Genomic DNA, 222,308 nt, shown 5'->3' on the forward strand with positions numbered 1-222,308 from the left:
CCCCAGTTCTTTCTGTTGTCTCCAAGGCCAGCTCTGCAGTACAAACATGGAAACCTTCCACAGAGTTAACAACAGCAGCTTGCAGGCACACTGGAGCAACAGGTGCAGGAGCTCTGCGCCCAGCACTCACTCTCACAGGAACTCCCAAGGTCCCTGAAGGAACCCCCACATAGATTCCCTCTCTCTCTCTCTCTCTCTCTCTCTCTCTCTCTCTCTCTCTCTCTCTCTCTCTCTCTCTCTCCACAAGCCACGTGTGAAGGCATCAGGCTTCTCGTGCCCAGCCTATTGCTCACCATCTCCCGGTGCTGTCATGGTTTCATATATGCCTGTGACAGAGACCTGCTCTCATCTAGACAGTTTGAATGTAGTATGCACGTCCCATGGAAGCTGTCTCTCTCTTTTATGTTCACAGTCAGTGGAGCACCCTGGGTCTGCTGTGTCATGAAGAGATTGAAAAGAGGATGAGACTGTGCTGTCGTCTCTGGTGTTTATTACCTGCACCACTTCTAGGAAGACAATGTGCCCTAACTGACGTCTATACCCACCATGGGTGGCTAGTCTCTCAAGTAGAGCCTTTCTCCATCACCACAGTGGGCAAAGGCTGAGGAAGGGTAAAGGGAACATGGACAGGAAGCAGAGCACATACCACTTGAGACTGTGATGACAGAAGAAAAGAACATAACATAGAGCATGTCACATAGAGTCATAATACCAACAAACAAGTCTAGAGAAAATAGCTGGAGTCCATAAAAGAAGGTTCCAGACCATCAGTGCAGCAGTTACCAGCAGCACAGCATGGGTCCCATGCCAGAGAGCCCTGTTGTGGAAGTTTTTAGTTGTTTTTTTTTTTTTTCTTTTCTTTTCTTTTTTCTTTTTCTTTTTTATAGCTATAATTTATTCAGATTACATCCTGATTGTTTTCCCCTCACTTGTATCTTCCTGTTCCCACCCTCCCTCTCTCTTTTACCCTAGTCCCCTCCCCTATACCTCTGACAGAAGGGGACCTCCTCCCTCACCATATGACCGCAGCCTATAAGTTTTGGTTTCTTTAAACATGTTTTTTGTTTTAATCCCAGGTGTGGGATATAGGTGCTGCTCCCATTTGTCCACAGCTGATAGCTTCCTCACAAAAGGGCATGTGATCTTTGGTGATCTTTGTCAGCTGGGAACTGCCTCGTGCGGTGTGGTCTCTGCCAGTTGGAATAAATACAAAAGCAGAGAGCAAGAGAGAGAGAGAGACAGACAGACAGACAGACAGAGAGAGAGAGAAGGGGGGAGGGCTGAGAGAAGAACGTTTGGAAGAGACAGTCGGAGGAGGAAGAGAAGTCTGCTGCTGTGCTTGCTGTTGCTGGCTGAATATCCTGATGCTGGAGATTGGTGTTGCCTCCAAAGAACCCAATGACTGTAAACAACAAGAAGGAGCCAAAGAGACCTGCTCCCCTTCTCCCCACTAACCTTTCTCCTACCTGGTGTTGGGGTGCTGGAAGGGATTGGGGTTGAAGGGGAGATAGAAGCATTAAGGAACTCCAAATAAAGTAGGTTTTTTAAAAAAAAAATCAGAGCCTACCAGAGCCTCTAGAGTTTCCACCTGCATTGGTTTCAGAGTAGGATCACACACAGAACTAAGTTGTCTGTTTCAAGCTTTTTAAAACTCTGTTTGCTCAATATCACAAAATTAATTAACTTAAAATTAAAACATAGATTACCAAGGCCTGAAGCTAAGTTCAAGAATCCTGGGCTTAATATGAATAAATTAATAAAAAATATTTTTTTAAAAAAAGAATCCTGGGCTTGCCTGTGTTTCTTCAGGGCTGACAACAATGCCTTGCACGTAGCAGCTGCTCAGCACACACCTAAGCAATGGCTATAGATGGAGATGGGTGAGCAGGTGGGCGGATGGAGGAATGAGTGAGTACATCAATAGACGGATAGATAGCTGGGATAGTAGGTAGATAAGCGGAGGAGTGAGTGGATGGATGGATTTATCAATTGACTGAAGGATGGATGGACAGAGTGAATACTTCACCCAGCACTTGTGTTTTGAACAGAAAGAGAGAGAGACAGAGGCACACAGAGAGAACTAGAGAGAGCAAAGAATGAGAGAAAGAGAGACAGAGACAGAGAGGGAGGGAGGAGTCAGCCTCCAGGAAGAGTACATGCAGCCTCCACCCAGAAACTCCACCCTTTGGGCCTAAGGGCAAACCAGAGTCCAGAATTCTGAACAGGGACCAGGAAGGACACAGCTGTCTTGGAGTCCAGGCACTGCCAAGGGCCATCCATCAACTCCACATCAAACAGGTCAGGTCTCTTCCTCAGTAAAGCCCCAGCCCTTCTTTGTACCACCAGAGCCAGTGCAACTTCTTCAGCCACAGCCTCCTGCCTGATGTCACAACCTGTCCAACCCCCAACAACCAACAACATAGACCACAGGCCCTGGCATCGTGGAGCCTCACCCCCTGTACCCCTGAATGAAACGACCTCAGCTTTTGGCTGCATATACGTAAGTATACCTGTATTACCAGTAGCTTAGCTTTCTCACTGGCTGTCACCGCCACCCGGAAGCTGGATTGCCTTCAGGGAGCAGCATCCTTAGCCACTGAGGGAACAACAGGTGCTCACTATCTCCTGAATGAACCCGGAAGTGGCTCCGTAGATGCTAACTGGATCAATGTGCTTTCTGCCCCCCAGACTCTCATGCCAGTCACACCCAGAAGCATGTTGGAAGAACGCCTGGTGTGCGTGCAGAAAGGGAGACAGGGCTGCCAACAGGCACTGCAGGATCTTCACAAGTCACGCTGGGGCCAACCTGTCCTTGCCTCAGATAGGTAGGCCTATGGAGGGTACAGCTGCCAGGGCCCTCCAGAGAGAAGCAGAGTGGTTGTGTTCTCTGAGCCCACCTGCTCCCATACAAAGACACCTGCCAAAGACAAGCAGGAAGTCTAAGGGCCTGGGACAAGTGCCAAAGGCCCAGCAGGTTTTCCAAGGCAAAGACACGCTATTCAGAGCTGGAGCATGATGGTCTGATGTTCAAGGGGCCTCCTGAGGCACTAGCTCAGGCCAGGTGCTGGTGGAGAGTGGCAGGATGTGCCTCAGGAATGGTACAGGGGAGCTCCACTTTTGCACCTCCAAAACACAGATGTGTTGTTGTAAACCAATAAGCTCAGTACTTGGGATGCCGAAGCAGGGGATTGCTGCAAACGTCAAGCCTTTCTGGGCTACATAGTAAGACCCTATCTCAAAAAAACCAAAACAAAACAAAACCAAGCTAAATAAATAATTTTCCAGCTTTAATGTGATTGTACACTCTGCCCTAAAAATCATAAAAGTTGGTCATAACATCAAATCCAGTACCTACATGGCTTTGTCAGATTTCTACAAGTATCTCAACTTGGTAGTTCATTTTCTTATTACTGGAATTTGTTTTTTCTGGTGTAATTATTTTCCTCTGTGGTAGATAAGACCACAGTTGATGTTTCCATGCTACTTTTTGAGTGACTATGTGTCGCAAGCTTCCAATACCAGCAAGGAAGAGCCCTTTGTTCAAAGAGAAAGCTGGAAAAGTGGTCCGTGGCCCCTCCTCTGGAATTTAGATCTCTCTGAAGGCAGTGGCTGCCAGACTGTGATTAGGAGCCTCTCCTCATCCCGACTTGGTGCTGCTTCAGTGAGCCTGCCTCTCTTCCACCAAAGAAAAGACATTAAAGGGAAGATGGAGGCCAGGAGACTGCACCTCGTCCTCCTTGCCCGGCTCCTCAAAGCCATTCATTCCTGTCACTGAACTTCAGACCAACATGGCATTTGATATGAGAGGGGGAAAAAAAATCAAGCTACAGATTAGAAGGAAGTTTTTGCAGAAACCGCCAAGCGCCTCTGTTACTGTTCCAGGCTTCCTTAGAAAGTGCCTCCTTGCACTGGCAGTTTATGTTCAAGGCCCTCAACCAGAACTTTCTGCAAGGAAAATTCAAATGGGATTCCCCTTGCCAGAATGTGACCTGGCGAGCCCCCTGGGACCTGAACAAGGACACCGCTGCCTGTGAACAAACTCAAGGAGCAGCGTACTGTTTCAATTCTGCCTCTGATTAAGGTCCTGAGAACACAGGGACACGCATCTGCAGTCATGAGTGCACATGCACACAAACACATGCTCACACACACACACTCGCAGGAAAGGACAGTTTAATGACTCACCTGTTCACTTTGAGGAAGTTGCACAGACCATCATCCGATGGGGTCCCTGCTGGCTCCCCTCTTTCCCTCCTCCTACTCCCTGGCTGTGCTGGATGACTGGGCAGGGCAGGGCAGGGCAGGAGAAGCTGTGTACCAACAGACAGCCAGTGGTAGAGCAAAGGAAGCTGGAAGGGCACCAGGTGCTGCCAAGGCCCCAGCCTGCAGATCAGGCCTCCTCTCTTCCTGTAAACTCCAGGGCAAAGTCCCCACGTGATCACGTGTTCACCTGAGAGAGAGAGTAGGCTATAAGTCACAGTCTCCTGTCACCTAGCTGCAGCCCAGAGTTTCAGCCATTTCCAGGTGTCACCTGTCACAGTTCCCTACATCGGAGAGCAGAGCGTCACAGACTTGGAAAGCAGCCCTTTGGTTACAGGAGCTCATTTCTTAACTCTTTATAGGGACTCTTTATAAGGACTTAACTCTTTATAGGGAGGCATCTCAGGTGGGCCGGGCCAGGGGCCAGAGCCTGGGATGGGTGTGCCATCCCTAGGGCAGGTAATTGCCTAAGTAAGGCTGGGGGATCCCTAGGCTGAAGGAAGAATGGAAATCAGTTCTGCTGTGGTCAGCCACAAATCCCAGGCAAATGCTAGCTCTCTCCATCCTCAGAACTCTCCTGAATTACTAGCTTGGGTTCCCAAAGCATGGGGCAATGGAGAACCCAGCACCGTGAATGGGGGGGGGGGGGGTACAACCTGAAGACTGACTTGGGGTTCAGCTGGGTCTCTTTTTTCCTTCTCCCCAGTGTGGCCACATTAAATCTCCTTTTTTCTGTTGCCCACTTTTAGCTTGGCTCTTTTCGTTGGCTTTTCCTGCCTTACAACACATGTTGGGTTCCCCCCCCCCCCGCCAAGTCTGATAACAATATGGTGACAGACAGTAGTGGTAGGGGGGGGTGGGGGGCTCTGATGAAGCATCGGGCCCAGAAGACAGTCCCTTCTTACAGGCCCTGAGGTTGTGGAAGGTTTCTCACAGCAGCTAAGTTCCCAAGGCCCCTGCAGGATACAGGAAGGCTGGTGGGGAAGCAGTTGTGTGACCTCCATAGCCACAGCTGGCCCTTTGCCATGCCCCTTCTGGAAGTCCAGAGCTAGAGATTTGTAGGAAGCTCTCTGAGCAGGGGACCTGTCATACTTGTGAGAAGGGAGGAGCCAGGACAGGATTCATGGCCTGACCTGATCTAGATTCTAATGGTGTCCACTTATAACAGCAACTCTGCTTTGTAGGAAGGAAAAAGTAGATACCATACTCAGTGGAGGCAAGAAGACAGAAAGTATGAGCAAAGCTCCCGGAAAGAGGCTATGCCTACAAGGACTGACTGTGGTGTGGAGAGGTTGGAATGTTGCAAGTCCAGAGGCTGGGAACCTTACCTCAGGCTAGCTCTATCCTTAGGAGTAACTTTTCCTTGCCCACCTCTGTGTTGGAACAAGCATCTTATCACTAACAGATAAACACTGTTTAGAATCTATCTGCTTGGCAGACCACCAGCTTCCCCTACCCGAAAGCTGAGGATGTCATCAGGTAGTATCTGAGGCCTATGGTGAGGATTTCCCCATCTTGACATACATAGCCTGCTTCTCTGATGTTTCCACCAATATAGTCTGAAAATGCCTTGCACTGCAACTCTCTTTGTTCTGTTACTCCCTTAGTCACCATTCCCTTGCTGTGAAGAAGCCCATGACCGAGCACGTAACAGGGGGCTGGCTCACAGGTTTTCAGAGTTAGTCCACGGGCATCACAGGGGAGCAGGCAGCATGGTGCTGGAGCAGAAGCTGAGAGCACTGCATCCTGATCCGCAAGGCAGTAGGCAGAGAGAGACACAGGCCTGGTGGTGTGGACTGTGGAAACCACAAAGCCCACCCCGAGTGACACACTCCCTCCAACAAGGCCACGCCTCCTGATCCTTCTCAAACAGTTCTACTCCCTGGTGACTAAGCATTCAGAAATATGAGCCTATGGGAACCACTCTGATTCAAACCGCCACACTGTAAAAACTCCATGAAACTGCTTCAGGGTGAGAACGTGGAAGGAACCTGGGATCACCTAGCTTCGTGTTTCCCAGGCTTCAGAATAAAATATCTTTTATTCCCCTTGAGGTGACAGTGGCGTTTTTCCCATCACAAGAGTGTGAGGCTCATTTACGCTATGTAGCAATTCTAAGACAACCTGGGATCAAAGGAAGACCCTGTCTCAATAAATGAATGAAGAATTAAACAAGCAAACAAAACCAAAGTTTATTCCATGCCAATCATGACCTACTGTGCCCCAGGAAGACACATACAAGTCACCCTGAATGGCGCTTCCACCATAAAAGAGGCAACGTGAGCCTTTACAGCTGTGAAAGAGAAGAAAACCATACATACATCAGCACATTTGCCAGTGACATTGGTGGAGCATCAGATAGGCGAGCTGCAACAGAACAGAGAAAGCCCCTCAAGGCGGGGTGGGGGGTGGGGGGCTGAGTGGGAGGTGGGGGTGGTGGGGATTCAGATGTCACATGTAGGCACTCTTGGCTTTAGGATTGGGGGAGAGTAAAGGTCCCCTAAGCTTAGCAATGCATCTCAGCAAGGTTATCTGCCAGCCAATCAAGAAGACACCAGGTACAAGGCTGGGAGGATGGCCAAGAAGGGAAAGGACTTGTTCTGTGTCTTAGTGACAGTCCTCTGGAGGCACAGAATGCCAGCACAAAAACGCAGTTCTCACCTCAAAAGGAATAAGTGATAGTTTATTCAGGAGCCAAACGATGAGTGACCATTGGCCCCGGGGACCACAGGTTTGGGCTACCAAGTCCATGTTTAACAACGTGGAAGCATTTTCATGATTTGTTATAATAACAGAACAAAGAAAGTTGTCAGTGAAGGCAGATCTAAAATACACTGGCCAAAGATCAACTGCAACCATTCCAACCTCCCCATGTCTTTGCAACTTCAATCACTCCATCAGCCTTTGTGGATGGCTTCCTTCCAGAAATTCTCACTCACAAGAACCAACGGGAAGAGCATCTCTGTGGATTTCTCGAGTCAACTTACATCAACATACTATCAAGAGCTGAATCACACTGAGACCCCAGTAGTCATTTGGTCCATGAGGCTGACTGCCTCACAGTGGGATGTGCCCTCTCACTGTGACTGTCTCTTTCTGGAGAGGCCAGCCACCCAGGATCTGCTCAATTCATGGGGCTGGGTTCCCCAGCAGGCCCAGTGTAGTGTTGCAAATCTGGAAGGTTTCTGGAGGCCTGCTGCTTGCTAGTCCACAGTGGGAGGCTGGCAATGCTGGTTCTGATATCACTGGAGGAATCAGCAGTGATGGAGGTCAATCAACTCAGAGGCCAGAGGAAGGGCAATCGAACAAAAGGCAGATAATCTTCCTCCTGCTGTGCCCTGTGTATATGGACTGCTACCAGACCATGCCGCCCACAATTGGGTGAGTCACCTGATGTTGACAGACCCTTCAGTTCCCTGAGATGGAAGGACTGGGGCCCCCATTCCTATTGGCTGCTCACAGTTCTTGGGGTGGCAGATCTCTCCATAGGCCTCTCTCACAGGGCACAGAACAGACCCTCTCTGACCACCAGACCCTCTCTTAGAGCGCTCCTCTGGTTGGGACAGGCCCACCAAAGAAAGCTCTCCTTTTGCTCAACTCAGATGTCAGCTAACAAGGGCTCCGATGACTTTAGCAACACACCTTCACCTTTTGTCCTGGAACAGGACTGACCTGAAGAGTCTTGCCCTTGGGCTCACAATCCTGGGCAGGAAGAGACGTGTGCACCAGCTTTCCCTCCTAAAACTCTGCTGCCTCAAGTCTGGGGTCATCCGTTAACACTGGGCTTGTATCTAGCAGTATACAATACATTGCTATTCCAGGGTGGACTAGGATAAGCCAGAATCCAGACGTTTGAGAGCAACTGAGCATGCAGTCTTTCTCTGTGTTTGGGGTTACCCTTCCTGTACCAAAGGTCATTTGGGTAGTCTTCCCCTGCAAGTTTCTCTCTTGGACCAGTCAGCTCCTACCACACAGCTGTCTGCTCACTTTTGAAGGCAGAGGTCAGGTCAGGCAGCCCCAGGCCACTTGTCTGACCTGTGTGATTAAGTCATTTCAACCAGGTACTGAGAGCTGCCTGCTGTGAGAGAGAAACTTACAGAGCTCTGGGAGCCAAGGGATGAGTGGTTGGGGCTCAGACATGCTAAACACCACTTCAGGGTTGATGAGGACCCAGAACTTAAAAATTCAGATCTAAGCGGTACCACCACTGCTGGCAGTACAAACAAGACAAAACTGTTCATAAGTGATTTGTGCGTGTGGACATAATTACTATTTTTTTCATAGTGCTCCATTACTTTTCAAATTTCCAGACAGGTTATCAACCTTGGACACTGACAAGAATTATCACTAAGCCAGTTTAGTAGGTCACATCGACACACACATAACTTTCAGGACATATATTCACCTTTCAAAAGAAGTCACAATTATGCCAGGCTTGGTGACACATGCCTGCAATCCCAGCACTCAGGAAGTGAGACAGGGGAGCAAGATAGCCTTGGCTTCATAGTGAGATGCTATGTCAGAAAGAAAGAAAGAAAGAAAGAAAGAAAGAAAGAAAGAAAGAAAGAAAGAAAGAAAGAAAGAAAGAAAGAAAGAAAGAAAGAAAGCAGAATAATAGAACTGAGTACAATTGTAAGGGCAAGCCCTTCTCAACTTCTGTTCAAACACTCCATGACGGCGTTTTCTGCTTCCATAGGCAGCCATTCCATGTGCGGCTCCTTATTGCCCTATGACCTTGAGAACTTTGACCTCTAGAACTTTGACCTCCAGAACTCCCTACCCTGTGCCCCACAGAAGCAGCCAAACCCACTGCTTCTTAGTGTGTGAGAGTTTTGTAAACACTTTTTACTGTAGCTTAAATATATGAATGCATGTGTGAGTCTGTGTGCATGTGTGTGCAGTGCTGTGGGGGCCAGCGAGAGGGCTTCAGCTACCCCAGAGCTTTAGTTATAAAGCCAACATGGGTACTGGGAGCTGAATTCAGGCCTTTTGGAAGAAGAATAAGAACTCTTAACCCCTACGTCATCTCTCTGGCCCCTTTTTATTACATTTTTATCCATTCATTTTATGATGCATGTGCACGTTACATGCCACAGCGGTGCACTTACTTTCGGGAATCTTTCCAATATATGGGTCCCTGGGATCGAACCCACTGGGTTTGGCATTAAGTGTCTTTACCCACTGAGCCATCTCACTGGCCCCCTGCTTGTGACTTCCATGCAGTTCTCTGGCCTTGCCGCAGACCAGCTAAGTGCTTGCACAGACCTGTGCCCTATCCTCTGTGCACAGACCACAATTGTGAACCCCATTGCTAATGTATCCACCTTTCCAACAGAAGCAAGCAGAGGACCAGGCTCTGGCCAGCCAAGCTTGCTGGTGCTCCCCTGGGGATGTGGAGGGAGCTGAGTCACTCCTTCCTTGGGCTCCTTGCAGAGCTGTGGCTAAGGACAGACTGATAATCATCTGAGGTCCCTCCTCTGTAGCATTCTAATCTCCTCTCTGTGAGATAAACAGGAGCTGGGGAGAGCCTCTCCCTGAAATATTTACCCTGCTTATCTCAATGTAAAATTCCAGCAGCTGGTTCTGAATTGCCAAGCTAGATTCCTCAGCTCAGCCATCAATGCTGCATAGGGCTAACAGCCAGCAAAGCAGAAGGAAGCCAAGAAGAGGAGGCCAGGTCCTGCCCCAGGTATCCCAGCAGGGGGAGACAGAGCCCTTCAAACAGAGTGACAGGTCACTGTCCAGGGTTCAGAGGCCCCAGGAAGGAGAGGGATGCTCCAGGCCAGAAGAGATAGGGAGAGGGCAGAGTAGGCCTCTCCCAGGAGGAATGCTTCCGTGGACACAGCCGAGAAGACATGGGTGCCTCATCCCAGCAACAGAATGAGCAGTGTAAAGCCAACTGCGTGCTAGGCAGGGGATCCCGTCAGCAGGCAGAACACGGAGAGAGCAACAAGAGTGACAGGAAGAAGTTGGGCAGTAGTGGTGGCTCAACCTTTAATCCCAGCACTCAGGAGGCAGAGGCAGGCAGATTTCTATGTGTGTGAGGCTAGAGCGAGTTCCAGGACAGCCAAGGCTATGCAGAGGGAAAAACTCAAAAAAACAAAAAGAAAGAAAGAAGGGAGACAGGAAGGGGGAAGGAGATAGGGAGAGGGGAGGGAGAAGGAGGGCAGGAAGGAGGAAGAGAGAGAAGGGGAGAGAGAGAAAGGCAGGTGGCAAAGCTGGTCCCCATGCTATGAGCCACTGGATGCAGAACACTTGAGAGCAAAGAACACTACTTCTAGATCATGCTCCCACACCCTGGTACCACCCAAGTAGCCCACTTCTGGGGACTTCCTGAGTGTCTGTCCTTGGTCCACCCTTCCAGAAGCATCACCTTGGCCTCCTGGCCAGTCAGAGCAATGAACAGCTGCTGAGTGGGAGTGTGTCTAGAGCTTGGATATGCAGCTAAGCACCCACATGTTTATCCTGGCATGGGATGGACCTGGTAGGAAAGGAAGGTATCAGTAAGGCCAGGCTAGCCCGTCCTGGCCAGTAATCCAAGGTTCTAAATACTAACCTGGGCTTCTTGGTGGTGGTGGGGCAGATAGTATGGTAGTGGGATTCTCTAGAGAAACAGAACCAATGGGAGATATATAAGGTGTGTGTGTGTGTGTGTGTGTGTGTGTGTGTGTGTGTGTGTGTGTGCGCGCGCGCGCGCGCACGCACATGCGTGTGCGTGTGTGTGTGCGTCTATTATGTTAAAATAGCAACATCAGCTGAATTGCACCTGAGAGACTGAGAACCCAGTTGATCCCCAGCCCCTGAGGCTGGCTGCCTCACCAGTGGGACTCACAGGGCAGTGACTGTCTCTGAGTGAAGAGACTGACAACTCCACAGTTGCTCAGTCCACAAGACTGGGTATTTCGGCGGTCTCAAGCTGGTGTGGAAAACCTGGAGGTTTCCTGGATAGCCGCTGGCCTGGAAGCACCAGTTCTGCTATCAGAGAGATCAATGAAGGGTCAGCAGCAACACAGTGACTCAACAAGAGGGCGACCTGAGCAGACAAGAGGGAAGGTCAGTCAAGCTAAAGGTGAGTCTTCCTTCGGCCATGCTTTTTTTTAATCTGGGCTGCCGCTAGCCGACGCCGTCAGCAGTCGGCATCGATTGAGGCGGTCAAGATGGCTATCTGTGGCAAGTTGGTATCAAAACCAAGTGTTTCCAAGGGAGAGTTGGGGTGTGCTCTTTCAGCTTTTTTGTGTTAACCCTTTACCTTCTGGTGTCTGGGCCACCATTCGCACTCAGGCCCTATCAGCACTGGGGGATAGGAGTCATCTCTTCTGTCTCACTTCACAGAAACCCAGACTGACCGAAGAAAAGAAAACTAGTGCAGGAGCCCTGTGGCCAGAGGAGGAAATAAAGCTGCCACTGATCCTGTGCGTGGTCTGGCCTGTGGGAAAAGACTTGGACGATCTCAAAAAGGCTGCTCTTTTTTTTTTTTTTTAAGGATTTGTTTGTTTGTTTATTATGTATACAGCTCTCTGCCTACATGTGTACCTGCATACCAGAAGAGGGCAACAGATCTCATTATAGATGATTGTGAGCCACCATGTGGTTGCTGGGAATTGAACTCAGGACTTCTGAAAGAGCAGTCAGTGCGCTTAACCTCTGAGCCATCTCTCCAGCCCTTCATTTTTATTTATTTATTTATTTTAGATTTTATTTTATTTATTTACTTATTATAATGTATTTACATTACATCCCGAGTATTATCCCCTCACACTTATCTTCCTGTTCCCACCCTCCCTCCCCCCTTCTGCTCCATTCCCCTCCCCCAGACCTAAGAAGGCTGCTCTTTTCCCACAGAGCATGGACACTCCTCCACTGTGGCCAGGCTACAGGATCAGCCCGAGAAATCCCTCTGTACAGCCCGACTGTAATCCCTCTCCTGCATAACCACTGTCCTTCCTAGGGCAACCACATGTACCTCAGTTCCCTCCCAACACCTCCAGAGTCACCTCTGCCCTCAGCCCACTGTGCCTATCTTCCCAGTCACTCTGGAACCTACTCTACCTTCATTGGAAAGGGTTCTGATAAGACAGCCTCTCCCTGGGTCACTGGATAGATCTTAGGCCAAGCTAAGGTGAATTAACATCTGTTAAAACCAGTATTAGTGATAATGTTGCCCAGCTCCCCAAGGCTCAGCCCCAGCCAGGATTGTGTCAGTTTGGACAGGACTTTCTGCTCTCACACACTTTGGTGAACTCTAGGTGACCTTGACATTCTTCTACCTTAGCCAGAGTGGGGAGCGTTTCCCCTGGTGGCCACTCACAGGGACACCGTGGCTGGTATAAAAGAAATAAAGCTGTGTTTGATGCAATCACAAGCCCTCCTTTGCATGAGAAGCTGTTTGTGATTGATTCAAACATCCCTTTCCAGCTACACAAGCAACGATGCTTGATTGACAAGTGATCTGCCTGAAGGATGCTCTCCTGGGCCGCAGTCTCCCCTAAAACTATAACATTAAGGCCAGCACAAGGCCTCTCTGAAGCGGTCTTTTCTTGGCTATGTTTAGTATCATCATCGTATCTTGGAACTTCTATTGCTACGATGAAACACCATGACCAAAGCAACCTGGAGAGGAAAGGGTTTATTTGATTTACTCTTTCATATCACCCACTCACTGTTCATCATTGAAGGAACTCAATCAGGACAGGAATCTGGAGGCAGGAGCTGATGCTGAGGCCATGGAGGGGTGCTGCTTACTGGCTTGCTCCCGGTGCCTTTCTCAGCCTGCTGTGGCCCCACCCACAGTGGGCTGGGCCTTCCCCTATCAATCATTAATTGAGAAATGCTCTACATCTACAGGCTTGCCTAGTACCTGATCTTTTGTTTTGTTTTGTTTTTTGAGACAGGGTTTCTCTGTGTAGCCTTGGTTGTCCTGGACTCACTTTGTAGACCAGGCTGGCCTCGAACTTAGAGTGATCGGCCTGCCTCTGCACCCCTGAGTGCTGGGATTACAGGCGTGCACCACCACATGTGGCTCTAGAGCTTGAGTTTATGGGGGCATTTTCTCAATGGAGAATCTCTTCTCTCCAGTGACTCTATTTTGGTCAAGTTGACATAAAACTAGCCAGCACACATGGATAGCTCTAGTAGCAAGAGGGGGGAGGAGAGAGAGAGAGAGAGAGAGAGAGAGAGAGAGAGAGAGAGAGAGAGAGAGAGAGAGAGAGAGAGAGAGAGAGAGAGAGAGAGAGAGAGAGAGAGTTTGTTGACCAGAACACCTACAGCTTCAATGCAGAAAGCTAACCTAAGGGAAAACGAACAAGAGGGACTGCAGAAGGCAGAGAAGAGAGATGCAGCTGAGGGGCAGAGGCTGTAAGGACCCCGGGAATAGAACTCAAAGAGTTCTGAGGAGTTGTCAAGTCTTTAGCACTGAGGGTCTCAAAGAGCCCAGGCCTGATAACTCTTAACACAGGCCCTTGTATAGCCTTAGGCCTGTACAGAGGCTAAATGTCCTGACATCCCAGGTCTGCACAAAACCACTCCAACGATAGGAAGAGCCACCTGCTGCTGCTCCCGAGGGCCTGATGCCACTGTTTCCTGTTTCCAGGTGTATCCAGGGGATACAAGAGCTCTCAAGGCCAACACTGAGCCCTGTCTCCTTGCAGAAAAACCCAAGTCATCTAACCTGTAACACCATCAAGTCACCACAGCCTCCAGGCGTCAGAGCTCAGCAACAATGCAGTCTCAATCGCTCTGTTCTTTTTCCTTCCGTTCCTTCTCCTTTGGGTGCAACTAAATCCCCTTCTTGTCAATTCCATCTCCTTGCTGGATTCTTAGGAGACCCGTATTGCAGATTTTCAGTCCTGTTATTTCTCTATGGCTCTCTTCCCAGGTTGCTAAATCTCTCCTGAAATCAGCTTATTTGCCTGTGTGCATACACATCTCTTACAGATGTTTGTTGTTGCATTGAATGTAGTATTTCAGATCCCTTAACTATTAATTCTAGCTTTACAGGTTTTTTTAAATTGTGGTTTATGGGTCTGTTTCTATCGCTTTGTTTCTGGTTTGGTTTTGGTTTTGCAGTGCTGAAGGTGGAACCTGGAGCCTGGGGCCTTGTAGCTGCTAGGCAAGCACCCTACCACACCATATGTTGTTTTTCTTGGCCACGATCTCATTTTCCTGCCCACTCACTGCCACACTAATACCCCTGTCCAAAGTCGTTGTCAAGAAGATACAAACAAGCTTCCCAAGCAACTCTGTTTTCCTCTTCCCTTTACCTGCAAGGACAGCATCTGTGCCTCGAAGTCTTGTTTGCAGAATACCTAAAGAGCAGGTGGAACCCACAGTGCTACTTGCTCAATTACAGTCGTCAAAGAACAGGAAAGTTATCATGTATTAGGAGCACTAAGTCTTGAGATATATAAAAGAATATATTAAAGAATATATTAAAAAGAATCCTCAAACATCCCAAGAAACTCTATATGTTATTTCTCTGTATGAATAGAAAAATAGAGGCTGAGAGAGGGAGACAGGCAGAGAGAGAGAGAGAAAGAGAGAGAGAGAGAGAGAGAGACAGAGAGAGAGAGAGTTTGTTAATCACTGCATCTACAGCTTCAATGCAGAAAGCAAACCTAAGGGAAAATGAACTCCTGCCAATCAAAACCATCTTCATACGAAATCCTGGAGGAATAACTTCTGTAGAGAAGTTGCTTTGAATCCTTAATTTATAAATCTGAAAAAGAAAAAAAAAAAAAAAAGACAAAGTCACAAACAATTCACTGAAAACAGCTCAGAGATGGACAGTAAGCACACAGGCACCCCCACTTGGCCAGTGTGCACAGCTCTGGTCCAGCCCCCACGGAAAACAGATGAGCAGACCTGTCACATGCAAGGTTGGCAAGGGAGTGGGCAGATGGCACTTCCACAGGCTGTTGCTCACACACCAGGGCAGCTGTTTGCTGAGAGACACACAGGAATGTCCATCAATGGGCTCGGCAACAATGCAGCCTTTGACTCAGCTGTCACCTGGGGAGAACCAGCACTTGGCGATGTGAGCACGCTCTCGGAGCGCATCCGGAGCCCAGCGGGCACAGTGGAGCAAGTGACTACTCTAGCTCTTTTGTTGCTCTTAGCTTCGCTAATGCTGACGGCAGCATTGCTCGCCCTCACGCCAGCCTGCCAACGCATGCATTATGAAAGCCTTTTTGGAAACTCAGTGCAGAGAGCCACAGCGGGCTACAGAGTGGGAGCTCAGATCCAGCTGAGTTTCAGTCATCACCTGGGCCCTGAGATGGAGGAACAGATGACTGTCTGAGCCTTGGGTTATTGGGTGTCCTTTTGGTGCCTCCCCTCATTTCAGACCCACCTGACAGATTCTGGAGGAGGCCTCTTCAAACACCTGTGACGCCTCCCGAACCTGGAGGGCCAGTGGAAAGAGCCACACTCACTCCTGAGTAGCCAGGGCTGCTGTGGCCATATCCATGTGGAGGACAATTGTTGAGGCAAAGGCTCCTCCGAGAAGGAGGCTCACAGCCAAGGTCATAGAGAGTCAGGCAAACCTGGGGGAAGAAGGTCCAGAACAGAGGAAGTCCCTTCTCCTGCAGAGAAACTGTGCTTTCCTTTCAAACCCTGTGCATGCACCTGCTAAAACAGCTGCAGAAGTCCCAGAAACTGAGTTGTGTAAACAGCAAAACAATACCCCCAGAAGCCCCAAGATTCATCTGGAAGCTCTTAGGAGTAGCCACCCTTCTCCCTGGAGACAGTTGGCAGCCCTTCCTGCCCTTGGCAGCTCCGCAGCCTCTGTCTTCATCTTCCCGCAGCTGCTCTCTGTACTGGCGTCTCTGTCCCCAAACGTCCCCTCTCATAACACCACCAGTCCTGCTCAATTGGGGCCACCCTAGTGACTGCATCTTAACTAGATTAGCTCTGAGAAGTTCCTATTTCAGGTCTGGTCACATTCAAAGAGACACAAGTTAGGAATTCAAATAAGATCATCCTGGGGAGACACAATTCCATTGATAATAAATATTCATGAGGTATCTTCAATATTCATGAGAAGTTGAGCCTGTGTGCACATTTCCCCGAGGGCCTGTTCTCTGAGGGTTTGTGAGCTGGAGAGGAAGGTTTTACATTCTCAGAACCTATCCTGAGTTGAAGAGTAACCCCCCACCCACCCACCCTGCCAAATCCAGGCCAAACTGGACCCTTGCGGGAAAAATCCAACTACAGTAGTTACCCCCTGAATTTCCAGGGCTCAGAAAGCTGAAGAAGGATCATTGCTATGAGTTTGAGGCCAGCCTGGGCTACATAGTGAATTCTGGGCAAACCTGGGCTACAATGTGAGACCTTATCTCAAATGAGCAGAGCTAAGCTAGGCGTGGTGGCATATGCCTTTAATCCCAGCACTCAAGAGGCAGAGGCAGTCAGATCTCTGTCAGGTCTCTGTGAGTTGAGGCCAGCCTGGTCTACAGATCAAGTTTCAGGTCAGCCAGGCTTCAGGCTTCATAGAGAAACTCTGTCTCGAAAAACCGAACCAACCAAACTAACAAAAACCCAAACCAAAACACCCCCCACCCCCATAGAGCTAAAACTGATTGCTTACAGCTGTAATCCCAGCACTTGAAAGACCTAGGAAGGAAGGTGTTCATGAGTTTGATGGCAGACTGGGAAGAGAGATGGTTCTCACATAGGCTGGAAGCGGCATCCCTTCAACCTTGGAACTTGGCTGAGGGAGGATGAAGCCTTCGTCTTGTTCCCAGGGCCTTCTGAAACCAGTTGTTGAGTTTGGAAGTGAGTGAACAGGTAGGTTCATGAAAAACAAATCCGAAATCCCACTAAAGAATGCATGGAGAGGCACAGCCCTGAGCAGCTCTGGGGGGCGGGGAGTGTGTGGATAAATGAATGACCCTCCTTGCATCGTAAAGGTTTTCCCACAGCCTGTTCTTCAGTCACCAAGAGATGACAGAGCATCCTATTGACCACAAGGAGGAAGTAGACTTAATGTACCTACTTGTATTGTCTCATACACACTCACACACACTGCATACACATCAGTGTGCTCTCTTTCTTTCTTTCTTTCTTTTCTTCTTCTTCTTTTTTTTTTTTTTTTTTTTAAGATTTATTTATTATAGTGTTCTACCTGCACGTAACTCCTGCAGGCCAGAAGAGGGCACCAGATCTCATTATAGATAGTTGCTGGGAATGAAGCTCAGGAGCAGCCAGAGCTCTTAACTCTGAACCATCTCTCCAGCCCCGCCTTCTCTTTCTTATCTGAGAACTGATATGTCTTCATCCTCTTACCTGGCTTGTTTGAAGGGTCATTCTCTTCCCTGGGGTCAGGTCTGGTCCTAATCCTCCGTCCTAGCTCCTCTCCAAGGCGCTCTTCCTGAAAGGACATCTCCTTCTGCCCTCCATGGGAGCAGCTGCAGTGCAGGGCAGCAGCTGAGGTGTCAGACTGAGCAAGGATCCTGGCCTGCTTTCGTGAAAATACCAACTCATGGAGCTGGGCATGGTGGTACGCGCCTTTAATTCCATGACTCAGGGAGGCAGAGGTAAGAGGATTGTTGTGAGTTTGATGTCAGCCTGATCTACAAATCCAGTCCAGGACTACATGAAGAAACCCTGTCTTGGGGGCTGGGGGTGGGGGTGGGGAGAAAAGACCAATTCCTGATCCTGGACAAAAGGGTTTAGGAATGTCACTACAAGGAAGAGAAGCCAAGTGTAGAAAACCAGGTAAACCTAAAGCTGCCTCAGAGTCTCTCCAACCCTCTCCCAAGCAAGGGCTCATTTCCTCTTATGCCCAGATCACAAGGACCCCAAAAACCACCAGGAGTCTGAAGTCCTAGGCAAAATCAAAGAGCCTTTATTCTGCAGAGATCCAGTGCGCTGGGGTCCTCGCTTATGCAAAAACAAGATGGCAAAAGCCCCCGAGTTGAGCATGCAAGCTTTTTATAGGTAATCAAGAGAAGTTCCAAGGTGGGTTACATAATCTTTATTTCTATTGACACAGATCAGGAGCAAGGGTACAAGTACATCTGGGGTTGGTTGGAGCTCTGGTCCGAGGCTAGGGGCTCTCTGAACTGGTTCAACACCTGCCCAAACTGGTAGGTGTTCTTGAGGCTACTTGACTCTGGTCAGGAGTCAAGGGCTCTTCAAACTGGGAGCCAAGCAACCTTATCTTCCCCAGACCAGGTGTCCTAGCTGCTCCTGATTGGCTGCCCGAGGGCTATGGGCTTTTCCAGGAATTCGTTTGTAAAACTCTGAAAGACAGAAACTCCGGCCCAGTCACCAGATGGAGTTACATTTGTGCAATTACCTGAGTCCTTCATTCCATCTCTCCCCATATGTGCCCTCTCACCCCAGACTTGCACACAACAGTCACTTGCTGTGGGTTTACAGTGTGCTAGGCTCTGGTTCCTGGCAGAGCTGACAGGAGTGGTTCCATCAGATCCTGTGTCAATACAGCATTAACATATGAAAAAAGTCTTCCTTCATCTTGGAGTACTTTCAACCAAGAACAAGTCCAAGTATGCCGTCTCCACTTCCTCCCTGGGCCTTCCATCTGTCTGTCATCTGCGGTTTGTGATCTGTGCGTTCTTGGTCTGTTGTGTGTGTTTGATTTCTGTCCGTCCTCTGTCCTCAACAAAGAGTTCTGCTCTGTATTTATTGAACAGCATAGAAAGTATGGCACAGGGATGCTTAATTCTCTTTCATGGAAATCCTGTTCAATTATATAAGGGAGGGAGTCATTTTACTGACCCCAACTGATGCAGTATAGCACTTAAAACTGAGCAAATGTCACCAACCTATTTCTACATGTTGCCATCAGCCTTTATGATAAAGACTTGCTAAGGTTGCTTTCAACTTATTAGCTGCTTTCAGCAAATGATTACCACAACACACACACACACACACACACACACACACACACACACACACACTGAGCCAGGGGCATGCAAGAATACATAGTTCAAGCTTAAAGCTACACGTTTAGCTTAGATTGTAAAGGCTGATTACGTAGGAAGTCCAGGGGTACAGACTTGGTTGGTTACATTGTTTTCTTAAATACAAGTTAAACAGGCTGAGTACATAGCAGGGAAACAGAATGCATACTTTTAAATGATTTTCAGGCATATTATGAGCTGGGTTGCAAGATCTGGCAAACATCCAACTTCTGAAGGCACAAGATGGTTTCAGATAACGCTACTCCCACAGGATCTGCTCAACTACCCTACTGTGCGTTTGATCATACTCCACTGTGAGAAAAGCGTTCTGTAGCAAAGAACTCCCACAATCTCCCCTCTGAGTCGGTGTAAATTTGATAAATCATAGCGGATTTTTATTAACTGTTCTTTCTCTAGAGATATTACCACCAAAAAATTCAATTTGGACATATCACACAAATGAATAACTGACAAGCTACTTTCCTTTTATTGAAAATATTTATTTATTTTTATTCTTTGTGGATGACTCTTTTGCCTGCATGTATGTAAGTGTGTCTGCATGTGTTCAGTGCCCAAGAAAGCCAGAAGAGGACATCAGATGCCCTGAAACTGGAGAGATAGACAGTTGTGGCCCCACCGTGTGGGTATGGAACAGGAATTCAGGTCCTTTGCAAGAACAAGCAGTGGCCTTAACTGCTGAGCCATCTCTACAGTCCCAGGAGCTGTTGGGCTTTTTGTTATATTCTTAAAATAGGTTGGATAGTGGTATGGAATGCTTCACCTTGAACCTTCCCCGGAGCTAGGCTGAGTGAAGCCAGGCAGGGTGAGGTGCTCAGAATAGTTGCAATGTCAGCACTATGTTAATGTAGAGAAATTTCTTGTGATTTCCCACTCTCTCTCTCTCTCTCTCTCTCTCTCTCTCTCTCTCTCTCTCTCTCTCACACACACACACACACACACACACACGTCTCTAGGGCATTATTCAGTGAACAAAAAACTTGATGAAATGTTTGTGCTATTTTAAAATTGCCAAATCAAGGACATGACGTGCTTTAAAAGTCACTGCCAAAAATATAAGAAGCATCTTCCAGACCCAGAAAAGAGAGCTGAAACATCTGTGCCCGGTTTCCATTGTGGAGGATGGGGCTGCCTGACTGATAAGGATGGTGCTTTGCACATAAATACTGGCATGTTCTGACAGGTACCCGGAAACCTCAGAGGGATGGTGGATTTGCATCCAGATGTGCAGGTGTGTGTGGATGCACTAAGGATGCGCAGGAGCCAGCCCACAACAGGGATCCCTGTGTGTGTGGTACCATCTGGGAGCCATGTTAGAAACCATCAGCATTGTCTTCATCACTATGTTTATGGTCACTGAAAAGAGCCGTGTATCCTACATTGCATTTGTCCGTTCACCTGCCAAATGGACAGTTGGTTGTTCTCCACTTCTGGATGCTGTGTGTGTCTTTAGGGCATATTTTCATGTCTTGGGGACATCCTTAGAAGTAGAATGGCTTCATCATATGGCAGTTTATGTGTGACAGTCCTGTCAGCTTGAGAGGGCCTAGAAGACAAACCACTGTGCATGTCTGAGGGAGGGGGCGGGTTTAGATTGGGTTGATTGACATGGGAAGATACACCCTAAACACGGGTGGCTCTATTCCAAGCACTCCAAGTCTCTGAATGACAAGCTGAAAGAAAGTTGGGCACCGGCATTCACCTCTCTGCTTGCTGACTACAGATGCCTTGAACCTTGATGCTATGCCTTGCCCAACTCCAATAGATAGACTGTATCCCTAGAACTGTGAGCCAGAATAAGCCCTACCATCCTTAAGTTGCTCTTGTCAGGTATATTGTCACAAGAATGAGAAAAGTAAATAATGTGTTATGTTCCTAAGTAACCACCAGGAAGCATCTTAAAGTGGCTACCTGGTTTATGCCCATCCTAGCTCAGCATCCTCACCACTGGCCTTATCGAATATCCTAACAGGAGCCTAGTGCTATCCTCTATTGTTCTCCTTTCTAATAATACTGCTACCAAGCTCCTGTTTGGTTACTTCTTGCCATCTGTATCCCCTTCCATGTGAAAGTCTGGCTTCAGAAGTCTTTATTCTGGAAACAGGTATGTTGTCACCACAGTGTAATATGGACATGGCCTCTGGATCTGCGGCTCATCTCTTCATTTTCATAATGAAAATATTTTAAAGATTTATTTATTTATTATGTATAGTGTTTTGCCTGCATATAACACTTGCAGGCCAGAAGAGGGCGCCAGATCTCATTATAGATGGCTGTGAGCCACCATGTGGTTGCTGGGAATTGAACTCAGGACCTTTGGAAGAGCAGTCAGTGCTCTTAACCTCTCTGAGCCATCTCTCCAGCCCCACAATGAAATTCTTAAATTAGCAGAATTTTAATGTATTTTTAGAATTTTTAAAATCAGCTTTCATTTTATGGTTTGTGCTCTCCATGTACTATGAAATTTTGCGCTTTTGTATTGTCTGAAAGTTGTTCTCTAACATTTTCTTCTAGAAACTTTTTAAGTATGAGTCTAAAAATCTACCATGACATAATTGTATACGGTGTGCAGGAAAGTAAAATTCAGGCTGCCCATCCCCCACCCATAGTGATTCCCAGTGGTTCCCACTTCACTGAATTCCCAGGGTGCCTCTGTTGAAAATGCATTGGCCACCATAGGAACCTCAATCCCCTGAACCCACTCGTGTTAATTTGTTTTTCCGTGTCATTCTGTTTAAGTAACTTTATTTGTCATTCCGCAAGTTTGCCAATCTTTTCTTAGATATAATCCAGCCTCATACTGCTGCAATTCTACATATTTTTGTTGAAATATGCTTTTCTGGGGCTGGGGAGGTGACCCAGGGGTTAAGACTGCTAGCTATTCTTCCAGAGGATCCACATCAGGTGGCTCACAATTGTCTGTAACTCCAGGGGACCCAGCACCTTCTTCTGGCCTTCATGGGTGCCTATACTTACTTGGTATGCACGCACACAAGCACAGATTCAAGCCAGTCTCCCACTTCAGTTCATGAGGAACGGGAACTTCTACATGTGCCTGCATGTCTTGACACGTTTAGAATTCCCAAGTCTCTTCTGCATTTTCTGTCTTCATCCTTTACACCCATGTTTCTCATAGTTGTTGCTTTACTATTTTTATACTGTTTCTCTGCTAATTTCCATATCTGTGTCACCTCTGATTTTTTTCCAATTGACTCTACGACTGTTGGCTGTGAGTCTCTTTCTTGTCTAGCAATTCCTTAGAATAGTGTGTAGTGAGGGCATTGTGTCTGCAGACTCTGGATTCTGTTGTCTTCTTTTGAAGAGCTTTGAATCCTGGCAGTAAGCTAACTTTCCATAGGCCTGACTGTCATGTTGGTCCTATTGAGACTTGGTTCTAGGTTTTGTCACAGAGTATCTATTTGGGTTTTCCTATCATATTTTCTTGCCAAAGATGCGCCCTCACCCTTAAGAAGTGGTTGGGACTTTAGTGAGAGCTCAAGGTATCTGCCAGGTGCAATAGTCAATAGTCTGTCACTGTGACAAAAATACCCGAGAGAAGCAACTTATAAGGAAGAAAGATTTCTTTGGGTTCATGGTTTTAGAAGCTGCAAATCATGGTCATTTGGTTCTGTTGGTTTAGAGCCTCTGGCAAGGCAATACATCGTGTCAAGAAAGGACTGCTCCCCTCATGGTGGTTAGAAGCAAAGAAAGAGGCAGGAAGGGTCCAGAGTCCCACTATGCTCTTCAAGAACATGGACCAATGACCTAACTTCCTCCCATTAGACCCCACGTCTAAAGGTTTCATAACCTCTGTTACAGCTTGTTCCTCTGTGATAAAATGCTGACCAAAACAACTTAGGTGAGGAAAGGGTGTATCTCATGGTACAGCTCCCAGGGTCACAGTCCATCAGTGAGGAAGGGCAGAGCAGGAACTTGAAAGCAGAAACTGATGCCAAGACTATGGGGAAATGTTTCTTACTGGATTGCTTTCCATATCTTGCTCATCTGCTTCCTTATACCTCCCAGGACCACCTGTCCAGGGATGGCGCTGCCCACAGTAGGCTCAGCCCTTCCACATCACCCAGGACCACCTGTCCAGGGATGGCGCTGCCCACAGTAGGCTCAGCCCTTCCACATCACCCAGGACCACCTGTCCAGGGATGGTGCTGCCCACAGTAGGCTCAGCCCTTCCACATCACCCAGGACCACCTGTCCAGGGATGGCGCTGCCCACAGTAGGCTCAGCCCTTCCACATCAATCAATAATAACAAAAATGCCTGGCAGTCATGCCCACAGTCCAATCTGATAGAGGCAAAACCTATTCAACTTGATAAAAACTACATAACCTTCTCAATGGTGGTAAAGACTGTTGGGCGACACTTCCAAACTACAGCCCCAGGTCCCGGTAGCTCAGCTGGACCCAAGTATCTCCCTAGCACTAGACAGTTGCTAACAACCTTTGCTTGGCTCTTTCAGAATCCCAGCTACTGTATTCTTCTGGGTTCCTTGGAGAGTCTTCTACATATGTGCAGTTCAGAACTCAGCAGGGACTAGAGATTTAGCATCTTGCAACTTACTTCTTCCTGCTTCCCCATTTCTTTTATTTTGCCACTGGTTATGTAGCCCCCTCCCCCCCCCCCGACTCTGACATGTAACTCTTTAATCCACCACCTTGAGATCTGTTCCTGGTGTATCTCAATGATGGCAAAGGGCTCAATAGGAAGATGCCATGCCGTTGGCTTCCCTTGCTGCAAAGGCCATGTCCACTTGGCTTCCTGTCTGCCTCTGCCTCCCCGCTGCTCACAAATGGCCCTTTCTGCACAGACAGGTTTAGCATGAGTATTGTCAGAAGAATGGGCCTTTCATGTAGCTGCACCACCATGGCTAGGATCTGAAAGTCCCCATCCCCCCCACCCCCGTCTCTGTGTCTGTCTGTCTGTCTGTCTGTCTCTGTCTCTGTCTGTCTGTCTGTCTGTCTGTCTCTCTCTCTCTCTCTCTCTGTGTGTGTGTGTGTGTGTGTGTGTGTGTGTGTGTTTAAAGCCAACTGATTTAATAGCTAATAAGTTCCACAGTGGAGAAAGTTGATTCCATCACTAGTAGATAAGCATCTGTAGCATTTCTTTTTCACAGCTTGTTTTTATATTCTACTTTACACAGCAACATATAAAAGTTTATTTATGCAATCAAGTGTGTATGTATTTTTTAAGATATATTTTGTTTTATGTATATGAGTGTTTTGCCTACATATCTGTGTGTGTGTGTGTGTGTGTGTGTGTGTGTGTGTGTGTGTGTGTGTGTACATACACCATACACCATGTTCATTCCTGGTGCCCATGGGGGTTAGAAGAGGGGACCAGATCCCCTGGAACTGGAGCTACAAATGGTTCTGATCCTCCATGTGGGTGCTGGGAGCTGAACCCAGGTCTTCAAGAGCATTCAGTGCTCCTAACCACCACGCCGTCTTTCCAGCCCCTCAAGTACATTTTCTAAACACTCGTGGATCCACAAGCCTGAACAAGGCTCTTGGAGGAATAAAAAGGCAAGCCCTCAGGAAGCTGCCGTAGGAACTACACAAGAATGCTTGCTCTAAGGGTGGCAGCAGCATGCTTAGCAGGTACAAGGTGCTGGCTTTGACCAAAGCCCAGAAGGAGGAGGAAAAAAAGATGTTCTGGGAAGCTAGCTCTGTGCCAGAGACCTGCCACAGTCAGTTCTCCTCCTTCTGGCATTGTCGGAATCACTCTTCCCTCTTTGTTCACAGAAAATTCCTAAACAAGGTAGCACTTAGGAGTGTGAGACTCCATAGGAATAACACTTGAGATAGGCTTGAGGACTTCAGGATCCTAACTAGCCACAAGTTAGTAGCGACAAGACCACACCTGGTACTGGGCCCTCTCCAGAGCTGCTGGGACAGTCCCAACAATACCATTCTTCAGACCTGAGTGCCTAGCCCAATGGAAGAGAGCAAATGGTGACTGTCTCAATGATACTTGGACGGTCATTGTCAGGTCCCATAATATAACCCCGCCCCCAAGTTCTACTTGGTCTCCTTGCCTATGTACCCCCTATCTGACCTGTAAGAGGAACCCAGCAGCTTGCACCCCATCCTTGTAGTCTCCTATTAAGAGGAGTTCTAGTATTTTATTACAGAACCCCCTGTGGTTCTTACATGCAGTCCACTCAGGAAATCACGCACCCCAGCAATATAGAAAGGAGGAGTCTAAGTGAGTGAGTCGGAAAGCGACTATGGTGGAATGCAGACAGGGTAGGGAAACTGATCAGAGGTGAAGGAAAAACAAGTTTGGGCATTTAGTTGGGTCTGGGGGGAGAGGGGAAGAGCCCAAGACAACCCCCGAGTGTTTTCTCTATAAAACCTGAAATTTGCTGGAAGTGCTTGTGTGGTTGTTTAAACAGGAATGCTTGGTCAAAGGGAACAGCACTATTAGGGGGTGTGGCCTTGTTGGAGTGGGTGTGGCCTTGTTGGAGGAAGTGAATCACTAGGGGGCAGGCTTTGAGTCTCAGATGGTTGAGCCAACTCTCTTCCTGCTGCCTGCAGATGCCGATGTAGAACTCTCAGTTTCTTCTCCAGCACCACATCTGCCTGCGTACCGCCATGCTTCTGGCCATGATGATAATGGACTGAACCTCTGAACCGTGAGGCAGCCCCAATGAAATATTTTCCTTTTTAAGAGTTGTGTGAGTCGGGAGTGGTGGTGCATGCCTTTAATCTCAGCACTCGGGAGGCAGAGGCAGGCGGATTGCCGTGAGTTCAAGGCCAGCCTGGACTACAAAGTGAGTCCAGGAGAGCCAAGGCTACACAGAGAAACCCTGTCTCAAAAAACAAAAAACAAACAAACAAACAAAAAAAAGAGTTGTGTGGTCATGGTGCTGTCTATTCACAGCAATAGAAACCCTAACTGAGACAGGGTTGTCTACATGTATTTAAGATGGCAGCATGGCAGCATCAGGGTGAATAGACCACATTACTCTTGGAAATAAGTGTATGAGCCATTGAAAGAAGCAACTGAGGATGTCTGGGTGGTCATGGGAGACAGGCCACCAACTCCCCTGGCAGGACACAGAACCTGTTCTCAATCCCACTGGCGCCCATGAATTTGGCCCCATGTTCCACCACAAGAGGCTTTGCTCCATTGTGTCAGCCATCCCTGGGAGGGGCTGCAGCTCCCTTCCACTCTCTCCACTATAGCCCAAGAGAGGTCCTTCCACCCGTGGCTGGTGGAGGACAGTAGAGGAGGCCTGGGGTAGGACCACGTGATGATTCAGTGTAGCAGCTTGACCCTTTGACAGCTCCCGTGGACCCCTCCCCCACCTCTGAGTCCTTACACCAACTGGACTGGACCCCAGTGAACAGAGTCCAGGGACGGAAACTCTATAGGGTTCAACCACACAGTGTCCTTTACCCAGGCTGCCTTTGTTGCCACTCGTTCTCTGGATCCTTCCTAAAGGTGACATTTGTGTTTAAGGAGGACCTCAGAGATGGTCTTGGAGATGAACATAGTGGACCTGGACCTTAGATGTGGAGTGTCTTCTCTCACTGCTCTGAAACAGTCTACTGATGTTATTGTGGGGGACAGGAGAGAGCTACTGGGGGGAGGTTGTGCCAGCCAGGCTAGTGGAACACTCTTAGGACAAATGGATCAGGCTCCTGGGATGCCAGGTAGGCAGGGCCAAGGATCTGAGGTAGAGAGAGAAAGGCCTTAGGCATCCGGCAGGCTTCTCTCAGCAGGAAGATGCTGGAACTCAGAATTGGCTTTGGAGAAGCTGCGTCCAGCAATTCCTTAACCTTGCTCGCTGGGGCAGCAACATGCCTGCCTTCTTTTCCATCGTTCCGAAGGGCCTTGCCAATCAGCTGACAGGTAGCAGGTGTGGAGCAGGTGTGAGTGAAGGAGCAGGTTGGCGGGACACAGCGTTGGCAGACATGGGAGTCACCTCAATGCACCTTGATTAAGGAGATGATGAGCAGGCCCACCCCCACCCCCAGCTGGCCTGGGTAAAGAAAGATACTGCCTATGGCTTTCCTAGGCAGGGTGACATCATGAAGGAGCATGGGGCCCCGCATGAACATGGCACAGGAGGCATTTCCTTTGTGCCTACAGTGTGCCAAGCAGGCTGTAACCTGAGCAGTGTGTCAGAACCTCTCACCGCCCGCACCCCTCCCTCCCACCCCCGTCACTCAATTCACTATCTTCTCGCTGGCCTGCGCTTCTAACAGCTTCGCTGACACAGAGGGGCCTGCTTCTTGCCCCCTTCAGTTTCCACATGATGTTTCTAAGGGCTCGCACCGGCTTGGTCAGACAGTTTGGTTGGAAATACATTAGACTGTTAACCATCTCAGTCCCAGGTGGGGCAGAGCTTCCACCCGTGACTTCAGAAGGCTTAGCCCTTTGCTCTGAGCCATCCTCCCTCCTGTCCTTCCCCCCAGGTCCAGCCACCTTGAATTTCACCCAAACTTCAGATACCCCAGTGCTTTTCCCAGCCTGACCTTCCACAGGTGCCCCGTCTAATAAAAACAGTCCACTAAGCCCCAGGAGACAAGAGGGGCATAAGAACTTTGTTCACCTTGCCCAGGCCCAGGGCAGCCTTCTGTCCTTCCCAGTGGTGCCCATAGAGAGCCTCAGAGATTAAGTTCACACTGACAACGAGGAATATGCTCCCAGAAGCCTGAGTCAAGTGGTCAGTCAGGAGGCCCGCGGCTGGAGATGTGGGCAGTAAAACAAGTGTACAGAACTGTGTACTCTCATAGGACGGTTGGAGAGCACAGAGTGCTTGGAGCCACTGGTACCTGCCATCTGAAGGCGCCTGGACCTGATTCCAGAGCAAGGCTCTCACTCTCTGGGGATGGGCTTTTATCTCAACTGGCTAAGATGGAGATGCCAGCTTAAACCATAACCTGGGCCCGTCCCTCAGTGCAAACTCTTCTGGGCCATCCCACCCTCTGAAAACCTTTGTAGGACCCCAGCAGAGGTTTCCACACAGCTGCCCACTGTCCCAACCACGACTGGTGACGTGCCAGTTCCTAACAGTTTGCCCTCTACATACAATTCATACCCCTGAGCACCACCAAAAGCCCCTGGTATCACAGTCTCCCCTCGTGCCCAGTGTCCCCGCTGTTCTAGTATTCTAGCAGAGTCTCCACAGTCTGCTACCTCTGAGTCTCTGACCCACTGGCCTGACCCTATGAGGGAGCCTCTTTTGTGGGTCTCTTCCACTTTCAGCACCCTGTCTCAGCCTTGGCCAGCCTTGGCCCCTAGTAACACCCAGGATGCCCGCGTCCCTGTCTCCAGCTTCCTCGCCACCACCGCTTCAGCATCTCCATCACCGCCTTGCGTCCTTGTATCCCACTTCGCCGTTTCCAGGATACAGGAGGATCTCCCCGGCCCTGGCCCCGGCCTCCCGCGTTCCCCGCGTCCCCAGCCCCGCGCCGCTGACGCCATGACGCCGCGGCGGAGCGAGGGGCGGAGCGGGCGGCCGGCCGAGAGCTACTCCAAGACCGGTCCCGCAGCAGCTGTGCGCCGCGGCCGATGGACATGGGCACGCAGGGATCGGGGCGCAAGCGGCTCCCCAACCGGGAGCGGCTGACGGCGGAGGACGACGCGCTGAACCAGATCGCGCGCGAGGTGAGCGAGGCACGGCCACAGCTGTCAGCGTCCCCCGCGGTCCCCAGCCGCTCCCAGCGGTCCCCAGCGACCGCGCTCTGGGCCGGGCCCCAAGAGCGCTGGGCCCCGGCTTTCATCCATGGCCTGCGGACCAGTTGGCGTCCACCACACGCCGGTAGCGCTGCTGCCCTCAGCCCTAGACCATGGCCGCTAGTCCAGGGGACTGACAGAACCGGGCCACCACGGGCTCAAGGTGGCTGGGTCCCAGTGGAGTGGGGGTTCAGTGCCCCTCATTGTAGCGGAAAAAGAGGTTAGGCCGACCCTGCTGATCAGTGAAGGTCCCAGAAATCACATGGCCTTGCTGAAATGGCCCTTGTTGGTGACCATTGCCACATAGGGATCAGCTTGGGGGTAACTTAGGGGTCCTGTGCCTGGACCAGCCTGAAAGCAAACCAAAGAGCTTGCTTTAGGAGCCTTAATAAAAGTTTCCTGGACAGTTCGTTACCATGGCAAATGCGTTCGCTAATGAACTTCTCGTGGGGCAAAGAGGGCGCATGGGTGTGCGTGCCTGCGCAAACGCCCCATATTCTCTCACAAAGATGCAACCTTTAAGGCTGCAGCAGCATGCGTGACACGTGGAAAGACTAGAGCAAACTGGTAGCAGCCGCTCTGGGGGAGGGGACCAACTGGTTAAAACATAGGGTGGACAAAGGAATCAGAGAAATTTTGTATTGCCTTGCTGTTCCCTTTGAGTTGGGTGTCCTGTGCACATACTAAGGCGGGGACGAGGGGGGGGAGAGTCCCTGTAGGTGAAAACCAGTCTCCTCCCGTCTCTTCCGGGCAGGTTGTGATGGAGAGTTAGCCTACTTATTATTTCCACGTGGAAAAACTTACCAGCAGTTTAGGCTGCACTTACATTGGAGAGGTAGTGGCTGGGGTCTGCCCAGGACTGGCTCTTCCGGTTTGTAACTGTGAATTCCTGACTTTGGTTTCACTGATATTTTGGGTCCCTGTTTGCAGAACACCAAGCAGAGAAACGGTTTTCTCTGTACAAGACAGGAGAGGGCTTTTCAGCAAACTCCTACCCATCCCCTGAAGCCCACTGTACAAATTCTGTCCTCTGCGAGGCCCTTTGACACTTAGTTCTCCCATGTCACCCTAGGCATAATTCCCCGCCTGTACCTGGAGCAGTTGGCAAAATATACAGAGGTTAGTTGGTTGCCTGTAGAAGATGTCACCCAGGCAGAGGCCATATTTTACACCAAGAGCTCATTAGAGACAGGTGCACAGTGGATGATTAATGCTGTTGCCTGCAGGACCTTTGGCTAAATACAGGCATTTATTAAACATAGCGGTTTGAATAGAATGTCCTGGTTACAACAGTCTCTCAAGTGAGTTTGTACCCAGACAGCCAGAGAGCCCCACAAACTGGTGGTTACAGGACAAAGGAATGAGAAGGTTGGGAGTCCCATAAGCCAGTCTCTTATCGGCTGGTTGTTATAAAAATAGATTGGAAGCAGAGGCCAGGGAATGGTTTTGCCTTGTGTCCAGGGAGCCACCGTCAGCAGTTATAAAGACAGGCAGGAGTCAGACCTAAGATTCCAGACAGGACAGACCACTCTGTACTAGCTGGGCCGGTCTAGAAAAGCCAGCTCCCCAGCCTACCCTTAGCCCTGTTCTCATCTCTGGAAGAGGGACAGACACCCTGAGGCTATGAGGAGATGCGAAGGTACGGCAGGCAGTGTGCAAACAACTCCGGAAATGAGTGCACCCCCCCCCCCAATGCCCCAAACCCCTAGTGAACGTCAGCCGCAGATGTGGCCCTTGCCCAGACCTAGTGGCAGTCACTGAGAAGATTGGAAGGAGCAGGTGATGCTCTCCGCTCTGCTCCAGATTGAATTCTGTTGCCCAGCTGTGAAATGAAATCAGGATTCAGATGGCAGACATCTATTCCCTGAATTAGTGTGTGTTCTTATGAACATTAGCAAAAATTGTCTCAAGCTTGGTACTTTCCTGTGTACTCCTTAATTCGTGTTCATGGTATCCGATGCGGACCCTCCCCACCCCCACCGCCGTCCTAATCAGACAAGAGTTATCAGGGAAACTGGCAAGGGTTTAGATTAAAAAAAAAGGGGGGGGGTCTGGTAAGATGAGTAGAATTCTCTTGTAATCCTAGCCCTGGGGAGGTGGAGCTGGGAGGATAGAGAATTGGGGGCTAGCCTGGGCTACAAAGTGAGCCTCTAGCTCACAAAAAGAAGAAGAGTGGGCTGGGACCTGTAGATCATCAACTGTGCCTGTAGAAGACACAATGGGATTGGAAAGGTCACGGAAGGGCCTGAGGGTTTGGAACGAGAGAGAGTTCCAGCTAGCAGCTGGCATCAGAGGCCGCTTCCCGGAGGAAATGGCACCTTGGGTTCTTGAAGGATGGCTCTACCAGTCAGATGGTTTGTCTACCAGGACCAAAAAACCCTGACCACTTGACCTAGACAAGGGACACATTCCAGCAGGGTATGAAAATCCCGGAGAGGGCAGGATTCCTCTCCTGCTAGCCCCTGTGTCTCAACACTTCAGGCTCCTATATGCTGACCCCAACCACAGGTAGCAGAGGTACTGTGTTCACTGACCTCATCTTCAACAAAGGGGTCATCCCAAGCTGGACCCCTGAATGATACAGTCTTCTCTATCTGCCTTTCTCCAGAGAGCTGGAAGATATTCCCCCCAGGAACCTCTTCAGGTCTCTATGCTTGAGTTCTCCTGCTTGAGATTCTGAGACCACCAGTTGCCATCTTCCATAAAGTCCTTGTGACAAAAGGTGATAAGACTACCCATGCCTGGCCTGGAGCTGGGCAGGGCCAACTGGCTCTGAATTCTTTAGGAAGTTGTACAGGCGTGAGTGGAGGTGGAATGGTTATAAAAGTAGCCAGAGGGATGGTTGCCTTCAGGAAGACAAATGGAGATTCTGGGCCAAGGTCATCAGGAGGTCAAAATCATAGGGGCAGAGGACCCACCCAGTGCAGTGAAATAGGAGCTCAGTTCTCCTGGGGGTATGAAAGAATATTACCTTTTAGTGCCCCCCTCCATGGCCTGTCTTTTCATTCCATTTCCACAGGTGCTATCTGGCTCCAACCCAGCAAGTAGACAGGTTGTTGTTTAATATGCCTGCAGCGCGTCAATACCGAGGGGAGCATCTTTGGGAGGTGGAATTCTAGTATGATGCTGGGAAAAGGCTCTGCCCGCACTCTTTAGACCTTAAGACGTGGCCTTCTTGGAGGTCGGGGGGGTGCCAGGTCTCACATCTGGGCAGAGGTGTCTCTGAAGTTTCAGAAGATAGCTCTCAAGGCTGAGTCTTCCCTCCTCCCACGTGGGACCTCCTGCCAGGGACTCTGGGAGTGCCTGGATTTCCCCTTCAGCACTCTGCCCAAGGCTATTCGGTGTCCTCTCCAGGCCGTTCCTGCCACAGTCACAGCAGCTGACCTCATATGGGTTTATCTATCATGAACTAGTAGAGGCATCTCCTTGGGCGGTGAGTTGGTCCCTCCCTCTCTGGCCTACAAGAGATGCCTTTCCTCATTCATCAGGGCAAGGCAGGGCAGGAAGGAGGTGGGGGGGGGCGACACGTATCTCTGGTCCACAACTGTCCCTGAAGCCCAAGAAACCCACTGTAAGTGAGTTCTCCCAGCATGTGGTTCAAGAATAACATTGAATATTGAAAGCTCCGAGCCTACCCCCAATGTCACCTTTACTGGACCAAAGTTTCTGGTATGTGGAAGGAGAGGTTCCCACCATCTCAGCAGGGCTCCTGGGAGAGGCAGCCTGCAGCCATTAGCTCTCCCACTCTGGTGACTTCCTGTTCCAGGCTCACAAGGTCAGGCTGATGGTACCCGTGCATATGTGCACCCTGCTGAACCCATGTTCTGTCCTGCTTGCCTCTAGGGATCTTGCAGGAAACCACTAGCAGCCACATGCTTGCTGCAGGCTCTGCTCCCAGGGGTGGGGTGGGGGGGGGTGGAGTGCTGAGAGCACCACTTCTGTGTTGGGCAATGCTACTGAGATAGTTCTTGCACATGCTTTCTGCCTTAGCATCCTTCCAAGTAGGCCTCAGAGCTCAGCCTGTGTGAGGGGAACCTGTCTATGCATCTTCTCAATCTTCAAGGCCGTGGGGATTTCGATAGGTTGGGGTGTGCTCACGGGTCTAGCTCAGTTTAGACTCTCTCACTCCACTAACTTTAGCACCAAGCTGGCATGGGGATCTGGGAGGAATTCCACTACCATGACACACTCCTGGCCTCTGCCATGGTCCCATGTCCCATCCCCCATTGTGACAGCACACTGGGGCCAGCCGCTGCCTGAATTCAATGAAGAAAGGTGGTCTTCTTTGCTCACCTTCCATAGGGTAGGGAATCATATGGCTGTTCATTGTCCAGTGTGAAGAAGTGCCCCACCTCAAATACTAATGCAGCAGTCCTGGGTGGCCCTCCAAAGAGAGACTCTGATCTGGGGGATGGGCGTCATCTGTGAGGTATTATGAATGGCCAAAATGGGAGTCCCTGAGCCTGTTGGTGGGATTTCCAAAAGATGGAAGAAGTTAGAGAGGATTCCAGGCCTCGGCTGGACAGCCCTGCTGTCTCTGGTGGCCTCTGGGCCCCACCCACAGCTATTTCTATCAAAGGCAGCTGTCTCTTCCTCCATCTGTGGAGAGTCTAAGTGATCCCTGGCTCCACACTCAGTGTTGGGATTCCTCTACGAAAGGCTGAAGAGACCAAGCTGCGTGGTGAAGAGCACGGGCCAGGACTGTAGCCAAGACTGTCACCTGTAGGTCTCATCCAAGTATGGGGCACAAAAGAAAGAATGGAGCCACAACAAGGCAACCATTCTCAGAAGCTCCATCCCAGAGGTGTGCTAAGTCCCATCAGAAAGACAGAGCATGTGTTGGATGCCCCAGCTAAGGCTTCTTCACAAGTGACATCTGACAGTCAGGCTGACTTCACCCGTTCCCAGGACAGCTGTCCCCAACTGACCTGTGAGCCCTCAGTGTAGCCTTTCATGAGTCACACGTAGGTGTTTTCTGCCTTCCTATGTCTGGGATCTCCTTTTTGCATTCCTCCATTTGTAAAACTTTAATTTTTTTAGTTCAGTAAACTAATACACAGTTTTACCTTTGCCCACGTTCTCAGGACATTACCCACACAGCTAGATTGTTCTCTTAACCATTGTTAAAATTTAAGGTTTTTAAGTGGGTTTTTGGGCACCATGTATATGTAAGAGGCCAGAAAGCTTTGGAGTCCATGGAACTGGACTTGGAGATGGTTGTTAGGCACCATATAGGGTGCTGGGAACTGAGAACCCAGGTCCTCTGCAGAAGCAATACAAGCTCTTTTTGTTGTTGTTGTTTTGTTTTGTTGTTGTTCTTTTGTTTTTTGAGATAGGGTTTCTCTTGTAGTCCTGGTTGCCCTGGACTCACTTTGTAGACCAGGCTGGCCTTTAATCCCAGCGCTCAGGGGGCAGAGGCAGGCAGTACAAGCTCTTAATAGCTGAGCTGTCTCTCTGTTTCCTGGACTGCCTTTTTAATACTTGTTAGATAGACCCTTACTCTTCTCTGGTGAGAATTCTCCCATGGCTTCTTACATCACTGTGTGGATTGGTTTGAAAGCATTTATAGTAAGTGCAGAGTCACCAATGCCTCAGTGTCACAGTAAGGACAGAAATCAAAGCATTTTCCCTTGGTGTCGTTCAACCAAAGGCCAGTCCAGATTTTCATTCTCTACTTTGCTCTGTGTCTTCTGTTACCCCTGCCTTTCTGTTGTGTGAGTCTGAATCTGGGCCTATCTGGGTGCTGTCATGTGAATCTGTCCCCGTGTCTGTGTGTGTCTCACTAAGGGCTTTGCTCTGTCTTCTGTTGAACGGCACAGAAAGCATCCCATGGGAGAAGGAATGAGGGACACGTTATAGAAATCTCTAGCAGAGTTTTACAAAGAGTTAAGTGACTGCCTCCAACTGAGCACAACTAACAGTATTAGGAGCATCATTGTTTGTCAAGCAACATCCGGATGATGTGTAACATTAATGGTGGGTATTCAGGCTATAAGATTGTATTCAACCTATATTTGCTGTTTGCAGCAAATGATAATCATAACACACATTGTTCTGTGAGCCAGGGGCATGGAAGAATACAAACTTTAAGCCTACAGCTATGTGTTAGTTTAGATTGTAAAAGATAATTCAATGGGAAATCCAAGGCAATTAAAGTCGATTGTTACATTGTTCTCTTAAACAGATGAATAAATAGGCTCAGTACACAGCAGGATATCAGTCGTGAGTCTTACATGACCTCAAGGTATATTATTCATTGACTGTGAGGTCTAGCAAAAGTTCTAGTTCCTACAGTGTGAGATAATTTCATAAATACTGCATTGCCACAACCCTGTAAAAGCCAGTTTTTTGGGGGGGTCCATTAAGTTCTCTGAATGGCCTGGTGAGTATTATCATTTTCACAAATATCATGCTTATAAGAAGATATTCTATTAATAAAATGCTACTTATAAAGATACTCTGTATGGGTTTGTCGGGTTTAGATGCTGCCTGTTAGCTTCCTGGGTTGAAGAATGAGAGTGGGGTATCCATAGATGTAAGCTAGGCCTCTCCCCATCCTCCCCACACCCTCATACTGCATTTGTACTGTTGTGGATTCAATAATATACTCACTGGTATAATAACACGGTATGGGTGCTAGCGTAAGTTTTCATGGGTTCAAGTCTTTTATTCCATGGTCAAAAGCAAATTGCCTGAGCACTTTGGGCCTCCCCAGAAGTACAGTAGGAAAATGTCAATAGTCCACGTCCCATGAGGTAGGAGATTATGAGGTCAAAAAGAGATGTCATGTAAAGATCTCAAAGTGCACACAGTCGGTGTCCAGGAGATACCAGTGCAGGTGACCATGGTGTGTGCTACAAATCACTTTGTGGAGCCAACTCACACAGCTTTCTGTTTCTTCCTGGAGTTGTTTCTTTGCATTTACATTGCTTACCTGTTTGCATGTCTGTGCTCTGTAATTTTCTTTAAAGTCTCAACAGAACCCTTTATGGTCCCTAATTATATTGGTCCAATCAGATGACCATTCTGTTCCATTTATTCCCTACAAGACACCCAGTAGGGTCTGGGTGTCCTCAGGCTTTGCCCACCTCAGCTCTCACTTGCTTTTTACAGCCTTTTACAGTCTTTTTCCCTATTAGGTGGAAGGGGTTGAGTCCCTGTTTCCTGGATTGTACATTGTCTTTCCTGGATAAAACTGGATTTGCTGGAACACATCCCGCTGAACAAGGGTGCCTTTTCCAAATATTTGCACATCTAAAAACGCCTCTTCTCCTACCCGCACACTTGATTGATAGTTTGGTTGTATATAGAGGTCTAGGTTAAAAATAAGTTTCCGAAGAATGTCAAAGATTTCTCTGTGCCCTTTGGAGTGCTTTGCAATTGGCATTGTGAGTTGAAAAGAGCCCTGTGAAGGTGGCACTCTGTCCTCTGTGGGGGAAAGGCTGCAATTTGCTGGCATTCACTTGAAGAAACAGGGACAGAGCCACCCAAGAGGAGCGTGGGAAGTAGTGGCAGCAGGCTTGTCAAGGCCATGCCGTGTTACCTAAGCCGGTAATCAATGGAGAAAACCAAAACTAAACCAGAATCTCTGCCATCATCTGAAGGCTTCTTCCTATTTTATTCCAGCAATCGGGATTGTTCTGAGAATTTTAGTCCTGTCTGAGGTTTCAGCATTGTTTATCTGCTTTTATTCTCTGGATCCTGTGGCAGTCACTTTATTCTTAGTATCTTGGGCTTTTCCCATATGTACTGAGCAGGACTGGCTTCATTCAATCTGGAAACGACTTTCTGGAAGTTCAGAGAGGTTTCTGGGTGTCCCCCACCCCACCAGCCTGCTCCTGTCTTCTAGGTCTGTTGTCTGCACAGATCTTCCTTTTGTTCTTTCTACATTTCTGTCTTTTGTTAGATTGTCTGGGAGAGAATTCCAATCAATCTACTCCTATGAAATATACCCAAATTATATTTAAATTTTTAATTTCTTGAGGTTTCTCTCCTGCCCTTCATCCTTTTTTCCCTTTGTGAGTCTTCCATTTGAATTTTATTTTATTGTGTATTCATTTTTGTTTATTAATTTATTTTTGAGACAAGGTCTCATTATGTAGCCCTGGCTGTCCTGGAACTCTCTATGTAGAGCAGATCTGTCTTGAACTTACAGAAATCTGCCTGCCTCTCCCTGCCAAGTGCTGGGATTAAAAGTATGTGACTGCATTAATTTAATTTATTTGTGTTGTATGCGTATGCATGCATGTGCATCCCATAGTGCAAAGGCGGAGGTAAAAGGATAACTTGTGAGAGTTGGTTCTCTCCTTCCATGGTTTGAATTCCAGGGATTAAATTCAGGGTCAGTCTTGGAGCAAGTGGCTTTAGCCACTGAGCCATCTGACCAGGCCTCTTTTTCTTTTTAATCTTTTAAAAATCTCTTCTCTCTCTCTCTCTCTCTCTCTCTCTCTCTCTCTCTCTCTCTCTCTCTCTCTCTCTATCTTCTCTCTCTGTGTGTGTGTGTGTGTGTGTGTCTGTCTGTCTGTCTCTCCCTCCCTTCCATCTTCTCTCTCTCCACACACTCAGAGTCTCACTATATAGTCTAGGCTGGTCTTGAACTCACTATCTTCCTGCAAAGCAAATACATCACTCATTAGTTTGTCTTTACAAAAAAAAAAAAAAAGTCAAATTGGATGAGAGATGAGAGATCAGGATTTAAAAAAAAAAAAAAAAAAAACACTAAGATTTTGAGCTGGATGTTGGGACATACACCTGTGATATTAGCCCTTGGAAAGCAGAAGCTGGAGGATTGATACAAGTTCAAGGCCAGCTTGGTTTCTATAGCAAGTGCCAGGATGGCCAGGGTGATTAGCAAGACCATGTCTCAAAAACTATAATAATAAAGAAAAAGAAAGAAAAGAAAAAATCCAACAAACAGCAACAACAGTAACTTTTTTCTGACTTCAGGCCTCAAGAATCATTAATTCATTCATTGGTTTGTCAAGTTCTCCAGGACCTGAGATACACCTTACATTAAAAAAAAAAAAAAAAACCACCTGAAAGTTGGGTAGGCAGAATGTGATCTGGTCTTGGCAGTGGGTAAACTCTCAGGTCAGCAGTGTGTTAGAGCCAGGGACAGTCAGCACTGCACTGGGGCTCTCGTCAGGATTTCCGCTCCCTTCTTGGTGTGATTCACAAAGCAGCTCTGACCGTATTTGTACAGAGCAACACCAAGGGCTCACACACTGTCCTATCTGCTTTTTGCCCCTACCCAGGCGCCACTGCTAGCAGTATGCCTGACTTCTTTCATTCTTCCTTTCCATGCTCTTCTATGACATCCCTCATCTGGGAAGATGTGGGGATATCCAGGCTGACAGTCCTGCAAGTGGGATCCCCATGTAGACAGAGTAGGGAACATGGCTGTTCCAAATATCCCAATATCCCAGGATGTTCTTCAATGCCTTTGGCACATTCTCTCTTCCCTCCCTCCCTCCCTCCCTCTCTCTCTCTCTCTCTCTCTCTCTGTCACTCTGTCTCTGTCTTTCTCTGTCTCTGTCTGTCTGTCTCTGTCTTTCTCTGTCTCCTTTCTCCTTTCTCTTTCTCTGCGTCTCTGTCGCTGTCTGTCTCTGTCTGATTGTCTGTCTCTCTGTCTCTGTCTCTCTGTCTCTCTCTCCTCTCTCTCTCTCTCTCTCTCTCTCTCTCTCTCTCTCTCTCTCTCACACACACACACACACACACACACACACACACACACACACACACACACACACACACACACACATCCAGGGCAGCTTGGCCTGGGGGACATCCTGTAGTCATGAGAATTGTCTGTGTCTCTGAAGGGTATCAAAAGAGCCACCATCCTTGAGCCACAGTTGAGCAGCTGTGGTGTGACAGTGTAACTGAGGACCTTCATCCTCAATTGCTTTGAAACTAATTGAAATAGCCACATTGCCAGCAGCCGCTGTGTTGGCATAGACCCCATAGCTCTGGAGCAATGATTTATCCCTTATGAAGCTATATTATAGTAGGCACATCCCATAATTTGACATCCCAGATGAGTTTTCTCAAGCCATATATCACTCATGATCTGGCATGGAAGTGGAGGGAAATGGTGATGCAGGTAGGAGAGGCTAGGGTGGGGCTTTCTTTGAAGCATGCTTGTGGCACAGTATTCACCCCTTCCCTTTGTCTGAAGAAGAGGGATGGTACTGCCAGGGTGGTTATGGGAATGTGGTGGAGTGTGTCATGTGGCACTTAGCAGGTACTACTGAAAGGATGGTGGACATTTACTGCCTGTGCTTTGAGTCCAGTTGGGATGTGTCCAGGGATCCAGAGCCAGGTCTGAAACTCTTCCTCCTAAGTGAAGGGGTAGGGCATATTGAGGAGTACAGAGGGGAGAGAGAAGGAGGATGGGAGAGAGCTTACAAGGAAGATGGCCTTTGACCAGGAGGAGAAGTACATAAGGGACTGGTTAAATGAACTCCCAGTGAAAACGCTAATGGATGTGGCTTTGTTTGCTTGTGACAGAGTATCACCATGCCATCCAGGTTGACCTTGACCTCAAGATTGTCCTGCTTCAGAATGCTGGGATTGCAGGCATGCACCACAGCTTCTGTGGCTTAACTACAGAATGGTTAGACTCTGAGGCTTCCCTGCCTCAGAGTATGGGAGCTGGGGACCCAAAAAAGAACTGATATATTGAAGGGTTGGTTCTGACCTACTGGTGTTATTTAGGGAGATCCTGGAAGCTCTAGGAGGTGGGTGGAACCTAGCTGAAGGAAGTAGACCAATAGGCTGTGTCTTTGGAGGCTGTATTTTGTCTGAGGGCCTCCCTCCATCTTTCCCTCTCTGTTAGCTGCCTGCCATGAACTTGGAAGCCTTAGCCGCAAGCTCCCAACACAATGGGGTTCTCCCTCACCGTGGCCCAGAATCAATAGAGCCAAGCCCATGGACCTTGTCCCCTGAAGTAGTCCTCACTCTCTTTAAGTCCACTGATGCTGCTCTTTGCACAAAGGACCCCCTGTATTCAGTATCACTTTTGTTTCTCGGTCCTCAGGTCAAGCCTGCAGGAAGGGTGTATTCAAGTTACCCGTAGAACTCCATCCTTAGGTAGCCTAGGTGGGTGCCTGTCTTGTGTGACTTCCTGAAGACCATTGCACCTACAGGTCGGCCTTGTTCATAGCTGTTTCTCTTTGGGCTTACCTGACCTCTTAGAAGCTACTAAATTACCTCCCTATTTTTAACCAGTGCCTCCAGCCAGCCAGAGTGTTTGCCACATGGGTTGAGATGAGGTGATGGCCTTCCAATTCTTCATTTCAGTTTCTGATGTCTTCGCTCATACTTTGGTTTTAGGTGGGGGTGTCTCAGCCTCAATGCCATTGCCTTTGGGGACCAGATGATACCCTCCTGTGGGGGCTTTTGTCTATACCACAGAAGGCTCAGTAATGTCCGTAGTTTCTTAACTCCTACCTCTTTGGTGGTGACAAGGGAACATGTCTCCAGACATTGTCAGATGTCTCCTGGGAGAGAAGGACACTGATTTTGGCATGCCTCCCCTAGTGCTGGGTCTGCACTTTAGCTCAGGACCACTGGCCTCTGCTGTGGAAGCTGGCATGCTCTACTCTGTCAGGGAGAGTAGCTGTTCTCTGGGACAGGCAGAAAGCCTAGCCTGTTGGGTTTGTTGTTGTTGTTGTTGTTTTGTATTTCCTCCATCAGATCTTCTGGAAGGTTGTAGAGAGGGGACCATCACCTCAGAGGCAATGGTGGTAGAAGCAGCAGCGGGAAGTGGGGGGTTGGGGGAAAAGGGGTTGTAGGAGGGGTGTTGGTCAATTCTAGAAGTCAGGCTGCAGATTCTGGAAGTGGTGGCCTCTGGTACAGATTTGATGGCATTTGGCTGTGTTCCAGGAGTGTGTTGGCATCACCTGTCGGGGGCTGCTATAACAATACGCCACACACCGAGCAGTAGCACGGACGCTGGCTACTCACGTCCTGGATGTTGCAAGTTCAAGGTCAAAGCACATTCAGGTACAACCTTGGTCTGCTACATCAGCTGCCCAGTTGAAACCCAGGTATAGTGTCTGAGGGAAAATGGGACACATCCCAACTCAGGGTGACATGTGAGGATGGAGCTGGATACCCATTAGTGCTCCACTCAGATTATCAGGGCACAGCCATGGTATAACAGTAAATGATCAGTGACATCTACCTTTCCACAGGATTAAAATTGTCCCTGTGCCTCCAACAAAGCCACATAGCTGAGCTTCCTAAAAATAGATGCTGGGTCACTGTCTCACCCGAAATCCCCTCCCCATCACCCTTTAAGTCCCTGCAGCTCCCATCTTGGCACCTTCCTCACAGCTCCATTGTTCCCAGAACATACTGTGCAGCCTCCACCCCCTCTTTCTGTTAGCCAAGAAAGGACTGTGCACACAGCACTGTCTGGCTGACGACTCACTCTTCCTCTACCCAGGGCCTTCCATTCCCTTAGCCAACGGGACGGACGTGACTCACCCTGGGCTGCTGAATGAGACAGGAAGGCCTCATTAATGCTCTAGCCCAGTGGTCCTCAGCCTTCCTGATGCTGCGGCCCTTTAATACGGTTCCTCATGGTGTGATGATGGGCGCAATCCCCCATAAAAAACATTTTTGTTGCTACTTCATAACTGTAATTTTGCAACTGTTATGAATTGTAATGTACATATCTGTGTTTTCTGATAGTCTTGGGCGACCCCCACAGAAGGGGTCACAAGCCCCAGGCCGAGAACTGTTGCTCCAGCACATTTACCTCCATCACTTGTACCTCTCCTTCCTGCTTTTCTGTGTGAATTGTGAGGGAAGTGCACACTGGCTATCCCTCTCCGTAACTGAAAACCCAGCTCTGGTATGAAGCTGTTTCTGTCTTTTTACTTGGATTTTATTTCTGCTTTAGTTTCCTTTTCTTGGCTAAATATCTTTTCCAGGCTTCCTTTCCTAGAGCAGGAGGACTAATCAATGCTTCTGAATACTCTGGGGAGACAGATGAGGCCCACAGTCCAGCGGGAAGCCCTTTGGTAGCAGTTTGCTCTTGGTGGTAGTGGGTTTTTTGTTAGCTTTTCTTTTTCTTTCTTTCATTCTTTCTTTCCTTTTTTTTTGTTTTTGTTTTTGTTTTTGTTTTTGTTTTTTGTTTTGTTGAGATGGGTTTCTCCGTGTAACCTTGGCTGTCCTGGACTCACTTTTGTAGAGGCTGGCCTCGAACTCACAAGGATCCACCTGCCTCTGCCTCCTGAGTGCTGGGGTTAAAGGTGTGCGCCACCACTGCCGGGCTGGAGTGGCTTTTACAGACAGCCCGTTCTTAATTCTCACAGCTCCTCAGCTCTCAGCATGCTCAGAAAGTACAGCCTCTCTGCTGTACTTTCTTGGAGTTCACCAGCAAAGGGCCAACAACCCCAGAGACCACAGCTACCCCTTTGGGCTCTTCTTGCTGTGAGAACTCTTCCTCCTGGCTCCCCAGACCGACAGCATCCTCCAGGAGGGCCCCTGAGTCATTCTGAGTCTTTCTTGGAGAATGCAGCATTGACCATCAACATTGGGCTCTACAGTCCCTGTGCACCAGCTCTGCTATCTCTGATGAAGCCACGGGGTCCCTGAGCCCCAGTGCTCCGCCTAAGGATAGAGACTGTGATAAAACCATGGCCCTTGTGAACAGAGTGCATACCATGCCCGTGGTGAACCTCCCATCAGTGCACATGTGCTCGGAGGGGGAGACCTCCTGACACACCCTCAGAAACCGCACAGGACCTCATGCCAGCCACAAACATGTATGTGCAATGGTCACCTCACTGTCATCTCTTCTCAAGACGAAAGACCCCAGGCTCCTCGCTCCCCTTGAGACTTCAGGTTCCAAGCACCAGGTTCTGCTCTGGAATCTAGACTCCTTGTTCCCTTCAAGGCTCCAGGCTCCAGGCTCCAAGCTGTCTGTCTTGGTTAGGGAAAGGCATCTTTGAGGTAGGATACTAGCCACTTGCTTGCCTCCCAGAATCCACATGGATCCAAAAGGGAACACACTGACTAACACACATCAGGCCCTAAAGGGCCCCAGATGTTTCAGGCTCATCTGTTGCTGGACATGGGACAGCATGCTTGTTGGCTCTGGAGGCGGCATTGTTTTTTTGTGTATTTTTGTTTTGTTTTGTTTTTTGAAACAGGGCCTCTCTATAAATCCCTGACTGTCCTGAAACTCATTATGTAGACCAGGCTGACCTTGAACTTACAGAGATTCACCTGCCTCTGCCTCCCCAGTGCTGGGACTATAGGCATGCACCACCACACCCAGCTTGCATTGCTCTTTCTAGGCCTCTTTGGCAATCCTGTTGCTTTCTTCTATGGCTGAAGAGCCAGTACAGGCTTCAAATGTTCTTCAGGAAGGTAAGAGCTGACTGGAAGTGTGGTAGGAAGCACCAAAGCCATGCACAGATTGACCATGTCTGGCCTTCTCAAGCCTTGGAGACCCCGGTCCATTTAGGTCCACCTAGAGATGGGGAAGAAATAGGATGGAGTGTTATCATGACTCTGATGAGCATGGAGTTATCACCATTCTGATGAGCACAGGTGCCCAGGAGTATACCAGGTTGTCAGGGAGGGCTCTCAGTTAGGCTGCAAGGGCTGTCCCCAGCCCACTCAGGTTTCCGTGGAATCTCTCCAAACTTCAGTGTTGCCTGGTAGGACCCAGTCTCCTGTGTGGCTGTCTAGCTTATAACACATGAGGAGGATACATGAAAGCCTGAGAGCCATAGGGTCCTACCCTCACCAACCAGAGCCTAGCACACATGTACGCATGCACGCGCGCTCTCTCTCTCTCTCTCCCTCCCGCCCTCCCCCTCTCCCCTTTCCTCCCACCCACTCTCCCTCCTTACTCTCTTGTCTTATACAAATGTGAACTGTATATCAAAACCACATGTTCCTCATTGGATAGAGTTGCAAGCTTGTCTCCTAGGTGGCTCCGTGCCTCAGATGCTGGATGTCACAGGAGCATCTCTGAAACAGTGTCAGTAGAGTTGTTTATCCCAATTCTGAGAAAGCAGAAATACATTTCAATGGAGCCTGGAGACTTAGCTTGCACTTCCGACCCAGTGGTTCTCAAAATGTGCCCTCCACGCACAGGGTCTCCCTCGCCTGCAAGCAGCTAGAAATGCTGGATCCAGAGCCCTGGGTCGGATGGTGGCTGTGTTGATCCACCTGCCGGGGAACCCTGGCCATCAGGACTGCTTGAGGGGGATGGAGGGCCTGCAGCATCCTGGATCTCCACTGAACAGTGGAGCCTCAGCAGTGCTTGCAGGTGTGATTGTTGCTGTGAGCATAGACCCAAGGCAGCCAAAAGCTGCCTGCTGGGGAACTGCCCCATCACAGCACCTTTCTGAGACAGAGCCTGGTGGTGGCCCTCACCATGGGCGTGCGTGCCTCTTAGCACACAGCGGATACTGAGTTCCTGAGAGGCGGGCAGTGAAGGAATGAATGCTTGAATAGATATGTGGACCTAGCCTTAGTTCAAAGTAACTATTTGAAGCATCTACTTCTTTAGAACCAGCTGTGTATCATGTATAGTGTATGTATGTATGTATGTATCATATATGTAGCTAAAGACTTACCAAATGCTAAGGGTAGCAGGAATCAATCTGGCATGCTATTGGTTCTGCCAGCCTAAGCTTTGGTTCAGTGCACTTTGACAGGTGGTTTGTGACCTCATCCCTTCCATATGATCAGACAGAGAGCGGGCAGTTACAGCAAGGCACTCAACCCTTTTCCTGTTTACTCCTACAATTCTTCTCTCCTGGTGCCCCATTTCCACGACTTCCTCCTTGGCATTGCCCCACCGGCTTTCTTGTAATGTTGCACATGGAAAAAAAAATTCTTTCCAACAATCCAGGGGAGGAGCCTGTGACCTCACTAGGGGCTGTGTGGGTGATCAGGTTGCCTTACATACTGCCAGTGTGCTGAGATCCCAGACCCTAAAAAGGCATTCATTGTGTCCAGGAAGGCTCTGCCTCAGATGGTGGCGCTCGCCCAGGGGCTGAAGTCATTTGGATCCTGTATAGAACATTCTCCTGTGTGGCTGCCCTGCTGGGGCGAAGCACTTGAATTGCAGGAATTTTGATGTATTAATAGGCCCTGCCAGGTGCAATAAATAGCTGCCTTTGCCTGACCTTCACCTCACACAGTGCTGTGCTTCTGGGATTATATATGAGGGCGGTGGTTCTCCCAACTAGGGGCAGGTGGCAATGGGATGGGGCCCTCAGATGAAAATGAAAAATGAGTAGGATGCTGAAGATGTGTCTCAGGAAAGCAGAAAGTCAGCTAGGCTGGTCTCTTTCTTTCCCCCTCAGTGCCGGGGATGGAATCCTGGGCCACTGGGCATAGGAGGCAAAGGTTGTCCTCAATTCTCAGCCTCAACCCCAGCCCCAGAATGATCTGTAAGGCAAACATAACTATTTTAGTCAAGATGTGGTTTTTTTTTTTTTCCTTTTTTTTTTTTTTAAGCTTAGACTCATTCTAATTCACTTTTTATCAACGATAAAACACCGAGTGAGCCAAGGAAAGGTTTGTGTTGGCTTACAGTCTCAAAGGTTCCAGTCTATGGTCAGCTGGCTCCGTGGAGTCTCAGCCGGTGACAAGGCAGACCAGCATAACCAGGAGGCACGCTAGAGGAGGGGGAAGGGGCCAGCGATGAGATGTACCCTTTCGGGCCACCCATTCCTGTGACCTACTTCTTCCAAGCAGTCTCTACCTCCTAGTGCCCATCACCTCCTAGTAATGGCATCAAGTTATGAATTCAGGGCTGGAGAGATGGTTCAGTCAGTAAAGTGCCAAGCAAGTGCCCGGCTCCCCCACTGTAAAGTTAGCATCCCTCTCTCAACTCTGTTCACTTCTGTCTACTGGAAGCAGGCTCATGACGCAGTGCCCGTGCTGGAAAGAGGGTGTAAGGCTCACATCTTAGTGGTGCATTTAGTAAGTTTAGGAAGTAATCCTGGAAGCTGTGCCAGTGGCCTGTGCACACCACCCTAAAGCACCTGCCAGTGAATCTGTAATTGTTTTTGTTTGGTTGGTTTTAGGTTTTTTGGGGGGCAGGGGGCAGGGTGTTGAACAGGGTTTCTCTGTGTAGCCCTGGCTGTCCTCGACTCACTTTGTAGACCAGGCTGTCTTCGAACTCACAGAGATCCGCCTGCCTCTGCCTCCCTGAGTGCTGGGATTAAAGTGCCAAGCACGCAGGGCTCCTGTAATTGTTTTTAATTCAGGTTTTTCGGTGATGGGAATTGAACTTAAGAACTTATACACGAATGGCAAGCACTCCGACACTGAGCTATAGTCCCAGCCCTCCCTACTTATTTATTTTCGAGACAAGCTGGTGTTGCTGTGCAGCCCAGATAGTCCTCCATCTTGCAGTCATCTTCCTGCCTCTGAGATTCCCAGCATGCACCACTACGCTCAGCTGCATGTAGTCCTGAGTTTGTCCTTTTTTTATTTTCCTTTAGTGTCAGTGGCAAAAGTGGGTTATCTGGTGACACCAAAGAGCTTGAGAGAGAGTTGTGGGAAGCCCTGGAAGGCCACTTTAGGAGCTGGCTCTCAGCCCTGACTGCCCATTTATTGTCTTTCCTCCCTGCTGGGCTGTGAATGGACCTCTGGGTCTCGCCAACTCCTTGGAGGCCCCTGCTCACCACTGTGGTTCCCCACCTCCTACCCCCGTGCCAGGACTCCTTCCTGCCCACACTGTTCCCCACCCGGACCCCCAAGCCAGCCAGCATCAGGAAAGAGATTGCTCCCAGCTCCTCCGTGCTCTGGCTTCTGCTACTGCTGTGGCAACTCGGCCTCCCCACACGCGGGAAGCAGGAATGCTGCCTTGGCAGGTCATTCTGCTGACTTCATCTTCTTCAAGGGGTGGGAGTGGGTCACCGTTTGAATGAAGGTCATATGTAATGAGTGGAAACAATGACGAATGGCTTGACCTTCCCTCATTGTCACTTCGTAATCTGCTCATTTACTCACTCAGCCTGAGATGGAACGGCAGGTCTCAAAAACACAAGTGTGCCGTTGAAGTGGCTCTGCTTTCCCGTTGGCAGTGCTGGGGATGGAAGTCAGGGCTTCATAGGCCAAGCAAGTGCTAGCCTCAGAGTCTCACCCAGTATCTGGCCACTTCTTGGTAGCTAGTGTGGAAAAAGAGCCCCAAAGGCAGAGAGAGAGTGTGAATACCTTTGTAAGCCACAGCTCTAAGAAATGCCATTCAGTGGACGCTTTTTTTTTTTTTTTTTTGTAAATAATTTTGTTTCTTGCTTCATGATGACAACATGAGTAAAGACAGCGTGCTATGGTTGCAATCTCAGCAGGAGGATTTCTGCTGAATTTGGGGCCAGCCTGGGCTTTCTAGTGAGTTTGCTGTGTGGGTGAGTTACAGAGTGAGACCCCCGTCTCCAAAACAAAACAAACAAAGCCAGAGACAATGAAATGACTCAGTGGGCAAAGAAAGGTACCCGTCCCACTCAACCTGATCATCTGAATTTTATCCCCAGGATAAAATAGACTCCTTCAAGTTGCCCTCTAACTACACATATGCCCTCTTACAAGCAAACAGACAAATAAAAAAAATTTTTTAATGTAATTTTAAATGCCCAGTGCAAAGCTGGGCATGGTGGCACATGCCTGTTATCCCAGCATTAGGGAGACAGAGGTAGGTGGATCTCTGTGAGTTCGAGGCCAGCCTGGTCTACAAAGTGTGTTCCAGGACAGCCAGGGCTACACAGAGAAAGCCTGTCTCAAAAACAAACAAACAAACAAACAAACAAACAAAAAAGAGTGCAGGCTGGCAGGATGGCTCAGTAGGTGAAGACACTTGCTGTCAAACCTGACTGTTTGGGTTCAGTTCCCAGAACCCACATGGTAGAAGCAAAGAACCAACTCCAAGTTGTCCCCTGACTTCCACAGGCATGCCACAGTGTGTACATGCATTCATGTGCTCTCACAGCATGTGCATATGCATGCACACACACAATAAATGTTGAAAAAGTTAAAATCAAAAACAGTGAGCTGGGCAGTGGTAGCGCACACTTTTAATCCCAGCATTAGGGAGGCAGAGGAAGGTGGATCTCTGTGAGTTCTAGGACAGCTAGGGCTACACAGAGAAACCCTGTCTCAAAAACAACAAACAAACAAACAAACAAAACAGTGAAATAAAGACCTTAAGGGGAAGTCTTGTGGAGAGGAGGAACATGGAATTTTCCTAAATAATGGTGAACAGTGGATGAGAGGGAGAGCCAAGCAGATGCAGAGCACCTTCAGACAGGGCACACTTGGATGGCAGACACTGCATGTCTCTCCCTGTAAAGTGCACCTAGGGGCCTACCAGATTCCAGGAGTGCTCAAAATAGAGCCCCTAGTCCCAGCTCTGGCCCTTGCTTACTGGACACCCTTCCCTTTATCTCAGCTCAGTTTTCCCCTGCAGAGATTTCCAGAAGATAGGATAACAGAGAAGGCAAAGCAGTTGTATCTACTGAGTAGAGGATATGCACTTCTCCACAGAGTAGGGAATATGCACTTATCTACTGAGTGGAGGATATGCACCTATCTACTGAGTGGGGGATATGCACTTATCTACTGAGTGGGGGATATGCACTTATCTACTGAGTGGGGGATATGCACTTATCTACTGAGTGGGGGATATGCACCTAACTACTGAGTGGGGGATATGCACCTATCTACTGAGTGGGAGATATGCACCTATCTACTGAGTGGAGGATATGCACCTATCTACTGAGTGGAGGATATGCACCTATCTACTGAGTGGAGGATATGCACCTATCTACTGAGTGGAGGATATGCACTTATCTACTGAGTGGAGGATATGCACCTATCTACTGAGTGGGGGATATGCACTTATCTACTGAGTGGGGGATATGCACCTATCTACTGAGTGGGGGATATGCACCTATCTACTGAGTGGGGGATATGCACCTATCTACTGAGTGGAGGATATGCACCTATCTACTGAGTGGAGGATATGCACTTATCTACTGAGTGGGGGATATGCACCTAACTACTGAGTGGGGGATATGCACCTATCTACTGAGTGGGAGATATGCACCTATCTACTGAGTGGAGGATATGCACCTATCTACTGAGTGGGGGATATGCACCTATCTACTGAGTGGAGGATATGCACTTATCTACTGAGTGGAGGATATGCACCTATCTACTGAGTGGAGGATATGCACTTATCTACTGAGTGGAGGATATGCACCTATCTACTGAGTGGGGGATATGCACTTATCTACTGAGTGGGAGATATGCACTTATCTACTGAGTGGAGGATATGCACCTATCTACTGAGTGGAGGATATGCACTTATCTACTGAGTGGGGGATATGCACCTATCTACTGAGTGGGGGATATGCACTTATCTACTGAGTGGAGGATATGCACTTATCTACTGAGTGGAGGATATGCACCTATCTACTGAGTGGAGGATATGCACTTATCTACTGAGTGGGGGATATGCACCTATCTACTGAGTGGGGGATATGCACCTATCTACTGAGTGGGGGATATGCACTTATCTACTGAGTGGAGGATATGCACTTATCTACTGAGTGGGGGATATGCACTTATCTACTGAGTGGAGGATATGCACTTATCTACTGAGTGGAGGATATGCACTTATCTACTGAGTGGAGGATATGCACTTATCTACTGAGTGGGGGATATGCACCTAACTACTGAGTGGGGGATATGCACCTATCTACTGAGTGGAGGATATGCACTTATCTACTGAGTGGGGGATATGCACCTAACTACTGAGTGGGGGATATGCACCTATCTACTGAGTGGGGGATATGCACCTATCTACTGAGTGGGGGATATGCACCTATCTACTGAGTGGAGGATATGCACCTATCTACTGAGTGGGAGATATGCACCTAACTACTGAGTGGGGGATATGCACCTATCTACTGAGTGGAGGATATGCACCTATCTACTGAGTGGGGGATATGCACCTATCTACTGAGTGGAGGATATGCACTTATCTACTGAGTGGGGGATATGCACCTAACTACTGAGTGGGGGAATATGCACTTCTCTGAGTGGGAGACATGCACTTCTGTGGGAAATTTTGTGCCCCCTCTCCAAAAATTCCTGTTGCATTCCTAACTGTCCTCTGGCTTCATTTGGAAGTGGGGCCTAACGAGATAACTGAGTGTCAAGAGTGGCTGCAGGTGCCAGGACACAGGCATCTTCTAGCTTTTCTTATAGTTTTCTAAAATAAAAGCCAATTTCTTCTAGCTGTTGACAGTGGCAGACTGCAAAGGATGCTCACAGGTTTTGTTTTATTCTTAAACCTTTGGGTTGCTGGGCGTGGTGACACATGCCTTTAATCCCAGCACTCAAGGTGGCAGAGACAGGCGGATTGTTGTAAGTCGAGGCCAACCTGCTCTACAGAGCGAGTCTGGCCAAGGCTACACAGAGAAAATTCATCTCAACAAACAAACAAACAAACAAAAAATATCCTTTGGGTCCTCTCTCCCTGCTATAGTGCAGACCATCCCAAGAGGCTGACATTACACTGGCCTCAGCAGCCAAAGCTGTCCCCTCAGGATGAGCAGGCCTTTTCTTTACTTGCCTGTGCGGTCTTTTATCCATTTTTTCTCTCAAGCACCAGAGAAATTGTTAACTAGATGCACTCACAACAACATAACAGAGCCATAGAAAGACAATGTGAGTCCTAGACAGTGCCTGTGCCAAACCCTTACAATCTCAGCACTTGGGGGGCTGAGGTAAAGTGGGCCCAAGGCCAGCCAGGCTACAGAAACACGGTTGAGTCCAGCATGGACTACAAAGGAAGACCTGCTTCAACAAACAGAGCCAAAAAAAAAAAGTTCTTAATTTTCCAATGACCTTCTGGCTACACTGAAGATAGCATTTGCCCAGGCAAGGTATAGGAATAGGAGGTGTGTGTGGTCAGTGCGGAGGCTTGTGCAGTGGCCTGGGAAGAGGCCCTGGGTCGGGGTGAGCAATAGGGTTAGCAAGTTGCAAGATTCCACCGGCACAGCCCACGTGTATTGCTGGGGCCTGAGTGTTGGATGGAGGGATAAGAAGTGTCAAGTGAACCAGGGTTTGGCCCTTGAATGAGGTGCGAGTGTTGATGTCTCACCTGAAGGAGGCCTGGCTCCTGTAGTTCAGCTCATCTGAGCATTTGCTTGAAGCAAGTTTGGGACAGAAAGACATTTTCCTCAACAGCTTGAAAACAGAGTTACCTTACTTACACTCTCTCGAGCTCACCTCTGCAAAGGCTGCTTCAAGGAGATATTTATTCAGCAGTGTTCACTTAAGGAGTGACCTGAGGAGAAAATCAAGACAAAGATCCCGTTTACAATTGTTACCCAAAGCCATAGACTACCTAGGAACAAGTTTAAAGTAAAGAAAAATTTATATATTAAAAACTATAAAACATTGAGGAAAGAATTTCAGATTTTTAAAACTATTTATTATATTTTTTAAGATGTGTGTGTGTGTGTGTGTGTGTGTGTGTGTGTGTGTTTTGCCTGCATACATGTGAATGCAGTGTCTCTGAAGGCCAGAAGAAGACATTGAGTCTCCTGAAACTGGAGTTATAGATGGTTGAGAGCCACACTATGGATGCTGGGAACTGAACTTGAATCCTTTACCTCTGCAGCAAATGCTCTTAAACGCTGAGCCATTTCTCCAGCCCCAATGTGGATTATTTTAATCTATGAGCACTGAAAACTACTCCAGCAAAACAATCCTCTAGTTTTTTTTTTTAAATAATCAATATAATTAAAAAATCAACTACCCGAAGCAATCCACAAAGTCAATGCAATATCCATCGAAACTCCAGTGGCGTTTTTTCCCCCCAGCAATTGAAAAATAATCCTAAAATGCACACTAAGTCACAGGAAAGCCAACATCTTGGGCAAAGAGACAAAGCTGGAGGTTTTCACCATCTGATTCCAAAACCTATAGAAAAGCTGCAGTAACCACAGTAGCAGGATACTAGCACAGAACCAGACCCATGGGTCAGAAGGACAGGACAGAACTGAGCATGTAGAAGGAAGCTCCTGCAGTCACAGTCCACTGACACTTGATGCAGATGCCAAGACACACTATGGGGGGTGGGGGCGAGGGAGATGGTCTCCTTAATAAATGGTGTTGGCAAATCTGGGTGTCCATGTGCAGGAAGATGAACTCAGACTCTGTCTTGTACCGTATGAAACTAGGCTAGGCAGTGATGGTACACGCCTTTAATTATCCCAGCACTAGCAAAGCAGAGGCAAGCAGGTCTCTGTGAGTTTAAGTCCAGACTGGTCTATAGATTGAGTTCCAGGACAGCCAGGGCTACACAGTAAAACCCTGTCTTGAAAAAACAAAGAAGGAAAAGAAGAAGAGGAGGAGGAGGAAGAGGAGGAGGACGTAGAATCAGAGAATTAGAGCATTGTACCATGTCTGGGAGGCAGGGTGTTTGTTTGGAATGATGTTGGTCTCAGAATTTTGTTTAGGGAAGATCAGAGGGGCGAGACTGTCAAGAAGCGAGCCGGTCAGCAGACAGGCGTGGTGTCTTTCTTACTAGCCGTAGTGCAGCTGCGGAAAGAAGGCTGTTCCTTCCCCTCAAATTTTGAAGCTGCAGAAACAACCCACGTAACTTTTCAGCTGAAATGACTCCTGAGAGTGGGCTGGCCATAGACATCGCTCAGAGCAGCCCCGAAAACTGTGGTCTTTGGGGAGATGAAGTTGTCCGGAATTAGGCCGTCTAGAGGCGGCACTGCTATGAATTTACTAAAAGTCCTTGAATTGCACGCTCAATGCGGAGGGGTTGCTAATGGTTGGTGTGTTATACCTCTGTGTGCAGTGGACAGGACCAGGCAGCATGCCCACTCCCCGGCTGGGGCCTCTGCAGAGGACGTGGCTTTCTAGAAATAGCTCTGAGTCGTCGGCCTTAGACTTTAGAGCCATTTGTCACTTCAGCTCCATCCTTTTGGATTTTGTCACCCAGCCTGGCTCGTCACCAGGGTGTGTTGGGTGGTGCACCACCTTGGATTTACTGGAAGTTCTTGGATTACACCCTTGAAGATGGGTACAGTTGGCAGGTTATGCCTCTGAAAGCCACTCACCCTCACGTATTCTAATTCCTTTTAGTCTGCGTCTGCACCCTCCCCCAAGGGGAGGACTGCTTGGTTTACCATGAAATGGGGTGCTGCACTTGTGGTTATTGCAGGGGGGCGGGGGTGTCTTTCTCCATACCAGACTAATGCAGTTTTACAACATGGAGGCCTTTTTAGTGTAGACCAGGTGACCACAACCGTGCCGGCTCCCTAAGTGACTCTTCTGCACTCATGGCTTCCCAGTAGGGGTCCTTGACAGTATTCCAGCAGGCGACCTTGCACCCAGCCCTGCCACTTGTGTTCACTGTTGGATCAACAGCCATAGAGGAGACCTGGAGGGAAGCCTGACTCCCTGGCCCGGCCTGTCCCTCAGGGCTGGCCTGGGCTTTCATTTCCTAGGCCAAATCTCAAGGAGCAGGAACATGCAGTGTATTGACTGCCCCCTCCTCCCCTCCCACCCCAACTGGGTCCTCTGCAGAGGAGCGATCTCAAGAACGGCCTAGGAGTCTAAAGTCATTTGTAACGTCAGACTCCTTCCTTCGGATTTTTGTCACTCAGCCTGGGTTGCCGCCACTGGGGTGTGTTGGATGGTGGCAGTTAATAGGGGCTGCTTTCCAAGGGTGTGGCTGAGGCTGTCCTGGAAGAAGGGGGCAGAGGAATATGCTGGGTGCTGGAAGAGGGCAGCTGTTGCCTGCTGCGTGACTTCATCAAAGGTAGCCTATTAAAAAGCACTCTATAGAGGCTGGTGTATTTTGATGCTAATTACTGCTTCCTGTCTCTGCCCACCTGTACCTTGCCTAAGAGCCTAACCTATTTGACCAATAAAAGGCCATCATACCTGGGCAGGACAAATGGGATAGGCATGGCTAAGGTTCCCAGGCTGGGGGAGACCTGGAGGAGAAGAGGGCAGAGAAGGAAGGCCACCATGGGTTAGGTGGAGGAGAAGCACGTGGGCAGCGTGGATGGAGGATTTGGCCCAGATGAAGAACATTAGCAAGCATATGGGATTATGGATATGGATGGGAGGTAACTTGATATAAATTATTAGAAGCAGATGGCATGGGATTGGGGGTTTAGGGGATTAATATTTACCCTGCCCCAGGTTAACTAAGGCTATTTTAAAATATAACAGGTGTCTATGGCTTGATTGATTGCTAACAGGTTAAAAAATACTGCCCTAGTAATAATTATAGGCCTAATAATAAACACTATTAGGCCATACTGGTAAATTAATTGCAACAGGCTGGAAAGATAGTTCAGTGGTTAAGAGTACCGACTGTTCTTCCAAAGGACCCAGATTCAAATGCCGGCACCCACATGGCAGCTCACAACTGTCTGTAACGCCATAATTTGACATCCTTACACAGACATACATGTAGGCAAAACACCAATGCATATAAAATTTTTAAATAAACAAATCACTTAAAAAAAAAAAAGCATTCCTTGGAGATTGGAGAGACGGTTCATCAGTTAAGAGCACATACTGTCTTTGCAAAGGACCCAAGTTCAGTTCCTGGCATCTGTGTGAAGCCTCACAACTGCCTGGTGCAGGGGAATCTGATGCCTCTGGGTTTTGAGGGCACACACACACACACACACACACACACACACACACACACACACACCCACTTAAAAAGAGAGAAAGAAATTAAAAGCATTCCAGGCAAGGGATGTGGCTCAGTTGGTAGAAAGCTTGCCCCTCATGCATGAGGTTTGAGCCCTAGCACAGGAGAGGAATAAATGATCACAGGCCACTTGCTCATCTCAGAATGGGGCTTGTGCTAAATGTGCCAGATTTAAGGGAAGCGCTCACTGTGAGGCGGAACTGGAGGGAATCTTAAAGCGTAATTATCTCCATCCTATTTCCTGTTTGAAAACTGGGATTCAGGAGGTTTTCATCCTGCCTGAAAGTTTCCAGAGACTTCTGCCCACCCTGTGACCCACAGATCTACGGGCAGAACTGAATGTGCGTCACATCAGGTCTTCCAGGCTCTGCCTTGGAGCCTCGTTCTGGTCTGCTGGTGCTGGTGTTCTTTAACTCCAAGGCCAGTCTTGTTCACAGAGGAAATGACTCATAGGCCCATGACAACACAACTCAGTCATCCAGGAACTTAGTGGAGGAACAGCTGGCACAGTAGAAGTCAAATCTTAGCCCTGGTAATGGCTTAAGACAACACATTAGGCCACAAATAGTGGAACAGTGTGTTGGCCACAATTTCTATGTTTTTTAGATATGTAATTGGATGGTTTTCAGTGTTTATGGGTAACTTTTCTTAAATGTGAAGGGTGTTTGCCATTTTAAAGTGTTGGCCATTATTTTATAGTATGCGTCACTATTTGGGGACATGACCCTTGATGCCTTTGAGACCCGCCCTCCCCAGAGTCGCTCAGCTAGGAGCTCAGGGTCTCACTGTGTCCTCTTTTAGCCTCCTGAATTTGGGCAAGGTGTGATCAGCTTGGTGACCCTTGGGCTTGGACCTATTCAAGGATGACCACTCCAGGCCACCACAGCCAGAAGCAGTCTTTCATTGTATGTGATTGCTTGATTGAGCCCCACTAGGGCCTGAACCCCACACATTACACATTTAGACAGAATTCTACCGCTGAAGTGCGTGTCAGCTGTATCAGTTACTTTCTGCTGGTGCGATAAAATAACAGGGCTAAAAGCGATTTCTAGAAGAATGAGCTTATGTTGTCTTATGGTCACAGAGAGAGAAGAGTTCGTCATGGCAGGAAGGCGAGGCAGCAAGCAGCAGGCATGGTGCCCACAACAGGAAGTGAGAGCTCAAACTTTCAAATTATAAAAACAAAGCAGAGAAGGGGAAAAGAGCGAGACAGTAAACACTCAAATTCTGCCCCCAGTGATGTACTTCATACAGTGACTGTACCTTCTACCTCCCAAAACAGCACTACCAACTGGGGACCAAGAGTTCATATAGCTGAGCCTATAGGGGACATATAGGCTTGTGCCCATATCATAATACAAAATACATTTAGTTCAACTTCAAAAAGTCCCCATATAGCTGGGTGTGGTGGCACACACCTGAAATCCCAGCACTCAGGAGACAGAGGCAGGTGAATCTCTGAGGTTGAGGCTAGCCTGGTCTACAGAGCGAGTTCCAGGACAGCTAGGGCTACACAGAGAAGCCCTACGCTGAAAACCAGAACCAACCAAAAAGTCCCCACAGTCTTCACAGACTCAACACTGTTCAAAAATCCATGATCTCTTCTAAAACTCAAAGCAATCCCTCAACTGTAACCGCCTGGGAATCAAAAGGCAGGCGACTTCCAACATACAGTGGCACAGGATATACATTACCATCCCAAGGGGAGGAATGGGGGCTCGGTGAGGAAACACTGGGCCTAAGCAAGTGCAGCAGGAAAAACTCCAAATAAGCATTAAGGTGGCTCCTTTGTCTGAAACACTTGACTGTTTCTCTGCCTCTCCCCTCCCTCCACGCCCCCTCCTCCTCCTTCTTTTTCTTCTTCTTTTTCTTCCTCCTCCTCTTTCTTCTTCTCCTTTCCTCTCTCTCTCTCTCTCTCTCTCTCTCTCTCTCTCTCTCTCTCTCTCTCTCTCTCTCTCTCCCCCCCCTCCTCCTCCTCCTCCCCCTCTCCCTCTCTCTTTCTTCCCCCTGTGTGATGCAGCTCTCGCTGGCAGACATCTTGAGACCCTGACATTTCCATGCCTTAGGATCTCCACTGCAATCCCAACTTCACTTTCACAGCTTCTCTCAGTGGCCTTTCAGGGTCTCCTGCCCTCTCAGAGCCTTCACACGGTGGAGACTCCCCTGCCGTCCACTTCCTGACCCCAGTGGTGCTGTGAAGCTGGGGGAAGAATCCATTACCCTCCCCTGTTGTATCCTCCATGCCTCTAAAGCCAGCACCATGTGGGTGACGCTACCAGATTGGGAGCCTGGCCCTTTTGAATCTCGTCTGCAGCACGTTTTTTAGTCAGCCTCTTTCTAGGAGCAGAAAACTGGCTGCCTTTGGAGCTAGCTGGGCAGGGCCTGCCCCGAGGGCAGCATTCCCTTTGTCGCTGTGCAGAGAGGACCTCTCCTTATTGCAGGGCTCTCTCACAAGCACGGATCCTCTTCGATCACAAACCTTGCCTGTAACATTAAACTTCCTAGTGCTTTTTCCTCTTCCGTGCTGTACATTTTCTAGGTCTTCCTGCCCTACTTGTTCTTTTTCATTCTAATCTAACAAGAATGCCACTGTGCCATTGTCAGATTTCTTCTGTTAAAGGAATTAGCACATTAAAATTTGGTCTCAGACAAGTTCTCAGGACATGGACAAAAGACAGCCAGATTCTTTGCCAAAATATCATAGGAGTAGCCTCTAACTCAGTTGCCGTTAAAATCCTTGCTTCTTCTGAACCCTATCGAGCTGGCCTCTGCCGTCCACAGTCTCAGCATGCTCCTGTTAAAACAGCCTTTTGCACTAGGCTTACAGCATTCAATTGTGTTTCTATCCTAAACCTCAACTTCTTTCAGATTCCTTCAAAACACACTGTGGTCAGGTTCTTCACAGCAATAGCCCACTTCCTAGGACCAACTGCTGTTCTAGTGGTTTCTCTGGGCTTTGGTAAAACCCCAAGACCAAATGCAATGTACACAAGGAAAGGTTTATTTTGGCTTATGGTTCTATTCCAGGGGCTGAGTTTGCTGTGGTCAGGAAGCGTGGTCACATGGCGGCAGGAGCAGGAGACTGACAGCTCACATCTTCAAACTGGATATTTGTTTATTTTTCCTTGTTGACATGACAAAAATGACATGACAGAACTGACTTAAGTAAGAAAGGTGTTGTTTTTGCCTCACAGTTTGAGAGTATAGCCCAACATGGCGGATAGGCTTGGCATCCGGGGCCTGCAGTACTTGTTCATTGTTTCTGTAGCCAGCAAGTGAGATAAATGAAGAGTGGTGCTCAGACGGCTTCTTTTCTCCTTTATATTCATGCAGGGCCTCAGCCCATTGGATGGTGCCGTGGCATCCAGGGAGGTCCCTCCTCAGTTGAGCCTCTCTGGATAGGCATCCCCAGAGATGTGTCTCCCAGGTGGTTCCAGATCCAGTTAATTTAACAGCAAAGATCAACTATCACACAGGGCCTTGCTGTGTGGCCCAGGAAGACCTTAAACATAACAGTTTTCATGTTTCAGGCTCCCAAGTAGGTGAAATCATAAGCCTACACCCCAGTCCTGGGTAGATCACAGTCAAATACCAGGAAGTACAATCATTTGTGCTTGCTTTTCTTTAAGGAAACCCTAGAAGCTTTCCAACAGAGAGTGTTTATATGTGTGGATAAATTGTCACCTGCAGGTTGTCTCAAACACAAATGACTCTAAAACCCCTCACCACTGAGTCCTAAGCGGCATCTGGTTAATTCCTCCCCGCCCCCCCCACACACACATATACACGCACAACCTTAAGGTGTTCTGTTTTTTTCAGTGTAGAGCAACACGGTAAGCTGGTATTGATTAAAACCCAATTATACAGGAGGAATTATACAAAAGGAAAAATAATACCTAAAGAGGTTAAGAGACTGGATGCTTGCTCTTCCAAAGGTCTTGAGTTCAATCCCAGTAACCACAGGGTGGCTCACAACCATCTATAATGAGATCTGGTGCCCTCTTCTGGCACGCAAGTATACATACAGGCAGAACACTGTATACATAATAAATAAATAGAAAGAAAAAAGTATTGCGTTATGCAAGTAGAAACCACTAGGTTTCAAATGAGCAAGGCCAGCAGCCCCACAAGAGTCCTCACACCCCCAGTATCTCCTTCCGCTCTCATTGTCTCAGCCGGGAACACTTGGCTTCCGGTGTGAAATTTATTCACTCAATAAGACGTTTGTTTTTTTTATTGTGGATGTTCTGCTTTATTTTGAGCCTCAACTCCCTGAACCTGTTCTTTGTAACCAAGAATACACAAAGAGTGAGAAGTGGGGTGGTAAGGGGTGGGGTGCTCTTTCACCTCATGTCACACATATCTGGCCTAAATGCATTTTTTTTTTTAAAGGATTGGGTTTTGGTACCAATGTTTATTGTGTACTTTAAATGTCCTACGTGGCTCAAAAGAAATCAAACTGTGTTAGCAAATCAATGTTGCGGATATAACTCCTCTGGGGTATAGCGAGAACGTTTTCTTTTAAAGTCAAGAGTGATTTTACCAGGAGGAATGAAATACAGACTTTAAGTCATTTGAACATTTTTGTTTGGTTTGGTTTGGTTTGGTTTTCGAGACAGAGTTTCTCTGTGTAGCCTTGGCTATCCTGGATTCACTTTGTAGACCCGGCTGGCCTCGAACTCACATTGATCTACCTGCCTCTGCCTCCCATGTGCTGGGATTAAAGGCGTGCGCCACCACACTGGCCTGTCATTTGAACATTTTGGCTTTGCTGATATTATATGGTTGCTTTTGTTTCTGGCACATTGATAAGGAATAAGAATTATTATGTTTATTAAAATATGAGGGCTAGAGAGATGTCTCAGTACTTAAGAGCACTGGCTGCTCTTCCAGAGGGCCTGGGTTTGATTCCCAACAACCACATAGCAACACACAGTAGCCTGTAGTCTCGGGTCCAACTACTAGATGAATTTTTTTTTCCTTTTGGGATTTGAAGATATATGGCATAATGTCACAGACTGACCTGAAATGTTTTGTTCCACAGAAAAATCCATTAATACGACCTGTAACTGGGACAGGCTGCCACTTTGTTCTCGACCTGGCTATATTTATAGTGAAACCTATTTTCTCTGAGTTACAATGCCTTGGTTAACATTAAGAACTAGAACCTGTTTAACTAAAATGATTAGCACTTTGGGGCTTTAGCACATGGTAACTAAAGAGTGTGGCTGGTCTGCGGGATAGAGAGGGGAGAGGGAGAGGAAGGGTCACTTGGTTTGAATGTCTGTGTCCTTCAGAGTCCACACTGAAGCCCTGACCCGAGAGGGGACTGTGTGCAGAGGTGGAATCTTCCCATTGGATATGAGGATGGGATCTTCATGAGGGGATTAGAGGCTCAGGGGAGAGATTGTTCAGCCACACCCACGACGTGAGGACACCGTGGGGAGGCCCGTCTATAAACCACAAACAGGCCTGTCTTAGTTAGGGTTTCTATTGCTGCGAAGAGACACCGTGACCACAGTAACTCCTATAAAGGAAAACATTTCGCTAGGGCTGGCTTACAGTTCAGAGGGTCAGTGCATTGGCATCATGGCGGGAAGCATGGCGGCATGCAGGCGGACATGGTGCTGGAGGAGGAGCTGAGAGTTCTACATCTGCATCAGCAGACAACAGGAAGAATGAGTGAGCCACTGGGTCTAGCTTGAGCGTCTGAAACCGCAAAGCCCACTTGCAGTGACACACTTCCCCCAACAAGCCCACACCTCCAATAATGCCACCACTCCCATGAATCCTTGGGGGCCACTTTTATTCAGACCACCACAGGGTCCTTCCTAAACACTGAGCATGTGTGTACTTTGGCATTGGACTTCTGGCCTACAAACAGTTGCTGTTATTAATAAGCCACCCAGACAATGTGTGGATGTGTGTGTGTGTGTGTGTGTGTGTGTGTGTGTGTGTGTAGATCTGAGAACAGCTACAGATGTCAACCCTCAAGAAAGGTCCAGCTTGTTTGGTTTTGTTTGGCAATGGTCTCTCATTGGCCCGGAACTTGACAATTCAACTGGGCTGACTGGCCTGTCAGGGATCTGTGTTTTCAGTGTCATGGTTACAAGTACATTGCACTACTTCAGGCTGCTATTTTATCTTCATTGTCGTCATCCGTCATTGTCATGCCATCGTCGTTGTCGTCATCGTCATCATCATCATCATCATCATCATCCACATGGGTTCTGGGAATTGAACTGAGGTCCTTGTACTGACACAGCAAGCACTTTACAGACAGATACTTCTGTCCTCGGTCTGTGCTATTTTATTCTAGTGGCCTGACAGGTACACAGCATGGCTTCCAGGCTTCCAGGGAAGAATGGTTTGCTGGCATACTTGGTTCATAGACCAAAGACCTTCAGGGCCGGTGGGGTGCCTGTGAGGAGCTAAGATCTGCTCTGGAGGTGATGTGTGTGAGACAGCTGAGGGTTACCTAAGTGGAAAGGTCTAGTGAACAGAACCGTTGTGGTGGTTTGGGTGAAAATGGCCTCCTAGGCTCATAGGCAGCAGCACCATTAGGAAGTGTGGCCTTGTTGGAGAAAGTGTGTCACTGAGGGGAGGGCTTTGAGGTTGCAGGTGTGCAAGGCCCGCTGTCATTATCTGTCCCGGCTGCCTGCTGGGTCAGGTGCTCTTTCTCCAGCGCTATGTCCGCCTGTGTGCTGCCAGACTTCCCATTATGGGCTGACGGACTAAACCTCCGACCTGTAAGCCAGTCCCAATTAAATGTTTTCTTTATGAGAGTTGCCGGGGCCATGGTGTCTCTTCATAGCCATAAGAACTACGCCTGTAGATCTGAATAGGAGAGAGAAGGAAGTCACCCACCACAGGGGACAATCCATCCACATGGGGCCGTGAGCGAGCACTCTTAAAATGCTTAGGAAATTAGGACACTGAAGATGGGCAGATGGGTGGGTAGAGAGGAATGGCTTCCTGGGGAGGAAGGATGGGTGTGGACGGACCAAGGGAATCCCCAGAGGGCACAGAAAAGAACATCACTTGTGTCTTACCAGGCAGAAGTCCCCAGGGTCCTCACCTAGAGAAGTCCCAGTGCTGGGCATGGACATAGGAAACCACTGAGTCACAGTCGGGGCATCAGTGGGGCTGTGCACAGAGAGAAGAGGCCTCATCCTTGCAGCTGGGATCTTGGCACCGGATGGTTGCATTCTCAGTATGTCTGTCTACAGCTGTGCCTGTGGTGGTCACCCAGGGCTTCTGCTAGCTGCTGCTATTCCGTTCTCCCGACTCACTGAGGACTCACTGAGGCCCATCAACAGACAACAGAGATCTGGGCATGGGCCAGGATGTTCAAAGCTGGAGCAGCACCACCTCTGGAAGAAGGCACGGGTGTTATGTGTATTCCAGGGAGAACCTTCTAGAAAGGAACACTGCTCAATGGCATGCTTAGGCTAACTTTTGGTGGGGGCGGGGGTCGGGGGAAGGTGGCCTGGTCTTCAGAAGCCTGCTTTGCAACTTCCTTAGGACTTTCCTGTTTGAATCTTTACATTTTGAGCAAATCTTTCTTTCGACCGAATGGCTTTGTGGTGCTCTGTGTGTCTCACAGGTTTTTTAAATCGAAGCGGGGGTGGGGTGGGGTGGGATAGGGGTGGGGGCTGGGGGGGTGGGGGTAGGGGGTGGGGGGCGGGGCTTTCTCTTCTAAATATCACTGGAATGGGCATCAACATGTGGTCCTTTTTTGTGCTGGAAGTAAGCTCAGGGATTCGAAGGTGGGACTGACCTGAGTTAGGCAACTGGAGCCTGCTGGTTGTGATTTTAAAGAGAGCTCTACGGCTTGTTTCATATAGGAAAAGATAAACCAAGTGGTCCTGTCCAAGTGACTCCAGGGGAGGTAGTCAGCGTGGCAAGGGGCCATCCTTTGATCTGGGTCCTCGGCTCCTTCAGGAGATGGCATGCGCTGGCCATCTGCCTCCCCAAAAACAGATATGAGAGAGGCCAGTCAATAAGGAGCTGAGTTCTGTGTTAAAAGAGAATCAGTATTTGGAAGATTAAAAATAACAACGAGGGCCAGAGAGACAGCTCAGAGGTTAAGAGCGCCACCTGCTCTTCCAAAGGTCCTGAGTTCAATTCCCAGCAACTACATGGTGGCTCACAACCATCTATGATGTGATCTGATGCTTTCTTCCAGCTTGCAGGTGCACATGGAGGCAGAAGACTGTCTACATACTAAATAAATAAATATTTTTTAAAAATGACAACGAATGAAATATTAAATACTTAGCCTTCCCCTACTTTTAGTCAAAGTGGGTAGCAGGGACCCTGCTGCAACTGGAAACTATGTCTCATCCCTGAACTATGGCATCTTCCTTAGGGTCTCTATTGCTGTGAAGAGACACCGTGGCCATGGCAACTCTTATAAAAGAAAGCATCTCATTAGGGCTGGCTTCCGGTTCAGTGGTTTAGTCCGTTATCATCATGGCGGGAAGCATGGCAGCGCACAGACAGACATGGAGCTGGAGAAGGAGCTGAGAGCTCTAGATCTAGATCAGCAGGCAGCAGGAAGAGAGAGTGGCACTGGGCCTGGCTTGAGCACCTGAAACCTCAGAGCCCATCCCTCGTGACATACTTTCTCCAACTAGGCCACACCTACTCCAACAAGGCCCCACTTCCTCTGAGGGCCACTCACTGTGGGGGCTATTTTCATTCAATCCACCAATTATGGTGTGTTTTGTTTTTCTTTTTTAAGATTTGCTTTATTTTTAATTATGTATATGTATGTATATGGGCAATGTATATATGGGGGGGGGTTATGCTCATCTTGAATGCAGGTACCTGACCAGTCCAGAAGGGGACATCAGATCCCCTGGAGTGGGAGTTATAGGCAGTTTTAAGTTCCCTGGCATACGTACAGGGAACAGAACTCAGGTCCTCTGCAAGAGCAGTATATGGTCTTAACCACTGGGCCACCCCTCCAGTCCCTTGTTTTTGAGACAAGGTCTCACTATGTAGCCCTGACTGGCCTCAAACTCACAGCAACCTTCCTGCCTCTGCTTCCTCAATGCTGAGATTGTAGGTATGTGCTACCATGTCTAGCCTTGAAATTAAACTTAAATTCTGTTTCCTTCTGATGACTGTGAGACAATGTGTATTTTATCACGTATTAAAACATCTTACAGATACCTAAACGCGGAAGCCACCTGTTTTTAGATGTCCCTTTAAATTAGACTCCAATCATAATCTCTCAGTCATCTACTTTGTGCCTTAAAGTTTCGCCCCCAAGAGTCAGGCATGGTGGTGCATGCCTTTGATCCCAGCACTCGGGAGGTAGAGGCAGGTGGATCGCTGTGAGTTCAAGTCCAGCCTAGTCTACAAAGCTAGTCCAAGATAACCAAGGCTATACAGTGAAACTCTGTCTCGAAAAAAAAAAAAAAAACCAAAAAAAAAAAAAAAAGTTTTGCCACCAAGATGTTGAGGCTCAGTGTCTTTAATAAAGAGCTTCAGGTTTTCAGTTCCCCATAAAACATGATGAAATCCTTCCACAATAAAAAGGAAGTGCTCCAGAGATGGAGCAGCATGCAGAGGGCTGTTGCACAGGGCTGCAGCAGCTGGGGTCCTAAAGCTAAAAGGAGAGGTGGACACATGCCCCCAGTCCTAACCCCAAAGCAATCTCTAATTGATACTCACTTGCAAATGAAAATTTAGATTTCTCCAAGGAGTCTTTGGAGAAACAGACTACCTTTAAGGGCAGGCTGCATGCCCAGCAGCTAGACGGCCTGCAGAAAATGAACTCAGGGGCATCTTTGGAGGCTCCTCGTCTCGTAATTCATGTCAGGGCTCTTTCTTTTTAACTTTTATCTTATTATTTTTATTTTGTTTTATTTAATATATATATTTCTTCTCTCTTCTTATCCTACAGGTCTTTTGCATATAAATTATGGCTTCATGTTTGTTTGTTTGTTTGTTTGTGTGTTTGTTTTATGGGATTCCTGAGTGAGCAAATGAGTAGGGTAGGTCTCTGTATCTTGTGCTTTCTCTTCGGCTTTTTTTCTTCTGTTTGGTTTTTTTTTTTTTTTTTCCAGTTCCAACACATTAGTTTCTGTTTTCTCATAGTATATTATTTTATTATATTATATTATATTACATTATAATCCCACAGAAGTCTGTTTGTCTTCTCCTTCTCCTTCTCCTTCTCCTTCTCCTTCTCCTTCTTCTTCTTCTTCTTCTTCTTCTTCTTCTTCTTCTTCTTCTTCTTTCTTCTCTTTTAGTGGCAGGGTTTCTCTGTGTAGCCTTGGTTGTCCTGGACTCACTTTGTAGACCAGACTGGCCTCAAACTCACAGAGATCCACCTGCCTCTGCTTCTCAGAGAGCTGGAATTACAGGCATGCACCACCATGCCTGGCTGCTTGTTTGTTTTCTAATGAGAGACAGAAAGGAGGTGGATCTGGATGGGAGGGGAGGTGGCTAGGAGCTGGAAGGAATAAAGGGAGGCAAAATTGTAATAAGGATATAATATGTGGGAAAAATTTATTTTCAATAAAAGGAAAAAAGGGAAGTCTTCAAACTTTTAGATGAGAGGCAGACTGATGGACACACTGTGGTTACACTCACTGTGTGAAACAGTGAGGGCGGGACAGCATCTCTGCAGTAAATGACTCTGACATGAATGCCTTAGTCTGTCACCAAGTTCCCCAGCTATGGGTAGATCTTTTGTCATACAGATATGATTGACTTTTTCTAAGTTATTGTGGAAAAGGAAAAACCTACAGCTTTGCTCTCCGTGAAGTCACCACTAGCAGCCATTGTAGACTTCTCTGCCAGGGTCTGAGAGCCCCTGGGACAGTGATGGGCAGCCCCAGCAGAACTCAGCCCAGCAAGGCAAACTCCACAGTGACGCAGGGGGAAGTTGGACTGAGCCCAGTTCTCCATGTCATGCCCTCCAAGGTCTCCAGACGGAGCCCTCACCGGCCACCCACTCCCCAACACTTCTTAGGTGGGTATCTTGGCAATTAGTTACTCCGTGACAGTGTCTCCTTAGCTCTTTTTTTTTTTTTTTTCCGAGACAGGGTTTCGGGTTTCTCTGGGTAGCTTTGGCTATTCTAGACTCACTTTTGTAGACCAGGCTGACCTCAAACGCACAGAGTGCTGGGATTAGAGGCACGTGTCACCATGCCTGGCTAGCTCTTGTCTTTTCAAAGGAAGGCATTTGGCTGAGAGACACAAAGATGAAACACAAGTCTGTTTAGCAAAGTGATAGTCCACTCCAGAGAGAGATCGGAGGAGTCTGACCCAAAGCCTGAGGAACAGGATTTTGTGTTGTGGACTGAAAAGAAGTTATTTATTTATTTATTTGTTTATTTATTTATTTATTGTGTGTACATGCCTGTGCACGTGTGTGCATGCCATAGTGTGCCTAGGGAAGTCAAAGAACACCCTTTAAGAGTCGGTTTTCTTCCTCCAATGTGCTGCGTTCCGGATGGAACTCAGGTGATCAGGCTTGGAGGCAGGCACCAAAATTAGTTTTATGAATATTTATGAAGCAAGTAGAATATTCATAGAGTAAGATAACCCTTTCCCCTCCTAAATAATGATAGATTAGATTTTCCATTTAGGGTATTTCTTCCCATAATCCTCTTCAAAAGTTCACAGGGAAGATCAAAACCACAAAGCAAATTATATGAGCCATCTTTTCATGGACACAGACCCTTCCTTGGAGCACGGTGCCTGTCAAATGAGAAAGCATCTGGTGACTTTGTTTCAGAACAGCCAAAGTGCAGTGTCAAGGATAGTTAGTCATAGGGGGTTGTCTTGACGACAAGGAAATTGCGCTTCCTTGGCTTCCTCACACTTCACTTCCTACCTAACCAGCAGGCGCAGATACCAGACATTCAGCAGCTTTTCTTGGTTTCCTTGCTTACATGGTCTCAATGTCACGGTCCTATCCATCCTTGACATGCAGTGTGATATGTGGCAGTATTTATGGCAGCATTGTCCATATTTATTCATTGAATAATTGAACCGTTCCACTGCAGTATGGGAGTACATTAGTCATTCTGAGCAGATGCGCTGATACCTGAGGTAAGACATTGGCTATGGGCTATTGGTGGTGTGATGTTCATGGGGGAGCTGCTCTGGGAGAGGGTCCAGAGGTTGTCCCGAGAGTGTCCATATCTGCTGCATGTCCCATGTCCTGTGGCCTCTGAGTTGTACCAGCCACAGGTGTCATCTCCACACTCCTGACAAAGCCAAGCCTTTACAGTTGCCACTGCACAGCCTGTCCCCCAGGGTGAGCAGCAGCATAGAGTAGCTACCCAAAGCCTTCTGAGTTGGTGCTGGGTGGTGGTACTGCCCCACCCCCAAGAGAAGAAGTGGAGGAGGAAGACTGTGGGAGTCAGAGGCGGGGGGCGGGGAGCTTGCTTGGGACCTGTGTGGTCTTGGGTCTTCCAGGCCAGGCCGAGATATCCAGCTGGCAGTTGCTGAAGCTCGGAGAATTTAGAATAAGGAAAGCAGAATATCAGATACCCTGCATCCCATTCTGATTTCCAACAGTTGCAAAATCACAGTTACAAAGTAGTAACAAGGTTAATTTTATGGTTCAGGATCACCACAACATGAGGAAGTGTATTTAAAAAAGGGTTGTAGCATTAGGAAGGTTGAGATCCCCTGATCCAGGCCATATTCAAAGCACTACAGCTGTGGGAGTCCAGGGAGCAAGAGGGGTATAGGAAAATCCTCTGCAGAGCCCAAGGCCTCTGAAGTGCTCCCAGCAGAGCAGGCTGGGATGCAAGTGCACCTCTTGTTGCCTTCTACAAAAGTGGGGAGAAACAGGCATGCTGCAAAGAATGTAGAAAGGCCTTTCTAAGCAGCTCGCAAGGGAGTAATCAGTATGTCAACTAGGAGCGGAGCCGAAGGCACTATTTTGCAATAATCACTCATGATTATTATTATTTTGATTTTTGAGACATGATCTCACATTTTGTGTCCCAGGTTGACGTAGAATGAATGCACTGTGTAGTCCAGGCTGGCCATCAACTTGTTGCCTGGCAATCCTCCTACCTCAGCCTTTAGTGCTGGGGTTACAAGTGTCAGTCAGCAGCAACAGGTGGCTGCTAAATTAAATGCTCTTAAAAGCAAAATTTAAAAGACTAAGAGTGCATTTGATGTCTTGAAAGATTTCACCTCGGGTCTGAGATGCCACCCAGGACTTTCGGATAGATTTTCAGAGAGCTCTGATACTGAATGGATTGGGTTTCTAGTCAATGACAAAGCCAGGCCATTAGAAGTGTATATGATCTTGTCACTTCAGGTTTTGTGACATCATTTGTTGGTGGCTATGTTACCAGGGAGATTGCTGGTACGTATCAAGAGTCAGTATATTTGTTGAAGTCAGCTCTGGCCACTTAGTCCTGTCCAAACCCTCCCTCCTCTGAGCCCTGGGCAGCTTCCTTGCAGGCTCAGCCTCACCTGGAGGACTCTGCTAACCTGACGCTAAAGGGCAGAAAAGAATTTCCCGGCACACCCTTCCTGACTGCTTCCTGTTTCTCACGGCATTGCTCTAGCAATGGGCAGCGGCTGGGAGCCTTTCATGCTCCCACTCACAGCTTCACCAAGACGTTGGAGTTCTTACTCAGAGCCTGGGTCCACTCCAAGCTCCTGAGGCCCAGTCACCCAGGCGTTGTCTTCAGCCATAGCTGTTTACAAAACACTGCCTCTGTGTTCCTTGGGGCCCTTTGCCTTGGGCAGCCCAGCTCCCTGCACCTGCTCACTTTGTTAAAAATACCCCCAGGGCTTTCTTGTGCTGACTAGACAGTGGCTGTTATACTGTGTCAGGATTTAAAAAAGATACACTTAGCAAGTGTCACACTTCACAAGTATGTTTGCCAAAAGTCTGATGTGGGTGTAGCACTGTTTTGTTTTGTAAGAACATCATTCTGAAAAGGGTTCATGCCTCCCTAGCAAGCCGGAAGGATCCCTAACACACACAGAACTAGGCAAGCACTAAAAACAGTTGCAGTCTAATTAATTAATTGCAGTTTCCTAGGCTAGGTTTGTTTTTCTCTTTTTCTCCCAGAGAACCTTTGAGGGCCCCTAGAAACAGAAGAGGAGTTTCCTTCCATTTTAAAATGGATTTTCTTTTCTTTATATTTTTGTTTTGTTTTTGTTTTTGTTTTTTCGAGACAGGGTTTCTCTGTGTAGCCTTGGCGGCCAGCTATGAACAAGACTGAGGAAAATGGACCTTGTAGTATGTCCTCTTTTAAAATAAAATAAAATAAGCCGGGCGTGGTGGCGCACGCCTTTAATCCCAGCACTCGGGAGGCAGAGGCAGGCGAATCGCTGTGAGTTCGAGGCCAGCCTGGTCTACAAAGTGAGTCCAGGATGGCCAAGGCTACACAGAGAAACCCTGTCTCGAAAAACCAAAAAAAAAAAAAAAATAAAAAAAATAAAATAAAATAAAATAACAAAACAAAAACAAAAACAAAACCAGTGCACAGTCATGGAAAAACATCAGAAAGAAAGGGTAATAAAATGACTTCTCCAATATTCATTAAACCCCTCCCCTCAGGGACATCTGGGGGACAAGAGCCAGAGGGCATGGAGGACACCAAGGAACTGTCTTCCAGATGCAACAGGATTGACACACATATGAATTCACAGAGACCGTGGCAGCATGCACAGAGTCGGCCTGAGGTCAAGCTAGGCAGGGTCCCAGTGCTGCAAGGCACCCACCCTCAACCAAGAAGCTCTCTCCAATTGACATCTGCCTGTAATGAAGCCTCGCTGGACACAAATGACACTTAAGGGAGGTCCAAGTGCCAAAAGCAGGTGGCCAACGCAAAACGAACACCATGGGATTTCTGCAGATGTCTTTTCTCATAGTGCTTTCTTTTGGGCTCTTTTTTTCTCCCTTTATCATCTTTTGCTTGTATATTATGATGTCCAATTTTGTGGTTTTATGGGCTTTGGGTTTTGGGGGATAGGTGTGGTTTTTTTTTCTCTTTTTTTCTGATCTGTTGTTTTGTTTGTTTGTTTATTTGTTGCTTGTTTATTTTCTAAAGAGAGAGAGAAAGATGACATGGAGGTGGATAGGTGGGGAGGTGGGGAGAAGCTGAGCGGAGATAGAGAGGAAGTCACAATCACAATATATTATAAGGAAAATATTAATCCTCCCCCCAAAGAAAGAGGGGGTGGAGAGAGGGAGAGGGAGAGAGAGGGAGGGAGAAAGGAAAGAGAGAGAGAGAGAGAGAGAATCCCTGTATCATTATAGCACAAAGATGCCATAGCTCATTTTCCCCTATTTTTTATGTCCTTGTGTAAATACAACGGTGTTCATACACTCAACACTTTCTTAAGCACTTTGCATCCTATCAGAGTCTTATCACAAACACCATTGCTCTGTGTGTGTGTGTGTGTGTGTGTGTGTGTGTGTGTGTGTGTGTGTGTGTACATTGCTCTATCGATGTCATATTCCTTTGAGACAGGGTCTCTCATTGAATTACAGGCCCCCACACAGCCTTACCAGGGTTTTTATGTTGGTTCTGGGATTTGAACTTAAGTCCTCATGTTTACACAGCACTCCTGCCCACAGAGCCTTCTCCCCAGCCCACTGCTGATAAGGAAAGAAGGCGGTGTTGACAGTATTATCTTCCCCTGTCTGGAGATACAGCTCACTGTCTGGCACAAACTAGGTAAGGGAGGGGGTCTTCTATGCTCAGCCCTGCTGTTCAAGTTAAGTCGGCAGTTGTGAATATATCACACCAGCAGGCCGGGCCCAGGTGGCTGTTATTTCCCTGGTGGTAGCCTAATTATGCACACGGAGTCGTTAATGATATTCTACTTTGGGGGATAAAATGTCCAGAGCTGAGGGTAGGGGTGATTTTTAAAATGAGAGGTTGGCTGCCTGCGCTCTCCGAGAACTCCCTACACAGATTTCCTAGGGTTTTTGTTGTTGTTGTTTTAATTTTTGCGTGGCTGTTTCATCTGGAGTCAATTGGAACTTCCACCAGCCTCTTCTATGTCCTAGGGGAAACCTTGCCTGGCATGCCTCTTCCTCTCTTTGTGAGGTTACATTAACAAGAGAGGACACTTTGCATCCTGTCAGAGTCTTACCACAAACATCATTGTTCTGTGTGTGTGTGTGTGTGTGTGTGTGTGTGTGTGTGTGTGTGTGTGTGTGTTGCTCTATCTATGTCATATTCCTTTGAGACAGGGTCTCTCATTGAATTACTAATTACTAATAAAAAACTATTATGAACCGGGCGTGGTGGCACAAGCCTTTAATCCCAGCACTCCAGAGGCAGAGGCAGGCAGATCTCTGTGAGTTCAAGGCCAGCCTGGTCTACAAAGTGAGTCCAGGACAGCCAGGACTACAAGAGAAACCTTGTCTCAAAAAAAAAAAAAAAAATTATTACTTAAATTGTGGTAAGATATGCCCAACAAAAAATTACCATCATAACTGTGTATTTTCTTCTTGTGCAACTTAAACATCGGCTTCCTGTTTTCTCTTCTCCCAGCTTCTGCTGGCACAGTGCGGTTCTGCCCTGTGACTGACCACCAATGGGACCCAGGCTGTTAGAGTTCCCTTCTGTTCTAAGGCTGAATGTATTCCACCATATGGATCAGCTTTTCTTCATCTATCTGTGGATCACTCTGATCTACAGCTTTTGCGTCTAATGTGATTTCTTTGACATTTAATGTGGGTTCCCTGCCATTACACAGTACCTGATGTCGTTAAGCCTGAAGCACACGTCTCTCAGCTGCCTCCTCCTCCCTTCCTTCTGTTTTCTCTCTGCCCATGCCTTTTTTTTTTTTTTTTTAACTCATCCTGGATATGCTAAAGTTAGAAGGTAACAACAACAACAAAACCCAGAACGCTATTAAAGAGTTGGGCATTGAGACAAAGCACTTGCCGTGCAAACCCGATAACCTGGGTTCAATTCCCAAAACCCACAGTGAAAGGCGGAAGCTCATTCTACAGCCGTCCTTTGGCATGAGCATCCTGATGTGCACATGAACACGTTAAAGTTATTTCCATAAAGTTGTGTTTGTTTCTCCGTTTCTCTCTTAACCCGGCTATCACACAAATAATTGAGACTCTGTCATATTATTTTAACAGGATTCCCAGTACATTCACTGAGCAGTTATTACTCTGTTCTTAACCCTCTAAGCTAATCTGGCTTCCTCCAGAGTAAATCTCAGAGATACTTGCACGTTATTGCTTTCCTGCTGCAGCTCCAGCTCCTCTCTCGTGACATCCCCTGGACCTCTCCCCATGGCTGAGTCCCCTGCTTCTTCTTCTAACTCCTCCTCCCCAGGCTGGCAGAAAGTCCAGCCCTATTTTTCTCCCCCCTGCTCAGTGACTGGCTATAATCTGCTTTATTGGCATAGTACGGGACAGTTGGAGAGCAGTGTTTACACAACATTGAGACAGAAGATTCTTAGAACAAGGACTGCAACCACATATGGGGGGGCGGGTTGTGTACAGAAATCATCGTTTGAATTACACAATAACCTTATGCCTACATGAATACACCTAATGATAGTAACAATTGTGTTTTAAGTTAGCCATGGATCTAAGATACTCAACTCAAAACATGTGATGTGTGTTTAAATAATTATAGGCCATTAGAGTTGAAGAATTGAGTGTTTTCATTCTGAAGTGATTGCATCTTTCAGTAACCACCCCCTCCCTTTTGAAAACCTCTGCCAGGCTAGGGAGATGGGTCAGTGGATAAAACAGTTGCCCAGCAAGCATACAGACCAGGGTGTAGCTCTCTGGTACTCCTGTAAGAGCCAGGTGGGTGTGGTGGCCCACCTGTGATCCAGGTGCTCTGCAGCCCTGTAGAACCAGGGCATCCCCAGGAAACGCTTCCTGGCTCCACTAGCTGAGTCTTCCATCTTGGGGTTCACTGAGAGACCCTGCCTCACTCGGCGAGTGAGGTGGAGAGTGATGGAGGAAAATACCAGATGTGAACTTTGGCCCCGCTACATACACACATGCACTGACACGCACACACATGTGCACAACCATCTCGGCTGTGGGAGGGTCTCTTCACCCAAAAGGGGAAGTCATGAGCTCCTGTTACCCAACTGCATTCTTTAGAAACTTAGTCTTGACTCTGTATCTGGCTGGTGAAGTCCATGAGTGGCCTTCGCAACAAGGAAATAGGGTGCCTTACTTACTGAGGTAACCAGCACAAAGGTCAGGCCTCGCACTAGAAAAGCACTGCGGTTAGTCCGCTGGAGCCTGGAGTCTCGTCTCCAGCTAATGCTGAAGATATGTGTATTTCACCAGCTCACAGGACTACGGGTACCAGGGCTCCCCCAGTCTGGGGGTCTGAGCTGTGGGCCAGACAGGAGCCTCGCTGGGTGTGGCAGGAATGCGGTTCAGGTTTGTCTGGGACACAGGTTACTACCATGTCCTTTGTAAGTTGTGGCTGACACAATGAATGCAGATTGACCCAGACAGCTGGCCTTGCTGTGCTTATAACAAGAACTCATGTAGTTCTTGTAAACCCTGTGTGCTAAATACCATTATTCTAACCATTTTACAGACAAGGGAACTGGGGCACACAGTGAGGTCACATAACCTGCCCAGAGCTGAAGGACTTCCACCAGGTCATGGTAACCCCAGGATCTATGCACGTTGTGATGGTCCACTTTGCCCCTCCACAGAGCACAGTGGTGTCCTAATTTCAACTCTTGTTTGTTTGTTTTTTGTTTTTTGTTTTCGAGACAGGGTTTCTCTGTGTAGCCTTGGCTGTCCTGGACTCGCTTTGTAGACCAGGCTGGCCTTGAACTCACAGCGATCCGCCTGCCTCTGCCTCCCGAGTGCTGGGATTAAAGGTGTGCGCCACCACGCCCGGCTTCCTAATTTCAACTCTTAAGAGTGACTCCCTGGCTTGGCGTGGTGGCTCATGCCTTTAATCCCAGCACTTGGGAGGCAGAGGTAGGTGGATCGCTGTGAGTTTGAGGGCAGCCTGGTCTCCAAAGCAAGTGCAGGACAGCCAAGGCTAATACAGAGAAACCCTGTCTCGAAAAAAACAAAATGGGGGGGGTGGTGGAATGACTCCCTGAATTAAGGATGGCTGTTTCCAAATTGCCTCATCTGTTTATCTTTTACTGTTCAAAATTAGGTCTTCTGCCTTTCAGCAAGAGGGCGTTGAGAGATGTGTAATTTGTTCCTTTTGGGAGCCTAGCAGTGCTACTCTCTATCTGCCAGGCCAGCAATTTTAGGTGCTGCTTAAGTTCTAACAGCCCTGAGTCTTGTCCTGCCTTATTACAGTGCAGGCACTAGCTCTCAAAGCCACTGTGTCCTTCTTGTTCCTAACTGTAGAGTGTCACTTAAGGAAAAAAGGTTGGGATCCCAGCAGCTTTGAAGCCATGGCACTAGACCTCTGAATAGTCCTCCTCAGTAAGAAAACCCCATGTTAATACTATTAATCCATCCCTGAACACTTTATAAATATAACAAACTGGAAAATAAAGCCCCAGCTCAGCGAGAGGGTTGCTCTAAAGCTTAACAAACAGACTTTCAACTTAATCTAGAAGAATTACTCAGCCAAGACGTACATGTCTACAAAAGAGCACACAGGGCAGTTTTCAACTGTGGTGTGGCAATTACACTCTGTCCAAACAAAATCTTTCCTGCCTTTATTCAGACATTTTCAGTGGTCCCTTTATGGCTTCCCGGATAAAGTACCATTTCCTGGGCATGAGGAACTGTAAAAAGAGCCTCCTACCAATGTCTGAGGGAGTCACAGCTCATGTTTCTGCATGTACTGGGGCAGCCTGTTGTTTATTCCGTATTTCCTTTTGGTTGGTCGTTGTTTGCAGACATTGTCAGTCATAACGCACTTGTCCAGGACCCGAGACACCAGAGGCTTGGCTCTGGCAAGTAGCCCAAGGCAGCGCCAGCATTCTGGGCTTGAAGAATGGCAGCTGCCCTAAAACGAGCTAGAGCTCCCCCAAGAGCCCCCAAATGCCCACAGACGCTTTCAATCACGGGTCAGGCTGATTGAGGTCACACTGGTCTTGTCGCCGGACCTCGCTAACCTGAGTGCGATCTGTGACTCTGGAGGGACTATCTGGCAGGAAAAATTGTGTGTGTGCCAAACATCCGAACTAGGAGTTGAGCAGTGCCTGTGTGCACCGGCCCCTGCTCTGTGTGGCGCTCCTAGTAGTCCCACGTGGTTAGCAGCGTCTCTCAGAACAGGACCTCCAAGTCTGACTGCCAAACTCAGGCAGGAAGTTTGCAGGCACCCCAGATTCTCTGTTAGGGTGTAGGACTGACTGCTCAGCCGCAGTTCTCCAGTCAGACCTTGCCTCAGGTGCCAGGAAGCTAAGCCTAATTTTTTGACTCCTCACTTTAATGTTCTCTCTAGCAGCCCACTTGTGGGATCGCACCCTTCGCTTCCGCATGGCCGCACCGACTTCAGAAATCTCAGTTCTCAGCTCCCTACCCAAGCCACCTCTTTCTGGGTTCTCAGTGCTGGCTTTCTGTCTCTTCCTGACAGCAGCTTGGCTTTTGAGTTCATTCTCCAGGTAGGATAGAAAAGCAGGTGTTAACTATGTGTTCTTGCCTTTTTCCACCCTCTCCAATATGATCGGTGGGATCCTGCTACCTCTGTGGCCAATGTCCTCCAAGGCTATGGGTGTTTGGAAGTAAATATGGTTCTCCTCAATAGCAGGGGTTCTGAACTGTAGTCAACTGGCAATATCTTGAGACAGTCTGGGTTGATGCACTGAACTGGACTGCTGGCCTTTGCTAAGAGCAAGGATACTGCACTAGCTAGCCTACAAAACAACAACAACAACAAATCATTTGACCCCCCAAATGTCAGTAAGGTTGACCTTGAGAAAGCCAGTGCTGTACTTGGGCTGACCTCCCGCAGAACCCAACAGCCATGCAACGCGTATGTGCTGCTGCTGCAGAGGGGGCGGGGGTGCCTCATACTCTAAATAGCTGCAGTTAGACAAGATGGTCAGAGGAGATCCTCCATTTGGAAACCCTTCTGTGGGCTCAGGGCCACGCCCTTCCATTATGCAAAGGCAGCTGCCCCGGTGAGCATGAAGGTGACGTGGTCAGGGTGGCTATTTGATCTCCAGTTTTTCCAGAATTTCCACTCCCGTGCCAAGCATGCCTCTCCAGATGCTGTTCCCTGTCCAAGAGCTCTGGAGTCTCACCTAAAGCCATCAGCTTCCAATGGTGAGGTGTTTCCCCTCCGCGCTAAGTCTTCTCGACAGACATCCAGTCCGCAAGAGCAAAAGGTACAAGTCAATCGAGATCTGGCAGTTTTCTGTAGTCTGGTAGTCTTGACTCATGTGAACTATCATTTCAGGGCTGGAGTGCAAGAGGTACCCTGATGGATCTGAGTGTGGGTCTATAGTCTTAGGGGTCTGCTGAAGTGGCTTTAGTCTGTTTTCCTTTCGGGGGAGTTCACTTGGGTAGATTTTGGGGTACTAGTTTAGGTGTGAGGGCCTTCAGCTGAAGGCTACTCACTTATTTTCTTTCTCTTTTTCGTTTTTCTTTGTTTGTTTTTTCTTTTTATTCTTTTGGGGTTTTTTTGTTTTTGTTTGTTTGTTTGTTTTTCAAGACAGGGTTTCTCTGTGTAGCCTTGGCTGTCCTGGAACTCCCTTTGTAGACCAGGCTTGCCGCAAACTCAGGTTGATCCACCTGCCTCTGCCCCCTGAGTGCTGAGATTAAAGGCGTGCTCCACCACGCCCGGCTCGTTTTTTTTCTTTGTAAGCCTTTGACTCCATCTTCAGGACCCTTCGCTCTCCTTGGTTGCTATGGGTAACCCTATAAAGTCAGATTATGCATGAAATCCTATATCCCTCTGCTTCTCTCTGAGAGTGACAATCAGTCACACGCGGAGCCTTATTGGCTTCTTGATATCTCAGGTGGTAAAGGGTGACTCCCTGGCCTGATTTTTAAAGATACGTTACGTATTTTCCAGAATGTTAAACTCGTGGGCAGGGCCGCTGAGACAAAGTAAATAGTATGTGGAAAAACTCCTATTACTTTTTTTGTTTGATATTTTGAAATTGATGTTTGCTATTCCAGCTACGAGTCTTTAATTTACTTCTTGTCCTTGGGCAGTCTGTCATCCGATGAACTGACCTTGGGCAGGAAAGCTTTGTCTTCCCATGCCACTGTTTATTGTGGTCAAAATACCTTGAATGGACTATTTGAGCAAAGATAACTATTTTTTTCCTTTGCTGTCAGCTTGATCTAATGGGATTGGGATGTTTTTTAGAGGTCATGCCTATACAGTAGAGAAATACAAAGCGTTTAGTGGAGTTGTTTTCCACATTTTTAGAAAATCGTTGGTTGGTATTCGCGGTACATTACACGCTTGAAAAACAGAAATGATTTTCTTTGGAGGTGTTTATTGGATGTTTGGGTCTTACAGTGAAAGAGAGGCATTTCTGTGATGACTGTGGCCTGGCTTCAGGGGGCACCAGTTCTCACACACACTTTGGGGGGGGTGAGCTCAGAGTGGAATGGTTTGGAAATTATCTCCCATGGGTCAGGGGCTGAAGAGATGGCTCAGCAGTTAAAAGCACTGGCTTCTCTTTCAGATGATGTGGATTTGTTTCCCCAGTACAATACATGGTGGATCACAGCCATCCATAACTCCAGTATCAGGAAATCTGACACCCTCTTCTGGCTTCCGCAAGCAACAGGGACACATGGAGTGCTCAGACATCCATGTAGCCAAAGCACTCATTACATAAAATAATTTTAAAAATCCTATGAGCCAATAAATAAATCTCTCATACTCCAGCCCCCCCCCCCCCTAGTCCTGCCTTTCTCCCAGGCTTCAATCCCAGGCTCAAACAACCGAATGCAGTAATCATTGTTTTCTAGTTGCAGATTAAAGGCTTTCTCGACTTTGTTCTCTTTGCTTCCAGGAGACACCCCTGTTTTCTGTTTAACTACCCCTTCTCTGTCTTGGCTTGCTCCTTGGCCATTACACGTGGGAGTTCCAAATTACTTCCCGCAGCCTTGTTCTCACTTCAGCACTCGGTCAGTCACTGATGTCACCTTTCGACTAGCCGGTGCTCCATGCTAACTTTTGAAAGTTTTTGTTCCCACTTGCTACAAAAACCACAAAATATTTAAAGATGGATGAACTGGGTGGACATGGGAACTCATATCCATAATCCCAGCACTGGGGTGCCCAACGCAGGATGTTTTCCACAAGTCTGAAGCTACTGTAGGCCACATAGTTCCAGGCCAGTCCCCAAGGCTACAGAGTGGTATCATATCTGAAAAAAAAAAAAAGGAGGGGGGAATTTAAGAGCTCATGACAACCTATGAAAAGCCCCCCTTTTATTAGGAGAATATCCACCTGTCCATCTGTCTAACCACCTATCATGTATGAAGTGACATGATGCTCTGTTAGGCCTCAAACCCAGGTTTTGGCATCAGATAAATGAAAAAAGAAATAAAAAGGAGGAAGGCATGACTACTCTCAAAATATGGAGATTTTTAATATAGATATGAAGGAGAGCAAAGCCAGAGGCAGAGACATCCCTGAGCCAGGCCATGTGAGGTGAGGGGTGAGAGAAGAGGGGAGAGACAGGAGACCAGGAAGGTAAAGAGGAAACAAAAAGAATTTGGTAACCAAAATGGCTGGATCATATAGGGAAGGGTAGCTGGGGGAGGGCTGGAGAAGTTGAGGTAGGGTGCAGGGTATGCCCCATTGTAACAGATAGGGACCTACCGAGGGATGCTGGGAGAACCTGGCAGCCTGGTCCACATTGATATGTTAAGTAGGCATCTTAGCCATTTATCCCAGGTTTGAGACCTAACATTCCAAGCAATGAAAACATGAAGCCATTACTGAGGAACCCATTGAACCTAGTGGGGGAGGGGCTAAATTAACACAGACATGGGGCAGCATGGGATTGAGGATGCTCTTGCAGGAAGCCCAGGAGCCGGCTGGCATGCTAGCAACCAACTTGCTGTTGCCTTCCAGCTCTCTGATTCCAGGATCATCTGTCCAATGGAGGTAGCTAGGAGTGTGGCTCATGGTCCAAGTGCTCTTTAGCCTGAGCTGGATGCTGGTTTGGGTACCATTCTTTCCAGACGTCAGGTAGGATAAGACCACTCTTCCATTCAGTGGTACTATTAATTAATGCCCCTGATATTCATGGGAAATTTAGCTTCCACTCTTGACCTTGGTATGCTCACTGCCATGCCAATAGCCTTAGATGGTTAGCAAGGTTATGTGGGGGACCCCTGTAAGCCTCCCAGCTAGTGGGGTGACAATCTGTGAGAGGTGAAGAATAAAACGTGGCACAGTACCATCTTTAACCCATGCTAGGTCATAGCCTTCCAGAGAGTGACCTTGTGGTTTACTCTTCCTACACCTTTGAACACAGTAGAACTTGTGACTTTTACAAGAAGAATGAATCCTATTGGCCAATGAACAGAGCTCAGGGCTAGAGCCTAGAGGAAGGATCTGTGACAGGCATAGGGGCAGATTTAATTGGTGGAGGATGCAAAATGCGTGGGGCCTCTTTCATAGGGATGTGTGCCATTCACTGCAGAATTAGGGCCTAAACAATGCTCAGGATTGTCAGGGTAGGGGGATTCAGGTGGAGGCTGACAACCACCAAGTTGATTGCAGGTGAAGAGGCATCATTCATTTCCTTCAGATGAAGAATTTAGGCAGTCCTTCTTACTCCATTGCTTTTTCTAAGATGTGCTTCCTATAGAGTTGGACCAGGTTAAGCCCCGGGAGACAGCCAAGGGCTCACTGAGTCTGATGAGGGCGTGCTCCCAAGAGAGGACCTATGAGCTCCTGGCAGGGGGCACCTCGGTTTCATACAGCATGCCGGACATGTGCCCTGATAAGATGTTCAGGGACTTACAGTGGGGATCTAGATCTGAAAGCTGGTTCCCTTCTCCCAACATGTCTGTGGAGCAGACACCTTGTGAGGCTCAGTGTGTGTATGTGTTTGTATGAGGTGTTTTGCAAACAGTTATCATAACATTTAATCACAGCTGTGGCTTTTAGACAGCTGTCTGATGATATAAACAAAAGTAAGAAAATTCATGTGTGTATTTTTTGCCCACTGTGTGTGCAAGCCGTCAGAGGTGCTTGCTTTATTGTCCATCGTCAATGGAGCCGGTGATTCATGTCTGTGAAAAACCCATGTTAGGGTTGTGATGGAGAGAGATGACATCATGTTGGTTACCTGATTAATGATTGGGGCTGAGAGCCACTTTGCCTTCCCTCTGCCTCTGCTTTCTGTGGTCACCCTGCAGCCCAAACCACAGAGCAAGGCAAAGTGAGGGAGCCTAGCAACAGATGCCAGGGAGACAAAGTAAACTGGGCTTGGGTGGGGCCCTCGTCTGGCTCACTCTGTGGCTGAGCTGGTTAGCTGTGATCCTTATGGTCCTCCAACAATGCAGGCCATTGTATTTTTACCATTTGTTCCTTTCTCGGCATGATCTTGTGCACCTGAGAACTGATTTTGAGACTCTAAACATTTATTTTCCTCCAAGAGACCACAGATGACATACCAACACACACACACACACAACCTAAAAACAACATACACCCCACACACACATACACTGCACACAAAACACACCACGCACATATACATCACATGCATATTACACACTTCATACACACTACACATACACCATAAATATGGTAGGGATAGATCTTTCCCAAAGCCTACCCTATCATACGCTCACAGAAAGAGATCTAGGGCTTAAATAAAACTGACTGCATCATGGACCTCACAGCTCTTTATATAAAAAGACCTGGGTCCTACAAGGCATGGAGGCACATGCCTCCTGTAATCCCAGGGCTCTGGAGATAGACACAGGAGAACCCAGAGGTTGAAGACAGCATCTCCTACATGAAACCATCTAAAAAGAGAAAAGAACTAGACCTTTGACACTACCAAGATGTCAGTCCAGTGGATGAGGCTCCCCTCAGACTTTCAAAGGTGCCCTGGGGCTTCTTTGATGTGTGTGTGTGTGTGTGTGTGTGTGTGTGTGTGTGTGTGTGTGTGTGTAGGTGGCTTGAGTTTCTTCAAGGCAAAAGGCTTTTCTATTGCTCTGCCAAGACACCTTTAGAGTTCTGTTCGGGTGAAAAATTTGTGTAGATGTATATACCCCATTCTATTGGGTGTCCTTCTCTGCCCTCCACGCCACCCCCCACCCCACCCTAATTCCAGAAGTTTGTAGGTTCCCTTTTCATTGTCACCCTCACTGTGCCTTACAAAACATTAAAAAGGGTAGAGAGGCTTGGAGAGGGGACGTCAAGGCGGGCATCACTGGGCTTGACATCAAAATTAATGGAAGGTAATTCTGGGCCTCTATCATTTATTAGAACATAGGTTGATTTTTTTTTTTTTCTTTTTGTTTTGTTTTGAGACAGGGTCAAACTCTGCAGCCCCAACTGTCTGGGGACTGGCTATATAGACCAGGTTAGCCTAGAACTCAGAGATCTGCTTGTCTCTACCTCCCTAGCACTGGGTGGGATTTTTTTTCCTTCCTTTTTTCCTTTCTTTCTTTTTTTTTTTTTTTTTTTTTTTTTTTTTTTTTGGGCAACTTTTCTTTTTCTCAGGTCTGCCTCACCTCTTTGGCTCAGTCTAGTTCTCTCAGCCACTTTAACGTAAGGCCCAGCTTCCTTCCTGCTGTGGAAGACAAGGCAGCAATGAGTGGGCGAGGTTCCTGTGGGAGGATTCAAGGAGCAGAAGGAGAGTGTGCTGTGATTTTTGCTGAACCCCTGGGCATCAGGCACGGACAGAGTCCTTGCTTATGAGCTTGATAGAAGCCAAGGGATACCTTGGGTCTGGGGAAATGATCCCTGTGTCAACAATAAATGTCTTCAAGTATTGTCTGGGGACAGGCAGAGCAAACCAAGCCTGCCCCTGGGCTGCAATGGTGTGGGAGTCCCAGCCTTCCACATGGCCAGAGGCTTAGACTACAGCACCTGACTCTAACAGGCTGTCTTATTAACTGGCCTCCACTCTCACCTGTAATGTTAGTCCTACTAGAATTACCCCACAGACCTTGCCATTACAATGTTATCCAAAGCTATTTCTCTAATTAACTGTATTTTGTAGACTAAAGAACTTTAAACTGGCATTTGTAAAATGTTAAGGTGAGACCAGCTAGCTGCTGGAAGCCAGTCCTCTCCTTTCCAGGGAGTTTTCCTCACGTGAGACACTTCTCCAAAGATGGTTGCCCATTCTCTTTAAAAGGCCGTAGTACTCCCCAAACTACGCCTCCCTCATCTCCTTGAGCCAGGTCCCCCTGCCCCTCAGAACCCATCTTTCTCTATGTTCACCCTCTCGCTAACCCAGTCCTTCGAAGCAATGCCCAGAGACGTTCTAGGATGCTGATCCATATGCACACAGACCAGCGCCCATGTGTTCGTTGTTAACAAGAAGCAAGCCAGCCGGGCTCAGATGTGATCCTGGCTTCTTCAGATTCTTTCTGGAGAATAGAGAAACAGGCCAGGGACCATGCTGTTTTTCCTTTTGAGCCTGAAAAGGGCCCTTCTAGGGCGAAGAAAACAGGTCACCCCGGTTTGCTGTGCGGGCCATGGGGAGATTATACAGCCCGGATTGGCTAAGGGCGCAGCCTCCTTGGGTTGTTTCTGTCCATAGCGCACAATATCGGAACCTTCTGGTTGCGTGCCCGCATGGCTAGGCTTTAAAGTTAAATCAGGGACGGTCCCGCTGAGTGGACGTGGAAGGCCTGTGCTAGGAGTCGGGTCATTGTCCCGCGTAGAAACCAGCTCCTCGCCGCGCCCTGCCGGACCACGGCTGTAACTCGGATTTGCGGCTCCCTACTGTCCTGCATGGCTAGGGGCGGTAGCTCTGTGGTCCCCAAGGCCACGCTGGTTCAGAAGCCCACAGCGGGCGTGTGCAGCTGCGCTCGGGTAGAAGCTCATTCGCTGTGGTTCCGTGTGGTTCCAGCTCAAGCCACGCGTGTCCTAACCGAAGGCGTGCTTCCCGAGGCCTAGGCTAGTCTCCCGCGCTGACTCAGCCGATGACCGCTAGGGAGTGTCTGCGGGTGGGGTCCCCAGGGTCATTCCCCCTCCGCCTTTCCGGTGTCTGCCGCAGGGACTGGGTGGTGATTGATGGCATCGCAGCCGGCTCGCCTGGAACAGTCAGGGGAGGGAGGCGGTGCAAGGGGAGGAGCGTGGGCGGGACCACAAAGGAACGTGGGGTCCCTGGCGGGCAGACTATGGTGGGCCTCACGGAAGGAGCGCTTGCTTGGGCTTGGAGTGCAGTCGTAGGTGAAGCAGGCGACTGAAGGGACAAGGATGTGGCCGCGTGGGAGGAGCGTTGGAGGCAGAGGTGGGTGGAGCCGGAGAGGAACGGGTACACCCCCTGGAAAGAGCGCGGGAAAGGGGCTGGGAAGGAAGGCGTGGCAGGCATAGGGATGGGTGGGGAGTGGGGGCGGGGTTAGGCGGGGCAGGGGCGGAGTGTGCCTCGGGCTGCTCTCTTGCCACCCCCGCCCCCGGCCCAGGGCCACCTGTGCCCCGCCCTGCCAGCCGCACCCCAGCTCGGGAACCACGGAGCCGGGTGTCCGAGTTGGGTGCGCCAAAAAGGATCGCCTGGATCTGGGAATGTGGCCTCGCTGAGAGCCCTCCGCCGGTGGACAAGGGAGCGGGTCTGTGGCGCGAACTTGTGGGTAGGAAGTTGGTCTACACTTCGGCAACATGACCAGCACAGCAAGCTCGCAAAACAAGGAAATCGATTGTCTGAGTCCAGAAGCTCAAAGACTGGTAAGAGGAAGACGCGGTTCAGACCTGCGCCTGCCAGCAGCCGCTACCGCCGAGTTTAGGTCCCCGCTTGGCTCTAAGGTCAAGGGCAGCGGCCTCTTCAGCTGCTGTGGTCTTGCTGGAGCAGAGGCGGGTGGGCTCGGGGAAAGAGCCACTCGCAAATCCTGAAATAGGGCAGGTTCTGCCTGCCATCAGGTGGTTGCCTGAGTGCAAGTTGTCCGCAGGTGGCGCTCTGAAAAGTACATTTTACATCCCAATGCCCCTCTCAAGGACGAAAAGGAGCGTGGTCTCTCCCTCCGCCCGTGGTGATGGTCTCTAGGCAGGCTCTGCTCAGCTGGCCCGCTCTGGCCAGGATCCAGCCGAGGTCTGAGATCCGAGAGTGGTGTAGAGTTTCACGGCAATTGCTGGCTTCGTATTTTAGAGTACAGCACCTAGGAACTGGGCCCTCATCCGGTAAGGGCATACCACCTTGCTTTGGGTAGCTTGGAGGGCTTACAAGCTCTTGACCTTAGGAACACCTCCCTCAAGGATCCGGGGCCCCCAAATCTACTTTGGCGAGTGTCAGGAGCCTCTCGTGTTTTGCAGGGTCCTACAAACTTACCTAACTTGTGGAAGGACAATGGATGAGGACTATCACCTTAAAATTGGGCACCCGGGTGTTGGAGACCTTTGGTTGTTAAATCCTCCGTAGCTTATGGTTGTGGTTTGGGGTCTGGGAGCAGAGACAGGATCAGTAACCCACACCAGCCTTGAACTCAGGATCCTCATGTGTCAACCTCTGCAGTGTTGGCTTCACAGGTCTGCCCCTCCCCACCTAGTGCGTTACTGTGGCTGTTTATGAATGGGAATATTTAAAAGTAAAAGGAACTCTTGGAAACTGTATTCTATGGAGTTAGTACTAGAGCAAGAGGGAGACCCAAGGTTCCTTCTTAATCGGGTTTTTGTGAGCCCTTGGTAAAAGTGTGAGACTTAGTCATTTATTGACCAGGTAAGAGTTGGTCCTATGGATGGCTTTTGTGGAATAGGCAAGATGAGAGTTGCTTTGACTGGGGGAGCTTCCTCGAAGTGCTGGGAAGGTGTTAAGTAAACTTTGATTGCAGTGACTGGCTTGAAAAGTGCTTGCCGGGGACTGTTTTTTTTTTTTTTTGGTTTTCTTTTGTTTGTTTGTTTTTTTCTGTCTGCTGTTTTACTGTGCTTATTCCATGACCTCACTTAGGTTTTTGGCAGTAAATCAGGCTTTTGGAGCTAGTCGATAACCTGTAGACCTAGGAAAGAAACCTGCAGGGCCACTTTGGAGCCCTCTTCAAGGGAGCCTTGAGATCAGGGAGGAGGAAGAAAGGCCTCTGAGCCGGTGGTGTTCAGAACAGAGGCCCAGGCACACCATAGAAGGCAAGCATGGAGAGGAAGTCAGCCCTGGGCTTGCTCTAGCATACAGGAACCAAGAGCTGAGTCCTGCGCAAAGGGAAGAGTAAACAGTAGGCCCTGAGAACAGAATGTAAGGAAGGCAGGGACAGACCCAAGAGGTGGGAATCCACCTCCAGCTCCAAGACACGAGCCCCAGTCCCCTATACAACTCTTGGAGCCTGTCTGGGACCCAGGCAAGATAGTTAGTGCCCAGCAGTAAGAGGCTAGAACCAGGTCCTTCTTTTCCTAATGCTCGGCAGGCTGATCAAGGCTCACCATCCCTTTCGTCCCTTTTCCAGAATCCAGGAAGCGCAGAACGCTAAGGAGTGTGTGAATGTTTACATGTGAGATTGTGGCCGAATTCATCTAGCAGTGAGCCCTGCCCTGTCCCAGATGAGGTTATTTTTAGACTTTCTCTTAATGCCATGAAACCTGCGCACACCGCTGGCTCTGCAGCTCTCTCTATAGCATTTTGATGAAGGACTGTGATGTGACAAAATGTGGTCTAAGGCCCCTCTTACCCTTCTAAAATCTAGCAATGCTGACTTCTGGCACATATTTGGTCCCAGAAAATTCTAGAAGGAAGGTATGAATCTTTAAGAGGTTTACGAAACAATAGCAAAAAAAACTTTGTTAACAAAGAATACGGAAAAAGAAACAAAACGTGTGCCCTGTTTATGAGGCTAGCGGCCTGTTGGGCAGGAAGTGTGCAGGGGTACGACATAGACAGTGTGTTAGAAGCGGGGCCACCCAGCTGCCTTGGACCCTGGGTCGAGCATGTAGCTGGAGATGGCAGTGGCAGTTATAGAATGGCATTTGTGTTCCGCAGGAAATGTCCCTGATTAGCAGGAGCAGGGTCTCCAGTGGACAAGGGCTGGCTTGACTAGTTAGGAGAGGACCAGGTAGGCAGGAAGAAGCAGGCAGATGGCGTGGCCTCCTCAGTCCTGAAGCTAAGACAGAGGGTAAGATTGGAGCAGAGTGTGGTAAGACAGGCCTAGACATCTAGGAACCCAGTTGTAGGCCAGCCTAGGCTACACAGCAAGACCCTGTTTCAACTCTCTAGAGGCCGAGGATATATATAACTAACACTCTGTGGTGGAACGCTTGCTCAATGCTGTGTTCAAGGCCTCAGCACCACAAAGGAAAAAGGAAGGGAGAGAGCAGAGCATTAAGCACTCCTGATGGTGAAGAGTCTGAGGCTCCACAGCCACTGCAGAAATGCGTTCTTCTTTCTTTCTGCCTTCCTTTCTTCCTTTGGTTTTTTTCTTTCTTTTATCTTATGTGTATGGGTGTTTTGGCTGTATGGATGTCAGTGCTCCGCTTGCCTGCCTGATTCCAGTGAAGACTAGAAGACTAGGGCTTCAGATCCCTTGAACTGGAGTTAATAGACAGCTATGCGCCACCATGTAGGTGCTGGAAATCGAACCCGGGGCCTTGGGAAGAGCAGCCTGTGCTCTTAACCACTAAGCCATCTCTCCAGCCCCAAAGTGGCATCATTCAACTTCCGTAACTTCTTGGCGTTGCTCAGGCTGGCTGTGTCATCTCTGGTCTCTATCAACACACTGATGAACGCTTACCCTGAATGGGACTGGTCCATGCCAGGGCCAGGATTCACATAGATGAGTACGGGTAGAAGTTAGCTCTACCAGAGATGTGTGAATCACAGCCCACAGGCTGAACAAGGGCAGGATGTCTACCACGACAGCCCTGTACTACAGTGTGCAAATGTTTATTTTGTAACTCAGTCAGTCCCAAGGCTCTCGAACTTTGTAGGCAATATCGTCTCACAATAGAGCCCCTCTCACAGGAATCTATACCCCACCCAGTCCTCAGGTCTTGGAACCGGGAGCCTGGACTGGCATTCTAAATGTGTTGTTTCCCCCACATAATTAAGGTAAAAAATAGTAAGTTCTTTTCTTTTGAGTTGTAGCTCTAAGGCCATTTTCTTTATTTTTTAGCCTAACTTAGTGTGTGTGTGTGTGTGTGTCCCAAGCATGTTTGTCCTCCCTCCTGCCCTCTCTCTCCTTCTTCCTTTCTCCCTCCTTCTCCCTTCCTCCTTCCCTCCTTCCCTCCCTCCCATCCCCCTTCTCTCTGTGTCTGTTTCTCTGTCTCTGCTCTGTCCATCTCTCTGTCTCTCACTTTGTTTCTGCCTGTGCCTCTCTGTCTCTTTCTCTCCTATGCCACACACACACACACACACACACACGTATATGTATATGTATACATATATGTGTATATATATATGCGTGTGTGTCTGTCTCTTTCTCTCTCTCTCTCTCTCTCTCTCTCTCTCTCTCTCTCTCTCTCTCTCTCTCTCCCCTATGCCAAGCAAGCACTCTAACCAAACAGCCCAGCCCCAAGTCCTCAGCACTGTTGATTTCTGTTGCCACGTTGGCCTGAGTGATTTAAGAGCTTACTTTGGTGAGGGTGTTTCTGATTTTCCCTCCATAGGACTTTTTATTTCCCATCACTGTGGCTTCCCATTTTGTTGTTTTGAGTTCCAGGCTCCTCTCAGCCAGCACTGCAGGCAGATGGAGGTTGACTTTGAGATACCTGTACTTGAGGCTGAATTCATGCGCTTCCTGGCTTGGGAAGGATAGAGACCTTGAAAGACCTGCATAGGGTGCCGGTCTCCTGCTCCCATAGAACTGGCCGTAGCTTAGGTCACTGCTCATCCCAGTCCAGAGGCCACAGCTACCAGGCCATTCTAATTATCAGCTCCCGAGCCCAAACCTCCCAGTACAGGAGACCATGAACTAAGACGGAAGTGAGTCTCTTGTAGTATCCGTCTTGGGTGACAGTGGACACTGAATTTCCCCTTTTCTCTAGGTTGGTTTCTGTTCAACCTAACAGCTGTGACATAGCGGAAGCCTCCTTTGCAAACTGCGTAAAACTTGAGGCTGAGCCACCACCTCCCCTGAATGAGAGCAGGAACTCAGTTATTTCTGGTGGCCATTTCTCAGCCCAGCCGATTGGCGCTGAACCTGCTTAGGGTGAGACGCTTGCTCACTCTACACAGGACAGATCCAGGCAGGCATCATCAGCACCACACATTACTCCTCAAAAGGCAATGCTCAAAAGGAACCGCTTATCCCAGAAAAATCAGGCTGTGTGACTCAGCACTGGAGCTGGTTGTGACCGGTCACTCTGATGCCAGAGTTCCCAAAATTCCACTCAATTTACAGGCTTAACCTTAGGGCCCAGAGCCCTTTCCTCGCAGCTTCGGGAAAGGGAGGGCTTTAATTACCTGATGGCATTTACTGGAGGCCAGCTGTTCCCCTTTGGGTTTTAAAGACATTAGCTTACTTATATAGGATGGACTTTCTGGACTTACTGTGATTGTAGCTGTAGTTGAGTGAATTAGCTCCTTCCTCCCAAACTAAACCAAACATTAGTGTGAATACAGCCAAGAAGTAATTCAAAATGGCCAAGTGATTGCTGACCACTGCACCGGTCACCCGCCCCAGGGGCAAATTCCAGAACAACCGATAAAGGCAGAGACAACAGTTAAGCCACTCCCAGCCCTCCCAGTATGCATTCCAGGGGGAGGCAGGTTGGTTTCCCTTGAATCTAAAGTATGGCCACTTTATAATAAAGAAGTAATTCAGCTGGGGTGGTGCATGCCTTTAATCCCAGCACCCCAGAGGCTGGAGGATCTCTGTGAGTTCAAGGCCAGTCTGGTCAAAAGAGTGAGTTACAGGACAGGCAGGACTATGTAAAGTAGCAGTTTCTTTCTTTCTTTCTTTCTTTCTTTCTTTCTTTCTTTTTTCTATTTTGTTGTTGTTATTTATTTATTATGTAGACAGTGTACATCAGATCATATTATAGATGGTTGTGAGCCACTATGTGGTTGCTAGGAATTGAACTCAGGACCTCTGGAAGAGCAGTCAGTGCTCTTAACCGCTGAGCCATCTCTCCAGCCCCCTTTCTTTCTTTTTTAAAGATTATACTTTTTGGTTGTGTCTATGTATGTGTATATTGTGCACTTGAGTGCAGGAGGCCAGAAGAGGACATCAGCTCTCCTGGAGCTGTAGTTACAGGTGGTTATGAGGGTCTCCTCCCAGCCTAATGTGGGAGCTGGAATCCAAACTCTAGTCCTCAAGATGTATTAACAAGTGCCATTAACTGCTGAGCCATCTCTCTCTCCAGTCTTTTAACATATGCGTGTGTTTGTGTGTGTGTTATTTTATTGGAGGGGAATGGGTGTGTGTGCCACAGCATATATAGAAGCCAGAAGGTTCTAGGAACTCAGATCAACAGGCTTTCATGCCAGGTGCCTTTACCCACTGAGCCATCTTGCTGACGTGCCATTTTTATTTTATTTTACTTTTGGGGGCACAGGTTCTTACTCTGTGGCCAGACTTTTTTCATAGTTGTGATAGTCCTGTCTTTGAGTGCTAGGATCGCATGCAGATAAAGGCCACCATATTTCACCCATAACATTGGTTATATATGTGCATGGCAATGCCGTGTGTGTGTGTGTGTGTGTGTGTGTGTGTGTGTGTGTGTGTGAGAGAGAGAGAGAGAGAGAGAGAGAGAGAGAGAGAGAGAGAGAGAGAGAGAGTTTCCTAGAGGAAGAGAGTAAGCCCCTCCCCCAGTTGCACTTCTGAACTTGGTGTGAACTGCGTTGCTGCCTCTCCCTCCATCAGTAGCTGTCATAGAAGACACTTCACGAGTTGTAAAAACAGCTAAATTTACCAGGACCCCTGCTGAATCAGCATGGTGAGGTTTATGTAGACAATGTCAGCCATTCCTTCACGGGAGTAGACAGTGACAGATAAGGAGCTGGTGGGGGCTCTGAAAATCGGGAGGCTTGCCGAGTCCCCTCAGCTGGGCAGTGGAGAATTAAACCCCGGGGTCAGCTGGCTTGAAATTAGTGCTGACTGGCACCACTGTCTACAGTGCTTCAGGCCGTTCCGGCAGAGAGCAAATCTGCAACCATTTGCTTCCACTGCCTCGCTCTCCCCACTGCCTCGCTCTCCCCACTGCCTCAGCTTCGCAGCACTCTGAAACAACCCCCCCCCCCCCCCCCCCCCGTCCTCCCCCAACTCCTTTTTGACACCGGAGTGTTATATTGCCGACACTGGTCTGGATTTCCTGACCCTCCCACTTGTGGCTCAGAAGTGCTGGCCTCCACGCATGTGATCCCACACCCAGCATATTACCCTTTTCTGTGTCTGGTAATTTCCACATGAGAGGATGTTGAATGGGGCTTTCTTTTTCTAAATAAGACAAAGGAAGTGGAGATGGAAGACTGGTAGGAGACTCTGTTTTTGCTGTTTTCTAAGCTATATTAGATGTTACTTGTGAGTCTTGTTTTATGAGATTGAACTCGGGGCCTCGGCACATGCCCGCAAGCATGGCTAATGCTTGCTATGTTACACTCCAAGCCTATGTCACTCTCCAGTCACTGGGATTCAAACCTTTATCTTGCAGATTGTGTGGCACCTTTCTACCTCCAGCCCTGGTTGAAATGATCATTGAATTAAAACATGGCTGCTGCTTCTTCTTTTTTCCTTTTTTGTTTGTTTGTTTGTTTTTGTTTTTGTTTTCAAGACAGGGTTTCTCTATGTAGCTTTGGCTGTCCTGAACTCACTCTGTAGTCCAGGCTGGCCTTGAACTCACAGAGATCCGCCTGCCTCTGCCACTCCGAGTGCTGGAACTACAGGCGCGCGCCTCCAGAACATGGCTAAGCATAGTTGTTTCCAGGATTGTGGACTGAGTAAAAGAAGGGTTGTATTGTGAGAATCCCCTGCCTAAGGAGATGGAAACAGTGTCTTTCCTCCTCTCTGAAGGTCCCATCGACAAACCAAAGTAACATTTCCCTGAAGCTCAACCTTGGGACTCCAAGGTTTCTTCTAGAGATCATGGGCGAAAGGATGTGGTTGATTCCAAAGGTGCTGCCCTGGAAAGTCCTTGCTCAGCCACACGGACACACATACTTTATGTTCACCGTCTCCAGCCTACATATTCTAGCGCCTCCCGAGACCCCACAGCCATGTGCACTTAGGACGGGGTTGCATAGGCACGGCTGGGAGGCATGGTAGGACTCTCCGGTGGCTTTCCCACCCCTTCCTTATTAAGGAATGTCAACACTCAGCTAGATCTTGCAGGCAGGCACAGCTTACGTGATGAAGACAGCAGCTGTTTTGCTTGCTGGACAGTATTCTGCGGCAAGTTGTTACAAGCTGGCCTGTGTCTGGGGTCTGCAGTTTTCTGGCTTATTCTTAGAAAGAGCGGTGTCAACAGTCCACGAAACCTTAGGAGTGGGTTTCAGGGAACAATCTAGAATGGAACAGACAGAGGTGAGGGAGTAGAGCCTAGATAAGGTTCCTGGAGGGAACCCCTAAATTAAGAAGGGTCAGCCCTCTTTGGTCAGCCCTCCAAGTCCTTAGTCATGGCTTTGGTGTGGCCCATGTCATAAGTATTGTCTTCCTTCATGTCAGATATGACCTAGGATGTCACGTATGTTAGGCAAGCCAGTTTCTCTTAGAGATTATGCAGCTTGGACCTTACCTCTGTCATGGGATTACCAAGCTGTGTCCCAGAACTGTGGTAGATCTCACACTTAAGGCCAGGTCTGCAGATGCCCTCTCTACCTCCACCTGGGGGACTCTGCTCCCCTGAGAACACTCAACTCAGCCTTGGGCACCGCCGGGACTACCCACGGGGTCCCTCAAATTCAGAGCAGTGCAGTACCTCCTTGGAGTCTGTGGGCCAAGCCAGGAGCAGTACAGGAACTGGTTTTTCATTTTTTGACTAATTAATTAACTAGTTAATTTTGATTGTGTTTTTAAAGAAATTATGCAGAGGAGGTTAAACTTCAGCCTATGACTCTATGCTCTACATCCCCTCCTATGCACTGAGGAACCTGGGCCCAATTGATCTTGTGGCCTGAGCCCTGAGTCCCAGTAGGGCAGGTGTGCCAGTGTGGCTGAGTGCCATCAGAAGGACCATGCTGAGGGACACGGCAAAGTGCTTATACCTCAAGCAGGAAGACCTGAGTTTGGAGACTCAGGACCCAAGTAAAAGTTTATCATGGACATCCTGGTAATCCTAGTGCCGGCGAGGCAGAAGGCTCCCTGGGGTTTGTTGGCCAGCTGGTCTGCTCAAACAGGCAAGCCCCAGGCTCAGTGAGAGACCCTGTATCAAAAAAGGGAGTGATTGAGGAAGACACTGATGTTTACCTCTCCTTTACACACACACACACACACACACACACACACACACACACACACAGAATAAGTAAACGTAGTTTGTACCACTGCGTGTTTGATAGGGAACTGCCCATCTCAGGAGCACCAGGTGGATGTTCATGTGGATCCGTGCCTGACCTCACCTCTGTAGATGCAGACTGACCCGAGTGTGTCACACTAAGACCCTCCTTCCCCCACCCCACCCCCCTACACACACCTTGAGAAAATCTTGAACAGAGCCTGGTACACTCTTCCCAAACTTTCATTCTGCTGTGGTTTGGTGAGCCAGGCCTCATGTAGCCCAGACTGGCCTTGAACTCCTGACTCAGCCTCCCAGGTGCTGGCGGTACAGCTGTGTTGCGTCATCATCATACCTGCCTCATTCCCCTCGTTTTCCTGTGCTGCCGTCATTCACAGTGATGCACTGTGAACTCTATAACGTGTGAGTTCGGTCTGTATAAATTCCACCTTGCTCTTTGAGCCTGCCTCAGTAGCCAGTGCTAAGCTCTCTCCAGTGCAGTCCTTGTCATCTTTGTCATCCTAACCTCCTCCTGAAGGCATGTTTCCCCAGCACTTCAATACCCTCTAAGAGTGGGCATTCCTGCCCTGACCGTGGTAGCCCCATTGTGGCCTCATTCACAGTTACAGCCGTAAAGAGCAGACTTCCTTGATCCTGGGAGCCTCGTGGGAGGAGATAGAAGGTTCTGGAAAGATGAACACTTCTTTTAAGAATGTGATGAGACACATGTGGTAGCCAAGGGACGTTGGCAGTCAGTCCATGGAACAAAGGCTGGTCTCAGCCACTGTTGCAAAGGTGCCAGCTAGTGCCCGCCTGTTTCTGTTCCACCATGCGTCCACTTGGCTGCAACCAATAGCAGACTGCTTTAAGAGTCTGCCGAATATAAGCTGTGGGGGTTTCCGTAGAAACAAAAGTCGGTAGCTGTTGCTACTTCCTGTAACCAAGGCAACTCAGGAAAGGGATTCTGTCCCTCTTCGACCTCCACCCCAGTCTGGAAACCACCATGTGTTTGTCAGCCATGCTAGCATGGGTGTGGGTGGTGCACACCAGGATTTCCGAGCTCCCACGTAGGATTTATGTTCCGCCTGCTTGCCCTGATGCCAGCCCTCCGGCTTACTGCAGAGCCCCTTGGCTAAGTATCCAGTTCACTGACCAACTGCAGAAATTAACTTTCACTGAAATCCTTCCGTGGGCTCTAGAGCCTGTGACAGCCCCAGGGACTGGCTGGCAAAGGCTTCAGAGAGCTATTTGAGAAGTCAGTGGAGTGTCTTGACTGTCAGTAAAGTATGCACTGGGGGTGTCACTAAGCAATCTCCCTGGCCCACACAAGTATTCTTGAGGCTCCTGCCTGGAGCCCCTCTGGCCATGAAAGACTAGGCACATGGTTTGTAGCGTGTGCTCAGGTAAGGTAAGTCTACAGGAGGTCCACCCTTCACCTTCAGTGGTCCGTTTAGCATCCAGGCTCCACTTGTATGAGTGCTGGGTCTTGAGGCTATCCTGAGACTCGTGCCTAGCAAGAAAAGTATACATGCCAGGCTCGATCCTGTCCCTCTCCCGCTGTGGCCATGGTACTGATACCAAGGGTCTTAGAATCTACAGAGAAGCTGGAAGAATTTACACCTATGGGTCACAGCTCTAAGGAAGTTCTTGAGAAAGAGGATTGAAACAGTTTTGGCTTCTCTGAGGCTCTCCTTGCCATGCTTGTTACTCAGGGTGAATGTGTCCTTAGACGTGTGTGTGTGTGTGTCTTACCCATGGTGATGGGTGTGTCTATGGATCGTGTGTGTCACCAGGGTGGATGTGTTCTTGGATTGTATGTCTCACCCAGGGAGATGTGCCCTTAGATTTGAGTGTTGCTTATGGGGTGTAAAGGGGCGTCTGGAGTCAGAGGATCAGCTTTGTGGAATTGTCATAGGCAGCCTTGGTGGTCTATGGGACCTCTCCAGCTGTCCCCACCCCAGGAAGTACCTCAGTTTAAAAGCCCAGCCTATAAAGCTGTTTATAGGATCCCAGGTCTTGGGCCACAGCAGCTAGGGGAGTGCCAGCCCTGGCCCATAGAAGGCAAGGGGGAATTTACATTTGAACCAGTAGCTTTGGGGAGTTCCCAAGAAGCTAGCAAGCCTGTGGCTTGTCACAGGAGCCTGGCCCTGTCATCTCCTGTCTCTGCCCTGCCCACGAACCACGATGAAGAGCCAAGATGGGCCTATACCTGGGCAGTTTCTAGAGCGACCAACAGAACCATGTTCGCTTTCCTGTGAGCATGAGTTTGGAGAGTTTAGTTCCCTTCTCTCTCTCTCTCCTTTTCTTTTCACCTTTTTACCTCTTTTCTGAAAAGGGTCTAATATCCCAAGGCATACATGAACTCCCACACAGCAAGGTCCCTGCCCTTGGGGAAGCGCCAGCATGCAGGGGTGGGGGTGGGGGGGTGGCGGCGGCGAGGGAACACTTGTGAAGTCCCAGTGGGCTCTGGGCCTCTGGAGGAGAGGCAGCAGGTTCCTGTTGGTGCTCCTCAGGAAACTGCCCGCGGTCCCCCACAGGCTAAGGGCAGCAGTTGGAAGGATGTGCGTGCTTGGAGAGTTTTTAATCCATCTGCGGCCTCGTGCTGTGGTTTTATATTTTGTCAAAGCATCTGTCCAGGAAAGCTTTGCTCCTGGAACCTCTGCCCCGAGGCAGCCGGCCCCGAAAGTCACCTGGGCGGTTGCCACGCTGAGACAGGCCCAGGCTTTGCACTGGGCACAGGGAATGGACCTTGAGCCTGGGTGCCACATGGTGGACCTTGGCTGCTTTGTGCTTCACATCCGGCCTCCCCTGGTGACTCAGTGGGGACCATGTTCGTGACCGTCATTCCCGTCATCCTCCAGCTCCTGTCTACGTGTTGCTGTTCTTGGCAGCTTGTCTGAATAGGATGAAGCGCACCGCTGAAGCACTGGCTAATTCTTTCGGGCATCAAAGCTAGTGTGAGCCCCGCTGCCTGTACGCCTTGTCTCATGAAGACACGCACAGTCCTCCGTAGGGTTTGGATCAGTGTCAGTGTCTGGCTCCTCTGTCTGCTGGTGTTCGGTTGGACAGGTTTCAGGAAACAAGATGATTGCCATCACTTCCTGGACTGTGAGGCTCCGTCTCCCCCACGAGTCACGTGAGCGCTGTAGGAGCTGTGGGTGCCTCTGATGGTGGAATTTACAAGGACCCGAAGCCATATTGAATCGCAGCCTAATCTTCTAAATCCTGATATCAGAAGTAAAGCTGGCACCTGGCAGGCATCATTCGTGTGGCTCCTTTGCCAGCCCATGCCTAGCCTGACTCCTCAAAGCAGGTCTGACAGCTTTACAGTTTTCAGCACTGTTGAGCCAAAGTGGACTACAATGGGAACTGTGTCCCAAGAGGAGGTTCTTGAAGCATGTGGACCCCAGATGGGTGAGGGGCTGGCTGGCCAGGCATCCTAGCATGGGGTGTGTATGAGGTATCCAACATGCCCAGCTCAGAGGAGGCCAACAAGGGCAAATGTCATCTCAGAAGCAAAGGTCACATGCCGGTGTGTAATAAATCCCAGAGACTTCGCAGCTTTGAGCAGTGTGCATCTGTGACTTCATAGCTCTGGGGTCAGGTGTGTGGGCCTTGCCTTGCGGGACCTATGTTCCAGGTCTAAAGGGGGTATCATCAACAGTTAGCCAAGCTGGGCCCTTCTAGACCTTAGGGCCCTTTCCAAGCTCATTTGTGGTTCCAGAGCTTTCACTTTCTTGGAGGTTATAAGATGATGGCCCCTGTGCCTGTTGGTTGTCACCTGAAGGCTACTCACAGCTCTTTCTCAAGCGCAGCAAAAGGCTTGCTCTAACCCTCTTAGAGGCCTCCTCTAAGCCCACCAACTATGTTCTTTTTCCTCAGCTCAGGCCAGCTGATGAAAGCCCTTAATTTTTATAGTTCTCTCTGCCATATAATGGTGTAGTGACAGGCGTGACATCATCATGTTCACAGCCCCCCCCCCCCCACACACACATATATTCAAGGGAAGGAGACTATACAGGGGCCTACGTATAGGTATCTATTCCAGTGTAGTCAGCGGAGTTCTGAGGACCCTCCAGGAACTTGTAGGTCTTTCTTTTTTTTTTTTTTTAATAATTTTTTTTATTAATTTGTTCAGATTACATCTCAATTGTTTTCCCCTTGCTTGTCTCCTCCCATTCCTCCCTCCCTCCCTCCCTCCCTCCCTCCCTCCCTCCCTCCCTTCCTCTTCCACCCTATTCCCTTCCCTTGTAGGTCTTTCTAAAACTCTAACAACTACACCCTTTCTGTCTCTGCCCCCCTCTGGTGGTCTTATCCTTCTTCTGTCTCCCCGTGCCCCCCAAACCCTTTCCTGTTCCTCCTCCTTGTCCAAGTCGATGGACTGCTGTCTAAACCCTTCTCTAGTCTCTGCCTTCTTAGAAAGGAACCAAGAGGTGCAGGGCCCCGCGCCTTCCCACACAAGGGTAGGTCTTGGATGTAAGGCGCTTTCTTCATCCTTCCTTTCCAGCCCTGGGTGGTTCTTACAGACCTCAAGTGCCCACTTAGGACATGTAACTGGTGTGGAACCTTTAAAATGACACCAAGTACCAGAGCTCTGACACGGCCATGACAAGACAGCACTCCACCACTGGGCCCAGCTTGTGGTGTTGGATGCCCTTTGATTGGAAAGACAGGGGCTTGGACTGGTAAGGGGCCACACAAACAAAGCCTGTTATGGAGTCAATTCCTTGGAAGTTGGAAAGAAATCTCTTGTGATTCAACTTAGTATTCAACTTAGCTTAGAATGGAAAGAGATCAGGGCTGGGCATGGGCATGAGCTCCTGAAATCCCAGCACGGCTGAAGGTGGGAGGCTGAGGCGGGAGGATGGTGAACTTGAGGCAGTCCTGGCCTATGTAGTTAGCAAAAATCAATTACAAAAAAATAAGACAGACAGAAGAAAGGAAGAAAGAAGGATCAATTTGGTGTGTGTGTGTGTGTGTGTGTGTGTGTGTAATGTGTGTGTGTATATATGTGCATATATGTATATATATATGTGCATATATGTATATATGGTTAGGGAAATAGCCACCAGGACCTATCTCTTAGTGGGAGTGTGCCACTGAGAAAGCCAAACATGGTTAGGCTCCCGCTACTGGCTGGTCCCACTAGCCAGCTGCAGACTGCCTGGAAACTGTTGTATTAACATGACGTCGGGAACAGTAGGACATTGCAAAACTCCAGAGCAGTGGGTAGAAGAATTATTCACTGTGTGTCAAGGGAACTTACCTGCCAAGGAGGCGGGACTTGACCCCAGAGAACCTGAATTCCGGGACATTCAGCCTTTTCCTTGCCTCACTGCTGGGTTGCATGAGTTAGGAACATTCTCGCGACCTACAGACATGCAACAGGGTCAAAATGCCACCTGGGACCCCTTGGCTGGCATAGTCAGATATGTTCTGATGTCAGATCTGCTGGGGACCCTCCACTGTGCCCTTGGTTGCCCTGACGGAATCTGAGCTCCCTGCACTGCAGAGGGGCAGGGAGTCATAGGGCATCTGGGTAGGCCAAGAGTCTCACAGAGTAGATCCCGTCCATCTGTGAGGCTGCCAGTCTGGGGCCTTGCAGGAGCACCTGGCTCTGACACTAGGCTGGGGCGAGAAGTGTGTCACACATAAATGAAGCTCTCAGAGCAGTGCCCACTTGGCATTTAGTTAGGGCTCGGTAGTCACCCTCCTGCCCTCAGGGGACAGCAGAGGGTACCAAGCTCTGTTGCACTGTGTCTCTCCTCCTCTACATATGTACCTATGACATAACTTTATTTCTAAACCTGGCTTGATAAGACTTCACCAACAGTGCTGCAGCCCATGGCAATCTTAGCACATGATTTTCCTTTCCTTTATGAGTCAGGAACTTTCACCTCTGTACGAAAAGGAAGCACTTCTAGGCTCTTCTTTGGCATATGGAAAGTCTAAGAGTCGCCACTCTCTGTGCTTTGGGGCCATCACAAAGTAAACTGAGGACAACCACAGTTACAGGTGCTGCCTGTGGATGTGATGGTGACTGAGAAGCAGGTAGTACATACGATGGGAAAAGTCTGGACAAAGGGAGTCGAAGTTTGAGCAAGAAAGAAAAAGATGGTGCTGGATTTGATCATGCCGCTCAGTATCGCACAGTTTTCAAAACATAGGAGTTATTTGTTTCTGAATTTTCCCATATAAAATTTTTGGACTTTGGTGGACCCCAGCTAACTGAAACTAGATAAGGGAGGAGCTTCCGGCCACTCTTCATCCCACTCCCAACAACCCTGCCACTGGAGTGCATCTGTGAATCACCACAGTATCCTCGTTAAGCTCTAAACAAGATTTTCTCTCCACTGTGTCATTAACTATGTACCCGGAAGTTGCCTGGTCTGTTCTCTAATAAGGTTTCTGGGTCTGTTTCAGGCGGAGGCCAGGCTTGCAGCGAAGCGTGCAGCCCGTGCCGAGGCTCGAGAGATCCGGATGAAGGAGCTGGAACGGCAGCAGAAGGAGGTAATGGGGACCGGGGGGGGGGGGGGGGGGGGCTGATGTAGCAGCCCGTGAGCTTGCCCTTTAGCTGAGTTTCTAGGGCAGGTTTCTGACTGAGAAGAGCTGGAGAGACCTGACTTTAGGCTTCTCTCTGACAGTGAGTGGGGGTTACGGTCTAGATCCTCTCAGTTAGAACCAGAAAAGAGAAAAGTGATTTTTTAAAATTTAATTCATTAAAAAAAAAAGTTTTCTCTGAGACTTATATAGTATCTATCAGCAATTAGAGTGAACATTGGAATAAGTGGTCACAGGAACAAATGTGCTCTGGGGGACCAAGGTGGTTTACAGGTGCCCACGCCCCTTCGTTCTGTCTGATGTTGGTTTTTAAAACCTGAGTCTGAATTCCTTCCCAACAGCCAGTGTGGGCTCTTTAGGTAGGCAAATGAACCCTCTGGGGAGCATTCACCTCAGCCCTAACACCCCCACCTCCACGCTGCAGGGCTTGTCTGTGATGAAGGTTTGAAATGGCCACTGCAGTAGTGACCGGCTGCTGCAGAGGTCCTTCGTATGCAGGTTCTGGCTCTGATTATGTCGCCCAGCTGGCGATCACCGTTTGTGGAAATTTGAGATTCCTCTTTCCCTCAGACCATTGCAAATTCCGCCACCTTCTTCCCAGTGAGGCCCAAGCCTGTCGTGTGCGCTGTAGGGACAGCTGGGCCACCAGCTTGTGATGTTCATGGTCTCTCCCTGCCTGGGGACTTTGCCACCCCAGGAGGAAATATGCCAACAGAAGACAGGATGTGGCCGGACTTGATTTGGGGAAGGAAACTTCTAGGTGGTATGTGGGTAGCCAGAGTGCTAGGAGTGTCAGCCTTCAGCAAAGGAATACCAGAGCCCCAGTGTGGGGGAAGGGGGTGGGGTCAAGGCAGTCACCCCAGTGAGAGGACCTCACCCGTGTCCTGTGGTGATCAGGAAGTGACCTGTAGATGGATTTGGCAAGCTTCTCGTGTGTTAAGCTATGAGCAGAAAATTAAACCAGTATTGGAAGGTGGCTCACTCTGTCTTTCCTTCTGGTTACAAATGCAAATAAAAATTTAAAAGGGTAATATGTTCTAGTCTTTGTTATTTTACATTTAGAAGTTGCTGCTTTTGTGTGTGTGTGTTGTTTTGTTTTTGTTTGTTTTTGTTTTCAAGATGAGGTCTCTGTGTTCTCTGGCTGACTTGAGGCTCCCTCTGTAGACCAGGATGGCCTCAAACTCATAGAGATCTGCCTGCCTCTGCCTCCCCTCTGTGTGTGCTACCACAGTCCTGCTTTGTGCGTGTTTTTATAATTTTTTTGTCTTAGTTTTCTGGGAGAAGCACGGGGCAGCGTTTCCCCAGCATCTGTCTCTCTTCAAAGCAGGTTTATCTTTTTTTTTTTTTTTGGTTTTTCAAGTCAGGTAGCCTTGGCCCACCTAGACTCGCTTTGTAGACCAGGCTGGCCTCGAACTCACAATGATCCACCTGCCGCCCGGCTTAGGTTTATCTTTTTAAAATCAGAAAATAGGCAGTCCTGGTTTTGTGTATGTGTTAATTATTTGGGCTTTTTCCAGATGAACTGTGATTAACAGGCCTTCGTGTTAACTAAAGTGCCTCCCCTAAACCTAGTCTCTTGGCCAAGGGTCAGGTGAGCCAAAGGGGACTCAGAACCGGTGAACACCTGTCAGGATGTTCCCACCAGGAAATGTCTTCAGGAAACCCACGAGAGACAAATATCTGGGCATACCAATGGAAACTAGGAAAAGACCCTACTGCTTTTTAGGCCACTGTCACGCACCTCTGAGCTGGTGCCACTAAGGTCTAGGGAACCATGCCAACCTGTGCTCCTCGGCCCGCTCGACCTTGCCATACATACTGGATAGTTTATTTGGAACTGAATACTTAAATTTTTCTTTTAAAGACCAAATCCCAATTGTTTCTCAGACCACCTGCTATCATTTTTCTCTGTGAAATATTTTTGCTCTTTCAGTAGCCATTTGTGGGCCTGCTGTGCATGGGACCCCGCTAGCTCTTCCCACTGAATGTGGGAGCCACAGGGTAGTGTGATGAGGGGGTAGATAGTTTGGAGGCTGGAGGTTGTTGTTTCTTAGGGTTACAAAGAGTAGCTCCTGTCATCTGCAGGGCCAGGAGCCCTGTGGGAGCTGCTCTTGCATGGTGCTACACCTGTCCTAGGCTCTTCTATTGTCACCTTACCCTGGTTCTCCCACAGTCCTTCCTTTCTTTTTCTCTTTCTTTCTTTCCTTCTTCTTCTTCCTTCCTTTATTTATTTATTTTTTTGCTGTCCCGGACTCGCTTTGTAGACCAGACTGGCCTTGAACTCACAGTGATCCACCTTCCACCTGCCTCTGCCTCCCAAGTGCTGGAATTAAAGGTGTGTGCCACAGTGCCTGCCTCCTCCCCCCTCCCCCTTTTTCTAATATATTTTTTCGAGACACGGTTTCTCTGTGTGGCCTCAGCTGCCCTGGACTCACTTTATAGACCAGGCTAGCCTCAAACTCACAGAGATCCACCTGCCTCTGCCTCTGAGTGCTGGGATTAAAGGCGTGTGCCATCATGCCTGGCCTTTCCTTTCTTTTTTACATTTGGAAGCAGTGAGAATTGAACCTGGCACCTCATGCATGCTAGGCACTCTGTACTGAGCCTCAGCTCCGGGCCCAGGCCCAGCAGTCTACTGAAATTCCCAGGGCTCTTTGCTGCTCTGCTGGTTCTGAGGGTAGTTGCACTTAGGTCTCACTGTCCTTCCAGTGCAGGATGCACCTCACAGCTCTTTCAGCTCTTGTGAGAGATAAACCAAGGACTTGGGGCAATGGGTTGTGGCGGTGAGGCTGTGAGCTGGCTCCATGTTGTGCTTTTGCCTGATAGTGAGTGGGGTTGGTGTCAGGAGTGACTTTCCCCAAGATGTGAAATTCCTACAGAGGTCAAGGTGAGTTAAATAGTACGTGTACATGCATCTACTAAGTACCTCTTTAAACTATATTCATTCTTACTGATGGGTAGCATTGATTGGCATATGTGCACAATTACATTAAAAAAAAAAAAGCTTCTACAAATTCTTGGCTGAGAATCCCTGGGCAGTTCGCTGTGAGTGTGTCACCATCCACAAGTAAGAGGCAATTAGTGTGTCCTTATAATTTTTGTTTGAACAGAAGGGATTTGGCCTTGAACACCAGATATCTTCCCATGCTGTATTTGAGGAAGGATTTTCCAGGCATGGAGCCCACACCTGTCATCAGGAACTGCATAGGAAGAGAAGCAATAACTGACTATCTAGCTCTCTTTGACCTGGCCCAGTCCAGGAGGTGCACACGTATGCGTGCGTGTGTTCATGTGTGTGTGCGTGTGTGTGTGGGCAAGCCTACAGAGAAGAATGAGAACAACTCACAGCCCAGGCTTGCAGCCTGACACCGCAGCCCCTCGCAGTCTGCTCTGCCCGTCTTCTCAGCCCTGGCTATTATTAGCATCATCCTAGCCCAACTTGAGCTCATACCATCTGATCGCCCAGGGCACTGGCATTTTAAGTTGTTGATTAAGGAGAAATGAATATGCTTTGGATGACCAGTGTTCGGCCAGTAGCGTTGGTATTTTGTTATAAAACTGCGAAACACGATCTTTGCTTTCCTCTGCCCACACTGCTGGGCAGGGGGTGGCTTTCCTGGAGGAAGGGGCCTGGACAAGCTGAGAACCGCCTCAAGCTTGTGCTGAAGCTGGGGGCCCCCCAGGAGAGCTTGCAGGAATGTGCAGAGAGCAAAGGTGGGAAGAACAGCAGTGTTGGGGTGCAAGTCTGCCACCAAGGCTCTGGACAGTGAGCTGTATCCAGACCCAGGGTGCACTATTTATCCCCAGTAATGACTCCCGTCAGCCACGCAGATGGCAGGAGCCGACTGCAGCATCCTCGAGCTGTGCTTTGGGGCCAGTTGAGTGGATCTGAGCTCGTTTTTAACAGGCTATGAGAATAACATGTCGGTGTTCTTTGGGAGGTCATAAGGGTCCTTGAGCTTCACTGGGAAGCTTGGCGTGATAGAAAAAAAAGTGTCTCTCTTAGTGCCACTGACCGGACAATCACTTTGGAGATGCTATGTTTATTATAGTTGGATGCTGAGTGCATTCACCTGGGCTTTCCCCGTACAACCGGAAGGGCCAGGTTTCCAGTCCTGTGCCCTCAACAAAGCCCGGCACAACTTACAGTTTGTCAATTGAATGCAAGTGTCTCTGTCTTAGCCGAGACTGAAATTAAGAGACGGTTCTGAAGCAAACCAGTCTGTTGGGGTGAGGGAGCCCCCTCTTGTATTTCACCACAGTCTCATGGCTGCAGTGTGTTGCCAGAATGTTCTTGCCCTTCTTTCCCCTAAGTCTGCATGGACCAGGACACGAAAGCCTCTTTTCTTAATCCTTTCTGAGTCTGACCACTCAATTTCCCATTTAAAGTTTTACGCTTTATGATTAAGCCTTTATTCGTGTGAAAAGCAGTTTTCTTGATGGTTTCTTGTTTATTCTTTGCCGATTTCATACCTGCATGTGTGATTTTGATGTATTTTGGTCAGGAACCCTCCCCCACCGCCCTTCCCCCACTGCCATTTCCCTCTCATTCCCCCTACTTCTTCTGGAGTCCTCTTCCCTCCTCGTCCCCATCTCCTTTAAAGTCTGAAAAAATACCCTTAATTCCTATTTCCCTGCTGTGGCACTAGGCCAAGCCTACTCTGCATTAGGTAACAGTGGGTTCTGCAGGCGCTGGTGTGGCGTGGCCATCAGCTGTCGCAGAACGGCACAGAACGAGTGGAGAAGTGGGACCTGATACGTTTTCTCTTCATAGTCAATCAGTAATCTCTGTTTTTCCGCAGTACAGTGTTCGTTCATATTTCTGGTTGTTACAGAGCCTTTCTGATGTTCCTGCCATTTTAACTGCATTTTCTATTTTTTCCCCTCTGTTTCTTTCGCCCTTTCCTGTAGATCTATCAAGTCCAAAAGGTAGGCTCTGCCATTCATTTCTAATGTGCATGTGCCGCTCTCCCTTGTTGAGGCCCTGTCACCTTCAGAACAGTGTTGCACACTGACCACCCTGCTTACCATGCTTACCTCTGCTCCTGTGCACCTGTGCCGTTAGCCAGTCTATTCCCACATGAGGCAGCAGCCATGCATTGAATACACCTCTCCATCCATTTTCCTCGAGGAATTGGAAAATTGTCCCCGACAGAGAAAAATACTCTTAACACAAAGCACATTTTAGAATTAGAGGAAGCTTTTAGATTTATATATTGAAAGAGAAAGATTTTTCCAGGTGACTTTATTAGAAAGCTTCAAAAATGCCAGTGTAAATTGCCACATAAATAGGTATTATTGAGTTTAGTGTAGTGGCACACTTCTGTAATCCTCACGCTCAGGAGACAGAGGCAGGAGGATCACCAACAGTTTGAGGCTATGCTGGGATTATGTGGTTGTTTAGAGGCTTGCCTGGTCTACAGACATAGTGACACCCTGTCTCAAAAAATGAAGAAGAGATATAAATAGATAAGAGATAGATGGATGGATGGATAAATTGATTATTAGGCCAGCTATGGTAACCCTAGCACTTGAGAGGCTGAGAGAGAAAGACCACAGGTTTCAGGACAGAAAAGAATAAAAATTCTAGAAGTAAGAGGAGAATAAAAGATTATAGATTATTGGAGGTAGGTTTTAAAGTATTAATAATTTTTTTTAAAAGCCATAAAGATTATAGGCACAAATCCAGCTGTTCTCCCCACTCAACACTAGCCCATCATAGGCTGACGATCTATAATGTCCTCTCCATCCCATGACAGCTGCTGAGGCTTAGAAGCCAGGGCAGTGAGCAGACCATGCTGGGAGTTGGCTCTCCAGGGACTTGAGGCTCGGCCATGACAGAGAGGAATGCCACTGGCGCCTGAGTGTGGTGATGGGGCTTGGTGAGCCTTTCCTGTGTGTGAGCCTTTCCTATGGGGAAGCTTGTGTTCTTTCCCGAATTTGTTCAGTGTCTACCTAGAATAGCTGCATCTTCCCTTTGAAGCAGAAAGACAAAGTAAACACAGACTGTCAAAGTCCAAAGCACACAGGCCTCTTAGAATGCCACCAGGGGGCTGGGCGGTGGTGGCGCAGGCCTTTAATCCTAGCACTTGGGAGGCAGAGGCAGGTGAATCTCTGTGAGTTTGAGGCCAGCCTGGATTACAGAGGAGTTCCAGGACAGCCAGAGCTGTTAAACAGAGAAACCTTGTCTAAAAAAAAAAAAAAAAAAAAAAAAAAAAAAAAAAAAAAGAATGCCACCAGTAAGCCTCAGAAGCTGCTGCAGACAATCCTGAGCTCAGTTTGATGACCTTCAGTCCAGCCCAGCCTGCCTCCACTGGTCGATCTCCTCTCCTATGGAGACAGAAGGGTCCAGAGGGAAACCAGCAGAATCTGTAGGCACCCTGCTTGTGTGGTCCTAGCATCCGAAATAGGAATGGATACTGAAGACTTGAGTCCCCTGTCTTCTAGAATTCCAGGAGGACTCTCACAGGTTCCCGTAAGGCTGGGAAGCCCCAATGGACAGTGAGGCTACAGAACATCGCTGCTCCAAACCCAGGAGAGGGGCTGGAGCTGGTCACTTCCCCTCTCATCTATCCCTGGCTGTTCAGCTCATGGTTGGATTTTTTTTTTTTTTTGGCTGACAGGCCTGGGATGTGCTGTGAGAACTGTCAGATGTGAGTTCACATGCAGGGCGAGACGGAAAGATCTCCGGAAACCCACCAGAGTTTGTGTAAATGTGTCCAAGGCACACTCACATCAATGCTGACAGACAGGAGTCAGGCAGCTCTCCTGGTCCCGTGTGCCTCAGTCTGGCTCCCTCTTGACCTCGTAACTGAAAGGTTAAGGTCAAGACAGAAGCAAAGGCACCACAAGTTACACACGAATGGGGACCTGGATGTCTAGGTAAGGACGGGGTTAGCATTAGTGAAGTGCAGAAGAGGCTTTAGCACAAGGCAGCCCCTGGAATTGCAAGTAAAATGTGACTTGGACACGTTGACACTTCGGGTGTTTGCTTTCATCTCCTTTACAAACATGCGTTCTAAAGAAATCCGTGTCAAGACAAAAAAGGGAGCTCTCGCTCCAAGGTGAATAAGAGTTTATTCTGAGCCAGAAACAAATGACCCCCCCATGGCCAGGGAACACAGATTCAGGTTGCCCCAGATAGCTCAACTTCTGAAACTTAGAGCAAAAGTAAGTCATAAATCAAAGCGGTTCCCATACGCATTGATGGGGAAGCTGCAGGCAGGTTAGAGCAGAGAAGGGAGATCTCGCTGTAGGTTTTAGGTCCTAGTTGCCTAACATTCTTACGTTTTGGTTTGGTGGAAGTAAGATGTACTCTAAGTTAATATATTTCAAAGACCCAGACTGTCAGAGGGCGCAGGACCAGTGCAAACAATAGACAGCCAAGATAACTTCGGCTTTCAATCTCCACAATCACAGCACTCTAACACTACACTACACTACCACACTAGTGGCTCTCAACCTCCCCAAGGCTGCGCCCCTTTAATACAGTTCCTCATGTCGTGATGTATAGCTGTAATGTTGCTACTGTTAATGAACCGTAAAGGGGAATCTCTGACAGGCACGATATCTGGTGGGGGTCGCAGCCTACAGGTTGAGACACACTGTTTTTCACAGATGTGGCTTCTCCAACCTAACTTAGCGGGAAAGACTGCTTGTGTGGCACTGGCTTGACACGCTTGGCTTTTCAAGGCTGTATGAAATCCGCCCTCCTCATTGCTGCTCTTTTGGTTTTCTACTTAACAGCATCTCTCCGAGGGAGGACCAGGGCCTTATATCCAAAATCTGGCCCTCCTCCCTCAAGGTGAAACTAAACTAAACATCGCCACAGCACGTTCGATTAACTAGAAAACCATTTTAGAATGTTTTTTGTGCTTCTGTCACCCAGTTTTATATTTCTGTTAGATGTGACATCCTACAGGTTTGGTTGTCTGTTCCTTGATTTTTCTCGCTGGAAACTGAGGGGAAAATAGGGACCAGAGCCAAGTCGGTTAAGCCCTGGTTCTCATTCAAGGGATAGAATGCTCAGTCTAACTTGGACCACCATGGGCTGTTAGCTGCAGTCTCTTCCCACTCAAAGGCCTACTCTGTAGGTCCTAGGCACCTGCCAGCAGTTATGGGTTCTCCGGCCTGCACTGGGGGACCCAGGTGTCAGACAGGAGGGACACGCAGCTAGAAGCCGGCTCTGCCTAGCACTTCTCCCTCCCTCCTCATGCTGCTTTTCAGCTATTCAGCGGAGCCCAGTTCTGCAGCCACCCTTCCTGGCATGCTGCCTCCATGAGTGAATTCGGTGGGAGGGCAGGGTGGAACAGTTTCTTATGCCTTTACTGTTTACTTCTTGCCTAATTGTCTTTCCCTTCTGTCTATAGAAATATTATGGGCTGGATACAAAATGGGGCGACATCGAGCAGTGGATGGTAGGCCTCGAATATAATTTTAAGACTTAAATGGTTTATAATTTAATTCTGACTGCAGGTTAATTATGCCCGTAGATTCCCACAGCACTGTAATTTGATACTCAGAGGTCTTCTTCTGGGCATTACTGCATCCAGTGTAGTAGTGTTAGAACCAACCGCGTGTGACCTGTCGCTCTGCAGAAGGGGACTACTGATGTCTGCAGGCTGCTGTTATCTGAGGTTCCATCGCCACTGCTACCCCAGTTCTCTGCATCAGAGGATTTCCCCAGGGACTCAGGCTGGGCATGTGCTTGTGTGCAGGAACTTTCCAGAAACTTCCTGTTACCATCAGAACATCTCACCATTCTAGTTAGAACCTGTTTGCTTCCTTCGTGGACAGCCAGCGACCTTATCACCCCCAACACTCATGTGCGCTCACTGTTGGCTCCTCTTGTCTCTTGTGTGCCCATGAAAACCCCTACTCTTGGAGGAAAAAAAATCCTTCCCTCTTTCCAACCATTTTCTTTAAGAATCTGTCTGCCTTCCCAGGGCAGGCAAGGGCTAGCTCCACCCCAGGGAGCCTAGCTGTCCTCAGGCCTCTCAGGAAAGGTGCCCCATGTGGCAAGGCTCTGGGCAGGGCACCCTGTGGTGCTTTCCAGTGATGCCAGAGCAAGGCTTTGCTCTCATTAAGCCACCCACCTCTTTCTATCCTGGCTGCTATCCTAGACTTTGACGCACACACACTTTTGGCACTGGAGACCTGGAAACGTCCTCATCAAGGCTCCTCTGTCTTAAACAGCCCAGCCCGAGGGAAGTTCAAGGCTATCTCTGCCATCTTAGATGCTGCATCATACAGGTGTGATGTAAACAGCTATTGAAAAACTCCCCAAGATCAGCCTGTGTCGACTATCACAGTAGCGTACATCCCTGGGGTGTCTTTCTTATTAAGGCTTAAGGACAATTAAGAGATGGCCACTCCCAAAGGAGGAAAAGCTGCTGGTTAGCTGTGAACAGCTCTGTGCCTCCGACTTCCATTCCAGAGATGAACACGCACAAACCTGTTTGTCCTGGAGTCCGTAAAGCGTGCGGATGGCGTCCACACTGCGATTCTCTAGGGAAATTGTTTCCGAGGAGGAGAGTCAGTCTGGAGAGGAAAGAGAGCTGATTTGAAACCAGATTACGGGGTTGGGGTGGGGAGAGAAAAAGGCTTCCTTTCTGCCCCAGCAATTGCTCGCTGTTTTTAAGGCCACCAACTACGCCAGTTATTCATGTTCTTAAGGACCACCCACCCCCCCACCTGCCCCAGGAGCTGTTTCCCACAGTCCTTCAGTTAGAGCCTTTAAACAAAAGAAAGGAAAATACTGATTTGTCACTTAGATCAGAAACACTGGGTTCTGTGGCCATGGGGCCGTCTGGGGTTCTGGGGTTCTGCCTTGCTGTCTTTAACCTCTCTGCTATTCCCTTTGCACCGGTAGGAAGACAGCGAGCGCTACTCTCGTAGATTCCGGAGAAACCCATCGGTCAGTACCATGCTCCTTCACCACAAGGGAAAGTTCACGGAGGAGCCTTATTTGTCCCTCAGTGCCTGAGATAGACACAGTGCCCGAGAGAGTCTTGCCATTGTTGATATACAACTGTTGTCATTACCTGAATAAAGACTCAGCCTTCAGCATTTTGAGCTAAATTGGGTGAAGAAATTGTGTTTGGGATTAAAAAAAAAAAAAATGGATATTGAGCCCAAGGCATTATGCAAGTTTAGTCATGCTAACTACTAACTTTATCTCCTGTCCTGATTAAGTATTATTATTAATATATTATTCATGAGAATGTACATGTTTTTCTTGTTAAATACCCATAGATAATTTTATAATCATTAAGGCTTATTAATAACCCTCCTTAAAAGCTACCTGTGATGTGCTTGCTGTGTTTCTGTAAACAGTCCTAGGCAAACTGAGGCATGCCGAGGACCTGTGCTCGCATCCTCTGAGATCTCGGAGGGTGGCTGGTCCACCCACTCACTGCCATGGAGTCGGGTCAGTAGGTTCCTTTACGATCCATCCAGTTCATGGCTGTGTTTTCATCCTGTCTTTCACTAGGCTTCTGATGAAGACGAGCGCTTGTCTGTGGGTAGTCGCGGCAGCCTGAGGGTCAGTAACAAGTGTGATGGCTTTTGCATGGCACACCCTGTGTGGGCGAGGTCCCTGTCCCTGCTTTCAGTCCTTAGATCATTGCTCCTGTGCTCAGCGGGTCCCCACCTAACTGAGGAAATGCCTGTATATAAGTTAACCAAGGGCAGGGTGGGCTGGTCTGGGGAGTGGGGGGTGGATGGTACTCTGTTGTCACTTCCCGAAGGGTGACAGGCATCATTTGTTTTAAATAGTTTTCCCACGACATGAAACTATAAAACTACCTCAGAGTTGTTGCTATGATGGACAGAAACATGAAGGAAGGCACCCCACATGCCCTCTTACCCACACACTCTCCAGGAACATGAACCTGGCTTAAACCATCAGTAATTTGGATTGGGGAAACAGTTCAGTTGGTCAACGAAGATCTGAGTTCCACCCCCTAGAACTCATCCGAAGAAAAGCCATGTGTGGTGGTGTGTGTTTGTAATTCTGTTTCGGGGGACAGTTAGTGAAGCTGGCTGGCTTTCTAGCTTAGCCTTCTTAGTAAGTTCCCTTTCTCAAAAAAAAAAAAAAAAAAAAAAAAAAAAAAAAAAAAAAAAAGATAGAAGGCATTCCTGGAATGGCACCTAAGGTTGTCCACAGCCTCCATATACACATACATGGGTGTAAAAACACACAGAGAAATAGCCATGTTATTTATGGTTGTTTCTGCAACTGCTGGGAGTTCCCCTGGAGCCTTCTGGGTACAGTCATCATCAGGAGCCTTTCAATTGGCTGTAGCGCCGGCTCTTCTTGGCAGTGCTGGGATTGTACCGAGAGCCTCAAATGTGCTAAGCAAGTGATCTACTTATCACAGAGCTCTAGCCCAACCCTGAAAGCTCATCTTTGGCAACTTCATGGCTAATAAACACAGCCTTTGAAGCTGCACTAAGAAGAAAGTGTGTGCTCTGGGAAGCAGAGCGCAACGATTGTGTTTTAGCTTAGTAAGCGAGTCCATTTGATTGGCTACAGGGTTGACATGGCATCTCGCTACAGTCATTGCTAGGTCTCCAAGCAGCCGCTCTGCTCTGCTAAGGGACTTTCTCTCAAGCTGAGGGTTGGTTCATCATCACCATGACAGTTAGGTCACACAGTATCACCCCTTGAATAAGCATGCACCAGGTGTGTGCTTAACTTGGCATATAGCAGTAAAGCCTCGTGGGCTTAGCCACCCTCCTAACACGAAGAGCAACGACTGTGTGGCTTTGCCGGACAGTTACACGTGAAGTGAGTGAGGTGCCACCTTTGCTGCCGGGAAGTCTGCCAAGCATCTTTCATGATGCAGATGTGACTTCCTCACTGGCCTTCCCTCAGACACGATCTGCTTTAACAGAAGCAAGGTTTATGTAAGCAAAATATAAGTACAAGGTCAGCTTGCAACATCTGTGGCCAGGGGCCCAGGCATTGCAGTGGCAGGAAGAAGAACAGATGAGGACCCCTGGGAGGTGGGGGGGCCGGGGGGTGCTGGGAAAGACAGAACAGAGAGCTGACCCTTGGTTGTAGCCTCTCAGTGGTGACTTTCTTTGCGAGAGATCTTTTTCCAGAAATGGCAAGCAGGAAGCCTGAGGAGCAGATATCTAAGATAGAACAAGCCAACAAGCCGGAAATAGGAGCAGAGCCCAAATCTCTGGGACAGTGTGTCATCTTTAGACCTCTGGGGCTCCCTGAGGAAGAATGTCACCATCTTAAGATCCCTGGGGCTGGGAATGGGTGGGGAGGTAATCCCGCCTTCAAAGACTTTGTTGCAGTTGCGGCATTAGCAAGTGTTGTGGCGTTCATTTCCTTTTCACTGTTTAATCTCTAGTGAACCGAGTGGAGTCGCCATGCTGTGCGTTTTTATCGGACATGAGTGTATTTCTTCTAAGGTCTGACATTTCACGCAGGAAGTCTACAGTTAGTGAGCTGAGGAGGAGAAGTGGGAGAAAGTCACTGGATTTCACTGTCAGCTTCCATTTGCTACAGGGCTCTACCATAGTGTACTTAAGAAACTCGGTGGGAGGGGCCGCGGTGGCACACTCCTTTAATCCCAGCACTGAAGCAGAGGCAGGAGGATCTCTTTGAGTTCAAGGCCAGCCTGGTCTACAAAGGGAGTCTGGAACAGCCAAGGCTCCCCAGAGAATCCCTGTCTAAGAAAACAAACAAACAAACAAACAACAACAAGAAAAACCTTAGTGGATAAAAGGCCTGTGCCATCAAGCCTGACAGTTTGAGTGCCTGAGTTTAGTCCCTGGGGCCCACAGGGTGGAAAGTGAGAGCAGACTTCTGAAAGTTAAGTTTCACTTACACTGTGGCATATGTCACCACCCCCAAAATTAGTTAGCTAGGGACCTGCTCAAGGTCACAGTTCTTAATGACACTGCCAGTTCCTGATTCCCCCAGAGCCTTTCACTCCTGCCAGGTGCCTAAAACCCTGTCCCCTGCCAGCTGGTACAGCTGAGAAAGGCAGATAGCAACCTCGCTTTGTGCACACATCTCACCCCCTCTGTGTCTATGGAGAGCATATTGTCAGCTTAATTAATAGTTTAATATTCTGAAGCCTTTGCAAATTCTTAAGATGGCTTTTTTGACCAGGTTAGCCTCGAACTCACAGCAATCTGCCTGCCTCTGCCTCCCAAGTGCTGGGATTAAAGGCATACGCCACCACACCCGGCTAAGATGGCTTCTTTTTCAGTTCCCTAAACATGCCTTCTCTATTGTGCTGACAATGATGACAGGCCCTAAAGTCCAGGATGGGTAATTAGCATCCTGGGGTCAGCATGCGTGGTCCCCTGGGGAAATCAAGATTGGGGGGATATCATCTATGTGTTTAATTATCTTTATATAAAATCTGACAATACATCTCTAGACCTCTCCCTAGTTTAGTTAGAACACACCTATGTCAAGAAGGAATCAAGACTCAAATGATTCCGTGTTTTCTGAACTAAACAACTGTTGCATAGAAGCAATTTAATGCTCTAAGATTTTATGATGACTGTCATTCCGATATGTGTATTTCTTAAGTAAGGCATTAGAAGTCATGGGAAATGTGTTTCTGTTAAGATTTTAAAGGGTGCCAGAATTTTGCCTCTGTGTTCTTCTTTTTGACTTGCCTCTGGCACTCTCTGTTTTTCTCTTCCACCCTTATGTCAACCGGCACAGCCTGAGCTGGAGTATGGGGCTCCCTACGCCTGGGTGAGGTGTCAGATAATTTTGCCATGTGACTCTAACTGTGTGCAGTGACAGTACTAACTTCCTGGGTGCTTTTCCAAAAAGCCAAGTCCGCCTGCCAGTCCTCACCCAGGACACTGAGGTCGGGCAGGGGGTGGGGGGCGTACAGCTCCCTCTAGAACAAGCCATCATCCTCCCAGAGTCTCCTGGGATGGGACCCTAAAGCCCGGACTGCTGCTCCTGGTCCCCGTTCACTAGTGGGTGCTGAGTGGCAACTGCTAGCCACCCACCATGGGTTCCTTAAAGAACCCAGCAGATCAAGAACTCCCAGGGCCTCTCTAGTCCTTTTAAAAGACTAAGTGCGAAGAAATAATTTTACTTAATAAACCCCATTCGTTCCTAATCTGAAAGTGTTCAAATTAAGAGTACCAGCTAGTTCTTTTGCTGGGAAAATAACCTTTGAGAAAGACTCTAGTTTCAGCAACAAAATAAAGCCCTTTGGTGTAAACCTCCAAATATAAGTCTTTTATCTGAGAGTCCCAATGCCTTCAGACCGCTCAAGATGTGTACCGTTTACACTCAAAAGGAGCCTCCAGTGAGGCTTTGCAAGCCTGTAGCCTCTTCTCTGGGACTACCCAGGGATGATTTTTATCTCAGAGCCCCTGGGCTTCATTTATTCTCTATCTCAAAATTATTTGGAAAATGTACTTTTATGCTTATGGCAACCGTTAATAAATAGTCCATGTGTCTGCCGAGCATGCCTGCGCCTCCAAGGTCCCCCACGGAGCTGGCTACAAGAACCGAGCATGGGAGTTCCTACCCTATCCTCACACACTGAGCCACTACAACAGTCCCAGCCTGGTGAGGCAGGCCAGCTAGGAGGAAGCATAGAATAGATCCTAAGATTCAGGATGCAGCCCGACAGCGTCTACTCCCTATTGGCAGAGCACTGCCACCATGAAGCTGTGACACTACAGACTCTTAAGGAATCAAGTGCATTTGAACTTGTTTCAAGACATCAGCCTTTGTGTTTTAAACTCCAAGCCGGTTTTGAGGGCTGGTTCTTGTGCTGCGTGTTTAGTTTAGCATTGGCCAGGGGGACATTCTGGATTTCATGCCATTAATTTGAATGCATCAAGGGTGCCACTCACAAGTTTCAACTAACCTTTCTTGTTTTGCTTCTCGTTTTAATGACCTCTGAATGTCCCCCCGTGACTTATACAGAGAAACAGACAGCAAACATTATTCATTAGAAAGGCTGCCGTCTGGCATGGCACGGCACAGTCATGTTGGGAGTACCTGTGTTTTGGAGCTGCACAGGAGTGCTACATTCTGCCCGTCTCCAAAGGGCTTGAACATTAAGACATTTCAGAAATGTTTTATGGCTTCTTGTGGTGTTCAGATTCCATATATACTCCTGTTTCGCGTAGAAACTTCAAATTGGTTTTTGAGTTGTAGCAGAAGCAGGCATATGGTTTATAATGAGGGTTCCATGACTCTGCAGTTAGAATTCGCCTGCCAGTTACTTACCTGGCATCAGTGTCTTACAGCTGCTACACTGGAGAGAGGACCACCTAGTGCCTTTCACAAGCCACGCCCTCTGGCTTGCTGGTGTGCCATCAGATAGTCACATGTGCCTCCAGAGGCTACCACGGGCACCCAGGAGACTCACTGGCACTGTGTACCCCTCACCATAGCCCTGTAATTTATTCATTTTGTACATATTGTTATAGCCGTGAGAGTGCAGGCAGTGTGACTAACTTGCCTAAGGGCACAGGGCAGACCTTGCACTGGCAGCTTGGCACTTAGATCTGCAACAGATAAATCCCCTTCCATCTTTACTAGGTGCGAGGCCACTCTTCCTTTTTCTATCTTTGAAGCTGCTTTGGTCACTGGTGGCCCTTACCTTGAATTAACAACCATTTCCTCGAAGATGTTTTTTTTTTTTTTTTTCCGGGTTGTGAATATTTTATTGAGTATTTTTGCATCAATGTTCATAAGGGAAATTGGTCTGAAATTCTCTTTTTTTGTTGGGTTCAAAGACGGTTTCTAATGCAATAAAACAGGCCACCCTCAGATGGCCGTGCCTTGCCTTAGGGGAAGCAAGAGAAGGGAGCCTGGCAAAGCTTTGGTATATCCAGTGCTGTGCATGATTTGGTTTGGTTTGGTTTGGTTTCTTCCTAGAGGACAAATGATAGCATCATTAAGTATATCTTCCCATCTCATCTGGAAAAACAAAGTAGGAAGAGTGGCTGACTGACAGGTGACTCCCAGAGGCTGGCTAGTCCTCCCTCCCTCAGGAGACTTCCGCACTTAGGTCACACTGGACACTGTTCTGAGTCTCAGGAACACAGCTTCATTCCGGCTGCATTTCCTAGACTTTACCTTGACTCTGACTGACCCCGGTAGGTAACTACCCTCTGGACTCGCATTCAGCCTCCTTGAAATCTGGAGTTTCAACAGAGCTAACCTAAGACTGGACAGATGAAAACTGCCCAGAAAAAGCAACCACATGAGGCTGTGGGCCTCACCCCCACAGGAAAGAATGACCTAGACGCCGTGCTTGCTGGGCGTCTTCAGAGTTTCAGTGGGGTAGGAGTCATGCTGCCAGTTTGGGGGTGTCTAGGCTTTCTGCTGCCCTGGGCTGCCCTCTTCGTTCCCTCTGCAGAGAAGGCTCAATGTATTCCTGGCTAAGTGCTGCTCTTCTTATGCTGACGTGACCTCTTCTCTCTTTGTTGAAACAGACTAACGGTTACGATGGAGACTATTGCGGATCCCAGTCCCTAAGTAGAAGATCTGGCAGGGTTAGTACAGCAAGCCTGCATGGCACGTGCACTTAAAGGGTTGCTGCTTCAACGTGTCTAAAATATATTGCTAAATTTAGTTCCTTTGCTCTTTCTTGTGTGTTACCCTGGCTTTTTTTCTCCCTGCTAGCACATTCTAACATTCTCAGATTGTTACACTTTAAGCATTCTTAGCATGACTTGCATTCTAGATGGTCCGTTAAGAAGCTGATAAGCATTCCTAAAAATACCCAGGATGCAGCAGAATTAGCTTGTCCACTGTTCATCACCCCTATGTGTGTGTGTCTGTTGGCGATTTAGTTCTCACATGGATGGAGGCCCACCGTTTTCATTTCCCTGCATTTCAAGCATGTGGTTTTAATGTTTATCTTAGAGACGCACATGTGAGGGCCTGTACTTTTCTGACAAGGAGAAAGAAGGGAAGAGGACAGAATGCTGATGTCTTGAGGCTCACGTTTGAGGGTGGGAAGCAGTTTAGGGAGGGGAGGAGGGAGCGCCAGAGTGCTGGGGGAGGTCTGGAATCTGTCAGGGGTTGTTGGACATTTCAGAAGGTTAAATTGGGTGCATTTTAATTAAGCCTCGTGATCCAAACAGATTAATCTGAGTTAAATGACATAATACCTTCCTGTTCTTAATATCATTTTCCCCCTTCTGGTAATGCCTTTCTTGTGTAAAATTTAATTTATTGTAATTATATTAAGATAGCATTTACTCAGTTCAATTCCATTTCTAGGCTTCAGATTGCACGCATGCGTGTACACACACACACACACACACACACACACACACACAAAGCCAACAGACTCAGTTTAGCCAACAGACTCGGCTTTCCCAAACTGGCCGAGCAGGTTGCTTGAGCCTTCTCAAACCTGTTTAGGATTGCCTGTGCGTTTTATATGTCCCCTCTAAGCTTCTCTAGTTCCAGACTTCAGAGACCTTCCTACTTCAAGCCTTCTGTCACCCTTCACACTGACACCTGCTGAGACTTTAAGGCAACTCCGCCACCTCAGGGACAGAAGCCTGTGGCCACAGCCCTGTGCATGTCCTTCAGCGGTGCAGCTGTGTTCAACAAGCCCGCAGAGCCAAGAGCTGCAGTGTCTCAGCCACTCCCCCTCCCCTCCCCTCCCACCTCTCTCTCCTCCCCACGTTGACTAGCTGTGACTTTAACCCCTGCGGCACCATTTTACCCTAACTGAAGTCATTTGGTAGTTCTTAGATCCAGCTTCCTTCCAGTCTGCCAACCCATCTGCAGCTCAGGGCGACACATCTCGATGGGTGTCAAGACACAGTGTTCAAATGCGTCTCATGAATTAGTTGAGGGTTTAGGCAAGGCCTCCGAGAGTCGAATGCAAAAAGGCCTGATTATAAAACAGCTCATAGCAGCCGGGCGTGGTGGCGCACGCCTCTAATCCCAGCACTCGGGAGGAAGAGGCAGGTGGATCGCTGTGAGTTCGAGGCCAGCCTGGTCTACAAAGTGAGTCCAGGATGGCCAAGGCTACACACAGAAACCCTGTCTCGAAAAACCAAAAAATAAAATAAAATAAAATAAAACAGCTCATAGAGTGAAACTGGATCAAAATTGTTTTAACAAGGAGAGAGAGAGAGAGAGAGAGAGAGAGATTGGAAATGTCTGTCCCCTCCTCATTGAGCTAGTGCCTTTGTGTGTGACATCATGGTGCTCCTCCCCCACATTCTCCCATGCTATAAGGTGGCTACCCAAGGCTAACAGCGCTAACAGCCTCCTCAGCCTCCCCCTACCTCGCTGCATCCAGGCGCTGGACTAGCCTGAAGAAAGGCTGAAATGTGTGCAATAGAAAGAATTACAATTACTTATGGAGATATGAAAAAAAAAAAAGAGAGAGAGAGTTGAGTCTCAGAGGTCCTTGGTGGGGTCAGTGAGCCACAGGCTAGTAACAGAGCACTGGACTTCACTGCGGTCAGAGAGAGGTGAAAGGCTGCCTAGCCTCGCTTGCTAAGAATTTGTGCTGCAAATTCTTCAGGTGAATCAGGGCTCCTGGGTCCTAACACTGGTGTGTCTGAGCTTGCCTTGTGGACGGGCAGGGTGAGGGACGCACTCACCCACTCACAACTTCTCCTTTGGTGCTCAGAATTCCAGCTTCAGCAGCGGTGGCGATGGCCGAGTCTCCACTTTGTCATCCTCCAGGGAGGAGAAGTTGGTTGGTTTTCTTTTAAGTCTTTCACACACTTTCTTCAGAGACTGCAGGTTTTGTAGCATGCATCCTTGTGTGTGGATCCCCCGCTCGCCCAACCTATTTTACAAGTTTCCACTTGGAATGGATGGGCTACTTAACCAAACTGAGGAGTAACTAACGTGTGCTAGTGTGTTACTTCCTTCAGACTTACCCCCACTGTCCTGTAATTAACAGACATTGTCCCATTCAGCCAGCTACCCGAGTGAACCAATGGTATGTTTGCGTGAATTGTTTTCCAGTTAGAACAGACCCAAAAGGAAGAAATTAATACCTCCTTTCTAAAAAACGATGCTCTCTAGGCACTGTGCACTTTGTGGCTTTTTGTCAGGTATGGTTTGGCCTGCGCATGAAAAATTCAGTCCAGTCTAGCCGTCTGCATACACTGCATACACTGGTAGGACTGCCAAGTCCTATCAGCTGGGGCTGGCATGTCCTAGTTAAGGCTCATCCGCTCACCTAACGCGGGTACCAGCTTAGGAGGAGAACTGAGTGGGCCCAGATAAGCCAGCAGGATGGGAATTCCTGAATCTCATTCCTAGATTACAGGCCATCACCAGCCAGGTCCCATATCACAGGAAATGGTATAGAAATAAGACTGATGTCCCCAGCGCTCTCATCAGCAGACCTTAGAGAATAAAGAGGAGGGGGCAGGAGAGCTGGTTCAGTAGTTAAGGCCACTGGCTGCTCTCGCGGAGGACTAGGGTTCGATTCCCAGGACCCACAAGGCAATTCCCAACCATCTGCAAGTCCTGTTCCAGAGAATCCAGCACCGTCTTCTGGCCTTCATATGCACCAGGCATGTACACAGTACACTTTCACATGGGCAGGCAAAACACACAAAGAGAAGATAAAAATAAATTAATCTTTTTTAAAGTTAAGAAATTGAAAAGGAAACAAAAAAATCCCTAAAGAATTAAAGGTGATTCCCAGGTGAAACGGCGCCCTTGTCCAACTCAGCCTATTTAGCAGAAAGTATCTGTGCCCTGAGAATTATGTCAGCGTTAGAGCTGGCCCATTCAGACACAGAACACACCTTTCTCCAGAGTGGGTCTCAGGATCCTGATACTTAGCTTGCCAGTATGCATGCCTGATTCACTCTCATTCAGTAATGCCCAACCAAGGGGGTGGGGGGTGGGGCGGGGGAGTGAGACAGGAGGCTGTCCCTGGTGAAATAGCTATTGCTTAAGCAGAAGCTGAGGTCCCTTTAAATTTCTGGTAAGGGGTCTTTCCACCAAATGTTAAAAATCTGAATTCAAATTACAAAGTCTTAAAACCATTATGATCTTGTTATCGGTTAAAATTAACCCCTGTCCTGTGTGTGTGTGTGTGTGTGTGTGTGTGTGTGTGTGTGTGTGTGTATGTGTGTGTGTGTGACTGTGTGTATTTGTATGTGTCCGTATGTGTGTGTATTTGTGTGTGTCATGCACGTATGCACTGACTTGAAGTCCTAAGTCAATCTGATGGAATCCTCTGGTTCTGTCAGTCAATGGGTTCTTATCCCTCTAACTCCCTTCCCTCCCCCTGCCCAGCAAGTGCATGTCTGTGCTGTGATATGGTCAAAGGCAGTTTGGCCTGGGTGCCCTCCCTAATCCACCGGTGAGAATGCATGATTTCACTTCTGCCTGCGCCCCCCCCCCCACCTGACTCAGCTGTTTTCTCTGATTCCAGGGACTCTCTTGCTCCGACCTCGGCCTTCCCAGTAGTGGCCTTGCTTCCAAACCCCTGTCTACCCAGAATGGAACCCGGGTCTGTTCCCCTGCCCTCTTCTTCTGCCAAGCGCTTTGCGGCTGATGTATTTAGAACGCTCCAGCCTCCTTAGTGTGCAGTCACGGGGCCAGGCTCAGGGGGGATTGATTGGCTTGGCTTGGCTGCCTTGCTAAGAGTTTTCTTAATCTCCAAAACGTAACTTAGGACCTAATATGGAAAAGCAGGAGGATTCTGTGAAATATACACTCCACAAAACAAAACAAAAACAACCTTCAAGTCTGGAGAATTGGTCTCTTGGGTTTCTCCAGTTCCAGCAATTGTTCCCCATTTGGGGTTCCAATTTGCTTTAAAAACAAAACAAAAAACCTTCTTTTTTTCTTTTGTAAATGTGTCCAGGAAACAATCCTCAAGGTTGCCCTGCACTCTGGCCCCTGCATCTTGGAGAAGTGGACAGAACTGGGCATGTTTGACTCTCTGTCTCTTTCCTGTTTTCACAAGGCCAGGGTTCAGGTCCAGCCAAAATGGGCCTTTGCTGCTTTGTGCTTTTGAGCTCTCTTGCAGCCTAAGGGCTCCATTAGAAATCCCCATGCACACGCTCTTTGGGAGGTGGAACTGTCCTCTCTTTTTCAAGCAGACTCAGCTGCTGGGAGCTCTGCTAGTTGGCCTTGCACTTTTCCCTGCTTTCACCTGTGCCCTGTGCTGCGGGCCTATACAGGAGTCCTGACTTATCTCTGTAGCTGGGTCCTGTACCTCTGTACTCCAACATGACCGACTCCTCACAGCTCTATATTCTAGGTTTGCTGAATAGCTAGCAGCCTTACAAGGCTCCCTTTTGTGTCCTGCTGCTGCTGTGACCCTCGGAGAAACAGTCATACCTTTTCCTTTTTGGCTTTGTTCTTCCCCCACCCCCCGCCCCAAACTGGGTTTCTCTGTGTAGCCCTGGCTGTCTTAGAATTCTCTCTGTAGACCAGGCTGGCCTCGAACTCAGAGATCCGCCGGCCTCTGCCTCCTGAGTGCTGGGACTAAGAGCTAGTGCCACCACCAGCCCAGCAGTCATCATATATACCCTTTCTCATACATTCTTTCTAGTTTTTTCCTGTACCTGAAGGGACGGTTCAAGGTCCTCCTGTCTCCTCAGAATCCAATGGTACTCAAGCCCCTAAGATGAAGTGGTGTGGCGCCTACGTACTGTAGGCACGTCTGCGGGAGAACTTTATATCTCTGGCTCACTCCTGAGGCCTAATGTGTAACTGTTATGGAATTATTGGTACACTGTGTTGAGAGAACAGTGCAGGCAGAGTCTGACCCTGCTCAGTGCAGACTGAGTTTGTTTGTTTCTTTGTTTTGTCTTTTATTTTGTTTGTTTTGTTTTCAGATATTTTTGATCCTAGGTTGGTTGAACCTAGGGATGCTGAGCCCTAGCTATGGGGTTGAGCATGAGATTACCTAGATGACGGTTAACCTGGCTTGGGGACTGTGCACACCTGTTGGCTTTGCTTCAGGTTTTCTTCTAGCGTCATCTGAAAAGAAATGAGTGGAAAAAACAGCCCCATTCCAGAGATGCTGGGGAAGTTTGTGCTTTTTAAAGTTAGAAATTGTATCATTTATCTTTTCTGTAAATTTGGATTTTTATCTGTCTGATCCCCTGAAAACATAATACCTTTATTTTGGCTTTTTCTTCTAACCACCTGCACTATAGTCACTTAGTTACCAGAACTGGACCGCATGGCATGTGGCCCTGGTGCTGTAGTCTGTTGCTGTCTTCCCCAGGTTGCTTTCCTCCCGCAGCCCTCCTTCCTGTACAATGATGCCCGGTCAGCAGGGAGTTACTGGGTGCGTGTGCTCTCCACCCCCACCTGTCGCACATGCTCGGCCACCCAGCACCCTGTTTCCTTGCCACTTACCCACCCTTTGTGGTCTTCATCGATCCCCTTTAGTTAGATCTGGGCTTTCTCTCTCCCGACTGCTGACAATAGCTGTCACCCTGTTCCATCTCTCAGAAGACTTGTTTAAGGTTATTAGGAAGGCAGCTGTGACAACATTTACCTATTGGCAGAAAGACAGATGGCTCTTGAGTGTGTTGACAGCCATAACAGATTCTCATCCATGTTGCCATAGTGCTTTGGAAATTTCCGTATGAGGATATAATTTTGGAAATTTCCAGTCTTAACTGTAGGTTCTTACATTCTGCAGAAACCTAGATTTTCAAAGTTACTGTCTTAATAACTCCATTTCCACCACACTATACACTTAGGGGTTAGGTATATATATACATGGCTAACCTAGGCAGCATTCCCTGAGGAGGAATAAAGAAAATTTAAATGGGACAGACTTTGGACATTGTTGCCTCAGATCTTGTAAACTTCTTTCTCAGTGATTACTTGCTTGCAGTTCTCAAGGTAATCAAATACTGTTTTCTGCATAGCAATTCTGAAGAGACATAAAATATCCAGCATCAAAACGATAATTATTGTAATGTTTTATTCCAAAGCCACTTCCCACAAGAATAATTGTGTAAGCAAAGCGTATGAGGATGCTTTGATGGACTTCAGAATGTTTGAGTTACCTGCCAATTTTTTATCTTGATTGGCCAATTGTGGAGTGTGGGATGTTTCTCAGAATAAGCTTTCCAATGCTTTCTTGGAGATTAAATTGCATACTGACTGACAGCAACTTCAGCTCTTTTGATTTCTGCGCCTTTTTCTTCCCTATGGCTCTCTGCCGAGCTGAAGGAGGGTGGTGAGGGAGCCTGCAGGGTGTTACCCAGAACCACTCCCTGACACATGTCACACTTGCTAACCTTACCTTCTGCTGTTTTATGTGTGGTCCTTCAGAAAAGTAGGAGCTCCCTGTTCTGACATTCTGTTCCTCGTCACAGGCATCCATGTTGGATGAGAGCAGCCTCTACGGGGCTCGGAGGGGAAGCACCTGTGGGTCCCGAGCTGTAAGGCTCTTTGGATGTTTCCCAACGTGCCTCACTGTGTGCTGCATGACCCAGGGGTGTTTGCTGGATGGTGACCGGTGTCGCAGGAGGAAACACTGTCTTGTTTTCCTTTGTGATAAAGGTCATGGGTAATGGAATGAGGAAATTTTTGCTTGTTAACTTCATGTCCTCCTCACTTGACAGTTTGTACTGAGGTCAGAGGGAGGCTTGCCATAGTTGTGTTTTGTCTGCCTCAGTCTCTGAAACTCCTGAGTAACAGAACAAGTAATGATTTTCTGAACCTGTGAAAAGGAGAAAGGGGGCTTGGAGAGCCCCCCAGGGCTGCCGCAGCGGTGCTGATCCCACCTTGCAGGATGTGACACTGTCCCCTCAAGACCTTGAAGCAGCTAGTAGCTGTGTGTGGTAACCTCGTCTTGAGGTGTTTCCACCCATCTGAGCAGGGATCCAGGAGGACTGCTTCTGACAGAGCGGGAGGCAGCGACAGGCCCCACATATGGTCTCTTCTTCACAGTGGGCATGTTTGCGTGGGCCTGTCCTAACTTGTTTCACAGACAGTCTTCACATGACCAGTGAGGTGGAGGTGTGATTCAAACTCAGGGCTTTCTGGCTTACATTAGCTCCTCACTGGCCACTTGACTCCTAGACATAGGTGACACCTGAGGCCTGGCAACATAAATGCTTCTCCTTCAAAGTGTCAAGGTAGTCCATCTGTTCAGGGAAGTGTTCAGACTAAGGATCCTTGAGCAGGAAGGAAGGAACATGACATAGTCCCTATGTCCCTGAGGGCAAACTTGTCTTTATCCAGTGAAGAAATATAGTTAGAATGCCTCTGTGGGCTCAATCAGGCTGGCCACAGATGTTTGTTTAACCCGCAGTGACTGCTGGGCAGGAGGTGGTGTGCGGGGCCTGTCAACATAGACTAGATGCTGATTTGTAGGAGAGCCAGGTCAGGCCAGCTCGACTGAGAAGGGTTCTGACCCAGGAGCCTTGGGCAGGCAGAAACCAACACGAGGCACAGTCCCCTCCTACCATAGCTAGTGAAGAGCCGGAGTCAATTGTTCATTCAGTCAGTGTGCCTTAAGTGTGCTAAGCTTTGTGTGCTTGAAGGGTAGCCACTGGAAACTGCATCGATGTGTACTCTTCTCCCTGAGCCTGGCTCTCTGGTAGGAAGACAGACTGAGAGATTGACCTTTTAAAAATCCAGAGTCCTGGGCTGGGGAGATGGCTCAGAGGTTAAGAGCACCGGCTGTCCATCCAAAGGTCCTGAGTTCAATTCCCAGCAACCACATGGTGGCTCACAACCATCTACAATGAGATCTGGTGCCATCTTCTGGTGTGCAGGTACACATCTGGGCAGAATACTGTTTAAATTATAAATAAATAAATCTTTTGGTTTTTTTTTTTTTTAAGATTTATTTATTTATTATCATGTATACAGTGCTCTGCTTACATGTATATGGCCAGAAGAGGGCGCCATATCACATTACAGATGGTTATGAGCCACCATGTGGTTGCTGGGAATTGCACTTAGGACCTTTGGAAGAGCAGGCGGCGCTCTTAACCACTGAGCCATCTCTCCAGCCCCTAAATAAATACATCTTTAAAAAAAAGAAAAAATCCAGAGTCCTTAGATTTATGTTGCCAGGCCTTGGGTGTCACTTATGTCTAGGAGTCAAGGGGCCGTGAGGAGCTAAAGTAAGCCAGAATTTGCAACAAAAATGATGCACGCTGGCCTATCAGTCCAGAGGTCAGTCCAGCGTCTGTCCCAGGGCAGGCGGCTGAATGCCAACTAAAGTGTAGAGGCCCCAGTGGCTGTCATCTTTCTGACTTAGAAAACATGAATGGACAGAAGATAGGAACTCCCAGAAGACAGGTCCTCTGGTTTCTACCTGAAAAGGTAACGGAGAAGCAAAGGCAGCTCCCAGCCTCGCTGGTTTCTGAGCTGGGATGCAGCTGAAGGCAGCTCAGGATCTCACAAATTGCCACCATATATCCAGGAGGCAGTTTGGGTGAGCGAGCACAGGAGATGTGCTGCACACCCAAGCTGAGTGGTGCCTAATGTGTTCCTGCATCTGTCCCTTGTGAATTATACAGTTGTTGTTTTTTTGTTTTTTGTTTTTGTTTTTGTTTTAATTCTCAGTCGACTTTACCTGAGCATGTGGCAGACACAGGCTCCTTTTTTGAGCCTGGTTTGCTCCCTAACCCTAACCTCCCTTGCGTCTCTGCTGCGTGTGTGGCTAACCTCCCGCACTGACTGAAGCACATTCCTGGTAGCGTTCGTTCTCCCTGCCTCTTTGCTGACCCTGTTCCTTTGTTTCTGTCTGTGCATCCTGTGGTGGATCCGTGGCAGCCCTCAGAGTACAGCGGCCACCTCAACTCCAGCTCCAGAGCCTCCTCTAGGGCCAGCTCTGCGCGGGCCAGCCCTGTGGTAAGTCTGCTTCCTGGCCCTGTTGCACCTCAGCTTCCTTCCTTCCTTCCTTCCTTCCTTCCTTCCGCCTTGTCCCCCCACCACCACCTCTTACCCTTCACCTTTCTGTCCCTTTGAAATGACCCCTGTCTTTGAAAACCAGCAAAGGATGAAGCTACAAGCCTCTCATTTCACTTCAGGTCTTAGTAAAAGTGGGGTTGGGATATGGTTTTGAGTTTAGAAGACTCTATTGGGTGGTATTGGGTGCACTGCTCAGTTTCTTGAGGACAGTATCAGAAAGGAAGTTATTAACAATGCTCAGAAATGAGGCTGAGGAGGGAACGTCTATTCTGGGGATATAGACGGTAGCTGCAGGTGTAGATGTGCTGTGTTTTACAATTTAAAATTTCAGAGGCTTGACTCTTAACACTGCCTTTAAAATAATGAAGTTTTCAGACCCCAACAGTCTTAAAATAAAGTATGGCCTGCAAATGCCTTGCTATTCTCAGTATTGCTTAGGTCACCTGTTGTCACATTTGCTCAAAAACTGCACAGAAGGTGTCAGCAGGAGCCTGATTCCCTGTTTGTGGCCACATGCCAGACATGGCTGAAAGAGCCAAGGCCCCAAGAGCAGATCCTACACAGTTTGACAGTTTCACCAGACCAGTGGCATTTTTTTTTTAAAGGCTACTTTATCATTATCTAAACGAGGAATTGTTTTATTTTGTTTTGTGTGTGTTTGTGGGGTGTGGGGAGGATATCTGCCATCCTCCCCTGTTGCTGCCTGCATAAATACTTTTGAGACAGAGCCTCTCACTGAACTTGGGTCTCGCTGACTTGACTGAGCTGGCACCCAGAATCCCCTGCCTCAGTGCTAGGATTACAGGTGCATACCACAAAGCCTGGCTTTTCTTTCTTTTCTTTTTTTTTTAAATGTAGGTTCTAGGGATCGAACTCAGATCTTCATCAGTCCTGCAGAGCAAGTACTTTCACAACTGAACTGTCTCCCCAGTCCCTTGTCTTTGTCCCCCTAGCCTCAGATGACCTTGAACCCACTATCTACTTTGAACTCCTAACCTTCCCACCTCCGCCTCACAAGTGCTGGTGTAACAGGCATACAGCACAACACCTGACTGGATGGTTTTGGCTGCGGTGGGGAGACACACCCGCCCACAGTTGGAAAGCTATGGGTGGAAAGTGCAGACAGTCAATCTCTTTTGCTCAGCTCACATTAAAACACCCAGACGTAAATACACGTGGTTTGGAACTCAGTCCCCAACATTGTATTGCCCAAGATTGGTCACTGCACCATGGAATTCAGGGAAGCCAAGACAAACCACATGTACTGATGAACTCACTGGATTTTTTTTTTTTTTTTAAATCAGTGCAGACTTTTATAGCTGTAGGGTTTCCTGGAGAAAGAACCAATGGGATCCCTTGCAGCTATGAAGGAGCCAATGGGATCCCTTGCAGCTATGAGCCTTTCCATTGCCCAGTTCAGTGGTCTATTCCCCCTCCCCTCCCCCATTATGTATCTATCCTTTAAATTCGAATAGCTGTCTTGAACACCTCAGGCTCTGTGGTAGTATAACGTATACAAACTAATCCATGAGGAGCCTTCAAATTACTAGGAACAAACATTTTCCCATAATAATTTAATGTAGAATCCTCTTCCTTGTGCAGAATAGTTGAGTGCACACTTGAGGAATGAGTGAAGTGTTTGCAACCAAGGGAAGTTTGTGGCTTTATTTTCAAAGATTCCTAACAACCCCACATCCCACCCTACCCCACTGCCCCAGAAAGGACTTCCTGGGGTAGCAAAGCAAGATTATATATCATTACCTGGCGTGGTCCTTGGATTTATTTAAGTATCACGATGAAGTCATGATATGACAAAATTTGTTGTGGTTTCTATGATTGGAAAGACTGAAGCCAAATGCAGATTCCTTCAGTGTGTGTGTGTGTGTGTGTGTGCTTTCTAGATCTGTGGAAAACGTACGCACATGAAACAAATTTGGTTGTTTCTACACAGGGAAATTAGTCATGGCCTGTGCGGCGAGGGAAGTGATCTCTTTGGGTCCTGGGGAAGTGGAGGTGTGGTCACGTTTTGCCCTCTGTGTGCTACTGTGAGAAGCACAGATCATCTAGCAGAGCTCCATGATCCTCCTGCTGGTGATGGCTGCCAAGTCCATTGCAGAGCGAATCAGTAGACACTTTTTTTTTCCTCTAGTCACTTGTGCGTTGCCCCAAAGGTCCATCAATCATGGTTTCTGTTGTATCATTTAGTGAGCAAAGGTCAGACCAAGAGCTGTCCTCCAGACTCACCCTGGCCCTTCACCTCAGCCAGGGACCTCCACACTGACCACACAACCACCTGTGTGTGGTATTCAGCTGCAGTGACACCTCTACAAATTCAGGGCAGTTCCAGAAGACTCTTCAGTCAGTGAGAGGGTCACTGGCCTTTGCCAGGTCCCTCTCCCAGGGCCCTGTCCCTAACCTCTCATGCAGAAAGATTCACAAGTCTGAACAGGAGCTTCTGGTTTTTTTCCCATCAGCAAGGCCATTCATGCTCACAGACACTTTGATTGACAGCTAACCCAAACCGCACACCTTCCCTCCCAGTCAAGCAGTAGCCCCAGGACATAGAAAAACAGTCTTAACACTGGACCTGAATCTTGGAAACACCAGGAGAGTGGGCTGGCTCCATTCTTTCTTTACTAGTTTTGTCACCCTCTGCTCTTAGGACTATAGGGACCTTCTCATCCTGGCTTCTGTGGGAGTCACATGGAGCCGGATGTGCAGTGTAGGTAAGGCAGGAGTCACAAGACAGGGTCCACATGCCATGGCTCCCACTCCTGGCTTGGGACATGTAGACAGACATATAAACCCCTTCAATTGAAGCTGGAAGGAACTGCCCTCTGACAGGCACAATTTGTTTCTGCTTGGCTCCAGCTGCCCTGGCCACAGTTGTTGGTGTCCATATTGGCTCTTGGAAAGTACCCCTACCCTAACACTTCACCAGGGGTGTTTACCGGGAGCCAAGGACAAGGATGTCCTTGAGAAGCAAATGGCGAAAGTCAACTGCAGCCCTCAAGGCTTTGCATCTCACACCTGTCCGGCAGGAAGTGAGGCAGCACTACACAGTTGCGGGCAGGGCATGCAGCCGAAGAGCAAAAGTCACAAGAGCAAAGGAAGTGAGCATCCACTCCCCTTCAAGAGCATGACTGTGCCTCCACATCCATAGGCTACTGCAAGGCTCAAGACTAAAAGCTTGGGGCTCCCAATGATACAATTCTTAGGAGAGCCAAGAGGTGTCAGCCCAAATGCAGGTGACAAATAATGGTGTTCTGTCTCATTCTAGCAGCCCCCCCCCACACACACACATACACAGCCTCCCCTTCACCTCCATTCTTCAATTCCCTGTCCCCACCTCCATCCACCGCTCCATCCTAGTTAGTGTCAACATATCCCAGATTCACCTGAAAGGGGGAGGCTCAGCCGGGTAATTGGCTTTATCATGTTGGTCTGTGCAGTTGTCTATAAAAGGAGTCCCTTAGTTTGCTGTAGGAGGTGCTGCCCACTGTGGGCAGCACCCTCCCTAGACAGGCCTGGGTTTTATAAGAAAGCTAGCCATGGTCCTCCCTCCAGGTTCCTGCCCTGACTTCCTTCAGTGACAGACTGTCCTGAAGAGTGAAAGCCAAAGAAAACTATCCCCCCCCCCAACACAAGTTGCTTTTGGCTGGAAAGCCATAAAAGGAAAAGTAGGCACGCACGCATACACACACACACACACACACACACACACACACACACACACACAATTTTATCTCCTTTGTGTCCAGAATCTTCTGCTTGAGGATGTTGCCGTTCACCCATTCAGTGTTAATTGAGCACCTAGAATATTCTGGTCGTTGCCTACAGTGTTGGGCAATGCAGACTTGATACACAGGCTGGGCCAGAAGATGTTCATCAAAATACTCATAAGAAGAATAACAAGATGAGGCTCAGCTGCACGATCTGTGAGGCCAGGTGCTTGGAGAGAGGTGGAAGCTGGGGTTGGAGGATCGAGGCTTTAGCCACACCCACGCGGAGCCAGGTGTCACCTAGCGTATCCTCCTGTCCAAGCCTCCCAGCCTGCTGGAATCCAAGACTGCTTCCACGGCTCTGAATCATCCTTCCGGGATGTCTCCAGTGGAGCTAGGACTCGTGCTGTCTTGAGTAGTCATGGTAAAGTGCTGAGCTAGCTGCCTTCCCATTTGCATTTGGAAACAAAGACCCTTGTTGACTCGTATTGCATAAAGAGGCCAGGCAGGGTCCAGGTGGAGAGCAAAGCCTGGACCTATAGGTATTAATGTGAATTTAAAACCAAGGGTCCACCAAGTATAGTGGCATGTGGCTGTAACCCCCATAGTAGAGAAGCCGAGAGAGGCAGATGGTGATTTTAACGCTATCTTGGGCAACATAGTGAATCCCAGCTACTCTCAGCTACATAAACTCTGTTTCACAAATGGGGTTAGGGCCAGTGAGATGGCTCAGTGGGTAAATGTACCTGCTGCCAAGCCTGATGATCTGAATTTGATCCCCAAAATACACAGAAGAGGAGAACCAAGCCCCACACGTTACCCTCCGACTTCCCCACATGTGTCACGGCAGGTACACATACCCTAAGTAAGTAATAAGTAATAAAACCAAAAGCCCCCACCCCAATGGTAAGCTCACCGTCACTGGCCTTTGAAGGGAAGTGGCCCTTTAAATGGGTGTTTCCTGAGTGGTGTTTGCTGTGCCCCTTGCTTTGAGAGGGTTGTTGCAATGACATTGCTTTGGGGACCCTGTTTGCTCTCCAGGGTCTGATGTGGCCTGCCTAGGAGTTGGGACCATGAGGCTAAGCTTCTTTTGTAGTCAGCCCTTGCTTGGGTGGCTTCATCTTTGGATGGTCCAGCGGATGGTGGCATGCACGTCATCACGTGATCTCATAAGAAACTTATGATGGTATGGACTGGACTCACATGGTAATGTCTTCCTGAAAAGATGTTCTTTATGGAAGGACGGAGGAGTTGCCATCCTCTTTGCTTACACAGAAGTTTCTTAGAAGGGACATGTTTTAGGAGGGAAAAAAAATTAAAGGAAGAAAATTAAGACACATTCTTACTTGCAATCCAGTGTGGCCTCCAATTGAAATCCTCCTGCCTCAGCTTCTGAAGTATTAGAATTACAGGCCTGTGCCACCACACTTGGCTTCAGTAGGTTTGGAAGATGTCTTTGCATACGCTCAAAGGTGATGAAAAGAGTGGCGGCGTGCCTCATTTAGAATCCTGTGGCATTCATCTGAAATGCTGAGGACTCGGGGGACGGAGATAAAAACAGTCAACAGGTCACAAGATTCCTTCACCCTTGCCCTATCCATGAAGGGAAGGCCAGTGTTTGTAGACCCAGTGGACTGTCCCTTGTGCCTGCTGTGTCCAAGGGCAGCCCTTAAATTCCATTCTCTCTTCTGTGGCCTTGTCTCCAAGGCAGCCTTCACACCGGGCCATCAGCAGCCGTGGGTGTGTACTGTTTCCCCCAGCACATTACTTTCAGGGGTGCAGTGGTGTGCTCCGTATCGGAATGAAGCCTACCTATATCTGGTTTCCTTACCTGTCCCTTTCTTTGTGTCTGGGGCTTTATGAAAAGGGTATGGCTGTCCATCTGCTTCTTTCTGGCCTGACCTGAGGCCGACCTAACTATAGCCAGACCAGGCCAGGCTGCCATCTAGTGGAGCCATCGGGAACAGCAGCTCAGTGAGCTGGCAAATAGATGCGCCTTGTCACTTTAAAAACAAAAGTGAAGACACTATAAAATGCTGAAGAGTACATTTTGCGTATCCACACTGAAAGAGCAGTTTTCAGTAGTTCTCTGCATGGCCTACACGTATCCCCATCCTCAGTTTTTCATATTCTGTATTCATTATATATATTCAGAGCAAAGACTTTTTTTTTTAACTATAGGAAAAGCGAACTACGTTTTTGTGCTTTATTGCTCTTTTGAGGCGATGTAACTCAGGAGGGAGCAGAACTCACTCTGTAGACCAGGCTGGCCTCAAACTCACAGAGATCCACCTGCCTTTGCCTCCCATGTACTAGAGTTAAAGGCATTCACCACCACACCTGGCCACGGTGTGGGTTTGAATTTTTTCCCTCTATCTTTTTTTATTCTTTTCTCTTTTTTTCCCCCCTTGGTTTCTTGAGATGGGATTTCTCTGTGTAGCCCCAGTTGGCCTGAAACTCACACCACACCAGGGTAGCCTTGAACTCAGAGATCCACCTGCCTCTGCCTCTTGTGTGTAGGATTAAAGGTGTGTGCCACCACAGCTGGCCAAGCTATGATTTGCAATTTTTGTCTTTCTCACTAGATGTTCTGTGATTTATAAAAGCAGTGTATGCACCAGTTACTAATGAAAGCCTCTTCGTTTGTGGGCATAGATCTTTGAAGGCCGTACGGTTACCTGGGCTTCATCTTTCTATGGGGTGTTTATTGCTGTTGAGCAGGAGAAAATATAGTATTTAAACTAAAGAGTGAAAAGCCAGCATGAGTCTGCTAATCTGGACTTTCAGGACTGGTTGGGGGTACATGCACCAGGCATTAAGTTCCGTCCCTCAGTACCACAAAGTTGGACCTGTATATATCCATTCTGTCTCTAGGCGAATTACCTTTTTTTTTTTTAACTTTGGGCTCATTAATTTTTCATCCTGCAGATCAACTCATCTAATGAACAAGGCTTTGGGCCCAGAGGATCTTAACTTTCCATTTGAACAGTATTTCAAGGATACTTCTATTCCCAAGTAGAGTGAACTTCATTTCCTGCCCAAATCATCCTTAGAACTTAGAACATGGGGGGAAGGGGTTGGCTGAGGCAGTGGCTCAGTCAGTGAAGAGCTTGAAGTGATGACCTGAGTTTTCAGATCCCCAGAACCCGTGTAAAAAGCCAGGCCTGGCAATACATGCCTGTAGCGCCACCACTAGGGAAGTGGACACAGGAGGATGCCTAGGCTAGCTGGCCGGCCACTGGACCAGCAAGCCCCAGCTTCTGTGAGAGCCTTGTCTCAAACAATAAGATGGAGGGGCCAGTGAAGAAGACACTTCACGTGAGCATCTGGCCTCCACATGCACACACATGCTCACGGGCATCAACTACATGCATGCATACACACCCAAGGAAAATGGAGCAGGGCTCTTCACCTCTGTGGACCGTGAGATGAAATTGCCTCAATGGGGACCTGCCTCAGCAACCCCTACAGTGTAAAGTTAGGCCAGTAGGAATCACTCATCTGAAGATGCACATCTGGTGATGATCCCACACATCAGCAGTGACTGGCTGTCCACTGGCTCTGTGCAGCAGAGCCTCTGAGATTTGCCCTAATGCTGGTTAGACTTAGGACACACATAGACAAGAAATGGACTTGGAACTGGATGTCTTGTGTGCCTGGTGACCATTTTCTCTAGCTACTCGAATTGTCTATGAGCTGTGACCTCAGAGCATAGTGGTGACTTCAGAGCTATCCATTATAAACCTACACAGGTGGCCATAGTGTCCCAGGCCACTCTGATTTGTGAATCTGAGATGTGATGTGTATTTGTCACTCAACACTTTGAATGAATGTCCTTGGGAGTCAAAGTTAAGAACTTCTGAACTTGGCACTGAGCTGGGAGCATGGCTGAGGACAGTGTTCTAACACTGTACCTGTGTGACGTCCCAGAGGGCCAAGAACAGAACTTGGTCTCACGTTAGATATTGAGAAAAGCAAGGAATAGTCTTTACGCCGGCCTCAGCCTCAGGCTCCAAGACACCCTTGTACCTGAGGTATGTCCACTGAGGCTCAGCCTCAGGCTGCTCTGAGCCCCACTGAGGTTTCTATCTGATGGAAGGAAGGCCTTGGAGAGGCATCCGCACAGCAAAGATGGGGAAGCCAGAGTCTCAGAGTTTCTCTTTTTAGTTTTCAGATTACAGCAAAAGCCAATGTTTCTTTGGTTGGTTGGTTGGTTGGTTGGTTGGTTGGTTGGTTGTTGGTTCTGTTTCTTAATAATTAAACTTTATTATACAACCCAACTAGCTTACACAAGAAGGGAAAAAGGTTTAAGGGACAAAAGAGTGAACCTTCCGGTATCCGTTCCACGGGACGGGTCCTTAGGTGTCTCTCTGGCCCGAGTGCTGGTCCAGCCGGTCCACTGCTCCCCACGCTCTCTCCCCTAGGCTCAGCTTGTTGTTCTCTCCTCCCCAACTGCCTGAGTCACGTGGGAAGGGCCGTCTCCTCCTGGTGAGGGTCAATTAGAAAGACAATAGTCCAGGTGGGGTTCCCAGGTCTGCTTCCTGAATTCCAGACCCAGAATGGCTCCACTCAGTCTGTCACAAGGTATTCATGGGGTGCCCTAAGGGTAAAGCCCGCCAAGACTGCTTCCACCTGTGACAAAGCTTAAGCTTTCCCACAGTTGGTTGGTTGGATTTTTATTTTAGCATCATACTCCAAAACTCATACAACCAATTCAGTGCTTCGAAATATTTGACAGCTCTCCGTTTCCTCCACAGGTAGAAGAAAGGCCAGACAAAGACTTCACTGAGAAGGTGAGCAATGTCTGTGAGCCTCTGTCTTGGGCTAGTTACTAGCCTGGATGGTTCTGGCTGACTGACAGGAACCCAGTTACTTAGTGTTTAATAAAGTAAGCAAGTGACTGAGGCTGCTAAGTGGGCCACATAGCATGATGTTATATCCCCAAAGGGGCCCGGCATGAGTTGAAATCTGAGGGACAGTGAAGAGCTCATGGCTGACTACATGCCCACGAGGCATCTCTGTATGAACCTTGCTGTCACTGACTAAAAGTCCAGTGTAGAAGTTGAGTTAAAGATAGGTGTTCCGGGGCCATAGAGACAGCTCAGTGATTGCCAGTGGGAGCTAAACTGAAAGAAAACGTTCTGAGATGTTGGACTTGTTGGTCATTTTGGTTTCATCTAATCATCGGATCTTCACCTGTTCCAGGGGTCCCGTAACATGCCCAGCCTGTCTGCAGCCACCCTGGCTTCTCTGGGTGGGACTTCCTCCCGGAGAGGGAGTGGAGATACCTCCATCTCCATGGACACCGAGGCATCCATTAGGGAAATTAAGGTAAGGCGCTGTGCTTGCTCGGGACTTGAAAGGCTCCCTTGGCAGAATAGTCTTTGATTTAGAGAGGCTTCATTTGTGAGGTTCTAGGTCCCGTCTCCTCTGCCTGCCTTAAAGCTGGTGTTCTCCTAACACTGGACGCAGCTCAGGCAGCATCTCTGAAGGAAGCCGGCTTGTCCTGCCCGTACACAAGCAGGGAGGAACAGCTGTCCTCCTGTGTAACCTCCAGTGCTCTGCTCTCCACAGGCCGAGCCTTCTTTCACCATATGCTAACTACCACAGGTAGAAATTCACTTTTCATTTTCTGGAGTGTTCTAGACACTGGAACATTCAGGCCACCCACCCACCCTCATATCCTTGTTCCAGGACCACAGCAAGTGCCCACCTTCCGCCATCTTTTTCCCTTGCCTATTCTGTGGGCACTCCCTTTGGTTTGTAGCGTGCCTTTGGTAGACTTCATCATTGCATTTTAATGATGGTTTTTTTTCTCCTACGCTAAAACAGACATTGTTTTCTGTTAAACCTTTGACACCAAGGACAATGCCATATGTTTGGTGACCTTCTCTGTATATGGAAAGACACACAGCCTGGCACTGTTTGTTAATTATTAGTACTGTGTGCTGATGCAGCTGTGTCCCCAACAGGCAAGGACTGGAGAATAGATGACACTTTCAGAGAGTGGACCAAGATGCGGGGGTGGGGGGGCTCCATTGTATTCAAATCTGGTTCACGGGGACCCAGATCCACAAGTGGGGACAAAGCGGGCAGGTGACATTTACCAGGAGACCAGAAAAGGGACTAAACCAGTTGTTGGTGATTAGACCTGAAGATGCAGCTGCTCTGTGTTTTATGATTATGTAGCCAGAATAGAGGTTGTTTGTTTGTTGGTTGGTTGGGTTTTTTGTTTTTTTTTTTGTTGTTGTTGGTTTGTTTGTTTTCATCTGCTCCCCTAAAATGCCCAACATCCTCAGCAACCAAAGCTGTTGCTTTCTCTATGGGCTGCAAGTAGAGGTCACTTCAGTCCTACTTAGACTCTGCCTAAGAGGCATCAATACCGGCCATTTGCTTGGCAGGTGTTTGCCAGGAAAATAGCTCATGGCAGATACTGTCCCCAGGCACCAGGCACATGGAGAGAAGCTGGGTAGGGAGCGGGACTCTGCGACTGGGATGTGCTAGTCTCCGCCCCCAACAGCTCACTGTGTCTGTGGTGTAGGATGATGGGGAGCTAAACTATTGTCAGAGTTCTTTTGGCTACATGTTGTTGTTTAGGGTTTATTATTGCTGTTTTATTCATGTGTGCATGTGTTTGTGTCTCTGTGCCATGTGTGTGCAAGGTGCCTGCAGAGGCCAGAAGAGGGTATAGGATCCCCTTGAAGCTGGAGTTACAGGCGACGATGAAGCCACCCATCTTGAGTGTCGGGAACTAAACTGGGGTCCTCAGGAAGAGTAGCAGGCACTCTGAGCCACTGAGCCATCTCTCCAAGCCCCCTACTTGCTTGGGTTTTTTTTGTTTTGTTTTGTTTTGTTTTTGTTTTAAGATTTACTTACTTATTTAATTTATGTGTATGGGTGTTTTGCTTTCATGTATGCCTGTGTGCCACATGCGCACCAGGTTCCCACAGAGACCAGAAGAGGGTTTCAAATCCCTTGGAATTGCAGTTGCAAAGGGTTGTGAGTCACCATGTGGATGCTGGTAATTGAACCCCGGTCCTCTGCAAGAGCAAAAAGCCGTTTTAACCTCTGAGCCATCTCTCCAGCCCTGACTTTTTGTCCTTTTTTTTCTTTTTTTAATTTATAAGACAATACAAGATACACCTAAATTTTATAACAGTGTATAAAAACGTGTGAACTGTATAAATTTTAATCTTTATAAAACTGAAACTTATTTCTTCTTTCCTTTAGCACCTTAATAAAATAGAGAAGGGACTGTGCCTCTGACTGCCTAAACCATGGGACAGATTCAGACACAAGAAAGCAAAGGGGTGTGTGTGTTTATGTGTGTGTGCTCGTGTATGTACGTGTGTGTGTTTATGTGTGTAGGTGTGTGTACATGTGTATGTGTGTGTTTATGTGTTTATGTGTGTGTACGTGTGTGTACATGTGTATGTGTGTGTTTATGTGTGTGTACGTGTGTGTACATATGTATGTGTGTGTTTATGTGTTTATGTGTGTGTACGTGTGTGTGCTCTTCCAATTCTCTCCCTTGACATCATCTGCTTTGGGCATTTCCCTCAGGAACTTAATGAGTTAAAGGACCAGATTCAGGATGTAGAAGGCAAATACATGCAGGGATTGAAAGAGATGAAGGTACCGGTTTTTGGAAGTGTGAGCCCATGACACTAACCCACCTTAACTTTAAAAAGCCTCACAGAGGCCCCGTGCGCATGCTCACTGTAAAAGACACCTGTTGTGGAGTGTGTGGGATCATGGGAATTCTAACATGGCGTGTGTCTGTCTTTGTTCAAATGCAGTTTCTGAATACAGTGAGTCCTTGGTAGAAAAGGTGACGAACCTACCCTCTGCTGTGGGGTGATACTCAACACCCTCCCCCTAGGCTTACAGCTGGTGTCTCACTTGACAAACACAGCAGACGACAGACACTGGAGAGTTTTGCTCTCTTTGCTCTCCAGGGTTGCCACATCCAAGTGTCCTCCCAGGTTTGCTTTGCTGAGCTCACTAGAGCTGCCCTAACGCATGTGCTTTGTTGTTGTTGTTGTTTTTAAGATTTATTTATTTATTATCGTGTATACAGTGCTTTGCTTGCATGTACTCCTGCAAGCCAGAAGAGGGCGCCATATCACATTACAGATGGTTATGAGCCACCATGTGGTTGCTGGGAGTTGAACTCAGGACCTTTGGAAGAGCAGGCGGCGCTCTTAACCACTGAGCCATCTCTCCAGCCCCCAACGCGTGTGCTTTAAAGCATCCATGTTATCACAGGCTGTCAGCTTTTACTGAGGGGAGCAGCATCTGAGAGTGTATGTGCATCCGCTACTCTCAGACTGGGAAGGACATCGCCATGCCAACAGCAAATATAGCAGCTTCCTTGTTCCTTAACAATGCTGAGGTGAGCGGGTGCCATAGGGAGCAGGGGCCCAGGCACACAGCAGCCATATCCACCAAAACAGCTTGTGACAAGTCTGGGATCGAGCAGTAAACAGCGGATCTGTTACTTTTTTCTCATCTTCCCAGAAAGGGCCCAAGATAGTGTCTAAACTCCATAGCAACACACACCAGACAGACAGACAGACAGAGACGGACAGACAGGCCACATACTAATTCATCATCTTCATGATCATTTCTATATACTAAAAAATTTAAGACCGTTGCTTTTTGTTCACCTAAAAATGGAGCCACAAGTCAACTGGGAACCAATGATACCACTTTGGATGGTCATGGTGTGTACACAGAGCAAGCCCAGTGCTGGACTCCAAGAGTCCCCTTCAGAGCTCTGCCTCTTGAGATGACACCTCTCTCTTAGGCAGCGCACGCTGGTGCCTGGCCCCTCTTGCCCTCCTGGCATCACTCTAAGTTTTGGGGCGTGCCAGAGTGAGAGCAAAGTTTAGGCACTGCCAGTATTATCTTCGCAGCCTCTTTCCCATGGCTGTCCTTTGAAACAAATGACCTCAGTCCTTCCAGGACTACCCAGTAGCACCTGTGTACCTAGTTTTGTTTCCCATGAGTCAGAAAACTGAAATGGCCACAAATCCTTTCCTGGTTCCCAAGCCTGAGTGTGGTGGCCTCGCGGTGGCTTGTGGCAGGGTTTTATTTCCATCAGTAAACTGACTCAATGTGTGGTGACTTCAGAAACCCACTGAGCTGCCGTGCTACGGCCCAGGCTGGGAAGGTTCTGGTGCTGAATCAAAGAGTCACAGGCTCTGCTGCCTCCCTGATCAGCCCGTGTTCCACCTGCCTCCTTGTCTTAATGAGAAGAGAGATCCCTGTCTTAGTTTCTCTTCCTGTTGCCGTGATAAAATGCTCTGGCGAAAGCAACTTCAGGGAGAAAGGGGTTATTTTGCTCACAGCTCAAGGCTATAGCGAGTCAGTCCATCGTGGCAGGGAGGTTCTAGCAGCAGGACCATGAGGCAGCTGGTCAGATTGCCTGTGCAGTCAGCAAGCAGAGAGCCCTGAGTATTGCTGCTCCCTTTCGCCTTTCTTTTTTGTTTGTTCGGTTGGTTGGTTGGTTGGTTTGCCTTGGCTGTCCTGGACTCGCTTTATAGACCAGGCTGGCTTCGAACTCACAGCGATCCTCCTGCCTCTGCCTCCCGGGTGCTGGGATTAAAGGTGTGCAGCACCACAACCGGCCTCTTTTGCCTCTCTATGCAACCCAGGATTCCTGCCCAGGGATGGCCTGCACTTAGGGTGGGTCTTCCCACCCCACCCCCATCCTGCTCAATTAACATGGTCAATGTAATCCCTCATAGGCAAGCCATGGCAATAGTTATTCTTCCCCACAGCTGAAAGGTTCTTACTGGTCTGAGTGACAAGGCACTGGGAAGGGGGCTCTGTGCACTTGGAACCGCACAGTCTCTTCTATTCAAAGAAACAAAGGCGGAGGTTGTAAAGGAACCCTGCTTTAATGTCCGCCTGCTTTCCTTTTGTGATTTCAAAATGATGGCCCGGCTGCCCGCAGGACTCGCTGGCCGAAGTTGAGGAGAAGTACAAGAAGGCTATGGTGTCCAACGCCCAGCTGGACAACGAGAAGACCAACTTCATGTACCAGGTGGACACACTGAAGGACACGCTGCTGGAGATGGAGGAGCGGCTGGCCGAGTCTCAACGGCAATACGAGGAGAAGAGCAAGGTGAGCGCTGCTGTGCTGAGGAATGGTGTGTGGCAGTGGGGGGGGGGGAGGCTGGGGGGGTTGGGGGGGGAGGCATCATTGAACAATTCACTAGCTTGCAGAGTTCAGAGGAAGGGCCGGATCCCCAGAGCTGGAGTTACAGCTTTCATAGAGGTCGCATATCAGATAGCCTACATATCAGATGTTTACATGACGATTCGTAACAGTAGCAAAATTACAGTTACGGAGTAGCAACGAAAATAATTGTATGGCTGGGTGTCACCACAGCATGAGGAACTGTGTTGTTGTTTGACTCCCCACTTGTTCAGAAAGCCCAGAGTCTGAGAATTAGAATACTGTGCCTCTGTCATGTTTGGTAGCAGTGCCTCTGATCCCAACATGGAAGAGGCTGAGGCAGGAGGATTGCAAGTCTTAAGACCAGCCTGGGCTGTGTAACAAGGCTCTGTCCCCAAACACAACAAAACAACCTCACGGGTTGGGGAGATAACTCACTCTGTAAAATGCTTGCTGCACAGCCAAGTCAGTCCTCAGCATCTATGGTGGCATGTGCCTGTAATCCCAGGGCTGGGGAGGCAGAGATGGGGACCAAGGTGAGGGCTGGAAAGATGGCCTAGTCCTTAAGCATGCATTCTGTCTTGCAGGGGGCCCATGTTTTCCTAGCATTCATGTCATGTGGCTCACCAGCACCTGTAACCCCAGCTCCTGGAGCTCTGGTTGCTGTGGCCTCCATGGGCATCCGTACACATTTACACAGACTCACACCCATACACATAAGTAAAAAATAATAAAATAAACCTTGGAGAAAAAAAACCGAAGGTAGACAGCTTCTGAGGAATGACACCCATGATGTCACACACCTGTGTGTACTCACATATACATAGACACAGAAAACCCAGGACCCTGTGCTCTTTTCTGGATGGTTTGAAATGTTAGTATGCATATAGAGGTTATTACTAGAATATCAGTATTTTGAATGAAAATAAAACAACCCTCTCCCTGCCCCCCCCCAAAAAAAGAAAGAAAATAAAACAACCCATGAGAAGGCATGTACTTGAAAGGTCAGGCATGCCAAAATTCTGCACAACCAGATGTTTCTAGGTGTTCATGATAAAATTCATTTCCTGAGCCGGGCGTGGTGGCGCACGCCTTTAATCCCAGCACTCGGGAGACAGAGGCAGGCGGATCGCTGTGAGTTCGAGGCCAGCCTGGTCTACAAAGTGAGTCCAGGATGGCCAAGGCTATACAGAGAAACCCTGTCTCGGAAAAAAAAAAAAAATTCGTTTCCTGCCTTTTATTTTATGTGAGCCTCATAGGGTATTAATGACAAACATCACTGATTTTAGGGAAATCATATTGTTATTTCTACTTATTTGGAGAAGACACACACTGTTTCAGAAGTCATACCGTCAAAGCCCAGAGAAGGGCAGTCTTGCATGTATTTCAGGGTCCACTGGGACTGAGACAGAAGCTGTTTTGTCCTTGCACACTCTTGGCCTGCATCCCAGCCATGGGGACCATAGCAGACCCCTACAAAGAGGCCCTAGGGCCCATCTTAACAAGAGAGGAACCAGGAAACACCTGTCAACTAGGCACACTCTGCGGATTAATTTTGGAGGAAACTGTCTGAGCATCCTCTATGGAGGGCAGAGAAAAAAGTTTGTGCTGTTGTATGTGTGACGGCGTAGTTAAAGGGTTTTTGTCCTGAGGGAAATGTGGCTCATGAGAGCGTGAACCCCATGGCAGAAATAATGCCCTCGAGCCGCAGCCTCAGAGCTGTTTCTCATCCCCAGGAGTTTGAGAGAGAGAAGCACGCTCACAGCATCCTGCAGTTCCAGTTCGCTGAAGTGAAAGAGGCCCTGAGGCAAAGGGAAGAAATGCTTGAGGTAAGTGGCCCCTTCCTTCTCCCCTTCTGTCCTCTCTGTCTTATTCCAGGTGTATATGACAACACACCACAGGTCTGGACAGCAGGTGTGTATTCCTTACAGTTCTAGACACCAGAGTCCAAGGTGGGGTTGGCACGTCACCTTCAGTGCTGTGTCCTTCAGACCAAAGTGTGCACGTTCAATATGGACACTCATCCTATCCAGCCTGGGACCACCCTCATGGTATCATTTAACGTTAATACCTCTGACCTTATCTCCAAACACTGGTCACCTTGGAGGCCAAGGAGTCAGTTCAAAGCAACAGCTAAAGTTCCAGCTTTGCTTAAAATCGGGGGTTCAGGATAACTTTCCATCCCTTGAGGAGCTGGCCTCTCTCACTGGTGAAGAGTCTCACTCTTGTTAGTTTGGGGAGGTGTGATTAAAATAATGGCGCCACCCCCCAACTTCCAAAATGTCTTCCTCCTCGTCCCTAGTTGTAAATATGGAACTAAAGACCTTGAAATGGAAGGTTGTCCTTCATTATCTGTGTGGCTCTGATGTCATCACAGGGGGGCTACCCAGGAGAGGGAGGCAGGTGAAGATGCTGAGGCCTGTGGCTCTGACGTAATCACAGGGGTACCCAGGAGAGGGAGGCAGGCCAAGATGCTGAGGTGGGAGCTGTGTTGACAGCATTCAGGGTTAGAGTGTGTGAAAAAGGAACACAAAAGAGTGTGGGAAGGTCCTAGGAACAGAGAAGACAAGGCTATTGATCCTCTCCTCAGAAGACTCTGTAGAAACAGTCTCAGAACTGTCAGAGAGTGTATTTACAGGATCTCATGAAAGCTGTGGTCATTCGTTACTGTGACCGTAGGAAACCAACCCAGGTATATGCCACATACATTCTGATCAACAGTGGGACACACATATGGTTGTCGCTCCATATGTGTGGCAGCCATCGTTATTGGACTTGATGACATTTGCAAGATGATGGGCTCGCCCAGTTGCGCTTTCTCAGACTGCTGTCCTACTACTGTTAAGCAAAGCAATGACCATTAAGGAAGAATCGCAACATGATTATGAGTCCAGGGTTGGCTGAGGTGAAGCGACCAATGCTGTCGATGGTGGTGGTGATGGTGAAGCGACCAATGCTGTCGATGGTGGTGGTGATGGTGATGCCGATGATGCTGTCGGCTGCTCACTCACTGGCCAGCCTCCCCGCCCTGGTCACCCAGCTCTGACTTCTTTTCTCTGCTTAACCCTTTGTCTGCTTCCTTTCTGTCTGTTCCTTTCCTCAGGAAATCCGGCAGCTGCAGCAGAAACAGGCGGGTTTTATCAGGGAGATTTCTGATCTTCAGGAAACGATAGAGTGGAAAGACAGGAAGATAGGGGTAGGAGTCTCAAGCCTTCGCAAAACCGTTCCAGCGGGTGGGCTGCTTAGAAAAGGAGGTCCTTGCAGAAGCTTTGGTTTGGGGGAAAAAAAAAATGTTTGCATGAGTGTGCATAGGACTATCATGTGACAACTTGAATAACATGGTGACTACCTCAGCTTACCCAGGTGCATGGACCCATAGCTGGGTATTGGGAATCGGTCTCCCTCTCGCTGGCTCCCTCTCACTGCTGCACCAGAGGGGCCTAGGTGCAATGCAGGCTATAAAAGGAGAAAGGCTCTGGGCAGTTCAACATGGACAATCCAACATCAGAATTCCCTTGAAGTTATGTGACGGCGTGGGTGGCAGGTGCCGTGCTCCACAGGCTTCCATTTGGAACCTCCACAGAGAGGCCTCTGTAGAGAGGAGACAACCCACCCATGTTTAGGAGTGATAAGCAGGAAGAGTGGACCCCACCAAGTTACTGCAAACTCACAGTAGCACATGGCACCTAAAAAAAAAATAGCAACTCATGTGACAGGGCCCCAGTACAGGTCCAGAGGTGATCTGCCATGTCATAGAAATGTTCGCAATATGAAGCCACACCATTCCACTTTGACACATTCATAAGCCTTGGCTAAGAGACTGTGTGTTCCTCTGTGTGTGTGTGTGTGTGCACGCACGTGCATGTGTGTGTATGTGTGTGTGTGTATGCACGGGTGCACACGCACACTCTTCCAGAACATTTCAAGACAACAGATACTCATACATAATGTCTAAAAATAGCCTATGGGCTCAAGACATGGCTGCCAGTAAAGTGCAAGCACACAGACCTCAGATTAGTTACCAGACCAGCCGTGGTGACACATTTGTAACCCTGGCACTGAGGAGGTGGGACAGGTAGAGATAGGGACATTCCTGAGGTGTGATGAGCAGCCTAGCTTAAGCAGGGGACTCCAGGCCATCAAGAGACTCTGTTTTTAAAACAAAGAAGATGGCATTTGAGGAATGGCACCTGGTATTGTCCTCGGAGCTGCACACAGAGATAGGCTCACAGAGGCATGCACACTTGTGAGCAGGAACATAAAACCAGAAATGTCTAAAATTATTAAGTAGGATTCTTTAGCAACCTTTCTTGTTCTGCATTTATCTCTTACTAGAAGGACGGTGTGATTCCTGTTAGTGTTCCAGCACCGTGTTGTAAGACACAAACAGAGATAGTGTCAGGCAGTGGTGGCACACATCTTTGTTCCCAACGCTGTGGAGGCAAGTTCCAGGCCAGTCAGAGCCACACAGTGAGACCCTGTCTCAAAAACAACACAACACAAAACAAAACAAAACACACACACACACACACACACACACACACACACACACACACACACACACACACACACACACACATACACACACACCAAAAAAAAAGAAAAAGAAAAAAAGCCAAGCTAGACAGGAATGGGGTACCCTGGGGATGTGGCTCAGTGGCGGAGCACTTGCCTGCCAGGTACGAGGGCCTAGGTTCGCTCCTCATTACTGCAATGAGAAAACAAAAGGCAGAAATGGATGGTATGAAGCAGCCTTCCCTTATAGCACCCCTTGCTTTGAAATGCTAATGTGGGAATGGTAGCTGGGGTAACCGCTGCAGCATCCTTTCTCACTGGTGCCCCCTGAAGGGCAATGCCTCCTAGTCCCTGATTCTTACTTATCCTGTTATCTGTGCTAATCTCTCTCCTCCCCCTCAACACCCACCCCTCTCCTCTCTCTCTCTCCCTCCCTCCCTGTCTCTCTCCCTTACCCCGCCCCCCGCCCCTCTGCCGCATACTCAGGCATTAGAAAGACAGAAAGAGTTCTTTGATTCCATAAGGAGCGAACGAGATGAACTTAGAGAAGAAACAGCCAAACTGAAAGAGGAGTTGAAGGTACGAAACCAAAGTGCAGTTTAAGAAAAGGGCCACAGTTAACAACTTAAGTTCTGTGTGGCTGTGGCCATGGGTGCTGTGGCCATGGGTGCTGGCTCCACTACTGTCACCTACTGTCCGCTACTGTCAGGAGGTACTCTGCAATGAAAGCAGGAGACTGGTTTGCAAGGGGTTGGCCGTGTCATCGGCACAAATGGTCCTTTTGGCATTCCAAAGCATCCTGACCACCTGCATACACTTTTCTCCATCCCAGTCTCCCTTTTTAAAGAGTGTGGTTAGAGCTTCTAGTGAAAGGTTAATTTTCTTGATGTTACACGTTTGTGGCAGCCCACAGGCCATTGCCCCCAGTTAGAAGAGAGCCTTTTAAAAGCATCTAATCGCCAGAATATAGGATGCAGACTGGAACATACAAGGCGGAAGCCATCTCAGGGCTTCCTGCGTCAATAGATGATGAGTGTGGTACCCTGGCACCTCTGCATCCCTGTACAGTGAGCATTTACATCAGGAGAAATAGCATCCCTTTACAATTAATACAGTTTAACCTGGTCTCACCGAGTATTGTGCTAAACCTGTTCTTGTTCCCAGAAACATGGAATAATCCTAAATTCAGAAATAGCCACCAACGGAGAGACTTCAGACACAGTAAACGACGTTGGGTATCAAGGCCCTACCAAGATAACAAACGAGGAGCTGACTGCCCTCAAGTCGGCCGGGGAGGGGACACTAGGTAAGAGTTCTTCTTTGGGTCCTTTCATTGTTCAGTCAGCATTGATTTCACCTTCGTGCACTATCAGAATTGAAGTGATTGTCACTGATCTATTAACAGTCACGCAGCATGTCGTTCATTCTGTCACTTCAGAGTAATTCCCCAGCCAACTCATGTGATCGCCCACAGTGCTGTGTAGCATGCATTTTTGTCTAGCGCTTTCCGCCTGTGGCTCGAGGACACGTTTCTTTTTTCCTTTTCGAGGCTGAGTAGAACAAGGTAGGCTCAACGTCGGCGGGTGACAGCATCGAGGGTCGGATGTGGGTTTTCCCTGGATGCGTCCCAGTCACAGCTTCCAACTTAATCCTGTAATGGAGTTGTCCAGAGGTCAGAACAGTAGAGGCTGTGAAGGGGGGAAGCGGACCATATTTTCCTGCCAGCCTAGCATACTTGGGCACCCACCATACGAGCCTTTGGAGGGTGTAAAGTGCCTGAGTGGGACACAGGACACCTGGTGATGGCAGCCTTGAAGCCTATGACCCCACCCTCAGAGTAGAAGGCAACCTGAGTAGTGGGAATGGATTTTTGCCGTAAGTGGGGTATGCTCACAGGAGTTGGAATTCATCCACCTTACTTAGAAGGAGCCTTCTCTGTGTGGCATAGTTTTGGCTTCTGTAAGAATATATACAATTGGGAAATCTAACAGATCATAGGAATATTTTTCATGGATAGAATGATTTACAAATGAATAACAGTCCAAAATTCTGACTTTGGGATAAATTGAGTTGCTAGGGTTTTTGTTGTTGTTATTGTTGTTGTTGTTTGGGTTTTTTTTTTCTAGTTGTTTGTTTTTATAAAGCTGGAGTCTGTATTTCAAGGCAGAGGCTTTCGTCTTCTTTGTGTTTATGTCCATGTGGGAACCTGGGAGCCCCAGCTTCTCAGGACTGATTCCTAGGGGCTTCCACATCCCCTTGTGACTGTCAAAGCAAGATGCTCTTATCAGTGTGCGAGTAGCCAAAACAGAAAGGTTCCATAGTTTCCACGTGCCTTCCAGGACAGCCCCAACTGGAGACTGGTCCTGCACAGCTGACTTATCCCTGATAGTCATGTGGCATGGTGGAAAGAAGAAGACATGTTACTTTGTCAGTGGCCCCAAAGGGTTTTGATGCTGTATCCAATCAGTAAAGCGCTTGCAGGGACTTTATTTTAAATTTACCTATGTCTGTGTTTCTTTAACATAAAGTTACTACACTACTAAACATAGGCAGGAGTAGAAAATTTTAAAGGGTGAAGTTAAGTTGCCTCTAAAATAAAGGCTGGGTCCTTCCCACTGTTTCCTTGGGATCAGAGATCTGCCGTGGAGACCACCCAGTTCTTGGAATGACAGGCTCCCACGTCCAATGAGATCGTACCCATTAGGCTGGTGACTTAATGACTGTGCCACAAGCTTTTTGAGTGACGAGTCGAGCACACTGTCTGAAGAAGACATGCCAGGCGATGGAACACAGACCCCGTTCTACCCTGTAGGGCTTACTCCAGAAGTGTCCTCCTGGAGACTGGCTTTCCGGATGACTTTCCTAAACTGCATGGTACTTTGAGGCAACCTGAAGGGCTGTTAAGGAGCAAGATTCAGGGTGCTGGGGTGGCTGAGAGTGCAAGTGGCTGGGATGAGTGTTTAGCGTTAGGAATATGGAAGGAGAGCCTGGAGGCCGCTGTGGAAGGCTTCCTGGGGCTGCCTGTCTTGTCCATTTATAGCTCTTTCTGTCAGCTAATGGATGGTCACAGCCACTCTGGCCTTGGAGGTGGTAGCAGTGGCCTTTTGCTTATCAAAAACAAGCTAATGTAATTGCTGCTTTGGCACACAGGCCTGGCAAAGGCTTGTTTCCTGTGAGACGCTCTCTCTCTCCCTCTCCCTCTCCCTCTCCCTCTCTCTCTCTCTCTCTCTCTCTCTCTCTCTCTCTAAGTTGGGTAGTAGTTAGACATGTGTTTGCATTTTAACCTATTAAGTGCCCACAACATCATGGGGTCCCTTCAATTCTCTCAATGGTCTTTTAGGAAAAGCCAAAGAAGTGGAGGTGCAAAAGGAAATGGTGGAGAGTGTGGGGAAAAGAGAGCCCTTACAGAACACTGAGCAAGAACAGCCTAAAGCCAGCACAGTAAAGGATTGTGTGGACAGAGGGGTGTCACATCCTGGTGAGAACACTGAGGACCAGTCACCCACTGAAGACAGTGCCCTGTCCCCAGGACCACTAGCAGGGGCCAGGTGTGAAGAGCAGGTGCCGAACCAAGATGAAGAGAATACTGCTTTCCTCAAAAACCCAGAGCAGATGGAGCCCCGTGAGGTCACAACCAAGCCAGAGGGTAGGACCAGAAACCCCCTTGAACAGGCCAACTGCCTGGGAGGTCTAGACAGTGAAGTCTCAGGGCCTGCCACCTTGGGTATCAAAAGCCAAAGTGAAAACTCTATAGGTAATCAGGATAAAGAAAAACAAGAGGATTTGGAGACAGATTTGGAAAAAGTTAGCTTCCAATCATGCCCAGACTACGTTTTAGGGCAGACACCAGCAGCTGATGAGGTGAACTGTGCAGACTCAAGGGGCACAGGTGGAAACCACACGGAGAATGTGTTACAGGCAGGAGGAAATGCAGCCGGGGAGCAAGTGGGTCCAGTGGCCTCTGGTCCTTTGGAGCAGACCGAAGGCTCAGTGAGTCACAGTGGAAGATGTGTGAATGATGGGGCAGGGCCGAGCTCAGAGGGGGAACTCGCCCGAGAAGTAGCTGAGCCTGAGATTCAGAGCTCACAAGCAGGTGAGGAAAACACTGCTACAAAGGTTGGGGACAATGAAGTAAAGGACAAGAAGCCCGTCCAGGCCACCCCTGAGAATCCCATAGTTCAGAGCAGCCATCAGGACACAACAGGTTTAGGTAGTACAGATGCCAAGCATGCACCACGTCACGGGAAAGATCCCAACAAAGGAAAGACCGAGCAGCAGGCAGAGGCGTTGGATTCGCCACAGAAGAAGGCCAAGAACAAGAAGAAGAAAAACAAGAAGAAAAAAGCCCCAGCCCCTATAGAAACCTGCAAAGATGCCAACGAGGAGTTAAACTGTCAGAACACAGAAGCGGGTGGCATGGAGGAAGAGGAACATGTCCAGCTCACTGCTGAGAAACAGGCGGCAGAAAACCCAGAACAGGACATCGGAGCAGGAAGCAGTGAACATGTTGACTGCCCAGAAGATCCTAAGACTCATTTAAATGGAAAACGGAAGCAAGAAGAGGAAGGTGGTGTGAAACCCCAGGCAGAGAAGGTGACAGCCGACAGAGACGTGGTGATGTTTGATGCTGATACGGTTCAGTCGTTAGACACCAGAGCTGGTGAGGAGATTGAAGAACGTGTTATGGAGGCCCCCGCTGATGGTCCCACAGATGTCTTGGATCAGAACAGTCTGCAGTGTGAAGACGGGGCCATCTCCCCAATGGGAAAGAAAGGTCTCCCAATATATGCTAGTGATGCCTCTCAGACAGGAAGTGAAGAGGATCATGTGCCCTCCCAACATCCAGACCAGGTTGAGAGGGCTGTGGATGACCACAGCCTAGACGACGGTGACCTGTCAGGGGAGCTCGGGGGCTTCAGTTCAGAAAGTGGGGATCAGACAAGAAGGGAGGTTGGAGATGGCAAAAATAAGGATTGCACCATGTCGTGAGGAGGCAGAGGCAGGAGGCAGGCGGGGGCGGACAGCGGGTTTCAGAGCGGCCAAGGACTCAGCACAGTAAACGCCATCCATCAGCCATCAGCTGTATCGGAAACTGCACCCTTCAGCTAGCTCCGCTGCAGAAGCTCATGGACGGGACGTTCCGGTCTCTATGGCCGTACCCACATATCAGTCAATCACCACGTATCAACTACTTTAAGTTATAGACTCTTACATTTGATCACCTCGACACCACCTGTTCTAGCTGGGAACGTTCCATTAGCATCACATGACACGGCGTCGGTCGCTGTCATGTCTGCAGTCCAGCCTGAAGGTCAAAGCCAGACATTGCTTTAGAGGAGTGTGGATGTTCTCAGGCAAATGTATCAGTATCCGGTTGAAATGACCAAACAGCATGCTTAGACTTCTGCATCATGAGCAGTGAATGTTCAAATGCGTCTTATTAAAGTAGATGTATTTTCATATTTGATTCTAGTGTGTACGTCATAGCCCGTATGGTATTCTGTTTAGAGGAGCTAGATGGAGAAGAAGCATAAGGTCAGTGACTGAGAGGAGTTTCCCCTCAGGGTGGAGATTAATTACGTCAGGGACTCAGCTATATACGAGAAAATGCAGGGAGACCACGTGCCTTTACCTCACCAAAGTGCTTTATTTTGCACCAGTGCTCTTGGATCTTGTCGCCAATGGCACCCAAATTAATTCTATCAAAAATCTCTATTTCACTTCATGCAGGTGATGTACTAAATTCACTTTATATGAATATTTTTTTTTTTTCTCTGTGGATGACAGGTTGAAATTACATCGCCTGCTTTAGTGTTTATGAGAAACAGTCATGATTTTTTTTTTTAACTTTAAAGTTATCTTCCTGTCTGAATGTCTACTTATTATTAAAAACGATTAAAAAAGGCTGTTTGTTTTTATGCAAAGGACTCATTAGATTATAGGCCAACATTTTGTGTTTGGTATAAATATATTTTTTATTTGTTGTTGCTCAGTTTTCTTTTTGGAAAGTTATTTTATCTGCCTGAAGGAAATATGTATTTTCTATATAAAGAAGCGTTTAGAAAATAATTGTCAAGCTGAATTTAAAAGTACCGGTAATATTAAATCACAAGGCACGTGCTGTATGACTACTGTTGATGTGTTACCAAATCATGTGAGCCATACTACTGTCCCATGTAGCATGGAATGCTAAGAGACCAAAACCTCAGTGACCTCTGAGGCCAACTGAAGTGTCATATAATTGAAATAAAAGCATTTTATGATTTTACAAGCCTGTGACTCTGGTCTTTGAGACCCTTGACCTCCGACCCTCGTAGCTGTTTTGCACAGTTGCCCACAGGAAGTCACTTCAGGCTTTGAGCTCCTTCAGGGGCTCCAGAAAAAACTAATTCTCAGTGCTTTCATCATTGACAAGTCAGCCCCACTGTGGAGGCTTCCCTGGTACCGGTGTGGGAGCCCAGGGAGGCTGAGAGAAAGGACCCCAGCTTACCTACATGTGTCCCCCATTAGGGAAGGCCTCCACTGCTAAAATATGCCAGTACATAGAGCTGTTTGTGAAAGAGGATAAAAGTACTGAGCAAGAATTGACCCTGTGTGCACACATGTCCTGAGAAACAAGACAGATGGGCTGCTGCGTGCTGTCCACCTGTGTCATGAAAATGAACTAGGAATGAGGCTGCAGGAGGCTGCACCCTCAGCCTCCGCAGTCAACGGCCCCAGCTTCAGCCACGCCCCCATTTATACTTCAATCCAAATGTCTACTCTCACTCAGACCCTGGAAGCCTACCTCTGGGGGGTTTTTAGACAGCTTGGGGTTCTTGTTTTTTTTACCAGTTGCTCCCTCTGTAGAAGGCCACACTGTGCAGCATGCCACATGGTCTCAATGCCAAGGGACACGTGGTATATTATATTTCCAGTGATCTGCCTCTAAAAGACAGGAGGGGTGTTCTCTGTGCTGGGGAGGTGCGGTGGCCATACCCAGACACTCTTTTCCAGAGAAGAGGCACTTCATCCACTACCTCGCCGTTCACTGCCCCCTTACACACTCTTGCTCCTTCACACATTTCTTGGCTATAGTGGCCAGTGGCTGAAGGAGGGCACTCTCCTACACATGCAGGCCCCTTGGGTGCTGTGACTAGAAAAGAGAACCAGTTGAGCCATCTTTATCTTTTTCTGGAAGGAGGCAGCCTCAGAAAAGATGGAAGCTGACACTGTTAGGTTCTATCGGAGAGGATATGGGAAGAGGGCTCAGGGAAAGGCGCAGCCGCCGCCCCACCCCACCCCCGTTATCACATTTGAGCATACAGAAAGGGGGCAAGTTCTCTTGGGCAATAGGGGTAGTGGTGATGATGGCTGCAGTCACCCCACACAGTGCCAAGTCCATGTTGCAGACAGCATGAGTGAACTGCTAGACCTGGGAAAGCTTAAGGGGTTTGGGAGGATGGTTAGCAAATGCCAGCCACGTGGCTTAGGGTGTGCCTGCATGGTCTTCAATGGAAACAAAGAGGAGTTGTATGTGCGTGGGTTTTCTCACATGGTTCATCAAGGTTAATATTTACTTTCTGGAGGCTTCTGAAGGAGGCAGTGCGGGAACAAGATCACGCTGGGAATGGGAGCTCTAGGCCAGGGTTTAAGGGTTCCACTGAGAGGCTCAAGTGTAGATCTGAAAAGTCCATGGAAAGCAGTAGGCAGGGACACCCCAAGGCTGGGCTGTGAGCCCTTAGGCATTAGGAAAGTCACCTACCCATCACACTGGGATTCCCCTTCATCTGAAAGAGAATGCAAGATGCCTGTCCAAGGGGGACCCTGGCTTCAGACCAGCTTCTGGCAGATAAACTGTAGTGGTGACAGTCTCCTTATAGGCATCCAGCGTCAGTACCCAACATCCTGATCTTGCCTTTAGATGTGAGAATTCTCATTTGGCCGCAGTTCTCCCGGTAGATCAGAGTTATTTAGTACTGTCCTAGAGAGATTGGGAGAACTGGCTGACAGGCATGCACACAGTCATCCTTCTATGCCACCTTGTGGAGGTGGGAGGGATTACAGGAACCAAAGCCATTAACAAATAATAGTAGCAGCATATTTTAACTGGCTTAGTGGACCTATCGTGGTTTGTAAACAGAGCTAAAATTCCAACATCAGTTTGTGCGAGATGAGTAAGGTACGGGGTGTGGAGTATAAAGTTGGAGAGAGCACGCATTGAGACTTGGGTGTTCATGACCGGGAACGTTGCACATTGCTAAACCGAGAAGCCTGTGAGATCTTGTGTTGCAGCGTGGTCCCCTAGCGTTCTTGCATGCTAGCCTAAATAGAAGATTAGCCTGTTTGCATGAGCCGGAGGCTGCCCTGATGAAAAGCATGTCGGGAGGCTGGCACCGCCCCTTGGCTGAGTTCTTCCCCGTCCTGTCTGTGGCCTCATTCATCTTGGTACGTGTTTAACGACCTTCATCACTCATTCCGCTAACCGATCTCTCTGTTATTCTGTTATTGACCTGCTGAGAGGTGAGGATACAGATTCACCTGTATGTCTTTTTGGTTTCTTCAGATGTTAGGTTGAAAAAGCTCCTTGACGAACGGGAATGCTTGTTGGAACAGGTACCCCTCTTTCTACTATTTTACAACATTCTGAGTAGGGTCCCTGAAACCAGCATTCTTCCTTGCTCACTCTGGAGACCCCTAAATGCATATGTCTGAGAAGAATGCTGGCTTGATGACTTGATCCAAATAGAGCATTATGGTCACACAAGGCTTAGGGAGGACTGGAAGCTATAGCACAGCATTTGGTACGTGCCTCAGCGTTTGTTGCTGTGGAGGGTGGAGACCTGCCTTTGAGAGACAGGAAGTGACCACGTCCTTCCACTTGTCCCTGCACATGGGTTTTATGTACTCAGAATCACACGCCCTTTCCAGCAGGCATTTCTTTGAATAACTGATCAAAATGGTTTTAATTATATATTTTTTTTCATTTTTGGTTTTTCTTTTTTTTTTTTTTTTTTTTTTCCATTTTTGGTTTTTCGAGAGAGGGTTTCTCTGTGTAGCCCCGACTGTCCTGGGCTTGCTTTGTAGACCAGGCTGGCTTCAAACTCATAGCGATCTGCCCTCCTCTGCCTCCCAAGTGCTGGGCCTATAGGTGTGCGCCACCACGCCAGGCTTATATATTTTTTTTTTCTACCTCTAAATCCCCTCCTTCAACTCCACCCATGTCCCTTCCCCCAACATGTCCCCCTGAACTTCTTGTTCCCCCCGCCCCAATAATGCACTAATACCAATTAGTGGCTGCCGTTGTGTGTATAGATGTGGGGGTTTCCATGGGAGCACAGAAAATCTAGCAGTTCTCTTTCAACAGTTATCAAGAAGAACCAATAGTTCCTCACTAAGGTCGGGGAGGGGCTGGAAGACATGCCCCCATCCACGACTGGCTTGCTCTTGTGCAGGGTAACACAGCTGCTGTGAGTTCATGAGTGCAATAGCTCTCTCATGTCCAAAAGACAGCATTTCTTGGCACTCCTCCCATATAGTCTGCCTCTTATAGTCTTTCCGCCTCCTCTGACACTCCCTGTGCTCTGGGGTGAGGGTGGGGATGGGGGATTATAGAGATGTTTAGGGCTGAGCACCCAGGTTCTTATCCTCAGTGCCTTGACCAGCTGTGGGTCTCTGCACTAACTACTGCCCACTGCAAAAAGGCTGAGCACAGCCCAGGACTATAAGCATAAACGCAAACATTTAGAATGTAACAACTGGGCCCTAGTTTTGCCCCCCCCCCCCTTCACTTCAGGAAATGCGGAAGGGCTCTGTTTCGTCTTGTCTGCAGGATAGTTAAAAATTATTTTAACTCAGCCACTTCCCAAGGGAACCAAACCCTCCGACTTTACCTCTAGCCACATGGGCTTGCTCACTTTTTACATTTCTGTCAGCCTTTCAGAGCTGGGTTAAAGTCAAGAGGAGGAGTCGGAGGGCCCCGTGCTTATTTAAAACCGTGTCCTCTGCAGAGTCTGTACCTGATTCCTTAAAAGCAGCATTCATCCAAGGTTCTGTTTAAATAGAGGGTGCAGGGGTGTGCAGGAAAGCAAACACTCAGGCGCCAAAAGACTTGTGGTCCTGCTGTCAGCCCCTCTTCTGAGCCTGGATGCTTCTCTGTCCCCGAGAGAAGAGCCCTGTAAAGCCCCCTCCATAAAGGCTGGGGCCAACATGTAGCTTCAGCAGGTTCCACACAGAAGCACAGTCTTATTGGGGACTTCTAGTCCTGCCCCCAGGGGCCTTAAGGGACCTCTTTTATGTCTTTGTGAAAAAGCAAAGACCAGTATTATAAAGAGCTACCACTTGGAAAGATCACCATTCCAGTTTTGTTGTTGTTGTTGTTTTTCTGATACAGGGTGTTTCTGTGTACCCTTGGCTATCCTGGACTCTCTCTGTATACCAGGCTGGCCTGAAACTCACAAAGATCCACCTGCCTCTGCCTCCTGAGTACTGGGATTAAAGGATGTGTTGCCATGCTCCTCCAACTATTTTTTTTAAATGCAGTCTACTCCTGAGTCCCAGAAGAATTTCAGCCTTAGAAATTACTGGTCACAGAGGCTGGGGAGATAGCTCAATCAGTAAAGTGCTTGCAGAACAAACATGAAGACCTGGGTTCGAATCCTCAGCACCCAAGTAAAAGCTGTACTTGGTGGCATGCACCTATAATCCCAGTGATGGGGAACTGGAGACAGGTGAATCCCTGGCGTAGATTGGCCAACCAGCTTCCCTGAGTGGATAGGCTAGATTCAGTGAGAGACCTTATCTCAAAAACAACAACAAAGTCAAAACAAAACAAACAACAACAAAACTAAAAGAAAGAAAAGAAAAAAATTATGGCAGAGCATAATAAAGACAATGTTAACCTCTAGCCTCCATTTGCACACACCTACATACATAAACATAGAAACACACACATACATTGTACACAAAAGTTACTGTCCACTAGGTTACAAAAGAATTCATGCCTGAAGTTTTAAAAGTCTACTCCCTTTGAGGTGAGCTCTGGTCCTCAAAAGCTTTTCATTCATTTATTTGGACTGGTCTTTATTAAAAAAGGGTCCCTCTGGCTAGTGATACACAGGTAGACTGCGACCTTTCAGTGAACTTGTCCTGTAAAGTCCTATGACCTATGAACTGTGCCTCTAGCACCCTGGGGTCATGCTAACGGCAAGGCAGTAGTAGCCTGATGTATTTTGGGTATGAAAGGCTCTAAAGTCAGCTTTTCAGTTTCTTTTAGAAAAAGAAAAAGAAATGAACGAGTTTTTACTGGTGATGTTTTCAGATTAAGAAGCTCAAAGGGCAGCTGGAGGGGAGACAGAAGAACAGCAAGCTGGACCTCCTGCGCTCAGAGGATGGCATCCTGGAGAATGGGACAGATGTGCATGTCCTGGATCTGCAAAGTAAATAATAACCCCTGTACGGAAACGTGTGCTTCCATGCATGTGCTGGTTTTAAACACTTGCGGTAAAGGATGCCTGGTATTCCATCCCACCCCCCTGAAAGCTCCTGTGCTCCACAGTACAAAGACCTTTTCTGTGCGTAAAGCAAAGTGGGCAGAAAGCGGCATGAGCCTGTGGGATGGAGCAGGTGTCCCAGAATGCACAGGTGGGCGTGAATGGAAACACATTTGCTTTGCTTTGCTTCGTGTGATAAGCGCATCTTATGCTAGTCAACTAAAACAGGCTTACAGGAGACGAGATTATGCTCGGCCCCTCTCCCACATCTCCTTTCCCATATCTTTAGGGGTTTCTGCCTTACCTTGGGTCTCCTACCTACATATAGGCATGGGCACATCCCCAGCCAAGGCTCAAAGAGGGCATGCCTTGTCTGATTCTGTGGAGACCGAGATTAGAACGTGAAGATGGGTGACATGATTATGGAAGGACTGATTCCCAGGGACAGAATGTTGTAGAGCCTGAGAGCCTGAGAACTTAACCTGTGTTCCTTTTTTGTCACCCTTTAGGAGATGCCAACAGACAGATCAGCGACCTCAAATTTAAACTTGCAAAGTCTGAGCAAGAGATAGCTGCCTTAGAACAAAATGTATGTGTGACTCTCCACAGTCCTGGGCAGTCTGCAGATGGGGTGGGCCACTGAGCAAAGTCTGAAGGGCTGAAGGCCGAAAGCAATAAAGCAGTTGTTTTCCACTTTCCTAACACTGTGACCCATCCAGACAGTTCCTCGTGGTCCTAAAGTCACGCTCATTGCTACTTCATAACTGTAATTTTGCTACTGTTATGAATGTTTTTTGTTTGTTTGTTTTGTATTGTTTTGTTTTGTTTCGAGATGGGGTCTCTCTGTGTTAGCCTTGGCTGTCCTGGATTCGCTTTGTAGACCGGGCTGGCCTCAAATTCACAGTGTTAAACTTAGGTCGTCTAAGTTTATCCCTGGAAGCCCATTTGAGAGACAGAGTCTAAAGTCAATGTAAAAGCAAAGGGGTTTATTAGCCAACGTGTTGGGGTCCACCAAATTCCTTAGAGATGGGAGGCCTCATCCTGCCGAAACTGAGGCTTTAAATATGTTTTACAGAAGCAGAACCCAACAAACAGTGTTTAGTTATCAAGTAATAGGCTAATAATAGGTGACCTTTTAGGTGAATGGGGGCCTGAGGTAGTAAATTTTAAGTGGGGGAGATAGCTTTCAGGTACATGGGGGCCTGAAATAGTAAATTTTAAGCGAGGGAGATAGCTTTCAGGTATGTGGCGATCTGAGGTAGTAAATTCTGGGGACAGGTTGAGGTGGAGGCTAGGGGAGAATCTTTAACTTGGTCTCCTCAGTTTGTTCTTGTTATCAGCCTGTAATTCAACCTGTTTGCTCAGCTGGCAAAACACTAGGTTGGAGCCTCCTGGAATCTTATGGGGTTTTTTTTAGCTAACAATATCACTGCTGAGCCCAGGCCATCTAGCTAATAATGTCCCTGCTGAACTCAGACCATCTAGAATCTCACAAGAGTGATCCGCCTGCCTCTGCCTCCCAAGTGCTGGGACTAAAGGTGTGCGCCACCACGCCCGGCACATGACTCTGAATGTAAATATCTGATATACAAGATATCTGATGTGTAACCCCCTGTGAAAGGGCCGTTCAGTGCCCTCGGGGGTCATGACCCCACAGGTTGAGAACTGCTCCAATAGACTTTGAGATTCTAGGGGAGGATGAGGCAGGGGGATGAACCTGAGTTCAGATCCACAACTCCTAAGTGAAAAGTCAGGTGTGGCATAGCATGTCTGTATTCCTTGGCTAGATAGTGGAGGGATCCAGAAGGATCCTTAGGGCTTACTGGCCAGCCAGGCTAATTTTTTTTAAACTCCAATTTTTTTTTTTGTTTGATTTATTTATTTATTTATTATGTATACAGTGCTCTGCCTGCATGTACACTTGCAGGCCAGAAGAAGGTGTCATCACAGTATAGATAATTGTGAGCCACCATGTGGTTGCTGGGAATTGAACTCAGGACCTCTGGAATAGCAGCCAGTGTTCTTAACCTCTGAGCCATCTCTCCAGCCCCAGCCAGGCTAATTAATCCATGAAGTTCAGGTTCAGTGAGGGATCTTATCTCAACTATAAGGTGGAGAGCACATGAGGAGGGTACCTGATGTCACCTCTGGCCTTCCCACATATCCGGGTCCTGAGAGTATGGGTTAGGGCAGCAAGTCTCTTGAGGGATTGATTTACTCAATCTTTTGTTCAGATGCTTTTGAGACAGGATCTCATGTGGCCAGGCTGACCTCAAACTCACTATGTCCCCAGGGGTGACCTTGAACTCCTGACCCTCCTGCCTCGGCTTCCCGAGTGCTGAGGTCACAAGTGTGTACCACCATGCCTGGCTCTCAAGCCACTGCTCACAGGGACTTAGGAGGGAAAGTTCAGGAAGAGTTGTTTATTAGACTCTAGGTTGTCACAGTTGTATGTGGCTTGTAAATGTTTTAAACTTTCTTTATTGTTTATTTTATGGGGGGGGCAGCTCAGTCTGTAATGTGCTTGTAAGAGGATTGTCCTGGAGCCCCAGAATCCACATACAAAGTTGAGCACGGCGGCAAGAGTTTCTTCCATTGCTAGCCAGTGTAGCTGTAAGCCAGTGAGGACCTTGGCTCCAAAAAACATGGCAGACGGCTCCTGAAAAACAGCACCCAGTATTGTCCTCCGACCTCCACAGACTTGTGCACTGTATACACGTGAATGCACATACACATAAGAAGAATTAAAACAGTTGTTAGTTCAACATACTTCATGCTGCACATCTTCCCTGATCTTCTAGGCTTTCTCCCCCTCAGCCAAATGAATAAACAGGGGCTCTCCCACCTTCTACATCCTGGACCATAGGGACAGTCTATGGCCCAGGCCAGGGTAGGGACAAAGCGCTTTCCCCTCAACTATGGATACAGTGCTGGAACTTTTCATAGGAGCAAAGGGTATTGCTATGTATCCGGGCTGATCTTGAATTCGTGATCCTCCTGCCTCTGTGTCCCAAGTGCTGGGCTGTGGCCACACACCCTCACATGCACATGAAGCTTCTCTCTGCTTTCCGCTGTCATTACTGGCCTTCCACAGCAGGAGCTCAGGAGAGGCCCCGAGGGCTTGCCAGCACTATTCTGCCTTTTGTTCTGCCCAGGCGAGTGAGCACAAGCTGAAGGCAATATCCTCCCCTCATGCCCTGCTTTTTATTTAGTTCTGAGAATCGAACTGGGGTCTTTTTGCAAGCACTTTTCAGATCCCACAAGGGGGTTATGAAAGCAAAGAGAGATCCAGCCTTTACCCTGGGGCCACTTGTCACCTGGATGGGGTCACTTAGAAATGCTGCCGGACAGCTTGGTTGGCTAGGACCCAAGTGACATCCAAAACGCCGCACTCTTATTCACGCAGTGCATTTTCAGTTTTATTAAATCACATCCTTTGAACACAAATACAATAAAGCAAACTGCAAAATAAAACGGTGGGTGGATTTGTGTCAATGGCTTCTCCCTTCCTTTCAGGTAATAAGGTTAGAGAGTCAAGTAACACGTTATAGATCTGCGGCTGAAAATGCAGAAAAAATAGAAGATGAACTAAAGGCAGAAAAACGGAAACTCCAAAGAGAGGTAAACTTCCTAGGCCCTTTCTAGGGAACAATAGGTCATCACTGTCCCTTGGGATCAGTAGAGAGATGATTGCCTAAATCTGGACAGTTCGTTACTCACTGAGCCTGGCCACCCTCAAGTTCTGGAATACTACCAAAGGAATCATAGCACGGCCAGCTAGAAACCCTTGGAGCATGTGCTGCAGGACTCACCCATAAACATCAAGTTGTTATTAAAGGAGCAACCAGGCCTCTTAATGCCTACATACTTTGTGTTACACAGGGCACTGAGGAGAGGTAGGCAGGGGTGGAGGCCAGTGCTCTGCTGAGCAGCTTTATGACCCAAGCTCTCTGCCCCTAGGCTGGGACTGGTTTGGGCTTTAATTTCCAGCTGCATTTAAGCTTTAATTTCCAGCTGTAGAAACCTTGCTCCTGGCTCCTCAACACCAGAGAGTTGGCTTCTCCAACTGGCTCAGGCTCTGTTCCACTTGTATTTGTTGGCTCACTACATTCTCCATTTCCGAGCCCGTCAAGACACACAGATAGTGCAGGTCTGGAGTCCAGCTGCAGGTGAGGAGCATCTCCTAGTGAAGAGGCCAGACCTGTGAGCCGTTAAGAAACATATACAGGACAGAGCGATGGCTCCGTGGTTAAGAGTCCTTGCTGCTCTTGCAGAAGACCCAGGTTCCGTTCCCTGCACCCACAAGACAGCTCACAAATGTCTCTAACTCCACCTCAAGGAATCTGGTGGCCTCGTCGCGTACCTGCGTGCATGTGGCACACAGACACAAACATATAAATAAAATAGAGCACTAGCTTCCATCAATGTAAACATGTGACCAAATGTTTTTAAAAGGAAAAAGAAAAGAGAAGCACGCACGCGCACAATTTTTAGGATTTCAGTGTGGCCGGGCTGTAGTTGTGCTTTCCAGTACAGTATGGCTGGACTTCCAGTCATGCAAACCCCTCATCATGTTGGGAGGAAGCAAGGTTCTCCGAGCTCATTGTCTTTTTCTCCTTTTTCCAGCTTCGCTCTGCACTGGACAAAACAGAAGAGCTTGAGGTGAGCAACGGCCACCTAGTGAAGCGACTGGAAAAGATGAAAGCCAACCGCAGCGCACTCTTGTCCCAGCAGTAAACACCAGTGGGCAGCTCTCTGGGGACTCTGGCACCTAGCGTGGTTTTGAGGTCTCTTATCTGTACTGTCGGGGGGGGGGGGTGCCGCACTGCATCTTTTCCTGCCTCTGAGGGAAGGAGCGCCTCCATGCAAGGGGCACGTGTGGAGCCCAGCCGTACCACATGCCTCTCTTCGCAGACCCTTGCCCCAGTCAGGCTAGTGCTCAGAGCCTGCAGGTTTCTTCATAAGCACACTGGGTCTCATGAGCATTCTGGACCTGACACATACAGGGCCTCTTAATGCCACCCACAAGGGGTGATCGAGGTCAAGGCTGAGGTGGGACTTGATTTTCTTTTGTCTTGCTGAAGGTTACGTGTTGGGGAATCTCCTTGGTGGAACCTACAGTCTGACTGACTCTAGTATGGTCTCTTAGTCCCTGCTTCCCGTACACAAAACACTGTGGAACCACAAGCCATTACCAAGCAAAGCTCCTCTGCTGGAGTCAAAGCAACAGTCTAGACGTAAAGTGACCTTAAGAAGACTCTTTAGGGGCAACAAACGAAGCTTTTCTAAGGGACTTTTGCATCGGTTCAGTTATTACAAGTACTTTTCCCAGGGTCAGTAGGCGGTAGCTTCACCGACAACAACAGCTTTTCATTTGCATTGTTTAATCCTGACATTTGGAATTGAAGTTGTTAACTTCTTTTAAAGAATGTACTGCTAGAAAATTTAAAAAAAAAATGAAATGTTAAAGAGAGCTGTGTGTGCTTTTTTTAGAAAAAAAAAAGATTTATTTTTATGTGCATGAATGTTTGCCTACACGTATTTGTGTGCAGCACATGTGTGCAGTGCCAGGAGAGGCCAGAAGAGGGCGCTGGATTCCCCAGGACTGGATTTACAGATGGTTGTAAGTCACCAGGTCCTGCAGCCCATGCTCTTAGCCACGGAGCCATCTCTTCAACTCCCAAAGCCATGTGGTTTTAGTTTTTCTCCACTGAAAAAGATCATTACTTGATGTCATATTTATTGTTGTATATATTAGGAATCATTTTTTAATTTTGATTTTGGCATAGTGATGAGAGTGCCCGACACTGGGGAGAGGGTTCAGAACCAGCACCACATGAAGTTTCATGCAAGCACCACCAAGTCCCGGAGCTCCCTACACTACGGTTAGTGTGGGAGACAGCAGCAGTGGATGGAGAAGACGTTTCAGGGTTGTCTTTAATCCTCCCCTCTAGCTCTGGATCCACTACCCCAACCTGGTACCAGCAGAGGGCGCTGGACTCTGCCTTCGAAGACTAGCGCCTGTCTCCAGCACTAATCTAAACAAGGCATACCTGCCCAGGTCAGGTGCCATGGGTTTTCCTGCTTCCCTCCTTGCCCAGCTGCCAGCATGGTGAGCCAGGGAGTGGCCATCTCTATTTCACCACACCGACCTACTTGAAGCTTCTTAACCTGCCAATGGCCTGGGTGGAAGCTACTAAAAACAGAAGTTCACCCACCGTAGTTTTTCTAAATATTTTGTAACATATTTCCACGTCCAAAATTTCACATCTCCCCCCCCCCTTTTTGAAAACCTGGATCTAATGTCATTCTGATGCCATTGTAATGTGGAGTGACTGTGTGTGAACAGGTGGATCCCTGGGCTCAACAAGTCAGCCTAATCTATGTGGAGCCCAGGGATCCACCTGTTCACACACGCACACGCAAGCACACATACACATGCACACACATGTACACACAGCACTGGAATCATAAGTACGTGCCACCAGATCTTTTGTTGTTGTTGTTGTTGTTGTTGTGTTGGTGTTGTTTTGTGAGTCCTGGGGATAAAACTGACATACTCTACAAGCAAAGCAAGCACTTTACTGAGTTGGTAAGTAGTCTATGGCCCCTAACTGTGACTTTTAAAAAGACTGTAAACAAACACTACTATTAAGGACACAGACCTAAGGGTTCGCTCACACACTGCTGACTCTATAGTCAGTCACTATAGAAGTCAGTAAGGAGGGTTCCTAAAAACCTAATAACAGATGTTCTGCATGATCTGGTGTAGCCTTCCTGGATATTTGCCTGAAGGACTCTCGATCCACATGTCACAGAGACAGTTGGGCATCACTGTTTCCTGCAGCACCAGTCACAACAGCTGAGTCATGCAGCCAACCTAGCCAGTGTCCAGCAACAGAGGAAGGGATGAGGAAAATGTGGTATTCTTTCCACTTACGAAGAGCAGGGTCATGGCATTTCAAGGATAATGGGTGCAGGTGGAGATTGGTGAACTGGGCAGATTTGGGAAGACAAGTACTATACGTTTTCTCTCACTTGAGGCTCCTGAAGTTTATGCAATAGAATCTCCGTCATTTCCTCTGCCTTGCTAAAAACCATTAGGTTACATTCCTTAAGCTAGCCACCAAGGTCTGTTCCCTTATTTGGCCACTTCCTCCTCCTGAGGCTGACTACCAAGGTCCAGCTAATCAAAGTATTGCAATCCAGCAATCAAAAGCCCCCCCCCCCCATTTTGTGTCTTATTCCCAGCCTTTTGTGCCTCTGGGGCAAATATATCTCTTTTGTGCTGAGAACTTGGTCTTGGGGGTCCTGAGCTGATAGGCAACCCTTCCACATATCACATGGTCAAATGAAGCAAAAAAGCAAACATTAGTTTCTCCTTTTTGTCGGGGGAAAGGGGTTCAACACAGAGTTTTTTGTGTAGCCTTGGCTGTTCTGGAACCCACTTTATAGACCAGGCTGGCCTTGAACTCAAAAAGATTTGACTGCCTCTGCCTCCCAAGTGCTGGGATTAAAGGCATGGGCCACCACCTCCAGGCTTTAGTTATTTAGTTATTTGCAGTTGTTGTTGTTTTGTTGTCTTAATTCTCCATATCTGAGTCCCACATCATGACAGAAGCTAATGGTTTATATCTGGTTCTGTCCCTAGCTGAAATTTATTTTTTTTAATTTTTTTTTTCCATTTTATTATTTTATTCATATTACATCTCGATTGTTAGCCCTTCCCCTGTTTCCTCCCCTTCTTCCCTCCCTCCCACTTCCCCCCTTCTCCCCTCCCCTATGTCTGTGATTGAGGGAGACCTCCTCCCCCTATATATGCTCTTAGAATATCAAGTCTCTTCTTGGTAACTTGCTATCCTTCCTCTGAGTGCCGCCAGGCCTCCCCATCCAGAGGACGTGGTCAGAAAAGGGGCACCAGAGTTCGTGTGAGAGTCAGATCTCACTCTCCACTCAACGGTGGAGAATATCATGATCGTCAGCTAGGTCTTGGTAGGGGTTTGAAGTTTAATGCCTCTATTCTCCTTGGCTGGTGCTTTAGTTTGAGGAGGACCCCAGGGCCCAGATCTGCCTGTCATAAAGTTCTTCTTGTAGGTTTCCAGGACCCTGTGGGTCCTACTATTTCCTTATTCTTCCATGTTACTCTCACCTAAAATCTCAATAGGATGTCCTCTCCTCTGATCCACTTTCTTGGTAAGCAAAGTTTTTCATGGTATGTATCCCTTGGACTAGTGTTTTGATATAAGTGAGTATATACCATTTGTCTCTTTTTGCTTCTGGGTGAACTCACTCATTATAACAATTTCTAGATCAATCCATTTGTCCACAAATTTCGGGAATTCCTTGTTTTTAATAGCTGAGTAGTATTCCATCGTGTAAATGTACCACAGTTTCTTTATCCATTCTTCTACTGAGGGACACTTAGGCTGTTTCCATGTTCTGGCTATTATGTATAAAGCAGCTATGAACATGGTTGAGCATATGTCCCTGTTGTGTGATAGGGCATTTTCTGGGTATATTCCAAGGAGTGGGATAGCTGGGTCTTGAGGAAGCCCTATTCCCATTTTTCTGAGAAAGCGCCAGATAGCTTTCCAAAGTGGTTGTACTAGTTTGCATTCCCACCAGCAATGAAGGAGTGTTCCTCTCTCTCCACATCCTCGCCAACATGTGGTGTCATTTGAGTTTTTGATCTTAGCCATTCTGATAGGCGTAAGATGGAATCTCAGTGTCGTTTTGATTTGCATTTCTCTGATGACTAACGAGGATGCCTAGCTTAAATTTATTAATAGATGTAATAGATTTACAGATGGCCATAGCCTGAGTCCATTCTTTTAGGTTGAATTGACACTTCTTTATAAGTTTGAAAGTCCTTTGAAATAAAATGGATCTAAATTATCTATTGGATTGTCTTTCTGTCAAATGACTCACTTAAAACTAAAGACACGAGATTTCAATTGAAAATCATTCCAGCCAGTTGATCTTTAATATTGTTGAGAAGCTTTATCTTGCACAGGCAATGGTTGGGTGGTTTAATGGAATATTTTTCACTTTAGTCAAACATCTTAGCCTTTCATAATTTTCCACCAAAAAAAATTCTACAGCTGAAATGATTTCTTTTATAGTCTTTCCAGCTCAAGTTATTTTGTGTTTGGCAACTATCTGAACCATTTTATTGCTTCTCAAAGTTACAAAGCCCAGGTCCTATAAAACATTACTCACAAAGCTGAGCCAGGCCAAGTGGCCCAGGCTTGTCACACAGCTACGCAGGAGGCTGAAGGAACATTGAAAGTTCAGGTCCTCAGGGGTAAAGTCTTGCCACCAAGCTTGATGAACTGAATTTATTCACTGGTACCCACTCCTACAAATTGTCATCTGATCTCCACAAATGTTCTGTGAGTGTGTGTGCATGTGCATACGTGCATGCATGTGCACACATGTGTGCATGCCACACACACACACGTTTTTGAAAAAATAATTCAGAGGCCTACCTGGGCAACTTTATGAAACCTTGTCTCACAATAAAATCAGGCTGTGCTAGCAGGCACCATTAGTCCCAGTACTCGGGCAGCAGAAACAGGTAGATCTCTGTGAGTTTGAGGCCAACCTGGTCTATATAGTGAGTAACAGTACAGCCAAGGAAAGGTAGAAAGACCCTATCTTAAAAACAAATACATCAGCCAGGCAGTGGTAGCATACGCCTTTGATCCTAGCACTAGGGAGGCAGGGACAGGTGGATCTCCATGTTTGAGCCCAGCCTGGGCTACAGAACAAGTTCCAGGAAAGCCAGGGCTACATAGAGAAACCCTGTCCTGAAAAACCGGCCAACCAACCAACCAACCAATAACAAAATTAAAAACAAAGAGGCCAGGTGATATAGCTCAACAGTAAAGCACTTGTCTAGCATGTCGACTTTCCACCTTCTTCTTCTTCTTCTTCTTCTTCTTCTTCTTCTTCTTCTTCTTCTTCTTCTTCTTCTTCTTTTTTCCTGGACATTTAATTCGAAACTCAGGTAACTAAATTCTGTCTGTTCTGTTTGGACTGCTATGAGGAAATCTCTTAAGTTCACGGTATGAGTTATTTATTGCTCCAACACAACACATGCCTTATCTCATAGAGTCTGTGCTGGCGGGAGTCCGAGGGTGATGTAGCTGGATAGTTCTGGCTCAGGATCCAAAGTTCCCAGGGAATCTTTTCCAAACTCACACACTCAGTGGTGCCCATCACTTACTGCTTGACCGTTGGCTAGAGGCCTTGATGACTCAGCCTGGGCACTCCAGACTTGGCTTCTGGGCTTGTGTCTTCCAGAAAGATCTGGCATAGGAAAGAAGGAAGGAAGGAAGGAAGGAAGCCTGACCTCCCCTGGGGAATGACATGTGCTTCTTTTCACACTCAATGAGGAGAGAAATAGTTCCATTTGATTGCTTTCGATTTGTTTGTTTTTATTTAGTTTTATTGAGACAGGCTCTAGCTATATAGGCCAGGCTTGCTATGTTGCCCAGCCATCACTGCCCACACTGTTTCCCTGGTAACATATGAGACTGTGCACAGCACAGGGAACCTGCCCTGTAGGGACACAACATCCTAGCTCCCCAGCTCCCAGCTATCCTTCAAATGGATGATCTGCTGTCTTCAATAGTCTGACATGTACACACAGGAAGGAGCTGACACCTCCTGCCTTGTCTCATTGGGTAGAAGGGGACAGAATGAGCGTTTGACAGATTTCAGGAAATAAATTTCCCAAACTTCTAGCAGAGCTACGGCTGTCCATGGGGAAACACTACCAGCCTGGTGTAGAAAGTGGTTTGCAGCTTCCTGCCCACTGTGCCTTCCTCCCCTCACACTTCCACAGGGGCAGGACCTCCACAGCTCAGAGCTACAAAGTTGCCAGGAAGCTATCTGCCCAGGCAAGGTATAGTGTCCGGCCTAAAGGAAGCAACTTATAGAACAGACGCCAGACTTCATTAGCTGGGCAATGGCTCTGCCTTGTTTTAAGTGATTTCAAAAATTAAATTCACACCCGCCGTAGGTCAGAGGAGACTTGCGTGAGCAATTAAGTGTGCAGGCTCACATGGATGTTCACAGTCTCCTGTTCGGCATTGTTCAGCATCCGGCTTCTGGTGGCTCAGTATGAATTTGGCGAATCACCATATTAATGAAAGAATAAATGGGGTGCAAGTCCGAGGCCTCTATCTCTGATGGGAGAGTTTTGAGGCAGGCCCAGCTCTGAAGTCATTTTGTCCCTATTGAAAGGGCCTCCACTCCTCTTCAGAAATTAAGTACATGTTCAGACAAGTTGGTCCTCCTTGATTGTCTAATGTTGTGCAGCCTTAAATGATCTACCGAGTCTGTACCAAGCACACAAACAAAATACATATGTGGGAGGGGCGAGAGAGGTGACTCAGCGATTCTCGACGCCAGTTGAGATCACAGGCCCAAGGTCAAGGCTCAAACCTTCTGTAACTCCAACTCCAGGGAATCCCATCCCCTCATCCGGCCTCTAATGACACTGCACTCAGTATGTACATACCCACAAGGAAACACATATATGTAATTACAAATAAAAGTATTTTTAAAATGTGTACATATGGAAGGTTAAAAACCTCAGCAAACAGCCGGGCGGTGGTGGCACACACCTTTAGTCCCAGTTCTTGGGAGGGAGAGGCAGGTGGATCTCTGAGTCTACAGAGTGAGTTGCAGGACAGGCAAGGCTACACAGTGAAACTCTGTCTTTTAAAAAAAAAAAAAATTTTTTTTTAATTTAAGAGCTCAGCAAATATTTTAATGCAAACACATAAAAATCAAATTTAATACAAAAAGAATCCACAATACCAATTTAGATCAAAGGAAGATCAGAAACAGTGTGCTCCATTTACAGCCGGACCAAAAACTTTCTCATCTTGAGTCTTTTCTGTTCCTTTTTTTTTTTTTTTTTTAAGAGATTGCATTGAAATGTTGTCTTGCTTTCTGAATTTTGTGGTGCGCGCCCATAAGTTTTGTCCCAGAGGCAAGCAAGCGCCACCTTAGGACCCTTTGTCCTGCAGAAGGGGACCCAGGAAGCAACGAAGGGTCCCCGTCCAGGACACATAGCTCTACGAACCACGGAAGCTCACCAGCATCATCGCGCCCGCCAACTCTCGCGATACCAGCTTGTGTCTCCTTCCCGCGCTTTCGAACCTACCTGGCCAATCATGGCACCGGCCAGCTCTCACAGGCCAATAGGAGAGCTCCTCGAGCGGTGGGCGGGCTGCCAGCAGCCGTTACCCGACAAGCCCGGTTGGGAAGCGGAGGAGGCGGTGGTGGCTACCTAGCAGAGAGCTGCTGAGGAGCGTCTGCGACAGCACATGGTGAGCCCACTCCTACCCCCACTCCGGGCAGGTGGCCCTGGGATCCTGTTCCCACCTCGCTGTCCTGCAGCGAGGCCCCGGCTCTGTTGCATTTGTGATCCCACCACCGCGGTACTAGTTTGCTCTTGCGAGCCCATTCTTGCAGCGGGTTCGTTGTTTTTTAAGACAAGGGCTTAGGTAGCCCAGGCTGGCCTGGGAGTCGGCACGCCTCTTGGTGCAGTGCTGGGGATAGAACGTAAGGCTGGGTGCCGAGAATCAAGCTTGCAGCCTTATAGAGCATTAAGTGCACCTAACCACCGAGCTATCTTTCCAGTACATGCTTTTTCTACTTTCTTTAGAACCTTCAGGCATTTACTGTAAATCATTTGTAATGAAAGTATTTAGGGGGCTGGAGAGATGGCTCAGAGGTTAAGAGCACTGCCTGCTCTTTGAAAGGTCCTGAGTTCAATTCCCAGCAACCATATGGTGGCTCACAACCATCTGATGCCCTCTTCCATCTGATGCTCTCTTCTGTCAGGCGCACATACATGCAATAGAGTGCTCATGTAAATAAATAGATAAGTTTTTTTTTTTAAGTATTTAGTTTTTGTTTTGTTTTTTTTCTGTTAATGATGTGCTGGTTCTTGAACCCAGTTTCCGTGCCTCAGACATTAGGCAAGCACTGACTTAATATCACCTAATCCCTAAAGCTGTAAATTTTTCTAAGCACTATTTTAGCTGCATGCTACATACTAAATTTCAAAATGTTTTCTCATTTCCATTGTGATTTATTTCACCCAGGGTCGTTTATGAATGTGTGGTTTCATTTCCAAATTTAAGGAAGTAACATCATTTATTGCTTTGATTTTTGTTGTTTGTTTTGCTTTTGCGGGGGCAGGGTCTCAAGATGTTGCTCGGACTGACCTGGAATTCACTCTGTAGTTCAGGCTGGCCTCAAAGTCATTGAGATCTGCCACCCAAATGTTGGTACCAAAGGCATTCACCATCACATCCAAGAACATAAACAAATTAAGGCTTATTGCCTTGCCATTAAAAAAAAAAAACCTAGGCTATATTGTGTGAAATTATGTTTTACAATACAGTGCAATGGACGATATAGGACTGAAAAGGAAATGTCCAACATAAACCCTGTGATAGACAGGCTTTCTTCTTAGAAGCACATTGCAGACCATGAAGGAAGGACAAAGCTTTTGGATAGAAAGGGCTTTTAGTTGAGGTGGAGCTTGGACTTTAGAAAGACTAAGTGAGCTAGGAATTTTAGGGCTGTATGTACATATTTTTGCCAAACAAGGAAATTGAACCTAGGGCCTAATGCAGCCCAAGCTAGTCTAGGCTGTACTGTTGAGCTGAATCCCAGCTCTTTTCTTTATATTTATTTTGAAACAGGTCTCACTAAGTTGTCCTCCCTCCTAAGTAGTTGCCCCAACACATTCAGATGCACATGGATTGCTAGATTCCCAACACACTACTGCTGGAGGATTCCTGTGACTTTTAAGAGTCCCAAGCCCCATTGTAGTAAGTGAAAATTGGCAGTGTGAGTACTATCTGTTCTGACAGTGGCTACTGACAGCATCAACATAGATAAAGTCAGTTCCCAAGTCACCTCCATGGTGACTACTTGAAGGTCTGCACACTGTTTCCCAATGTCCACCTGGAATCCTCCCCCCCCCTACCCCCGGTTCACTGTGATGGCGTTTCTACATGCTCTTAGGAAAAGATTGGAGGAAGCTACTTCATTGAATCAGCAGCAGCCAAGCAGTCAGTAAGACAACTTGGTAGAAAGCAATAGCCTGCTTAATCATTTGTCTTCCCTCATGATAACCAAGAGTTATCAGAGCCAAAGCCTAGATTCTATGGAAACCATATCCTTCCAAGAAAGCATTTGTATCTAATAGCCAATAGAAAGTACCGAGCATGGGATCAAGCTGTGTCCATTACTCTGCTGGACTACATTTCTCCGCTTTCTTAAACCACCATCCCACAAACAGTCATGGATAAGGGGATGTAGTTTGTTGAGTCAACCTGACAGTTTGTAAAGGGCTTAATTTGACTAGTTAAAAGATGCACCAAACCTGATGGAAAAAGAATCCCAGAAGATAGCCATGGCCACAGCAATAGGATTTGCTATAATGGGACTCGCTGGCTTCCTTGTGGAGCTAGTCTGTATCCCTATAAATGACATTACTGTGGGTGGCTGAATACTTTGTCCTCATGAGACCTAGTGAAGGAGGGAGTGCTGTGAGGGACTCACGAGGCGGGAAAGCCTATAGGTATGCTTAATGGGTTTCATTTCTTCTAAGATGGTTTCTATTTCTAAATTAAAATTATTTAAAAACAACAAAGTGTCAGGATGGGAGCAAGACTGAGTATTGCAAGAACAGCCACGTTGGGACGGAGGTACCAGATTCCCACTTTTCTGAGCACAGCCTACCTTTGTCAAAATTGAAGTTCCGGTTGTCATCCCCTCTGCCATTGTGCTAGCTAGTTTTATGTCAACTTGATACAAGCTTGAGTCACTGGAGAGGAAGAAACCTCAATTGAGAAGATACCTCCATAAGATTGGGCTTTTAGGCAAGCCTGTAGGATATTTTCTTAATAGTGATCCATGTGGGAGGGTCCAGCCCATTGTGGGTGGTGTCACCCCTGGGAAGGTGGTCCTGAGTTCTATCAGAAAGCAGGCTGAGCAAGTAAGCAAGCAGCACCCCTCCTTGGTCTCTGCACCAGCTTCTGCCTCCAGATTCCTGCCCTGTTTGAGTTTCTGTCCTGACTTCCTTTGATGATGAACACACCTATGGAAGTATAAGCCAAGCTCTTTCCTCCCCAAGTTGTTGTGGTCATGGTGTTTCATCACAGCAATAGGCAGTTAACTAAGACAGCCAGTGCCCAGGTACAGTGCCCTTGTTAGCAGCCCAGCCACACCACAGGCTGAGCAGCACTGCTGTCCACAGTGTGAGGAGAGCTTATCCCCCAGTGCCCTTCTGAATCACAAGCAGGCATACGCTGAAGAAAAACATTCTTTTGTAACTAACAGGTAAGCATTCAGTCTACATAAGACACACGGCCTTCAGTAACTTTGCTTCCCATGAGAGAAAATTAGTCCTAGAGAATTCAGTGGCTCTACTAGGTACTAATCAAAGGAGTCTCAGAGGTGTTGGTCAAGGAATTCCTGCCAGCTTCAGTGAGCATGGGCCCTGCATTTGACCAGCATGCTACAGCAGCATGGCTATGAAGGGAAAAGAATCTCAATGAGCCAGAGCCCCATCGTTTACCAACCTTCTGTGGCACTGGGGCAGCTTCATGGTGAACCATACCTCTTTCTCTCTCTAAAGCAGACAGCGCCCAGTCAGGCATCAGTGGCAACTTGGAGAAGCCAGGTAGGCCACACATTTTTGCCAAATACTTGTTCCTGTACTCCCTTGAATAAAAAGGACTGTGAAAAGGAGGAGTGAGATTCCTAGAATCATTTTTGGTCGTGTGTCTGTCTGTCTGTCTGTCTGTCTGTCTGTCTAAGTATGCGAGAAGGGTAGACCAACAAAGGAAGGATAAATGTACATACATGCTATAGCACGTGTGAAAGTCAGAGGACAGCTTCGTGGAGTCGGCTCTCTCCTTTCACCTTTATATCAGTTCTGAGGATCTACCTCAGTTTTCAGGCTTGCATGGTTAGCACTTCTGTGGCTGAGTCGTTCTGCTTGTCCTTTTGGGGTTTTTGTTTTATTTTGTTTTGAGACAGGGTTTCTCTGTGTATCCCTGGCTGTCCTGGAACTCCCTCTAGACCAGGATGGCCTCAGACTCAGAGATCGGCCTGCCTTTGCCTCCCAGGTGCTGTGATTAAAGGTGTGCACTGCCATCACTGCCCAGCTAAACCCCATCTCCATCTCCCCTGTTTTCTTTTTTCTTCATTATGAAGTTTGCAGTAGAGCACAACCTTAGGCAGTCCCATGATTATCTCAGTAGCTATCTCAATAGATGCCTTATCTATGCTGCTTTGGGTAAGAAAAGGAAAATTGAAAAACATCAAACCAGACCCAAAAGAATTTTTTTGTTGATTTTTAATTTTGGGAAGAATGGAATCTTGGAAATTAGCTTTGTTACTTGCAACAAACTATCAAAAGAAGCTTTGTACAGTCTGGAGTGCCTGCGTGCTCATGGATGCTCAGGATCTGAACGTGGCTCCTCAGGCTTGCAGCAAGCATGCTACTTTCCTTCTCAACTCCTTGTTGGTTTTTCAGAATTCTACAGATTGTTCAGGAAACAGTTCCTATCTAGATTTGACAACAAGCTCACATTAGTCTTTAAGGTTACCATGACATCTTGATCTGCTGTGATGGATTGAATAAGAATGGCCCTCATAGGCTTATATATTTGAGTACTTAATCACCAGGGAGTAGAACTCTTTGGTAGGAATAGGAAGTGAGTCACTTGGAGTGGGCTTTGAAATTTCAAAAGCTCATGCCAAGTCTAGAGTCTCTTTCTTCTTGTGCCTGTGGATCGGGATGTGGGACACTTAGCTGCTTCTCCAGCACTGTGCCTGTGTGCCTGCCATGCTTCCCACTGTGACGATAAAGGACTAAGCCTCTGAACTGTAAGCCTTAAATGTTTTCCTTTATAAGAGTTGCCTTGGTCATGGCAATAGAACAGTGACTAAGATACCTGGCCTTATATTTCATCTACTGTAGAAATTTAAAAGACTGTCTAGCTGTAAATTCATGCTTTTAAAACAGTTATTCAAAAGGGCTAAATAGAGATGTAACTTAGTGATAGTGTTTACACAAAGCCGTGGATTCAATCCGCAACGCCCCATGAGTTGGCTATGATGGCATACACCTATAGTTTCAGTGCTTGAGAGTTGGAAGACAGTGGGTCAATGCATGAAGGCCATCCTTTGCTACATAGTGAAATTGAAGTCAGTTTGAGATACATAGGACCCTGTCTCTCTCCTGCTACCGCAAAAGAAGTTACTCAATGTTTTAGTGCTTATTGGCTCTCTGATATTAGAATCTTTGACTGTAATTACTGTTTTGTTTATGTCTAGGTTTTATAACTCCATGCCAAGTGTACTAATCGTTCCATGTTACATCTTTTCTAGAATGTGCATCTTTGAACTATGCAGGCTACTGCAATAGTAAAAACAGATTCTAATAAAAACTACCACAAAAATGGAGGAAACCTCCAAAAAGGTAAGGATCCAAGTCTGTTGACGATGGCTACTAATTGTAAACAAAGGTTTCCCTTCAGGGTTGCTGCTTTAAAGAGTCTCCCAGAAAGCTGGAACAGTTCAGCACAGCTTTAACTTTCCAATTCCCTCATGAGTTTCTGGTAGCTGTGGGCAAATTGCTTTTATTTTGTAGTAGGAAACCTTGTAAGTCCAGAGAAGACTAATTTGTTTAACTAATCTGCTAAAGCTGTAATACGACAAGACAGCATAAAAAGTTAAAGTGAGAAATATATTAACTCACATCATAAGCATAAAAATCAGTTAGTGTTCCAGATATAGGAAAATAATTCTATGTAATCTCTGTGTTTATTGCAGCCTGCTGCATAGAGGAATTTTAATCCAGCAACATGTGGCTACTCTGGCTGGAATTTAGTACACATCTTTAATGCCAAACAATGATGGGTAATTGAGACAAAGTGATGAATCAGAGAAATATCTGACAGAGTGAGTCAGAGACAGGATATGCTCTACTCTTATAAGAATAGACAGGAAAGAGAAGCTGTGTAAGAGCAGCTCAGGGGCCAGGCAGTGGTGATGCACGCCTTTAATCTCAGCACTTGGGAGGCAGAGGCAGGCGGATCGCTGTGAGTTCGAGGCTAGCCTGGTCTACAAAGTAAGTCCAGGACAGCCAACGCTACACAGAGAAACCCTATCTCATAAAGGGGGGGGTGGCAAGGCAGGGGAATTTGTGGAAACAGTAGATTGGAAGTGCAGTACGGTTTGGTGCGGTGCAGTTCAGTTTGTGGAGTTCAGAGGCAGTGTTTCCAAGCAGAACAATTCAGTAAGAAGTGTGGAGAAAAACCAGTTTGAACCAGAACAGATGAGTTAAGCCAACCAACCAGAGTTCAGAAAGAATTAGAAAGGGTGAGCTTATTCAGCAGTAAGTCTCAGAGGCTGGAAACATTCTAGCAAATGGAGGCTGAAAGCTGAAGCCCTTAAGGAAAGTTGGATTGTATGGAGGCTAGAGCTTCTAGGCCTAGGCCTAGGCATAGATAGATAGGAACACTCCCAGGTCAGCCCAAGCCATGTATTAGTAAAGCTTGGGTACAGCTCTCATCTTATCCCTCATCTGAGGAAACAAAAACGTTTACATTGCTGAGCATTCACAGCTGGATCTTTTATCAGTAACTTGGGATTCCCTTTGCCTGGGCTGAACTCTGTCTTCCTCCTCCCATGTCTTGTTTTTCCCTTCCCTCCTATACACCTGCTCTTCATGGCAGTCCATGGTCTTAGTGCTAAATATTCCTATTCTAATGTAGTGCCCCGTGAATCTTAAGAGTGGTACTTTAGCAGCTAGTGACCTATCAGTAGGTCATGAAATAAAGTGAGCCAAGTGTGCTTTTTAGTAAAATGAAATAGGAAATTCCATGATGCATTGGAACAAAAGTAATTACTGTTTGATAATAGCTTTGTTTCTATTCTGTGCACATTTATTCAGTATCTGTTATTCGGTGCCCCCTCCCGTCTGACTTCTGCACTCCTGGTCTACCTGCCTTCACTTTCTCAGCTTCCTGCTCTTACAAGAGCTCTCTACAACTCAATCCCAGTCACATGACTACCGCTTTAAGAGGCCTGCAGTAGCTCTCCCTTCTCTTTGGGTAAGAGCCAGATGTCTTAGCACCTTATGAAAGGGCTTACAAGTTGCCCATAGTCCACTCAGACAGCTCCTCCACTCCTTGCGGGCTGGGTTAGTGTCCTGCAGGGCTGCATTTGTTCACACAGCCAGCTGCGCTTGTGTTTGATTTATCTAAGACAAGTGTGTCTGTTTTGTTTGAAGACACTTGGGCAAATATACAGTTTCTTCAAAGTCTGCCCCTCATTTCTCCTCAGATTCACCTGTTTCATTAGCACAATGGTCAGGACTTTGCTTTAACTGTGGTTGGTTTTTTGGAAAACCATAAATTGTGGGGCAGCACCAATGTCCTCTTGCCTTCATTTAAACACTACAACTGACCCCAGTAGACAGCCCAAAATTTATTAACTGATACTATTTTTTAGAGTTTCTTATTAGATATATCCAAAAGTAAAGTGGCTGCCCTATAGAGAAAAGACCATTCACCAGTGAAAGAATCCAGGAAGAATCGTGGGACTGCGTCGCCTTGGCTCGCTATAACATAACACCATCAATTAAGTGTTTAAACATGATTTTCTCATAGTTCTGGGGCTGGAAGTGTGAGAGTCAGATGCTAGGATGGTCAGATCCTCCTGAGGTCTCTCTTCCCAGCTGGTAAATGGTTCGTATTGTATCTTAGTGTGCTGTGTGACTTGACAGCAAAAGAAAAGCAGTCTGTTGCATTTTGAAGACTATCGTGAGGGTCCTGCCCTCGTGGCCTCACCCAATCCTTATTATCGCTAACCTGTCTTTAAGAGCCATCACAATGGGCTAGGGCTTCAGTGTGCTTGCTTGGGAGCTGGGTTTTAGTTTGTTTAAGTTGGGGTATTTTTGTTTGCCATTGATGATGTAAATGTAGCCCAAGACTTAGAGTAGCTAGGATCAGATTATGTCAAGTCTTTTCCAGTGTTTACTTTCTATAATGTTGTTGACATTTTCTCTTTTACTGTTTTGGACAGATAAATTTTATGATCTTAAGAAAGAAAATGTGTTATTTTCCAATGGTGGCAACGAAGTCAAATTGACTTTTCCTGATGCTGAATGGGACTCCTTGTCAGTAGAACAAAGAGCTAGTGACAAAGAAGTCAGCAATACTGATGAGATAGACTTTTCGGGACCATCTTTTTCAGTAAATCAAGACACCAATGTAGATAATATTTTCTCGCAGTCAAGTGAGTTTGAAGACAGCCTCGACTGTGCTGTTTTGAATGAGACATACTCTATACATTATTCAGAATCAGAACTCAAGAATGAAAATCTTCCTCATTTATATTCAGAATTACATCCTGAAGTGCACAAAAGGATGGAGGTGTTTTTTGACACTTTGGGCCATCAAAATAATAGTAGTATTGGATTGGAAAGGAGCCACGAGATTTCCGGTGCTGACCGTGGAGACATGCACAGAAGCGGCCTGGATGATGACTCGCAGCAGGAGTATCACAGCGCAGAGCAGGAGTGCATCAGTACGCACTTACCTTTCGACCCAGCTAAAGCAGTAGGCAGGTCTACTCTGTATGTTAGTGAGTTGAAAACTACAAGCTGTGACGTTAATTGTGATGGTAGTCTAGAAGGTAATCATGTTAAATTAGAGAGTAGCCCTAGCCCCACTTTGGTGTCACTTAATGTTTTTGCACAAGAATGTTCACCTCAAGCCTCTAAATCTCAGAGTTCTGAAATGTTGAAAGAATATCATGAACCAAAATATGAGAACTATAAGGAACGAGAGATTGGCTTAACATACCACAATGCATTTGAGGACATTTTACAGAGAAGCAGTTCTCCCTTAAGCCCTCAAAAAGTACCTGAAATTAAAATGTATACTAAAGACATGAAATCTCAGGCAATTGAAAGTAAACACGTTCATGGAAATAGAGTTTTCGAGAACAGAGCATTACAGCACCCTGAGAGCCCCATCGTGTTTCCCCAAGCCCTTGAGACACAGCTGAAGGCTAACAGTGACTGCCAGACTTGTGGGACTTCTATTCTTGATGACTCAGTCATTTCTCTCTGTGGCTCTTTGCAATACAAAAGCCTCCCTGAGCCAGGCTTTTTTTCTCCTATGCTACCAAGGGTGGAAGTCTCAGATTATCAGGCAGGAGTAGAGGACAGTGGCCTACACCATGTACAAAGCAGTACAACAAACAAGGCATGCCCGTTTGACGTGAAGGAAGGGTGTCTTCAGTCAGTGCCAGATGCAGCAAGCTTTGTATTCACAGCTCAGTGGACACTAGATGTGAGCGGCGACACAAATGCAAGGTCTTCCATGGTGTCTCCATCAAACAACCCAGAGATGCAGATAGTGGAAAAAACTCAACCTGAGGAGTGGCAAAGTGAGAAACAAAGTATGGCTTGTACCACAGATTGGCCATGCAGACAGAAGTGTGCAGACGCATGGACAGCTGCACCTAAAGAATCAGGAAGGCCCCTCCCAGCTGACTGCTTACAGCCTGGCGGGAGCTCCCTGAGTGAGGTACAGTCTAGTATCAACATTGTCGTCTACAGATGTGAACATGATGTGGCTCGGCTTGTTGTATTGGAGTCTTAGCCAGCAGATGCTAACTGAAGGGCAAGGGTCATAGTGTGCCTTGGCTCTGTCTTCTGGTGGCAGACACTCAGAAAATTGAAAATTTGGCTTTACATTTTACCATTTTGCAACTCCATGTATAACATATTTGTCATATATTTCTAATTTCATTTTATGTTGTTTACAGAATTCCTCAGAATCAAGAGAAACATTGGATACCACAGACAAAAAGAAACATCCTGAGAGGTAGGTCAGTTGTATAAACTCATATGTCTGTATGGGAAGGAAAAACTCAAAGTTGTATTTATTTTCTGTAGCATATTAACCACATGGAACTAAAAGGACTTTTGGAACTTCACATTTTGTCTGCTCCTTCCAGAAGGCAGATACTGAGCAACATAAAATGTAGGACTCATCCTGAAGAGCCTGCAAGGTGCCACCATTCCTTCAGAAGGCATCCTCTTCCTTTGCTCAAGCCACAGCCATGCTAACTCAGTTTCCTTCTTTTCCCTTTGGAGTCACCCATACGTTAAACATAGAGTTGAAGAATACCTGTACACACTAATGTATTTTTAAACCTTCATCATTGGTTTTACTTTGCATTTATTAATGATCCAAAATACAACTAGAGCCAGAAAGTGAGAGTGCAGGAAGCAAGAGCCACATACATTACCATACTCTGAAGTCGTGTGCTTTGCTTTTTTTTTTTTGTCATTTTCCTAATGAACTTAGTCTGGTATTCCAAAGCTATGACATTAAATTTAAATATTAAACTCTGAAACAGTGGTGGATAGAAACTGGTAGTTGAGGGACTCTCTAAAAACTCTTACCAACTCAAAATTCTAATGACTTGAGCTTAAAAAAAAACAAACAAACTTATAAGTTACATTTCTTTCTGTGGAGATACAGGTGCATGTGGAAGTCAGAGGACAGCTTGCAGGAGGTGATTGTCTCCTTCATAGTGTGGAACTCAGGCATTGAACTCAGGCTGTCAGTTTTAGAGGCGAGCATCTTCACCCACTGAACTGTCTCACTGGCCTGGCTTCGGGCTTCTTGACATACAGCAAAATATTGTTTTTATGAGTGGCTCTTAATAACTAAGGAAAGGGTAAATCGTGTCAATTTTCCATTAAATAATACATTTACCAACAGTTTCAACCTAAAATGTATAAGACTACAAAAAGTTTGGCCAAACCTTGACCGAGACTGAAAACATCCATCTGGATGAATAGAGTCAGGACCTGAGGATGGCACCAGCTTGACAATAGACGTAGCTTTTATGCTTTAATCTTGACGATGTGTTCCTATAGCCTCCCCCTTCAGTAGGAATTCACTTAAACCTGACAGGGAAATGTAAGAAATTTAAAATCGGGCCAGGCAGTGTGGTGTGCACACCTTTGATCCCAGCATTCAGGAGGCAGAGGCAAGTGGATCTCTGAGTTCAAGGCCAGCCAAGTTCCAGGCTACACAGAGAAGCCCTGCCTTGAAAAATAAGCAAAACAAAAAGAAGAAATTAATTTAAATCTGCTTTTAGAAAGAAGCCTATCACTACTGTAGGAAATGTTCAGAATCTTACCTAATACTGTCTTTTATTTTAAAGGGCATTTCAACTTTGTGAAGAGATGAATTTGCCATCAAAGTGCTGTGAGAAAACTACTGAGAGGGCTGTGAAGGCAGAGATGCACCTCTTGGATGTTTGCTATCAGATGTGCCACCATCACTGTTGTCACATTTACAAACTTGTAATGGAAAATAGAGCAGGATTCAATAGGTGGTCATCGATTTTAAATCTAGATTGTCTTAAAAGTTATTACTATGACATTATTCTAGAAATCTAATTTAAATTTTTGGAAGACAAAACATAGGCTATAACTGGGTTTATCAGTTTCCTTAAAAGTAATAAATTTCAAAAAATCCTTTCCTGGGTGTGGTCATAATCCTGGCACTTGGGAGGCAGAGGCATGGGCATGACTAAGTTGGAGGCTAGCCTCACCTACCTAGTGAGCTTCAGGCTAGCCAGGGCTAAATTTTGAGATCTGATTCAAAAATAAACAAGACATGATTAAGTGTCACAGTGAGTTGTGGTTGAAGTGATTAACTCAGTAAAATAAATGGGTTTACAGTTTGATTATAAAGTCAGAGGACTGTGAGGTCCCTTGAGGGTTTCTTCATAGTATTCTGTCCCATTCTCTCTGGCTTACCTCTCAGGTTGCTGTAATGCCCCTAGAAAATGTATCTACTGTGGTCCATGTACCTAACAGGTACATCAGAGATCTGGTAGCTAAATGTGTGATACCTTGGCATGTCATGTGAGTGACTTGAGCCTAAATAATGGAGTTCTATGAACTTAACTATGAACAGGAATTTACCAAGTGACTCTGCTAAGAAGGAATTAGGATCAGCACTGATGTCTGTTCTGGAAGACTTGAAAGTTAGATACATGAGCTTGAAAGAGAAAGTCCACAAGGGCATCCCACTGGAAGAGCTGCCTCCACTGTCCATGGAGTCCAGACTGTTATCTGCCTTCTCCGATTTTGCTTCCAGGGTATGTATGTGCTCTAGAATAAAACTACTTTGTTCAGAGAGAAAATATACTAAATCTGTTTTCCCTTGTTTTTAGCTAATGAAAGAAGAAGCATACAGGTAATTACAGTTTTACCTGCTCTTAAAACTACTTAAGCCATATAGCTAACTTTTGTTTTATTTCTTTTTGAGATCACTGATAAATTATTTAAGGAATGTTATCTATTCAGTCTTTCAGGAACAAATTCTGAGCTAGATCATCAAAGTGTACCCAATGTTGATGTTTCTCCAAGCCTACAAAAGACCTTGTCCCAGGTAAGAATTGAAGAGGCACATCTGCATGCTTGTGTGTGCACATGCAGGTGGAGACCAGAGTTCAACATTGGGTGTTATTCTTCAGGAGCCTTCCACATGTGCATTCATGGAGATAGGGTAAGAGGACACTAGTCATAGCAGCTGTGTTCCAGGGCTGGTATGTGGGTGTCAGAAAACAACCTTAGTCCTTAGCCTCCATTTTGAGATTAGGTCTCAGACTCTCTACTGCATTATGCCAGGCTAGCTGTCCTGCAGTTCTGTGGTCTCTACCTTCTATTTTGCAGTGAGATATTGTTTTTAATTGTCTGTACAGTCTAATAATGATTATTATCAGGCCTGTAATTATTATGACTTCAGTAAAGCCCGCTAACAATCAACCACGACACAGACACCTGTTATATTTTAAAATAGCCCCAGCCAACCTGGGGCAGGGCAGATATTAATCCCCTAAACTACTTCCCATACCTGCCCCAGGCCCATGCCATCTGCTCCTAATAATATCTATCCCACCACCTCCATCCATAATCCCAAACCTTGTCACTGTTCTTCATCTGGGCCCAATCCCCAGGCACGCCGGCCATGTGTTTCTCTTCCATCTAACCCCTGGTGGCTGTCTCCTCTCCTCTCTCCTTGGGTCTTCTTCTTCCTCTTCTCTCCTCTGGTCCCTCTTTTTCCCTTGCTAGGATCTTCTCTCTCTCTGTGAACCTGGGAATCTTAGTCACACCTCTCTCATCTGCCCTGCCCAGGTGGCATGGCTTTTTATTAATTAGCATCAAAATACATCAGACCATTCCCCCAACATTCCACTTTTCTTTTTAAATAAGAAGGCCATTCTTTTTATATACAGTGAGTACAGTTACGAAATATTATAAAAGTCAATAGGTAAGACTTACATACATAATGTTTAATCAAAAGGTATTTGGCAACCTTGAAGAAAATATCTAGTCTATCTTTGTGAGTCTAAAGTTCTGAATGTAAACCAGTCTCTATTAAAGTTTATACTTATCAACCTAAAATCTTTATCTAGACCTAAAAGTATCTTAACCTGTAAACAACTAAGTTTAATTTTAAAATTAACTATCTGGTCTTCAACCCCATCAGAGACATGAGAAGGAATAAATTTAACTACCTAAGTAAACAGGAAGTGTAGGTTGGCAGCTTCCAAAATGAAAAAAATGACAGAGACAGTTTAATTGCCTGGCCAGTCACCCAAAACTTTATAACATTAAAGCATCATCTTTGGCCTTCTGGCCCAGTATATCTGACAGACATATCTGTGAGGCAGGAACTATTGAGGACTTGCTTATCCTGTCTTGGCAGAGTCTGGCCATCAACTCTGCCTGCATCCATGCTTGCCCATTTTAGGCAGAGTTTTATCTGTGGGAGAAACAAGTACATTTTTTTCCAGTGGCTGTTTTGCCACACTTAAAGCCATCTCTACTAGGAGGTTCTTCAATGCTCATCATCTTTGAAGTAGGCTGGGTGTTGTCAGGAGTTAACTTGTCTTATTGTCAAAGAATCCTTAAAATAATAATAAAAAAAAGTTTAAATGCCATATTCTGTAGGTTCTGAGGTTTTTGAAGACCTTATCTAACTTTAGAATAGTATCTGTTAAACTTGGCATGTATATTTCTATACCTGTCATGACCATGAATTGATCAGCAATTGGCTTGCATTACTTAATTATCCTAAACAGCCTACAGTAACACTATAAACCATGTATTAATTGAGTTGCATGTGTGCAATGCCTCATACTAGAGTAGAAGTATAATGTGTGAGGGGTAATATTAAATTTGAATTCTATTTCAGTATATCAAAATTAAACTTATTTTGTATCAATATACAAAATTTTATATCAATGAATTAAATTTAACCTTATTTGTGAGTAACAAGGCCTTAAGTTGAGTAGATTCAATAATCTTCTTTTTGTCCTATTATCCTTACATATCTCTATACTCTCTTTCTTTCTTTACAACCCCTATCTTTATGCCTTTTAATGACAATATATATCTATAGCCCAAGAAGACAAACAAAAACTATCCAACCCCACTTAAGGGAAATGGGGCATCTATCTCTTAAAGTTTCTTCAGGCTGATTTGGGGTGGAGAATACCTATATAGGAGCCCAAATAGGACGGGAAAAAATGGTTAAACAAGCTAGGAATAGTATTTGTGGTCCAGTCTCTAAATGGTGAGAAATTCTGGGTTTAATATTAAGTCCTGTGTGGTACAGTCTGAAATGCTGGACCAATTTGAATCAGGAGCCTTCTTCGAAGCTGTCCTTTTCTGATGAGAAACCACAGCCAAAGCATTGGGGCTGGTACATGAAGGATGCAGAACGTCAGCCTCTCAGCATGCGGGAGGATGAATCCTGTCAGGTCTGATCCAGCATCAGTGTCCTGTTCTTTAATCCTAAAAACAATTTCTCACAAGCATTATACACTTCTAAAATTATGAATGTATTAGGTGTGCAGGATGCACAGAACAATTAAGGCTAGTTCTCTGCTCTTTGAGCAGAAAAAAGACATCTGTAAATCGTTATTCGTTTCTCAGCTAGCCTCAGAGCTATTCCCTCTTAAATTTAGCCATTTAACATCCATGCTGTTGTCCCAGTGCAGCTGGCAGTATAGCTGGATGTAGAGCAGCATGTTGATCCAGGAAAAAAAAACCCTTAAATTACAAGGAGTAGTGCTGAGGACACAGCTCTTGTAGGGCATTTGTTTAGCATGCATACGGCTCCATCTCTAGTACTGGAAAAAAAAAGAATCCTTCACGAAAATGCAATATAATATAGTTTTATAGTCTTTGTTTTGACTATAAAACAATATAAGGTTGCTTTTTATTTTGTACTTATTATGTGTGTTTAGGCATGTGTATGTCACAGGGCACCTGAAATCAGAGGACAACTAGGAGTCACTCTCTCCTCCCGTCATGTGGGTCTTAGAGCTCAAGCTCAGGCTGTCAAGCTTATTGGCAAGCTCCTTTACCCTGTGAGCCATCTCACTAGTCCTGGAGTTATATGATGCCTGTGAGTTTAAATTGGTTGGTTGGTTGTAAAAGATGGTATGCTGTTCAGATAGTGTCTTCATGGTTTAGCATAGTTACATGTTACCTATGATATTACATTGTAATTTTTTAAAAGATATCTTTGGGTTTTGTTTGGTTGGAGTTTTGGAGTCTGGTTGGGTTGGGCTGGGTTGGGTTTTTTGTTTTGGGGTTTGTGGGTTTGGTTTGGTTTTTTGATTTTTGGTGTTATTGCAGATCAGACCCAGACCCTCTCGCAGTCTAGGTAAACACCACTCTTGAGGTTCAGTGTAACCTATTAGTGACTTTTTCAAAAGATGCAGATATGGAGAACAACTCAGGGTTACATACAGAGTTCCCATCTCCCACACATACAAGCTCACACACAATAACAGTAGTGTTTGAACCATCACTGTACACAGAATTAAAACGCAAATTCTTACTGATGAAAACTAACAGCCTTTACTGAGTATTGTCACTTCAAAGTCAGATGATAATGGTTTTTCTGTCCTAGCCTTCATTATTTGGAGGGCAAAATAAAGCAAGTGAAAATGCCTGTCACCGGGTAGAATGCAGTGGTTCTTAGTCCTTATCTTTGCTGCTGTTCTATTTAATCTTCAGATGTCTTTTGTATCTGGCAATAATCATCCTCCACAAGATAAGTCACCCATGAATGATGTCTTCAAACACGGTGATATAAACATAGACTTTACTCAGCTGAAACTTGATGACAAAGGTAAGGATGAAAAAAATTGTTTTTTGGCTTTGGTGGGGGGGCTTTTGGTTTTTGTTTGTTTGTTTTTAAGATTTTATTTATTATCTATACAGTATTCTGCCCACATGTGTGCCTGCCCACCACAAGAAGGAATCAGATCTCATTACAGATGGTTGTGAGCCACCATGTGCTTGCTGGGAATTGAACTCAGGACCTTTAGAAGAGCAGACGGTGCTCTTAACCACTGAGCCATCTCTCCAGCCCCTTTGGTTTGGATTTTTTTTTTTTTTTTTTTTTTTTTTTTTTTGGTTTTTGGAGACAAGGTTTCTCTGTGTAGACTTGGCTGTCCTGGACTCGCATTGTAGACCAGGCTGGCCTCGAATTCCAAGGGATCCACCTGCCTCTACCTCCCGAGTGCTGGGATAAAAGACATGCGCCACCACCATCCGGCAAAAATAGATTGTTTGTATAGCTCCAGAAAACAAGTAATGAATGTGTCAGGAACGGTAATGTACACCTTTAGCCTCTACACTTAGGATGTGAGTTTGAGGCCAGCCTGGCCCTTATGTAGTGAGTTCCAGAACAACCAAAGCTCCATAATAAGACCCTGTCTCCAAAAACCAAACCAAACCAAACCAAAAAACCAGAAATCAAGTTATACAACATGTTTACTGAATTTGTTAAGAAATATTTAATCCATGGGGTAACTCACAAAAGTGAAAGAGAAGGCTTTGATACACTGGGCATTGGGGAGCAGAGCCTCAGACTGAAAAGAGCTTTGTGTTCAGTGCCTGCGACAAGACCCAGTCAGAGACTCCCTGGCCCACTATTCCACAGCACTCATCTCTAGGCCCCACACAAAGCGCATCCTTGTCTGTCAGAGGTGTTAAAAATGTGTGCCTGAGAGGTTCCTTGTGCTCAATGCCTTAGAGTACAGAAATGTCCATGAAGGAAGTGAAGACTGGTTTGATGCAACAGAGAGGCTGAATGGAGCTGACTTCTCGGAGACTTCAGAAAACATAACAGAACGTGATGGATGGAATCCAAAGAGTCCATTAGGTTGGTTCTTGAGAATTTAAAGAAAAAAGTATAACCTAGCTTACCTGAAAATGGTGGTTACTTGTTCTGTGTTGCTTTGGGAAACAGTCTATAAAAGTCTTTTGTTCCTCTTTGTACTTGTTCCTTGTATTTTTAAAAAGTGACAAAAGTGGCCAGTCGGAGGTGAATTTTTTAAAGAACAAGTGATGATTGCATTCTCATTTCTTCAGACACAGTGCTCAGCCCACAGCATTGAGCAGTGTTTTACTGGACTGGTGAAAGGAGAGGAGATAAATAGGAGGTGCTTGTGAGTCCTAGTCAGTGCTGTTGTGCTACTGCAGCTCTTGACTGCAGTTTCAGCATCCAGAGTGTGAAGAAAGAGCTTGGTTGTTCTCTCTCCAGGGCACACACATTACTACCCAGATGGGTGAACAGATTAGTAAGTTCATGAGGAAGGCAAGGTCTTAGAGGCGATGTGGGACTATGCCTGCATCCAGCACTACCTCTTAGTAGATGTGTGACTAAGACTGCCAAAGTCCGTACTTAGTCCAGCAGCCTCCTCTGTGAGACAAGAACAGTAGTCACAGCCTCCTTTAGTTTGCACAGCCACTTCAAGGTTAAGCTACTCTTACTACTTAAGAAAAATGCAATTTCTAGATCTTCTGTTATTACATAAACATTACAAAAAATAGAAACTAAAAAGTCTTTAGACAAGTGTGTACACTTGTGTGCGTGCCTTCTGTGTGCTGTCAGGGCTTGCTGGAAACCTGCACTAATTGAATGGGATCTTATTTCACACCTATCTTCTCCACAGTGGACACCAGGAAAACAGAGCATACAGATTTTACACACTTTTGTCAAATAGGAAGAAATCTATAATCCTAGCTTAAATCACATCTAAAGTCAAGTTATTTGTTCCTCATTTTCTTGTTACGTATCCTTCCATAATGACAAGGCCTATACTTGCCATTGCTTCATCTCTAAAACAAAGGTTTTCTTGCTATGCTGTTTCCCAGCAAGTAGTGTGCTCAGAGAGAGCTTCCAGACCACTCACTCTGGCCAGTGTGACACCAGGCATTAAAGACCTGTATACAATCCCCGCTCCCTCCCCAAGCCCTGTTCTAAGAGCATTTCTCTGCAGCAGAGATAAATGATGTTTTGTACTTACAATGCATGAGGTGACCTTTCAAGTTCTAAGGGAGTAGATACTGAGTAACTCAACTTTTTTATTTTAGGGTGACATGAATAAGATGCAGAAAAAGATTCCTGGCATCAATCTGTGGTGCTTGCCATTTCTATTTGGGATTTCATTTTTGTTTTTCAAAAAAGGTTACAGTATGTAGTCCAGCTAGCCTTGAGCTTACGATCCTCATGCCTCAGCTTTCTCAGTGCTGGGGTTACAGGTGTGCACCAACATGCTTGGTTTAATGCTGACATTTTCTAACTTTTATTATTTTTAATTTATTTTGTGGGCATATGTGGGGCTATGTGCTATGGCAACTTTTTTTATGGACAACTTTTTGAGTATTTTCTCCTTCCATCACGTGAGTCCTAAAGATTAAACTCAAGTTGGCAGCAAGTGCATTTACCTGCCATCAAAACTAATGACTTGAGTTTATTTCCTATAAACTATATGGTAGAAGAAGAGTACTAGCTCCTATAAGTTGTCCTTTGATTTTCACACATGTGTACTAAGGCATGTATGTACCCATGCATATACAACAGACACACACAATCAATCAATCAATCAATAACTAAGCTTTGTAACTAGAAACAAAATGAAATACTTAACATTGTTGGCATTTTTCTTTAAAATATTGATGTCAAATGGGCCATCTCTGATTTTTTTTTTCTATAAGCAGAAATGAAGAATGCTGAACTGCTTCGAAGAGGTAAAGGCTTTTTGATACATGTTGGTGGTCTCTGCCCTTCTGTATCTGAGGTACGCTCAGAATTTTTTTGGGGCCTTCACTTTGAAATTTATAAATTACTGTGAATTTTTCAACCTTTCACAAAAATTTTTTTTTCCTTCTTTTAGGCTGATTTAAGATCTCATTTCCAGAAATACCAAGTTTCTGAAATTTCAATTTATGACTCTCCTAATTACAGGTATGATGCCCAAATTCAGTTAGTATGCATTATCTAAGACATCTAGGACTAAATACAGAGAACCTGTCTAAAATCAAAATCAAGAAACAAACAAGTTAAGAACCTTTTTAAGAGCAGCTAGCTGTTCTTGTGAAAGTTGTTTTAGTGCTTACAAGAGCAAGTGGGAGCCGGTCATTAACAAAGAGCCTTGGTCTTCTGCTCTCATGTTTTAGATATGCATCTCTTGCTTTTGCAAAAAATAGTAATGCAAAGATGGCTGTGAATGAAATGAATGGTATAGAAATCAATGGAAAATCAGTGAACGTGCGACTTGTGAAAATTCCTGGAGAACACACACCACCACTTTTGTCCAAAACTGCGACTAGCGTTAGTGTGAATCACTTGGAGAAAAATACAAACAAAGAAGGCAGCCCTGCCTTTCCCACTTGTAAGCTGCCCAGAACGAGACCAAGGCAGCTGGAGTCTGAGCAAGACAGCAAGTTTCCTCCCTTGGACCAGGTTAGTTTTCCTCATTGATTAGTAGTGGTTTTGTATGGGCCACGCTGCTGGGAGTGCTGCTGTAATGACCAGCCGGCCAGTAAGAGGCTTCCACCATAACACCACCGCCACCGCCACCACCACATACTTCTCAAAACTACAAAACATGGTTATTTCATTTTCATAACCCTCATCTTCACCCTATTGCAGTTTTAAATGCTTCCTGGAATGTGACTGCTTTGCTCAACAAAATGTTTGGTATCTAGTGGCATTTCATATTTTTTCTATATCCAAAATGTGTTTATTGAAGTGGCTCCCCTCATCTTGAATTAGATACTTTCAGTGCTGCTTCGTCCTGAAGGAGCATCCTTCTGTCAGCCTTGCTATTCTGCCTGTAGGCTGACAGAACAGTGAGCAGCCAACACACAAGACTCTCATTTGTGCATGGCTAAAAACTGTGGTGATTTTATAGCATCCTGGGCATTTCACAACCATAAAGTAGGAGTTGGGACTCTGTACTGGGCATTTTTTCTTGTGTTTCCACCTCTTTTCTGGAGTGGGATAAAGGAGATCCTTTGAGAGAGGCATGTTCTCATAGGGAGGTTGTCATGCCCAGAAAGCCCCCCCTCCTTTTTAAAAATGTACAATAAAATTCATTCCTCTTAGTGTTCATGAGTAGACACATGAACTTAGGCAAGTGCCCCCCCTACCCCCGACTAAAATCAGAACAGCACCAGTGTTCCCATAGTACTCTGTTGTGCTGATGCTTGCTGCGTCTGTCCCCTAGGGAGCTGTTTCCTGACTCTTAGTTATCTGGTGCCTTTTTTTTTTTTTTTTTTTTTTTCCCCGAGACAGGGTGTCTCTGTGTAGCCTTGGCTGTCCTGGCCTCACTTTGTAGACCAGGCTGCCCTCGAACTCACAGCGATCCGCCTGCCTCTGCCTCCCGAGTGCTGGGATTAAAGGCGTGCGCCACCACACCCGGCTTCTGGTGCCCTTTTTAGACACATTGGTGACTGCGTTTCCACTCAGATCTTTCTCTACCCTTCCTAAGCCCAGCAGGATCACATTTACGTTCATTTGAACTGACCCCTGACTTGTCCTGTGTTTTCATTGCCCGCTTCAGTGCAGTAGCTGAGCGCCAGCTTCAGTGCAGTAGCTGAGCGCCTGCGTCTTCGTTTATTTGGTTGCTCTTCTTTGTCCTATACTCTCACTACGCTCTCCATTTCACTTTAACTGGCCTGTCCATTGTCGGTGGTGACCTCGCTGTTGGTCTCCTCCATCTGCTGCCTGCGTGAGCACCTGGCCTCTGTGACCATGGCAGTCCCTTTAAAATGCTGCCCTTCATTTCCCTGGCACTTCATATTTAGGATGGATTTTAGAGTCCACAGCAGGGAAGGAGGAAACTACATGAGCTGTGCTGGGTGTCCGGGAACCATGGTCCTCGCACTGCAGCACACGTGGACTCCACTGCTGTGTCTGTCCGCTCCTCCTGTGTCTCTCTCCATGTGGATTCCTGGCCTCTTTGCTGCATCCCCACTTCACATGACTCTAGCATTTTCAGTCAGGTTCTGTGAGTATTTGACTGAATTTGTTTACTCCATTTTCCAGTTCCGTAGGCAGGGGTGTACATGACCTGGCCTGGGAGCCCGGCACTCAGTAGTCTGGAGACAACCCTCTTTGGTCCAGTCAGCTGGATCTGTGGGTATGGGGGTTGGCAGAGGGCAGGTGTAAAGGAAGCATGCTCTAAGCTCTGAGTGCAAGTGTGTGGAGAAAGAAGCTCCGGTTACCATCTCTGTTTTTAATTGATTTTTTTTTTATTATAATTCACATTGTATCCTGATTGTTATCCCCTCGCTTTTAACTTCCCCTCTACCCCTTCCGCCCCATTCCTTCCTTTACCATCTTTGATATACTATTTTGTTATACTATATTGTTGATATACTATATTAGTTCTCTCGCCTTTCTAGAAGTTTCTTAAACCGTTTTTGCTCATATTTTCAACATTTATCTCACTTATTTAGGGTGTCAAGAAAAATTGTAACAAGATTGAATCCAGTCAGTTATTACCTGAGACACCTTTTCAGTTGATACCTCCAAATACATTGAACCTTCGTAGTTTCACCAAGATCATGAGGAGACTGGCCGAGCTGCACCCAGACATCAGCAGGTACTAACTAAAGTGATGGCTAATTGGATACTTGTGTGTGAGAACGCAGTGTCCAGTGCTTGTGATAGACACATGGTGTCTTAGAACAGAATTGCTCATGCATGTTTTTCTCCCGGATAGAGACCACATTATAGAGGCTCTTCAGGAAGTGAGGATAAATCATAAAGGTTTTCTGAATGGTTTGTCCATCAATACCATTGTAAAATTGACTTCATCTTTTCTGAGAAGCTCTGCTTCCCGTTTGAAGTAAATGAAGCAATACATAGGTAATGTGGTCATGTGCTTTTATACTTAAACTTTAAGGATTTTCTTTTTTATATAAAGCAGTTGGGCATTTTAAAACAAGTATATCATGTTAGTTAACTGATTTTAAAGCCAGTGTGTTAGTTACTTTGCTCATATCTGACAGAAGGAAGGTTTGCTTCAGCTTCTGGTTCCTAAGGATATAGTCCATCATGGTGGGATGGGGGGGGGGTGACATGGCAGGAAGGCTCCATGGTGGCAGAAGTGTATAGATACATTCCTTGCATCATAGCCAGACCATGAGGCAGAGAAATAAACAGTAAGGCCCAGGCAGCAAGTGTCAAAAGCCTAACGCCCAGTTAGCACCTCAGACAGCCCTTCTGGGTAGCTCTGCTCCCAGGCAAACGGGCTCTTGGTTAAACTCAACAAGGATGTTTCTAAACAAATGCAAATTGTACAAAGGAAGACACAGCTAGAAAGTTCCTATTGGGGGTATGCTCATGCCAGTAGCTTGGTATCTCACAGTAAGCGATGCTGGCTCAACATCTGGCTCTAGCAACTTTACTACTATGATAGCTCCTGATGGGTGACAGCTGGGGACCTTTTCTGCTCCTAATTTAGTAATGCAGTTAACGATAGGACTCACCAGCGAATAGACTAAATGAATGCACATGCTGGGCAGTGGTGCTGCACACCTTTAGTCCAGTACTTGGGAGGCAAAGGCAGGCGTGTCTCTGTGAGTTCAAGGCCAGACTGGTCTACAGAGCGAGTTCCAGCACAGCCAGAGCTAAATAGTGAGATCTTGTCTTGAAAAAGAAAAGAATACATATAATGTACAAGTGAGTTATAAAATTAATAATACAGTAATAAAGAATACTGCTAAGTTTTTGATATGGTATTTGGTATAATCACATTTAATTGTTTTCCTCTTGTGTTCTTGATCCTATAGAAAATATTTGGAAGTATGAGTACCTTTCATCAGAGAACGTTCTTCAGCATTTAGGAAAAAGTTGTGGTGATACAGTCAGACCACCTATGTAATTGGACTGAGCACTTTGTTCTCTTAGATAGGCCTCCTTTAAAATCTGGCAGCAATACGTATTGTAGTATTAAAATGTGTATGTTTTACTATATTTTTAAACTATTACTCAGGACTTCAAGCTGCATATATTGAATCAGAAAACACTGTGGTCATGTCCATTTATAAATCATCATTAATAAGTTCATTTTAAAAATACTGTCCAGAAAAAATTTTACTGTTACTGTTTCAAAGTTCATAGCATATGTAAAAATTATGTAAAATGTTTACACAATCCAAAATGTAAAAATGGAATTTCTTTTGGAGCTCACATTGTAGTTTCAGCTTTTAAAAACTCAGATTGGAGCATGGGTACAGGTGAGCTGAGTCCTGCAGGGGTGCTGTAGTGCTCTTCTCTGAAGGCAGAGTAAACGCTTTCCCAGGTGCACTGTGGCCCAGCACAGGAACTTGAAAGGTCACCAAATTCTGGCCTGTGTTCTCCTAAGTTATCTTGTACTAAAAGATAAATGGCAACAATTCTCGAAGGCTAATGTGGCTCCTGTCTCACAGCAATATAGACTGTAAGTAGCCTACCCTCTCTCTAATAGTAGCAGTGCACCGGCTAAAGCTGCATCTGTGCTGATAGTGACCTTAACGTGTAGTGCTTCTGTAACCATTTAAACAGCTTCTATGTAATACTTCATTGTTGTTGCTTGATTAAAATTTACTCATAAGCATTTATATCTGATACCCTTGTGTTTAATAAAAGTGGTCAGCCTGTAGCTCCTCTCTGACTCCAGTGCTTCCTGTGGTGGGGTTTCCAAATGTGAGCCATCACCAGTCTGTATATGGATATGTAAAATAGTAACTACTGGCCCAAGGTTTTTCTATTATTTTAATGATTATTTTGTCTCATTTATTTCCAGATTCACTTCACATATCTGCCAAGCACTAGATTCCTCAGTGTGTATATACCTAAACTCAAAAATAATTGGTTTGCTGAGTATATCAAATTAAATTATAAAGTCATGGTAGTTTTTTTCCTACATATAAAATCATATAACATGTCACTGAAAGGCTACATGGACAAATGGCCCTACATAGCCTTGTGATACAAACTAGACATTATCTTTAATGTATTTGGAGAAATTATCAAACCTACAGTCATTTGTTTCTAAAAAATAATCAAATATACATCTCTTAGGCTTTTTGATTTCTTTTGTTTTGTTTTCAAGACAGATTTTTCTCTGTGTAATAGCCCTGGCTATCTTGGAACTTGCTCTGTAGACCAGGCTGGCCTCAAACTCACAGAGATCCGCCTACCTGTGCCTCCTGAGTTCTGGGATTAAAATTGTGCACCACCACTGCCGGCTATAAATCTGTTTAAGAAGAAGTTTGTATTTTATGTATTATATATGCCTTTACATAATGGCAAAATTAACTGCATTTCATTTGGGGCAAATATAGAAACATTTCAAATACTAGAGTTTTTGAGTTAGGAAGTTGTTTCTGATTACTAGATGTAAAGATCTGACAACTTCTGTGTACCAGAGGGCTCTCCGGACACCCAGTGACAGATTCTTCACATGTTAGCTTAGAAACTCAAGGCCTAGAGAGAGAGGGCTCAGGGTTAAGAACACTTGCTCTCTTGCCAAGGACCCAGGTTTGGTTCCTAGCACCCACATAGATTCACAACCATCCCTAGCTCCAGTGTCAAGGAATCTATAACCCCTTGTGACCTCTGCAGGCACTGTGCATACTTGTACGTACACACACACACACACACACACACACACACTCATATATATGAAAGCAAAACACATGAAGTAAAATGAATATATTAAGAAATTTTAAAGTAATTTTTAAAAAAGAAACTTGAATAGTTCTTTATGAATGTTTTGGAATCTTAAATGAAAACTCAATTTTTACTTATATTCTAAAGTTTGTAATATGTAATTATACTTGCTGAGTTTTTGTTGTTGAGTTTTTTTTAAAGATTTACTTATTACATATACAGTGTTCTGCCTGTATGTATGCCTGCACAGATCTCATTATAGATAGTTGTGAACCATCATGTGGTTGCTGGGAATTGAACTCAGGATCTCTGGGAGAGCAGACAGTGCTCTTAACCACTGAGCCATCTCTCCAGCCCTGTTGTTGCGTTTTTAAAAGACTGACCAAGAAGGAAAAAAATTGATCAAATATTTCCAAATATGTTCAAAGGCAAAATTTCACATAATCTTAGTGTGTTTCAGTGTTGTTCAGAACAGCTCTTCTGTGCTTCTAGCTGGCATCGGAAGGACAAAGAGCAGCACCTCGTTACTTCAGCTAACAGTCTCCTACTGTTGTCAGAAGGACTAAAACTCCACCCTGGCTGGCCTGCCACCACTGACTCTGGTCTTAGGAGACAGAAAGTGGATAGTGCGTGGCTTTGTTAGAAAGAAGTTGTGCCCAGCCAGTGTTTTTCAAGTTGACTGTTGCTGCTCGTTATCAGGCAGAAGCCTGGTTCAGAGTGTTAGAGCTTAGGGCAGCTCATGGTAGGCTGTTTGCCTCCCATGAGTATGGCCTCGAGTTCTAGCCCCAGCATTGCTTTATCTTTGAGAGTCAGAGAAAGTTCACCATCTAGGCAGGAGACTGGACTTGTAAGATGCCCTGTCATCCTTCTCAAAACCTGTGGAGGATGTGTCCTTTGTGTGAACACAAGGAAGTCAGCTGATCAGTTGGCCCAATGATGGGGAGGTTATCCTGGGTTGCCTGCGTGGCTCAGCCTTTTCATGAGTTCTTCAAATAGGCTGGAGAGATGGCTCAGCCGTTACAGGCTAGACTCACAACCAAAAATGTAAAATAGCAGAGGAGGAGACAGGAGTAGCAAGGGCTAGTCTTGCACTTACTACCTTTGAGGCTAGAAAGGCTAGGAGTTGAGGACTGCAGTCACCTCCAGCGCCTGCCAAGGCCTGGGGAGCACCAGAAGGAGCCTCTGTGGGCTCACGTCAGACTTCCACGTCCTTAAGTGTGACACCTTGGATGGCTTAGGTCGCCAGGTTTGTGGTGGCAGTCCACCCACGGGCAATCAGAAGCAGCAAGCTCCTTTCCCTGGTGCTGTGATGAAGTACTCTGAAGAAGCAGAGGACGGATGAAGGGTCCTTCCAGCTCACGCTTGGACAGTCCATCATGGTGAGAAGTCAAGGCAGCAGGAGGTTGAAGCAGCTGGTCACATGACTTCTACAGTCAGGAGATACTCTGCTTAGCCTACTCTCTCCATTTTACCCACTCCAGGGTGTTGGCCCAGGAAGGTCCCATCCACAAGTAACCCAGATGATAAATTCCCTCTCACATGATTGCCTGCGACCCACCTCCAGGTGATTCAGATCCTGTCTTTGCCTGTTTTGAGACTTGGGGGAAAGCTACCTGAGAGCTGTCTTGAGTTAGGTAAACTTCCTTCTGGCTGCTAATAAGGACAGAGCTCACATTCTGATAACATAGTGACAGTTGGGGCTCACAGGCCCGAGAATATTTCCTTACTTATATTATGGACATTGGCTATTAGAAATGGCTTTTGTTTATCATACTTAGGGCTTGTCTTTAGTTATATGCTATATAGGAATGCAAGCTCCAAGCACTGAGGTCTGCTTTCCTGTTCCAACTCCGTTACTGGGGGAAGCCTGAGAGAGAGGTGGCAGAGTGAGAGGCTCGTTGTCCAGGGCAGAACTGAAGAGCCACGGCAAATTGAGCCACATGGGCTCTTTCTAAAATGCTTCCAACACTACCATGTGTCCAGTTCTAAGACCTGTCGCTACATTTTGCTGGGAATAATTCCTGCCGTGTGTGTGGTGTGTGTGTGTGTGTGTGTGTGTGTGTGTGTGTTTGTGTGTGTTTGTGTAATGGGGACTGTGGCTCTTCATCACTTCTGCATGCAGTCTTTTCTCCGGTTCAGCACTGTTAGAACAGTGTGAAGCCACTGTTGTGAGTTAGAGTGCATTGACTGAGTCGTACACTGTTTGTGTTATGCCAGTGTTCTGTATCCTTCAGATGCTTGCTTTCTGCCACCACAAGACCTTTCAGGGTTGTCTTGCGTATCCTTTGCTCCAACGAGTTGTTTTCTTTTCTAGGAGAGTAGCATTTAGAAAGCCACGTGGGGCACTCACTGCTGTTCAGTGTCTGAGGCTCTCCTAAGCTGCAGCTAGGAACTGGGCGTCTGTTGGGCTACGTGCCCTGTGTTTGTTCGATGGTTACAGTTGGTGCTTGTGTCCTCGTATGTTCCTGACAGTGCTTTGTATGTCTGTTCTTTCTGTGTACATGGTTCACACTTGCCTTCTATCTCTCCAGTTGTAGTCTGTACACAGGCCATTGTAGCTTTCAAACCATCGATCGTCTTCGGAGAACACTAATTGGTATACAGCCTTTGAAAGTACTTTGGTTGTTTGATCTTTCTTTAGCCTTTCAAAATGTAACTTCTTTTTCAGAAGACTTTCTGAACTGACATAGAATAGTGTCTCTTGTTCTCTTGTATAACTATGCATTAATGTATTTTTTTATATGGTCAAGCATTCATTTGGTTTCTTTGAGGTTTTGTTCCTTTGAGACAGTCTTACTAGCCTGGAACTTACTATGTAAAATAGGCTGGTCATGAACTCAGGAAGATCTACCTGCTTCTGCCTCTTGAGGTCTGGGATTAAAGGCACATGCTGCCACATAAGCATTTGTAAGTGTGTGTGTGTGTGTGTGTGTGTGTGTGTGTGTGTGTGTGTGTGTGTGTGTGTAGGGTCCCTTCCATTACATGTGTGGAATTTCACTTTGTCATTTATAGTAGGTCTAGATAGAGCTGACTTTTCTCTTGTTCAGCTCCAGGGTTTTAGGACATTTGTTTTCATGTCTAGATCATTAAGATGTCAGCTCTCTGGTCATATTTCCATATCTCCCCATATCTCCTGTCCGCCCCTAGCCAGTGCCTGTCTCCTGTCTGGGAGCTCTTCCCAGTCTGTCTCTGCTCTCTGCCAAGTATTTAGCTGATAAAGAGTGGGCTGGACCATGAACAGCGGGGCCCGTGATTCCTCCCTTTGACTTAGTTACTTTCCAGCTCTTGAGTTGTCCCCGTGATGCTCAGCAATTCATTCTCTGTTGAATGAACAGTTTACTTCTTGAGGGGTCATGATGTTCCCTTGGGTGCATTTGAGGGAGTAAAGCTCTAAGCTGCTTGCAAGCCCTGAGCGTTTGAGATTGAACAGCAGCTCCCTTGAGGGGCTTGACGAACTGATGCTTGAAGCTGAGTGCCCCCAAGATGCCGTTTGCTAAGTCCCTATCCAACAGCTGTGCTTTAGAGCTGATGACCCATAGTGACAGTGGCCAGAGTCTGGCCTCCTGTGCAGAGCAGCAAACTCAAAACAGTTGGTACTCTTGCCACCTGTACTTGAAGATGTGCCCTTGTTTGCTTGCGTCCTGTCCTCTGGCTACTGTTGGCTGTCGCTGGTGTTAGCTGCATGTGTTGTACCTTACCGCATTTTCCTCGTGGCTCTTGTTGCGTTTGGGGGCTGCTGCTATTGTTGGGTTTATAGCCCCATGGGTGTATTTCACACTCTTCTCCAGGACTACAGTCACATGTTAGGCCACTTGAAGCCAGGCCACAGTTCTCTGCTGTTTTTTTCTTTTCTTTTTTAACAGCCCTGTTGTGGATGCAGCGGTCACAGGGAGCCATGTGCCGTGGCTCACTTGCTGTCAAGCTCTGTCAGGTTGCACCGGAACAGAACAGCGGTTCTGTTCTTGCTGATGCCTGAGGCAGCCCTGCTCTGCTGCTCTGTGTACCCTTTGTTTCCTTTCTACGCTGGTGGGAACCTAACGGTTCCAGACTTGTGTGAGCTCTGATTCTTTTCCTCACCTCTACACACAAGTGTGAAGCCTGCACTCTGGCTCTCTCTCGGCTGTGTCCTCAGAGCAGTCTCCTTTCTGTTACTTAGATTGGTTCCCTAGACTCTGGCTTTCCTCTCCCTAAGGTGGTCTGGAAACTCAGTAGGCAGTCCCAGGCTGCGCTGATTTTCTATTCTCGGGGTTCCCTGCACTGTCCTCTGCAGCAATTGCTGAGGTGTAGTTACTTTGCAGTGTACAAGTGAGAACTGTGTCCATGAAAGATGTAGTATCAACCCATAAACTGTCTTACTTTCTCCATTAATGCCGCCATTTAGCCTCGCCGCCTCCTGCGGACAGTGATTACCAATCAGAAGTGTGAGAAAAATCTCAGACTTGAAGGGGCCAGCCTGACGTCAGAGGGCATCCCCACTAGGGCCGGGGCATCAGAGTTGCCTCCTGTGTGTGTGAATTGGGAGAGACTCATGGCAATTAGCCAGGGTGCTCAACTGCAGACATGCCGAAGAGAGCTGCCCTCCAGATTCCTTTCTGTTCCTTAGTCCCATGTCTGTCGGTAAGAGGAGGCTGGCCTCCTGTGAGGTCTTCATAAGGTTCACAACGAAGGGCCAGCCAAGCCAAAAGAACGAGTTCCTTTTCCATGTCCCCTTACTTGAGGACATTTGAGGCCCCCTAGACAGGTATACAGATCCCAGATGTCTGTGTTCAGGATGAACACCAGCTTGCTGTTAAGGGTCCTGAGCACTCGGCCAGAAGGTGGCAGCAGCCCCTAGCCTTGTTCCCTTTCTTCTGAGGAATGTTGGTCACCTGGCAGCATTGTAAGATGGCCCAGCCCTGAGTGAAGCCTCTGCCTTTGCGTGGAGCCAGACGATAACCTATCTGCTCAGGCTCAGGGTGTCGTCCAGCTACCGGAGACGCCTTGAGAGTGCTGACCGGTTCAGTTAGTCTGAGCTGCTACCTCCATGACTCTAGATCAGGCCCTATCCTGTAGCCTGCATCTGCCCCAGGTTTCCCAGCATGCCAGTGTTACACTGCCTTTCTTGCCCATAATAACACACCCAAGACTCCCACTACTGGTCCATTCTGTGTGCAGTCGTGGCTAGTAGCCAACCCCAACGGAAGTCTGTTGTCACCTTTCTACCTAGTCCTTTTTTCCCTAAGTTCAGTATTTATTTATGGATTACCACCTGCTGATAAGCGCACCTTTGTCCCTCCAAGGAGCCGGGTTCCCACTGGCCATCTTTCCTGGTGGCGCGCCACTCCTTGTTTGTCCTGCGGGCATTGGCAGGGCTGGTTTTGTCCCCACCACTCCAGCACCCCATAGAAAAGGAGATGGGACAACTGGCTGTTTGCAGAGCAGACCACTGGATAGCTGCGGAACCCAGCCCTCCAAGCGAGGTGCCGGGTCTGCGGACCTGGAGACCTTCCAAACCCATTTGCCCCGCAGACATTCCAGGAGGCTCCCCTCTAGTCCCAGCAGCGCTCCAGCCTCAGGTGCCGCCCGCCAGCTTCCGCCCTCGACAGCCGCGGGCGCGTAGGAGCTGCAGTGGGCCGGGCGCGGCCTCTCTCGCTAGCTCCCGCCCCCGGCGCGTCTCCAGCGGGCGCAGAGCTCGGCAAGGCGCTGGGACGGCGGGGCTCTGCTTGCCATGGCCCTGGGCCTGCGGGGCCTCCCGCGGCGCGGCCTCTGGCTGCTGCTGGGTGAGTAGCCCCGGGCTGCAGCGCTGGTGGTGACCTGGGGCCGGGAGGGCAACACCTGAACGCACCTTGACCTTACTCAGGGCGTGGGCTCCGCCAGGACAGCTGAGTGGTGATGCAGGGGCTGCTCCACCTACCGAGGACACGGAGACTAGGTGGCGTGGGCATATCACCCAGCTGGTCTTCCGAAGGCACCAGCAACTTTTGACCAAACAACGGGGTAGCTTCCTTTCTGGGACTGATGGGGCGCAGGGATCCCCTGCCTACACTTCAAATTCTCCAAACTGATGCAAGCTCCCTGAGCCAGCAGTAGTTTAGGGATGTGCTCGACTTCAACCAGAGCCAGATTAAGAATCTGGACACTAGGTACAACTGGAAACCTGTCACCTACAGCGGTTGCTTGTTGAGTCCATGATTTCCATGGAGGTTTTGTTGTTGGCTTGTTAACTTCCCACTTGCGGCTGATAAAATTAGAGGCGGCCGACTTGCTGGGGTTTTTGTTTTAGAGCGATCATGAACTGCAATGTAGGGGTGACCAACAAGAAACTGCCCATTTCAGTTCCCTTGTGTGTAAACTGCTTAGAATTCGGTCAGGACCCTGGGCTGCCACATCTGTTGGATATAATTCAGGTACACAGCTACCTTTTAATGAAAGCAAAACAGTCGGTCCAGTGTCCCTGGAAAGGCCTGTGGCTTAATGGTTCTTGTGGTGTTTTCCCACACCCATGGTGTTGGCCAGAGACACCTGCTACACAGGCTCTGGTGCTAGTAAAGGCTAGCCACTGGCACTGTTTATTGCCAAGGAAACAGCTTGGGGCAGTGTGGCCTGTCTGCAGTGACTGGGCAGGAACAGCACCCAGAGACCTTCCATTTGTGGCGCAGATCTCACCAAGGGGTGCCAGGTCTGCATTAAAGAAAAAAATAAATCTCGCTCTGTGCAATGGAATCTGAAGGTGGACCTTCCTCCATATATGTGTTAGCTAAACTCAAATGAAAATCAAACCCCTTAGAATAATATTGTTTTAAGATCCTTTTGGCTTGATGTGGATTTTTAGCTTCAGTTTCCTAAGAAATAAATGTCTCTGTATTAGCAAGACAGGGAGCTGGTTGGGCAATTTTTTTTTTTTTTAAGAATAAGCAAATAAAGGTTCTTTATTAGTGCACCAGAGTCTGTACCCTGGACGGCTGTGTAAATAGAACACTATGTCTGACCACACGTGAGGACCTCCTGTGTTTACCAGGAAAAGGGTTCCACTAGCTGTCCAGTGTCCTGTGCTCTTGACGTAGCCCTGAGCGGTCTGGCTGATGTTATGTCTTGGGAGAACAAACAGGACTTTATGAGGTTATCGGTGAATTAATGTCTTCGGAGGCCAGCTGGGATGAGCAGAGCTCGCTGAGCTCACTCCGTTCTTCCTGAGCCTTGCTACTGGCCAGATCTCCTTGGTGATAGACTTTGATATCCTGCAAGGCTGTGTGGAAGGGTTTTTGTTTTTCCTTAAAAGTATGCTAATCTGCAGGACTGAGATCTTAATCTGGGACGGATTTTTATAAACAAGCTGGTTCTTTTCTTATTCAATCTGCTGGCTTTTTTTTTTTTTTAGTTATCAAAATCTTAGCAGATGAATCTTTTCCTTTCCCCCTCGGACTACCCTGTGTGTGTTGTTGTGTTTGTAAAACATCTCCTATGAGGCCACGTCAGAAAAGAGGAGCTGTGGTCACAAGGCAGACCGGCTTGGACAATGCTGGTAAATGCTTTGCAAAGCTCCTGGTTTTGCAAACTTCACTTGTGAGCATGCCAGTGGGTCAGCTCCTGGATCTTCTGTGCTGGGGAAGGCATGTCTATCATGCTAGAAGGTGGGGGCGGGGTTGGAAGTCAGGAGAACTTGTTGAACTATATATAAACTTCAAGTGAAATGAGTGCCCCAGGAAGTCAGTATGTGGCTGCAGCGCTGTTTCTATCTGGATGTAGTTCTAGCCATGGAGTCTAGATCTGTGACTATTGAATCACTGTGTCTGTTTGGTTATCACCATGAGCTTGGAGGTAGAGTGGGATCCTTGGGTGTTTGTCCTACTTTCTTGAATGCATGCTGGGTCTGCATTCGGACTGTCATTCCAGCCCAGGGCTGCAGAACAGTGTTTCTATCCATGCTGGCTGCAGCGAGCTCTAACATAGAGAAACGTTTTAGACGCAAGTCTTACTTGGAGCCAACAGCTCATTGGAAAGGTCTCCTGTGATTTCCCCACACATACCCTAGGATGAACCAGTTTCATAGTTTCTGATCAATCTTAAACTGGCATCTGGTAGAGTGTGTGACGTGGGTACCACATGTGGTATGAGTTCCAGTGAAAAGGCCAAGACAGGGAGTGGCTCCCTAGAGGCTCACCCTCTGGTGCTCCTCCCTCAGACCCACAGCCCTTCCTTTCTGAGATTCTCCCCACCCTCACCCCCACCCCGAGACAGGGTTTCTCTGTGTAGCCTTGGCTGTCCTGGACTCACTTTGTAGACCAAGCTGTGTTATGACCAAATTTCTTCCCAAATAGACCACCCAAGAGCCAAGCCTAAATGTAATGGCAAGGAAGTCTTTATTGCAAGTTTGAACCCGGGCCACCCTCTAAGCACTGACACAGCAGATGCAGGGAAACAGCCTTGAGTCTCAATTGAGAGGGGTTTTTGGTAGGTTTTAGACAAAGAAATGGGTTTTACAGTATATGATTGGATGGCATTTGGGCAGAAAAACTGCAAGCAGGGAGTTACAAGCCTTGGTGTTTCGTGGTTGGGTAATAGGTGTAGGGGCAAGTTGACCTATAGAAAAGATTGGTTGATGCAGTCATGGGGGTGTTAAGAACTTTGGTCTGGCTTCTCCTAATTGGTTGTTGCTATGTGCCAGACCACCTGTTGGCACATATTTGGACTTTCCCAAGGTGAACTGATTGTGTTGCTAGGGAATATTTTTCTTTCTTTCTTTCTTTCTTTCTTTCTTTTATTTTTTATTTTTTATTTTATTTTTATTTTTATTTTTTCGGTTTTTCGAGACAGGATTTATCTATGTAACCTTGGCTGTCCTGGACTCACTGTGTAGACCAGGCTGGCCTCAAACTCACAGCAATCCACCTGCCTCTGTGTCCCGAGTGCTGGGATTAAAGGCGTGAGCTACTGCACCTGGCTAATATTTTTCTGTTTAGATTAGTTTGTGGTTTTTCTGGAATCTGAGTTCAGCCCTTGCCTAGGTTTAACACAAAATGGAATTTCTTTTTCAAAATGGAGTTTGTCTGGTCCTTTCAGCTGGCCCTGAACTCACAGAGATCTGCCTGCCTCTGCCTCCAGAGTGCAGGGATTAAAGGCGTGCGCCACCATGCCCGGCTCCTTTCTGAGATTCTATGTGTCCTGCTGGGTTGGACTCTCAGTGGGACACTGGCCAAGGCCTAGCCACTTGGATGGTCACAGTCTGGACAGTCAGTTTTCTTCTGGGGCCCCTGAGAAGGTGAGTCTGTGTTCAGGCTGATCTGAGTAGCAGTTGCCAGTGTGCAGCCTGCAGGCCACAGGCTTCTCATTCCGGAGTGAGAGAAACAGATGTGCTCCTCATACCTTTTAAGCTCCAGTAGGAATCCACCCCAGGAACCCGTCAAGTTTGAGCCAAGAGTCTGACCTTCTATGTGTCCCATGGCTCAGAGGTCAAACAGTGTCACACAAAGAATGGCTAGAAGCTTGGGCGCTGCTAGCTCCTTAGCTGTGCCCTACAGCACCTGACCTGCCCCACTCCTGTGACAAATGCCCCTGATGCCAAGGTAGGGAGAGAGTGCCCCATTTTGACTATGCACTTGCCCCTCTGCCCTCACCTCTGTATCTGCTACAACCAGCCACATGGTCAAAGTGTGTTGGTTTTTTTTAAAACCGGGAGCATGGCAGCCCACACCTGTAATCCCAGCACCCAGGAGGCTAAGAGAGAGGATTACAAAACAGTCAGCTTGGACTGCATGGCACTTAGCAAGACCTTGTCTCCAAAAAAAAAAACAAAAACCAATCAAAATGTATGAACTACAAAAACACTGCAGAACCAGGGAGATGGTTCAGTGGGCTAAGCATGGCTACACAACAGGACCTAAGCTTGAATTCCCATAGCCCACATAAAAGCCAGCCACATAGCTAAAAGGTCTGGCATCTGAGTGCTCCTAAGGGGAGGAGGGAGGAGAGACACCGGAGTCTAGAAGCTCTCAGACATGCTAGTCTGGTGGATGCGGCAGAAAAGCGTGGCAAGAGGACCGCGCCTCAATCCAAGGTTGTCCTCTATCTCCACACCATTGCATACACACACACACACCACTGCAACTAGCGTGCAGATTGAAAACATATAGTCTCACAATTATCCCCATGGCATTTACACTGCATTATGCATTCTATGCCACTTCAAGATTACAAAGACGGTAGCTGACCAGTGTGTGGTTCGTATGTAAACACTATTTCGTTTTCCATGAAGGGCTTTGTGCATCTGTGAAGCTGAGTGTCAGCTAGTTCCTAAAACTAGTGTCTGTGAAGCCCAGGGGGTGACTAGATGCAAATGTGTGTAGCAGGCTATGAAGAGGAGACCTGGTGAGCGCAGCTGGGGCATTGGGAGAGCTCTGAGGAGCTTGAGCACAGAAGGGCCACGCAGAGACCCTGGTCTTAGAGTGACGCTAGACTTTGTTGAGCCTCCGAGGCTATACTTTAGAAAGATCAGATCCCATGGCACTTAGAGGACAATGGGAACTTGAAGGAAATGTATGCTGACTGGGCCTTGTCTTATAATGCCTTGGATGCTAGGTAGTGCACACCTTTAATGCCAGCACTCGGGAGGCAGAGGCAGGTGGGTCTCTGAGAGTGCGAGGCCAGCCTGGTCTACAGAGTGAGTCCTGGACAGCCAAGGTTACACAGAGAAACCTTGTTTCAAGAAACAAAACAAAAGAGCCCTGGGCTACACTAGCATGGGCTGGTGGCCTACGGGTGCTGGCCAGACTTGGGTGGTGAAGGACCCCGGGGTAAACTGGAATTTCAGACAAGTACTTCAGTATACGCATGTATTGTGCAATATTTGGGGGCTTCCTCATATTTTTGGTTTTTGGTTTTGTTTCTTTGAAACAGGGTCTCTCTGTGTAGCCCTGGCTGTCCTGAACTCACTTTGCAGACCAGGCTGGCCTCGAACTCACAGTGATCTACCTGCCTCTGCCTCCCAAGTGCTGGGATTACAGGCATGTGCCACCACCGCCAGGCTCTTCCTCATACTTTTAATATTCTCTTAAATTGGAATTGAGTAGGGAATCTTGTCTTTGTGTGTGTGTGTGTGTGTGTGTGTGTGTGTGTGTGTGTGTGTGTGTGCTGAATGTGACAGTTTATCTATGCAGCCTGGAGGCAGGTGCCCTTAGAAAATAGGGCCATAGCTGGTAGGCCATAGCTGTGTAAAGCAAAGTTTCACAAAAAGGAGGCCCAGCCAGGAAGACACTTAGGGCAGTAGCCTTGTCCAGGCCAGTGTCAAAGCATCAGGCAGAGGGAACAGCTGCAGAGAGTGGGTGGAGAAGGCCCTGTCTTTTGTACAAGCCTGGAGAGAGGAGGCCAGGTCCACTGAGTGAAGTGAAGGCTCCAGAGAAAAGAGTGGCCACAGGCTCTCCTGCCTCAGCAGCCATGGGAGGCTTGAGTGAGCACCTTGACAGGTCAGGAGGGATCAAAGTAGGTAACTGAGTCAGACATGGAAAGGGGTGATGCCCAATGTTGCAGTCCTCCCACCCCCACGTAAACCTTTAACTTGGACCTTAGCTTGTCAATGATTCTTTAGTGATGTCCAGTGGCTATACCTTTTGTGGGGGATGCTGATTTAATGGTAAGTGGCGCTGAACTTAAACATCAAAAAAGGCCGGGGTTGAGACCCTCCGCTCAAGAAACCATCCTTCTGTGGCATCTTCAGCTGAGGCTTCATGGAATGGCTCCTCCCTAAAGGTTCCTCTTTTGGAGTGTTCTTTGCTTTTTCTCTTCTGCTGCTACAAATGGAATGTGCTCCCTCAATTCCTTCCCAACTGACTGAGCCTGAGCTAAAACAAACAAACAAACAAACAAACAAACAACAAAAAAACAGCACTTTAAAAAAAATGTATTTATCCACTTGTATGTGTATGCATGTAGGCACATGTGTCAACTGGAGGTAGAGGGCAACTTGGAGGAAGGAGTTGATGCTCTCCTCCCACCGTGTAGGTCCCAGGAACAGAACTCAGGTCCTTGGGTTTGGTGGTAAGCACCTTTGCCTCCTGAGCCATGTCCTGAGGCCCAGTGGACATGGTGCATGCCCTGCGTGGTGTCTTCCTTCCCTTTGTGTTTCTTGTTTGAGCTCCTTTCCTAAGCTTTCCCAAAGAGGTCACGATGCCAGCAACAGCTAGGAATGGCCTCCCAGGCTTCAGGGCTTTTTGTTTTGTTGCCACAGGGAACTAGGGGCCTGGGCTCAGCCACTTTCCTCTGCTGTAGGCTGTGGCAGTAATTCTGCAAACCATCTGCCTTTCTGTCCTACATAGAAGAGGACAAAAGGATGAAGGATATACCCCGTCTCTCCACGGATGAAATGTCACATTAAGGAAGGACCGTTAACACGTACAGAGAAGCTTGCCCTGCTGGCCTGCTGAGAGTGACGACAGAGACAGCCACCAAGTGCCTTCTCTCTTCCTGGATGACCATGGCCCCTAAGGCCCCAGCTGCCCAAGGGGCTCCTGTTTCTTATTCATTATTCCTCTGTGGCTTTATCTCTCAGACTGAGGTTCCCTTCCTCATGAACCATGTCAGCACCTCCTCTGACCCTAGGTACCAAGGCAGGATGAGGCAGTTCCTGGAGGTCCAGGACTATGGCTGACTACCTTGGAGGGGTTTTCCACAGCTGTCTTGATGCTTGGGGTGGCGGGGGTGGGGGGGTGTGGTTGTATCTTTTTTGTAGTGACACCTGTTGATTTCCTAGGGATGTGTCCATTGCTCGCCCTTCCTCCATCATATTCTGCAGGTGGTTCCCGACTTAACCCTAATTTGACTCAGGGGTTTTTTGTTTTTTTTTTTTAACCCCAGTGATGTAGAAGCCACCGCCTCGGAGTAGAAACCATACTTCAGATTTCCAATTTGAACCCTTTGCTGCATTAGTGGTCTAGTCTCTCAGGCAGCAAGTATAGTCTCCAATCATCCCTCAGTCTCAGAGAAACTGACCCTGGATAGGGTACCCTGGCATAAACACCATGACCAAAGCAACGTGGTGAGTAATAGGTGTATTTCATCTTACAGCCTGTAGTCCAATCCATCATCGAGGGAAGTCAGGACAGGAACTGACTCGGGAGACAGCGAGTAATGCTGCTTACCATTGCTCTCCATGCCTTGCTCAGCCTGTTTTCTTACGGCTCTCAGGACCACCAAGCCAGGGATGCCATTGCTGGCACTAAGCTGGCACTTCTAAATCAAGAATGCATCAAGAATCAAGAAAATGCCCCCACAGGCTTGTCCACAGGTGAATCTGCTGGGGAGCATTTTCTCAATTAAGGTTCTCTCTTCTCAAGTGACTCTAACTTGTGTCAAATTGGCATATAACTAGCCAGTATTGGGTCTGTGGGACGCGTAAGTAAAAAAGAGAGAACCACCGAAGTCTAAGTATACCACAAAGTGACTTTATTCATCTCAGGGGAGTGACTTCTAGCAAGGCAGGACAGCAACAGGGGTGGGAGCTGCTGTGGCCCCAAAAGGAGGGACTATATTTTGTTTTGTTTTGTTTTGTTTTGTTTTTTAAAGCAAAAAGCCACAACCAAGTGTTTAGGGGAAGATGAAGAGGATTAAATAAGCATTCAATCATTGCTTAAAGTAAACCTTCAGTCATTCTTTGAAGTGACAGCCCGGCCCCTTCTTGAGTAAAGGGCCTGTTCTAGGGAGTGATAATTTTGTGATAGCTGGGTGTTTACAAAGGCCATTTGGCCTTTCCTGCAATTAGGGGGAATCTAAAGGAAGGGAATGCCAGGAATCTAGGGCAAAGGACACTTGGAAGATGTCTTATTCCACCAAGCAACTCAGGGTGGGGCCCTTCACCACCACAGCTGACATTTCATCCCTGTCACAAAACAAAAAACCAAAAAAACAAACAAACAAAAAACCTGACAAAGCCAACCTAAAGAAGAAAGGACTTATTCGGGTACAGGCTTTGGAGGTTTTACTCTGTGGTCATTTGGTCATATCACCTCTGGGCAGTGGTGAGGCCCATGTGATAAAACACAGCTGTCCAGCTCATGGCAGAGGGGAAACCAAAGGGGGTGAAGAGGAAAGGGCCCAGGGACAGAATCTAGCCCCAAGGATCTGCTCCCTTCCAAGATGCCATTATCCCCAAGAGTGTAGTAAAACAGAATCCCTGACCCAAAAGCCTCACCTCAGCACTGCTGAGCTGGCCCTTCAGTGCCCATCATCAGGACATTCCATGTCCAAACTCTGGCACAGTGACACCTTTGTTCTCTATTCTATGACATTTTCTGGATAGCATGTCCTCATCGATAAAGCTACAAGTCCATTGCAGGCCCAGGAATGCTGTGTGAGCTGTTACTTCCTTAACCCCTTCCATACCCGTGGGTGTTTACCCTTCTTGGTCCAGTCTTGTGAGCTGGTGTTTTGTGGTGGTTGTTTTTGGTTTTGGTTTTTTGGTTTTTGGTTTTGGGCTTTTCAAGACAGGGTTTCCCTTGTAGTCCTGGCTGTCCAAGACTCACTTTGTAGACCAGGCTGGTCTCAAACTCACAGAGATCCACCTGCCTCTGCCTTCCAAGTGCGGTCTATGGCCATACCACCCAGAACGTGCCCAATCTCATCTGAGCTGGTGGTTTTTTTTTTTTTCTGTTGTTGTTGTTTTGTTTTGTTTTGTTTCAGGACCAGGACAGGCATTGCTTAGCACTCCTGGTGCCCTTCCCTCTGAAGAGTCAGCTTTAGAGATCGCCTGATCGATTTTCTTAGACCGTCTTATCCTCTGGGTGTGAGTGAGTGAGCTCGACACGTCCTCTGCTCAGCTGAATTCTGTGAGCTTTTGTCTGTCTTGTGTCTGCTGTTGTTATCTTCAGAATATTCTGTTTGTGGTTTTTAGTTCCCCTTTGACACAGAAGGCACTTGGAAAACAGTTTTTTAAACCCCTATTGATCAGGCTTTGGGGATCCCAGACAGTCATTACTTACTGGTTTTATTACACCATGCTTGGGGCAACAGATCTGCCATGGCCCCCCACTTGGAATGACCTTGAGGTGACTCCTTAGCCCTACACATTGACTTTTGTCAATGGCCGTGAACAGCTAGAATATAGCAGGTTTGTGTTGATTCCATCCCATTGATTAAAACTCCCAACCACTGGGAGCTTTAAAAACTGCTTTTCAAATGCCTTCTCTGTTAAAGAGGAAATAGGAACCACAAACAAAAAATTCCAAAGGTGCCAGCAGTGGGCACAAGATGGACAAAAACCTGAGAGAATTCAGCCAAGCAGAGGACTGATTGAGCATGCTCACTCCTACAAGTGGGTAAGGTATTCCTTATTTTTGCTTTAAAAACTTAGTCCTCTGTGTCCTTGCCCACTTCAGTTGCTGAGATCTGTGAGCTCTGTAGACCCCACACTTAGGAACTAGCCACTCTTCCTGTCACTAAACCTTGTGCACAGGAGACAGATGCGAGCTTTGCACATCTAAGCCCTGCCAGTCCCTGCAGCAGGAAGCCCAGAGCACCACCTTCTCTGCCCACACATTGCTTTTGACATTTTATTTTTAATTGTGCTTGTTTTAGTCACGGTTCTCTAGAGGAATGTAACAGAATGAATAAATACCGTGAAAGGGCTTGCTAGATTGACGAACACCACGTGGGTTGGGTAGCGCAGCAACGGCTGACTGCACACTGAAGAGGCTGAGAGCCTGACGGTCTGGTACGGAAGGCCTGAGAAATCCCTGGAGAGCCCCGGGGGCCTTCAGTCCACATCGGAAAGCCAGGGAAACTGGAGTTTGATGTCAGTGAAAGATGGCGGCAAGGGAGGCTGCAGCAGGGTAGATGCACATACCAGCAAGAAGGGAAAGCGGGCAAGTAAAGCAGTGACTTTTCCCTAGAATCTCTTTATATCTGGGCCACAGCTGGAAGGCTCCCACTCTGGAGGTCAGACTTTTCTCTCCTCAGTTAATCCTTTTCAAAAGAACCTCCACCCCCACCCCTAGACCTGCCTAGAAGCATATCTTTTAGTTGATTCCACATCCAACCCAAATTCCCTAAAGTACATCTGGAGTTCACTTTCATGAACATAAGTACATTCATGGAGTCTTCAGCCCAGAACCCCAGGATGACTAAAGCACTGTCCTCATTAAACACTAACCTCTAACCCCCTCTTCCTCTGTCTCCCAGCTACTGGCAGCCACTGCTCTACTTTCTACCTCTACGGTTTTAACTACAGTGGAACCTTATAGAATAGAATCATGTGCAATTTACCACTCAGCATCCATTCTCAAGATTCATCTAGATTATAGTGTGAGTCACACTCTCCTTCCTTTGGAAGGCCAAATAGAATCCCACTGTGTGGGCATACCACACCTTGGTTATTTCTCCATCTAAGGAAATGTGGGCCAGCATCTTGGTTCCTGCTAGTCACGTGTTGTGCAAATGCCTCTTTAAGTCCCTGCCTTTTTATTTATTTATTTATTTATTTTTTATATACTTGCTTAGAAGAGGGGTTGCTGCATCACATGGTAATTTTATCTTTGAATCTCTTAGGAGCCTCTGTGCTGTCTTCCACCACAGCCTCGCCACCCTACACTCTTGCCAGCAGTGCAGAGCCTCGTCCTCACCAGCAATTGCTATCTCCTGAAGGCACCATCCATTACTGTGTGGATGGAATCACACTCTGTTGGGGACCGTATTGTGATTTATCCCTTTGAAGTTCTTGATTGCTGGAACATTCCACTGCCGCCTATCTTTGGGAACGTTCTGGAGGCCTGTGGTGTTGCCTCTTCTTTGGATCTTTTTTAAAGGTTTTTTTAAATGCATTTTTAATTGAAATAGAATTACACTACTTTCCCCCTTCTCTTGTCCTCCCGCTCTCAACTTGACAGCCTTTTAAAATTATTGTTATATACGTGCGTGCACACAAGAGTGAATGCTTTGAATGCATGCATCGTCACATGTCATGTGTATGCACACACAGACAGACACAGAATAAAAAAGAGTAGGCATCCTTACCTCATCTGACATTGGAGGGAATACTCTCAGTCCCCTGTCTGCAGTTTTCTGTGTTCAGTCTACGATCTACTCCTGTGTTTAGTTTCCTCATGAGGCAACACTGAACTTTCTCAAAAGCCTTTTCTGCCTCTCCTGTGATGATGGGGTGATTTCGTGTTTCTATGTTGTGTTATATTTGTTGGTTTACATGTGCTGACCCAACCTTACATCCTGGGGTTAATTTAGTCATGGCACATACTCTTCTTAGTGTGTTCTTGAGTTCTATATGCAGGTATTTTATTGAGCATTTCCATGTCTATGCTCATCAGGGAAAGTGGACTATAGTTTTACTTTATCTTGAGCAGGCCTTGCTATGTAGCCCTTATTGGCCTGGAACTCCCAGAAACCCAGCTGCCTCTGCCTCCCCAAGTGCTGAGACTAGAAGCCAAATGTGTAAAAGAATGTTGTTCCAATCTGAACAACTGTGAGGCTTCTGTGATTTATCTTGTTATTTATTTCTAGTTTTATTCCACTGTGATCTGATAAGATACTAGAAAATTATCAGCTCTTTTATATCTGTCAAGGCTTGTTTCACAGCCTAGAAAGTAGTCTAACTTCGAGACGGTCCTGTGGGCTGCCGAGATGTGCAGTTTACATCCTCTAAGAGGTAAAAGATTCCAGAAAGAACTCTTCAAAAAGCAGAATTGCCAACCTTAGTGTCAAATGATAAAACCCTTTGTTCTCCTGGGACTGTGTAGGATGAGCCTTAGGGGTGTCAGAGCCACCTACACAGATGGAAGATACCCTGAAGACCTGGTGTGGGGGGAGAGATGGTGCTGAGAATGGTTCTCAGCATGTCCTTGCTCCCTTCATCTCCAGTTCCTTTGTGGGATCCATCTGTCACTGAGGGTAGTGGAGGGCAAAGTCTGTTTCCAGGTGCCTGGTTACTGCTGGGCATCAGCTCCTGGGACTGTCCTATAGGCTCAGAGCCTTTGAGGACAGACGTTTATCCAAGCCCTGGGGGTTGCTGTTGTCTGAGAGACCCTGAGCCCACATCTCCAGAGCTTCTGAGGCAAGCACACTCCAGGATGGTGGCCAGCACCACCACTCCTGATGTCCTAGACCTGTGTGGCTTCTATCTGTGTGTGATGCTATGTATGTTCAGTTGGGGCATTTGCCAGGAGTAGAGAGAAGGACAGGAATCCCGAATTCTTAAATTATGCACAGCCTAGGGGAGCGCCTGCCCTGACAGGCAGCTGAAGGAGCCTTATTGTCTCAGTCTGGGTTTCAGAAGGCAGCGGTTCTCAGTGATTCCTTAACGCCTTTGACTCCAAAGGGTGAGTTTAAAGCTTGGGACAGTTTTACTGTTTACCGTTGCCTGTCCTTGAAGAGAGATTAGGACGTTCTTCTGACTACAAAATGAAGCTGCTCTCTGCCTGCAGAGCTGCCCTTCACCACAATCCAGATGTAAGCTCTGCACTCTCCAAGGCAGGAAAGGGTTGGTATGGCAGAAAGATGTTGGGGATGACTATAGCAGTGCTCCCCTCTTGGGAGGTGGAGGGGTAACTGAGGAAAATAGGAGATACAAGGGCCAGGTCGGGCAGGGACAGCTCTGCAGCCAGACCAGGGAAGCACCACAACTAGCCAGGAGATCTTGGTCTGGAAGGCAGAAGTCAGGGGAGGCATAGAGGCAGCATTCCCCTGGGAGTGTTGAGGGGACATGGTTGGTCCTTCTGGCTCCCAGCCTCTTCGTGCCCTTTTTCCTATTGGAGTCCATCTCTCCACAGGAGGCAACACAGCCTCTCTTGTGACCTGGCTCTGCAGGACAGGCGTGCATCTCCTGGTTCCCTGACCCCTTCACAGGGGGTGTGGAGACAACAGGTCTCTTTAGAAGATCCTCTGAGTGCCAGCATCAGCACACATTGGGTTCTGATGCATGCCGCCTGGAACCTTTCCTGAGGCAACCTCTTCTCTGCCCTAAAATTGACTCTTCCAGAAAAGGAAGGAAGGCCACGGTCATCCTTGATCCTCTCTGGCCAGTCCTTTGTACCACGCGTGGTCCCAGGCACCCTGGCTTCCATCCCCAGCAGTGTTTCCTCACAGTCCTGTGTGGGTATCTCAGGCATTTGATGAAAATGAATGCTCCGCTCTGCTGGCTTCTGAGGAGGACAACCGGTGCATGAGTCAGAAACTAGTGGGAGGTGAAAGCATGGCAAAGTGGTTCAGAAAAAAAAAAGGAGCCTTTGTGCCCCTCACCCTTAGCACCCAGGATGTGGTTGTGCCTGTGAAGGATGTGGTGGCTTCCTACAACTGTAGGCAGCTGGGGGATGCCAGCTGGGGGCATGGAGTTCATACAAGGAGAGGTCAGGTGCTGCATAGGGTGAGTCTGGGTGCCAGGAGCCATAAAGTATAGGGAGGAAGTGGAGAGAGGACCCTTGGCACTCACATGGGGCTGAGGGGCTCATCCAGCCCCAGGAGCTTAGTGTGGGTGTATACCTGGTACTTCCTGTCTGCCTCAGGAAGGCTTCCACAGGGCATCCTGGTGGGACAGGGCTGGCAAGTTACTCCTTCCCCAGCCTCCCCTGATGCTGGCATAACCACCAGGTGTGCCCAGCTGGCTCAGAAGTCCCCAGGCGCACTCACTGTACCCATGTGGTCTGGCATACATACACTGTGCTGCTGTATGGATTTAAGTGGGTACCAGACCTTGCTGGGGGATGGGGCGAGGCCTTACTGTTTTCTCTGCTTCCCCAGGCTCTGGATCAGGTCCAGAACACTTCCAGCAGCCCCTCCCATGGCCCCTCCCATAGCCCCTCCCACAGCTCCTCCCTAATGGAGGTCTCACATTGAAGGAAGGCTGGTTTGTTCTTCTGAATCTTCTCTGAAGTGCCTCCCGGGAATGATTTACACCTGTCCCTTTTCTCTCAAGACTCTGGTGTGTCCCACTACCTAGATCCCTTCCTCACTAGTGCCAGTTCAGAAATGTGACCATCTCTATACTAAGCCCACTGTCCAGACACAATCTTCAGGCTCTCTTCCTGAGCATACAGCCTCCTAGGGTACCCTGGCCTACCCAGCCTAGACCTACCTATGCCTATGGGGAATCTCAGTCCAGCAGGCACTAGCCTTGTGGCAGGCCCAGCTGCAGTGAGAGAAAGCCCAGGTTTGCAGAGCTCTGCCATCAGGCCTCTCGTGGCTCCATTTGCTGCTGGGGACTAGGCTCCTATTTAGTTGATTTTTTTTAAAGAGATTTCTTTATTTATTATTATGTATACAGTTCTCTGCCTGCATGTACAGCTGCAGGCCAGAAGAGAGTGTCTGATTACATTATAGATGGTTGTGAGCCACCATGTGGTTGCTGGGAATTGAACTCAGGACCTCTGGAACAGCAGTCAGTGCTCTTAATCTCTGAGCCATCTCTCCAGCCCTTTTTTAAAAAAATTATTTTTAATTGAACATAGGACTTCACTGTCATTGCTTTAGCCACACTGTCAAAACACGTGGTCCAGGGTCTGTTCTCACCGTGTGAGGAGGACTCCCATACCCAGCTCACTTCCCAGGGAATTTGGCCTGCTCGGTGCCACCCTGTCCCAGCTTTAGAAGCATTGGCCCTAACCATGCTGGGCACCCTGTCCAGGCTCAGGCAGTCCTATCCCAGCCCCTTCCCCTAGACCATGATAGGATAAGCTTGCTTCCTAGGGGGATGCTCCAGTGTCTGCTGCAACCTATGAATATCTCCTGTTCCCTGGGGTCTGACCTTGTCAGGTAGTTGATGGTTTTGTTGCCTATGACCTGGACTCTTTCTCCTCTGATCTGTCCACCCAGTGATGCCCTCCTGGCAGCACTGTGGGTGGCACCCTCTGGTCCCTTTGTTTGTTCTCCACTTTCTATGTGCGCCCCCCAGATGTTCCTTACCTGCCCCCCCCTCAAAGTTCAGGCCATGCGTTCTGGCTACACTCCAAGCTTCTCCACCAGGGTCTCATCTCAAGCCAGGTAGCACCAGGGCTAAATCTTAAGTGATGTGAGCTAGAACCAAACTCAGCTCTGGTCTGCGCCACCTCTGTTGCTGAGAGTTCAACTCATTTCTAATGTGAGACCTCAGTTTTCCCATCAGTACACAGGTAGTCACAGCAGGACCACCCTTCAACATACAGAATGTGGGGGAGCCGACTGTTCCCCCCAAGGACCCTGGCTTCACTGTGTTCTCTGGAGCCTACAGGCACTGGGTCTCCACCCTCTCCAGGCCATGCTCCTGAGCCTGGGACCTCCAGCTGCCCACATGAGCACTCAGTCCTTGGGTCACTCTGCCCATTGCTTCAGTAGGCTCCCTGGTGCCGAGCAGTGAGGAACAACTCGATGTTCTCCAAAATGGGTTACTAAGCAACACTAGGCTTTCCTCGAACCCACAGCTCTCTTCTGAGGACCAGCAAGGATCCCACAGTGCCCTGTGCAGTGCTGGAGCCCTCTGAGCCCCTTCTAGGTCTGAGAAACAACCAGCCTGGTGAATAGGAGCTAGGCTCTATCAGGAGATGCCCAGCATGGGCTTGGGGGGCAGGGAGGCATAGGGGGGCTAAGGAGCCAGATTCTGAGAAAGGATGTGATAATTGCATTCCCAGCTTCCCCTCACAGAGCAAAGGAAAGAAGCCCTCATCACCAGCCCACATCAACCACAACTGGTATTGAGCTCTGGGGAAATAGGTCACCTTTGAGCTTGTGCAGAGTTGAGCTTGGGGGATTATTTTTGGTCTCGCATTTCATCAGACTAAAGAGGAAAGACAGTTCATATTGCAATTTTCCAGCTTGGTTTATGATTGCCAAACACCAGGGCACAAATGTGCCCAGGGCTGGGTAGTATGATACAGCTCCGTGTACTAAGTTAGCAAGGCAGAGCAGGACCCTCTCCAATAACCCCCATTGGAGCAGCAGTGATCCCTGCCTGCCCTATGTTTGAGTCACTAGCTGACTCAGGTCAACCCTTGTGTTTGGAGATTGGCAGGCCTGGGCTCAGTCCCAGCAAGCTGTGCCTCCTGCCTTGGTTTCCATGGCTATGCAGGTGTTGGGAGAAACATGCTGGGGGTTTGAAGCAATGCAAGGCCAATGCTTGGTGCCAAAAGCCCATGGTAAGCTTGGGGAAAATAGAGGTCAGTGTTAGCACCAAAAAGTGCAAACAAGGGCCTCATGGGTCCCACTCTACGTGGGTGGGGACCTCACAAATACACAAACTTACTAAGGAAAGAGTCCATTAGGAGCCTTGGGCACAATGGTAGTTCTGTTTATCAACATGGCATAGAATTACCTGGGAGAAGGGTCTCTCCTACATTGGGTTGTTAAGTGGGTGGTCCACTGTGGGCAGCACCATTCCCTAGGCACAGAGTCCTGAACCATGTAAAAAATGGAGAGAATGAGGAGAGCACAAGCAAGCAAACACATGTGCATCCACATCTCTCTGCTCTTGCCTGTGGATGTGATGTGACCATCTGCGTTAAATCCCTCACTCCCTGAGTTGCTTTTGGTCAGGGATGAAACTAGGATGAGTGCTTTCTCCCGGTCACACAGACACACATTTCTGGTGCTTGTGGGCCCTGGCATGGGTCAGCAATGGGTGGGGAAGTGATGGGAGAGGGCACCTACCAGGAGGGAGAGCCAGTAAGTAACAGCCCCCATGTGGTCTTTTGCAGCTCAGCATCTCTTCATGGTCACTGCCTGCCGGGATCCTGACTATGGCACTCTTATCCAGGAGCTGTGCCTGAACAGCTTCAAAGAAGACATGGAGACCATCGGGAAGACTCTATGGTGTGACTGGGGAAAGACCATAGGGTGAGTCCTGTCAGGAGAGGAGGAGGCTAGCAGGCATGCCCTCTCCTTCCTAGTGGGGCATCAGGCCACGGGGTCTAAAAGGACACGACTAAGAGTCATTGGTATGTGGACATGAGCAGAGAGGAGGAGGAGGAGCTGTGTCCTCAATGGCTGTCCAGGTGTCCATGGGTACCAAGGAAGCAGGAGATGAAAGGTTCAGAATCGGTACCCATAACAACCAAGTGCAGGTCCTGGGGGCAGTTGAGCCCCCATTCAGTGCCAGAACCCTGGGTGACTGTCTTGTGACAGAAGCCAGGCCTTCAGGGAGCTCTCTGCTGGCTCCTTCCATCCTGCTGTCAAGCCAGAGCTGACATCCCACTTCTCTGCCCAGCTTATCCCATTGAAGCTTCAAGTTCAGGTCCTTGGGGGCCAGGTTATCACTGAAGGGATGATCCACAGCACCCCCCAGGGGTGGCACCCGCTTAACCTTTCCCCTATGAGACCCAGATTTTCAACCCAAAGGCCTACCTTCTTTCTAGCAGTGTTTGCTCACTGTCAGTCCCCAGGCACCCCACAGCAGTCTTGGAGGTTTTCCCTGACAGAGCCTCTCCACCAGCAGGAGGAAGGATCAAAGCTTGGCATGTCCATGGCACATGTTCTAGGCTTTGTTTCTACTTTGTTATGTGGGATTGGGGGCATCCTGGAGCACTAGTGGGTGAGTGTGCATGCATACGTGCTCGCTGCCAGCTCCATCTGGGGTTAAAGTGGTACCTGGGTCTAGAAGCTTAGCCCTCGGACAAAAAGTGTTCAAGAGATGAGCATTAGAGACGAAGACAGCCTTTGACCCATGGCCATAGAACAGAAAAAGGGAGAAGGTTTCTGCAGCCCGAGGAGTCAGGGCAGGAATGTTAACACAGAAAGAGTCAGATAAGGGGTGGGGATGCTCATGGCTTTTCTGGGAATCAGCAATGCTCTTCTAGAAACTCAGATATCCCTAATGCTGCTGCTGCCGCCACCACCACCACCACCACGTCGCCGCCTCCTTCTTTTCTTCTTCCTCTTCCTCTTCCTTCTCCTCTTCCTCCTCCTCCTCTTCCTCTTCCTCTTCCTTCTCCTCTTCCTCTTCCTCCTCCTCCCCCCGCTCCACCACCGTCACCGCTGCTGCCACCACCACCACCTCTTCTTCTCTTCTAGTTTCTAGTTCGGGTGGCTGGTAGTTTTCTTTAGCCTCGAAAGGACCATCAGCAGCCAGGCAAATCTAGGTCAAGTTCACCCTGTACTACTGCCTGGACAAAATACTTTTTGAATGATCTGCAGGGACATCCACGTGTAGAGCTAAAAGGAGTTTGACCCAAAACTCAAGGTGGCAAAGAAGGCAGGCATAATATAAAGGCAGAGACACCAAGCTTCATGACCAGAACCAGACCCTTGACATCTACAGGCCGTGGGAAGTCAGTGTTGTCTCAGAAGCCCCTCAGGTCCCTGGGAAGTCATCTACGCAGCTGTTAACCACATCACAGCAGAGTGGCTATCTGCAGCCGAGTGCCCGGGAACCGTGTGGTCTCCACTCCATGTTCTCTAGGCAGCTACAAGCTTGTGAAGCTCGGAGGTCTTTCTGGACTTTTCTCTGGGTAGCACAAGGCCCTTTCATGATAAATGGACTCTCATCCAGCTATGACAGGGCCGCCTGGTGTCTGAATGGATTGTGAAGGTGACTGAGGGCGTTTCACAGAACACGGTTTTCCTTCATCACCACGCACAGCACACAGTAGGTGTTCAGTCTTGGTGCCCTGTGATAAGGGGCACTTTCTTCCAGCATCCAAGAGAAAACAGAGAGAGTCTTGGGGACCCACTGTGGGGAAAAGGAGGAGTACAGGAAAGTTCCCTTGGGAAGATCTCCACAGGGCAAAGGGGCGGGGTGGTATCATTCACAAAGAGCTTGCTTGGTGATGTTCCAGAGGGACAGGCCCCATCTGGGTTCCTGCTGGAGGCCAGGCATGTCCTGTGGGATGACAAAGCTCTCAGGTGAGCTTCAGAGCCTCCCTGGTAGAGCATGGGGTGGGGAATACAGGCTAATGGGAGGCAGAACCCACTTTCCCTCATGAGCCTCAATTCAGACTTATCTCACCCCTTGGGCCCTCCCTGGCCTGCAGAGGGTCCTTCTCTCTTACTAAGTGAGGCCAGTGACCTTGTCTTTCCCTGCTTCTTTTCCGTGAGATGCTTTGCCTCAGCAGAGTCTAAGGTCACTCTTGTTGAGGACAGTCTCTAAAATGGAAAATTTAGTAAAAGCAGCTTAGGGGAAAACGGGGCATATTCTGCTTACAGTTCCATGTTCCAGTGATCACTGTGGGAAGTAGGAACTTCACATCATAGCCACGTCACACCCAGTCAGAGCAGAAAGAGCTGAACACACACATGCTTGCTTGCTTGCTTGCACTCTGATTTCTCCACTCATATAACACAGGACCTCCCGCCTAGGGAATGGAGCCACCCACAGTGGGCTGGGTCTTCCTACACCAGTTCACAATCCAGATAATTCTCCCACAGGCCAACCTGGTCTGGACAATGCCCAGGTGACTCTAGGTTGTGTCAAATTGACAGTTAAAAACCAATCATCACAGTGCGAGATGTCTGCGATTGTGGTGTGAGAGGAAGGCTTGGATCATGCACCTCTGTCAAAGCGCAGGATGGAGTGTTGGTTCCAGCTGGAGTGGGCTATGTAAACTCGGGCTCTTTGGCTCAGGGCCTACAGCCCTGTAGAAGGTGTCCATAGACCCCCCCCCCAGGCAAGCCCCACAGGGTGCAATGGGGTGCCGTGGGGATCCTTACCCACTCTCTTCTTACTCTGCTCTCCAGGGCTGCCTGGAGACATCTGGCCTCCTTTTCTAAGCTGAGGAATGAATCAGGAGTTGGAAAAGGAGAAAGGACAGGTTGTTAAAATCAGAACAGACTGTTCTTAGGGCTAATTGGCTTCCTGCCTCGGCTGAACAGTTTGTATTTAAATGAAAGTTGCATTTATTTTGCTCCAGGGAAGACACAGTAAGGGCCCTGAGGAGAATCGCTCACTGCCTGCCCCTCATAGATCAGTGATTGCTTGTATGTGCAGACTGACAGCAAGGGGAAGCCTGGCATAGATGACAGACACAGGCAGGGTGGACCAAAGACGTTCTGAAGCAGGAGCTGAGGGCTACAGATGGGAAAGGGAAAATGATTAGTGACCATAGTCAGCGCCTCAGGGTGGTTGCAGCAAGGAAAGTCCACATCACAGCGGCACCTCAACAGGTCATCTCGGGCCTGCAAGCTCTAGGTCTGTGGTCTGCACAGTGACAGCCCAAGTCACTGACCTCCTCTCTGGGTCCTGTGACCCCGTTGCATTCCACAGTGAGCGGGGTTTAAATTGCAGGTGGGGTTAACTTGCCAGGCCAGATGCTTATATTGTGGAGGGACTGCTCTGGATTACCCAGGTGCACAGAGTTAATCCAGGGCTCCCTAAGATGGTGCAGGCTCTTGCACTGCATGGCTTTCAGACTGGCCTTTACCCTTTGACAGCACTGGTCCTCGTCTGAGCACTTTCTCGCCTTGCCCACGGTTATCTCTTAAGTTCCAGGCTGGCTGGCAATCAGCTGTTTCTCCAAGGATCCATCATTGCTTCTATCATGGTATGAAATTTAGGACCCAAGATATGCATATTAGAATCCAGGCATGTACAACCCTGTATTTTGCACGCGCGCGCACACACACACACACACACACACATGCAGACACTGGATTACATGGAATCAGTGTGACCGCATAAAGCTAGATAGAAACACAGGTAGCCCCCCTCTCCGTAGGGACTTTAAGAATTGGCTTATGGAGCTGGATAAATGGCTCAGTGAGTGGGTAAGAGCCCTCTCTGGGCGAATATAAGGAGCTGATTTGGGTTCTCCAGGACCTCCCTAAAAGAACTGACACATGGCTGCACACACCTCTAACCCCAGTGCTGGAAGAAGAGACGGGGGATTGCTGGGCTTCCTGCCTGCTGGCTTAGCTGGTGGGGCCGGGGGAAGAGTAAGAAACCCAATCTCAATGGGAGAGCCTGTCTCAAAGGAACAGGGAGGAGCAACAGGGAAGGTTTATATCTGTGGTGTGGGCACGCATACAGGGTCATAGACACTAAAACAAAAACATAATTAATTTTTAAAAAAGAATTGGAAGGCTGGAGAGATGGCTCCGTGGTTAAGAGCACATGTTGTTCTTCTAGAGGGCCCAAGTCAGACTTACAGCCTCCGCTCACAACTTCCTGTCGTTCCAGCTTCAAGGATCTGACAACACCTTTTTTTCTGGCCTCCTTGGATAGCCGTACACATGAGGCTCGTGCACAGGCAGACACGAAAGAATTGGCCTGCACAGTGGGAGAATTTGGCAGATTCCACAGGGCAGGCAGCAGGCTGAGAATGTATACAGTAGGGCTTGCATATATGGGGAGATATATATATATATATGTCTCAGGGTTGAGTGTTTCCTATGGACCGGGCAAGGTCCACTCACCTCACAGGATTCTCTCTCGATTGTACGTGCTAAGCACACTCCCCAAGTTCCCTCAACAGCACCCAGACTGCTGTTTGATTTACTAAATTGGGCCTAGACCTGGCTATGTGACTACATTGGGTGAAGTTAGCGCTCCCTCCTGCCCTCCATCCCTTCCTAGTTCTCTAGTCCCGCTCACTTCCTGTGGCGGATATGTCATTGCCCTCTCCAGTTTCCTCCCTATGTTTCTTTTGCACAAATGAGCAGGTGTGTGCACTTTTCTTATATCTTCATTCTTAAAGGACAACATAAACCCAGGCAGTGATGGCGCACGCCTTTAATCCTAGACCCCTAGAGGCAGAAGCAGGCAGATCTCTCTGAGTTTGAGGTCACCCTGGTCTACGCAGCGGATTCCAGGACAGCCAGGGCTACAGAGAAACCCTGTCTCAAAAAACCAATAGGTAAATAAAATAATAAAGGACAATGTATAACTCCCCTGCCTCTTGCACTTTAGCTCCCGTGTTTACTTAGCGGCACATTATGGAACTTCCTCCCTAGCAGGACGTGGGAAGCTTCTCTGTTTTAATAATTGCATAATATTCCACTCTGAAGTTTCTCAACTGTCTTCCTATGAAGAGTCACTTCAGCTGTGTCCAGCATTTTTTTTCACTCACTCTTCACACAGACTGTCTGTGCCTTCCCACCTGTCACAAGGTCAGAAGGTGATGTCATGAGAATTGCAGCTTCCACCGTGTGTGCCCCATCTGCAGTGCCAGGGCCACCTGTGTCCTCAACGCTTTGCCAGTCAGACTGTGCTATTGTGTCAAAACTGTCGCTGAGAAGTGGCGTCTCTCTGAACATCCTTCACATGTTTTAGGGATCATTATTTTCTTTCTGTGACTTATTTGCTTAGATCTTTTTTAAAAATTGTGTTTCTGATGCTTTCTGAGGAGATTAGTGAATGCTAAGAAGACTCCGGGCAGAGCTCCTAGCTGTCTGCAGGTGTCAGCCATCTTGTACTTTCTGTTGATGAGATTTTTGTTTTTCATTTTGTTTTGTTGTTGTTGTTTTGTTTTTTGGGAAAGGGTTTCTCTGTCCTGGGAACTCACTGTGTAGACCAGGCTGGCCTTGAACTCACAAAGATCTGCCTGCCTCTACCTCCCAAGTGCTGGGATTAAAAGGCTTGTACCACCACCCACCCAGCAACATGCATTTTTTTTTTAAACTCAGTCAGATTTGTCACTCTTCCTGATGGCTTTTCTTTGAGCTTATATAGTTCTGTTTGCTGCAGCTACATCCACACTAAGCTGGAGTTTATGCCTGTGAAGTAGGAATCAAATTCTATCTTTTCCTGGATTGTTTCATTTATTACAAAGTCTGTCTTTTGGCTGGTGGCTTGAGATGTGTCCTTTAAAGGACACCGAGACTTTACTGAGAGAGGTGGGATGATTTCAATCCAGCCAGATCTGAGTCTGCAGCCCAGGACAAAACAGGCAGCGAGGAGGACCTCTGCCTGGAGGGAGGAGCCACCTGGTTATTTTTAAATTACTCTGTGGCCCAGGGGTATGGCTCAGTGATGTAGCATGTACCTGTTTCTGGAAGGCCCTGGGCACCATCCCAAGCAACACACACACATACACACACACACACACTCCCACGCACAGTCCCACATACACACACACACATACATACACATACACGTACATAAACACATGTACACTCAATAGGGGGACACAGCTATATGTGTCTCAGAGACAGAAATTGTCAAGAAGCAGCACAGAGAAGCCAATAGTTTTCAGGATACTTTCCCACAAGCAGAGAGGGCTTACCTCAGCCCATGGCCTGCTTTGATTTTTGTGTGGTCAAGCTATGCAACCATTTTGAGTTTTTGGTTTTCAACACAGTGTTACTCTGTAGTCCAGGCTGACATGGAACATCCTACATAGGCCTAGCTTGCCTTGAAACTTGTGGCCACCCTCTCAGCTTTGCTATGAACACTTACCTGACAAGGTTAAGTAACAATTAAATTACTTGAGAGCCTAGCTACTCAAACCAGCCCAGGGCTTGACAGCACTCCTCCACTTTGGCTGTGACCCTCACAGCCCTGTTTCTCATCCATTACCCCCTGGGTGGGTCTGTCAAGAAGCTCAATGGGAGAGCAGCTCAGGATTAGGCTGAGTCCTTGATGATAACACAGGGCATCTCAGGGTCAGCAGAATCCAGCAGGAACCAGCAAAAGGAATGGAGTCAGTGCCAGGCCTCTCCGTGTGCTGGGCTGAAAGGTGCCATTACTAGGGTTATCTCATTAAACCAAAGGCCTGGCCTGCTAATGGAAACATAAGGGCATCTAGTGTATTAACTGGGAATCTAATCTAACTGGGTAAGGTAGAGAGAACGTGGAAAAAAAAAAAAAAGGTATCATGGGAAAGTCACTACCAAAGACTTCGCTGCAGGTGTTGAGAGAGAGAGAAAGAGAGAGAGAGAGAGAGAGAGAGAGAGAGAGAGAGAGAGAGAGAGAGAGAGAGAGAGAGAGAAGGCAAAGCAACAGAAGGACCTAGAACTTGCCAGACAGATCCAGCTAGAAAGCAGATGCTTTGGTTCTTTTTAACTTATTTTAAATCTTTATTTATCATGATTAATGTCCGGGGAGCATATGCGCCACAACCCATGTGTAGAGATCAGAGGACAACTTGCTGGAGTTGGTTCCTTCCTTCTACCACGTGGGTCCCAGGAATTGAACTCGGGTTATCAGGCTTGGTTGCTGGTGCCTTTACCCACTGAGCCAGCTTGCCAGCCCTAACCTGATTTTTAATCTGGTTCATGAAAACACAGGGATTGTACATGCTAGGTGGGCACAGTGTGACATTTGATACACATGCACTTTGTGTAAATGTTTAGGTCAGGGTTAAACATCCTGTCACAAGCATTTATCCTTACAACTTAATAGTGAGAGCATTCAAAACCTCTCCTCCCTCTCTTTAAACAGTACCATAGTCACTGTTCTTGCTGGATTCCCTCCCCCGCCCCCCCACTGCCCCCATGCTGTGCAATCTCAAGGCAATGTTCCCAGTCGGCACCCTAATTTCCCCCCACACTTTTAGGGGGGAAGTGCGTCTTATGGTCCAAAAAAAATACAGTAAGTAAGCTGTTACTTCATTCCAGCCTTTCCCCACTCCTCCCTGGCCTGTCTGGCCACCCATTGCCCATGAGCCCTCTGTTGTCAGCTGTCTTATGGCCAGTGCATGAGATTCCAGGTGTGAGTGAGACCATCTGTCTGCCTTTCTGTGCCTGGCTTCCCTCACTTAAGGACTTGGTTCCGTCCCTGTCCCAACAGTGGAATTAGTGTCAGGCCGGAGTGTTTATAGCACGTTGTATTTACTCGGTTGTCCAGTAACGAACATTTGGATTCTCTCTGTCTCTCAAATGGTGTGACCAGGGCTTCAGGGAAGGTGTGAGCATGGATGTCTCTTCAACAGAGCCTCACGTCTAGACAAATCAGATAATTGCTTGCTGGGCTGTGTGGTACTGTTGAAGTTCTCAAAGAAAGTGGCTATTTCTTACCTCGTGAGAGACAC

The 222,308-nt window shown here is 47.6% G+C and overlaps 4 protein-coding genes and 1 pseudogene across 26 annotated transcripts in view; 4 read left to right on the forward strand and 1 right to left on the reverse strand.

Annotated features, from left to right (window-relative positions):
* The first annotated feature begins 28,689 nt into the window (after positions 1-28,689).
* On the forward strand, positions 28,690-159,142 carry Lrrfip1 (LRR binding FLII interacting protein 1). Of its 23 annotated transcripts, XM_051154344.1 has the most exons (24): positions 28,690-28,837; positions 98,456-98,542; positions 103,505-103,522; positions 106,963-107,010; positions 108,465-108,509; positions 109,086-109,136; positions 112,296-112,328; positions 115,049-115,108; positions 117,217-117,285; positions 121,907-121,972; positions 124,323-124,400; positions 132,940-132,975; positions 133,388-133,513; positions 135,746-135,817; positions 138,144-138,314; positions 140,105-140,197; positions 141,472-141,564; positions 143,370-143,462; positions 144,048-144,189; positions 151,429-151,478; positions 154,183-154,300; positions 154,864-154,943; positions 157,871-157,975; positions 158,981-159,142. In XM_051154344.1, exons 1-24 carry the CDS (start codon positions 28,742-28,744, stop codon positions 159,089-159,091), a joined length of 1,941 nt encoding a protein of 646 aa, XP_051010301.1. In that variant the 5' UTR covers positions 28,690-28,741; the 3' UTR covers positions 159,092-159,142. The 23 variants fall into 23 exon arrangements, with proteins under 23 accessions (XP_051010301.1, XP_051010282.1, XP_051010287.1 ...); XM_051154347.1 differs by lacking the exons at positions 28,690-28,837; positions 112,296-112,328; positions 117,217-117,285 and adding exons at positions 83,109-83,416; positions 118,990-119,067; XM_051154325.1 differs by lacking the exons at positions 151,429-151,478; positions 154,183-154,300; positions 154,864-154,943; positions 157,871-157,975; positions 158,981-159,142 and adding an exon at positions 146,224-147,892.
* A 9,546-nt stretch (positions 159,143-168,688) lies between these two features.
* On the forward strand, positions 168,689-169,828 carry LOC127196187 (protein transport protein Sec61 subunit gamma-like; annotated as a pseudogene).
* A 1,762-nt stretch (positions 169,829-171,590) lies between these two features.
* Positions 171,591-189,755, forward strand: Rbm44 (RNA binding motif protein 44). The gene is made up of 15 exons (XM_051154351.1): positions 171,591-171,878; positions 174,488-175,998; positions 176,240-176,298; positions 177,653-177,823; positions 178,414-178,597; positions 178,673-178,695; positions 178,806-178,890; positions 182,535-182,649; positions 183,559-183,687; positions 185,529-185,608; positions 185,705-185,775; positions 185,988-186,273; positions 188,274-188,419; positions 188,540-188,685; positions 189,612-189,755. Exons 1-14 carry the CDS (start codon positions 171,806-171,808, stop codon positions 188,667-188,669), a joined length of 3,063 nt encoding a protein of 1,020 aa, XP_051010308.1. The 5' UTR covers positions 171,591-171,805; the 3' UTR covers positions 188,670-188,685; positions 189,612-189,755.
* LOC127196540 (40S ribosomal protein S27-like) lies at positions 186,592-186,840 on the reverse strand. The gene has a single exon (XM_051154350.1). The coding sequence runs from the start codon at positions 186,838-186,840 to the stop codon at positions 186,592-186,594; it is 249 nt and encodes an 82-aa protein (XP_051010307.1).
* A 7,323-nt stretch (positions 189,756-197,078) lies between the features above and the next one.
* Ramp1 (receptor activity modifying protein 1) overlaps positions 197,079-222,308 on the forward strand; it is a 47,059-nt gene continuing 21,829 nt past the window's right edge. Inside the window, exons 1-2 of the mRNA XM_051154352.1 lie at positions 197,079-197,234; positions 214,107-214,245. Of these exons, the coding sequence (XP_051010309.1) occupies positions 197,183-197,234; positions 214,107-214,245 (191 nt within the window). The 5' untranslated portion in view covers positions 197,079-197,182. The remainder of the gene's footprint in view (positions 197,235-214,106; positions 214,246-222,308) is intronic.

This window comes from Acomys russatus, chromosome 12, assembly GCF_903995435.1.
Source record: "Acomys russatus chromosome 12, mAcoRus1.1, whole genome shotgun sequence".
NCBI classification, from domain to species: domain Eukaryota; kingdom Metazoa; phylum Chordata; class Mammalia; order Rodentia; family Muridae; genus Acomys; species Acomys russatus.

Coding starts and splice junctions, on each gene's coding strand:
- LOC127196540 (XM_051154350.1), bottom strand. CDS start 186,840: ATGCCTCTCTCAAAGGATCTCCTTTATCCCACTCCAGAAAAGAGGTGG.
- Lrrfip1 (XM_051154325.1), top strand. CDS start 28,742: ATGGACATGGGCACGCAGGGATCGGGGCGCAAGCGGCTCCCCAACCGG. Junction 109,137..112,295: donor GTAGTCGCGGCAGCCTGAGG/GTCAGTAACAAG, acceptor CAACCGGCACAG/CCTGAGCTGGAGTATGGGGC. Junction 141,565..143,369: donor GGAAAGACAGGAAGATAGGG/GTAGGAGTCTCA, acceptor CCGCATACTCAG/GCATTAGAAAGACAGAAAGA.
- Rbm44 (XM_051154351.1), top strand. CDS start 171,806: ATGCAGGCTACTGCAATAGTAAAAACAGATTCTAATAAAAACTACCAC. Junction 176,299..177,652: donor AAAAAGAAACATCCTGAGAG/GTAGGTCAGTTG, acceptor TTTATTTTAAAG/GGCATTTCAACTTTGTGAAG. Junction 177,824..178,413: donor AATAGAGCAGGATTCAATAG/GTGGTCATCGAT, acceptor AACTATGAACAG/GAATTTACCAAGTGACTCTG.